Source organism: Anomaloglossus baeobatrachus, chromosome 1 (assembly GCF_048569485.1).
Source record: "Anomaloglossus baeobatrachus isolate aAnoBae1 chromosome 1, aAnoBae1.hap1, whole genome shotgun sequence".
NCBI classification, from domain to species: Eukaryota; Metazoa; Chordata; class Amphibia; order Anura; family Aromobatidae; genus Anomaloglossus; species Anomaloglossus baeobatrachus.
Genome location: NC_134353.1, coordinates 256,280,517 through 256,568,874, shown reverse-complemented (window position 1 = coordinate 256,568,874; position 288,358 = coordinate 256,280,517). Strand labels below are relative to the sequence as shown.

Here is a 288,358-nt window from a genome sequence, read left to right as displayed (position 1 = left end):
ACTCCATGATGGCAGAGTGGATGTCGGAGATGAAGGGCCTGGTTGCAACCGTGCGGGCATATGAAGTGGAGGTGGTCTCCGAGGAGCGGGTAAGCGACCCACGCCCCTATGTCCCCGAGGGAACGGCCGCTGCGGCTGAGGGGCCCGGCCTGCTGCTATAATTCACGCCACCTCACTCACTGCCCATGCCCGCGGCCACCGCCCCGTTACCCCTGTCACCGGTAGCGGAGCCCGCAGCGTCTGCGGGAGAAGGCAGAGACCTGGGGCCCCCGGGCCTTACCTTTGTCACCGCCCTGGCACCCGTCCCGGCTTCCATCCCGGCTGCGACGGAGATGACGATGGCCCTGGCAGTCCGCCCGGCCGCAACGGAGGCAATCTTCGACCCAAATCCAACACCGCAAGTCCCGATGCCCGCTCCCAGACAACCGGCGGGGATGTAGCTGCCAAGCGGCAGAACAGGCCACGTCACAGCGGGGTCCCTCATTACCGAAGGTGCCAGTCGTAGCCGGCACAGAGGGATTCCAGCTGTGCCCGTCCCCCACACAAGCTGACCCGGAGCTGGTTGAAGATTCTCCATACCAGGAGCGGCAGCTATGGCAGCTGCGCCACGAGATCGCTGTTTAAAGAGAAGAGTGTTGAAAGGTAGCGGTTCCCGGCTACCATGTTAAAGTCCCCGTTGGGACCTAAAGTGTTGGTGGTAGTCCGTTGGCTGCTGAAGTGCCTGTCCCCGTTGGGACTGATGTTGTCCCCTTTTCCCCCCAAAGACAAGGCTGAGAACTTGCAAGCCACCCAAAAACTATTGGGCTTGTAAATAGTGCCCAACTGCCCCTCCCCGCAATTGCCAGTCCCCGGAGAGGCTGGTTGGAGGAAGGACCCGCAGCAGAGCAGGCTGGGGTCCGGTCACCACCAGGACCGGTGACTATCTTCCGGGTCAGGGGTCCCCTTGGACGTGGGGCCTCTGAAGGACTGTCGGATGCGTAGCACCGTACCCGTTCCCGCTTGGGTGGCCTGGGCAAGTTCCCGTTTTCCGGACTGGGGAAAAGGGGTGCTGCCTGTTTCTTAGGGGCAGCATCAACGTTCAGGTTGCTTGGGTGGGAAAGCGGATGGACCCATACCCCGTTAATGTTATTAGAATGTTTTCCCGTTTGCAACGGTTCAAGTGATGTGCCTCCCGTAAGGGAAGAAATGAAAAAAATGCTTTTAAATATTTTCACTTGTTATTTATCATTTCAGAAAAATAAAACCGGAGTGGACGGGCAGCCCACGGACGGTCTGCATTAAACCAAGGGGGAATGTGACGCCCTGGACCCCAGGGGTCACAGGTTACAACACTCACCACATACACACCCACACTTGAAAGGTACCATCAGTCAACCACAAAGACCTGATTGCCTCACTCAGTGTTAGACAGGCACACCAGGTGGGCGGAGTCAGGTGGAAAGACAAGCCCCCCGAGGAGTCTGCTGGCCTGAGGCAGGAAAACAGAGAGGAGTTGAGTCAGTGCAGTGGAGAGGAGTGGAGTGCACAAAGAAGTTGAGTTCAGACAGTCAGTGTGGACAGACTGTTCAAACAGTCAGGCAGGCAGATGGCAGTGGCCGCCTGCAGGAGACCGGGAATACAACCAGCGGAACAGTGAGGGACCGGGACAGGGTAGTGGCCCGCCGGAACTGAACCGGGGAGCTAACTGGATACCGGAGCACCAGGCAGGATACTCAGACCCCGACTAGGCTATATGCAACCACCATAGTCGAATTAACTGATTGCAGTTGTAACGCCTGCCTGGATCCACAGACTCAGATGGGCTGTAAAGGGGAGGCTAGAGGGAAGCCACTCACCAAACAGGACCCCCAGAACCCTGAAACCCTTTAACCCCTCTACAGGTATTTTGAATTACACAGGGAACTGGAGATCACTACCTGTGGAAGGTTGCAGTTCGATGAGAGTAGTAGTCAGGCAGGGTCAAACCACGAATTGCGAAACAGGGACAGAATCGGCAGGCAATGACGTAGTCAGCAAACGTAGCAGAGGTCAAATACGGATCGGGCAGCGAGGTACAAAAACAGTAGGCAGGAGGGTAGTCAGAAAACACGCAGAAGTCAACACACAGGAATCACCAAACAGAATAGGATGTAACAGGAGCCAGGAAAATCAGAACTATCTCTGGCAGTGGTCATGTTACAGGAGGGGGAATAAGAAGGGTGTGGTGTCTTCCCATTGGCTGTAGCTGAACGCTGGAAACGTCAGCTGGAAGACACATGCCACCCACAGTCAGCCAGCGGTACTGCAGATCCCAAGCTAACCCAGCCCAGTGGATGATCGGAGCCTGCGCCCACCGCTGGCATCGACTCCTCTCCCATCACCAGCACCATCCACGGCAGAAACACGGCGTCGCCTGGCGATCAGAGCAGAAGTCACTGGAGCAGACTCCGGCGGTGACGTAACAGCGGTCTGGACCTCAGGGGTTCATTCCCACCAAAGTCCCGTTTGAAGGCAACAGCCCAACCCGTCTGGATAGTAGCCACCGCCAGAGATCCAAGGGCCAGTGCCTGCGGGCAACAGGGGCTCCTACGACACATACACGCCGGGGAGCGGACTACCTGTGCCCAGGCACAGTGGTCACACTACAAACACAGGTGCAGGAGAAAGGCGGACATTGCCAACCTGACTAGGAAGCTGCAGCCGGCTGCGGGCCCCGTTCATACCTTCGTTTGGTTTACCAGTGACTCTGCGTGGTTTAATCGTGAGTACAACAGTGCCATCAGGTACCGCACCACGCTGCACCGCAATACTGCACCCTGCACCCCTGCCCACAGCCCGACCGGGCCCCGGGACCAACATTCCCTACCCACGGAGGGGTCAACACCTAGCTGCGCCACTACATACACCGCTCCCGGGAGTCCCCGTACCTTCACCGCAGCGGTGGTGCCCACCATCACCACAACCCGTGGGTGGTGTCACGAACAATCATCCCAAAACTCAAATACCCGCATCCCCCGTGTGTAACACCAACCCCCCTTGCAGAGCGACGTGACCCCCGGGTCCATGAGAGGCTTGAGCCACCACCTGTAGAACGCGAGCACGGATCCGAGCGGCTCGGCGGCCGCAGCCAAGGCCGCGGGGCGGTACATATACACTGTGGCGCTATCAAGAATGGTTTGTATGGTTTGTCCAGTAGTGTACAATGGCTGTACCTTCAGTAAATATGATGAGGCTTCCATTATTTTACTTGCTTTCTTGTCAATCTGATAGAAAGGCTGTGAGATGTGCTATTTGCAAAATATGGAAGCCAAGTGAATACAAAGAACTCCTTTATCATGTCACTAAAACTGTTCATAAACAACATGTGTAATGTTGCTGGGTGCATTATTCAGCTAAGAGAGATCATTGCCACTGCCAAACAAAATTGCAATGAAGGGGTGTACTTAGAGTTATAAATGAATGTAAAATTCACATGAATGCCAGGACTCCAGGTTTCCCAGCAGAATATTGTCTGGAGCTTCACATTACCTTCGCCAACTAGCCTTCTCGTGCATCCTGGTGTCATCTTTTACCATGCAAAGCATTTAGCACGCAGTTTTCCAACCATATGATGTACAAATAAAAGTTATTCATCAGACTAGGCCACCTTCTGTTATATAGTCTCAATTCTGACAGTCAGTGGACAGGGGTGAGCATGGGCACTGTGCCTGGTCTACAGCTACGCATCAAATTACAATGCACTGTTTATTCTTACACCTGTGCTAACCCGCTTTAAGGAGATAGCATTTAATTCAGTTTCTTTCTGAACTGGAGACGTGTCACACACACACACACACACACACACACACACACACACACACAGACAGCAGTAATTGTGAAAAGGACAATGGTGACATCTAGTGGATGATTATAAACTTACATTAAGTCTACAATTCTCAAGAGCCAAAAAACAATTAGAAACAATGACAAAACCATAATTATATACATTATTCCTCATACAGATATCCTTTGATCACAGGTAAAACACATACCCATTTTAATTTATGGAGCTAATCACATGTTTGTCTTTTTATGAAGCCTTCTTGTCTGCAAAAGAAAGAAGACGAGTATTTTTTGAGCAGTCAATGATCATAATTACCCACACATATCTGGAAGGGTCTGTAAACAAAATCACTGACAGCCCACATTGCCATCAGTGTGAAATCCATGTCAGAGTGGCTGTATAATTCAGATAATAAATTGAAGTTTAGGAAATCAGCTAAAGAGTGAGAAAAATTATGGGTCCAAATACATACAATACCCAGAAGCAGGGAGGAGGGACACTGAGGAGCCGTCAATCAGGATAGCTAGATAGAGATTGGATTTAAAGTGTCAAAAAGCATTATGTAGTCCTTCAGACAAGAATTATCAAAGTAAATACACCAGCCTAAACTGATCTAATATCTATTTAACATTGGTGAGTTTCTTACATCAGTATCTGTAGTCAGAACCAAGAGTGGAACAGTCAGAGGAAAGGTATAATAGAAACACGAGCACCATGTCTGTATTTTTTACCCACTCCTGGTTTTAGCTAACAAATAGTGAGGTAATAAAAACTTACCAAATACTCAACGTGTGCACATGGGCAAAGGTGGTCAATTATTACTCTGAAGAGATGTGAAGCTGTTTTTTCTTGTGGCATCATTGGCTCCAGCAAAGCTTGGAGGGATAGTTATCCAAGTTATCTAGGAAAACACAGGCCAATAGCTGCAGCTGTACTGAGGAATGAATGTCAGCTTGTAAACAATATTGTGGAGATTTCATATGATCAATTCTAAAGAAAATCTGAGCAGTAAAGTTGTATTAACGCCAGATTCACACTTCTGTGTATGTCGCTCAGTAGATGAGCCGTGATCTCCTAACCTGAACTGAACAGCCTTATGTTCCGATCTTAGAAAAATTGAACATGCTATAGGAATAATATTGCTTGTTTCATTATGAAATATGGCGACATAAAAACTTGGTTCTAATCATTAGATGCATACATGTCTTAAGCCCGCTTTACACGCTACAATATATCTTACGATGTGTCGGCGGGTTCACGTCGTTAGTGACGCACATCCGGCATCGTAAGGTACATTGTAGTGTGTGACAGCTACGTGCGATTGCGATTGAACGAAAATCCGTTCATCGGATGCACGTTGTTCAATTCCTAAAAATTGAATGTCAGATTGTTCATTGTACCCGGGGTAGCACACATTGCTGTGTGTGACACCCCGTGAATGATGAACAGATCTTACCTGCGTCCTGCGGCTCCCAGCCAGCAATGCGGAAGGAAGGAGGTGGGCGGGATGTTTACGTCCCGCTCAGCTCCGCCCCTCCACTTCTATTGGCCGGCTGCCGCGTGACGTCGATGTGACGCCGAACGTTCCCTCCCACTCCAGGAAGTGGACGTTCGCCGCCCACATCGAGGTCGTATGGACGGGTAAGTACGTGTGACGGGGGTTAATCGTTTGTGCGGCACATTCAACAAATTGAACGTGCCACACATACGATGGGGGCGGTTACGATCGTATACGATATCGTATGCAAAATCGTAACATTTAAACCAGGCTTTAACATTGAAAATTGCAACACCAAGTAGGAAACATGGTAGAACGATGAAAATCATAGTACTCAAACATGTTAACTGCTTATGAAAATCATCTCGATTTTGTTCCGTATCAAGTATAAGTGCCACATGCAGTAATACATGCACTTATACTCCTCGGTATACAATCAGTTGCCGGAGGACTGTTCTGCCAAGTGTAATTCACACAAATCATCAAGAACATCAAGATCCACTACTGGCAGCTCCCTTTGCAATTGCCGACCATTCACGTCCCAGAGGTGCTCGATGGGAGACAAATCCAGAGACATTGCAGGCAATGGGAGCAAGTTTAAGCTCGGACATCTACACAGAGTTTTACGAGCAACATGCAGCCTGGTACTGGTGTGTTGAAAAATGGCTCCTGCGCCATTGAAGAAATGGCCGTACAAATAACCCATTCTGTACTGCAAGTGAAATTAGATGTCACATACCACGTTTAAGGTGTCAAACAGTTTCTACACAAAGCATCACAAGAAGTTTGCATGATATTTATCCTCAAGCCGCACATTCTGTTATTTGTGGTTCACTGACCTCACACTACCGCCAGGGTGGAAAATTTGATTATTTTCATTTTTCCTGGATAGCTATCAAAAAAGCACGGACAGACTATTTTATATGGACACATTGGAAAATCATAATAAATCACTCTGAATTATAAGTGATACAAATATACAACCTATAATTCTTAGATGAAGACATCAGCTGCATTCACTGTAACCAAATGGGTAAAGCCTTGAAGGAACAGTAAACCGGTCCTACACTTGGGATTATGGTGTGGAGACACTATGTGCGGTAAGCTGACCCCTCTACTCTTTTTTTCCAGGGACACTAACTATGAGCAGACAAAGATTACAGCGGACCTCTGTGCAAGAAATCTTTCTTGGACCCCCGCCCTCATACTGCAACAAAATTATCTAAACATCTAGATTGTACCATTACTAGTTTAGGACGCAACTATCAGATTTAAACTATAAATAAGTTCCATATTTAACAACTGAATACAACACAAAACAGTCATGCAACTGATATGTCATATTGGGATGTGCTTATCGTGGCCTATGACTTATCAAGCAGTACAGACTGTCATCTCTTTTTATATTGGAGGAAATAATGTGGCGAGAATAGGATTTTTTTTTACGAAAGTTAAAAGGACTGTTTTATTTTTTTTGCTATGGGTCTAAGAACTAATAGGCAGGTAGCTGTTAACTACTTGCCTGTTCTACCCAATGCTGGCACAGAGCGGTCACACAAACCTTTTCTGCAGGAGTCTGCCGCTTCATGTCAATAGACAGCTCTTCACCTTTTGGGTTGATCTGTCAAAGGGCAGTGACTGCCACCATCATGCTGTTTAATAGCCAGCTCTCTGCAGCTATGCAACGAGAAGGTGGGTGTTAATCAGCATGATGTGGGCAGTCACGTCAAGTCAACAAACAGAGCTGAAACTAAGCTGCTGCACTGTTGATATGACGTCAGCGGAAGCCGCAGGAGCAGCCTGTGACCACTCTTAGCTGGCAGAGATCTGCACTGGATGGAACAGATAGGTAGTTAGCAACTACCTGCTTGTTAGTTCTTAAGCCTGCTTTACACGTTGCAATTTCGCATACGATATCGTATGCGATTTGCAACGCCCCCATTGTATGTGTGGCATGTTCAATTTGTTGAACGTGCCGCACAAACGATTAACCCCCGTCACACGTACTTACCTTCCATACGACCTCGATGTGGGCGGCGAACGTCCACTTCCTGGAGTGGGAGGGACGTTCGGCGTCACATCGACGTCACGCGGCAGCCGGCCAATAGAAGCAGAGGGGCGGAGCTGAGCAGGACGTAAACAACCCGCCCACCTCCTTCCTTCCACATTACCGGCCTAGAGCCACAGGACGTAGGTAAGATCTGCTCATCGTTCCCGGGGTGTCACACACTGCAATGTGTGCTACCCCGGGTACGATGAACAATCTGACGTTCAATTCTAGAGAAAGGTACGATGTGTATGCGATGAACGTTTTAACGTTCAATCGCACGTACCTGTCACACACTGCAATGTACCTTACGATGCCGGATGTGCGTCACTTACGACGTGACCCCGCCGACACATTGTAAGATACATTGCAGCGTGTAAAGCGGGCTTAAGGCCCATAGGATCATAGTAAATAAAATAGTGCCGGACAATCCCTTTAATAATAATTAGCAATCAATACTGTGTAACAAAGTACAAAAACATTTTTACTAAAATCAAGACAACTAAGCTGTAGTCAGACATAAACATGTTGTAATTTAGAAATATTCACTGAAAAATGCATTTCAAAACAGCAAAATCCTGTTGAGGTATGAATAACTTACTTAAAACTCATTTTTCTGGCCTTTTTTTCTGCAAATTTGTCAATTTTATTCAAGTCAATCATTGTAGCATGTTCATTTTCTGTGGACAATATAGCCAGTCCACTTAGCCTTTCTTGTCCCATTGTAGACCTCAGGTAGTTCTTGATTAACTTTAGTTTTGAGAAGGACCGTTCAGTGCTAGTCACTGTTACTGTCAGGGATAAGAACAAAATATATGCTACACCCACTTCTGGAAAACTTGGAACTAGCACGTTGTTTTCAACAATTTAATAGCTTTGCAAATTCTTTCTCAGTGGTCATGTGTGCAATTTGTAATTTTAAAGGGAACCTGTCACCACTTTTTTGGCGTATAAGCTGCGGCCACCACCATTGGGCTCTTATATACAGCATTCTAACATGCTGTATATAAGAGCCCAGGTGTAACGCCTGCCTGGATCCACAGACTCAGACGGGCTGTAATGAACAGGCTAGAGGGAAACCACTTCACCAAGCAGGACCCCCAGAACCCTGAAACCCTTTAACCCCTATACAGGGATTTGGAATTACACAGGGCCCTGGAGATCACTACCTGTGGAAGGCAGCAGTTCGAGAGAGTAGTAGTCAGGCAGGGTCAAACCAGGAATTGCAGAACATGGACAGAATCGGTAGGCAAGGACATAATCAGAAAACATAGCAAAGGTCAAATCCGGATCGGGCAGCGAAGTACATAAACAGCAGGCAGAAGGGTAGTCAGGAAACAAACAGAAGTCAGAACACCAGAATCACAAAACAGAACAGGGCAGAACAGGAGCCAGAATATCAGAACTATCTCATGCAGTGGTCAGCAGACAGGAGGTGAATTAAGAAGGGTGTGGTGTCTTCCCATTAGCTGTAGCTGAATGATGGTAACTTCAACTGGAAGACACACGCCACCTACAGTCAGCCAGTGGTACTGCAGATCCCAAGGAAAACCAGCACAGTGGACAAGTGGAGCCCGCGCCCACCGGCGCAGCCGACATCGACCCCTCCCCAACCACCAGCACCACCCACGGCAGGAACACAGCGCCGCCTGGCGATCGGTAGCAGAAGCCGCTGAAGCGGACTTCGGTGGTGACATAACTACCCCCCCCCCCCCCACGAAGGGCCTCCGGACCCTCAAAACCCGGCTTGCCAGGAAATTGGAGGTGAAACCGCTGGACCAGGCCATTAGCATGAATATCGCTCGCAGGGACCCATGACCTCTCCTCAGGGCCGTAACCCCTCCAATGCACCAAATACTGTACCGCCCCTCTGACAATACGGGAATCAAGTATTCTCTGTACCTCATACTCCAAGTTACCTTCAACCAAAACAGGAGGGGGGGGGGGCCCTGACTGGGTGAATGGGGACACGATATATCTTGAGGAGGGACTTGTGGAACACATTTGATATCTTAAAGGATGGGGGGAGTTGCAGGCGGAAAGCTGTGGGATTAATGACCTCGATTATCTCGTAAGGTCCAATAAATCTGGGAGCCAGCTTAGCAGATGGGACCCTTTAACCCCTTCACGACCTTTGACGGATATATCCGTCATGGAGCGTGTGACGTTAAGCCCCGCCCCCTGCCGGGGCAGGATGCGGCGATCCGCGCACGTATCAGCTGTTTTTAACAGCTGACATGTGTGCCTGCATGTTCCGAGTGGAATCGCATTCCACCCAGAACATTTAACCCCTTACATCTCGCTGCCAAAGTCTGGCAGTGAAATGTATATGCGCGCGGCCATGATTTTCACTTACCACCGCCCCCACCGGAAGTCACGTGCATGATCATGTGACTTTCGGTGGTTGCCATGGTAGCACAGGGTCATGTGATGACGCCTGTAGCTTACATGAGTCACTTCCTTTCAATGCCGGAATACAGCCGGCATTGAATGTAAAGCACCATATCTGCAGTTTTCAGCTGTGTAGCTGAGATCTGCAGATAGCGATGAGCAATCCGATTGCTCTGCACTATAGCCCCCTAGGGGGACTAGTAAAATAAAAAAAAAAGTAAGAAAAAAAGTTTTAAAAAATAAAAAAAACCCTAAAAGTTCAAATCACCCCCCTTTCGCCCCATTGAAAATTAAAGGGTTAAAAAAATAAAAATTATACACATATTTGGTATCGCCGCGTTCAGAAATGCCCGATCTATCAAAATATAAAATCAATTAATCTGATCAGTAAACGGCGTAGCGGCAAAAATATTCCAAACGTCAAAATTACGTTTTTTGGTCGCTACAAGTTTTGCGTAAAATGCAATAACAGGCGATCAAAACATAGCATCTGTGCAAAAATTGTTCCATTAAAAACGTCAGCTTGAATCACAAAAAATAAGCCATCACTGAGCCATAGATCCTAAAAAATGAGAACGCTACAGGTTTTAGAAAATGGCGTAAAACGTGCGCCACTTTTATTGGACAAACTTGTGATTTTTTTTAACCCCTTAGATACAAGTAAACTTATACATGATTAGTGTCTACAAACTCACACCAACCGCAGGCATCACAATGACATCAGTTTTACCACATAGTGAACACTGTGAATAAAATATCCCAAAAACTATTGTGCGATCACACTTTTTTTGCAGTTTTTTCACTCTTAGAATTTTTTTGCTATTTTCCAGTACACTATATGGTAAAACTTATGGTTTCATTTAAAAGTACAACTCGTCCCGCAAAAAACAAGCCCTCATATCGCAAGATTGACAGAAAAATAAAAAAGTTACGGCTCTCGGAAGAAGGTGAGCAAAAAACAAAAACGTAAAAACGGAAAGTGCCCGGGGGCTGAAGGGGTTAAGCAAGCTCTGAAAGAAAAGAGTTGTGTAGGAAGAGCTGGTGAAAAGTATTTTTTTAGGCTATGTTCACACACTGCGTTTTTTACCTGCGTTTTTGGTCCGTTTTTGCTGCAGAAATTTCTTGAGAAATTCTTGTAACCTTTCTGCAGACATTCCCCAGCAAAACCTATGGGAAAAAAAAATTAGCTGTACGCACACTGCGTTTTTTTCTTAAGAAAATTCTTTCAGTAGATTTTCTCAAGAAAGAGAATGAGCATGTCACTGCTTTTCTGCAGCTAACTGCGTTATTTCACTCCATTGACTGTAATGTAATCATGAAATAGCGCAGGAATAATGCAGGTAGCAAGTGATGTGCGTTATTCCTGTGTTATTCCTGCGTTATTCCCACGTTATCGGGACATAGTGTACATCCCTGCCCTGCGTTTTGCAGGGAAGTGATGTCACTAAGACAGGAAGAGGAAGAGAAAAAAAAGCGTGTACTCCGCTGTATTTTTACCTTCCAGCCGGGTAAACACACAGCGGCGGCCCAATATTCTCAGGCTGGGGAGAGCGAGGGACAGGGTTAATGCCCCCTCCTCCTCCCGCAGCTGAGAATATCAGCCGCAGCTGAGAATATCAGCCGCAGCTGCCCCGGGACTGTCGCATCCATTATGCGCCAGAACCGGAGTGTCCCCGGCTCTTCCAGATGCCGTGATGCGGGGGCAATCCAGGTAATATGGAGTTAACGGCAGCCAATAGCTGCCGCTAAGTCCAAGATTAGTGATGGCAGCGTCTATGACACGCCGTCACTAATCTGTAAGTGAAAGTAAAGAAACACACACCGAAAAATCCTTTATTTTGAATAAAAGACAAAAAGCCCCTTTCTCCAGTGTATTAAACCCCCTGAAACACACAGCTCCGACGTAATCCACAGCGATGTCCCGCGGCGCTTCCAGCCCTGCTCCAGCCGCGTCTGACAGTTCTCCACAGCCTCGGTCAGGGAGCGAGTGCTGAATGCGGCTCCTGATCGAGGCTGCGGGTAACTACAGGACATTTCTCACGGCTGCTGATGTGAACAAATTACCGGTCGCGAGAAGTGCAGTGTGTGTGGGGGGAAATGTCATAAATAAAGCTGGAATATCTATCCCTCTATTATCTATCTATTTATTATCTATCTATACCCCTAAATATCTATCTATTATCTATCTTTCTATATTATCTATCTATCTATACCCCTAAATATCTATTATCTATCTATTATCTATCTATACCCCTAAATATCTATTATCTATCTATATCCCTCTATTATCTATATCTATCTATCCATCATCTATCCCTCTATTATCTATCTATACCCCAAATATCTAATATCTATCTATATCCCTCTATTATCTATCTATTCCCCTAAATATCTATTATCTATCTATCTATCTCTCTATCATATATTTATCTCTGTATTATCTATTTATTTTTTTTTTTTTTCATTTTCAATGTGCTTTATTGCTGTAAATGCATTAAAAAACACAGGGATCAACATGAAAAATAACGCACCAAAAACGCACCGAAAACGCATAAAAAACGCACCAAAACGCACCTGTGTTATTGGTGCATTTTTTAACGCAGGTGCGCTAATCCTTCACTCAAAAAATTTCTTAAGAAAAATCATTTTTCTAGTGTGGACATAGCCTTAAAATGATTCACAAGGTTCTCTCCATCCTTATGCAGTTCTTCATCAGATGTGGATAGAAGTTCGGGCCAGGTTCCATTCTTAAAAATAAAAAAAATCATAATGTATTTTTACAATGTCTACAGTCAACATTATAGACTATTTAAGCCCTGTGCGCACTTGCCGGTTTTTGCCGTGGATTTCCTGCGGTTTTGCTGCATGTTATGTTCATAACATCTCTGCAGTGATTCACCAGCAAAACCTATGGGAAAAAAAATGCTGTGCGCACTATGCGGATTTTGACAGCTGCAAGTTTTGCTGCAGGATTCCCGCAGCAAAAACAATTGCATGTCACTTCTTTTCCGGACATCGCTGCGGCATTTCACTCCATTGACTACCATGTAATCGTGAAATCCCGAAGGGAATAACGCAAGCAGCAAATTCTGTGTGGTTCATTGCGTTTTCCTGCGTTATTCCCTCCGGTATTTCGCGGTTTACCTGCGGTAATGTTCATCGCTGCCCTGCGGTTTGCAGGGAAGTGATGTCATTATGACAGGAAGAGGAAGCGGAGCAGAGAGTAAACACACACATCACAGACATAGAATACACACACATTGCACTCACACAGACATATAGAATACACATAGAAAGCAAACGGACATATAGAAAGAAAAAAAAAGAAAAAAAAAACACGTGTGCTCCGCCGTATTTTTACCATCCAGCCGAGGTAAACACAGCGGCGGCCCGGTATTCTCAGGCTGGGGAGGGCGAGGGCCAGGGTTAATGCCTCCCCTCCCTCCCGCAGCCGAGAATATCAGCCCGCAGCTGCCCCGGGACTATCGCATCCGTTATGCGGCAGTACCGGAGTGTCCTCGGCTCTTCCTGTTGCTGTGATGCGGTGGCAATCAGGGTAATATAAGGAGTTAATGGCGGCGGATCGCCGCCACTAAGTCCAGGCTTGATCATGGCAGCGTCTATGAGACAGCTGACATGATCAACGCGTAAGTAAAGTGAATAAACACACACACACACACACACCGAAAAATCCTTTATTTTAAATAAAAGACAAAAAAAGCCCCTGGTTCACCCCTTTATTAACCCCTCCCGAAACACACAGCTCCGGCGTAATCCACGTCCTGCGATGCTTGCATCCAGCCGCGACTGACACATACTGAATGCAGCCTCGCAACGAGACAGCAGAGAGGTAACCACAGGGCATTTCCCATGGCCGGTAATGTGAACACCACATTACCGCTCAGGAGAAATGCAGCGTGTGCTCACAGGGACTCTATCTATCCTTCTATCTATTATTCTGTCTTCTATTCTTCTGTCTATTTATCTGTCTTCTATCTCAGAAGGAAATGACTTTTTTCTTTTTTTTCAATGTGCTTTATTGCATTGAATGCATTAAAGCACATGTACCAACCCGCACGCGGCAAAACCGCAAACAATACCGCGGTAAAACGGGATAGCTGGTGGGCGGGCAAAGCAGTGCAGCTGTCCGCGTGTCAGTATCGTCGTATAAAAGTAAACAATTGTCGCAGGGTCCCCCCATCTTATGATACCCAGCACAGATAAAGCGCACAACTCTATATATATATATATATATTTGCCTTATTCTGTCTGTCTGTCATGCTCCAAAATTGTGTCCTTACGGTGACACAAAGCTGATTGGCCGCTGGGCTTGCCATGGCCCCGCCCCCCCCCCCCCCCCCGGCTTGGCCTCTCACCCCCGGCTCTCTGCAGGCCCCGCCCCCCTCACGCAATGCACGCTCGCTCTGGCCCAACTGATACGGAGCTCAGGTGAGTACACACGCACACATCAGATCACACTCACTCTCACACATACCTCACATCCACACACTCACAACATCCTGGGATATCGCTTGCTTCTACACCGGCTCCGTCACGATCCCAGCAGCGCCAGACATAACCTTGCGATGCTGGGATCTTGACGGAGCCCGTGAACGCTGGTAACCATTATACACATCGGGTAACTAAGGTCCCTTGGTTACCCGATGTGTATCATAGTTACCAGTGTACACCGGCTCCGTCACGATCCCAGCAGCGCCAGACATAACCTTGCGATGCTGGGATCTTGACGGAGCCCGTGAACGCTGGTAACCATTATACACATCGGGTAACTAAGGTCCCTTAGTTACCCGATGTGTATCATAGTTACCAGTGTACACCGGCTCCCGGTACACATGTGCAGGGAGCCGGCATTATACTCCTCTCCCCCCAGGACTACTCCTCCTATTACAGTCCTCCTATTATACTCCTCTCTGAGTATAATAGGAGAACTATTATAGCATGGGGGATGGAGCACAATGGGGAGTGCGCAGCATGGCGAATGTAGCACGATGGGGAGTGCGCAGCATGGCGGATGGAGCACGATGGCGGGTGCGCAGCATGGGGGATGTAGCACGATGGGGAGTGCGCAGCATGGGGGATGTAGCACGATGGGGGATGTAGCACGATGGGGGATGTAGCACGATGGGGGGTGCGCAGCATGGGAGATGTAGCACGATGGGGAGTGCGCAGCATGGGGGATGTAGCACGATGGGGAGTGCGCAGCATGGGGGATGTAGCACGATGGGGGGGTGCGCAGCATGGGGCATGTAGCACGATGGGGGGTGCGCAGCATGGGGGATGGAGCATGATAGGGAGTGCGCAGCATGGAGGATGGAGCACGATGGGGAGTGCGCAGCATGGAGGATGGAGCACGATGGGGAGTGCGCAGCATGGGGGATGGAGCACGATGGGGAGTGTGCAGCATGGGGGATGTAGCACGATGGGGAGTGCGCAGCATGGGGGATGGAGCACGATGGGGAGTGTGCAGCATGGGGGATGGAGCACGATGGGGAGTGCGCAGCATGGGGGATGGAGCACGATGGGGGGTGCGCAGCATGGGGGATGGAGCACGATGGGGGGTGCGCAGCATGGGGGATGGAGCACGATGGGGGGTGCGCAGCATGGGGGATGGAGCACGATGGGGGGTGCGCAGCATGGGGGATGGAGCACGATAGGGGGTGCGCAGCATGGGGGATGGAGCACGATGGAGGGTGCGCAGCATGGGGGATGGAGCACGATGGGAGGTGCACACCTCCCCCCAACACACACACACACAGGGAACCACAAACACCGCCATACACAGACACCCACACACACAGACAACGCTGCACACACACAACACCCAACAGACAAACACCGCGGCATACATAAAGATACGCACAACACACCCATTGCATAAAACATACCTCCCCCCAAAACACACCACACCCACACAAACCGCGCAACACACACAACGCGACAGACACACAGCGCTCCACAAACAACGCAACACATACAACACCGCTCTCACCCCCCGCCACACCTAGACAACACCCAGAACATGTACAGCGCCCTACACAAAGACTTGGTAACTACACACAACAACATATAGATAGAGATAGAGATAGATATATATATATATATATATATATATATATCTATCTCTCTCTCATATATATATATATATATATATATATATATATATATATATATATCTATCTCTCTATATCTATAACAAAAATCATACATGAACTACACAATACGTAAATTCTAGAATACCCGATGCGTAGAATCGGGCCACCTTCGTGTGTGTGTGTATATTATATATATATATATATATATATATATATATATATATATATATATATATATATATATATATATATATATATATATATATATATATATATATATATTTTTTTTTATTAATAATTTAAATAAATAAAAATAAAATGGTGTGCGGTATACCCAGCCATGATTAAGACCAACAGGTAGAGGTTGGTATTCTTAGCCTTGGGAGCCCCCCCCCACCCCCCGACTACGAATAGAAGCATATAGCTGCCCTGATATTGTCGCTCCATTAGTTGCGACAAAGTGGCACTTTACCCGACTCTTCCCAATTGTCCTGGGGCGATGGCAATTGAGGTAATAGGGGTTAATGAAAGTGCAGAACTGTCATCAAGACCAGAATTAGTGATGGGTGGAGATCTATAATCCTATAAGTAAAAAAGAAATAGACACTGAGAAAAATCCTTTATTTGAAATAAAATAAAGCACACGCTTTATTAACCCCCAAAAGATCCTTGACGTTCTGCCGTAATCCACACCCCGCCAGTCTGACCGTGCCGGCTGAGGGTTGGGGAATGAGGGGCAGCCGTGCAGCCCATGCCGCCACTGTTAAATAAAGCACCCTCTTTATTAACCCCCAAAAGATCATTGACGTGCTGCCGTGATCCACACAGCATCTTATGACTGTCCTGGCTCGGCTACATCCGAAACTGGAGAGACCGATCTCGCCAGGCTCCAGGAAACACTGACAAGGGGGACCTGGCTGGCAGCGGTGAAGTCACTCAGTTCACCGGATGTCATACCCAGGTTCCTATGATATGACCTCTGGTGACCTGAAGCACTCTGGCTTAAAGTACAGATCATGCCCTGCACCCTATCAGCCTTGAACACTGACAGTAAACACCGAGTGACGTCACCATTAATGGCTTCGTCTCAGTCATTAGCTGTAGCTCACTGCGGGTAGTCATGTTCCATGATTGTGCGCTGTGAGTTTCAGATGTAGCAGAGCTGAATTGTTGTGTGTTACAACAGACCTGCATAGGTGTTTGTGGGGTTAATAAAGTGGTGAAAGAGGGTGTTTTTTTTGTCTTTTCTTCCAAATAAAGTTTTTCTGCGTTTTGTGTTTATTTACTTTCACTTACAGATTAGTAATGGGGGTATCTCAGAGTCCGTCCTCTAGCTATCGAATATCTATTATCTATATTTATTGCTGTTAAAGCATTAATAAACGCAGGGTCCAACCTGCAAAAAAACAAAAAAAAATGCACCAAAAAGTGGTAAAAATGCATCCGTTTTTTAACGCAGGTGCGCTAATCCTTCACTCAAGAAATTTCTTAAGAAATTTAAGAAAAATCCTTTTTCTAGTGTGCACAGAGCCTAAGGCAATTTTCCTTTTCTTAGATCCTGATGGCATCAGAGCTAAAGATTTCTGGGGGGGGGGGGGGGAGGGGTTTAGGAAAGATTGAATTTCCTGGCATACCATTCCATTAAGGAAGGTTTTTCCTTCTTGATCATCTTTTGTATGCAACTCTGGCTGTGCTATTTCTTACAGGACGATGGATTTTTTTTTTTTTTTTTAAGCACAGATGGGACATTTGTGACTTGTAATCTTAGCTTTGCTTTTTGGTGCAGGACTTTTATCCCTCTATGAAATAAAAAGGGGGGGGGGTATAAATCTAAAGATATCCTACTCCAAAAAGGAAGATCTACTCACACCAAGTACATTTATTGGGACAGTGCTAGGCTCTGTAGATGTGGAGCAGGAAGAAGCTACACCCTCTATAATCAAAATAGGTCCTACCTTAGGATCATTTGTCACTTATATGCAGGTTACTAGGACTAAGCACTGCATCCTCCTTGGATGATACTGCTCCCTTTGGTCTTGTGGGTGCCCTGAGGTACTGGTGGGTTTCAATGCTTGAAAGAACTTCGCCATTTGACTTGTGGACCCTTTTGTTGCTGAAAATCCTGGAAAATGACGTCACCAGGCATGTCCAAAGTCACTTTCAGAGGAGAGGCGAGGAGTAAGACGAGGGAGCTACACATTGCACATGATGAATAGGATGACCACGGCAGGGAGGGGGAAAACAGCGATCACTCTCGACTGCCTGACTGCAACAGGAAGAGGTGTCTGTCGCTGGCTACGGAGTACCATAGGATGACTTACTCATGCCCCATAGGGACATGAAACAATGGGGATAAACTGAAGAGGGGCCATTTGACCTCTTGTGTTTCCTTTCCCTATTAAGGAAGGGGAGGCAACATTCTGTGGTTCTGTTGTAGAGGGTGACTAGAGAATAAAAGTGTTACAGTTCTGCAGCCTTCTAAATATATTTATACAGTGTGTCCACCACCATTAACTTGAGAACGGCGGCAGCTATAGGCATAGAAGTGGTGTCTAGGTATAGTAAAGTTGCCATGCGCTACGCAATGAAACCACCTATAGCGCCACCTGGTGGAAAACAACGAAGTTAGCATTTTTATGTCGAAAACGGAATGAGAGAGAAAAAAAAGTGAATTACAAAGTTGTAGGGCATCATCAATTCAATACAAATCGACACCTTGCATACAGAAATGCTATGATTAGAACGTGGAAAACTCACAAGGCTGCGGACATGAAGCGATACCTCATGGAGACCTTCCTACAAGTCACTGGGTATGGTGGCTGTGTGGAGTGGCCTCCACACTCACCTGACCTGACCCCATTGGACTTTGTGTGAGGTCACATCAAACAGCAGGTGTATACGACCCACTCCACCAACATTGCAGGATCTACGACGACGTATTACAGAGGCTTGTGCAAACGTGTCACCTACCATATTGCACAACGTGCAGAAAGATACAGTATGCTGTCCAGAGTCCAGATGTGCATTGCAGCTGACTTTGGCCACTTTGAGCATCAAAGTTAAATGAGCGCCATATGCGTGACCAGCATTCAATGTTTGGGGGGGGGTATGGGTTTCATATAGCATTTCTGTATGCAAGGTGTCAATTCGTATTGAATTGATGATGCCCTACAATTTTTCAATTCACTTTTTTTCTCTATCTTGTTCCGTTTGAGATACAAATGCTAACTCCGTTGTTTTCCACCAGGTGGCGCTATAGGTGGTTTCATTGCGTAGCGCATGGATACTTTACTATACCTAGACACCACTTCTATGCCTATAGCTGCCGCCGTTCTCAAGTTAATGGCGGTGGACAGGATATGGGTGGACACACTGTATAGTATTCCACATTAGCAAGACCGCTTGCAGTCAGTTAACAGAAATATTCTTATTTACATTCAAAGATTGTGTCAAAGGCAGACGCGGGCTCTTTCTCAAATCCCCCCCAAAAACAACAAATACAAAAAAACCCACAAGGTTTATACATACTTTATTATTGCCATAAAAACATTCTGCAGATCTTAAAGCTTTCTGAACCAAGAGAAATTGTGGAGTCCAGTTCAGGCAATGCTTGCAAGCTTAACACATAAATAAAAATATTCACAAGTATCGTAGGGGGATATTTCAGAATCATATACATTCAGGTGATTCCAGAGAAATGACTAAATCACAGTCCATATTACAATCTACAGCCTTATAAAACATAAGTACAAAATTATACAAAAGTTTAAAACCAGCCCATAATGACCCTTGGAAAACCTGCAATGTAAAAGGGCAGAAAGGATATTCATTGCCTGCAGCATGGAGTCTCGCAGCAAATCTCTCTACTTGTAGGCTGGAGCAACAGACCTGTTGTTTAAAGGCAAATATCACAAAAAGTATTAAGGCATCGAAGACAAACATCATTAAGACCTTAAAGCTTCGAGAAATTTGCAACATTAGCACTAGAGGGCAGGGGTTGTGTTAAGTTCACAATTTGAAATGGCTGTCCAACCCTCTCTCAATCTGAATGTCTGCCCCTGTTAAAATAAAAACACTTCTACTCGCCTCCGATGCTGGCACCGCTCCACCGGTGTTGGCACTTGCTCTCCCGGCTTCACGCTCCCCGCTTTTGGACATATCAAACATTACTAAGAAGTGAGTGGACAGCAGCAGCTCTGACTTCCTCTTGATGTTGGTGTCGTCCAATGCCAGCCCTTACTGAGCACAGGGCTCACGTGATGCAACGTCACGTCATCCCCGCGAGAGCAGACACCGCTGGAACGGCTGAGTATAAAAGGGGTTTTATTTTAAAAGGGGGAAAACCCTGGTCATATTCTAAAGGGGTTGTCCATTTTAGAATATGAGCAACGTCTACCATGCTCCATTTTAACCCCATTTCACAACACACTTAAAAAGGAACATATCAAAAGTACCAGATACATTGTGCTAGGTCTTAAGCAGGTCTAAGGGGACAATAGAAATGGATATCTCTCACGCACTGCCCCTGGAGTCCTGTGAGGCATAATATAATGTGTCTGTTTAAGAACTTTTCATGAAAAATTAAAAAAAAAAAAAAAAAAAAAAAATGTAAGGAAGGAAAAAAAATCCGTAGTGTAAAAACCACAACTAATATGTGAAAAATGCCGCCATACTGCACACCTTCCAGACTAGGCGAACGTGCACTCCTCAACAGCAATTTCCTGTATTGGAAAAGAACCTACAAATCGCCAACTGTTAATGAGGCATTATAAGTTGGAGACTAATATTTGAGGACGTTGCAAGATGCACATCGGGGTGACAACAGCCGCAATATTAGAGAGCACTCTAACAGCAAACACAGGGAGCACAAAGCATTAACATCTCGTCAATAATGTTCCACATGCAATAGGCAACAAAACTCTGTACAAAGTTAACTGCTAGTTAAAAAAAAAAAAAAAAAAAAAGCAGATTTAGCAATGTTTTTCAGGTTACTATATATTGAGCAAAATGTATGAGAAAGTTTTTTGCAGATTTTTGGTGCAGATAGGGCACCCAGAATCTCAGAGTAGGATCAGTGCAATCCAGGTAAGTTGGGCTTAGAATATGAGACCAGCGCTCAGTTTGTACCAGTATAAAATAAAAATGGGAGAAAAGTGACGGTCATAGGCCCTACATGAAGAGACAGCTTAGTCCCTAATTTGAGCTTACTGACAATGTTTGGGCTCACACTTAAGTCTAACCATTAAAAACATGAAGCATTTGATACCGTACAACTACTGCATGAAATTATCGTCGGTGTGCGTAAGAAATTGCTGCCTTGAAGAATCGTCAGCACAAGGGCAGTCCGCAGCGTTCCCTCCTCTACCCCCACTGTGCATAATTCATATACCCCGCTCTATCCACAGGAGAACTTATACATGACTGAGAACAGATGGCAGTAGGATGGGATCACAGTAAACCACAAGACTGATGTACTGTTAGGCACATCACATCCCCTTTGTATAGGGAACCCTTGTGCTTGAATACTTATGGAAGTGGGGAACAGCCCATTACTAGGCAAAGTGAACTAGTTTGCTTTAATTTGAGGCGTTCAGTGAAAATCTCCCTCTGATATACATCTCAGCTTTAGCTAATGCAGTATGGCGAGAAGGGGCCAAGTCCTCTACAAAGCTTCGAAAAGGCACGAGTAAAAGGTGGAGCCACAAAACAGACATCACCTTTTTAAAATCTGCATTAGAAAAACAGATTAATACCAGGATACAAAAGGGAAATGTAAAAAAGTAAAACATAATTCCCTAACAGTCTATTTTTTTATATGCTACCATGCTGTTGACTTTATGGATTGTGGTAGTGAAGGAGCGAAGCCGAACTTCTTCAGAGTTTGAAACAAACTGAGGGCCAGACTCTTCCCACTTCTCTGGGACTTCTGAATCTTTATCTGTGTATATCAGCAAGTCGAAAGCACCTGTATGGTAAGAGAAAACGCTCAGTAACTAGCAAGAAAATTAGATTATGTTCTTGTTTAGTTAGTGGTGCGCAAGAGAGCCATACCATCCGACTGACTAGGAATGAAAGAGGCGTGAAGCTTTATATAACAAGATGGACTACTGCAATAGTTTACATGTACTATGGTATTTTATGAGACTGGCATGCCAAAGATAATTTACAGGGATGAGCGAACACGAACGGTAAAGTTCGGGGTTCGTACTGGACACCTACTTTTCACAAAAGTCTGTGCCCGAGTTCAGATGATGAATAAAGCTTATGGAAAGGCTGCAGCATAGCCAATCAACAAGCTTTTGACACCACAAACCTTTTTTTATTTAAATAAATAAATGGCGTGAGTTCTCCCATTTTTGATAACCAGCCAAGGTAAAGCAGACAACTGGGAGCTACAGGCCTCAGCTGTCTGCTTTACCTTGGCTGGTTATCAAAAATAGGGTGGACCCCACACTTTTTTTTTATTCTCTGTCCACATTTGTTTTCAAGGCAATTTTCCTGCTCTTACCCCCATTTTGCTTCCTTTTGCAGCTCTCAGCACTTATTACAAGCATTTTATAACCCCAAAGTTTGGGTCAACTCATCTCTAATGCTTAATCCCATAAATTTCCCTTTCTTATACACTACTTACACGCAGTCTCCAGCAGTGGAAGAAAAGTTACTGTGGCTGTGATCTGCCGGATAACAGAGCGGATTTCTTCTTGAATAACTTTTGGAGATTTGTCTCTGACAATGCTGAAATAAAAATATTTATAGTGAAATTAAAGTTGCAAAATACTTTCAATATGTTTTTATATATTGCAGCCCCGTAAAAGCATAACTGATTTAATTGATTAATGGGGGTCATAGTTTCCAGACATTCACTTGATCGCTCAAACTACAAAGCAGAAGTATTCAGCGCATGCAGAATTGTGCACACAGAAGGTGTATGGGCTCATTAGAAAGTCTATTGGTCCAATTATTGAAAAGTAACAATTGGTAGCATTATTGTGAGCTACTACATTACCTCGCGCTCTTCAGTGTCCACACCATTACAGAGTGCTAGCTTTAAAGGATGGGATCCAAGAGAAATCAGATTCAATCTCAAGAGGAACTGTATGCACAGACTGTTCAACACAAATCCAGGCGTTTTGTGCCCCCTTGACGTGGCTAAACATATAAAACGCCCCTTCCCACCAGTTTTTCTTCTTTTCTCCACCCATTCCCTCTCCTTTAATTGACAGCTCTGGCTTCATAGAGCAGAGACATATGGAAGAGAAGTAGGTGTGAAGGTGTACTTAAAGGCTTTGTGCGCACAGTGCGTTTTTTGCGCGTTTTTCGGGTGCGTTTTTGGCCTCAAAACTGCAGGACTTTGCTTCCCCAGCAAAGTCTATGAGTTTTCATTTTTGCTGTCCGCACACATCTGTTTTTTTTACCTGCGTTTTTGAGTTAAAAAAAAAAAAAAAAAAATAATGGACATGTCAGTTCTTTCCTGCGTTTCTGCGTTTTCCCCCCATGCAATGCATTGGAAAAACGCAGCAAAACGCAGAGATCAAAAACGCAGCAAAACGCAGCAAATCGTGGCAAAAACGCATGTGTTTTGATGCGTTTTTAGCGGCCAAAAACGCACAAAAACGCAGCGTCAAAAAGACGCAGTGTGCGAACCTAGCCAAAATGCTTGGCCACGCCAAAATGCATCAAGTGCTTTAACTCAGTAGGTGCCAAGGTCGCAGTTGATCATGGATTGGAGGGGGAAGGGGGCGGCGAGAGAAAAATCAGTTAAAAGTGGGCATGTTCCCGCTGTCACTCCTTTGACATGATTGGAGGGCGTAGATGGTTAGCCATCTGTAAGTGCACGTTTATTTTCTCTGTATCGGAACAACACAAAAAAGCAGAAAAGGCAAATTAGACAGAATCACACAAAATCCCAAAGTTGGCAAATTGGACAAAAAAAATAAAAACAAAAAACACACCTGAAACCAGATAAAGAGTGGAGATGCTGAGTAAATGTTTGCATTGTGTGTCCATGTGTGCCCCACTAAGCATGTAGAACAGTAAGAAGAGGCATTGGAGGACTTAATCAAATTGTCGAAAATTATCAATCTCAAGGTTACAAGGCCATCTCCAAAGATCTTGATGTTCCTTTGTCCATGGGGCGCTGCATAAGCAATTTACAACCCATGGCACTGTGGCTAATCTCCCTAGATGGCAGAGAAAATTAATGAAAGGTTACAACGCAGGATAGTCTAGATGGTGGATAAGCAGATCCCAATCAAGTTCCAAAGAAGTTCAAGCTGTCCTGCAGGCTCAGGATGCATCAGTGTTAGTGAAAACTGTCGACATTTGAATGAAACGCTATGGCAGTAGACCCAGGAGGACCTCACTGCTGACACAGAGACCTAAAAAACCTACACTGCAGTTTGACGAAACGTACGTAAGCCAAAGTCCTTCTTAGAAAGAGTCTTGTGGACAGATGAGACCAAGACAGAACTTATGAAGAAAAAACAAAAAAATCCAGCACTAAATGTGCACTACAGCACTAATAATTCCAACTGTACTTATTATAAATTTGAGATTTTTGGCAAAAATAAGAATTATTCTTACCGTTAATTCGGTTTCTAGGACCTTCCACGACAGCATAGGAGGTTGTCTCTCCACGCCCTAATTGGGACAGGAAGCACAAGAGAGGTTAAAAGGACCCTCCCACCTCCCATAGCCAGTGTCTTACAAAGAACCCATAGCATATGAGAAGTACAAACACATCCAGGAATATCGAGGATAAGGGAGGGAATTACGTGCTGTCGTGGAAGGTCCTAGAAACCGAATTAACGGTAAGAATAATTCTTATTTCTCTAGTCCCTTCCACGACAGCATAGGAGGAATACCAATGAATTGATACCTAGGGGGGACCACAGCCTGCAGGACCTTCCTGCCAAAAGCCAAATCCCTGTCGAAATCCAGATCCAAACGATAATGCTTCGTGAAAGTATGGAGGGAAGACCACGTAGCCGCCTTGCAGATCTGCTCAGGAGAAGCCCCTGCCCATTCAGCCCAGGAGACATAGGTAGCCCTGGTGGAGTGCGCCGTAAATCCGGTAGGCGGAGACAGATGCTGAGCGAGGTAGGCGTCTCTAATGGCCCGCACAATCCAGTTGGCGACGGTACTCTTAGCCACCTTCCTGCCCTTATTTCGACCAAAGGGCTGGATAAACAGGTTATGATCAAGACGCCAAAGTGCAGTAACATCCAGGTAGTGCAACACTGTCCGACGAACGTCCAAAGAATGGAACACTTCCTCCCCGGAGTCCTAGGATGCTGACAGAAGGAAGGCAGGACGATGGACTGAGAACGGTGAAAATCCGAAACCACTTTGGGAAGGAAGGAAGGGTCCAGCTGAAAGACAATGCTGTCATCTCTGACGGTCAGGTAAGGCTCCCGAATAGACAATGCTTGAAATTCCCCGACTCTCCGAGCAGATGTAATAGCCACTAGAAAGGCAGTCTTGTGAGAAAGAGAATGGATGTTACAGGAGGACAGCGGCTCAAAGGGCGACTGAGATAGTCCGGTAAGGACCACATTGAGATCCCAGCAAGGTGTCAGGACCCTCTGCCGTGGACAGAGCCTACTAGCGGACACAAAGAAACGGCAGATCCAGCGATGATCTGCCAGAGCCGTGTCAAAGACTGCACTGAGTGCCGAGACCTGCACCTTCAGTTTGCTGGGCCGAAGGCCTAGGTCCAATCCACTCTGGAGGAAGTCTAGAATCTGCGCAATGTTAGGCCGGAGTGGGTCAGGAGGCCAAGAACCACACCAGGAGGAAAATCTCATCCAGATTTTATTGTAAATACTATTAGTCACCTGTTTACGGTTGTTCTGTAGAGTAGCCACGACCTTGTCAGAAAGTCCCTGGGCCTTCAGTGCCCGGGCCTCAGAAGCCAGGCAGCCAATTTGAGCTTCTGGGGGTCCGGATGGGGGAAAAAAAAAAAAAAAAAAAAAAAAAAAAAAAAAAAAAAAAAAAAAAAAAAAAAAAAAAAAAATCGGACCCCGAGACAGTAAACTGGGGTCTGAACCCAGGAGGACCGGTCCGTCGATCCCGAGAGTCAGGATCAGGCTGTACCAACTCCGCCGCGGCCACAGAGGAGCTACCAGGATAGTTGCGGCTCCGTCGTCTTTGATGTTCCTCAGGGTTCGTGCGAGAATAGGAATTGGGGGGGGGGGGGGGGGGAGGCGTAGGTGAGGCAAAAGGACCAATTGTGGCAGAAGGCGTCCACCCCCAACGCATTGTCCCGAGGGTTCAGGGAGAAAAATGTTGCGACCTGGCGATTTCTTGCTGAAGCAAACAGGTCCACCTCTGGAGTACCCCACCTTGCCGCCAGAGAGCAGAACACAGCCTGGTCCAGACTCCACTCCCCTGGGTGAACATCCCGACGACTAAGGAAATCTGCCTGAAGGTTTAGGGATCCCTGTAGATGGACTGCAGAAAGAGATAGCAGGGACCGTTCTGCCCAGTGGAAGATCCAGGAGGACACATACTTCAGGGCGCCCGATCGTGTACTGCCCTGATGGCGGAGATGTGCCACTGTGGTGACATTGTCTGAGAAGACCAGGACGCGAGTGTCCCGGACGAGATCCTGAGCCGCAAGGAGGGCTTCCCTGACCGCCCTGAGCTCCCGGTAGTTGCAGGATTGGGAGCTGACATAAGGACTCCAGACCCCCTGAAATGGGGAGTTTGCCACCATAGCACCCCATCCCCGCAGACTGGCATCGGTTGTTAGTGTAACCAGGGGCGTCTGAGTCCAGGCAACCCCCACCTTCAGGTTGTTGGGACGCAGCCACCAGAGAAGGGATGAGGAGACGGTCCCTGAGAGGCGAAACCGTTTGTTCAGGGAGGACGGGAGTCTGTCCCAATGTGCCAGGATATGATCCTGTAGACAACGAGAGTGGGCCTGAGCCCACATGACTGAGGGAATGCAGGACGTCATAGAACCTAGAGCCGACATAGCCGCTCGAAGGGTCGGGCGAGCCTGTCGGCGAAGCTTTGAGATTTTGGTTAGCAGAGAAAGGATGCCTGCCTGTCGGAGTCCAGCAGCACCCCGAGAAACTGCAGAGTGGAGGAGGGTTGCAACTGTGATTTCTTGAGATTGGGGATCCAGCCCAAGGAACGAAGAATGCTTAAGGACTTCTCCACATGGCTCCGGAGGGTCTGAGCCGAGGGAGCCATGAGAAGAAAGTCGTCCAAATATGGAACCAGACAGATACCTTGCAATCGTATGAAGGCGACCACCTCTGCCATGATCTTTGAAAAGATCCTTGGAGCCGAGGAGATCCCGAAGGGAAGTACGTTGAATTGGAAATGAAGCACCTCCTCCCCGTGCAGAACCGCAAACTTGAGGTATTGCCTGTGACACGGATGGATGGGTACATGGAAGTAGGCGTCTTTCAGGTCTATTGAGGCCATCTGGTGGTGCAGACCTATCAGTGGGATAGCCGACTCCATCTTGAAACGCCGGTATCTGACCTGCCGGTTGAGACGCCTCAGATTGATGATAATCCGGACGTCGCCAGATGGCTTTTTGACAAGGAAGAGACGGGAGTAGTGGCCTACCCCTCCTTCCTGACTCGGGACTGGGGAAACTACCCCCGAGTGCATTAGCTCCTGAATCTTCGCGTATAGTAGGGCCTGTGAGCCCTGCGACGCCAGAGCCGTGACTCGGAGGCCCAGAAGAGGGGGGGGGGGGGGAGATGAATTCTATTAAGAGACCCTCTGAGACGATCTTCGGGACCCATTGGCAGGTGGTGATGGACCGCCACTGGGGAAGAAAGGCCGAGAGTGGTCCCCCCACCCGAGTCATGGTTTGTCCTGCTGAGGACGTTGTTGATGGGGAGGGATGAGAATGTTTCTCCCTCTTCCCTTAGGATAGCTCCACCGGCCCGACTTCCCTTTCCCCCTGGGCTGGGAGGCCTAAGGCATCGAGGGACGAAAGGACCGCTTCCTAGGGGGTCTAGGATCTGGCAAGGCCTTACGATCATTCGCCTTGTCCAGAATATCATCCAGGGCAGGCCCAAACACCAAATCCCCTTTAAACGGAAGGGAGCAAAGTCTCATTTTGGAGGTGGAGTCTCCAATCCAGGCCTTAAGCCAGAGGGCACGTCTGACAGAGTTAGAAAAGACCGAGGTCCTGGCAGCCAGGCGGACCGACTCCACCGAGGTATCCGCCAAAAAACTGGTAGCTTTCCTAAGTAAGGGAAGGGAGTCCAGCAACTCATCCCGAGGGGTACCCTGGGAAATATGAGCCTCCAACTGGTCGAGCCACCCAAGTAGGGACCGGGAGACACAAGTGGAGGCAATATTGGCCTGAATAGTAAAAGACGATGCCTCCCAGGATCGCTTCATGAGGCCCTCGACCTTCCTATCCATCTGATCTTTAAGCTGGGAAGTATCTTCAAAGGGGAGCGCAGTTTGTTTAGCGACCCTGGCCACCTGTACATCCACTTTGGGAACCTCCTAATGCAACCCAGAAGCCTCCAGGGGAAATCGGCGCCTGGGGTCACCCCGGAAACGCTTCTCAGGAAATTCCCATTCCTGACAGACAATATCCAGAATATTGGCATGAACCGGAAACCCTAATTGTTTGACAGTTTTCAGGCCAGCGAACATTTCATCCTGGACCGAGGGAAGAACCTGCACCTCCTCTAACCCCATAGTGCTCCTAACCGCCCCAATAAGATCCCCCAAATCTTCTGAGGGGAACAGGAAGGACTGGTTCAGTCATCAGGCCCTGTCCACAGGCTATTTACTTCATGCAGCATTTGCTTGGGCCTGTCCCACCCACAGCCATGATTCAGTCATGGGTACGGGATTGAAATAGACCAGGCGAGTGCTGCTAAGAGCAGTTCTACTATTTCATATGTGAGGCCGTCTGGCACATTTTATAAAAATATTTTAGCGTAGGACTGCCCCAAAGAAATTTGCCATGACGTGGCGGGGTACCTCAAGAAATTGCAATTTTTTGCCAAAAATCTCAAATTTATAATAAGTACAGTTGGAATATTTAGTGCTGTAGTGCACATTTAGTGCTGGCTTTTTTTGTTTCTTTAAGACAGAACTTATTGGTAAAGCACATCATTCCACTGTTTACCAAAAATGAAATGAGGCCTAAAAGAACAGAACACAGTACCTACAGTTAAATATGGTGGAGGTTCAAATATGTTTTGAAGTTGTTTGGCTGCCCCTGGAACTGGGCACAAGGCATCAAGAAATCTCAAAATTCCAATTGAAAAGGTGTAAGAAGCTTGATGATGGTTATAGGAAGAGACTACTTGCAGTAATTTATTCCAAAGGATGCGCAACCAAACATTAATTTGAGGGTGCCAACAAATTTTGTCCAGCCAAGGGTTGTGTGAAATTATGTCAATTTGCCAATAAGCAATAAAAGTAAGGTGCGTGTACTCCTTTGGATTCAGGAGCATAACTACATATAACCAATGTGTTAGCATTACTTAGTCGGGAGGGGAGAGCTGGAATGGCCCATAAAAGGGAAGGTTTACTAACATAGCATTTCTGCAAATCTGTCACATGGAATGGATACTGATCTAGTGGAATCATCTATGCTTAAGACTTGATAGAGGTAAAAATATTTTAATCAAATGGTGCCTGGACCATATCTTACTGTCAAAAATGCAGAATGGGCTCCCAGGCAGGTCATGCCAATAGCACATGGCAAGTCGGCGCATGATGCAAAAATGGATAGATCCACCAGTTATAGGTGGGTGCTCAGAAGTAGTATAATCAGAAGATAAATTGCATTGTCACACCAAGAGAAAAAAAAAATGGTTATATTCTTAGATATTTATTAATGACATGTGGAACAGAAATAACCAGTGTTTCACCTCTGTCTAGACTTTACATATTAAGGTAGGTCTAAACATAAGACAGGAAGGCTAAGTAATATTTTTTAAAAAATAAGGTCGGAGGAGTATTGCAGAACTTTCCGTACTGGTGACGCCACCATCTATTATGCCCATTTAGTATATAGGACACAGCATTTGACCTGGAACTCATTCCCAGTGACAAGTTCCCTCTCCTGCAACTACTTGGTATACAGGTACACCGTCTCCATGTGTCACTTACGTGATTTTCATACTCGTTTATGGCCTATGTCATGTTTAGAGATATGGCCTTTGTTATGTTTAGAGATACCTAGATGAAGGCTACACAGACAAAATGCCAGTGATTTATCTGCTGTATATGGGTCGATAATAAAAAACTATTTAAGAATATAACAATGTGTTTTCTTTTGGTGTGCCAAAGCAATCTTCTAAGTGCATGCATGAATCTGCCAACTCAAATGCCCTTTCTGCTCAAGGAGGATCATATGTACCACTCTGAACTATTACTCTGATAGTTTACAACATACTTTTTAGGTTTCTGATCCCAGGAATTTCCCAACATGTAACAATTACCCGTCATCTTTCACCGCTTTATCACATTCAATATCAAACTGCCATCGCTCTAGAATCTCATTGCTGTCAATGCTTGAAATCACCACCACTAACTTCTGGACTTGACATTTGTACAGCCAATCTGAAATGACAAAGTTACCACATTAGAACAGAACAGTATAGGCTTGGCACATAGGTTAGGATTACATGATTGAGAAGGTCACCTGAAGCCCTGAAGGCACAGGACAACCAGCCTACGGACAAAAAATAACCCTATGAGGCACTGAGGCATGGCTAAGGCCCAGTTTGCAGATGACTGCGGTGACTTACTTTGCAGTGACTGTATGTGAATGTTTTGTGATAGGAATACATTTACATTTCTGGAGCACTATGGCTTCGATTTATCAAGACCTGCAATTTTTTCTGTAGGGGTGTGGTGGAGTCAGACACTCCTGGTTTATTAGGAGCCTCCAGTGAACCAGGATTGTCTGACAAATCTGTACACCTCACCACAAATCTTAAGGCCACTTTACACACAGAGATAAATCTTTGGCAGATCTGTGGTTGCAGTGAAATCATGGACACATTGTTCCATTTGTACACAGCCACAAACCTGGCACTGATTGTCCACAATTTCACTGCAACCACAGAACTGCCGCAGATTTATCTGTGTGTGTAAAGTGGCCTTTTCTCCAATCCTTGACTGGATCACATTTCTGGAGTAAGGAATGCCGTGAATTAGACTAGCTGTGGCATCCTACAGCCATCATACCCCAGCTTCACTCATTCTTGTGGAGGAAGTAGAAACTGACGTTAGAATGCCAAAGGTTACCAAATAGTTGCGCTACTTTGAATAGCCCCAAAAATGTGCGACTTTTCAAAGAGTTTTATACCAGTTTTCTGGGGTAAACTTTGATGAATCAGGGCCTATGTACCTCCTGTGACAGAAACAATTACATGTGACAGTCATGGAGTTTTCACTGTTAAAAGTCCCAGTTCCATGACACCTAAGGACAGCTAAACTGAAGGTGTGGCTTATAGTACATCAACTGAACCTGTGGAGATCCAAAAAGGCACATCAAAACCAGTTCTACGAGGGGCTGCTGATAAGTCTTTGGCTTTACCCAGAAAGAAATGAGATAGGATGATGAAACTTTATATTTATTCCACATACTCTCCACTGATGTCAACACACTTCTTACATCGGTATTCCAAGTTCTGTAAGCCTAGCAAAAAGAAGGATTTTGGTTGTGCCTCGAACCAGGCATCTGTAGCAGCCATGGCATCAGAAATGGTATGAAATTTGGTACCCTTGAGGTGTTTCTTCAGGTTTGGAAACAGGTGATAGTCGGAGGGAGCTACATCTGATGAATAAGGTGGGTGGTCAACCAGCTGGAAGCCCAACTCTCAGTTTTGCCGTGGTCGCTTGTGCAGTGCGAGCGGACAGCTTGCTGCGCCTTTTGGCCTTCAGAGATGCCTTCAGTTGGTCCAAAAGTTCAATGTAATGCCTTGTATTGACTGAACTCAGAGCTGGACTGTGACTAACAATGTCAGCATAGTCCGACAAAGAGTTCACTTCTGGTGATTCTTATGGTACCCTTTCCGAGAACCACCGGCTGTGAGCTCAAGTGAACTCAGTGCCAGACTGTAAGACTGCATGACATCGCGGCAGCACTGTCCAGTAGCTGTTAGGCCCAGAAACATTAAAAGTGCTTTTAAGATTCCTGGAATTTCCAGCTGTTGGAACATCTGTAGGCTGTGAACATTGACAGAGAGCCAAGGGTCGCCACGGCCACCGGAGAGCCAAGGGTCGCCACGGCCACCGGAGAGCCAAGGGTCGCCACGGCCACCGGAGAGCCAAGGGTCGCCACGGCCACCGGAGAGCCAAGGGTCGCCACGGCCACCGGAGAGCCAAGGGTCGCCACGGCCACCGGAGAGCCAAGGGCATGGTGATCGCATTACATGGACCCTATTGTCAGGGAGAGGTAAGCGATTCATCTTCCTGCCTCCTAAATGCTGCGATTGCATTCAGGGGATTAAAAACTGCCAGGAGCGGCACAAACACCGCTCCGGGCAGTGAGAGCCGGGTCTCGGCTGTAACATCAGTAAGAGAGCAGGCGGCAATCATCATGGGGGTACAGCACCTGAAGCACCGCGATCGCCATGGCTAGAGAAAAAAAAAAAAAAAACAGCAATGTGGGCACATAGCCTTAACACAAAGAGGTAAAAGCTCAGAGAGAAGGAGTTAGCAGAAGATGGGCTCATGGGTAGTCTAAGCTGACTGACAATGGTGGCTATTCAAGTACAGCAACTTGTGCCTCTTTATTTAGCAATCAAAACGTGTCAAAAAAGTGTTGATATTCTACTGGAAAAATGAAACCCAAAACCACGCACAATCGTATACATGGTCTTGATATAACAGTACCTTTCAACTGCTCCACTACTGTATTCAGGTAGTTCTTAAGATCTGGGTCTGTGGAGATGAGTAATGTAAGGCCATACTTCTGTGCACGGGAAAAAGACTCTGCTGGATAAATCCCTCGCTGATATAAAATACTATTGATGCCAAAATCTGAGGAGAGAAAGACCATGTTACAATAAGTATAAGGAAAGAACCTTCGTGAGGACAGGCAAGCAGTGGAGGCCTAACCTAAATGGTGGCAACCTAAATACTATCCAACATTAATCTATTACGCTATGTTCACACAGTGCATCCTTTGTAACTACAAAGGTGCAGCGTTTTTGGCCTCAAAAAAACGCACCCGTGGCAAAAACGCATAAAACAAAGCATGCTTTTTTTACTGCATTTCGCCCAATGCGATTTTTAAGTCAAATTTATTGACTGGAAGGGCTTAAAAGGTAACCTGTCACCAGATTTGGGGCCTATAAGCTGCGGCCACTACCAGTAAGCTCTTATATACAGTATTTTAACATTCTGCATATAAGAGCCCACACCACTGTGTAGAACGTAAAAATGATTATATATAATACTTACCTAAAACTGTCACTGCGGTGGAGTTGGGCCATATGGGTATCTCCGTTGTCCGGTGCCAGCGCCTCCTGTTTCAGCCATCTTCGTCCTCCTTCTGAAGCCTGTGTGCATGACGAGTCGTCTATCATACACACTTGCCAGTCCTGCGCAGGCAATACCTTTATCTGCCCTGCTCAGGGCAGATCAAAGTGCACCTATACAGGACCTCAATGCCAGAGAGTGTGGATGACATAGGACACATCATTCATACAGGCTTCAGAAGAAGGACGAAGATGGCTGAAAGAGGAGGCGCTGGCACCAGAGACACCCATATGACCCATCTGCACCGCATCGACCGGTTTAGGTGAGTAAAGTGATTTTTACATTCTACACAGCGGCCTGGGCTCTTATATACAGCATGTTAGAATGCTGTATATAAGAGCCCGGTGGGGGTGGCCGCAGCTTATAGGCCCCAAATCTGGTGATAGGTTACCTTTAAAAATGCTGAAAAAACGCAAAATAATTGACATGCTGTATCTTCAAAAACACAGCCAAGATGCAGACAAAAAAAGATGCACATTGTGGACAGCAAAATAGCAATCTCATATTTGCTGGGGGAAGGAAATGCATGTAGTTTGGTGCATCTTTGTGACCTCAATAACACACCAAAAGATGCACTGTGTGAACATAGCTTTAAAGGGAACCAATCACCAGGATTTTTGTATATAACCTAAAGCCAGTGCTGTACTGGCAGTATCAGGCTGATTCTATACATACCTGTAGTGGTCAGCTCGGATGTTTAGGTTTTGAAATCCAAGAAAGTGAAGTTTGTAAAATGAGCAGCTTCTTGAGTGACAGTTGCACTGGAGCAGATAATATATTCATAGTTACCCCCTCCCTCTGTTAGAATTAGCATAAATAATATACAAACGACTCACTTTGTCTAGCAGGACCTGTGTGAGGTCATACCCATGTGACTAGAAGGAGCGGGGCCTCAGCCACCAAAGCTGGATACCAGGTCACATGGGTAGGACCTCACACAGGTCCTGCTAGACAAAGTGAGTCGTTTGTATAATATTTATGCTAATTGTAACAGAGGGAGGGGATAACTATGAATATATTATCTGCTCCAGTGCAACTGTCACTCAAGAAGCTGCTCATTTTACAAACTTCACTTTCTTGGATTTCAGAACCTAAACATCCGAGCTGCCCACTACAGGTGTGTATAGAATCAGCCTGATAGTGCCAGTATAGCACTGGCTTTAGCTTATATATGAAAAGCCTAGTGATTGGTTCCCTTTAAAGACAAGATCACATTAGAGAAGTGACCTAATGTGTAACCCTTTAATAACCAGGGAAGTTTTCATCTTGTGTGTAGAGGCAAAGTTGCTGTCCGAGCTCGGGAAAGAATCAGGCTTAAACACAGTAGCTGGCTCCCTCTTTTTTAAAGTACTTAAGTCCCACCATCCATTATAGTCTGGTATTGGAAGATGGAAAAATATTTCAAGAGTGGCAAAATTTCTAACCCCGGCCACATCCACTAACTTCAGGTCCCCGAAACTGCAAGTATGCCAAAAAAACTTCCACAATTGGATGTTAAAAAAAATGCTCCTGTCCTGAGATAATCTTATATACCGTATTTTTCGGACTATAAGACGCACCGGACCATAAGACGCACCCAGGTTTTAGAAGTGTAAAATAGGAAAAAAAATTTGAAGCAAAAAGCAGATCCCCCTTTCCAGGATCGTCGTACTTACCAGCCCCGGGCGTCTGTGTGGCTCCCAGAGATCTCTGGCGTGCGCTCCACGCCATCCTCCCCTGCGTCTGGCCGACACAGACATCAGAACACACACACATCAGATAGCATACACTCATACATCAGATCACACACTCATACACATACATAGCCACACACTCAGACACACAGATTCCACATTATTTCTCCCAGTGATCTCTGTGCTGCATGCCGTCCTCCCCTGTGTCTGGTCGACTCACACATCAGAACACACACATCCGATCGCATACACTCACACACATTCGTTTGCATACACTCACATCAGAATACACACACACACACACACACACACACACTCACGAAATCGCACATACCGGTACAATCGCGTGGGCACAGTCACCACATCGTGTGATACCACGTGCTTCCAGTCATGTGTTGTAGGACAGGTCCTGGAAGGTCAACGCACTGTGCACAGCGTCGCAGGTCCTTACGCCATCGAGAAGCAAGCAATATCGCTGGATGTGTTGAGTGTATGAATGCAATCTGTAGTGATTGTATGTGTGTTTTCTCATGTGTGTGCGCGCGCGTGCGTGCGTGTGTGTGTTCACAACCCGAACAGGTGAGCAGCTCCGGTCACATGCAGTCATGTGACCGGAGCTTGCCGCAATGCCAGTTAACTGTACTGCATTTGTGCCGGATCTGGAAGTTGCGGCAGAATATCGCTGATGTGAAACCACCACAGGTGCCCTATATTCAGACTATAAGAACCCCCCCCCCATAATTTGGAGGGAAAAAAGTGCGTTTTATAGTCCGAAAAATACGGTATGTGTCCCTGCTATGCACTGTGTGATGGCTGTATTATGCCAAGATCTATTGAACGTTGTTAGATGGAAAGCCCCTTTAAGGCCAAGTGCACTAATTGGTATTTTTCCACTGTATTTATAAGACAAAACCAGTAGAAACACGTCACTACTTCTGCATTTTTTTAACCCATTCCTGGTTTTGGCTTAGAAATACTGAGGTAAACAAAAAAAAACTCATTAAATACTCAATGTGCGCATGTGGCCTTAAGAAAAGGGTCACAGGTTACAAGTGTTAGGAAGGCGGCTGGCCGCTGTGCTGACAGTGGGGCGATGGGAGAGTTTTATTTCACTGGACAGCTTGTGACATGTGGCGGCTGGAAGGACACGGACGGCGATGGCATCGCAATGCTCGCACTCCTGACCGCAGCGCGGTGGCGTGTATTTCTACGCAGCGCTCACGCTCTGGTCAGGAGAGCCACCGGCCAGTCATGTGATCGGCATCTGTATTATATGGCCGTGTGCCTATGCCCTCACAGAAATATCTGCCCAGATACACTGCAGAGCAAGCTGAGTGCAGAGCACACTTCCAGCCACTATGCAGACTATAGCGGCCCCATCACACCTTAGGACAAAGCCAGCGGCTCTCTGGGGGAATAAAGGGAGTTTTCTCCCAGTAGCCGCACTTTCAGTATGGCAGTGGAACACCTTCTATTGACCTGCGGATTAACCCTATGCCTGCAGGATAGCGTTATCTGACGTGGAAGGATCTGCAAGAACGGAGGGGATTACTACAGCTGCTTGTACTGGAAAATGGCCATCAGCTGCTACAGCACAAGCTTGTGAGAGAACAGGACACTGGGGTCCTCGCCGCAGGACACAGAGGCGCCCGCACACGTGAGGCTTCATCATGGCGAGCGCATATTCTATCAGCAGCTCTAACACAAGCGACAACTCACAGAAGAACTCGGACACGATGTCGGCGCTGCCCTTCAGAGTGATGCCTTCCTTCGTCAGCTGCGCCGCCATTGCAATCCTCCAGGAAAGCGGCCCAGCGCTGACTTCAAGAAATCGCGCCTTCCACTTCAACCAGCGACGTATCCACGGCACGTGCAGCAATGCTGCCTTTCCATTGGCCAGTCATGGTTAGCGGGTGACGTCATATGGACGGCTTTACACTTCGTCCGACATTTTTAGTAAGGGCAAATTTAGTTTTTAGGCTGCTTTTATTTCCTGAAATACCAGATTTTCCATAATGGCGGTGAAATCTACTTTGTGGCCTCGTCTGTCTGTTAAGAGTACGACGAATTTCATGAATATGTGCACTTTCCCTGTCTTATATCGGGCTGCCAGTCATTATAGGGATGATGACGGTAACACAGCGCCACCTAGCGTCCGCCTTCCATATTACACAGACATTATCAGAAGCTCAGGCTATGTCCTCACACTGCGTTCTTGATTTGACAAAAAATGCACCCTCTGTAAACTTGACAACTATAAACACTGCGTTTTGAAGAAAAAAAAACAACTTCGGTAAAAATGCATGTGTTTATTGATGCGTTTTTGTCAGTGCGTTTTTTATAGGAGAAATCAAATATGATAGGATAATTGATAGACAGCTAGCCTAGAATACATAGAAGAAATAGAAAGAATAGCTAGAACATATAGAATAGATAATAAGAAAGAACATATAGAATAGATAGAAAGAAATAACAGAGTAGCTTGATAGAGAGGTAGCTAATTTGGCTAGCTGTTTTTTTTTTTATAAAAAAAATTATGTGGGGTTCCCTGCATTTTTCATATCCAGCACAGGAACAGCAGCAGCTGCAGGCTGCAACCCTCAGCTGTCTGCTGTACCTTGGATGGTTATGAAAAATAGAGAGGATCCCAAATTTTTTTTTTATAATTTATTAAATAAATAAATAAAAAAAAATTACGTGGGGTCTCCCCATTTTTCTAAAACCAGCCAAGGTGCAGCAGACAAGTGGGGGCTGATATTATTTGGGTGGGAAGGCCCATTGTTATTTGACCCTTTCCAGCCAAACAGTAGCAGCCCACAGTCGTCCCAGAAGTGGTGCATCCATAAGATGCGGCAATTCTGGTGCTGGACCCGTTGCCCTGGCGCAGTGGCAATCGGGGTAATAAGGAATTAATGGCAGCCCACAGGAGCCATTAAGTCCTAGATTAGTGATTGCAGTCGTCTATGAGACCCCGCCCCATCACTAATCTGTAAGTGAAAGTAAGTAAACACATACACCCCCAAAATCCTTTATTTGGAATAAAATACAAAAAACACCCTCTTTCACCACTTTATTAACCCCTAAACACCCCTGCAGGTCCGAAGTAATCCACACGAGGTCCCACGTCGATTCAGCTCTGCTACATCCCTATCCTGTCACAGCAGCACCATAGAGCATGACTGCTGCTGACAGCAGAGACAGAGCTGCGCGATGAGAATGAACTCGGGTGAACCTCTAAGGTCAGTGCTGCAACACAGGCAGTAAGCACAGGGCCCGCAGCTGTGACGTCAGAGGTTCACCCGAGTTCATTCTCATCGTGCGGGTCTGTCTGTGTCATGGCCTGATTTACGGGCACAGGTGAAGGACTCCAACGTGTGGCTCACTTCAGACACTCAGGTGATTTGTTGTCACTGGTGGAGGACTTCACTGTGGCAGCGGCTAACCTGAGTGACGTCACCATTGATAACGCGACTCACTTCAGTTGCTGTGTGGAGCTCACAGCGAGCAGTCATGTTCTATTGCGCTTGCTGTGTGTCAGATGTTTCAGTGCTGGAAGCGCCGTGGGACCTCGTGTGGATTATGTTGGACTTGGAGGGGTGCTTGGGGGGGTTAATAAAGTGGTGAAAGAGGGTGTATTTTTTGTCTTTTTTTCAAATAAAGGATTTTTCGGTGTTCATGTTTATTTACTTTCACTTACAGATTAGTTATGAGCGGGTGTCTCATAGATGCCTGCCATGACTAATCTAGGATTTAGTGGCTGCTATGGGCTGTCATTACCTCCTTATTACCCCAACTGCCACAGCACCAGGGTAATCAGGATGAGCCGGGTAAAGTCCCGGGCCTGTCGCATCTAATGGATGTGGCAATTCCAGGTTGCTGCTGGCTGATATTTTTAGGCTGAGGGGCTCCCAATAGCTGGGATGCCCCCAGCTGTGAGTCTTTATCTTGGCTTTGTATCAAAATTGGGGAGGACCGTTTTTTAAATTAGTTATTTATTTATTGTAATGTATGATATAGACCCGCCCACCAGGGACTGTGATTGGTTGCAGTCTGACAGCTGTCACTTAGCGTGGGGTCGTGTCTGACTGCAAACAATCATAGCCACTGGTGGGCGGGGGAAGCAGGGAATATGAGATGAGCCTAATGAGTGGGTGAAGTGAATATGAGAGGAGCCTAATGAGTGGGTGAAGTGAATATGAGAGGAGCCTAATGAGTGAGTGAAGTGAATATGAGATGAGCCTAATGAGTGGGTGAAGTGAATATGAGATGAGCCTAATGAGTGGGTGAAGTGAATATGAGAGGAGCCTAATGAGTGGGTGAAGTGAATATGAGAGGAGCCTAATGAGTGGGTGAAGTGAATATGAGAGGAGCCTAATGAGTGGGTGAAGTGAATATGAGATGAGCCTAATGAGCGGCCGGCACTTTCAGAAACAGGAGAGGCCGAGGGAGCAGTGTGACAGCCACGCTGCGCTGATGATCGGTGAGTATGACAGAGAGAGAGAGAGTGGAGAAAAGTTGGTGACCTGCGTTTTTGAACGGATCCAAAATGCAGTGCAAATGCACAGCTAAACATTTTAGTTGTGTTTTGACACACCTCATTCATTTCAATGGGTGGAAAATGTTCACAAAATGCAATGAAGAAGTGACATGCTGCATTTTTTTAGGCAACGATTTTGTCAAATATTTGTCAGACAAAATGCTGCCCAAACAAAAGCAATGTGCGCATGGAATTTCTGATTTATCATAGACTTTGCTGGGGAAGCAGAACGCATGCATTTTGTCAATGACACGGTGTAGTTTAAAACGCAACCAAAACGCAAAAAATACCCGCAACATGCGCACATGGCCTAAGGCGTCTTTTTTAAACCATTCTTTTTGTGAAAAATAACTGCACTTTTTACAAGTTTTGCAAAGTTGTATTTTGTCATGTCTAATCATTAAATTGATGGATACTCACAATTTTAATATGTGCTGACCAGAAAATACTAACTGCCTGATCCTTCTCTCCCCAAAATTGTCAGTGTGTGTGTTTGATCTTTGTGTGTGTGTGTGTGTGTGTGTGTGTGTGTGTGTAGCATGTGGCGCAGGGCTTAACCATCTTTCATCTACAGAAAACCTACAATTTTGACCACTACTCAAAAGAAAGAGGACTTAACATCTAAAGAACAACCAGGTAGTTGCTCAGTGGAAAATCGATACCTATAAAACTACCCGGAAATAAATCCAATCGAATTTGAATCAAAAATAATCTTTATTACAAGAAAAATACATAAAATATACAGCACTATAAAATGTATAAATGAGTATGAAATCACTAAACAGTGGGAATAATAAACATATCAGGTACTAGCTGTGCCACAAGTATAAATGGTGAAACCTACATTCATAGTGAGATGACATAGGCATAATATTGTAGCAATGTGGGACAATGTAAGAATAAGTAAGATGGTAAATGAAAAATAATAAATATGTCAGGGACAAGAATATTAAAACCCTGATGATAAAGTAACTAAACTAACAAATGCCAATAGACAATTATACCACATTGCTACATATTAATAAAGCCTTACCAATGAGACCCCCTGACGCGTTTCGCCGTGGCTTTCTCCAAGGGCATATGTTATTGTGTGACTATCAGTTATTTCCACGTGCCACATACTCACTTCTACATTTTATTCTGGTGTGAATTTTATGTATTTTTCTTGTAATAATGATTATTTTTGATTCAAATTCGATTGGATTTATGTCCAGGTAGTTTTATAGGTATTCATCTTTCATCTACTATTGATTGGAGCTTTAAGAGTATATTCATGTTTTTTTTTTATTAAATCCTACATTTATTTTATAGAAAAGGACAATTAGCAGTATAAATGACTATTGCAAGACAAACCAATATGCAGTCTGTAGTAGACCAGACAAAAATGTAACAAATTTTACTTGTAATTTATTAAAAACTCTAAATAACCAACTTTAATCTAACCCCGGAAAAAGTCAGTCACCCTAAGTCTTTGGATTCCTCCTGAGGTTGATATTTGCGGTTCGGTCTTTGGGGTCTTCCTGAAGTTGGTATTCAGTGTTTGGTCTTCAGGTTCCTCCTGAAGTTGATACTCAGTGTTTGGTCTTCAGGTTCCTCCTGAAGTTGATACTCAGTGTTTGGTCTTCGGGTTCCTCCTGAAGACAGTATTCGGTGTTCCTTGGGATCAGGTTAATTTCAGGTACATCTCCAGCGGTGATGGTCACGGGTCCGCTCTGCTGCTTACACGTCTGCTTCCCTTCAATTCTTAGCGTGTACTCCTCCCCTTCTTGTGTGCCTTGGTCATTCATATTAGATAACTACAGAACTGTCACCTGACCTGGTGTATTGTCCAAATTCTCCCCCCAAGGAACATGAAATCTGTTCCTTGGTTCCTGTTGGTTCTGTCAAACCAAAAGTTGGCATTAGGGATGAGCGGACCTGTGGATATTCGGTTCAGTGGGTTCATCCGGACTTTAAATAAAAGTTCAGTTCAGGACATGGACTTGACCCAAACATGATCCCCATATACACATATAAGTCAATGGAGACCGGAAATTGTGTGCTGTAAAATGGGCATAGTAAGGGCAAGCCTTCTGCAAACGGAAGCAAAACGTGGGTAATTGCTCTGCAAACAAATGTGGATAGGGAATAAAAAACAAAAATATGCGATTCCACCTATGTTGGATAATAAGTGCGGGTAAAGCAGCAGGTATTGGCTGTATCCCACAGCTGTCACCTTGACTGGTTATCGAAAATAGAGGGGATCCCACACCATTTTTTTTTTTTTTTTTTTTAAATAGTGAAATAAATAATTAAAAAAAGATGTGGGCGACGCTCTATTTTTCATAACCAAGGTAAAGTAGACAGGTGGGGGCTGGTATTATCATGGTGGGAAGTGCGATGGTAATTTGGCCCTTCCCAGCTTGAAAATAGCAGCTCGAAGCCACCCCAGAAGTAGTGCATTGGTTAGATGCACTAATTCTGGAGCTTTCTCAGCGCTTCCCAATTGCCTTGAGCAGTGGCAATTGGGGTAATACTTTTGGGGTTGATTTCAGCTGTAAATTGACAGCTGACATGAAGCCCAGGTGTTAGAAATGAGTAGGCATCTATCAGATACTCCTATCTATCAGACACTAACCCAGTAAGTCAAAAGTTAAAAAAAAACCCAGAGGGGAAAAAAAGTTAATTTGAACAAACACTTCCTTCGTTCATCAATTTATTAATTAAAAATAAATCCTGAAAGTTCAGACGTAATCCAAAGAGTAAAGTCCCAAAATGTCCATCAAATCCTATGGCTCTGCGTTCTGAGAACTTTCTCAGAATGCAGCTCAATAGGTCACTTCTGGTCCATGGCAGCCCAGAATTTTTTACGAGCATACCTACCGCTGACTGGTAGTGACCTATGGCACCTCATTCTGAGAATGTTCTCAGAACAAGGTAGCTTAGGGGTTATTCCTGCAGTTGGTACGCTCGTGAGAAGTTCTGATCTGCCACTGACTAGCAGTGACCTATGGAGCTGCGTTCTGAGAAAGTTCTCAGAACACAGATCCATAGGAGTCGCTGGACGTCATGTGACTTTACTCTTTGGATTACGTTTGAATTTACAGGATTTACTTTTAATTGATAAATTGGAGAACAAGCACGTTTGGGGGGGAGTGTTTATTCCCCAATTGAATTATGTTGGAACTTCCAATATTTTTTTATTAATAAATTGGTAAGCCAGGGCATGTGGGGGAGTGTTTATTCAAATATCCTTTTTTTTCCTTCATCTTCTTTTTTTTAACTCTATACTTGCCGGGTTAATATTGGGGGTGTCTGATAGACCTGATAGAACCCTACCCATTACTAACCCCTGGTCTTGATTCCAGCTCTCAATTCACAGCTGACATCAGCCAGAAAAGTATTGCTCCAATTGCCACCGTACTAGGACAATTGGGAAGAGCCAAGTAATGCTCTAATGTATCTATTGGATGCACCATTTCTGGGGCAGCTGCGGACAGCTATTTTTAGGCTGGGAAAGGTCAGATAACCATGGAACTTTCTAGCGTGATAATACCAGCCCCCAGCTGTTTGCTTTACCTTTTCTGGTATCATAAATAAGGGGGACCACACGCCGTTTTTACAATTATTTATTTAAATACTTATTAAACTGTGTGGGATCACCTCTAATTTTGATAACCAGCCAAGGTAAAGCTGACAGCTGAGGGTTTCATCCTGCAGTTGTCTGTTTTACCTGCACTGGTTATCAAAAATAGGCGGTAGCCTAAGTAATTTTTTTATTTTAATCTTTATTGTTAGCAGCAGACAGGCAACTTTTGCATGCAATAAAGCTTGTTGATTGGCTGATCTGCAGCTTTTCAATAAATTTGTATTAATAGAGATGAGCGAACCTGTGGAAGTTCAGTTTGGCTGGTTTAGCCGGACTTAAGATAAAGTTTAGTTTGGGACCCAGGCTTGAGGATAGGTAGGGTTTTTTTTTTTGTGCACACTACTTTTGATCATGCAGTTATTATCCCCAGTGTGAGCCATTCAAACACTGCAAGCTTGCACTGAGCTGAGCACCAAGTGTACCCGAGCACAGTGATGCTCGCATGAGTAGTCTGCATACGTGAAGCACCCGATCTCCAAACCCAAACTCTGTTTTTTTTTTTGTAAAGTCTGTATTTTTTTGTAAAGTCTGTTTGGCATCATTGCCGTGTTGTAATGTTCACCCTTGTTTCATCTCCATCATCCAGGTAGATGGCAGCAGATTTTTATCAAGAATGTCTCTGTACATTTGTCCTTTCATCCTTCCCTCAGTTATATAAAGTTTGCCAGTGCCGTATGCTGAAAAGGAGCCCCGTATCATGATGTTCCCACCTCCAAATTTCACTGTTTGAATGGTGTTTTTGTCGTTAACCTTTTTAAAAACATTTAAGGGCAATTATTAATTAGGACTTTTTTTAATTTTTTTTTTATAGTATTGGACTGTCGTTCACATATCCTTTGAAAATACTTACACCATGTACTACAAATATGTTACATTGTAATGTTTCATTATAGCCACTAGATGCCACTGTTACTTCAGGATCATGGAAGATGATGCCAGAGGCTGCTATACAGGAGGCCCACAGCTATGTCTCTACTCCTCCATGTTCAGGAACCCTTTGCTCAACATTTCCGTGTTCTTCATAAGAGATCAATGGCAGGCCTATTTCCCCACCAAACAAAAGGATAGACTGAGTAAATACCAGCTTCTCAGTCTGTTATCCATAACTAGATGGTCAGCAGGTAACACTGAGATCTGATTGAAAAAAATGCAAGTGTAAAGTACTATGGAATTAGGCCTAAAGCTGGGTTCACACTAAACGACAGCGACAACGACGTCGCTGTTACGTCACCATTTTCGGTGACGTAACAGCGACCTTGTAAGTCGCTGTTATGATCGCTGCTTAGCTGTCAAACACAGCAGAAGCAGCGATCATAACGTCGCTGTGCTACATGTTCAGAGAGCAGGGAGCCGCGCTTAGCGCTGGCTCCTTGCTCTCCTGCAGCACACATCGGGTTAATTAACCCGATGTGTGCTGCAGCTACATGTCACAGTTCAGAGAGCAGGGAGCCGCGCTTAGCGCTGGCTCCTTGCTCTCCTGCAGCACACATCGGGTTAATTAACCCGATGTGTGCTGCAGCTACATGTCACAGTTCAGAGAGCAGGGAGCCGCGCGCACTGCTTAGCGCTGGCTCCTTGCTCTCCTTGCTACAGTATACATTGGGTTAATTACCCGATGCATACTGCAGCCACATGTCACAGTGCAGGAGCCGGCGCTGGCAGCAAGAGCGGAGGCTGGTAACCAGCGTAAACATCGGGTAACCAGGGAAAGGTCTTCCCTTGGTTACCCGATGTTTACGCTGGTTACAGCTTACCGCAGGTGCCAGTGCCGGCTCCTGCTCGCTTCATTTCGTCGCTCTCTCGCTGTCACACACAGCGATGTGTGTGTCACAGCGGGAGAGTGACGACCAAAAAATGAAGCTGGACATTCAGCAACGACCGGCGACCTCACAGCAGGGGCCAGGTCGTTGCTGAATGTCACACACAGCGACAGCGACGGGACGTCGCTGCAACGTCACAGAAAATGGTGACGTAGCAGCGACGTCGTTGTCGTTGTCGCTGTGTGTGACACCAGCTTAAGCCACACGGCGAGAAAATCAGTTAGAGTGGAGTGCGATAAAACATCGCATTCCACTTGGACCAATATTAGCCTGTGTGTCAGCACACATGAACAATTATTTTCTCAGCCCTAATCGGACCGAGAAAACAATCGCAGCATGCTGTGATTGTAATGCGAGACTCTCTTCTTTCACACCCATTCAAGTCTATGGGGCGAGAGAAAAATCACACTGCACTCACGGCACACCAGTGTACCGCGCGTGCAGAGCGAGAATCGCAATAGCCGGCTACGGAGGAGAGAGGGAGAGAAATCCTTCCCTCCCCTCCTCCATGCTGGCCCGCCCCTCCTCAGCACCGGCCCGCCCCTCCTTAGTGCCGGCCCGCCCCCCGCAGCTGAGGTCCGCAAGCACAGTCGGACCTCAGTCGCATGGATACTAGCATGACACTCGGCTCCTGCTGTGCTGCCAGCGTCAGCTGAGTGTCATGCCCCGTGTGGCCCCGGCCTTAATAGCGCTATATAAATGAATAAATAAGTAACCTAATTTACATAATAATGTACAAAAATTCAGCAGAATTTCTGCAACATCAAAAACTCACCAAATACTCATTGTGGGAAAGTAGCCTAAGTAGTCATACAGCTCATATAATCTTGGATGCATGCAGTGTCCAGCTATGTTCAGACTATTGGCAACCCTGGAGGTAAGGCCCCTGAGGCGAAGTTCTGTATATGAGTTGTAGATGTTTCTAAATGTGTTGGATTTTCTTTTACAATTTTCACTAAATTTACTTCAAGTTTCAATTTACTCAAGTTACTTGTATGCGACTTATCTGTGAATTTACATTATTTTTATAGCAAATATCATGTGACAGCTAGTCATAAACAAGATGCAAAGATGTTTTTGGTTGCACAACACAGGTAGCCCTAAAAGTGAGGACAGACAGAAAGAGAGAAAGGTGGACTCCTAATTGGTGTAAAAAGGTGAGCAAGCTTGAGTGTGGCAGGTGATGTTAATGTGAGGTCTGTGGAGATATATAAAAGCAGGGGTGGGATTCAGCCAGTTCCTACTGGTTCTCCCAAACTGATTGTAAAAATTATGACCGCTTAGCAGAACCAGCAAGAAGTGCCCCGATTTGGTACTGTCTCTCAGGGGGTGGCACAATCCTCTGAGAAATAGTAGTCACCGCTGCACTGCAGGCTGCGCAGGAACCATCCTGACATAGGGGAGAAATACTCCCTGGCCTGCAGTCAGCAGAGACAGGAGCCGAGCAGCGGAGCTCTCTCCTCCACAGCATAACAGCAGGGGCGGGGATAAATGGAGAGGGCGGAGCCAAAGGCAACCATGGAGACTTCAATAGAAGAACGAAAGAGTGGGAGACAGAAAACATGGAAGAAGTGACAGAGAGATAGAAAACAAGAGAAACAGGAGAGACACCAGACAAGAGAGACAAGATACAACAAAGAGGCAGCAGACTAGAGAGAGACAGGATACAAGAAAAAGGCAGCAGATGAGTGAGACAGAATACAAGAGAGACAGCAGACAAATGAGAGACAGGATACAAGAGAAAGACAGGTTACAAGAAAGAGACAGTAGACAAGAGAGAGACAGGTTACAGGAAAGAGACATCAATCAATGAGAGTCAGGTTACTCAGCTTACGAGAAAGACAGCAGACAAGAGAGAGGCAGAATACAAGAAAGAAACAGTAGACAAGAGAGGCACAATGCAAGAGATAGCAAGACATCAGACAAAAGAGAGACATCAGACAAGAGAGAGGTAGAATATAGGAAAGATACAGCAGACAAGAGAGACAGGATACAAGAGAGAGACGGCAGACAAGAGAGGCACAATGCAAGAGAGAGCAAGACATCAGACAAAAGAGAGACAGCAGACAAGAGAAATACAGATTAAAAGAAAGAGATATCAGACAAGACAGACGAGATACAAGAAAGAGACAGCAGATAAGAGAGAGAATACAAGAAAGAGACAGCAGACATGAGAGAAACAGAATACAGGAAAGATACAGCAGACAAGAGAGGCAGGATACAAAAGAGAGACAGCAGACAAAATAGAGACGGGATACAAGATAGACAGCAGACAAGAGAGAGGCAGGATACAAGAGAGAGATTGCAGATGAGAGACAGACAGCAGACTAGAGAGAGACAGCAGATGAGAAAGACAACAGATGAGCATGACAGCAAACAAGATAGAGGCAGGATACAAGACAGAGACAGGAGAAGAGAGAGGTGGGAGACACAAGAAAATACAAGAGGGCTGTATATAAGATACAGCTGTGAGGACTGTATATAAGACACTGACTGTCTCCTTATTGCCTTAAAGGGGTTGTCCGCTCAAACGACAAGTCTGCAGTCACTCTATGTGTCATTCTATGTGGCTGCGGACTTTTGAATCGTCACATCGCTAGCACTGTGTGCTGTGGGGATTCGGCACTATCAGAGCGAGAACTGAGGTCATGAGGCTGTAAGTATGTGATATGCATACTCCCTGCCAGCATCTGATGACTGTGTTCAGTGCAATACACTTCTGTAATACCCCAGGGGGTCAGGGAACATACTGGTCCCCGGGCCGGTGAGGGTCAGAAGATGTCACGGGTGACCCTGCCCGGTTTCGTGACACCGAGGTGTACATGGAGGGAAATGGGGAATAAGGATGATGGTGGGGGTTGATTTTATGACGCCACCTGCGGTATGCGGCCAGGGAATTAGCTGCCGCTGCTGTCTCTGTCCTTTGGGGCGGATGGTAGTAGCAGCTGAGGTGCTTCTGCTCTCCACAAGTGGAGCGAGCCAGCGGCGGACTGGAGTACCTGGGGCCCACCAGGAAAAATCAATCTTGGGGCCCACCAGCACCATGCAGTTACCGTACTATATATAGCAGGGGTGGGATTCAAATTTTTAACAGGTTATCTGTAAACCCCGCCCATTTGAAAACCACACCCATTCTGTAACCACACCCATTCTGTTAGCCACACCCATTTTCACGCAATTTCCTCAACCAAAAAATACAAGTAATTTAAAGTAAAATCTCCTTCCCCTTCCTCTCCTGTCCAGCATCAGTTGTTCCAGTCACTGTCAGTCTTATTGTATTAAATGATTTTTCTACAGTTTTTAAAAATTATTACTAAAGGAGCCCTGCTAAAATTGGAATGGACGACCTTCCCCATACAGATCCCATCCCATTATGGCCTCTTTCCCCTGCAGATCCCATCCCATTATGGCCTCTTTCCCCCTACAGATCCCATCCCATTATGGCCTCTTTTCCCCTGCAGATCTCATCCCATTATGGCCTCTTTCCCCCTGCAGATCTCATCCCATTATGACCTCTTTTCCCCTACAGATCCCATCCCATTATGGCCTCTTTTCCCCTGCAGATCTCATCCCATTATGGCCTCTTTCCCTTGCAGATCCCTTCCCATTATGGCCTCTCTACCCTGCAGATCCCATCCCATTATGGCCTCTTTCCCCTGCAGATCCCATCCCATTATGGCCTCTTTCCCCAGCAGGTCCCATCCCATTATGGCCTCTTTCCCCAGCAGATCACATCCCATGTGCTCCTTTTCCCATATAGCTCCCATCTTATGTGGCCCCTCTCCCCATATAGCTGCCATCTTAATGCGGCTCCTCTCCCCATATAGCCACATATAGCTGCCATCTTAATGCGGCTCCTCTCCCCATATAGCCACATATAGCTGCCATCTTATGTGGCCCCTCTCCCCATATAGCAACATATAGCTGCCATCTAAATGTGGCCCCTCTCCCCATATAGCCACATATAGCTGCCATCTTAATGTGGCCCCTCTCCCCATATAGCCACATATAGCTCCCATCTTATGTGGCCTCTCCCCGTATAGCCACATATAGCTGCAATCTTAATGTGGCCCCTCTCCCCATATAGCCACATATAGCTGCCATCTTATTGTGGCCCCTCTCCCCATATAGCCACATATAGCTCCCATCTTATATGGCCTCTCCCCATAGTCACATATAGCTGCCATCTTAATGTGGCCCCTCTCCCCATATAGCCACATATAGCTGCCATCTTAATGTGGCCCCTCTCCCCATATAGCCACATATAGCTGCCATCTTAATGTGGCCCCTCTCCCCATATAGCCACATATAGCTCCCATCTCATGTGGCCTCTCCCCATATAGCCACATATAGCTGCAATCTTAATGTGGCCCCTCTCCCCATATAGCCACATATAGCTGCCATCTTATTGTGGCCCCTCTCCCCATATAGCCACATATAGCTCCCATCTTATATGGCCTCTCCCCATAGTCACATATAGCTGCCATATTAATGTGGCCCCTCTCCCCATATAGCCACATATAGCTGCCATCTTAATGTGGCCCCTCTCCCCATATAGCCACATATAGCTGCCATCTTATGTGGCCCCTCTCCCTGCATCTTCGGGTCACTGAGCGCTTATCTGCTCCAAGCACTGGTGGCCTCTCCTCTGTCTTCTGTCCTCCTCTGCAGCTCTCTGCACACTAAGGGTATGTGCGCACTAGGTGTTTTTTGTGCGTTTTTGGCCGCAGAAAAACGCACAAAAATGCACCCGCGGTAAAAACGCGATGCATTTTTACGTTTTTGGCTGCGTTTTTGCTCACTGCTTTTTTATGCGGTTTTTATCAGTGAACAATGCCATTAAAGATTGTTGAAAAAAAAGATCTGATGTCATTTCCTTCTTCAATATGTTCTTCATTCTCCACTAGTGTATGCAGGAGAGCAGACAGCTGCAGAACTACAAGGCTCAGCATGCTCCATCCAGGACTGTATGCAGGAGTTTTTTGCCCTCCAAAAAAATGATGTGGGCTTCGCCATATTTTTGTATGCTAGCCAGGTACAGCAAGCAGCTATGTGCTGCCCCCAACCCCCAGCTGCCTATTTGTACCCGACTGTGAACCAAAAATATAGGGAAGCCCTTTTTATTTTATTTCATGAATTTCATTAAATAATTAAAAAAAAAATGACGTGGGCTTCGCCATATTTTTGAGTCCAGCCAGGTACAACTAGGCAGCTGGGGATTGGAATCCGCAGTGCAGGGTGCCCAAGCTTTCTGGACACCCCCTCTGCGAATTGCAGTCCGCAGCCACCCCAGAAAATGGCGCTTTCATAGAAGCACCATCTTCTGGCGCTGTATCCAACTCTTCCAGCTGCCCTGATGTCGGGTGGCTCGCTGGGTAATAATGGGGTTAGAGCTAGCTGTATATTATCAGCTGGCCCTAAGCCCGAAATTCATGGTGTCACGCCAATATTAGACATGGCTACCATGAATTTCTAGTAAAAATAAAAAAAAAAACACAACACACAGAAAAATATTTTTATTAGAAATAAAACACAACACAATTAGTGACTCCATCTTTATTGAAATAAAGAACCCCCCTCCGCAGTAATCCTGGGTCAAGGGTCCCGCGCCGTCCAATCTGGATCCAATATCATCTGATCGTTTGCTGGAAGGCAGAGCGATCAGATGATGTGTCAGGATCAAGGATGTGAATTCCATGACACAGCAGCTGATTGTATAAAAGCCGTTTATACAATCAGCTGATGCATCAGTGCAAAAAAAAAAGAAAAAAACCCCACACACTTCTGTGCAGACTCCTGCCAGATCGATCAATGCAGGACCCGGCGGTAATCAGCTGATAAAGTCTCCTGACAGCATCAGCTGATAGTTTAGCCGGCCGGGTAGTAAAAAGCCGGCGTCACCGCTGTCACTATCACTGTCAGCTGATTCCATCAGGTGACCGCATCAGGTGATCAGCGCCAGGTCCTGCAGCTATCGGAGGTGTCTTGGCCGTCTGCACACAGCCGGAGCCGCGGTACCGGGAGCGGACATGGTACCGGGAGCGGACATGGCACCGGGAGGCTGCAGACAGGTGAGTATGAGGGGCCCCTGCTCACTCCCCGGGACCCCGCACCCCCCCTCCGGGGCCCCCGTACACCCTTCCTGGGCCCCTGCACTCCCACCCCGGGGCCCCTGATCGCTCTCCGGGCCCCCGCACCCCCCCCGGAGCCCCTGCTCACTCTCCGGGCCCCCACAGAACCCCCCCGGGGCCCCTGCTCGCTCTCCGGGCCCCTGCACCCCCCGCCGGGGCCCCTGCTCGCTCCCCGGGCCCCCGCACCCTCCCCCGTGGCCCCCGCCTTCTATACTCACGTGCTGCAGTGACAGCAGGGAGAGCGGGGAGATCGCTCTCCCTGCTTGCCGCTCCAGAGGGAATGGGATTGTCACTAATCATATCGGCAATGTGCACTCACCGCAGACCCTGGAATCGCTTGTATCTGTAGAGAACTGGGGCTGAGCTGGATGCTCCAAGCCACGGGCCCTATGGTGCTCCCAGAAGTGTAAGGTAGAAGAGAGTGGACTGAGGTCCCCAAGTGCATCTCACCCCAAGCTGTGCCCGGGGCTAACTAACTATGTGTGAAGATGCTCCTTTCCTTTTCCCCAAGTGGTGCCCGCCCTGGTGAGTCCCATGAAAGTCCCATGCTTCGTGATGGCCACCCCCCTGTCTACCCCAGGCCATCCCCTCAGTGGGAAAGCACCTAACTGTGTGTGGTTGTGAATGTGAGAATCACCAGCGATTAACCTCTTCTTACCCGGGATGAGTACTACATCTTAAAAGAGATGCAGTACCCTGTGGCGACTGAAGCCTCAGGGGCGCCACATTTCCATTGAGCGAGGCCGCTGCCCTGTAGTCGAATTCTGTCCAGGTGTCTGCATGTTGCACACTCTTGACTGCCATTCCTAGCTCTAACACTGGGGAATCCTCACAGCGCACAGTGCCTGCAATGTGAGGAGTCACAAGTCTGCAATCACATAGAGTGACACAGAGCGACTGTAGACTTGTAGTTTTAGACCAGACAACCCCTTTAACCCCTTCGCAACTTATGACATACATATATGTCATGTTCCTGACCAAAGTTTAAATCGCCCTATTAAAAATAGACATTTTAAAAATATAAAAATACACATATTTGTTATCGCTTTGTTCATAATACTTCAACGTATCAAAATATAAAATAAATTAGTCTGATCGGTAAACAGTGTAACAAGAAAAACAAAAAGTCAAAACACCAAAATTACGTTTTTTTGGCCGCCACATCATTAGGGGCAATCAAAAAGAATTGTATCTACCCAAAAATGGTATCAATAAAAATGTGAGCTCAGGGCGCAAAAAATAAGCCTTCACACATTCCCATATCCCAAAAATTGAAAACATTACGGGTTTTGGAAAATGGAAACACAAGCAAAAATTTTAAATATATATACACTACAATTCAAAAGCTTGGGTCACCCAGACAATTTTATCTTTTCCATGAGAAATCATACTTTTATTTATCAAATGAGTTGCATAATAAGTAGAAAATATAGTCCAGACATTGACTAGGTTAGAAACAATGATTTTTACTTGAAACAATAATTTTCTCCTTCAAACTTTGCGTTCGTCACAGAATGGTCCCTTTGCAGCAATTACAGCTTTGCAGACCTTTGGCATTCTAGCTGTTAATTTAATGAGGTAATCTAGAGATATTTCACCCCATGCTTCCATAAGCTCCTCCCACAAGTTGGATTGGCTTGATGGGCACTTTTTGCATACCATACGGTCAAGTTGCTCCCACAACAGCTCAATAGGGTTGAGATCTGGTGACTGGGCTGGCCACTCCATTACCGCTAGAATACCAGCTGCCTGCTTCTTCCCTAAATGGTTCTTGCATATTTTGGAGGTGTGCTTTGGATCATTGTCCTGTTGTAGGATGAAATTGGCTCCAATCAATTGCCGTCCACAGGGCATGGCGTTGCAAAATGGAGTGATAGCCTTCCTTATTCAAAATCCCTTTTACCTTGTACAAATCTCCCACTTTACCAGCACCAAAGCAACCCCAGACCATCACATTACCTCCACCATGCTTGACAGATGGCGTCAGGCACTCTTCCAGCATCTTTTCAGTTGTTCTGCATCTCACAAATGTTCTTCTGTGTGATCCAAACACCTCAAACTTCAATTCGTCTGTCAATAACACTTTTTTCCAATCTTCCTCTGTCCAATGTCTGTGTTCTTTTGGCCCTATTAATCTTTTGCTTTCATTGACCAGTCTCAGATATGGATTTTTCTTTGCCACTCTGCCCTGAAGGCCAGCATCCCGGAGTCACCTCTTCACTGTAGATGTTGACACTGACGTTTTGCGGGTACTATTTAATGAAGTTGCCAGTTGAGGATCTGTGAGGCGTCGATTTCTCAAACTAAAGACGCTAATGTACTTGTCTTGTTAGTCAGTTGTGCAGCGGGGCCTCCGATTTCTCTTTCTACTCTGATTAGTGCCTCTTTGTGCTCTCCTCTGAAGGGAGTAGTACACACCATTGTAAGAAATCTTCAGTTTCTTGGCAATTTCTCACTTGGAATATCCTTCATTTCTAAGAACAAGAATAGACTGTCGAGTTTCACATGAAAGATCTCTTTTTCTGGCGATTTTGAGATTTTAATGGAACCAACAAATGTAATGCTCCAGATTCTCAACTAACTCAAAGGATGGTCAGTTTTATAGCTTCTCTAATCAGCAAAACTGTTTTCAGCTGTGCTAACATACTTGCATAAGGGTTTTCAATTGATTTCTAAACATCCATTAGCCTTCTAACACTTTTTTAGCAAACACAAAGTACCATTGAACACTGCAGTGATGGTTGTTGGAAATGGGCCTTTATACACCTATGTGGATATTGTATTAAAAAACAGACGTTTGAAGCTAGAACAGTCATTTACCACATTAACAATGCATAAAGTGTATTTCTGTTTAATTTAATGTTAGCTTTATTGAAAAAAAATGTGCTCTCCATTCAAAAATAAGGAAATATCTAGGAAGTGACCTTAAACTTTTAAACTGTAGTGTATATATATATATCTATATCTATCTATCTATATATATATATATATATATATAATATAGATAGATAGATATATATATGTATATATACTAGCCGTAGTACCCGGGCGTTGCCCGAGGTAGTAACTGTCTCTCTATCTTCGTCTGTTTGTGTCTGTCTGTCTGTCTATGTCCGTCTGTCTCTGTCTGTTTTTCTGTCTGTCTGTTTGTCTGTCTCTGTTCGTCTGTCTCTGTCTGTTTGTCTGTCTCTGTCTGTCTGTCTATCTGTCTGTCTGTCTATCTGTCTGTCTTGGTGTCTGTCTGTGTGTGTCTGTCTCTTTCTGTCTGTCTCTTTCTGTCTGTGTCTGTCTGTCTCTGTCCATCTGTCTCTATCTTTTTGTCTGTCTCTGTCCGTCTGTCTCTGTTTCTGTCTGTCTCTGTCATTGTGTGTCTGTTTCTGTCTCTTTCTGTGTGTCTGTCTCTGTCTATCTCTCTGACTGTTTCTGTCTGTCTCTTTCCCTGTCTGTCTCTGAGTGTCTGTCTTTATCCATGTGTGTCTCTCTCTATCCATGTCTGTCTGTCTGTGTCTATTTCTATATCTGTCTGTGTCTATCTCTCTGTCTGTCTCTGTATTAATCTCTCTGTCTCTATCTCTGTGTCTGTCTGTCAGTCTCTTTCCCAGTCTGTCTCTTTCCCCGACTGTCTCTTTCCCCACCTGTCTCTTTCCCTGTCTGTCTCTTTCCTCGTCTGTTTCGTTGCCCGTCTGTCTCGATCCTCGTCTGTCTCGTTCCCCGTGTGTCTCTTTCCCCATCTGTTTCTTTTCCCGTTTGTCTCTGTCTCTTTCCCTTTCTCTTTCCTTGTCTGTCTCTTTCGTTATCTTTTTCCTTGTCTCTGTCTCTTTCCCTGTCTGTTTCCGTGTCTCTTTCCTTATCTCTGTCTCTTTCCCCGTCTCTTTCCCTCTCTGTCTGTGTCTTTCCCCATCTGTCTTTTTCCCCATCTGTCTGTCTCTTTCCCCATCTGTCTCTGTCTCGTTCCCTGTCTCTTTCCTTGTCTGTCTCTTTCCCTGTCTTTTTCCTTGTCTCTGTCTCTTTCCCTATTTTTGTCTTTGCCTGTCTCTTTCCTTGTCTCTTTCCTTGTCTCATTCCTTGTCTCTGTCTCTTTCCCTGTCTGTCTTTGTCTGTCTCTCTGTTTCTTTTCCTGTCTGCCTATCTCTTTCCCTGTCTGTCTGTCCTCTCTTTCCCTGTCACCCTCTCTCTGTCTCTCTCTCTATCCGTCTCCCCACTGACATCTTATTACCTCACACATAAGCTTCTAATACTAATAGTTTATTTTGTTCCTATAGCAACCACTGACAGTTGCTATTAATAGCTTGTAGCTCCCACATTCAGTTTAGTGGAGGCAGGTTTTTTGGAGAGCAACTGTAAAGCGCGGGGCTACATTTTCCCATCAAAACATAGTCTATTACATTCCTTGAGTCACATGGGGTGTCTGTGGAAAATTTTGTGATTGTAAATGTGACGGTGCAGATTCCTTTAGCGGACATGTATACATGCACACATACATACATACACACATACACTCGGCTTTATATTATATATATATATATATATATATATATATATATTCAGAAAAGTCAGATCTATGTAAATATGAAATTAATTACCCAATCTCTAAAAACTGTAAAGAGAAACAAAATCTAAATGCCAGAATTATGAGTTTTTGGTTGCCGCAACTTCACAAAAAATGCAAGTGATCACTGTGTCATATCTACCCTAAAATGGTATCAATAAAAGCATCAGGTTACCACTCATGAATGAGCCCTCACCGAGCCCCATCAACTAAAAAATAAAAATGTTACAAGTTTTGGAAAGTGGCAACTCAAGCTAATTTTAGTTTTTTTTTCATTAATTTCTGAAATTTTTATTCACCACTTAACCGCTTCACGACCTATGACGTACCTAATACGTCATGGTCGGATAGGAGTTCCCTACCCATGACATACTGGGTGCGTCATGGCAATCGCGGGGGATCATTCTCAGAACAAAGCTCCATAGGTCACTCCTGGTCAGCGTCAAAACCAGAATTTCTCACAAGTGTAGGAACTTGAGGATCTCTTTTGACTTAATAAATTGGTGAACGAGGGACTATGGCGGAGTCTTTTTTATTCAAATAAACGTTTTGTGTGTGTTTAACTCTTCACTTGCCGGGTTAGTAATGGGGGTGTCTGATAGACGCCTATCCATTATTAACCCTTGGGCTTGATGACAGCTATGACTTCACAGCTGACATCAACCCCAAAAGCATTACCCCAATTGCCACCGCACTATGACAATTGGGAAGAACCGAGCAAAGTGCCTGGATTAACGCATCTAATGGATGTGCCACTTCTGTGGTGGCTGTGGGTTGCTATTTTTAGGCTGGGAAGGGCCAAATAACCATAGTCTGATAATACTAGCTGTCTGCTTTACCTTGGCTGGTTATCAAAAATAGGGGCATCCCACGCCTTTTTTTTTAAATGATTTATTTAAATAATTAAAAATAACAGTGTGGGGTCTCCTTTTGATAAGCAGCCAAGGTAAGGCAGACAGCTGAGGGTTGAAGCCTGCAGCTGTCTGCTTTACCTGCGCTGGTTATTAAAAATTTGGGGGACCCCACATCATTTTTTAAAAATATGTATTTAATTATTTCCTATCCACATTGAGCAATTATCCTGCTCGTACCCCCATTTTGCTTCCTTTTTAAGAAAAAAAAAATAACATAAAATAATAATCTTGAACAAGGAGGCAGAGTTCCAAGTGGAGGAGGAGGTACACATGGACATGACGGTACAGGTAGAAGGAGCAGAGGAGAAGGTAGTTTTTGTTTTCATTGGTGTGCGTGTTTTTTAATATCAAGCGTATCAGATAATGGTGCTGCATGTTGTAATTTGCTGTGGAAGGTTTTCCACATTTCGACCATGCTAACCCTCCCTTCCAAGGTGGTACCAGTACCTCAGGTGTGTTGGCGACTTCATCCTCTTCCTTGTTCTTCCACTGAGCCCCTACTGCCAGACTGCCAGATGGGAATGTCGTCAGTAGTGCATCTACCAGCGTGCGCCTTTATTCCCGCTTTTTCTGATACCGCTCCAATGACGAAAGTAAGGATATGTTATCCTTGTAGTGTGGATCCAGCAGGGTGGCTACACAGTAATCAGCACTGGTGAGAATCTGCGCAACTTGGCATTGCACAGGCACTGCAGCATGTATTGGCTCATGTGTGTTATGCTTCTCAAAAGCACTGACAAGCTGTCCTCTGTGGGAGCTGGTGTATAGACTCTGTATCCTCCATATGCTCCTAGCCACACTCCAGTGATGCCAGTGAGATTCTTTGTTTGCCACCCTGCTGTGAACATGGCTCCTCCCACTTATTCTCCAAAACTGTCCCCTGGCAGGACAGTTGTGATTTGGCCACTGTTGGTAGAAGAACCCACTCTCCGAGCTATGTATGAATGACTAGCCTGAAAATGTTGTGAATGTTCCCTGTTACTTCTCCTCTTACTCCTGTACCACCACCTCATCTATCATCACTTAAAGCATTATTCAAGCAGGCATAGAGGTGGGTATAGTAACGCTGATAATGGCGTCATCAGCTTTGGCCATATTGGTAGAGTATTCAAAGCAGCGCAACACAGCACATACTTTCCGCATGGAGGCCCATTTGCTGATGGTAAAGTGGTGTCCCGCAAAGCGACTCACCAGTATGTGCTGCAGCTGAAATTCCACTATTCCCTGGTGCGTCTCGCATAGTCTTTCCATCATATACAAGGCCTTGTTGGTACGTCGCATATGAGGCGCTGATCAAGAAGCCAGAAGTGATGCTGCAGTGTAAACAGGTGAGCAGCAGCAGGATGAGAGTGCTAAAAGTCTGCACAGACGGTTTGCACTTTCAGCAGCAGCTGTGTCATATGAGAGTAATTCTTAAGGAAGCTCTGCACCATCAAATTCAGCACATGCTCCAGGCAAGGGATGTTCATTAAACTGGCTAGGTCCATTGCTGCCACAAGATTTCACCTGTCATCACACACCACCAAGCTGGATTTGAGGTTCAGAAGCACCAAACATTCATCTGTCTGTTGTTTGATCCCTGTCAACAGGTCCTGCACGGTGTGGGATTTTTCACTCAGATGAGTTTCAGAACAGCCTGCTGTTGTTTCCCCTTGGCTGTGCTGAAGTTGGTCCTGCAGGTATTACACTGACCCGTTGGCGTCTGTCATGTAATGTTGATTTTGCTGCTTTTTGTGGTCCTGAAGGAGAGGTCCTCACCTCGAAATGCGTAGACCTATGGAATAAAATAATCTTTCATTAAATCAACAATTTTTTATCATCCTTTTGGCGTTAACCCCTTCTACTCTCCAATATTAAAGACACTGATCGGCTGAGGAAGCGGTAGTGCAGTGGGATGAGGCGGCAACATGGACAGAGAAATCCTCAGCAATCCTTGATGCTAGTAGAACATGTGCCAGAGTGCCTTCCGCCTCATGCCCAACCATCATAAACATTTACCCAGTGGGCAGTTAGGAAGATATAGCATAACTGCCCATACTTAATGGTTGGTGTGGACATGTGTGCAGGGCAGGGATGGCTTTCTAGAAAAGCAGTGGCTACTGGCAACAGCATGCTGTGGGACAGCCACCAACATCAGTTTTTTAAAACTTTCCATCTCCACTAGCAGGAATGGCAGAATTTTGTAGGACTTTTAAATGCTGTCATTCAGGACCAGGGCTCATGGGTGGGTAGGGGGGTACTTTCTCTCCAGTGTTTGAAGGATGGACAACTGAACACTTCCATAGTATAGTGTCGAGATTCTCGGTGACTCTGCTGGTGGTGATGCTGTCACATCCTCTCCTCGCGGGAAGGCAGGCGGCCCTGTTGATCATGAGCAGAAAGAAGAGGCTGAGATGGCAGCAGAAGAGGGAGCAGGAGGAGCCTTAGATCTTTTTTGTTTTGTCAGGTGTCTACTCCACTGCAGCTCATGCTTTGAATTCAGATGCCTCGTCATGCAGGTGGTGCACAAGTTCAGAACACCTGAAGAAATGCCAAGCTAGGGAGCTCGTTTGAGTTCTCAGTTCATCGGCAGCTGATGTACTGGGTAGAGGCTGGCCACTGTGCTTTTGCACCCTGCTCACTCATTTGTTGTGCTTCTTGGGCAGCGTGACCACCTCCTCTTCCTCCAAACTGCGCATGTAACTCAAATGGCCTTTTCTCCATGTAGGGTCTAGGACTTCATCATCTCCTGCATCATCTTCCAAACAGTCTTCAACACCGCCCTCCTTGCCGGTCTGCACAGTGCAGAAAGCCACAGCAGTTGGTGCATCAGTGTTACATCATAATCAGAGATGTGCTGTGGTGGTCTGCTGACCGTGTGAACTTTCCCTTCCACGTACTCAAGCACAAAAAGTGGTTGGGCATAAGTGCACTCAATCTCTTCCACTTTGGGGGCAGGGCCATGTGGATAAGCCATGAAAGCACAGCCAGCGGAGTCATCAAAAATCAGTAGCAACTGCTGCATGACTTGGGCATCTGACTTCTTGGCTGATTTGCAAGGCGATGAAGTGGAAGACAGATGTCAATGGTTCACAGATGCCAACGGTGTGCTTTCAGTAATAATTGGTATGGCTATGATAGTTTTGGAAGTGTTAGCTTGTTCATTGGCTGCCCTGCAGCCGTTTATCGATCTCTATTCATGTAGTGAACCCGAATAGTAACTCGGATTTCTGTTTAGAAGTCTGTGTTTGGAGTTTGGCATTGGACACTAGGTTTCTGGTATGAACCCTAAACGTTTTTCGCTCAAGTTCGCTCATCCTTAGTTCCAGGCAATAAACTAGGATGTGTAGCCACTAACACTAGAGACATTAGGCCGACGTTCCAAGAAGGAATAAAAACAAAACTAATAAGTGCCACAAGTATTTAACAGCAATATGTATATTTTTGTAATGTTTCTAATTTAAAAAGTCGATGTTTTATGTGATCTAACAGAGAAGTGGAATATTTAATCATGGGATAAACCCTTTAAATTATACATTGGCCATGACCTTATTACTGTGTATATTGTGTAAGCCTTGTGTGATTAGATTTCTTTCAGAAGCTTAGTTTCTTTAAATCCAGACACCTCTCAATTATTAGGTAATAATGTTAACTTGCTAAAAAAAGAAGAATCTTGAGTCAAGTAATGAAGTGACTTTTATATAAACAATGTACGTAATATATTGTTATTCTGCTAAGCTGCAGGGGAAATTGCATTTAGTGTGAAATGGGGAAATTTCTGACACGTCTGACCTAACAGACTTACCACGATTTCATTTCATTCGTTTCAGCAGAGTTTACTTTGTCGAATTCCCCGATGGCTTGTATGTTCTTTCATGAAGGATCTAAAGAGGCATATGTTTTGAAAACCAACCATAGTGTTAAATTCATTGTATTCTGTCTTGGCTGCATGTCTTCAAGCATACCTCTAATTTCTTAGCCAAAAAAACAGATTTCCCAGACATGGGCTTCAAAACATAATCAAACACAGTACAGATAATTTTGATAGATATTACAAAAACACTTTCTTTAGGTGTTCTCCAAATGTACAAAGGCATTCAAAAAAACCAAGGAGGGCTTCATAGATATAAGATCCATAGCTAGTTTTAATCTCCAGTGAATAAAATTGCCATCAGTGTCTGCCAAGTTATCATTCTACCCAGGGCACTACGAGGAATTTTGGTGTACAGGCCAATGAGGCCAATGGTGCTCTTAGCTCTCCTCCCAATCATAGGAATGGGTCAGTTTAAAATAACAGGACCCCTAAACACCGTAAGGGTATGCGCACACAGTGCATTTTTACATATTTTTTTATGCTTTTTTAGTGCAATTTTGTCATAAAACTGCATGCAAATCCTTATGCCAGCAAAGTCAATGAGAATCCTGAAATCTTGGGGACATGTTGGTTTTTGGTTTTTTTTTTTGCAGATTTGGTGCAGAAATAAATCTACAGCATGTCAATTCTTTCAGAGTTTTTGAAACATTTTTCCACTCCAGAATGTATAGAAAACACATGCAAAAAATGCTTCAAAAGCGGGCCTAAAACGAGGCAAAAATGCATGTTTTTCTGCCAAGAAATACAGATTAGGTGCAGAAATTTCTGCAATGAAATACTCAGAGTGCTCACATAGCCTATGGGTACGTGCACACGTTTAGTATGTGGTGCAGAGACTTCTGCTCGGTTTCTGTATCTCTTAGTTGAAAAAAAGAGCCACAAAAATAAGTGTCTTTTCCATGTTTTCGCAGTGTCATTGATGCAGTTTTGGTGCAGATTTTCCCATTCGTTAGAATGGGTGAAATCGCAGGCAAAAGCGCTTCAAGAATTGACATACTGCAAATTTATTTCTGTACCAAATCTGGAGAAAATGGAGAAAATGCTCAATGTGTGCATTCCACTTCAGGATTCTCATTGACTTTGCTGGGATCAGGATTCTTTTCAGGTTTTGTGAAAAATCTGCTTTTAAAGCGCATAAAAAAACTTGATAAAAATGCAATGTATGCACACAGCCTAATTGTTACCTTTTCACAAAAACACACCAGGAAAAGTAAAAAAGTGGTGTACTTTAGGGGTAGACTTAACAGGTAGTGATGGGCAAATCTGGATTGTAAAATTTGGGATGCGTACCGGATACCTAGTATACTTGCACCGACCCCAAACACGGAACTCCATGTAACTATCCGGATTTAGCCACTCGGTAATTAAACAAATAATAAAGCAAAAAGAAAGAAAATAAGGACTAAAGCAGGAGCGTAATACTTACCGAATCTTCTGCACTACTGTAACACTATTTCTGGGGCGCTTATTACCCTCATACACATTCACTGCTATTTTGTTGTGATACCTAGCACAGATAAAGCATACGGCAAGAGGCTGCAGCCACCAGCCATTCGCTTATCTTGGCTATGTAATAAGAGGGACCCCATGCTACTTTTTTTTTTAATTATTTAAAAAAAAATAGCGTGGAGTCCCCCCAGTTTTAATACCTTGCCTAGATAAAGCAGACAGCTGGGGACTGGTATTCGCATAGTTATTTGTCCCCCTCAGCCTAAAAATAGCAGCCCGCTGCCACACAGAATTATTGTATCCATTAGATGAGACAATCCCAGTACTTTACCTGGCTCATCCCGGTTGACCTGAAGTGGTGGCAATCAGGGTAATGATAAAGGGGTAATGACAGCTCCCATCTCCCACTAAACCCTAGATTAGTAATCAGAGGCATCTATGAGACCCCCCATTACTAATCTGTAAGTGAAAAGAAATAAAAACATTCAGTTCTGACATAATCCACAAGAGGTCCCATAACTATTCCGTCTCTGCTATATATTGAGGTCACAGCATGCGGGTACAGAAGATGTCCGCACCCTGTGGCTTCAGGCAGAGACTGACTGAGCCACAGCTTTGAACGGTGACGTCACTCAGTTTATCTGCGGTCACAGCTCGAGGCTCCCACTGTACCCCACTTGTGACCACAGGTAAACTGATCTCAGGTGTCCTCATTAAACTCAGTGACCTCATCTCAGGAGAACTGAGTTAACAGTATATTAGACACAAAAGAATACCTTGGTCCATATTATATATGCATTAAGTATTGACCAAAGTCACCAGACCATGAGCTAATTTCTACAACCTGACTCTGTTCATAACTCCAGTAAAATAAAGGCTAAATACTCAAAGATTACAAATATATAAATATTTTATTGACAATGCGGACAAGATCACACAGACAGTGAAATAGTGAAAGTTAAAATCAACACACAAAAGCACAATCAGGGCAGTTGTGCATGCCAGGATTATGTTGGAAACCAGGGTACAATTAATTAATTTGAGGGACAATTTTTGAGAAGCAAAATAATGATCATAATATTGCCAGAAAAGTTTATATACATATATATATATATATATATATATATATATATATATATATGTACTAGAAGGTGGCCCGATTCTAATGCATCGGGTATTCTAGAATTTATTGTGTAGTTAATGTATGTTTTTTGTTATATATATCGATGTTGTTGTGTGTAGTTGCCAGTGTTTGTGTAGGGCGCTGTAAATGTTCTGGGTGTTGTTTGGGTGTGGGGGTGTGTGAGAGCGGTGTTGTATGTGTGTTGCGTTTTTGTGTGTTGCGTTGTTTGTGGAGCGCTGTGTGTCTGCAGTGTTGTCTGTGTGTGGTGCTGTGTGTGTTGCGCGGTTTGTGTGGGTGGGGAGTGCGTGTGTTTTGGGGGAGGTATGTTTTGTGCAGTGTGTGTGTTGCGCGGTATGTGCGTATATTTGTGTATGCCGCGGTGTTTGTGTGTTGGGTGTTGTGTGTGTGCAGCGTTGTCTGTGTGTGGGTGTCTGTGTAGGGCGATGTTTGTGGTTCACAGTGTGTGTGTGGTGTGTTGTGCGGTGCGCGTGTGGCGCTGTGTGTTTTGGGGGGAGGTGTGCACCCCCATCGTGCTCCAACCCCCATGCTGCGCACCCCCCATCGTGCTCCATCTCCCATGATGCGCACCCCCCATCGTGCTCTATCCCCCATGCTGCGCACCCCCCATCGTGCTCCATCCCCCATGCTGCACACTCCCCATCGTGCTCCATCCCCCATGCTACGCACCCCCGATCGTGCTCCATCCCCCATGCTGCGCACCCCCATTGTGCTCCATCCCCCATGCTGCGCACCCCCCATTGTGCTCCATCCCCCATGCTGCGCACTCCCATCGTGCTCCATCCCCCATGCTGCGCACTCCCCATCGTGCTCCATCCCCCATGCTGCGCACCCCCCATCGTGCTCCATCCCCCATGCTGCGCACCCCCCATCATGCTCCATCCCCCATGCTGCGCACCCCCCATCGTACTCCATCCCCCATGCTGCGCACTCCCCATCGTGCTCCATCCCTCATGCTGCGCACCCCCCCTCGTGCTCCATCCCCAATGCTGCACACCCCCCATCGTGCTCCATCCCCCATACTGCGCACCCCCATCGTGCCTGCGCACTCCCCATTGTGCTCCATCCCCCATGCTGCACACTCCCCATCCTGCTCCATCCCCCATGCTGCGCACTCCCCATCGTGCTCCATCCCCCATGCTGCGCACTCACCATCATGCTCCATCCCCCATGCTGCGCACCCCCCATCGTGCTCCATCCCCCATGCTGCGCATTCCCCATCGTCCTCCATCCCCCATGCTGCGCACTCCCAAACGTGCTCCATCCCCCATGCTGCGCACTCACCATCGTGCTCCATCCCCCATGCTGCGCACCCCCCATCGTGCTCCATCCCCCATGCTGCGCATTCCCCATCGTGCTCCATCCCCCATGCTGCGCACTCCCAAACGTGCTCCATCCCCCATGCTGCACACTCCCCATCGTGCTCCATCCCTCATGCTGCGCACTCCCCATCGTGCTCTATCCCCCATGCTGCGCACTCCCAAACGTGCTCCATCCCCCATGCTGCTAACCCCCCATCATGCTCCATCCCCCATGCTGTGCACCCCCCATCGTGCTCCATCCCCCATGCTGTGCACCCCCCATCGTGCTCCATCCCCCATGCTGCGCACTCCCCATTGTGCTCCATCCCCCATGCTGCGCACTCCCCATTGTGCTCCATCCCCCATGCTGCGCACTCCCAATCGTGCTCCATCCCCCCTGCTGCGCATTCCCCATCGTGCTCCATCCCCCATGCTGCGCACTCCCAAACGTGCTCCATCCCCCATGCTGCGCACTCCCCATCGTGCTCCATCCCCCATGCTGCGCACTCCCCATCGTGCTCTATCCCCCATGCTGCGCACTCCCAAACGTGCTCCATCCCCCATGCTGCGCACCCCCCATCGTGCTCCATCCCCCATGCTGCGCACCCCCATCGTGCTCCATCTCCCATGCTGCGCACTCCCCATCGTGCTCCATCCCCCATGCTGCGCATTCCCGATCGTGCTCCATCCCCCATGCTGCGCATTCCCAAACGTGCTCCATCCCCCATGCTGCGCACTCCCCATCGTGCTCTATCCCCCATGCTGCGCACTCCCAAACGTGCTCCATCCCCCATGCTTCGCACTCCCCATCGTGCTCCATCACCCATGCTGCGCACCCCCCATCGTGCTCCATCCCCCATGCTGCGCACTCCCCATCGTGCTCTATCCCCCATGCTGCGCACCCCCCATCGTGCTCCATCCCCCATGCTGCGCACTCCCCATCGTGCTCCATCCCCCATGCTGCGCACTCCCTATCATGCTCCATCCCCCATGCTGCACACTCCCCATCATGCTCCATCCCCCATGCTGTTCCCCCCCTCATCGTGCTCCACAGTCACACATCAGACAGTATACACGCACACATCTGATCGCATACACTCACACACACACCCCACTTCTCCCTGTGCCCACCGGTGGGTGGTCCTAGCAGCTGTGCTGCACGCCGTGCTCCTCTGCCGACACTCACAGATCCAATCGCATACACTCACACACTCACACATCAGAACACACTCACACACATCCGATCGCATACACGCTGTGAGGTAGCACGGTCGGCTGCGCAGCAGAAGACACGGGATCCAGGCATTAAGGTTCACAGCACACGGTTTTAATGTCCAAACAAAAGTCCACAACAATATACATGTGCCTCTCCAGCAGAGAACTCAGGGAGTTGTGTTCACTCCCTCACACCCGGCACACCTGCCCTTGTTCCTGATTCTATTTAACCCTTCCTTCAGCCTGTAGGGAAACAGCATTAACCCTAGAGTGGATTTACTTTCTATCATGGAGTGAGCACAACCGGGGCGAGACATACCGGCCGTCATAGATAACCCCGGTCACAGTCTCACAACGCACACACACTGACGATATCGCACATACGCGCTCACACAATCACAACATCCGGAGATACCACATGCTTCCGGCCATGTCATCCTCCGGCAGGTCCTGGAAGGTCACTGCACAGTATCGCCGCCAAGAAGCAAGCAATATCACGGGATGTTGTGAGTATGTTGATGCGATCTGATGTGTGTGTGAGGTGTGTGTGAGAGTGAGTGTGATCTGATGTGTGTGTGTGTCTGTTCTTATGTGTGTGCGTGTGTGTGTGTTCCGCCGCTGCAGGACCTTCATGCGCTCACCTCGGGGCGAGAGGCCATTCCATGTGGGGGGCGGAGCCTATGCGAGTGGCCAATCCGTGCGGGCGGGCGGAGGCGAGCGGCCAATCCGTGCGGGGGGGAAGAGCCGAGGCGAGCAGCCAATCCGTGAGGCCGAGCGGCCTATCCGTGCGGGGGGGCGGGGCCTTGGCGAACCCAGCGGCCAATCCGCTGTTTGTCACCGTAAGGACATGGCCAATTCGTGCGGGGGGGCGGAGCCGAGACGAGGCGAGCGGCCAATCCAAGCGAGGGGGAGGAGCCTAGGCAAGGCGAGCGGCCAATCCGTGTGGGGGGGCGGGGCCATGGCGAGCCCAGCGGCCAATCCGCTGTTTGTCACCGTAAGGACACAATTTTTGAGCAAGACAGACAGACAGACAGACAGAATAAGGCAATTATATATATAGTGTAGATATGTATGTATACAATAAAGGCACCGTATTGATCAGCAGAGGCTTCTCATTAGTGGTATCAAAACGATATATTAATATCAATACAACCAGTACACAGACTGGAACGGTAAAGGTGTGGTAGGTATAATTACAACATAGTACACAAGGCTCAGGTTATACATGATAGTCCATAATAACCATACAGTGTTCCATATATGCAAATGTTAATTATGACACAATTATGAGCATAAAAATGTATGACATCTTGTCTCTATACACATGATGCAAATATTGGCTGTAACATACAATTGTGAGCATGGAAAATATAATACCTTGTTCCTGTACATGTGATACAATGCACACCGCTGGTGCAGCGGAGGAATCCACACCTATATCAGTTGGATACCAATTACCATATAACAGCCATGTGGAGGAAAATTTTCCCATGAAAGAATGGAAATGGTTGACCCACCAAAAAAGAGCCTGGCCAAGCACACTGCCCTCCACCTCAACGTCGAAGCTGTTGCGAAACGCGCGTTGAGGTGCAGGGCAGTGTGCTTGGCCAGGCTCTTTTTTGGTGGGTCAACCATCTCCATTCTTTCATGGGAAAATTTTCCTTCACATGGCTGTTATATGGTAATTGGTATCCAACTGATATAGGTGTGGATTCCTCCGCTGCACCAGCGGTGTGCATTGTATCACATGTACAGGAACAAGGTGTTATATTTTCCATGCTCACAATTGTATGTTGCTGCCAGCATTTGCATCATGTGTATAGAGGCAAGATGTCATACGTCTTTATGCTCATAATTGTGTGTCATAATTAACATTTGCATATATGGAACACTGTGTAGTTATTATATACTATCATGTATAACCTGAGCCTTGTGTAATATGTTGTAATTATACCTACCACACCTTTACCGTTCCAGTCTGTGTACTGGTTGTATTGATATTAATATATCGTTTTGATACCACTAATGAGAAGCCTCTACTGATCAATACGGTGCCATTATTGTATACATACATACATATAGTCATATATATATATATAATATATGTATATATATAATATATATATATATATATATATATATATATATATATATATATCAGGAAGGAGAGAACAAGAGTTTTTATAGTGCAAAAAAATACCAAATTTTTATTCAATACATAGCAAGGGTAAACATCCACAAGTCATAAAAACACATAAAAGGAGTGAATGACGGACATCCCCCATTATATAAAAGGTAACATAGGCTGTGGCATGTTGACTCCAGACATTTTAGTAAAAACTTTGTTGGTAACAAAGAAACATCCTGGTACTGTGTATCAAATAAGCTGTTTCTAGAACATTACATTCCAAAAATAATGTGGCATGACATTGAGCATAGATGTGTGGATAAGTCGTATCTATACACATTTATCCACAGTACCACAGAGATCCATGTGCAAGCAATTATATGAGGTATACAAATGCATACAGCAAAACACATGTGAAGGGCATATGCATAGAGCAACACACAAGCAGACAGCCAATAGGTATAACCAGAGGGGGGCTCCGTAAAGTGGGGCCTCAGAGAACCTACGTACGTTTCAATATGTTTGGTAACAGATCTTCATCAGGGAGGAGGCGTCTTATACCACTCTCCCATGGCGCCAGGCTTTAAATGCTGGAAGGGTAAACACAGACCCGGAAGTCTCGCTATTGGCGCTCGCGCCGGCAAGCCAGGGGAAATCACGCGAGACGCTGACCGTCACGTCACTATCGTGCATGCGCGGGAGCGGGGACGCGTCACCAAGGCTGCCGCGCATGCGCGTGACGCTGAGACAGCCGCGGCTACGCGCAAAACACCCCCAGCTCCAGCGCGTTCGCACGGAGACAACCGCATACCACCAAATAGGTAAATATAAACGGTATATCCCTATATATATCACATCACCATACAGGTCATACAAAATAATGTATTTAGGGCATAAAGACATCATGCAAGGGAGTCCATTCTTGGATTTCTGTGTGGGTCAGGAAGATGTTGATTCCCGAATATCAGGTCATGGTGTTAATTTCTATGTCCTATAAGCAGAGAGTAGGGCATATGAATATTATATAGGCCTAGAAGCCATGGAGGAAAGTATAAGGTCATGAAGGGTTAAAATATATAAAAACGAAAAAAGGGGACAAAGGATGCAGGTGAAGGGGAGATGGTAAGTCCAAAATATACTAATAAAGATCAATATCTTGGAGGTCCTTTCACGCGGTTTGACTTTCTCTCCTTCCAACTCTTTTCACCTTTTTTCAGCTTTGAAGGACCTAAATTTGTTTTCACGTAAATTAACTCTTAAAAAACTTTTTCATAAGCGGAATGCTGGGTCCAACAATCAGGTGGAACGTGAGGCCATACAAAATCTTGAGGATCTACTTCAGGAGCAGGAGACCCCGGCTGCAGGTATGTTCCCAGGAGTTCTTTTACCTAAATCCACAAAATTCCCCCCGCTGTCAATTAGCCCTGCAATCGATATATTTACCAAAATGGTCAGTGAGGACTTTAAACGGATCCCGACCAAACGGAGGTTTGACAACTTAACCCGCCCCCAGAGGTCGGCTTTGATCGAGTTGCAGGGCTTTCATGATATTGTCATAAAACCAGCTGACAAGGGGGGGAATATTGTGGTTCTTTCCTGTGATAAATACGAACATGAAGTCCTTAGACAACTTCGAGACAGGAATACTTATAGGAGACTTCCCTCCAACCCCCTGGTTGTGTTTTCAGCTGAACTCACCGCAATATTACAAAGGGCTCTGGATATTGGCCTTATCAATAAAAAAATGTTTGATGGGCTATGTAGAAAACATCCCAAAGTGCCCACCTTCTACATATTGCCCAAAATCCACAAAGATGCTGCCAATCCGCCCGGACGTCCGATTGTGTCCGGCATAGAGGGTTTGTGTGATCCCATTTGTAAATTTATAGATTACCACTTAAAATCCTTGGTTGAGACACTGCCCTCGTATGTCCGGGACACCAAGGACGTCCTACTGCGCATTGATGGCATCTTTCTGGGGGATGATATGATCCTTGTTACAGCCGACATTGAGAGGCTCTATACTTGCATCTCCCATACAGATGGTATACGATCGGTCCGTTACTTTCTTGAAGCGTCCGGTCGGAGTGGCGAGTTGGGCGAGCTGATCATAGAGCTGCTTCAGTTTTCCCTGTCACACAACTTCTTTGTCTTCAAGGACATCTACTATTTGCAGCAGTGCGGCACTGCCATGGGCCTGTGCGCCCTCGTATGCTGGCATCTTTCTAGGATACTGGGAGAGGCTAGTATTTTCTGACAAGGGACCTGGGCTTAGCACTCATGTGCAGTGCTGGCTAAGATACATTGACGACATTTTGTTTGTGTGGCAGGGCTCGGCTGAGCAGCTCGATCAGTTTATGGGGCAGTTAAATACCAACGATTTTAACATCAGGCTTACCCATAAAAGCAGCAGATGCAGGATCGACTTCCTCGATATTAGGATCAATGTGGATCATAGGGGGTCGATCCAAACGGACGTTTTCCAGAAGGGCACGTCCGTTAATGCACTGCTGCATGCCTCATCCGCCCATAACCCTTCAACAATTCGTGCCATCCCGACCGGGCAGTACTTAAGGATGAAACGGATTTGCTCATCCAACAGCAACTTTGAGGCACAGTCGGCTGATCTCAGGGATCGCTTTTATGAAAGGGGATATAGTGGCAGAAGCATCCGGTCTGGTTATAACCGGGCCAAAAAGACCCCCCGGCTGCAGCTGCTCACAGATACCCCAAAAAAGAAGGAACAACATGATATTGCGGTGAGATTTATCGGAACATACAACCAGGAGTGGGAAACAATGCGCCACATCTTAAAGAAACATTGGCCGGTATTAATGACAGATCCGGCATTAGCGGAAATACTTGCCCCAAATCCTTTGATGACCTCCAGGAGAGCAAGGAATTTGAGGGATCTATTGGTCCAGAGTCACTATGTTCCCCCCAGAGTGAATCCATTTGGGTCTCGTGGACCTCCACAGGACTGTTTTCCCTGTGGCCACTGTGTGGCCTGCAGCAATGTCCTTTGGAGTAATACTTTTTATTCCTCTGATAAAAAATGTCAACATCAAACATTACATCACGTGTGGCCCCACATATGTGGTGTACTTTGCCACATGCACGTGCCCCCTGACCTATGTGGGACTCACCTCCAGGGAACTCCGCATTAGGGTCAGGGAGCACGTGAGGGACATTGCTGCGGCCAAGACAGAGGAAGACCCGACAATACTCAAGACACTGCCCAGGCACTTCAGATCTCACCACTCCTGTGATCCCTCTAAGTTGAAAATAAGAGGGATCGATGTGATAACAGGAGGAATCAGGGGTGGTGATCTTAAGAGATGCCTGGCGCAGTGTGAGACTAAATGGATAGTGACACTGGACACAATGATCCCTAAAGAATTAAACGAGTCAGTGAGCTATGCTCCATTTTTGTAAATATGATCAATGACTGACCATATCTCCCCTCTCCTGGAGTGCCATCGATCCCTTACAACACTCAGTTTGTGTGATAATATTCACCTTGTTTTATGCAATTTCTCTTGATATTGATCTTTATTAGTATATTTTGGACTTACCATCTCCCCTTCACCTGCATCCTTTGTCCCCTTTTTTCGTTTTTATATATTTTAACCCTTCATGACCTTATACTTTCCTCCATGGCTTCTAGGCCTATATAATATTCATATGCCCTACTCTCTGCTTATAGGACATAGAAATTAACACCATGACCTGATATTCGGGAATCAACATCTTCCTGACCCACACAGAAATCCAAGAATGGACTCCCTTGCATGATGTCTTTATGCCCTAAATACATGATTTTGTATGACCTGTATGGTGATGTGATATATATAGGGATATACCGTTTATATTTACCTATTTGGTGGTATGCGGTTGTCTCCGTGCGAACGCGCTGGAGCCGGGGGTGTTTTGCGCGTAGCCGCGGCTGTCTCAGCGTCACGCGCATGCGCGGGAGCCTTGGTGACGCGTCCCCGCTCCCGCGCATGCGCGATAGTGACGTGACGGTCAGCGTCTCGCGTGATTTCCCCTGGCTTGACGGCGCGAGCGCCAGTAGCGAGACTTCCGGGTCTGTGTTTACCCTTCCAGCATTTAAAGCCTGGCGCCATGGGAGAGTGGTATAAGACGCCTCCTCCCTGATGAAGATCTGTTACCAAACATATTGAAACGTACGTAGGTTCTCTGAGGCCCCACTTTACGGAGCCCCCCTCTGGTTATACCTATTGGCTGTCTGCTTGTGTGTTGCTCTATGAATATGCCCTTCACATGTGTTTTGCTGTATGCATTTGTATACCTCATATAATTGCTTGCACATGGATCTCTGTGGTACTGTGGATAAATGTGTATAGATACGACTTATCCACACATCTATGCTCAATGTCATGCCACATTATTTTTGGAATGTAATGTTCTAGAAACAGCTTATTTGATACACAGTACCAGGATGTTTCTTTGTTACCAACAAAGTTTTTACTAAAATGTCTGGAGTCAACATGCCACAGCCTATGTTACCTTTTATATAATGGGGGATGTCCGTCGTTCACTTCTTTTATGTGTTTTTATGACTTGTGGATGTTTACCCTTGCTATGTATTGAATAAAAATTTGGTATTTTTTTGCACTATAAAAACTCTTGTTCTCTCCTTCCTGATATGCTTATGAGTTTGTGCCTGGTGTGGGGACCCAGCAAAATCTGGACCCACCCTTTATTTCGTATGGTTTTGTGGAGTCTTTTTCCCCTATATATATATATATATGTATATATCTATATCTATAAAAAAACTTTTCTGGCACTATTATGATCATTATTTTGCTTCTCAAGAATTGTCCCTCAAATTAATTAATTGTACCCTGGTTTCCAACATAATCCTGGCATGCACAACTGCCCTGATTGTGCTTTTGTGTGTTGATTTTAACTTTCACTGTTTCACTGTCTGTGTGATCTTGTCTGCATTGTCAATAAAATCTATATATATAATTGCCTTATTCTGTCTGTCTCTCTTGCTCCAAAATGACGTCATTACAGTGACAACTGTCGCATTGGCCTCTCTGCTTGGCCCCGCCCCCCGCACGGATTGGCCGCTCGGCCCGGCCCCTTGCACGCATCGGCCGCTCGGCCAGACCCCGCCCTCTGCACGGATTGGCCGCTCGACCCGGCCCCTGCACGCATTCCCCGAACCCACATGGAGCCCCGATTCCCAGGTGACTGCTGCACCCCCGGGAGCCCACACCGGAAACCCAGCCGAGACATACCCTTGCGTTGCTGGAATTGTGCTGGAGCCGGCGTACGCTGGTAACCATGGTACACATCGGGTAACTATGGAAACCGCTTTGCATAGTTACCCGGGCCCCGCCCCCGCACACTGTGCCCGCTCGACCACGCCCCCCACACACTGTGCCCGCTCGGCCACGCTGCCCACACACTGTGCCCGCTCGGCCACGCCCCCCGCACACATTGGGCACCTATACACCTCTTCCCAGGACTACTCCACCTATTAGACACCTCCGCCAAGGACTACTCCTCCTATTAGACTCCTCCTCCCCCAGGACTACTCCTCCTATTAGACTCCTCTCCCCCCAGTACTACTCCTATTAGACTCCTCCCCAAGGACTACTCATCCTACTCTTCCAACACACACACACTGCACAAAACATACCTCCCCCCAAAACACACACACACACCCACACAAACCGCGCAACACACACACAGCACCACACACACAACTCTGCAGACACACAGCACTCCACAAACAACGCAACACACATAACGCAACACACAAACAACACCGCTCTCACACCCCACCACACCCAGACAACACCCAGAACATTTACAGTGCCCTACACAAACACTTAGCAACTACACACAACAACATCTATATATATAACAAAAATCATACATTAACTACACAATAAATTTTAGAATACCCGATGCGTTAGAATCGGGCCACTTTCTAGTATTTATATATTTGTAATCTTTGGGTATTTAGCCTTTATTTTACTGGAATTATGAACAGAGTCAGGTTGTAGAAATGAACTAAGTTTACAGACCTGCTTCTGCTGGCAGAAAATTGCATTTATCTTGCCAAAGATGCAGATTTGGTGCTGAATTTTATACATCATATTCTCCTGCACCAAATCTGCATCTTCTGGCAAAAAAAATGCATCAAGAGACTATGCAGTTTTGATGCCGTATTGTTGTGATTTTTTTGCCAGATGATGCAGATTTAGTGCAGGAATGTAGAGTATATATTTCAGCACAAATCTGCATTTCTTTGCAAAAAACCCCATAAAATTGGTTTAGGCTCCATTTTATTTCGTTTTTTTGCCAGGAGATGCAAATTTTGTGCAGAAATATGGTACAGACATCTCATCAGCAAATGTTCATCTCCTGGCAGAAAACCGCACCAAAACGGCGTCAAAACCGTTTTTGTGTGTTTTTTTGCCCAAGAGATGCAGATTTGGTGCTGAAATTTATACGCCATATTCTTGCACCAAATCTGCATCTTCTGGCAAAAAAAGTATGAAAACATGATGCGGTATTGATGCAATTTGTTTTGCTAGGATTTTTGGTGCAGGAATATAGTGTATAAATTTCAGCACCAAATCTGCATCTCTTGGCAAAAAATATGGTATATTTGTGCCCATCCTGGGCCCTGCCTGGTGCCTTGTAAATATATCCCCTTAATGGCATAAATGTCTCTGCTGTGGATCTAGTTCAAGAAAAAAAAAATTCTACTCATCTTCTCTGGCTCCCTCGTCACGCAACATCCTCCTCTGTAGTTAGTGTACAGTAGCCGGCAGCTGACATTGACATGTGCTATAGCAATGCATGACATCACTGTCATGTCCGGCCTTCAGTCACGGGGATGTTGATGTCAGCTGTCAGGCACTGTTCAGGTGGCAGCTTGTATTGCAGTGCAGGGACTTGGTGGGTCCCTGTTCCGCAATGCATTTCAGCTAGATGGGTGCCCTTGGACACACATCCAGCTGACGCAGGCACTGGAGGTCAAGGTCGTGACCCCTGTGAACATGATCGTTCCGCCCCTGCATCTCATAGTATTTACATCCATCATGGGACGAATACAGCTTGGGACAAAATTGTTGGTGCTTCTTGTGCGGTATTCATGTACCGATGATGGGTCTTGTGTTGTATTCATGTAGTGATGGTGGTTCTGTTGCCACATTCATGTATTATTGGTAGTTCTAGTGACACATTTATGTAGTGATGGTGGTTCTCTACTATTTATTGCTACTTATTTTTAGGAAAAAATTGATTCCATGGTACTATGTATGTAAAAGAGGGGTTACATACAAAATACAAGTATAAATTACAATGAGCAAACTGACAATGACAGATGGGCACAATATTCAAGCACTACTGATGGTATGTGATGTATTCATGCAATGAAGATGGATCTGAAGATGTATTCATCACCAAAACTCATCTGCAAATGAATATGATACCAAAAGCATCATAAGTACATAAAAACGACATCATAGCCCTCACTAGTACATGAATGTGGAACCAGAACCTTCATCAGAGCATGAATGTGGCACAAGAATAGTCACCAGTACTTGAATGTGGCACCATCACCATTATCTGTACATAAATATAACATCATTGCCCTCTTTAGTACCTGAACGTGGCACAATAATATTCATCAGTATATGAGTGCGGCTTCAGAAGCTTCATCAGCGCATAAATGCGGCAGCATTACCATCATCTATACATAAATATAACATCATAGCCCTCACTAGTACATGAATGTGGCACTAGAACCTTCATCAGTACATGAATTTTGCACCATCATCATCATCTGTACATACATGTGACACCAGAACTGTCATTAGTACATGAATGCAGCACCAGAATGACCATTATTACTCGACTACAAGAAAAAAGCTTATTACATCGACAAATTACTATGTCATGTCAGCTCCAAATAAATTTGAATGCATGAACCTACAACGTCCAGTATGTCTTTAACAATAGTAAGAAGATACTAGGAGTTGTTTTTTAACAGAAATCATCAGACTGCAGAGCAAACAGAAAGCACAGTACTGATAAGACATAGTCGGTATCAGAAATAAACATTTACACCCAGGTATCTTATACCTGGCATCTTGTTTGAATGGAGTCGTTTTCATCCCTTTTCATTTCCATGTAGTCAAGGTGCCAGTATGACTTTTCACAGCCACAGACTTCCATCTTCTCCAGTCTTCTGCAAGACATCCCGACACAGTGCCCTTAAAAAAAGTGTTAATATAATTTCATCTGCATAAAAACAATTGCACATACTGTGCCTTATATAAGCTTCATATGCTACAAGGCCTCCACTCCGTCTGTCCTTATGAGCTACATCCACTACCCTGTCCGCCTTAATCTATATATATATATAATTGCCTTTTTCTGTCTGTCTGTCTGTCTTGCTCCAAAATGACGTCATTACAGTGACAACCATCGCATTGGCTGCTCGGCTTGGCCCCGCCCCCGCACGGATTGGCCGCTCGGCCCCTTGCACGCATTGGACGCTCAGCCTGGCCCCGCCCCCGCATTCCCCGAACCCACACGGAGCCCCGACTCCCAGGTGACTGCTGCACCCCCGGGAGCCCACACCAGCAACCCAGCCGAGACATACCCTTACGTTGCTGGGATCGTGCCAAAGCCGGTGTACGCTAGTAACCATGGTACACATCAGGTAACCATGGAAACCACTTTGCTTAATTACCCGATTGTGTACCATGGTTACCAACGTATGCTGGCTCCCTGCCCATTCAGATCGTTGGTCTCCCGCTGTCAAACATGACGATGCGTGCTGCACAGCAGGAGACCAACAAACAAAAAATGAACCAGCACTCTCCCTTTGAATAGTTACCTAATGTGTACCATGGTTTCTAGCTTACCCCGGCTCCCGCCACACATGTGCCAGAGCCAGCGTACGCTGGTAAACATGTTACACATCGGGTAACTATGGAAACCGCTTTGCATAGTTATCCGGGCCCCGCCCCTGCACACTGTGCTCGCTCGGCCATGCCTTCCGCACACTGTGTCCGCTCGGCCACGCCCCCCGCACACTATGCCCGCTCGGCCACGCCCCCCAAACTATGCCCCCCTCGGACACGCCTCCCGCACACTATGCCCAGTCGGCCATGCCCCCCGCACACTTTGGGCACCTATACACCTCCCCCAGGACTACTCTGCCTATTGGACACCACCCCCAAGCACTACTCCTCCTATTAGACTCCTCCTCCCCAGGACTACTCCTACTATTAGACACCTCCCCCTCCAGGACTACTCCTATTAGACACCTCCCCCCAGGACTACTCCTCCTATTAGACTCCACACCCCAGGACTACTCCTCCTATTATACTCCTCCCCCCAAGACTCCTCCACCTATTAGATTCCTCCCCCCAGGACTACTCCCCCTATTATACTCCTCTCCCCCAGGACTACTCCTCCTATTATACTCCTCTCTCCCCAGGACTACTCCTCCAACACACACACACACTGCACAAAACATGCCTCCCCCAAAACACACACCCACACAAACCGAGCAACACACACACAGCACCACACACACACAACGCTGCAGACACACAGTGTTCCACAAACAATGCAACACACACAACGCAACACACAAACAACACCACTCTTGTGACGCTCTGGCCTAGCCAGGTGGTCACAGACACAACATCATACACCCCCTTCCCTGGACAGGTCACACCAGTCACACATTAAATCCTTGTTGCCACCCTCCAGGGTTGATGTCCACACCAGGTGGGGCGGAGCCAGGTGGTTGACCCCGCCCACCGAGGAGTTCACAGGCCTGGATGCGGGAAAACAGAGTAGTCAGTCCAGTGGTGGTCAGTAGAGAGTGAGGAGTGAAACTGTTGGTGTCTAGGTTGGAGCCCAGGCACGTCCAGCAAGGTAGGCAGACGGTGGTGGCCGTCTGCAGGAGTTGGTGACAGTCAGCGGAACCGTAGGACCGGGGTCGGGCGGTGGCCCGCCGTTACCGAACCAGGGAGCCGATTGGAGCCAAGCACTAGGCAGGGTACTCCGACTAGGCTTGAAGCCGAACTTTAGTCAAATTTCCTGATGGCGGTCTGGACCTCAGGGGTTCATGCCCACCCAAGTCCCGATTGAAGGCAACAGCCCAACCGTTCCGGATAAGCGCCACCACCAAGGGCCAGAGATCCAAAGGGCCAGCGTCTGCGGGCAAAAGGGCTCCTCCGACACGTATATGCCGGGGAGCGGACTACCCGGAGCCCGCGCCTGGAACATCGGAGTGGGTGGAAGCCCGGACGACCCTCATGTGCTGCCGGCTGCAGGTCCAGGTGAGGTACCTAATGGAGCAATAGATGGCCGAGATGGGTAGATCGCCGCGGCCGTGCGGGCGCGCGAGATGGGGATGGTGTTGGAGGAGAGGGCGAGGGACCCACGCCCCTGTGTCCTTGAGGGACCGGCCGCTGCGGCTGAGGGACCCAGTCTGCCCCGATTCTCCTGTCACACCCTCCGCTCCCCGTGTTGGCCCCGGCTACTCCCCCACTTGGTCCGCCGCCCCCAACACCGGCGGTGAAGTCCGCCCCAGATGCCCTGAAGGACCCGCCTGTGGAAGCAGGCTGTGGGCGACCGTATGCACGGCCCGCTTCTATCCCGCTTCCGTGGAAGGAGAGTTCCCGGAGGAAGCCCGCTCCCGAGGAGGCCCCACTGCTCCCGGAAGCAACCATGCCCGAAGAAGTCCAGACCCCGGCAGTCCGCCCAGCCAAGACGGAGGTGCCCGGTACCCAGAGGCCCGCCCGGCGGGTAAAGCTGGCCGCTACCCAGACCCAGGCCTCGGCTAAGGCGGCGTAGGGTTGTTGCTGCAGGGCAGCGTCTCAGGCCACGACACAGCGGGGTTCCCAAAAGAAGGTGCTGATCGTGGTTGGCACGGGGGAACTCCAGCTGGGCCCAACCCACGCGCCCGAGGGGCAGGTAGACCTCCGTTATTGGGAGCGGCAGCGGAGCCTGCTGGGTCGAGAAATTGAGGCCCGGGAAAAGAGGAGGGCCGAGGTCCAGGCCCGCACGATTAAGGAGAAAGACAATCTGAGGTGTGCCACGTTCCTTGTGCGAGGCCCAAGGTACGAGGGCCAGGTCCGGCGCTTTGACCCCGACAGGGGGTGGGGATTCCTGTATGAGCCCGGCTTGGAGAAGGAAGTATTTGTGGCCCACCGGGACGTATACCCCCACCTACACTTGGGCCACCCGGACCGTGACCTGATCCCCGGTGAGTTGGTCACCTACACCCGCCACTGTGGAGAGAGGGGCTGGTTTGCCCTGAATGTACAGCGAAGGGCACGGCAAGTGGGCCCGCAGCACTCCCAGACCCCTCCCCCACCGTACAGCCCCGATGTGGAGCTGGAGGTTGCTTGGGTGGGAAAGCGGAAGGACATGGACCCGTTTCCTGTTATTAATAAAAATGTTTCCGTTTGTAACAGTTTAAGAATGTGCCTCCCGTAAGGGAAGAAATAAAAAAATGCTTAATGTTTTCATGTTTTGTTTCCCATTGTTTTTATATCTTTACAGAAAAAAATAAAACCGGTGGTGGACGGGCAGCCCGCAGGTGGTCTGCATTAAACCAAGGGGGAATGTGACGCCCTGGCCTAGCCAGGTGGTCACAGACACAACATCATACACCCCCTTCCCTGGACAGGTCACACCAGTCACACATTAAATCCTTGTTGCCATCATCCAGGGTTGATGTCCACACCAGGTGGGGCGGAGCCAGGCGGTTGACCCCGCCCACCGAGGAGTTCACAGGCCTGGAGGCGGGAAAACAGAGTAGTCAGTCCAGTGGTGGTCAGTAGAGAGTGAGGAGTGAAACTGTTGGTGTCTGGGTTGGAGCCCAGGCACGTCCAGTAAGGTAAGCAGACGGTGGTGGCCGTCTGCAGGAGTTGGTGATGGTCAGCGGAACCGTAGGACTGGGGTCGGGTGGTGGCCCGCCGGTACCGAACCGGGGAACCGATATGAACCAAGCACCAGGCAAGGTACTCAGACCCCGACTAGGCTTGAAGCCGAACTTTAGTCAAATTTCCTGATGGCGGTCTGGACCTTAGGGGTTCATTCCCACCCAAGTCCCGATTGAAGGCAACAGCCCAACCGTTCCAGATAAGCGCCACCGCCAAGGGCCAGAGGTCCAAAGGGCCAGCATCTGCGGGCAAAAGGGCTCCTCCGACACGTATATGCCGGGGAGCGGACTACCGGTGCCCAGGCATTGGAGTCAAGATACAAAACACAGGTGCAGGGAAACGACAGCCACCATCAACCCATCCAGGGAGAACACTGCAGCCGGCTGCGGGCCCCGTCCATCCAGCTGTTTGGTTTACCAGAGACTCTGTCCATCTGTGTCTGAGTGAGTACACCTGTGCCATCCGGCACCGCGCTGCGCTGCACTGTAATGTTGCACCCTGCAAACCCATCCTATGGCACCCTCCCTCCTACCGGGCCCTGGGACCAACAGCCCATACCCACGGAGGTGTCAACACCTAGCTGGTCCCCACCATTGCTCCCGGGAACCCCGTCACCAGCAGCGGTGGTGCCCACCATCACCACAACCCGTGGGTGGCGTCACGAACTCTATATATCCCAAAAATCCAATTCCTTCCCCCTTTTCACTCGTGGGCGAGGAGCGCTGCTTGAGCCCCGGGTCCGGCCCACTCGAGCCACCGAGGAGAAGGCACCAGATCCGAGCGCGATCTCCCCGAGCAGCCCCCCTGACGGGGAAACTGGCCCCCGCCCCCGACACTCTCACACCCCCCCACACCCTGACAACACCCAGAACATTTACAGCGCCCTACACAAACACTTGGCAACTACACACAACAACCTCTCTCTATATATATATATGTCGCGGGCGGAGGAGGGGACGCTGCGCTCACCCACTGCTCGGGTCCGGCTGCTGCTGCTCGGTGGTGGCTCGAGTGGTGGGCCGGATCCCGGGGACTCGAGCGGCGTTCCTCGCCCGTGAGTGAAAGGGGGTTGCCTGGGTTTAGGGATATTGTCCATGATGCCACCCACGGTTGTGGTGAGACTGGTGACACCACCGCTGCTCTGGACGGGGATCCCGGGAGCGATGACGGGGAGCAGCTTGGATGTTGGTTCTCCCCTCCGTATGTAGGGGGTTGATCGTCCCGGGGCCCGATAAGGGAGGCAGGGATGAGTGGCAGGCGGGTTACGGGGCCTGGTGAGGTGCAGGGTCGCGGGGGCAGCGCTGTGCCGCACGGCACGGTGGTACTCACTCAGCCAATGACGAATGCAAAGTCTCCGGTAAAACAAACGGCTGGATGGACGGGTCCCACAGACGGCTGCGGTGTTTCTCCTCCCGGCAGGTTGATGGTGACTGGCTTTCCCTGCACCTGTGTTGTGTTACGGTTCCAATGGCTTCCCACCGCTAACCCGCTCCCAAGCTTGGATGGAGGCTGAGGGAGCCCCTTTTGCCCGCAGGCTCTGGCCCTGGGAACTGTAGCCTTGGCGGTGACTGTGTTTCCCTCTACGGTTTGAGCGGTTGCCTTCAATCGGGTCTTGACTGCTGGGAAACCCCGGAGTTCCCTTCGCTAACGGATTTGACAAATTTGACGGCGATTCCTAGCCTTGTCGGGGTCCGTAAGCCCTGCCGGATGGTGCTGGCTTCTCTTTGTTCACCGGTCCGGTACCGCCGGGCCACCGCCCAGGGCGCCACATTCCCCCTTAGTAAAATGCAGACCGTGTCCGCGGGCTGCCCGTCCATCACCGGTTTTATTTTAACTGTAAAAAGATAAAAAAAGGTAAACATGTAAACAAGCATTTTTCAATCTTCCCACATCGGGAGGCACATTTCTTAAACGTTACTAAACATTTTTAATAAATAACGGTTACGGCTTCCGCTCTTCTCCCACCCAAGCAACCTGGCCCTGATGCTGCCCCTAAGCAAATGGGCAGCACCCCTTGACCCCAGTCCATTACCAGGCTGCCCAATCGGGTTCTGTCTCTTTCAGGGGACCCACGTCCATGGGGAACCCCCGGAGGATCCCCACCGGTTACGGTAGTGGCGGGCCTGGGCCATCACTTTCCTCCAGGCCCATCCTCCAAATCAACCTCTCCGGAGGCGGTAACGGTGTCAAGCCAAACATTTTATTTACATTCCACAAGTTCGTGGTTGCTCTGCAAGTTCTCGGGCTTGTCCGTAAGCAGTTCCTTACGCAAGGATTGCAGACAGTCCCCACGGGGACAACAGTTGCCGGCAACGACCGGTTCAATCACGGTTGTTAATCAGGTAAACTTTCGGTTAATCATTTTCACTTATCATTCTCAAACTTCCAAACGGGACTGGTGGTCCCAACAGGTCAACTTGCAGCGGAGGACCGCTGACTTTCACTGCTCGCTTTAATCATCCTCAGCCGGCCCCGGGTGGAGGAACACGGGAATCAGCCCCTCCAGCGCATAGCAGGCGCGACGGGGAAGGGCCGCACGGTACCCATTATTTCCGCTCCGAGGAATGTTAGTGGCCTCCATGTCACACAGGGCAACGACCCCTTCGTCTTCCTCTGAAACAGGCTCTGCGTCCGGTCCGGAGTCGCTATCATCCGTCCCTGCGCCAGGCGGGTTGCCGCCAGCTGCCGCAGCCTCTGGGCTCGCCACTCTCTTGGCCACTGCCACGAAGGGGTGTACGCCAGATGGACCAGGCGCAGCGCGGTGCACGGGCAAGGAAGACGGAGGCGACATGGGGGCCAGGGGTAGACCGGGTCCCTCAGCCGCAACGGCCGGTCCCTCAGGGACACAGGGGGGTGGGTCACTCACCAGCTCCTCCATCATGGCCTCCATTCCATACACCCGGGCGACCGCAGCTACCTCCTCCACCTCGGCGGTCCACTGCTCCATCAGCATACATATCTGACTCCGGTAGCGTCGGCAAATCCCTGCCGTTTGGGCCCTGAGCCACGCCGCCGTCCCGGGCACCAGGACGTAGCCTCGGCGTACCTGGGTGGAGCAGACATACTTTCCAGGAATTAGCAGATCGCAAAGTCCCGGCGTCTCTGCTTCTATAGCCGCGGGCTACATGCGGCCAGATGCCATCCGTTCCCCTTAGTCTTTTTCCGGCTCCTCCTCTACAGGGGCGGGTTTTGGCTTTCGCGCCTCCACTACTCGGGAAAACGCTCGAGCGGGGACTTTTCGCGCCCAAAATGGCGGCTTCTCCCAATTTTCGGCCGGACACCTCCGGCGGTCACAAGGCGCACCTCTACCAGACGGCAGAGCGGTAAGATCCTGTTCGTGACGCCAAGTTGTCGGGTCCGGCTGCTGCTGCTGCTCGGTGGTGGCTCGAGCGGTGGGCCGGATCTCGGGGACTCGAGCGGCGTTCCTCACCCGTGAGTGAAAGGGGGTGGCCTCGGTTTAGGGATATTGTCCGTGACGCCACCCACGGTTGTGGTGAGACTGGTGACACCACCGCTGCTCTAGACGGGGATCCCGGGAGCGATGACAGGGAGCAGCTTGGATGTTGGTTCTCCCCTCCGTGGGTAGGGGGTTGATCGTCCCGGGGCCCGAAAAGGGAGGCAGGGATGAGTGGCAGGCGGGTTACGGGGCCTGGTGAGGTGCAGGGTCGCGGGGGCAGCGCTGTGCCGCACGGCACGGTGGTACTCACTCAGCCAATGACGAATGCAAAGTCTCCGGTAAAACAAACGGCTGGATGGACGGGTCCCACAGACGGCTGCGGTGTTTCTCCTCCCAGCAGGTTGATGGTGACTGCCTTTCCCTGCACCTGTGTTGTGTTACGGTTCCAATGGCTTCCCACCGGTAACCCGCTCCCCAGCTTGGATGGAGGCTGAGGGAGCCCCTTTTGCCCGCAGGCTCTGGCCCTGGGAACTGTAGCCTTGGCGGTGACTGTGTTTCCCTCTACGGTTTGAGCGGTTGCCTTCAATCCGGTCTTGACTGCTGGGAAACCCCGGAGGTTCCCTTCGCTAACGGATTTGACAAATTTGACGGCGACTCCTAGCCTTGTCGGGGTCCGTAAGCCCTGCCGGATGGTGCTGGCTTCTCTTTGCTCGCCGATACGGTACCGCCGGGCCACCGCCCGTCCATGGTCCATACAGTTCGCTCCAATTAGCCTCTCCTGCAGACGGTCACCACCGTCTGCCAACCTTGCTGTACCGTCCGGGCCACACACCCGGACCACCTTCAGACTGCTCCTCTACCACTTTACTTCCTCACTCCTCAAACTTCAAAACTGATCTGCCTCCTTTTCCCGCCTCCAGGACTGTGAACTCCTCGGTGGGCGGGACCAACCGCCTGGCCCACCCCCTGGTGTGGACATCAGCCCCTGGAGGAAGGCAACAAGGATTTTGTGTTTGGCTTCGGTGTGCCTAACCGGGGTGTGGGGTGTGTTGGTGTAGTTCTGTGACGACCTGGCTTGTCCAGGGCGCCACATATATATATATATATATATATATATATATAGCAAAAATCATACATTAACTACACAATAAAATCTAGAATACCCGATGCATTAGAATCGGGCCACCTTCTAGTGTATTATAACTACCACACCATCTGCTATTATCAGCTATTATCCCTACAACAACCGCCCTTGTCAGCTGTAACTGGCTGCCACACTGTCCGCACTTATGAACCATGACCTATACCAAGTCTGTTCCATCTTCACAGTTTTCCCTTATGCTTTCTCTATCTCCACATTGTCCCCCTTCCATGTTTACTCCTTTCCATATTGTGCCCTTCTTTCATGCTTTCCCCTCTTCATATTCATAATGTGGTCTCTCTTCACACTATGTCCTCATACTGGCCACCACGCTATCCTCTGCAACTTGCCACCTTCACACAGTTTGCCAACACAATATGATGGTCACCACAACCCCCATGTACAGTATGTGGATCGATCACATCCTCTCACATAGTAAGATATCCACAACAGCCCTCCAATATGCAGTATAGGCAGCAAAGTCTGAAGAACCCGGGGACATTATACACAGTATGATGGCCCATGCAACTGTGGCGCCCTGGACAAGCCAGGACGTCACAGAACAACACCCCACACTCCTGGTCAGGCACACCAAAGTCAGACAAAAACCCTTGTTGCCTTCCTCCAGGGGCTGATGTTCACACCAGGGGGAGTGGGCCAGGCGGTTGGCCCCGCCCACCGAGGAGTTCACAGTCCTGGAGGTGGGAAAAGCAGGCAGATCAGTTTGAGAGTTGAAAGTGGAAGGAAGGAAAGTGGCAGTTAAGCAGCCTGAAGTTGGTCCGGGTGTGTGGCCCGGACGGATCAGCAAGGTTGGCAGACGGTGGTGACCGTCTGCAGGAGTGGCCTATTTGAGCTAACCGTAAGGACCATGGACGGGCGGTGGCCCGGCGGTACCGGACCGGTACGCAAAGAGAAGCCAGCACCATCCGGCAGGGGCTTATGGACCCCGACAAGGCTAGGAGTCGCCGTGAATTTGTCAAATCCGTTAGCGAAGGGAACCTCCTGGGTTTCCCAGCAGCCAAGTCCCGACAGAAGGCAACAGTCCAACCGAGAGAGGGAAACACAGTCACCGCCAAGGCTAAAGCCTGCGGGCAAAAGGGGCTCCTTCAGCAACCTTCAAGCTGGGGAGCGGGTTACCGGTGGGAACCCATTGGAACCGTTACACTACATAGGTGCAGGGAAAGGCAGTCACCATCAACCTGCCGGGAGAAACAACACCGCAGCCGCCTGTGGGACCCGTCCATCCAGCCGTGTGTTTTACCGAGAACTGTGTCCTCATCATTGGCTGAGTGAGTACCACCGTGCCGTGCGGCACAGCGCTGCCACCGCGACCCTGCACCTCACCAGGCCCCGTAACCCGCCTGCCATCCATCCCGACTCCATCACCGGGCCCTGGGACAACCAAACCCCTACCCATGGAGGGGAGAACTAACATCAAAGCTGCTCCCTGTCACCGCTCCCGGGATCCCCGTCCAGAGCAGCGGTGGTGTCATCAATATCACCACAACCATGGGTGGCGTCACGGACAATATCCAATCCCCACAATCAATCTCCACCCTTTTCACTCACGGGCGAGGAGCGCCGCTCGAGTCCCCGGGATCCGGCCCACGGCTCGAGCCACCACAGAGCAGCGGCAGCAGCGGCCGGACCCGAGCAGTGGGAGAGCGCAGCGTCCCCTCCTCCGCCGGCGACAACTTGGCGTCACGAACAGGATCTTACCGCTCTGCCATCTGTTAGAGGTGCGCCTTGTAACCGCCAGAGGTGTCCGGCCGGAAAATTTGAGAAGCCGCCATCTTGGGCGCGAAGAATTCCCGCTCGAGCGTCTCTTCGAGTAGTGGAGGCGCGAAGGCCAAAACCCCGCCCCGCCGGAAAGAGACTAAGGGGGACTGATGGCGTCTGGCTGCATGTAGCCTGTGGCTATAAAAGCAGGGATGCCAGGACCCTGCGGCCATCTTGTTGCTGGTTCCTGGAAGAGGCCGCCAGAGCCATGTTTATGCCGTCCCGCAGCACTGTAGCCCCTGCGCCTGGAACCGCGGCGTGGGTGGAGATCCGGACCGCGCAGCTCCAACAACGGCTGCAGGTCAAGATGCAGCTCCTCTTGGAGGAGTGGGAGGCCGACATGGCGGAGGTCGTAGTGACCGTGTGGAGACGCGAGGAAGAGGGAGCTTCGGAAGGGAGGGTGAGTGACCCACACCCCTGTACCCCTAGTGGGTCGGTCATCGCGGCCGAGGGACCCGGTCCACGCCCGCTCACCTTGCTACCTCCCCCGCTACACGTACTGGCCGCCGCGGCCCTGCCACTAGGCCCGCTACCCCCGCAACCGGTAGCGGTACCCTGCATGTCCGCCCAGGCGGATCGACCTGTAGCTGGAGCCCGTGACCGACCGGAAGTGCTACCCTGGAAGGTGCAGAAGCCTGAGCCGGAGGCATCCCCCGAAAAACTTCCCGATCCGGAGCCGACAGGCCGCTCCGTACAGGAGGCCCGGTGGAAGAGGACCCCTGTGCCCATCCCCCACACCTCGGCTGAGGTTGCGCCGGGTTGCCGCTGCAGGGCAGCACCCCAGGCCAAGTCACCGCGGGACCTTCCACCCAGATTGCCAGTGGTGGGCAGTGTCCAGAAGGTCTCGCGGGGCCCGACCCGTGCGCCGGAGCTCACAGCAGCTTCGTATTGGGACAGGAAGCCGACACCACTGGGCCCGGAGATCGCGGAAAGAGAGAGGAAGAAGGCGGAGTTGGTGGCCCGTACGATCCGGGAAAAGGAGAGCCTCCGCCAAGCGACCTTCCGTATCCGGGGCCCGCTGTACGAAGGGCAGGTGAGGCGGTTTGATGTCCGCCGTGGCTATGGCTTTATCAATGAACCGGGTCTGGAGGCCGAAGTTTTTGTAGCCCGGCGGGATGTCAACGCCCACCTGCCAGAGGAGCATCCAGGCCGCAATCTGATGCCTGGAGACCTGGTGCAGTATACCCGGCACTGTGGGGAGAGGGGGTGGTTCGCATTGGATGCGAAGCTGAGGGGCAGCCAAGAAGCCCGAGTGTCCACCTCACCTCCTCCCCCAGCCGACGCAGAAGAATCGGAGTAAGGGCAGCGGAGTCCCGTTGCAGTGTCCCTGTTGGGACCACCAGTGTTAAAAGTACCGTTTAAAAGTTTTGAAAGAATGATAAGAAAGAATGATAACTGAAGTTCACCTGATTAACAAACCGTGATTCAAACCGGTCGTTGCCGGCACCGTTGTCCCCGTGGGGACTGTTTTCAAGTTTTGCGTAAGGGACTCCTTATGGACAAGCCTGAGAACTTGCAGGGCAACCACGAACTTGTGGCTTTTAAATAATTATGTTTGTGGCTTTCACCGTTGCCGCCTCCGGAGAGGCAGATTGGAGGAAGGGCCCGCAGTGGAGCAGGCTGGGGCCCAGCCACCACCGGAACCGGTGGCGATCCTCTGGGGGTTTCAGGGGTTCCCCATGGACGTGGGTCCCCTGAAAAGGACAGAACCCGCTCGGGCAACTTGTGCTGGACTGGGGTCAAGGGGTGCTGCCCATTTGCTTAGGGGCAGCATCAGGGCCAGGTTGTTTGGGTGGGAGAGAGCGGAAGCCAACACCGTTAGTAACGGTTTAAGTAAGAGTACCTCCCGATGTGGGAAGATGTTGTTATAATTGTAACTTGTTTTACCGTTTATTTTTCAGTTTGTGAAAATAAAACCGGTGATGGACGGGCAGCCCGCGGACGGTCTGCATTTTACTAAGGGGGAATGTGGCGCCCTGGACAAGCCAGGACGTCACAGAACAACACCTACACACTCCTGGTCAGGCACACCAAAGTCAGACAAAAACCCTTGTTGCCTTCCTCCAGGGGCTGATGTTCACACCAGGGGGGTGGGCCAGGCGGTTGGCCCCGCCCACCGAGGAGTTCACAGTCCTGGAGGTGGGAAAAGCAGGCAGATCAGTTTGAGAGTTGAAAGTGGAAGGAAGGAAAGTGGCAGTTAAGCAGCCTGAAGTTGGTCCGGGTGTGTGGCCCGGACGGATCAGCAAGGTTGGCAGACGGTGGTGACCGTCTGCAGGAGTGGCCTATTTGAGCTAACCGTAAGGACCGTGGACGGGCGGTGGCCCGGCGGTACCGGAGCGGTACGCAAAGAGAAGCCAGCACCATCCGGCAGGGGCTTACGGACCCCGACAAGGCTAGGAGTCGCCGTGAATTTGTCAAATCCGTTAGCGAAGGGAACCTCCTGGGTTTCCCAGCAGCCAAGTCCCGACAGAAGGCAACAGTCCAACCGAGAGAGGGAAACACAGTCACCGCCAAGGCTAAAGTTCCCAGGGCCAGAGCCTGCAGGCAAAAGGGGCTCCTTCAGCAACCTTCAAGCTGGGGAGCGGGTTACCGGTGGGAACCCATTGGAACCGCTACACTACATAGGTGCAGGGAAAGGCAGTCACCATCAACCCGCCGGGAGAAACAACACCGCAGCCGCCTGTGGGACCCGTCCATCCAGCCGTGTGTTTTACCGAGAACTGTGTCCTCATCATTGGCTGAGTGAGTACCTCCGTGCCGTGCAGCACAGCGCTGCCCCCGCGACCCTGCACCTCACCAGGCCCCGTAACCCACCTGCCATCCATCCCGACTCCATCACCGGGCCCTGGGACAACCAACCCCCTACCCACGGAGGGGAGAACTAACATCAAAGCTGCTCCCTGTCACCGCTCCCGGGATCCCCGTCCAGAGCAGCGGTGGTGCCACCAATATCACCACAACCGTGGGTGGCGTCACGGACAATATCCAATCCCCACAATCAATCCCCACCCTTTTCACTCATGGGCGAGGAGCGCCGCTCGAGTCCCCGGGATCCGGCCCACCGCTCGAGCCACCACAGAGCAGCGGCAGCAGCGGCCGGACCCGAGCAGTGGGAGAGCGCAGTGTCCCCTCCTCCGCCCGCGACACAACCCCTTATACACAGTATGATGGCTCCTAGAGCCCCAATACAGTATCCTGGACCCCACAGCCCCCCATACACTATGTTGGCCCCATCAGCCCCACATTTAGTATAATGTCCACCACAGCCCACATAAAAATTAAATATATAAATCTTTAGTTTTATTTATCTCTATTAATTCCGCATCGCTTTACATACATCAGCAACAGTGTCCCCATTGGGGCTCACAATCAAAATTCCTTATCTGTATGTCTTTGGAGTATGGGAGGAAACCGGAGTACCCGGAGGAAACCCACGCAAACACGGGGAGAACATAAAAACTCCTTGCAGCGATTGGCCTTGATGGGATTCTAACCCAGGACCCCAGTGCTGAAAGGCTGCAGTGCTAACCAGTGAGCTACCGTACCGCCCACATGCAGTATGATCACCACTACAGCACCCCATAAAGTATGGTCACTATGACAGCTCCCCATACACAGTATGAGGTCCCCATACAAATCCCCATACAGTATGATGTCCACCGCAGTTCTCCATAAATAGTATGATCTCCACCATAGCCCCCATACAATATGATGTTCACCTCAACCCCCCCATACGGTAAAAGGTCTCCCAAAGCCTCATATATATTATGATCTCCACAACCCTAAATATAATGTCCCCCTCAGGAATACAGTATGGTAATCACAACCCCAGTGTAATGATCTCCATAGCGCTCTACGCTCTATACAGTATGATGTTCCCACAGCACTTATTTAATGGACAAATAATATAACACCCCCCCAGCTTTTGCTCACTTAATAGAAGCTTCCCATCCATCACAGCCTCCGTCTCCTCTTCTGTCTTGTATAGCACTGTGCGCTATGTGGCACTGCTCTCTATCAGGGCGCAGGCTGAAAGTAGCCTTCAACTTTTTGGAGTTACAAGTGAAGGAGAGAGCTGACTGTAGCCTGCAGATCGTGAAGTTATTTGAATGCTGAGCTCTATATAACACTGCCCACACCACTGATTGGCAACTTCAACATTGATGATCTATCCTAAGGGGTACTTTGCACACTACGACATCGCAAGTGCGATGTCGGTGGGGTCAAATTGAAAATGACGCACTTCCGGCATCGCATGCGACATCGTAGTGTGTAAAGGCTCGATGATACGATTAACGAGCGCAAAAGCGTCGTAATCGTATCATCGGTGCAGCATCGGCGTAATCCATGATTACGCTGACGCGACAGTCCGATGTTGTTCCTCGTTCCTGCGGCAGCACACATCGCTGTGTGTGAAGCTGCAGGAGCGAGGAACATCTCCTACCGGCGTCACCGCGGCTTCCGTAGGATATGCGGAAGGAAGGAGGTGGGCAGGATGTTTACATCCCGCTCATCTCCGCCCCTCCGCTCCTATTGGCCGCCTGCCGTGTGACGTCGCAGTGACGCCGCACGACCCGCCCCCTTAATAAGGAGGCGGGTCGCCGGCCAGAGCGACGGTCGCAGGACAGGTGAGTCCATGTGAAGCTGCCGTAGCGATAATGTTCGCTACGGCAGCTATCACAAGGATATCGCTGCTGCAAGGGGGGCGGGTACTATCGCGCTCGGCATCGCAGCATCGGCCTGCGATGTCACAGCGTGCAAAGTGCCCCTAAGGATAGGCCACCAATGTTAAAGTAGTGGACTACCCCTTTAAATAAATATCTGTTTGACTGCAGCTACTGCTAAATTGAGCTAATTAAGAGCATTGAGGTGCATGCTCAAAGTATTTGATCCAAGTGAGCAATTGTGAGGCAATGAAAATGCAATTGGGCAAAACAATGGATGCTATATAGCAGGGATTGAGGACCTCCAGTCCCAGGCTGTATGCAGACGGCGGTGATGTTTTCTGCGGCCCCCTGTCATGGAGTATGTAATGACAGGACAGGGGCCCCTAGACTGCCCCTCAGACTTCAGACCTTGCAGTGTCCCTTATCTCAGAGGTAGGCTTAATGGTAGCCAGGTCCGAACCTCCAGCGTGACCCTGACTCCTGTCTGAGCCCTGATCTTACTCCCCCTCATCCCTGATCTTACTCCCCCTCTCCCCACCCTTGTCTGTGCCCTCCAATGATGTCTGTGCCCCCCAGTGATGCCTGTGTCTCATCCCCAGTGATGTCTGTACCTCCTCCCCAGGAATGTTTGTTCCCCTCCCCCAGTGATGTCTGTGCCCCCCAGTGATGTCTATGCCCCCCAGTGTCCATGACCCCAGCACGTTCCATGACCCCCAGCACTTCTCCGTGCCCCTGTGATGTATTTGCCCCAGCATCTCCTGTGATGTACATGCCCCAGGGATCCCTGTGATGTACATGCCCCATGTTTCTCCTGTGATGTACATTCCTCAGCCCTTCCTGTGATATATATGCCCCCAGCCCCTCCTGTGATATATATGCCTTCAGTGTCTCCTGTGATGTAAATGCCCCAGCCCCTGCTATGATGTATATGACCCAACCCCTCCTGTGATCTATATGCACGTTCATCTCTGTTACACAGAGCCCGTCTACTTCCTGAGCGGTATGATGGATGGACATTCCCATCTTGTTTGTACTTGCATATTATTGTTTGCACAAATGAACGAGGCACCTTCAGGTATCTGGCAGTTGCACCCAAAGATGAACCAGACTTGTGCAAGTCCACCATGTATATACTGTAGCCCCCATGTCTCCTATGATGTGTATGCCCCAACATCTCCTATGATGTCTATACCCTCAGCCTCTCCAGTGATGCTTATGCCCACAGCCCTTGCTGTGATTTATATGCCCCAACCCCTCCAGTGATGTATATGCCCCAGCTTCTCCTGTAATGCCTGGGCTCCCACCCCATTCTGTGATGTATAAGCCCCAGCCCCTCCTGTGAAGTCTATGCCCCAGCCTCTCTGGTAATGTCTATGCCCCCAGCCCATACCTGTGATGTGTAAGCCATAAGCCCCAGCCCCTCCTGTGAAGTATATGCCCCAGCCTCTTCAGTGATGTATAGATGCTTCAGTCCCTCCTGTGATGTATAAGCCCCAGGCCCTCCTGTGATGTATATGCTCCACAGACCCTCTAGTGCTATATAGATGCCCCATCCTCTCCTGTGATGTATATGCCCTCAGTGCCTCCTGTGATGTATATACAGCAGTCCCAGCATCTCGTAAGTGATTTATATACTGTAGCCCCATGTCTCCTGTGATGTATATACAGCAGTCCTAATTTCTCCTGTGTGATGTACTGTATATACTGCAGCCCCATGTCTCCTGTGATGTATATACAGCGGTCACAGTGTTTCCTATGTGATATATATGATTTACCAATCTTATTATCACAAAGAGTTGACTTTGCTCCAGATCGAGACAAATCTGGAAAAGCAGTTGCGAGAAGCAACATGATCAATGTCACCTAACAGTACAGCCACACCAAAAAGAAGCAGCTCCAGCCACCACTGTAGGCGTGAGTCAATTGACCAAGTTTGACCAAATATAGCAGGCTAATTTTCAAATTGATAATTTTGTGCATTTTGTCCATAATTTTCAAATGGCAGAAAAAAGGTTCCCCACCCCTGCTATAGAGAAAAGATGACAAATTGAGGAATTGAGTAGTAGAGGCTCAGCATAGGGAAATTGATGAAGCAGAATTAAAGCAGTTGCACAACAGAGTACTCTTAAGGGTGCTTTACACGCTGCGACATCGCTAACGATATATCGTCGGGGTCACATCGTTAGTGATGCACATCCGGCGCTGTTAGTGACATCACAGCGTGTGACACCAATGAGCAACGATCAATGAGCGCAAAAACGTGAAAAATCGTTGCTCGTTGACACGTCGTTTATTTCCTTAATATCGTTGCTGCTGCAGGTACGATGTTGTTCGTCGTTCCTGCGGCAGCACACATCGCTATGTGTGACACCGCAGGAACGACGAACATCTCCTTACCTGCATCCACCGGCAATAAGGAAGGAAGGAGGTGGGCGGCATGTTCCGGCCGCTCATCTCCGACCCTCCTCTGCTATTGGACGGCTGCCGTGTGACGTCGCTGTGACGCCGCACGAACTGCCCGCTTAGAAAGGAGGCGGATCGCCGGCCAGAGCAACGTCGCATGGAAGGTAAGTCCATGTGACAGGTGTTATCGATGTTGTGCGCCATGGGCAGCGGATTGCCCGTGTCGCACAACCGACTGGGGTGGGTACGCTCGCTAGCGATATCAGTACCGATATCGCAGCGTGTAAAGTACCTTTTAGTGTAGAAGCATAGCAGAGTGTGTCACAGAGTCCTATGCGGAACTGTGGTAAGTGGTAAAGTAGAGCTCAGCATTATAGCATAGCTTTGTGAGCTGATTGGGTCAATAGATAGATGAACAGCAGAATTGTGCGATTTAGCAGTACAGGGCATGTCAGGTAGCTTACTGTGGTAATCTAGCAGAGTTGGGTAGGTCTGAAGACCCACTGTGGCAGAGCAGCAGAGCTCAATGAGGTGGCATAGTTGAGTAGGTCAGGAGACTTATTGGGGCAATGTAGCAAAGCACAGTAGTGTATCAGCAGAGTTGAATATGTCACAAAGTCCAGAGTAAAAAACGTTGGTGGAAAAGTAGTGCACCCATTAATTTAACATATCTGGGTGTCAGAGGCCTCAATGTGGTAGTGTAGCAAGATCCCAACGATATAGCAGAATTGAGTAGGTCAAATGTCTCTAGAGCCAAACAGCAGTAATGCAGAGTTCCAAGTCACATAACAAAGCTGAGTATTGTCAAATTCAATAAAAATATGTGATCAATGTGTAGCGCCCCTGAAGCCATCAGGGAGCTACAAGGTACTGCATCCTGTCAATGATACAGGACCCTACACCCAGGTACCCAGAAGACCAGTGCCAGTAAAAACAAAACACAATATAATCCCTGTTTTTCCCCCATTTCACAAAAACTGGTGACAGACTGGGGTTGGACCCAGTTGATGGCCACCCAGGGGTGGAGCCGATCCAGTTCACTAGACGACAACCAGGTGAGAGGGGACAAACAATCAGTCAGTGACAATGAGAGTGAGTGGAAGTAAGAAAGTAAGAGGAGCTGGACATCAGCACTGACAGGAGAGTATGACGGAGACCTGAGGGCCCAGGCGTGTGATTGCCGGTGGAGTACGCTGGAATACTCCTGGAACCATTGCACCAATGGGGTATAGAATCCAAGGTCAGGCAAACGCTCCAGGCAGACCTGATAAAATCTGGACCATTGAGGACCAGTAAGGGGACCATCCAGGACCTCACTGACCTTGAAGTTCGGGACACAGTTCCCCGGGAGAACCGGGGAACAGGACCAGGGAATCCAACCCCACGGGGTTCACGCTACCTGTCATACGGACTGTGACTGAGAGACTACCAGGTGGGGGACACCCAGACGCTCCAAGCCACGGGGACCCACCAATTAGAGACAGGTGCAGGGGAAAGAAGCCACCAGGTCACCACACTGACACTGGAACTAAGGGGATCAGCAGTCAAGGCCAGCCGTCTTCGGGTTACCAGTTACCACCATATTGTGAGTAAAGGAACCAGTTACACTACAATTCCTTGTGTGGCCTACCTTCTTTCTGCGCCCAACAACATCATCTATCCCTTGGGGCCTGGCCCTACTTGCGGAGGGCCCAACATCCAGTCTGCCATCAACACCAGCCCCAGTAGTGAGAACTGTGCAGCGGTGGCTCCACAAAATAGCCGTAACCCGCAAATGGTGTCACAATAAAACTTTTATTTCAAATACCCTGTAAATATAACACCTTTTAAAAGCGGCCCCAGGGTCACGGAACCGGGCAACGGCCATCAAGTGACATCTCCCCAAAAATATACCGCCAAGTACCCCATAGCCCTGGGGTGAGACAAGTGGTGGCTGCCAGTTTAGTTCGGGCTGCTGTTTTAACTGCTGCCCAAGGGTTAGCTTTTGATATTTTATAGAGCAACAATACTAAATATAACCTTGTGATTTTAGGTCTGTGCTATAAAATATACACCATGAGCAAATACATCAAAAGTTATTAAAATAAAGTTTCCTTATGGCCATTATTTATCACATTCTGTTTTCTTTCCCTTAGAATGCTTTTTTGACAGGTCAGCCTTATTGAGTTCCCCAGGATTTACCAAATAATATTAATACCTCCTGGTAGCAGAGAATGTTTTTGTTCCACAAGTGAGACAATTTGGTCCCTGTCAAAGTACATGAATAAAAATAATCCACCCCCTATGAAGTCTAATATTTGAATTGATTCCATGGGGCTTTTGATCCTGCTGTTATGTATTGAATCTGATGGCTTTGTTTTTTTTAATACACTTATTATTTATTCTGAGATTTAAAGGTAAAAAGTTATGTATGCCAGAACTTATTCATATCTCTATATTTATTTAATCTCCAAACTTAACTTTTTTTACTGTCTTTTATAGTAATAAAGAAAGAAAACAACAAATAAGAAAAAAAAATATTGTCAGAGCTATAAATACAGTGATTTACTTATCTTCATCTGTACTTCAACATTATAGCGCCAGCAAATCTTAGAATTTTCTAAAGAACTGCAAATAGAAATGAGTGGATCTTTTAAGATGTGAATTTGCCAGATTTTCCAAATATCCCCCAAATCTCAATACTAAAAAGTTTGTAATTGCTCAGAAAATACACATGGGGAGAGATTTGAGAGAGAAAAGACCCTCACTGATCATAAGAGCTTAGACTTTTCAAGCACCTGAGACAGGACACCACTGACCATAACAGCTTACACTCTACAGGAGAAAGAGACTTATCCAGTAACTCTGGAGATGGAAAACGACTCTACTGTACAATCTATACTCCGCTAGGAACCTCTCATCTGTGATGGCCCACGTACTGCCAAGGTATGATAATCCATACGATGGTATAGCTGCAGGGCATTATTAGGAAGCGTGTATTGCTATACAAGGAGACTTTATCCTACTCCCTAATGGTTTTTCAGTGTAGGAAAAGATACAAGGCAGGTTTCTTTTTTCCTGGGGGAACCGCAAATCAAAGGTTAAAGTGGTAAATTTCTTACATGAAACTGCGAATTTAAAGAAATTTGACTAAAATTCGATCCTCTGAGAATTGATCTGCTATTCTCTAAATGGAATACGGTATTAAATACACAACGCTCACATATGGGAAAAACTTTTAGATGAAAAGTTGTTATGGCATAAAAAAGACACCTATAGCGTTCATATCAAAAATTTACACAAAACAAGGACAAAGACAGATAAACGGATAGACCAAAAGGGAAGACGGGAAGCCTATCGGTTTTATTGACCCTAGAAATACTCAAAGATGGCTGTAAAGAAATTTATTCCATTAGAGAGGAATGCTTCCATTAGAGAGCTCTGCTTCAAAGATATAAGACAATGAGCCAACACCAAGATATGTAGTAGAAGCACATCAACCGGGCGAAAACATTGGACAGGTAAACTAAGTTGGTCCAATCAGACATCCACATATAGAACTGTATTCCAGAAGGGCACAATTTATGGACAACAGCAGAATATGTGGGTAGAAACTCTAGCAGATAGCACAAACAAAGCTGTGGTCTTGAAAGACTTAATTTATGCAGAGGTTCAGGCATATTGTACCAGAACATACAGTCAGGGCCAGAAATATTTGGACAGTGACACAAGTTTTGTTATTTTAGCTGTTTACAAAAACATGTTCAGAAATACAATTATATATATAATATGGGCTGAAAGTGCACACTCCCAGCTGCAATATGAGAGTTTTCACATCCAAATCGGAGAAAGGGTTTAGGAATCATAGCTCTGTAATGCATAGCCTCCTCTTTTTCAAGGGACCAAAAGTAATTGGACAAGGGACTCTAAGGGCTGCAATTAACTCTGAAGGCGTCTCCCTCGTTAACCTGTAATCAATGAAGTAGTTAAAAGGTCTGGGGTTGATTACAGGTGTGTGGTTTTGCATTTGGAAGCTGTTGCTGTGACCAGATAACATGCGGTCTAAGGAACTCTCAATTGAGGTGAAGCAGAACATCCTGAGGCTGAAAAAAAAAGAAAAAATCCATCAGAGAGATAGCAGACATGCTTGGAGTAGCAAAATCAACAGTCGGGTACATTCTGAGAAAAATGGAATTGACTGGTGAGCTTGGGAACTCAAAAAGGCCTGGGCGTCCACGGATGACAACAGTGGTGGATGATCGCCGCATACTTTCTCTGGTGAAGAAGAACCCGTTCACAACATCAACTGAAGTCCAGAACACTCTCAGTGAAGTAGGTGTATCTGTCTCTAAGTCAACAGTAAAGAGAAGACTCCATGAAAGTAAATACAAAGGGTTCACATCTAGATGCAAACCATTCATCAATTCCAAAAATAGACAGGCCAGAGTTAAATTTGCTGAAAAACACCTCATGAAGCCAGCTCAGTTCTGGAAAAGTATTCTATGGACAGATGAGACAAAGATCAACCTGTACCAGAATGATGGGAAGAAAAAAGTTTGGAGAAGAAAGGGAACGGCACATAATCCAAGGCACACCACATCCTCTGTAAAACATGGTGGAGGCAACGTGATGGCATGGGCATGCATGGCTTTCAATGGCACTGGGTCACTTGTGTTTATTGATGACATAACAGCAGACAAGAGTAGCCGGATGAATTCTGAAGTGTACCGGGATATACTTTCAGCCCAGATTCAGCCAAATGCCGCAAAGTTGATCGGATGGCGCTTCATGGTACAGATGGACAATGACCCCAAGCATACAGCCAAAGCTACCCAGGAGTTCATGAGTGCAAAAAAGTGGAACATTCTGCAATGGCCAAGTCAATCACCAGATCTTAACCCAATTGAGCATGCATTTCACTTGCTCAAATCCAGACTTAAGACGGAAAGACCCACAAACAAGCAAGACCTGAAGGCTGCGGCTGTAAAGGCCTGGCAAAGCATTAAGAAGGAGGAAACCCAGCGTTTGGTGATGTCCATGGGTTCCAGACTTAAGACAGTGATTGCCTCCAAAGGATTCGCAACAAAATATTGAAAATAAAAATATTTTGTTTGGGTTTGGTTTATTTGTCCAATTACTTTTGACCTCCTAAAATGTGGAGTGTTTGTAAAGAAATGTGTACAATTCCTACAATTTCTATCAGATATTTTTGTTCAAACCTTCAAATTAAACGTTACAATCTGCACTTGAATTCTGTTGTAGAGGTTTCATTTCAAATCCAATGTGGTGGCATGCAGAGCCCAACTCGCAAAAATTGTGTCACTGTCCTAATATTTCTGGACCTAACTGTACATATCTTAAACTGTTTTCTTTATATAAAGTACAGATTTAAGTTTCAGCCACTTTTGATCATATAACCATATGCCATTATTTGCCCAAATATCACTGCCACCTGATCATATAGTACATGGATTTCTAAGAGGCTGGTTGCTGAATGAAGAACGAAGGCTCCTTCTGTATATGCCTCAAATGAGACTTTTAGTGGAGGATAATATTCTACATAACTTTTCAAACGTTCGCCATCCTCCTTTCCTGATTGCCAAGTATGGCGACTCCGTCGTCATCCACGCTACTCGTCCAAATCTTGCGCAGGCGCAGTTAGCTCTGCCACATCGCAGGCTGAGCAGGAAACATAGTTGTCCTCGCGTGCGCTGGTGAGGTATTTGCGCAGGCACTGTGCATGAGCTCACCAGCCTCATCCTTGTACCCGACCATAATCTTGCGCCTGCGCAAATCCTTGTCAATCAGGAAAGGAGGATGGCGAACATGGCCAGAGGGAGGAACAGTAGCAAAAAATTATCACGCCCATCTGACTAGACAAGGTAATTAGCATATCTGGCGGTCAGATTTTATAAAGTTATTTCAGGTGTCTACAAGTTTAGTCAGGAACACGGTGCACCTTCATAGAATGGAGCCCAGGAGCTACAGAAGGTGATACTTATGTTTAATAGTGAAAAAACTGGTGACAGGTTCCCTTTAACTCAGCCACATTGATTTCTAAATTGTGACCATCCATTATAGCAAGAAATAGGAAGAGACTCTCATACGGCCAAATGCAAGAGTCCTTTGAAATAAGTTGATCAAACGGAAAGATCTCCTTCCATCCTGAATGACAGAGACTTGTGTAATCCCGGCATCTCTGCTTCTCCCTCCTCGCAGGGATGCTGAAGCATTCTCCACCGTGGCAGCATGTGTGTCCTTTCACTTCTGGCTCCCAGGGCCTACTCACGTCATGGAGGTGTCCTGGCAATTCACTTAGGGTGCGCGCTCCACACTTCTTAAAAAAGCAGAGTGCACTCTGGAATTGTCCCTAGCATACGGCTGGGAGGTACTGGCGATTTAAGGCACATTCCTCTGTAGGGAGGTGCCAGAGACACTTTCGTATCTACAGTGCTGGCCAAAAGTATTGGCAGCCCTGCAATACTGTCAGATAATACTCAGTTTATTATTGAAAATGATTGCAATCACAAATTCTTTAGTATTATTATCTTCATTTAATTTGTCTTCAATGAAAAAAACTAAAAAAAAGTGTCATAAAGCCAAATTGGATATAATTCCACACCAAACATAAAAAGGGGGTGGACAAAAGTATTGGCACTGTTTGAAAAATCATGTGATGCTTCTTTAATTTGTGTAGTTAACAGCACCTGTAACTTACCTGTGGCACCTAACAGGTGTTGGAAATAACTAAATCATACTTGCAGCCAGTTGACATGGATTAAAGTTGACTCAATCTCTGTCCTGTGTCCTTGTGTGTACCACATTGAGCATGGAGAAAAGAAAGAAGACCAAAGAACTGTCTGAGGACTTGAGAATCCAAATTGTGAGGAAGCATGAGCAATCTCAAGGCTACAAGTCCATCTCCAAAGACCTGAAAGTTCCTGGGTCTACGGTGCGCAGTGTCATCAAGAAGTTTAAAGCCCATGGCACTGTGGCTAACCTCCCTAGATGTGGAAGGAAAAGAAAAATTGACGAGAGATTTCAACGCAAGATTGTGCGGATGGTGGATAAAGAACCTCGACTAACATCCAAACAAGTTCAAGCTGCCCTGCAGTCCGAGGGTACAGCAGTGTCAACCCATACTATCCATCGGTGTCTGAATGAAAAGGGACTGTATGGTAGGATACCCAGGAAGACCCCACTTCTTACTCCGAGACATAAAAAAGCCAGGCTGGAGTTTTCCAAAACTTACCTGAGAAAGCCTAAGACGTTTTGGAAGAATATTCTCTGGTCAGATGAGACAAAAGTAGCGTTTTTTGGAAAAAGTCATCAACATAGAGTTTACAGGAAAAAAAAAAGAGGCATTCAAAGAAAAGAACACGGTCCCTACAGTCAAACATGGCGGAGGTTCTCTGATGTTTTAGGGTTGCTTCGCTGCCTCTGGCACTGGACTGCTTGACCGTGTGCATGGCATTATGAAGTCTGAAGGCTACTAACAAATCTTGCAGCATAATGTACGGCCCAGTGTGAGAAAGCTGGGTCTCCCTCAGAGGTCATGGGTCTTCCAGCAGGACAATGACCCAAAACACACTTCAAAAAGCACTAGAAAATGGTTTGAGAGAAAGCACTGGAGACTACTAAAGTAGCCAGCAATGAGTCCAGACCTGAATCCCATAGAACACCTGTGGAGAGATCTCAAAATGGCAGTTTGGAGAAGGCACCCTTCAAATCTCAGGGACCTGGAGCAGTTTGCCAAAGAAGAATGGTCTAAAATTCCAGGAGAGCATTGTAAGAAACTCATTGATGGTTACCGGAAGCGGTTGTTCGCAGTTATGTTGGCTAAAGGTTGTGCAACCAAGTATTAGGCTAAGGGTGCCAAAACTTTTGTCTGGACCATTTTTGGAGTTTTGTGTGAAATGATCAATGATTTGATTTTTGTTTTATTTTCTTTTGTATTTTTTCATTGCAAGCAAAATAAATTAAGTTAATAATACCAAAGAATTTGTGATTGCAATCATTTTCAAGAAGAAACTGAGTATTATCTGACAGAATTGCAGGGGTGCCAATACTTTTGGCCAGCACTGTAATGAGTCCTAAACTACTAGTTTGTTGTCAGGTCCATGCCCCTGAACCTGTCTGTTATCCTGAGTCACACCATAAAGGCACTCACTCCACAAGGTATATAAAGGGTTAAAAAACAATTTTATTTGTGTACAAAATATTAAAACCAACAATAACAAACATGATAAAGCGCACAAAGTGTGATAAAGCACCAAAGACAACAAGCAATACCCAGTTGGTCTTCCTATAAAATTATTTATAATGAATTTTCCATTCCTTGCCCCTGATGAAGCTGCTCTAAGCGACACGCGTTGGGCCAGGTCTTCCTTATTATAAGCTAAGTATTTATCATTACAGGGATTGTGTATATTTAGATCAGTGGATCTGGATCTTTTGACTACTGGGTCAGGATTTTTTTTTTTTTTTTTCTGCTGCCTCAAACTGGGGTCCAGTCAAGGACTTATAGGTACTAGTATCGGTGTATTATATTATCCTCTGATGATTAGGTTATTAAGTCTGTACTGTATTGTTTGAATTCCAGTGCTTTTTGATTTGAAGTAAACGGCTTGATATTCAAATTTTTATATAGATCCAATCCCTTTGAACCTTATGGAAAATTCATTATAAATAATTTTATAGGAAGACCAACTGGGTATTGCTTGTTGTCTTTGGTGCTTTATCACACTTTGTGCGCTTTATCATGTTTGTTATTGTTGGTTTTAATATTTTGTACACAAATAAAATTGTTTTTTAACCCTTTATATACCTTGTGGAGTGAGTGCCTTTATGGTCAAGCTTCTTGTTTCTCCTGTCCAAAATGTGTTTTGCTTGATGTGTGCACCCCCATTTCATGGTCATTATCTGAATTCCTTGGCTGTGCATTCTAAAGCTGTTGTTTTATCCTGAGTCACACCCACATGAGTGACAGTTTGCCATAGACCTTGCTGACTCCAATACTCCCCCGCTGTCTGAGCCAATCCAGGAAATGACCTGTCAGCAAGAGCAGCAGGATAAAATCCTGACCTTCCTGTAGTTGGTGAATGGCCATCTAAACTCCAGCCACTAGCTGCTTCACCTGCACCTGCCCATGCTACTACTACTTCAGCAGTCTGTACTCTGTAACTCGTGTACTTGGAGTTGGTCCTCGACTGTCTGCTCTGCATAGATTCAACTGTGATCCCAAACAATGCCAGTGATTTAATAAGGCTGGAATCACATTTATGCATGTAAAATCGGTCCGAGTAGCGGGAAAAAAAGTCGGCCGATTTTAGTTCACTAGTCATTAGTGTGCTGTCAGTATGCAATCAGTTTTTACCCTCAGCAGCTGCTACTCATGTAATGTTATGTACAGAAGCATTTACATTGTTCTCTGCTACATGCGTGAAATCTATTGTGAAAAACGCATGTCACTAGGATGGTCCGTATGCACCCATAGACTTGCATTGGAGAGACTCGTGCGAGAAACTCAACAAAACGCATCATGCTGCGATTTTTTTCTCAGTCCGATTTGGACTGAGAAAAAAATAGCAGATGGGAGCTGCCTCATTGATTAACATGTGTCCGAGTGCAATGCGAGAATTTCTCGCATTGCACTACTGCGACAAAATCGCAAGTGAGAAGCCGGCCTAATAAGTGCTTGCTGCACTATAAACTGCTGTCCCACCAGTTCCCCTCAAATCTGGCCAAAGTAGCATTTTTGATAGTGGGAGGAAAGGCTCTTGCATGGCTCAACCCCTTAGGCCGGAGTCACACTTGCGAGTGCCTCACGTGTAACTCGCTCGAGTCTCTCATTGAATCACCAGGCACAGCCGCACACTCTCTGGACAGGAGCGGGTCGGTTGCATGTATCTCTATGCAGCTGAAATGCTCCTGTCTGGAGAGTGTGTGGCCATGCCGGGTGATTCAATGAGAGACTTGCGTGAGATACAAGCGAGGCACTCGCAAGTGTGACTCCGGCCTTATGGGAGAGACGGGACCCTGTAAATCTGTATCGGCAAGCATTTTTGGGGGAGTTAAATAAGGCTTTTGATGAGCCAGGTCATGTCACCTCTGCAGCATCCTCTTTTCCCAGGCTGAGACAGGAGAATGTGGCTATGTAGTCCAGTTCCGCAGCCTGTCTTCCGCACTTGGATGGAACAAGGCACTACTAGCTGCCTTCTCGGAGGGTCTATTTGGAAGGATAAAGATTAACTGGTTGGATGTGACATCCCTGCTACCATAGATTACTTAATTTCCCTGGCTATCTGGATCGATCTTAGGTTCCTGGAACACTCCAGAGAGTTGACGCATGAGAGAAAACCTATTTGTCTGTCTCTGTCCTTTCAGAGACCACTCTTTCCCCAGCCTTCTGAGTCTCTTGTCACTCCTGAACCTATGCAGGTCGACCGCATCAAGCTGGCTGAGCAAAGGCTGGAGCACTATCATGCCAAAGGGACTATGCTTTTACTACAGAGGTACAGAACATTTAATCCGTTCATGTTCTATGAAGTTGGGATTTTCTAGCCTTGTGGTGGTAGGATAGATTGCCCTGTGAGAAGTTAATCCCTCTTAGGCCATGTGTGCACATGCGTTTTTTCTTGTGTTTTGGTTGCGTTTTAAATTGCACTGTGTCATTGACAAAATGCATGCATTTTGTTCCCCAGCAAAGTTTATGATAAATCAGAAATTTCCATGCGCACATTGCTTTTTTTTAGTCAGCGTTTTGTTTGACAAATATTTGTCCAAATTGTTGCATAAAAAAAGCAGCATGTCACTTCTTCATTGCGTTTTGGTTGCATTTTCCACCCATTGAAATGAATGAGGTGTGTCAAAACACAACCAAAATGTTTAGCTGTGCTTTTGCACTGCATTTTGGTTGCATTTTGGATCCGTTCTTGTCTACAGAAACGCAGGTCTCTCTCTCTCTCTCTCTGTTGATCTCGGTTTCTTGGTCTCTCTCTGTCTCTGTCGGTCTCCATCCATTAGATGCAACAGTCCCAGGACTTTACCTTGCTCATCCCGAATGCCCTGGTGCGGTGGCAATCAGGGTAATAAGCAGTTAATGGCAGCCCATAGCTGCCACTAAGTCCTAGCTTAGTGATGGCAGGCATCAATGAGACACCCCCATCACTAAACTGTAAGTGAAAGTAAATAACTACGAACACCGAAAAAACATTTATTTGAAATAAAAGACAAAAAAAACCCCTCTTTCACCATTTTATTAACCCCAACACAACCCTCAAGATCCAACGTAATCCACATGAGGTCCCATGATGCTTCCAGCACTGCTACATCTGACACTGACAGCAAGTGGCCATAGAGCACGATCGCTTGCTATGGGCTCCACACAGCAACTGAAGTGAGCCGCGCGATCAGCGGTGCCGTCACTTTGGTGATTTGCGGTCACAGGTGAGTCCTTCACCTGTGACCACAAATCAGGCCGTGACACAGAAACAGAGCCGCATGATGACTATGAAGTCGGGTGAACCTCAGACCTCACAACTGCAGGCCCCGCACGACTGCCTGTGTCGCGGCATTTAAGTCAGAAGTTCACCAGAGTTTCTTTTCATTGTGTGGCTCTGTCTCTGTTTGCTGTCAGCGAGCATTCAGATTCTATGATCCTGCTGCGACAGAACAGGGATGTAGCAAGCTGAATCGCCTTGGGACTGCACTGTCAACAATGCATCCAAAACGCATGCAAAACGCCTTAAAAATGCATGCGTTTTGGATGCATTTTTTTGTCAAACGCAGTGTTTACAGTTGTCAAAGTCTGCCAGAGGGTGCATTTTTTTTGTCAAATCAAGAACACAGCGTGCTGACATACCCTTACTCGCTGCTACTGCCTGTGTCCACATTGTGTGGTTATACTCGGTTCTATGAAAAAACTCTTGTTGATCCCGATTAGCAGGTGCCTTCCTGTTGCAAACTGTCGTGGATCATTATCAGATTCTGGTTAACCTCTCTGAATTCCTTGGGTGGTAGCGTCTGTCAATGGAAAACCCTTATCTGAACCCATACACTTTGTTTCTGAGGAGGCAGAGCTATGAGTAAGGACTTCCCACACGGAGAAGCTCTTCTTTCAGGTGCTTCCAGACCTCTGTGACCCACACCTTATAGGACTGCCTTGGTTCCATACCCACAAACTTGTCCTTGATTGGAAATACCAGAGAGGTACTCTGTTGAGGTCAGTATTGTGAAAAGGGGTTTCTGGTAAGTGTTTATCTATACCAGTCTTCTAATGCACCACCTTGTCTTCTGACCTTACTGCCTACCTGTCGGTCAGACGCTGATGTCTTTAACAGGAAGCAGGAGAAACTTTATGTGATTAAGTCTACCAAGATGGTTGCTCTGGCTCTAGTGGATTTGCCCGAACTTGCCGAGGAAGCAGTTTCGTGTTGGAGTCTGATTGGAAGCAAACCTTATTGTGGGATCACTCTTCCAAATTAGTCAGCCATGCCCGGCAGAGATAGACAATTCAACTCATCACATGGCAGTGGCCCTCCTGTATCCATCCTGTCAGTACCTGAACCTGAACCCATCCTGCCTGTACCTGAACCTGTCCTGTCTGTACCAGAACCAGAACCCATCCAGCCAGAACTTGAACCTGGACCTGTTCTGCTTGGCTCAAGCTCCGAACCCATTCTGTCAGTCACCGACTTCTGCATACTGATCCATCACTGTCCTGCCTGCCCTCCTGTACTTGTGTCCCTTACCCTCGGGGTCAGCTGCTGCAGTACCAGGGACTGCCATGGAGTGGTAGCTGGTGTCTACTGGCAACCAAGTCCAATTTCACTGGCAGAGGCTCCGATAGGCACTTAGTCACAGCCCTCCAGGGTAAGCCTGGTCTGTGGTACAGCGGCGACTTGTACTGGAGATATTGTGGCTTATGGTGGGGAACCATAAAGAAAAAAATCTGTACAGAGACTTTATAGTTGAAAATAGAGTCAAATTTTATTACGTACAAAAGACAACAATTAATATGATAAAAACTTTTTTGTAGAGACAGGTGATGATGATTACCAGATGATACCCATATACCAACCTGGCACACATTGCATGTAAAAAACAGTCAGAGAGCAAAAAATACCCCAAACTGATGATCAAACAAAGGGGAGATCACTTGGCATGAGGTTATAAAAACCCTATGTTTAGAGGTAGGTACTATAATATGTTCAAGAGGTACAACTATAACCACTAGCACCATGCTTTAAATCTCCACTATACTTGACCATCTACAATGTAACCACCACTGAGTACAAATAACTATCCATGTGGCATGTAGTCATTCTAAGGGAACCCCAGGCTGAAACACTAGGGCTATAAGTTACAGTGGTAAAAGTACCATGCAAGAACAGAGTTATACATACCAAACACATAGACAGCCATATGCTCAATGGATGTAAATGCAAAACACCTGCTGACTGCTAAAGGTACCCTGTGCCAACATTGCTAAACAATCCAGCCACCAAATGCAAAATGTATATCACTAGTGGCACAGGGCAACAAAACACAAGGCAATATCGTACCTGAGGTATGGTATATAGGAGTAAGGAACCCCGACCTATAGGTTTCGTAATTCTTCCCCGGAAGAAGAATTACGAAACCTATAGGTCGGGGTTCCTTACTCCTATATACCATACCTCAGGTACGATATTGCCTTGTGTTTTGTTGCCCTGTGCCACTAGTGATATACATTTTGCATTTGGTGGCTGGATTGTTTAGCAATGTTGGCACAGGGTACCTTTAGCAGTCAGCAGGTGTTTTGCATTTACATCCATTGAGCATATGGCTGTCTATGTGTTTGGTATGTATAACTCTGTTCTTGCATGGTACTTTTACCACTGTAACTTATAGCCCTAGTGTTTCAGCCTGGGGTTCCCTTAGAATGACTACATGCCACATGGATAGTTATTTGTACTCAGTGGTGGTTACATTGTAGATGGTCAAGTATAGTGGAGATTTAAAGCATGGTGCTAGTGGTTATAGTTGTACCTCTTGAACATATTATAGTACCTACCTCTAAACATAGGGTTTTTATAACCTCATGCCAAGTGATCTCCCCTTTGTTTGATCATCTGTTTGGGGTATTTTTTGCTCTCTGACTGTTTTTTACATGCAATGTGTGCCAGGTTGGTATATGGGTATCATCTGGTAATCATCATCACCTGTCTCTACAAAAAAGTTTTTATCATATTAATTGTTGTCTTTTGTACGTAATAAAATTTGACTCTATTTTCAACTATAAAGTCTCTGTACAGATTTTTTTCTTTATGGTTCTACTTACAATTAGGTCCAGAAATATTTGGACAGTGACACAATTTTCGCGAGTTGGGCTCTGCATGCCACCACATTGGATTTGAAATGAAATCTCTACAACAGAATTCAAGTGCAGATTGTAACGTTTAATTTGAAGGTTTGAACAAAAATATCTGATAGAAATTGTAGGAATTGTACACATTTCTTTACAAACACTCCACATTTTAGGAGGTCAAAAGTAATTGGACAAATATCCAAACCCAAACAAAATATTTTTATTTTCAATATTTTGCTGCGAATCCTTTGGAGGCAATCACTGCCTTAAGTCTGGAACCCATGGACATCACCAAACGCTGGGCTTCCTCCTTCTTAATGCTTTGCCAGGCCTTTACAGCCGCAGCCTTCAGGTCTTGCTTGTTTGTGGGTCTTTCCGTCTTAAGTCTGGATTTGAGCAAGTGAAATGCATGCTCAATTGGGTTAAGATCTGGTGATTGACTTGGCCATTGCAGAATGTTCCACTTTTTTGCACTCATGAACTCTTGGGTAGCTTTGGCTGTATGCTTGGGGTCATTGTCCATCTGTACTATGAAGCGCCGTCCGATCAACTTTGCGGCATTTGGCTGAATCTGGGCTGAAAGTATATCCCGGTACACTTCAGAATTCATCCGGCTACTCTTGTCTGCTGTTATGTCATCAATAAACACAAGTGACCCAGTGCCATTGAAAGCCATGCATGCCCATGCCATCACGTTGCCTCCACCATGTTTTACAGAGGATGTGGTGTGCCTTGGATCATGTGCCGTTCCCTTTCTTCTCCAAACTTTTTTCTTCCCATCATTCTGGTACAGGTTGATCTTTGTCTCATCTGTCCATAGAATACTTTTCCAGAACTGAGCTGGCTTCATGAGGTGTTTTTCAGCAAATTTAACTCTGGCCTGTCTATTTTTGGAATTGATGAATGGTTTGCATCTAGATGTGAACCCTTTGTATTTACTTTCATGGAGTCTTCTCTTTACTGTTGACTTAGAGACAGATACATCTACTTCACTGAGAGTGTTCTGGACTTCAGTTGATGTTGTGAACGGGTTCTTCTTCACCAAAGAAAGTATGCGGCGATCATCCACCACTGTTGTTATCCGTGGACGCCCAGGCCTTTTTGAGTTCCCAAGCTCACCAGTCAATTCCTTTTTTCTCAGAATGTACCCGACTGTTGATTTTGCTACTCCAAGCATGTCTGCTATCTCTCTGATGGATTTTTTCTTTTTTTTCAGCCTCAGGATGTTCTGCTTCACCTCAATTGAGAGTTCCTTAGACCGCATGTTGTCTGGTCACAGCAACAGCTTCCAAATGCAAAACCACACACCTGTAATCAACCCCAGACCTTTTAACTACTTCATTGATTACAGGTTAACGAGGGAGACGCCTTCAGAGTTAATTGCAGCCCTTAGAGTCCAATGTCCAATTACTTTTGGTCCCTTGAAAAAGAGGAGGCTATGCATTACAGAGCTATGATTCCTAAACCCTTTCTCCGATTTGGATGTGAAAACTCTCATATTGCAGCTGGGAGTGTGCACTTTCAGCCCATATTATATATATAATTGTATTTCTGAACATGTTTTTGTAAACAGCTAAAATAACAAAACTTGTGTCACTGTCCAAATATTTCTGGACCTAACTGTATATTCTGTATATGGCTTTTTCCATATGCTAACTATGGCACGAGACTCTTCGTGTATATTGGTATTGTTTGTTCTTATGGTGGGGGCAGTATGACTAGGATTGGCAATAATTTTATATGCCATTTTTTTGTCATGGATATTAATTTTCTACTGTGCTAACCAGCCAATATCCATGGAATAAGTCAACACTGAGACACAGGATAGGTGATGACTTCCAGAACAGTGAGGGACTGACTGGTGTATCCACCTACTATTGCCAGAATGGAGCAAATTACATGCTCAACTGCCACTCCATTTACATTCCCATGGGACTGATGTAATGCTGTATTAACTTCTCTCCATCAGCTCATAGAAAATGAATGGATTGGTGGTCGAGCAGCAGCATTTATTCTAATGGGGGTAAAAGTGACCCATTCACTAAGGTCTCAGCAGTCGTACACCCACTGATCAAAATGTTTTCAGTTATCATGTTGATGGGGGACAACTTGTTCCATTTTTTATTATATAAGACATAAAATGTGTACTATAGAGAATACTGTAAAAATTGCTCAAAACGCCATACCTAAAGCATATTTTATTTTGGGGGAACATAAAAAAACCCCTCAAATACAACGAATCAAACAACAACAGTATGTAGTGAATTTAATATATAATACAGACTTTAAAATTATATCTGGCCACATAATAAAAGTAACAAAAATGCTGTTAAAAACTCTAAAACCCCTTAAAACTGGTCAAAAAACTATGTTTAAAAGCGCGCTAAAGGGAGATCCAGGCAGAAAAAGGTTTTGTATATGTCACAGATACACATGAGAGGATCACATTGGTAACATTTTTCTTCTCAGAACGAGGTACATTTATTTTAGGTATGATGTTTCTGCACATTCCAGAGGTGAATGTGAACTAACCGGAGAGAGGTGAGCAAATGAGGTGTGGTACTGTTGTATTTAGCGTTGTGTCATGCAGGGACATACCGCAAATAGTATTCACTGAAGGAAATCGAGACTGTCACCCAAAACAAAGACACAGTTACAAAAGCCAGCAGTGATATCCGGACACAAGCATTTGTGACAGACATTTTTTCTACTTGTATCTTGTTTATCTCACATATCACAAAGAAGACCCCCACGGCACACCACAAGCTCTATACAGCACAAATTCCTTTATACAAGGGGAGCACATGTCAGAGTTTAGGCTATATCACAATTTGTTTTCGAATACAAAATTTTCACAATTTATTATTCTTTCCAAATAATGGTCTTCAGTTTAAACCCAATATTGACAATTTCACTAGAAATTTTTTCAAATACTGATGATGGCATCTAATTGGCTAAATGGCCGTAATTGGAGATATTGGCTGTTCCTGGCTCCAGTAGGTGATGGTCTGGGGACAACCCCTGTGCAACTGCCATCACAATGCTATCAAGGGGTTATTACTTACTAGTAATGAGTGAGCACTACCATGCTTGGGTGCTTGGCACTCATAACGAGCTTTCGGACGCACGGACAGGCTCGACTTGAGTGCCAAGCATAATGGAAGTCAATGGGGGAACTCAAGCATTTTCAGGAAGTTCAACATTGAGCGCGCCTTTGACCTCCAGTATATACCTTACAATAGTCGAGCCTGTCTGAGCGTCCGACTGATCGTTATGAGTACCAAGCACCCGAGCATGGTAGTGCTTGCTCATCACTAGTTATTACGACATGGTAGAAAATGGTTAAACAGGATGGCTCTTGCACAAGTTTTCTTATTAAAACACAACGAAAAAAATGCTGAAACATTGATGGTAAAAACACATTGATCAGGCACTAATGAAACGCTGACTACGACAACCATAAAAATGGCATTTGAATAAGGTCTTATGTCAACACCAAAGTGTATGAATATTATACTTTACCTCATCCAACAAAGGTAAAAGTAAGATTGAACTTACACATGCAGTGTCTTTATTTAGTTTCAGTGCAGTTTCTAAAGAAGTTTATTTTCTTAACATACCATAAAAGTATAAAAAAATAAAAAAAATAAAGTAAAAAAATCTTTAAAAATAAAAAATGCATCAAAATCTGCATGTGTAAATCTAACATTTTCTTTAAATATTTTTTTTCATTTCCTAAATTGATAACTAGCTCCTCAGAAATGGACATATTTTAGTAGCAATCTACTTAATAATAAATAGTATTTTTCTTAATAATTGGGAATTATACCATACCAAAGAGACAATATAGACAGCCAAAGTGATTAAAGGTGGCAGCAGAGGGCCCTCCATAAACCGTGATAGCAGAGGGCCCCCCATAAACAGTGATAGTAGTTCATTGTCGATTTCAAACTTGAACCATATTTTTACATTATTTTAGTGATTGAAAAAATATAAAATTTGTAAAAAGCAAAGTTTATGTCGCCATATTCTTAACACTTAACTTTTATTTTGCCATGATTGGAGCATTGTGAGTAGTTGTATTTTTGTTCCCTAAGCACGTTTTATTGAATTGATAACATTAACGTTGATTTAAATAATTTAAAATTTTAATAGACTAATCTTTTTGGCTGTATATACTGTATAATAATTGTAAAAATACTCACTTAGATTAACAGACTTTTAACAAAAGGAAAAAGCTCTGATCTTTCCATGTAAATTGCTTCGTTTATTTATTTATTTATTCCCCCCCCCCCTGTTTTCTCCATGTAATCACCATCCCTAATTTTACCTTCTGTGTCCCCATACTTTTCCAGTTCATACTGGAAACCATTTTAATGAACCATTTAAGTGAAACGTTCTGGATCAGGATGATGTGTGGCGCCCCTGAGACTCCAGTCGCCACAGAGTATTTCACCTTATTAAAGGTGCGATATTCACCTCGGGTAAGGAGAGGGTTAATCACCGGTGTTCCACATTCACACTTTACATACAGCTTAGGAACCTTCTCACAGGGGAGGGGTATGGCTCAGAGTAGATAGGGGGGTGGCCCTCACGATGCATGGGACTTCCCCGGTTACTGAAGCCAGCCACCTGGGGGGCAGGTTCCACTTGGGGTAGAAGTAGGAGCAAACTCGCACAATCTTCAGTCAGTTGACCCGGGACACCAGTTCTGGGACACAACACCATCACCACTTTCTTCTCTTCTCTTCAAGGGATCTGGGGCTTGGAGCGCAGCGCTCAGCCCAGGTGCCTCACAGCTGGAAGGGCAACTCTGACAAAGGACTTTCTTCTTTCAAACACTGGTGACTGCTTCTAACTTATCCGAGGTCGACGGGGCACATCACAGCGGGTGACCAGTACTACCATGGCGAGCAGCACGAACTGTGAGTAAAAACACCTGAAACCGCAGCATCTGACTCGGACTCTTTTTACCGGTGCCACCGCCCTGCGCCTCGGTGCCAAAGCCCTTCGCCATCACTACTCCCCTCATCATCCTTCCCGGGGCCTGCTCAACCTGTGGGGACCAATACCATCTTCGGCTGCTATTACCATCCGCCGAGGTGGACAGTGACATCAGCTAATCTCTGGCCACGTACCACAGGTGGCGTCATGACAATCATCCTATTACAACCCCATCATCCTCCCTCCTTATTGGTGTACACCTCGGGGCATGAAGCCGGGCAGGCCACCGCGACATCCCAGATCACCACACCGGCCCAATGATGAGCAAAGCAGGTACGAGACCCGTGCCTGACTACCCCTGCCCCCTGGATGCTACAGATGCCACTTTGTTTATTTATTTTTTCTTTTTGTTTGAAGGGCAAAAGGAGTGAGACTTAACCCCTTAGTGACGGAGCTAATTTTGACCTTAATGACCAGACCAAATTTTGCAATTCTGACCAGTGTCACTTCATGAGGTTATAACTCTGGAACGCTTCAACGGATCCCGGTAATTCTGAGGTTGTTTTTTCGACACATATTGGACTTCATGTTAGTACCAAATTTAGGACAATATTTTTTGCGTTTATTTATGAAAAAAATTGAATTTTGCCAAAAATTTAGAAAATTTTGCAATTTTCTACTTTTGAATTTTTACCATTAAACCAGAGATTTCTGTGACACAAAATAGTTAATAAATAACATTTCCCACATGTCTACTTTACATAAGCACAATTTTGGAAACAACATTTTTTTTTGTTAGGAAGTTAGAAGAGTTCAAAATTTATCAGCGATTTCTCATTTCTACATCAAAATTTACAAAACCATATTTTTAGGGACCACATCACATTTGAAGTGACTTTGAGGGGCCTAGATGACAGAAAATACCCAAAAGTGACACCATTCTAAAAACTGCACCCCCCAAAGTACGCAAAACCACATCCAAGAAGTTTATTAACCCTTCAGGTGCTTCACATGAACAAAAGCAATGTGGAATGACAAAAAGCAAAAATTAAATTTTACCTAAAAATGTTGCTCTAACCCAAATTTATTCACTTTTAGAAGAAATAACACAACAAAATGGACCCCAAAACTTGTTCCCCACTTTCTTTTGAACGCACCAATACCTCACATGTGGTCAGAAACCTCTGTTTGGACAAATGGGAGGGCTCGGAACAGAAGGAGCAATATTTGAATTTTGGAAAGCAAATTTGGCTGAAATAGATTGCGGGCACCATGTTGCATTTACAGGTCCGCTAAGGTACCTAAACAGAAGAAACCCCTCACAAGTGATGCCATTTTGGAAACTAGACCCCTCAAGGCTTCTATCTAGGGGTATAGTGAGCATTTTGGATCCACAGGTACTTCACAGATTTTGTTAACGTTACGTTGTCATATTAAAAATTTTAATAATTTTCTCAAAAATGTTGCTTTAGCATCAATTTTCTAACTTTTTCAACAAGTATATCCAAATATTTGACCTCAAGGTTTGTTACCCACTTTTTTATGAGCGCGGTGATACCTCACATGTGGTCTGAAACCTTTGTTTGGACAAATGGGAGGGCTTGGAACGGAAGGAACAATATTTGAATTTTGGAAAGGAAATTTGGCTGAAAAAGATTGCGGGCACCATGTCGCATTTGGAGGTCCCCTAAGGTACCTAAACAGAAGAAACCCCGCACAAGTGACCCCATTTGGGAAACTAGGCCCCTCAAGGAATGTATCTAGAACTTTGGTGAGTACCCTGAACCCCCAGGTGCTTCACAGAATTTTATAACGTTGAGCCATGAAAATAAAAAAATTAAATTTTACCACAAAATTGTTAATTCAACCAGGTAGCTTTTTTTTTTTACAAAAGTAAAAGGAAAAAATTCAGCATAACATTTATTGTGCAATTTCTCCTGAGTTTGGCGATACCTTATATGTGGTGGAAATCAACTGTTTGGGCACATGACAGGGCTCGGAAGGGAAGGAGTGCCATTTGACTGCAAAATTGGCTGGAATCAATAGCGGACGCCATGTTGCATTTGGAGAGCCCCTGAGGTGCCTATACAGTGAAGCAGCTCCCCAACATGTGGCCCCATTTTGGAAAATAGACCCCTGAAGGAATTTATCTAGATGTTTGGTGAGTACCCTGAACCCTCAGGTGCTTCACAGAAGTTTAGAATGTTGAGCTGTAAAAATAAAAAAATACATTTTTACCACAAAATTGTTACTTCAACCAGGTAGCTTTTTTTTTTACAAGTGTAAAAGGAAAAAATTCAGCATAAGATTTATTGTGCAATTTCTTCTGAGTATGCTGATACCTTATGTGTGATGAAAATCAACTGTTTGGGTGCACAGCAGGGCTCGGAAGGGAAGGAGCGCCATTTGACTGCACAATTAGCTGGAATCATTAGCGGACGCTAAGTTGCATTTGGAAAGCCCCTAAGGTGCTTAAACAGTGGAGGTCCCCCACAAGTGACCCCATTCTGGAAACAAGACACCTCAAGGCTTTTATCTAGGTGTATAGTGAGCAGTTTGAATCCAAGAGTACTTCACAGAATTTAATAAGCTTAGGTTGCCATATTGAAAATTTTCATTTTTTTCACAAAAATGTTGCTTCAGCATCAAATTTGTTACTTTTTCAAGAGGCACCAACAAACCGTGGACCCAACAGGTTATCCAATGTCTTATGAGCACAGGGATACCCCACATGTGGCCAAAAACCTCTGTTTGGATAAATGGGAGGGCTTGGAATGGAAGGAGCACCATCTGAATTCTGGAAAAGTTTAAATAAATTGCGGGCACCATGTCACATTTGCAGGGCCCCTTGGGTACCTATACAGCAGAAACCCCCCACAAGTGACCCCATTTTGGAAACTGGATTTTATTCAGGAGTATAGTAAGCATTTTGAATCCACAGGTACTTCACAAAAATGTTGCTGTAGCAACAAATTTCTCACTTTTAGGCTATGTGGCCATGATCCAGCGACACGGCATCTAGTATACAGTGTCAGCCTTCCTGCAGAGATGTGAGTGTTGTCCAGCTGCCCATGCCCATGATTTGGGTTCAGGCTGCTGTGGAGCTCTATGCTACCTGCAGAGAACACTCTTGTCTCCGCAGCATAAATTGACATGCTGAGGCTCAGGAAGCTGCACCACAGGTCAGTGTATGCTGCGGAGAAAAGAAGCACAGTGGGCACGGGATTTCTAAAAATCCTTTCACTGTGCTTCTACTGCACAACACAGCGTTATGGACGCAGGGAAAACACTCTGCGCCCAAAACACTGCAAACCCCGATTGTTGGCGCACAGCCTAAACTGTTACAATGGATGAATGGATAGATGTCATACAATTATAACGTCCCACCCCCTGCATATTCTAAGCTGGCCCCCTTTAGTGCCTTTCATGTGGCACTAATGGGTGCCTAGCCTTGTATTTAGCCCCCCCAAAAAATTAATAATTAAAATAAACGACGTGGGGTCCCCCCTATTTTTGATAGCCAGCTAGGGTAAAGCAGACAGCTGTAGCCTGCAAACCACAGCTGACAGCTTCACCTTGGCTGGTGATCAATTTGGAGGGCTCCCCAGGCGTTTTTTTAAAAAAAACAAAAAAAAACAAACGTGGGGTCCCCCCCAAATTGGATCACCAGCCAAGGTGAAGCGGACAGCTGGGGTCTGGTATTCTCAGGGTGGGAAGAGCCATAGTTATTGGACTCTTCCCAGCCTAAAAATAGCAGGCCGCAGCTGCCCCAGAAGTGGCGCATCCATTAGATGCGCCAATCCTGGCGCTTCGCCCCAGCTCATCCCGCGCCCTTGTGCGGTGGCAAACGGGGTAATATACGAGGTTGATACCAGCTGTAATGTCACCTGGCATCAAGCCCTGGGGTTAGTGATGTCACGGCATCTAAACAGATACACGACATCACTAACCCAGTCAGTAATAGAAAAAAATAAAGACAAAAAAAAATTTATTTGAAAAAACACTCCCCGAAACATTCCTCTTTCACCAATTTATTGAAAATAAACAAATTCCGGTCACTGTAATCCATTTTGGAGGTCCCACGCCGACTCTGGACCTTCTAGAATATAGCGGGCACGTTCAGGGAACGTATCCCCCATTTTCTGGAAGAGCAAGCTCTCCATGAGCAGTGTGGGTGCAGTAATCTGAGAATACTGCACTCACACTGCCCCGGTCCAACCTAGGGCAGAGTGACCTGCAGTAACCTCATTCCAGAATATGAGGCGCACGCTCACAGAATGTACCCCCCATTTTCTAGAACAGCAGGCTCTCCATGTGAGGAGTGTGACTGCAGATTACTGCACTCACTTTCCCCTGGTCCACAGTACAGCAGCATGTTCAGCAGCGAGGTCAGCGTCCCTGCTTGCAAGGATCCAGCTGACAGCCGCTGTGTGCACATGCGCCGCCAGCTTTCCAGAAGGACGCGGCGTGATTGCGGGGACGGAGCAGAAGCCAGGTAACGAGGAAGACCGGGGGCTGACGGGGGGTGACGGCGGGAGACCTGGCGGGACCTGGGGACAACTTTTCTGTCGCATCTGACGTGTCACATGCGGCAGAAAGAGCAGGATGAATGTGGCCGCGCGCTACTGTGCGCTGCACGCCGCTATCTTGCATGCACCGGAGGGGGGAAGGGGGGCGGCTCTGGAGAACCAGAGGGCTCCGGTGTACCGGAGGAGGGGTCAGGGGGAGGACATTTCCCTGCAATCTGAAATGTTTGATCATTTTAGATCAGAGGGAAATGAATGCAGAGCCGGCGGCGGCGGCAGTTTTCGGCGCCATCCTGAATGCTCCAGAGGGGGGCTCCGGGGGACCAAGAGAGCTCCGGTGTCCCAGTGGAGGGCTCAGGGGTAAGACATTTCCCTCCGATCTGAAATGTTTGATCATTTCAGATCGGAGGGAAATTAATGCAGAGCCGGCGTCGGCAGTTTTTGGCGCGCGTCGGCGCCATTTTGGATGTTCCGGAGGGGGTAGGGGTGGTGGGGGTTGATTTCTCCGGTACCGGGGGATTTGGGGGCACTAGGGGCTTATATTTCTTTCTCATATGACATGTTTGATCATGTCAGATGAGAAAGAAATCAGTATTATTTGCCTTTTTTTTTTTTATGTGTACGTCGGTATACGGTGTATACCGGCGATCACATTATCGGGGTCCAAAAAAAACACCACGATTCATAATCTTGGGGGTCTCAGCTACCTCCGGTAGCTGAACAGAATAAGTACCCTGTTTTTCCGACGTCTTGACTCTTGAGACGTTAGGCCGTTGCTATGGGGTTAAACTTTTTATTTTATTAAAGTATTTTTGTATATTTTGCAAGGTCCCATAGGGACTTGAACCTGCGATCACATATCTTATATAGTGCTCTACCATGATATTGCAGTATATGGAGAAATCAGAGTTCTGGAGGCCTTTAACCCATCAGATCCCTGTTATCATGTTGCAGGAGCTGACGTGAAACGGTGCATGCGTGCACCAACAAAAGTGTAATTTAAATGCCTCTGTTGGAAACTGACAGAAGCGTTTAAATGGTTAAACTGTAGTGATTTGAGAAAGCTCTGCTCACTGCAGTTACAGGCAGAGGAGGCTATATAACACATCTGCGGCGAAGTAGACACTCCAGGTTTTATACGTTTCTTAGCGACGTTAGCAAAAATGTAGTATAATGAAGTTTGTGAATCTTGTGGTCTCAGAGTTATTCAAACCCTTCAGGATAAGCATATTTAGTACTTAGTGGAGCACCTTTGGCTGTTATGACTGAAAATGTGATCCATAACCAGGCCAAGTTTCTTTCAGCACTCCTGAGAAAACTTAGTCCATTCATCTTTGGCAATAGCCTCCAGTTTACTAAGATTCTTAGTGAACGTAAGTTGTACAACGCCCACTGAAGCTTCTCACATTGCCCTAGTGGCGATTTGTTGCAGCCATAAGGCTATATCCGCACTTTGTGTCGTCCTAGTTGCAGTTCTAAGCGCATCTTCTGGCAAAAATTGCTTTTGCCAAAGTTGCTTTTGACCACAGAATCGCGGTAAATACGCATGAGTTTTTACCGCATTTTTAGCGCTTTTTACATGCCTTTCCATTGCGTTTAGACAGATGTGTTTTGAACATAAAGACACTACTAAATAAAGTTTAAACAGTCAAACACAATGAAAAAAGGGAAAAAAAAAGGAACACATATAATTATTGAAATCATAACGAAAATATTTATATTTCATATAATTATAGCGGTTTTATACCATTTATCGCTAAAATAGCAATAAATTAATATTTTTCATTAATTTAATTGTCGGACTATGGATATGTGTAAAGGGACATATTTCAGTATTTTGATGTCAGTAAAGCATGTGTTTATGTAGACCAAAATGCATGCTTGCTGCAGCTAAAAAGCAGGTAAAACGCTGGAATTTTGATGTTGCTTGCTTTTTACAACTTCTCATAGACTTCAATATTAGCAAAACGCAGCTCAAATGGCAAAAACAATTGACATGCTGCTTCTTTGAACACAGAGTTTTTGCCCAAATTTATGCAAATTAAATGCTGCGTTTTGAACTGCAAAGTGCGCACAAGAAATCCCCTTTTCCCATAGACTTTGCAGGAAAATCAAAACGCATGCATTTTGGCATGAAAACGCTGCAGTTCAAAACGCAGCAGAAAAGCAGGTGAAAAAGCATAGTGCGGACACAGCCTTAGGGGTACTTTGCACGTTGTGACATCGCTAGCATCGGCTAGCGATGCCGAGTGCGATAGTACCCACCCCTGTCGGACATGCGATATCTTGTGATAGCTGCCGTAGCGAACATTATCGCTAAGGCAGCTTCAGACGCACTTACCTGCCCTGCGACTTCGCTCTGGCCGATAACCCGCCTCCTTCCTAAGAGGGCGGGTTGTGCGGCGTCACAGCGACGTCACACGGCAGGCGGCCAATAGAAGCGGAGAGGCGGAGATGAGCAGGATGTAAACATCCTGCCCACCTCCTTCCTTCCACATAGCCAGTGGAGGCAGGTAAGGAGATGTTCCTCGCTCCTGCAGATTCACACACAGCGATGTGTGCTGCCGCAGGCACGAGGAACAACATCGTATCTCCTATTGGTGCGACATTATGAAAATGACCGACGATACACAGATCACCGATTTTCGACGCTTTTGCGATAGTTTATCGGCGCATCTAGGCTTTACACGTTGCGACGTCGTTACCGGCGCCGGATGTGCGTCACTTTCGATTTGACCCCGACGATATCACAGTAGCAATGTCGCAGCGTGCAAAGTACCCCTTAGAGGAGACTAGCTTTCTCTGGCTGCTTTTTCAGACTCCATTACAATCTGGAAGTATGAACAATTAATATCATATGTGACTTTAATTATTAACTCCTTAATGACCACCAATACACTTTTTTAAGGGGCTGTTAAGGGTCCTTAGTCTTCAGCACCGCTTTTCCATGTGTACCTTCCTCCAGCAGGGTAAAATGACAGCTGTAAATAACAGTAGACACCCATGCAGCATTGGCCTCCACTGGGTTTTTAATAGATAGGGGCCGATTAACCCCTGAAATGGCACTGTCAAGCGCAACAATAGCATTAAGTTGGTTAAAAGGGTGAGAGGACTGGTGACACCTCGAGATTGTAATAGCAGGTGTCAATATTTGCCATAGCACCCTGAGGCCATTTGCTGACATCAGAGTATGGTGACTTGTTAGATCCCAGATATAAGCTGTGCAGAACTGACAGGTCTCATGCACTGCAGTACACGAGTACTGCAATGTATGAGACCAGCGACCAAAGTGAAAAATATTCATTGCTACAGTATGACTAAGTAAAAAAGTAAAGTTAAATAAAATGTTTAAAAATAAAGAAAGAAAAAGCACAAAAAATGTTTTTTTGTTTTTTTTAAAGCTGTTTCGCCACTAAAAAGGCAGCTTTTATGTTAAAGCAAAAAGAAACAAAAAAAGAGTACACCTAATTGACACAGCTAAATCTGGAGCAACCCTGAATATTAAACTATTATAATATTATCCGATATGATATTATATTATGATATTATCCGATGTTGAACACCGAAAACAAATATATATAGATAACACTCCAAAAATGTAGCTCTCTTCATACTGACACACAAAATTGAATAAAAAGCAATCCAAAAGTTTTATGTAAAAAAAACAAAATAGTATAAATGGAAAAGCCAAATCATCCCACAAAAACTAAGCCCTAATATGGCTCATTTGGCAAAAACTAAAAATATATAAAAAAAAAAACAGTTATTGCTCTCAAAATATGACAATGCAAAAATGTTTTGTAAAATATTGTTTTTAGTGTGAAATAGTAGCAAAGCATAAAAAAACTATAAATCTGGTATTGCTATAATTGTACTGACCCAAACAATAAATTGGTCTTGTAACTTTTACCACACGGTGCAAAAAAAAATAAATCTATATATATAATTGCCTTATTCTGTCTGTCTGTCTGTCTTGCTCCAAAATTGTGTCCTTACCGCGACAAGCGTCTCACTGGCCGCTCGCCTCGCCTCGGTTCCGGCCCCCTGCACGGATTGGCCGCTCGCCCAGGCTCCACCCCCCACACGGATTGGCCTCTCGCCCCGGCCCCCTGCACGCATTGACAACTCGGCCACGCCCCGCCCCCCTCATGCATTGCACGCTCGCTCTGGCCCCGCCCCCCGCACGCATTCCCCGAAACGACATGGAGCCCTGACTCCCTGGTGAGTGCTTTACCCCCGGGAGCCCACATCAGCGTACGCCGCCAACCCAGCCGACACATACCCTCGCATTGCTGGGGTTGCCGCCGTACACTGGTGTGGGCTCCCGTGCGATCGGGGGGTGGGCTACGCTGGTAACCATGGTACACATCGAGTAATATTGGGTAGCATAGTTACCAGCGTACACCGGGTCGGTCCCAGGTGAGCGCATTAAGGTCCTGCAGCGGCGGAACACACACACACGCACACACATAAGAACAGACACACACACACACACACACACATCAGATCACACTCACTCTCACACACACCTCACACACACATCAGATCGCATCCACACACTCACAATATCCAGTGATATCGCTTGCTTCTCGGCGGCGATACTGTGCGTGCAGTGACCTTCCAGGACCTGCCGGAGGATCACATGGCCAGAAGCATGTGGTATCTCCGGATGTTGTGAGTGTGAGTGCGTATGTGCAATATCGTCAATGTGTGTGTGCGTGTATGCGATCGGGTGTGTGCATGTATGCGATCGGGTGTGTGCGTGTATGCAATCGGGTGTATGCGTGTATGCGATCGGGTGTGTGCGTGTATGCGATCAGGTGTGTGCGTGTCGGCAGAAGGCAGAGGAGCACCGTGTGCAGCACAGCTGCTGGGACCGCACACCGTAGGGCACAGGCAGAAGTGGGGTGTGAGTGTATGCGATCAGATGTGTGCGTGTATACTGTCTGATGTGTGACTGTGGAGCACGATGGCGGGTGCGCAGCATGGGGGATGGAGCACGATGGGGAGTGCGCAGCATGGGGGATGGAGCACGATGGGGAGTGCGCAGCAGCACGTTTGGGAGTGCGCAGCATGGGGGATGGAGCACGATGGGGAATGCGCAGCATGGGGGATGGAGCATGATGGGGAGTGCACAGCATGGGGGATGGAGCACAATGGGGAGTGCACAGCATGGGGGATGGAGCACGATGGGGGGTGCGCAGCATGGGGGATGGAGCACGATTGGGGGTGCGCAGCATGGGGGATGGAGCACGATGGGGGGTGCGCAGCATGGGGGATGGAGCATGATGGGGGGTGCGCAGCATGGGGGATGGAGCACGATGGGGGATGCACACCTCCTCCCAAAACACACACACACACACCCCACAACCACACAAACCGCACAACACACACACACAACGCTACAGACACACATCGCTCCACAAACAACGCAACACACACAACGCAACACACAAACAACACCGCTCTCACCCCCGCCACACCCAGACAACACCCAGAACATGTACAGCGCCCTACACAAACAATTGGTAACTACACACAACAACATCTATATATATATATATATATATATATATATATAACAAAAATCATACATTAACTACACAATACGTAAATTCTAGAATACCCGATGCGTAGAATCGGGCCACCTTCTAGTAAATAATAAAGACCATAACTAAATTGCTGGTTTTTGTTCGTTAGCCATCTGAAAAATCTGAATTAAAAGCAATCAAAAAATGTTAATTATGCCAAAATGGTACCAAAAAGTAAAAGAGGTTCAACATTCTTAGTTTGTGTTAAGAGCAAAACATAAAAAATATAGATATCTCATCACTGTAAAAATAAAAACTATTCTCGTACTGCTATTTATTTTTTCATTCTACCTACCATAAATCGGAATAAGGCTCGATTCACATTTATCCTGTGCTCTCTGCTGACCACTTACATCGAGGTTTCCTTGTAAAACACAATTCAGAAAACCCTTGATAAAACCACTGTCTATATAATGAGGCAGATGGAGACACTTTGGACTTTGTCTGGTCTCTGTTCCCGGTCGGTGTCCCATTATTTTAGGCTTCTTTTTAGCAAACAACTGTGGTTGACCACAGTTCTGTGCAAGCCTAAAAAGATGGATACTACTGGAACAGATACCAAAGTCCAAAGTCACTCGATCTGTCTAATTATAGTGAGTGGTTCTGTGACGCTCTGGACTATCCAGGTCGTCCCAGGTAGTCACACACAACACTACACCCCCTCCCGATTCGGTAACATTAGCCAACCTAAAAACCTTGTCACCACCCTCCAGGTTTGATGTCCTCACCAGGGGGCTGGAGCCAGGCAGTTGGCTCCACCCACCGAGGAGTTCAAGTGCAAGTTGAGAGCAGTCAAGGTCACGGGCAGTCCTGTGTCCGTGCCCTGATAAGAGACTACCCGGTGGCTGTGTCGGAGCCCAGTCACCATTGGCAAGGAGGCAGATGGTGGTGGCCGCCTGCAGGAGACCGGAAATACGATCGGTGGAACCGTAAGGGACCAGGACAGGGTAGTGGCCCGCCGGAACCGAACCGGGGAGCCAACTGGATACCGGAGCACCAGGCAGGGTACTCAGACCCCGTATAAAGCCCTGAACCGACAGGGCCGAGTCGAATCAACTGATTGTGGGCTGGACTTAAGGACGTACCCCACACAAGTCCCTTTAGAAGATAACAGCCCAACTATACAGGGTAAAGCCACCGCCAAGGCATAGAGACCCAAAGGGCTAGCGTCTGCAGGCAAACGGGCTCCTCCGGCGTACACAAGTCGGGGAGTGGACTACCGGTGTCGAGGCATAGGAGTCAAAACATTTTACACACAGAGGTGCAGGAGAAATGCGGAAATCACCAACCTAGTCTGGAAGAAGCTGCAGCCGGCTGCGGGCCCCGTTCATCACTCCGTTTGGTTTACCAGAGACTCCAGTGTCTTGTGTCAGAGTGAGTACACCAGTGCTATCAGGCACCACACCGCAACACTTCACCCTGCACCCCGGCCCTCGCCTACCGGGCCCCGGGACCAACACCCCCCTGCCCACGGAGGGGTCAACACCTAGCTGCGCCATTACATCGCTCCCGGGAGCCCCATACCTTCACCACAGCGGTGGTGTCCATAATCACCACAACCCGTGGGTGGCGTCACGAACTATCATCCCAAACCAAACACTCAAATCCCCGCGTGTAGCGCCAACTCCCTTGCAGAGCCTTCGTGACCCCCGGGTCCGTGAGAAGCTCGAGCCACCACCCGCAGTACGAGCACGGATCCGAGCGGCTCGGCGGTCGCAGCCGAGCCCGCGGGGCGGTACACATCCATCTTAGGTTCAGTTGGAATCTCATTATTGTGGGATTTACATGAAAACTCCAAAAAGTTTATGGACATTAAAAGGTGAAATTTCTAAAATTAAGTAACTTTTTTGTGGGGTCTTTCTTACTAAGCCATGCAGTGTGACCAAACAGTACTTTCTGAGGACCTATGGGGCATCATCACTTTTGGAAGAAGTTGCACAACAAATTGTGGGGTCTTGTTTCACCTATTAACCCTTGTTTCACTGATATATTTGAAGCTTATAAAAAAACCACATTTTTTACTACTAAAATGTTACATTTCCATGTCCCACTGTTATAAATGTCTTTGAGGCACCTGTGGGTTCAAAATACTCACTATATCTCTAGATAAATTTCTTAAAGAGGTTGTCCACTACTTTTACATTGAAGGCCTATCCTTAGGATAGGTCATCAATGTCTGATTGGCTGGGGTCTGACACTCCACACCCCCGTTGATCAGCTGTTCTTGGTCCCGTCGGCGGCAGCAGGCAGCTCAGCTACGGCGCTGCTCCGTCTTCTGATAATGGCTGCCACCGTGTACTGCACATCCGCCTCCCATTCATATCAATGAGAGGCAGATGGGCAATTGCCGGCCGCGGCCACTATCAGAAGATGGAGCAGCACTGGAGCTGAGCATTTCTGGCTGCCTCCTGCTGCCACTGAGACCGAGAACAGCTGAACGGCGCGGGTGATGATTGTCAATGTAAAAGTAGTTGACAACCCCTTCAAGATGTGAAGTTTCCAATATTGGGTCCCTTGTTGGTATTTTAGCATTTTGGCCACCTGAGGGGCTCCTCATATACAACAAAGTGTCCAATTTAAATAGCTCCTTGCTTTAAAAGGTTTGCCATGTGCCCAACCATTAGTTTTGACTACACATGGTGAATCACTGAGTTCAGTAGAAATTGCCTAACAGATTACCGGGTACTATTCCACCTTGTGGAAATTATAAATTTGGTACTAAAACAGTATTTTAGTGAAACAATGTAATTTTTAATTTTCACACCTTAATATTATAAAATTCTGTGAAGCCTCTATGTTCAAAATGTCCAACACACCCCTATATGAATTTATCGAGGTGTTAGTTTCCAAAATAGGGTCATATGTGGAGGTTTCTGCTGTTTGGTACCGCAATGGCTCTGCAAATGAGCCATGATGTCTGCTATCTATTAGAGCCAAATTTATGGTCTAAATACCAAATAGCTCTTCTCTTGTGGACCCTGCTGTGCTCCCAAACAGCAGGGTTTTTTTGAACCACAAGTTGAAGGATTCAAAAGGTGTGTAGATGCATTTTTTAAAGATACAATTAAATACTGTATATACATGTATACAATTCTTGTTCTGAATGTTGATCCAGGCAAACAATACTAACAGTCAGAAGGAAAAATGTAAGTTTTTAGGGCAGCCTGGGTCAGGCATTATAAATGTACCCAAACCTCCTCCCCTTTATCCAGAGGTTGGCTGGGCCAGGGAGCAAATGTCCACCAGGCCGCTCATCCAGCAGTTATGCAGGGTTGCCAGTTTTTTCTTCGGTGCACTGCTTGATGCCTGTCACTTTGCCAGACATAGCTGTGCACATTGCACTGTGCGGCCTTGCCTGTTAGTAGCGAAGCAGCCGCACTGGCACACACGCAGAATTAAAGGCACAGTGCTGGCCCGATTGCATCACTACTTGGAGACATAGCCGCACACCGCACTGTGCGCAATCATGTCTGCTAAAATGATGGCCATAAAGCAGCGCACCCTGCGCAGCCACATGCTGGGGTGAGTTGGACGAGAGACAAGTGGGGGAGATGAGCGAGGCTTGTTGACAGCTTCCCCATATTAAAAATATCTCTAATTTGTCATTGTATGTGAATGTATGATGTGTGTGTCTATGTATGTCAGTTTATATAAATGTGTATATATTTACAACTGTTTATGTACCGCCCCCGGGTAAGCAGCCGGGCTGCTGCCGCTCGGATCCGGATACGCGGTGGCTCGAGGGGTCTCCGGTCCCGGGGGTCGTGCGGCCACTTGATTAAAAGAAGGGGGGAGATATGTACAGGTTTTTTTGGAAAGTTCGTGATGCCACCCACGGTGCGTGGTAATGTGAGGGACCACCACTGCCATTGGGGAGCTCGGTGACGATCGTGCGGCAGCCTGATGTTTAACCCCTCCGTGGGTAGGAGGTTTGTGTCCCGGGGGCCGTTGATGGTTGGGATGGTGTTTGGGTGCCGTGGGGGGAATAGGAACAGGGATTTCCAATGTACTCACTCAGTCCCAGAATAACCACACCGACAGCTTGTAAACCAGAATTCTGAACACCACTGCAGCCTGGATCCGTGCCCTTGGTGTTGTTGTTGGTCTGTGGCCCTGTCCCTGGCACCTTAAGGCCCAGTCACACTAAACAACTTACCAGCGATCCCAACAACGATCTAACCTGATAGGGATCGCTGGTAAGTTGCTAGGAGGTCGCTGGTGAGATGTCACACTAGCGACACTCCAGCGATCCCACCAGCAACCTGACCTGACAGGGATCGCTGGAGCGTTGCTACACAAGTTGCTGGTGAACTCACCAGCAACCAGTGACCAGCCCCCAGCCAGCAGCGCCGCGTGGAAGCGATGCTGCGCTTGGTAACTAAGGTAAATATTGGGTAACAAACCCGATATTTACCTTGGTTACCAGCGCACACCGCTTAGCGCTGGCTCCTTGCACACCTAGCCACAGTACACATCGGGTTAATTACCCGATGTGTACTCAGCTACGTGTGCAGGCAGCAGGAGCCAGCTTCTGCGGAGGCTGGTAACCACGGTAAACATCGGGTAACCAAGAAGCCCTTACCTTGGTTACCCGATATTTACCTTCGTTACCAGCGTCCCCGCTCTCATGCTGTCAGTGCTGGCTCCCTGCTCCCTGCACACAGCCAGACTACACATCGGGTAATTAACCCGATGTGTACTGTTGCTACATGTGCACAGAGCAGGAGCCGGCACTGGCAGCATGAGAGAGGGGACGCTGGTAACGAAGGTAAATATTGGGTAACCAAGGTAAGGGCTTCTTGGTTACCCGATGTTTACCGTGGTTAACAGCCTCTGCAGAAGCCGGCTCCTGCTGCCTGCACATTTAGTTGTTGCTCTCTCGCTGTCACACACAGCGATGTGTGCTTCACAGCGGGAGAGCAACAACTAAAAAATGGCCCAGGACATTCAGCAACAACCAACGACCTCACAGCAGGGGCCAGGTTGTTGCTGGATGTCACACACAGCAACATCGCTAGCAACATCGCTGTTACGTCACAAAAGTTGTTCGTTAGCAGCGATGTTGCTAGTGATGTTGCTTAGTGTGACTGGGCCTTTAGTCTCGATTGGACCCGTTGGTATGAAACTCTCCGGGTCCCGCTCACCCGTATGGCTAACGGAGTGAGCTTGCTCTCAGGGTACACGCGTAGGATTTCTTTGGACTGTAGTGGAAAAGTCCTATCTCATCGGTGCGCTAGTACCCCGATTTTGGAGTTGGTTGGGGATGACACTCGAAGTCTTCACCCCCGTCGGGTAAATTACCGGAACGCATGAAGCTACTTTCTGGCCTGGGGTCCACGTACCCCGTTGTGCCCTGCCCCTGCTTGGTGATAGCTCAAGGCCGCCGGCTCCCCTCCTCGGCAGTCCGTGCCCCTTGACACTGCCGCCTGCGACCGGGTTACTGCTCCTACCAGGCCCAGACCAACGTCTGCCACCTAGTACCTCAGGAGCCCTGCTCCGTGACCTTTCCAACCTAGAGAGTCACTTCACCTCCTTCACTCTTCACTGTCTGAATGTCTGAACTCAACTGTCACTGTCCTCACTTTCTCCTCACCAACCCCCCATGTGGGCGGCCCTATTCCCTTCAGGCCCTCCAATGGTGTGTCTGGTAGGTTCAAGTGGGAGGTGTTCCGAGGATTTTGATTGGACAAGCTGTTATCAACACCAAAGGACCAGGATCCGTAACCAAGGACGGTGGATACTGTGCAAAAGGGCAGATTGCACTATACCCTGTGACGACCTGATAGGCCAGGGCGTCACATTCCCCCTTGGTTAAACGTAGCTCATCCGCGAGCTAAAGGATGACAGAGATTTATTTTGTTTTGCTGAAACTGGGAAAAGAAAAGTATAGATTAACACACTTTTATTTTTATTTAGCGGGTCCATCCCACACAGGGGAGGTAATGCACTTAACGTTACTAAAATACTACTTTATTAAGAGTTCGTCGCCCAACGGTGGGACGCTACCGGTTTTTATGGTAACGGAGGCTCAACCTACTCCGTTGCAGCCCCTTCCTGTGACAGTCCAGTCCCAACGTCCCGGATCCCAATAACCCGACACCCAAACAACCTGTTCCCCATGGAAACCTAAAGTGTGTCCGTGACCAGGTTAAGGTTCCAAGTGTTGTGATTTTGACGACTCTGGCTGGCACAGGAGGTGCAACTATTATACAAGACACAAGTTTGTGTTGGTCACGCCAGTCCTGTGACCGTGGTCCATTTTTACTTAAGATATATATAAACTGAACGGAGTCCATGTACCGATGTACACATGTTGACAATTTTCCTAGAAAATCTGGTAACTTTCACTCTTTTCATTAAAAGCTGGTTGATTTGATAACATTTTCTACATGAAAAACAACAAACTATGGAAAAAAATAAACAAAACACTGATACCTAACTTTCTATGGCATCGCAACTGTTAGTACTGTAACATTTAACACTCTAGTAATAGATTGTCGGGTCTCGTAGCCATGCTTCTTTGAGACTACGTGCTACTGACGCCAACACATACCCTTCTTCAAACATCACATGCTTGGTTACCTCGAGGGCATACTAGCAACGCTTTCCGCAATGCCGGGTATAGGTAACCATCTCACCTCAGGCCGAAGATTACGCTCCGGGTGGCCCCACGGAAGGTGCTGCGCCACATCTCGTCGAGACACATGCCCCCCTACTGCGAGGCCTGCTTTGCGGATAAACCCCCATCCTTGCTCGGGGTCAAACCGCTCCACAAGGCCACGGCACCATGGCCCTTTTACTCCGGAAGCAGGGCTCCTTATCTGCTCCTTTTCCTCTCGATCATGGGCGGCAAGCTCCCGTCGTTGCCAGTCTTGAGTTGCAATTTCGGATTGTAACTGATATTGCTGTCGTTCCCAGTAGGGGGCATCAGCGTCCGGCCTCAGCTCCCTATCTGGCTCTGGCTTGATTTGAACTCTGGCGGCCCCAACAGCCGTCGGGATGCCGCGCGGTAGTGGAACCGGCAGGCATCTTAGTTCCGCTCCTGCTGGTGTAGACAGATGCCCGGGTGCTCCGCCTCTGAAGACGGGCCCGGTGATGCGGCCGAGTCTGGTCTGGCCGGTGTCTGCGGGACCGCTGCCGTGGCTGGAATGAGGGCCTTGCTCTGGATCTGTGCAGCTGGAGACTCTGGTAAACATACTGAAGGTTCCGCTGTCGGGGTTGGTGGGGGCAGCTCGGCGTCTGCCGAGGACGGGGTAGTTGGCTGTGGAGCGCTCACCGCGAACGGGGATGGTTCGGATCCCTCAGCCACTTTGGCTGGATCTGTGCAATCAACAGGGACTGGGTAACCGCTTACCCTCTCTTCACATGGGATTTCAATCTCACGGGCTCACACCACCACCGCCAGGCTCCTCATCTCTTCCCTCCAGTGGTTCAGAATGAAGAGGAATTGCGTCCGCATCCTCCGCCACAGCTGCTCTGTTTCCTCCTCTATCCATGCTGCGGTCCTTGGGACAGCACGCTCCGGGGACCAGTCTCGCTCCGCCATCTTGCCACTGCGTCTTCCAGGAACGTTGTGACAGAGTCCTGGCGTCCCTGCTCCACTTACGCTAGTAACACATTCTGGCCCGCCCCCTCAGTCTTTTCGCAGCACTCTCTCACTGACCGTGGCCCTCTGGGAACTTCTGGTTCCGGCCTCTTCAGGAAGACGAGGGGCGGGGCTTAATCTTTGTGCGCTTTCTCGGAGAAGACGGGATTTTGGCGCGAAAAAATGGCGGAAAATGGCGGAATTGGCGGGAAACAGAATCTTGACTCGCGGTCTTCGACTTTCAAGGCGCACGTCACCCAGGTAAGTGGGTCCTGCTCTTATCCTATTTGTGACGCCAGGTTTTTCGAGGTGTACCGCCCCCGGGCAAGCAGCCGGGCTGCTCCGCTCGGATCCGCGGTGGCTCGAGGGGTCTCCGAAAGTTAGAAAGATTAAAGATTGATTAAATTTTAATTTTAAAGATTAATTCATTTTAATAAAGATTAAAGACTAAAAGAAGGGGAGGAGATATGTACAGGTTTTTTTTGGAAAGTTCGTGATGCCACCCACGGTGCGTGGTAATGTGAGGGATCACCGCTGACGTTTAGGGGCCCGGTGATGATGGTGCGGCAGCCTGATGTTTAACCCCTCCGTGGATAGGGGATTTGTGTCCCGGGGCCCTTTGATGGTTGGGATGGTGTTTGGGTGCCGTGGGGGGAATAGGAACAGGGATTTCCAATGTACTCACTCAGTCCCAGAATAACCACACCGACAGCTTGTAAACCAGAATTCTGAACACCACTGCACCCTGCGGAGAGCACACCTGGATCCGTGCCCTTGGTGTTGTTGTTGGTCTGGGGCCCTGTCACTGGCACCTTAGTCTCGATTGGACCCGTTGGTATGAAACTCTCCGGGTCCCGCTCACCCGTATGGCTAACGAAGTGAGCTTGCTCTCAGGGTACACGCGTAGGATTTCTTTGGACTGTAGTGGGAAAGTCCTATCCTATCGGTGCGCTAGTACCCCGATTTTGGAGTGGGTAGGGAATGACACTTTAAGTCTTCACCCCCGTCGAGTAAATTACCGTAACGCGTGAAGCTACTTTCTGGCCTGGGGTCCACGTACCCCGTCGTGCCCTGGCCCCTGCCCGGTGATAGCTCAAGGCCGCCGGCTGCCCTCCTCGGCAGTCCGTGCCCCTTGACACTGTCTTCTGTGACCGGGTACCAGCTTCTACCAGGCCCAGACCAACGTCTCCCTTCTAGTACTCAGGAGCCCTGCTCCGTGACCTCTCCCTCCCATAGAGTCACTTCACCTCCTTCACTCTTCACTGTCTGAACTCAACTCTCAACTGTCACTGTCCTCACTTTCTCCTCACCAACCCCCCATGTGGGCAGCCCTATTCCCTTCAGGCCCCCCAATGGTGTTTCTGGTAGGTTCAAGTGGGAAGTGTTCTGAGGATTTTGATTGGACAAGCTGTTATCAACACCAAAGGACCAGGATCCGTAATCAAGGAGGGTGGATACTGTGCAGATTGCACAATACCCTGTGACGACCTGATAGGCCAGGGGTCACATTTATATCTATTTTTGTGAATTTGTCTTCATGTATATGCCTGTATGTGTACATGTGACGCCCTGGGCAAGCCAGGGGTCACAGGTCATCACACCACCACACCCTACACCCCAGTTAGGAACACCAAGACTACCAAAATCCTTGTTGCCTTCCTCCAGGGGCTGATGTTCGCACCAGGGGGTGGGCCAGGCGGTTGGCTCCGCCCACCGAGGAGTTCACAGCCCTGGAGGCGGGAGAACCAGGCAGATAGAGTTTGGAGGAGGAAGTGGAAGGAGTTGGAGTTGAAGCCAGACTAGAGTTTAGGAGGAGGAAGTAGAAGGAAGTGGTAGAGGAGCTTGAGAAAAAGAAGTAAAAGTGACAGTAAGAGAGCCTGAAGTTGGTCCGGGTGTGTGCCCCGGACAGTGACAGCAAGGTCAGCAGACGGCGGTGATAGTCTGCAGGGGAGATTGCTCGGAGGTTGCTGGAAGGACCGTGGACAGGTGGTGGCCTGGCGGTCTGGAGCAGTATACGAAGAACAGTCAGCACCAGGGCAGGGGCCTTTCGGATCCCGGCAAGGCTAGGAGTCGCCATAATTTGCCAAATCCGTCAGTGAAGGGGACGTCTGTCTCCTAACAACCAAGTCCCGATTGAAGGCAACCGTCCAACCGTAACAGAGAGACACCGCCACCGCTAGGGCACCAGTTTCTCAGGGCCAGCGCCTGCGGGCAAAGTAGGGCTCCTCCGGCCCATATCCAAGGTGGGGAGCGGGTTACCGGTGGGAACCCATCGCAACCATTATCAACTTAGGTGCAGGACAGAGGGACCGTCATCTACTGGGGAAAGCAAGTGCAGCCATCTGTGGGAACCGTCTTTCCAGCCGTGTGTTTTACCGAGAACTGTGTCATCGTCTCAGGCTGAGTGAGTACCACAGTGCCGCAAGGCACAGCGCTGCCTGTTACGAGGGGGACCCGGGGAAGCGTGCCAAGATGGGGAATGGACAGCTTCCGCCGGTCAAGGTCCACTGTGCGGTGTAAGGGACCACTGCTATGGTGGGTGAAGAGTGAGCGGGTTGCTGCTAGCGATCGTCTGGAATGTCACAGACGATCTATGTACACCGGTCTGCCCTAACCCGTGTGGGTTGTATGGCAGGGATCACACGGCTCGGTGTACCTGTTGCACGGGGAAGCACAGAGGTGCCCACGCACGTGTGCCAGTGGAAGTCACGAGAATATGGCACGAGGGTAGCACAGAGGTGCCCACGCACGTGTGCTTTCAATAACCAGGTGAGTCCAGTGGAGACTCGAGGAGCTCACCTGGGACAGGAACACGGCCTGGAGAAGGAGCTACTGCCGGAGCAGCAAGGCAGGGACACGGCCTGCAAACCAGGTGCTGCCTAAGCAGCAAGGGCCAAGCCCACAGAAGAAGATAATGCCTGAGCAGTGGCGTGGCAGCACGCTGCCAGACATCCAAACATAGAAGGACGGTCGCGCGCCGCCATGATGGCAGGAGGAGCTTTTAAGGAGGTGTAGCTCCAGCCAAGGGCGGGCGCGAGGCGGAGATGACGGACTTGACCCAATCAGGATCCACGACATCCCAGCCTGGCCAGTCAGGATTCACCACGTCACCAGCCTTGTCATCAAGCCGTGTGACGTCAGTGGGCGAATCAGGATCCACCAAGCATAGCACATGCTCACCCTCCTGCCTCTGGGAAATAGAGGCGGGATCCTCGGTCTCACAATGTGTAGAGATAACGGGAGTCTTACTGCTTCCCTGAGCAACAAATCTCTGTACATTGCGCAACCTCACAGACCTTCGAGGCTGCTGAGCAGGAGGAGCTGTGGCAGGCAAGGAATGGGCGACCGCCTCATTTCTTGCAACAGGAGTACCACTAGGTGTCACCCTTGTGCTGCCTCTCTGAGGAGGTTTCTCCTGCACTCTGCGCAGTCTGGCAGACCTTCGGCGCTGCGGAGCAGGAGCGCTCGTGGCAGGCAAGGAGACTGTCTCATTCCTTGCCACAGGAGAGCCACGAGGTGTAACAGCTGCCCCCGCGTCCCTGCGCCCACCAAGCCCTGCATCTCCCACCTCATCACTGGGCCCCGGGATCACCAACCCCTACCCACGGAGGGGCAACACAACAACTGGCTGCTCCATACCATCCCTCCCGGGATCCCCATACAGAGCAGCGGTGGTGTCAACAAATCACCACAACCGTGGGTGGCATCACGGACAATAAACAATTCCCACACCCAAAAACCCCCTTTCACTCACGGGCGAGGAGCGCCGCTCGAGTCCCCGGGATCCGGCCCATCGCTCGAGCCACCGAGCAGCGGCAGGCTGCAGCAGCCGCGGCAGCCGGACCTGAGTAGCAGTGGGAGAGCGCGGCGTCCCCTCCTCCGCCCGCGACATACATATCTGTGTATTCGTGTATTTGAATATGTTTCTGTATGTGCATGTCTGTATACTGCATGTGTGTGTACTGTATGTGTACGTTTGTGTACTTTGTGCCTGTCTACATACTCTGTGTTAATGCCTGTGTAACATGTGTGCATGTCTGCCTACTGTATGTGAGCATGTCTACGTACCATATGTGCATTTCTGCATACTGTGTGTGCACAGCTAAGTACTGTGTGTGTGCATGTGTGCATATTTTATGTGTGCTTGGCTACATATTGCATATGTGCATACTGTTTCCATGCATGTCTGTTTACGTATGTCCATGTCTTCATATTGTGTGTGTATGCATGCGTGTGTGCAATGCATGCAGGTACTATGGAAGGTAGTGAGCTCAACATCAATGGAAATCTTCAAGCGGAAACTGGATAAACATACGAGCTGGGATGATTTAGGAAAACCTGGACTTGCAGGAGGTTGTACCCGATGGCTCTTGAGGTCCCTTCCAACTCCACCATTCTATGAGTCTATCTATGTGTGCATGTCTACGTATTGCAAGTGGGCATACTGTATGTGTCCATGTCTGCGTACTGTATGTGCACACAGGGCTGCCACTAGGAATTTCAGGGCCCCATACTGCCAAATATCGGGGCCCCCTTGAGGCTCCGCCCCAGCTCTGCCTCCACCCCAGCTCCGCCTCCACCCCAGCTCCACCTCCACCCCAGCTCCGCCTCCACCCCAGCTCCGCCTCCACCCCAGCTCCACCTCCACCCCAGCTCCGCCTCCACCTCGCGAATCTTCCATAGTCTCATTGCCACTCTTGGAAAAACTTCACTTCTGCACTACAGCCTCACCAATCACACATTAACCCTTCACCATGAACACCGTATCACACACACAGACATCAGATTTTGTGTTGGCCATCAGATTTTTGTAAGCCTGCCACCATGACAAGGCAGACTCTTTTCGCAGGGCCCTAATCTATTCTAACTTTTTTTTTTCTTTTTAAAACTAACTTTTAGTATATATTTATTTTTGGTATATCTATTTTTTTTTCTTTAAGGGAATGTGTCACATACAGGTTTTTAAACTAATTGAAACCAAATTGTGATAATGCAGACTTGTGGATTTAGACCTGACAACCCCTTTGAAAGGAATCTGTCACCAGGTTTTAACACCTAATCCGGGCACAGCATGGCGTGGGGGAGAAGGTCCTGGTTCCGGCAATTGTTACTTATTGGGCTGCTTGGTATAGTTTTGATAACATCACTGGTTAATCAGCAGGAGATTATCATTACAGGACTACTTGGCATGCTACAGGTAGTCCAGAATATTCATGAGCTCTGTATAACTGCTAGATCTGCAGCAGAGAAAACATTGATTTTATCACAATGACAGCAAGCAGCTCAGTGGGTGACACATCGCTGGAATCGTGGTCTCTGTCTCTACATTGTGCTGATCTCGGATAGGGGAGAAAGGACCTGGTGACAGATTCACTTTAAGGCTCATTCAGCATTCGGTGAAAACCGGTCTACACTTGGACAGTGCATGGACTGGCCATGGGTCTCCTGACCTGACCTCAGCAGCCTCAGAGCATATATGAGGATGCAGGTCAGATCGGTGCCCAGGCCATGCATGACGTTTTAAGCTGAGATTTAAACAGATGGTTGTTATTTATGAGAGCTGAGGAGGGTTGTGAACAAGAAATGCCACATAAGGCAGAATTAGGCTGAGTCCAGATGTCCTGTAATCATCCGTTGGGAAAAATGATTTCTGGGGGAGAAAAGCACTAATTCACAACCAGTAGGTTTAGTAGAACAGATTCCAACATGTATATTAACTCTGAAAAAGCAACATGTGATTTATTTAAAACGTAACCTTTAATTGGGGTCCTTCTAAAATAGAAATACACACAGTGATCCAACACCCATTTAAAAACCTGAAATTGGTTCAGCCATCCACATAATTCAATTACGACGGCACTACCAACTTCAAAGAAAGAGGGGATTGTCTATCCGTTCAAAAACAACAAAGAGCAAGAGAACGATGAGATCTAAATAAGATGTACAAATATAGGCACTATGCTCGTTCAATTGAATCAGTCATTCCTAGGTTTATATTAATGTATATAGTGTGTTGTTACTATTCGTTTTTAAATACCCATAGGCACTTTAAACATCAATGGATGAATCAGTGTCTGTCTCTAGAGTAACCACACACCATATTACAGTGTATAGGCACACCAGGTGCCACCCACAACCACCCTGGAACGTGATTAGTGCCCTGAAAATATACTTTCTAGATGGTAGCAATACCCATTAATACAATACATATCAGTGAAAGATATTAAAGAAAACCACTCAAAAGTGGAAAGATCTCACCCCGATCTTCTCATCTCAGATGGTGGATCGAACTTCTCCTGTATTCTTTGATCCAAATACCGGCAAAGCGGGGGTGGAGGTCCAGTCACTGACCCTGTTAGGGACTAAGCTGACCCTTCTACTCCCCACAAGCTACCGCCCTTACAAGGGCAGTCCACAACTGGCCCTGTTGGAACTGACCCTTGTCTTCAAACCAGGTGCCTCCCGACGCGTTTTGCTTCACCTGCTCATCAGGGGAGAAAGATACAGCACCTATACTAACACCGGTGGCTCAAACACAGAGCTCATCCCTATTCAGCCTGGTATCAATAGGAGTATATGATATACTGGGTTTATAAATAGGGCCCAAGTCTCCCTCCCCACCTGCTCTCCCTCCTCTGATCAACATGCAAATTCTAAAGTGGCACCGGAAAAAACCCGGAACGGTCAAATATGTTCTATACAGATAACCTACTCAGTACGTTTCACCACTCACATGATACACACGGCCAAATCGGCCTTAACATGTTTTCCAACAGTCCGGCCTGCATAAGGCTAGTTTCACACTTGCGTTAAACGGCATCCGTTGCATTGCGTTGTGTGATGGATGCAACGGATGCGTTTCATATAATGGCACAACGGATGCAACGGATCGTACAAAACAACAGAAAGCTTTTTTTTTTTTTTTTATTTATTTTTTTCTTCTTTACAGTTTTAGCAGACTATTGTGAATGATCAGCTGATCACCCAGTGGCCGGGCGCTCAGCACATCGCTCTCACATGCCGGCGGCCGGGCGCTCAGCTGATCGCTTTCAATAGTCGGCGGCCGGTCGCTCAGCTGATCGCTCTCAATAGCTGGCGGCCAGGTGCTCAGCTGAGAGCTCTCACATGCCGGTGGCCGGGCGCTCAGCCGAGAGCTCTCACATGCCGGCGGCCGAGCGCTCAGCTGAGAGCTCTCACATGCCGGCGGCCAGGCGCCCAGCTTAGAGCTCTCATATGCCGGCGGCCGGGCGCTCAGCTGAGCGCTCTCACATGCCGGTGGCTTGGCGCTCAGCTGAGAGCTCTCACATGCCGGCAGCCGGGCGCTCAGCTGAGAGCTCTCACATGCCGGCGGGCTGGGCGCTCAGCTGAACGTTCGGCCACCGAGAAACAAAATAAAGTTTCTGTGATTTAAAAAAGAAATAAAAAATGAGCATGCGCAGTGAAAATAAAGGTTTCCGCCGCTCAAAAAAAGTTACATGCTGCGTTCCTTCCACCCGACGCAGCATCAAAATAACGACGCTGCGTCGTCCAGCAGATGCAACGCTGACACTTGCGTTAGTGTGTCGTCCATACAAGTCTATGGAGAATAGCGCAGTGCGTTAACGGACTGCACTATTCTCCATAGTGACGGACTGCGCTGAACGCAAGTGTGAAAGTACCCTAAATTATAATGTCCTTACTGGATACATGGAGTCTGAGTGGAGCACACGCCACCCTGGTTGAACAGCTACTGGAACGCAGGACTTACTGGTTTGCCGATCACATGACCACTCACATGATCCACGGTGGGTGGTTACAGCCTAGAACCATCCAGCCATGTGACCTGTGTCATAGCGTAATCATCACCGTGGGCGGGGATTCACATCTAATAAACTTTATTGACGCGCACGCTAACAGACAAAGGGGAGGAATAAAAGGGGAGAGGCCTGGGCAGTCAGCGACTCCGGGCCCCCCTCCTGCTGACTGCTCAGCTCACTGCACGACCAGCCATGCAAAATGTAGTGTCAGCGTGTCCAGGCCAGACATGTCACACTACATTTCGCAGGGCTGGCCCGGCCGTGCAGTGAGTAGTGAGCTGAGCAGCAGGCAGGAGGGGGGGCCCGGACACGCTGACTGCCCGGGCCCCTCCCCTTTCATTCCTCTGCTCACCAGGTGGGCCCTAGGGGCAGGGGGTGTGGACACGTCATCACACTACGTTTCACAGGGCTGGCCCGGGCCGTGCAGTGAGCTGAGCAGCAGGCAGGAGTGGGGGCCTGGACAGACACGCTGACTGCCGGGGCCCCTCCCCTTTCATTCCTCTGCTCACCGGGCGGGCCACAGGGGCAGGGGGTGTGGACGTTGACAAATGTAGTGTGACGTGTCAACGTGCACGCCCCCTGCCCCTGGGGCCCACCCGGTGAGCAGAGGAATGAAAGGGGAGGGGCCTGTAAGCGTGTCCGGGCCCCCCTCCTGCCTCCTGCTCACCAAGCCCGCTACAGGAGTTCCAGGAGTAATGCCCTGATGGCGGCCCTGTGTGTACATGTCTGTTTATGTATGTGCATGTCTTCATAATGTGTGTGTGCATATCTGCCTAAGTATGTGTACATGTCTGCTCAGTTCTGTTCCAAAATCTTTGCAGTAGGCTCCATTCTGTTCCTGTATTAATGTAGTAGGCTCAGTTCTGTTCCTGTATCTATGCAGTAAGCTCAGTTCTGTTGCCGTATTAATGTAGCATGCTCAGTTGTGCTCTCATACACTGTGTGTAGAATTATTAGGCAAATGAGTATTTTGATCACATGATAATTTTTATACATGTTGTCCTACTCCAAGCTGTATAGGCTTGGGAGCCAACTACCAATTAAGTAAATCAGGTGATGTGCATCTCTGTAATGAGGAGGGGTGTGATGAAATGACATCAATACCTTACATAAGGTGTGCTTAATTATTAGGCAATTTCCTTTCCGTTGGCAAAATGGGTCAGAGGAGAGATGTGATGGGCTCTGAAAAGTCCAAACTTGTTAGATGTCTTGCAGAGGGATGCAGCAGTTTTGAATTTGCCAGACTTTTGAAGCGTGATCCCCGAACAATCAAGCGTTTCATGGCAAATAGCCAACAGGGTCACAAGAAGCGTGTTGGGCAAAAAAGGCGCAAAATAACTGCCCATGAATTGAGGCAAATCAAGCGTGAAGATGCCAAGATGCCATTTGCCACCAGTTTGGCCATATTTCAGAGCTGCAACATTGCTGGAGTATCAAAAAACACAAGGTGTGCCATACTCAGGGAAATGGCCAAGGTAAGGAAGGCTGAAAAACTACCACCTTTGAACAAGAAACATAAGAAAAAACGTCAAGACTGGGCCAAGAAATATCTTAAGACTGATTTTTCAAAGGTTTTATGGACAGATGAAATGAGAGTGACTCTTGATGGGCCAGATGGATGGGCCAGAGGCTGCATCAGTAAAGGGCAGTGAGCTCCACTCCGACTCAGACGCCAGCAAGGTGAAGGTGGGGTACTGGTATGGGCTGGTATCATCAAAGATGAACTTGTGGGTCCTTTTCGGGTTGAGGATGGAGTGAAGCTCAACTCCCAGACCTACTGCCAGCTTCTTGAAGACAACTTCTTCAAGCAGTGGTACAGGAAAAAGTCAGTATCGTTCAAGAAAAACATGATTTTCATGCAGGACAATGCTCCATCACATGTATCCAACTACTCTACAGCGTGGCTGGCCATTAAAGGTCTAAAAGATGAAAAAATAATGACATGGTCCCCTTGTTCACCTGATCTGAACCCCATAGGGAACCTGTGGTCCCTCATAAAAGGTAAGATCTACAGGGAGGGAAAGCAGTACATCTCTTGGAACAGTGTCTGGGAAGCTGTGGTAGCTGCTGCATGCAATGTTGATCATAATCAGATCAAGCAATTGACAGAATCTATGAATGGTAGGCTGTTGAGTGTCATCATAAAGAAAGGTGGCTATATTGGTCACTAATTTTTTGGGGCTTTGTTTTTGCATGTGAGAAATGTTTATTTTGAGCAGTTATATTGGTTTACCTGGTGAAAATAAACAAGTGAGATGAGAATATATTTGGTTTTTATTAAGTTGCCAAATAATTCTGCACAGTAATAGTTACCTGCACAAACAGATATCCTCCTAAGATAGCCAAAGCTAAAAAAAAACACTCCAACTTCCAAAAATATTAAGCTTTGATATTTATGAGTCTTTTGGGTTGATTAACCCCATAGCGACGGCCTAACGTCTCAAGACGTCGGAAAAACAGGGTACTTATTCTGTTCCGATGCTTTGAGACGTCAGGCCGGAAAAAGCTTGTAGCGCCCCCCAATGACGGAAAATCTCGGGGGTTTCAGCTACCGGAGGTAGCTGAGAACCCCAAGATTATGAATCGGGGTGTTTTTTTTGGACCCCTATAATGTGATCGCCGGTATACACCGTATACCGCCAATCACATAAAAAAAAATGGCAAATAATACTGATTTCTTTCTCATCTGACGTGATCAAACATGTCAGATGATAAAGAAATATAAGCCCCTAGTGCCCCCAAAGCCCCCAGTACCGGAGAAATCAACACCCCCCCACCCCACCCGGAACATCCAAAATGGCGCCAACGCGCGCAGAAAACTGCAGCCGCCACCGGCTCTGCATTCATTTCCCTCCGATCTGAAATGATGAAACATTTCAGATCGCAGGGAAATGTCCTTCCCCTGACCCCTCCTCCGGGACACCAGAGCCCTCTGGTCCCCCGGAGCCCCCTCCGGTTCTCCAGAGCCGCCCCCCTTCTCCAGCCGGAGCATGCAAGATGGCGGCGCGCAGCGCACAGTAGTGCGTGCCCGCATTCATCCTGCTCTTTCTGCCGCATGTGACACGTCACATGCGACAGAAAAGTTGTCCACAGGTCCCGCCAGGTCTCCCGCCATCACCCCCCGTTAGCACCTGGTCTTCCCCGTTACCTGGCTGCTGCTCCGTCCCCGCGATCACTCCTCCTCCTTCTGGAAAGCTGGCGGCGCATGTGCAGAAAGCGGCTGTCAGTTGGATCCTTGCAAGCAGGGACGCTGACCTCGCTGCTGCACATGCTGCTGCACTGTGGACCGGGGGAGAGTGAGTGCAGTAATCTGCAGCCACACTCCTCACATGGAGAGCCTGCTGTTCTAGAAAATGGGGGGTACGTTCTGTGAGCATGCCCCTCATATTCTAACATGAGGTTACTGCAGGTCACTCTGCCCTAGGTTTGACCGGGGCAGTGTGAGTGCAGTATTCTCAGATTACTGCACCCACACTGCTCATGTAGAGCTTGCTCTTCCAGAAAATGGGGGATACGTTCCCTGAACGTGCCCCCCATATTCTAGAAGGTCCAGAGTCAACGAGGGACCTCTAAAATGGATTACAGCGACCGGAATTTGTTTATTTTTAATAAATTGGTGAAAAAGGGAATGTTTCGGGGAGGTTTTTTTCAAATAATTTTTTTTTTTGTCTTTATTTTTTTCTATTACTGACTGGGTTAGTGATGTCGGGTATCTGTTTAGATGCCGTGACATCACTAACCCCAGGGCTTGATGCCAGGTGACATTACAGCTGGTATCAACCCCGTATATTACCCCGTTTGCCACCACACCAGGGCGCGGGATGAGCCGGGGCGAAGCGCCAGGATTGGCGCATCTAATGGATGCGCCACTTCTGGGGCGGCTGCGGCCTGCTATTTTTAGGCTGGGAAGAGTCCAATAACCATGGCTCTTCCCACCTTGAGAATACCAGACCCCAGCTGTCCGCTTCACCTTGGCTGGTGATCTAATTTGGGGGGGACCCCATGTTTGTTTGTTTTTTTTTTGTAAAAAAAAAAACGCCTGGGGAGCCCTCCAAATTGATCACCAGCCAAGGTGAATCTGTCAGCTGTGGTTTGCAGGCTACAGCTGTCTGCTTTACCCTAGCTGGCTATCAAAAATAGGGGGGACCCCACGTCGTTTATTTTAATTATTAATTTTTTGGGGGGCTAAATACAAGGCTAGGCATCCTTTAGTGCCACATGAAAGGCACTAAAGGCCGCCAGCTTAGAATATGTTTTCCCTGCGTCCATAACGCTGGGTTGTGCAGTAGAAGCACAGTGGAAGGATTTTTAGAAATCCCGTGCCCACTGTGCTTATCTTCTCCGCAGCATACACTGACCTGTGGCGCAGCTTCCCGAGCCTCAGCATGTAAATATATGCTGCGGAGACAAGAGTGTTCTCTGCAGGTAGCATAGAGCTCCACAGCAGCCTGAACCCAAATCGTGGGCATGGGCAGCTGCGTTCTCCCGTGGACAACACTCGCATCTCTGCAGGAAGGCTGACACTGTGTACTAGACGCTGTGTTGCTGGATCATGGCCACATAGCCTAAAAGTAAGAAATTTGTTGCTACAGCAACATTTTTGTGAAGTACCTGTGGATTCAAAATGCTTACTATACTCCTGAATAAAATCCAGTTTCCAAAATGGGGTCACTTGGGGGGGGGGGTTTCTGCTGTATAGGTACCCACGGGGCCCTGCAAATGTGACATGGTGCCCGCAATTTATTTCAACTAATCCAAAATTCAAATGGTGCTCCTTCCATTCCAAGCCCTCCCATTTATCCAAACAGAGGTTTTTGGCCACATGTGGGGTATCCCTGTGCTCACAAGACATTGGATAACAACCTGTTGGGTCCACAGTTTGTTGTTGCCTCTTGAAAAAGTAAGAAATATGATGCTAAAGCAACATTTTTGTGAAAAAAATGAAAATTTTCAATATGGCAACCTAAGCTTATCAAATTCTGTAAAGTACTCTTGGATTCAAACTGCTCACTATACACCTAGATAAAAGCCTTGAGGTGTCTTGTTTCCAGAATGGGGTCACTTGTGGGGGACCTCCACTGTGTAGGTACCTTAGGGGCTTTCCAAATGCAACATAGCGTCTGCTAATGATTCCAGTCAATTGTGCAGTCAAATGGCGCTCCTTCCCTTCCGAGCCCTGCTGTGCACCCAAACAGTTGATTTTCATCACACATAAGGTATCAGCATACTCAGGAGAAATTGCACAATAAATCTTATGCTGAATTTTTTCCTTTTACACTTGTAAAAAAAAGCTACCTGGTTGAAGTAACAAATTTGTGGTAAAAATGTATTCTATTATTTTCACATCTCAACATTCTAAACTTCTGTGAAGCACCTGAGGGTTCAGGGTACTCACCAGACATCTAGATAATTTCCTTCAGGGGTCTATTTTCCAAAATGGGGCCACATGTTGGGGAGCTTCACTGTATAAGCACCTCAGGGGCTCTCCAAATGCAACATAGCGTCCGCTATTGATTCCAGCCACTTTTGCTGTCAAATGGCACTCCTTCCCTTCCGAGCCCTGTCATGCGCCCAAACAGTTGATTTCCACCACATATAAGGTATCGCCAAACTCAGGAGAAATTGCACAATAAATGTTCTGCTGATTTTTTTCCTTTTACTCTTGTAAAAAAAAAGTTACCTGGTTGAAATAACAATTTTGTGGTAAAATTTTATTTTTTTATTTTCATGGCTCAACGTTATAAAATTCTGTGAAGCACCTGGGGGTTCAGGGTACTCACCAAAGTTCTAGATAAATTCCTTGAGGGGCCTAGTTTCCAAAATGGGGTCACTTGTGCGGGGTTTCTTCTGTTTAGGTACCTTAGGGGACCTCCAAATGCGACATGGTGCCCGCAATCTTTTTCATCCAAATTTCCTTTCCAAAATTCAAATATTGTTCCTTCCGTTCCAAGCCCTCCCATTTGTCCAAACAAAGGTTTCAGACCACATTTGAGGTATCACCGCGCTCATAAAAAAGTGGGTAACAAACCTTGAGGTAAAATTTTTGGAATTACCTGTTGAAAAGGTTAGAAAATTGATGCTAAAGCAACATTTTTGAGAAAATTATTAAAATTTTCAATATGACAACGTAACGTTAACAAAATCTGTGAAGTACCTGTGGATCCAAAATGCTCATTATACCCCTAGATAGAAGCCTTGAGGGGTCTAGTTTCCAAAATGGCGTCACTTGTGAGGGGTTTCTTCTGTTTAGGTACCTTAGCGGACCTGTAAATGCAACATGGTGCCCGCAATCTATTTCAGCCAAATTTGCTTTCCAAAATTCAAATATTGCTCCTTCTGTTCCGAGCCCTCCCATTTGTCCAAACAGAGGTTTCTGACCACATGTGGGGTATCCGTGCGTTCAAAAGAAAGTGGGGAATATGTTTTGGGGTTCATTTTGTTGTGTTATTTATTTTAAAAGTGAATAAATTTGGGTTAGAGCAACATTTTTAGGTAAAATTAAATTTTTGCTTTTTTTCATTCCACATTGCTTTTGTTCATGTGAAGCACCTGAAGGGTTAATAAACTTCTTGAATGTGGTTTTGAGTACTTTGGGGGGTGCAGTTTTTAGAATGGTGTCACTTTTGGGTATTTTCCATCATCTAGGCTTATCGAAGTCACTTCAAATGTGATGTGGTCCCTAAAAAAATGGTTTTGTAAATTTTTATGTAAAATGAGAAATTGCTGATAAACTTTGAACTCTTCTAACTTCCTAACAAAAAAAAATTTGTTTCCAAAATTGTGCTGATGTAAAGTAGACATGTGGGAAATGTTATTTATTAACTATTTTGTGTCACAGAAATCTCTGGTTTAACAGTATAAAAATTCAAAAGTTGAAAATTGCTAAATTTTTAAAATTTTTGCCAAAATTCAATTTTTTTCATAAATAAACGCAAAAAATATTGTCCTAAACTTGGTACAAACATGAAGTTCAATATGTGGCAAAAAAACATACTCAGAATCACCGGGATCCGTTGAAGCGTTCCAGAGTTATAACCTCATGAAGTGACACTGGTAAGAATTGCAAAATTTGGTCTGGTCATTAAGGTGAAAATTAGCTCCATCACTAAGGGGTTAAGAACATAGTTGTTGATCAATAATAAAAAAAATCCTCTAAAATACAACTTGCCTAATAATTCTGCACACAGTGTATCTATGTACTAAGCTTGGTTCTGTTACCACTAGAGATGAGCGAACCGGTCGCGGTTCGGCTCGAGGTCGGTTCGCCGAACGGGGGTCCCGTTCGAGTTCGGTTCGTCGAACGTTCGACGAACCGAACTCGAGCCAATAGGCTATAATGGGAGGCAATCACAAACACATAAAAATGCATTATAAATGTACACAAACAGTTAATAAACATTGCCATAACACTTACCGGTCCTCGCGATCCCTTCTGCACTCTGTCTCCTGCCGCTATTCCATCCGATGATCGCTGAATCCTCCCGGTGACGGCACTGCCAGCAGAGAAGCAGGACCTATCGTGACGTCAAAATAGCCATGTGACCAGTCACGTGGCTATTATCTCATTGGCTACAGACTGGTCACATGACTATGACGCGTCATGTAGGACCTGCGAGTGCATCTCTCCGGTACACGGTGCACATATGTGTATCGCCGTGTACCGGCGACATGCTCTAGCACACGGTCGACTCCCCGTTCCATTAGGGACCGGCTGACACAGCCGGTCATTAACGGAGATCACCGTTGCCATAGCAACGCAGTTAGCGGTGACGTCACCGCTAACCGCAGCTCCGAGAGCACCGTTGCTATGGTAACGCGTCTGTCAGCGTTACCGCTGTTACCGCTGACAGCCAGCACTGATCACTCACGGAGTGAAGGCTGCACGCTGCTTCCCGATTGTAGTGAGGATTGTACTGAGGATGAGGTTCCCCAGCCCCAAGTGATGGGCTGGTGAACCTTATCCTCACTACAATCGTCACTACTACTACACTAGTGAGGATTGTACTGAGGATGAGGTTCCCCAGCCCCAAGTGATGGGCTGGTGAACCTCATCCTCACTACAATCGTCACTACTACTACACTAGAAAGAAAGAAGACAGAAGAGCAGGATCGTGGAGGGCTGACAGGGGGTAATAAAGATGGAGTCTCTAATGTGTCTGTGTATTTATTTCTATTAAAGTATTTTTTCTCTGTGTGGTGTCTTTTTTTTAACCCTTTATTGGAGATTCTTAATGGCCGGGTCAAACGTGCCTGACATTAAGAATCTCTGGCTTAATACTGGCTAGTAAAACAAAGCCAGTATTAACTCATGATTACCCAACAAGCCACCCGGCTCCAGGGCTGTTGGAAGAGTTGGATACAGCGCAAGATGATGGCGCTTCTATGAGAGCGCCATTTTCTGGGACGGCTGCGGACTGAAATCCGTAGCAGAGGCGCCCAGAAACCTCGGGCTAACCTGTGCTGCGGATTCCAATCCCCAGCTGCCTAGTTGTACCCGGCTGGACACAAAAATGGGGCGAAGCCCACGTCATTTGTTTTTTAATTATTTCATGAAATAAGTGAAATAATTAAAAAAAAATGGGCTTCCCTATATTTTTGGTTCCCAGCCGGGTACAAATAGGCAACTGGGGGTTGGAGGCAGCCCGTGGCTGCCTGCTGTACCTGGCTAGCATACAAAAATATGGCGAAGCCCACGTCATTTTTTTGGTGGGCAAAAAACTTCTGCATACAGTCCTGGATGGAGTATGCTGAGCCTTGTAGTGCTGCAGCTGCTGTCTGCTCTTCTCCATACAGACAGACAGCAGCTGCAGAACTACAAGGCTCAGCATACTCCATCCAGGACTGTATGCAGCAGTTTTTTGCCCCCTGAAAAAATTATGTGGGCTTCGCCATATTTTTGTATGCTAGCCAGGTACAGCAGGCAGGTACGGCTGCCCCCAACCCCCAGTTGCCTATTTGTACCCGGCTGGGAACCAAAAATAAAGGGAAGCCCTTTTTTTATTATTTCATGAATTTCATGAAATAATTAGAAAACAAATGACGTAGGCTTCGCCCCATTTTTGTGTCCAGCCAGGTACAACTAGGCAGCTGGGGATTGGAATCCGCAGCACAGGTTGGCCTGAGCTTTCTGGGCCCCACTGCTGCGAATTTCATTCAGCAGCTGCCTCAGAAAATGGCACTTTCATAGAAGCGCCATCTTCTGGCGCTGTATCCAACTCTTCCAGCACCTGCCTGCTATACCTGGCTAGCATACAAAAATATGGCGAAGCTCACGTCCTTTTTTTTGCAGTTTTTTGGCAAAAAAAATAAAAAATGCTTCCCTGGATTTTCCATTGCCAGTGAAGGTAACACCAAGCAGTGGGGGTTAGCAGCCAGTAGCTGCTTGGATTACCCTTAGCTAGCAATACAAAAAATGCAGCGGGAGCCCATATATATTTTTTTTAATTATTTATTTAAATAACTAAAAATAAAATGGGCTTCCCTGTATTTTGATTGCTGGACATCACAGTGCTGTAAAAATAAATCTTTAAAAAAATGACGTAGCGCTCCGCGGTATTTTTGATTCTCAGCAGATAAAGCAGACAGCTATGGGTTGCCACCCCCATCTGCCTGCCGTTACCTTGGTTGGCAATCAAAATACAGGGAAGCCCATTAATTTTTTCTATTTAAAAAATAGTTAAAAAAAAAATGACGTTGGGTCCCCCCATTTTTGATAGCCAGCTAGGGTAAAGCAGACGGCTGTAGCCTGAAAACCACAGCTGGCAGCTTTACCGTGGTTGGGGATCCAATGTGGAGGTCCCCTCAGGCTCTTTTTTATAATTATTTTATAAATATTAATAATTACACAATAAAAGTAGGGTCCCCCCCAAATTGGATCACCAGCCAAGGTAAAGCGGACAGCTGTGGTCTGGTATTCTCAGGGTGGGAAGGTCCATAGTTATTGGGCCTTCACAGCCTAAAAATAGCAGGCCGCAGGCACCCCAGACGTGGCGCATCCACTAGATGCGCCAATCCTGGCGCTTCACCCCAGCTCATCCCGTGCCCTGGTGCAGTGGCAAACGGGGTAATAAATCGGGTTGATACTAGCTGTAAAGTCACCTGAGATCAAGCCCAGCAATTTGTGATGTCATTGCGTCTATTAGATACCCAACATCATAAACTGTCAGTACTAACAAAAAAAAAAAATCGACAAAAGAAATTTATTTGAAAAAACAGTCCCCAAAACATTTCCTCTTTCACCAATTTATTGTAAGAAAAAAAATAAAGGGGTCCCACGACGACTCTGGACCGTCTAGAATATGGGGGGGAGACACTCAGGGAACGTATCCCCCATTTTCTAGGAGTGCGGACCCTTCATGTGAGGAGTGTGGGTGCAATGAATCTGCACTCACTCTCCCCGGGTCCACAGCAGCAGAGTCCATGTCGTAATGGTTGCTACCAAAGCTGCAATGCCCTGCTCATGAGGTAAGGGCATGCCTAATCAGGAGAACTACTGTAGAGGAAGCTCTGCTCACTGGTATATAGGTGCTCAGAGGTAATAATAGATAAAATTAGTGAGTAACCTCGGCACTCTAAATCTCCCAGACTAAGTCAGTAAGTCACAACGGATAGTAATGCAAAATCACTCTTTATTGGTCCGTATTAAGAAAAAAAAATTTTCATAAGCATATATGTTTTTGTCCAAAACAAGTTACAAATGACGTTTCGTCCTCAGCCTTCGTCAGATTGGACTTATCTGCTTGTAATCATGAAAAATGACAATAATCAGTATCACATAAGAGTGAGAGAACAATAACATAAACTCGAACAATGTAGAGGTACAATTGGGATGCAGCAAAAAAATTGCAACACAGCAAGAAATGAAACACATGATACAAATGTCATAATACAGTACAAGGACAATATAGTAATGACAAATATGGGGTCAGAGTAGGCTTAGACAGCTCTGGTACGAAAGAGATGTCAATCATAAAGTAACATGTGCAGTAGGTGTAGAGCTACAGTATGCATGGCAGAGCTAATGGGTAGACTGACCATAGAAAAAGAACGGAGAAAAAGTGGAGAAAAAGTGGAGAAAAAGTGAAGAAAAAATGGAGAAAAAGTGGAGAAAAAGTGGAGAAAAAGTGGAGAAAAAAATGGAGAAAAAGTGGAGAAAAAGTGGAGAAAAAGTGGAGAAAAAAATGGAGAAAAAGTGGAGAAAAAGTGGAGAATAAGTGGAGAAAAAGTGGAGAAAAAGTGGAGAAAAAGTGGAGAAAAAGTGGAGAATAAGTGGAGAAAAAATGGAGAATAAGTGGAGAAAAAATGGAGAAAAAGTGGAGAAAAAGTGGAGAAAAAGTGGAGAAAAAATGGAGAAAAAAATGGAGAAAAAGTGGAGAAAAAGTGGAGAAAAAGTGGAGAAAAAATGGAGAAAAAGTGGAGAAAAAGTGGAGAAAAAGTGGAGAAAAAAATGGAGAAAAAGTAGAGAAAAAGTGGAGAAAAAGTGGAGAATAAGTGGAGAAAAAGTTGGGAAAAAGTGGAGAAAAAGTGGAGAATAAGTGGAGAATAAGTGGAGAAAAAGTGGAGAAAAAGTGGAGACAAAGTTGGGAAAAAGTTGGGAAAAAAATGGAGAAAAAGTGGAGAAAAAGTGGAGAAAAAGTGGAGAAAAAAATGGAGAAAAAGTGGAGAAAAAATGGAGAATAAGTGGAGAAAAAATGGAGAATAAGTGGAGAAAAAATGGAGAAAAAGTGGAGAAAAAGTGGAGAAAAAGTGGAGAAAAAAAGGAGAATAAAATGGAGAAAAAGTGGAGAAAAAGTGGAGAAAAAAATGGAGAAAAAGTGGACAAAAAGTGGACAAAAAGTGGAGAAAAAGTGGAGAAAAAATGGAGAATAAGTGGAGAAAAAGTGAAGAAAAAGTGGAAAAAAAGTGGAGAAAAAGTGGAGAAAAAATGGAGAAAAAGTGGAGAAAAAGTGGAGAATAAGTGGAGAAAAAGTGGAGAATAAGTGGAGAAAAAAATGGAGAAAAAGTGGAGAAAAAAATGGAGAAAAAGTGGAGAAAAAGTGGAGAAAAAGTGGAGAATAAGTGGAGAAAAAGTGGAGAAAAAGTGGAGAAAAAATGGAGAAAAAAATGGAGAAAAAGTGGAGAAAAAGTGGAGAAAAAGTGGAGAAAAAAATGGAGAAAAAGTGGAGAAAAAGTGGAGAAAAAGTGGAGAAAAAATGGAGAAAAAAATGTAGAAAAAGTGGAGAAAAAGTGGAGAAAAAGTGGAGAAAAAATGGAGAAAAAGTGGAGAAAAAGTGGAGAAAAAGTGGAGAAAAAAATGGAGAAAAAGTAGAGAAAAAGTGGAGAAAAAGTGGAGAATAAGTGGAGAAAAAGTTGGGAAAAAGTGGAGAAAAAGTGGAGAATAAGTGGAGAATAAGTGGAGAAAAAGTGGAGAAAAAGTGGAGACAAAGTTGGGAAAAAGTTGGGAAAAAAATGGAGAAAAAGTGGAGAAAAAGTGGAGAAAAAGTGTAGAAAAAGTGGAGAAAAAGTTGGGAAAAAGTTGGGAAAAAAATGGAGAAAAAGTGGAGAAAAAGTGGAGAAAAAGTGGAGAAAAAAATGGAGAAAAAGTGGAGAAAAAATGTAGAAAAAGTGGAGAAAAAGTGGAGAAAAAAATGTAGAAAAAGTGGAGAAAAAATGGAGAATAAGTGGAGAAAAAATGGAGAAAAAGTGGAGAAAAAGTGGAGAAAAAGTGGAGAAAAAGTGGAGAAAAAAAGGAGAATAAAATGGAGAAAAAGTGGAGAAAAAGTGGAGAAAAAAATGGAGAAAAAGTGGAGAAAAAGTAGAGAAAAAGTGGAGAAAAAAATGGAGAAAAAGTGGAGAAAAAGTGGAGAAAAAGTGGAGAAAAAGTAGAGAAAAAGTGAAGAAAAAGTGGAGAAAAAGTGGAGAAAAAGTGGAGAAAAAATGGAGAAAAAAATGGAGAAAAAGTTCAGAAAAAGTGGAGAAAAAGTGGAGAAAAAAATGGAGAAAAAGTGGAGAAAAAGTGGAGAAAAAGTGGAGAAAAAATGGAGAAAAAAATGTAGAAAAAGTGGAGAAAAAATGTAGAAAAAGTGGAGAAAAAATGGAGAAAAAGTGGAGCACCCTTTGGTGCCTTTCATGTGGCACTAAGGGGTGCTTAGCTTTGTATTTAGCCAAAAAAATGAAAAAAAAAATGACGTAGGGTTCCCCCTAGTTTTGTAGCCAGCTAGGGTAAAGCAGATGGCTGCAGCCTGCAGACCACAGCTGGCAACCTCACCTTGGCTGGTAATCCAAAACTGAGGGCACCCCACGCTGTTATTTTAAATTAAATAAATAATTAAAAAAAAAACACGTAAGGTTCCCCCAAAATTGGATCACCAGCCAAGGTAAAGCAGACAGCTGGGGCCTGATATTCTCAGACTAGGGATGTCCATGGTTATTGGACTCTCCCCAGCCTAAAAATACCAGGACACAGCCGCCCCAGAAGTGGCGCATCCATTAGATGCGCCAATCCTGGTGCTTCGCCCCAGCTCATCCCGCGCCCTGGTGCGGTGGCAAACGGGGTAAAATATGGGGTTAATACCAGATGTGTAATGTCACCTGGCATCAAGCCCTGGGGTTGGTGAGGTCAGGCGTCTATCAGATACCCGACATCACCAACCCAGTCAGTAATAAAAAAAAAATAGACGACAAAAACATTTTTATTTGAAAAAACACTCCCCAAAACATTCCCTCTTTAACCAATTTATTAGAATGAAAAACAAATTCAGGTCTGCTGTAATCCAAGGGGTTGCCATGACGATCCACACTGTCCCAGTCAATGAAGAGCAGGATGTTCCCCATTGGCTGGGAGAGCAGTGCAGTGACCTGAGCTAACATCAATGGGTCAGCCCAGGTCACTGCAGGGGATGACAAGTGCTGCTGTCAGCGAGGTACATTACCTGCGCTGATCTCCAGCACACTGACAGCCCCTGTCACTGAGTTCAATGACCGGCGCCTTCACACCAAGTATCGCGAGAGGCCCGTGACGTCACCGCTAGTCAGTCTCGGGTCGGAAGCGAGAGGTGATGTGACAAGCGGCGGCCATGGAGGACAGTGACAGCGCTGAGGTCAGGATGGCGGGACTTCATCACCGCAGGTAAGCCGAGCGGGACCATGTGTGTGTGTGTGTGTGTGTGTGTGTGTGTATGTATGTGTACATGCCGCGGGCAGCAGGGGGCGGAGTGAGCTGAGCGGGGAAGTGTGGGCTTCCTGCACGTAACTAGGATAAACATCGGGTTACTAACCAAAGCGCTTTGCTTGGATACCCGATGTTTATCTTGGTTACCAGCTTCTGGCAGGCTGCCAGCGATGGCTCCTGCACACTGTAGCTGTAAAAAGCCCTGCTTTTTGCTGCTAGAACCGTTCTCGAACGTATCTAGAACTATCGAGCTTTTGCAAAAAGCTCGAGTTCTAGTTCGATCTCGAACAGCCCCCAAAATCACTCGAGCCTAGAACTGAAGAACCACGAACCGCGAACCGCGCTCAACTCTAGTTACCACATCTATGCAGGAGGCTTGGTTCTGTTCCTATATCTACAGTGCCTTGCGAAAGTATTCGGCCCCCTTGAACTTTTCAACCTTTTCCCACATTGCAGGCTTCAAACATAAAGATAAAAAATGTAACATTTTTGGTGAAGAATCAACAAGAGGGACACAATTGTGAAGTAGAAATTTATAGCTTATATTAAACTTTTGTAAAAAATAAAATACTGAAAAGTGGGGCTTGCAATATTATTCGGCCCCCTTAACTTAATACTTTGTAGCGCCACCTTTTGCTGCAATTACAGCTGTAAGTAACTTGGGGTATGTGTCTATCAGTTTTGCACATCAAGAGACTGAAATTCTTGCCCATTCTTTCTTTGCAAACAACCGGAACTGAGTGAGGTTGGATGAAAAGCGTTTGTGAACAGCAGTTTTCAGCTCTTTCCACAGATTCTCGATTGGATTCAGGTCTGGACTTTGATTTGGCCATTCTAACACATGGATATGTTTATTTGTGAACCATTCCGTTGTAGATTTTGCTTTATGTTTTGGATCATTGTCTTGTTGGAAGAATAATCTCCTTCCTAGTCTCAGGTCTTTTGCAGACTCCAACAGGTTTTCTTCAAGAATGGTCCTGTATTTGGCTCCATCCATCTTCCCATCAATTTTAACCTCGTCCCTGTGCCGGCTGAAGAAAAGCAGGCCCAAACCATGATGCTGCCACCACCATGTTTGACAGTGGGGATGGTGTGATCAGGGTGATGAGCTGTCTTGCTTTTACGCCAAACATATTGTTTGGCATTGTGCCCAAAAAAGTTCAATTTTTGCTTAATCTTACCTTCTTCCACATGTTTGGTGTGTCTCCCACGTGGCTTGTGGCAAACTTTAAACAACACTTTTTATGGATATCTTTGATAAATGGCTTTCTCCTTGCCACGCTTCCATAAAGGCCAGATTTGTACAGTGTATGACTGATTGTTGTCCTATGGACATACTCTCAAACCTCAGCTGTAGATCTCTGCAGTTCACCCAGAGCGATCATGGGCTTCTTGGCTGCATCTCTGATCAGTCTTATCCTTGTTTGAGATGAAAGTTTAGAGGAACAGCCGGGTCTTTGTAGATTTGCAGTGGTATGATACTCCTTCCTTTTCAATTTGATCGCTTGCTCAGTGCTCTTTGGGATGTTTAAAGTTTTGGAAATCTTTTTGTATCCAAATCCGGATTTAAACTTCTCCACAATAGTATCACGGACTTGCCTGTTGTGTTCCTTGGTCTTCATGATGCTCTCTGTGCTTTAAACAGAACACTGACACTATCACAGAGCAAGTGCATTTATACGGGGACTTGATTACACACAGGTGGCTTATATTTATCATCATCAGTCATTTAGGACAACATTGGATCATTCAGAGATCCTCAATGAACTTCTGGAGTCAGTTTGCTGCACTGAAAGTAAAGGGGCCGAATAATATTGCACGCCCCATTTTTCAGTTTTTTATTTTGCACAAAAGTTTACCATAAGCAATACATTACGTTCAACTTCACAATTGTGTCCCACTTGTTGATTCTTCAACAAAAAATTTAAATGTTTTATCTTTATGTTTGAAGCCTGAAATGTGGGAAAAGGTTGAAAAGTTCAAGGGGGCTGAATACTTTCACAAGGCACTGTATGTAGTAAGCTCAGTTCTGTTCCTGTATTGATATTGTAGGCTCAGTTCTGTTCCTGTATCCTTGCAGTAAGCTTGGTTCTGTTCTCATATCTATGCAGTATGATTGGTTCTATTCTCATATCTATGAAATAAGGTTGGTTCTGTTCTCGCATCTATCCAGCAAGCTTGGTTCTGTTCTCGCATCTATGCAGTAAGCTTGGTTCTGTTGCCATAATAATGTAGTATGCTCAGTTGTGTTTCCGTATCTATGTACTACGCTTGATTCTGTTGCCATATCTATGCAGTAGGCTTGGTTCTGTTCCCATATCTATGTTGTAATCTCAATTCTGTTCCCATATCTATGTAGTAAGCTCAGTTTTGTTCCTGTATTGATAGAGTAGGCTCAGTTCTGTTCCTGTTTCCTTGCAGTAAACTTGGTTCTGTTCTCATCTATGTACTACGCTTGATTCTGTTGCCATATCTATGCAGTAGGCTTGGTTCTGTTCCCATATCTATGTTGTAATCTCAATTCTGTTCCCATATCTATGTAGTAAGCTCAGTTCTATTCCTGTATTGATAGAGTAGACTCAGTTCTGTTCCTGTTTCCTTGCAGTAAACTTGGTTCTGTTCTCATCTATGTAGCAAACTCAGTTTTGTTCATCATCTGCAGCTAAAACATCAAAACAGCAGCAGCGGAGGGGAGGGTGGCAACCTCCTGAGCTTGCTATTTTAGTTATTTTACAGAATTTTGGGTCTACATTACTGAACGTGGACATCCCCTTTAAATTGATACTTTTAAAATGGAGTGTCAGTATGTCAGTATACCACTTTTTCCTACTCTTCATGTGGTTGTTTTTCTTTTTTTTTTTTTTATCTTATCTGTTTTGCCAGCTGTTGAACTTTTTACTTGCCCATTAAGATATGATTTTTACATAGTGTTTAAACATAAAGAATGTCATGATTTATAAAGCAAGCCACACTAAAATCCACGTAATTTTACATTGATGATGTGACTTGTGTATGTTCTCCAGCGTGTGTTGTGTGCAGTTTATAAATGTTTTGTTACTATACTTCTATGTATTATTGTTCTGAATGGTGACCACTAGGTGGCACAGATGGCTTGTAATACATTCAGATTTTATGAGCATGGCCCCTGAGTCATGCAATGATTTTCTTTCAAGCTTTTATTATTGCTAAGCTTTGCTTTTATTACAGTGATCATCAGGAATACTGCAACTTAATTCCCACATAAAAGGTGGTTACAAAATAATTTCCTACAAAATACGCCATAATAAAAGTAAATCAAATGTTTATGAGAAAATAATGTAAAGTACATAATAGCTTTACCACAAACAACCCTCTGACATAGTGGGACAGGCATGGGGTCCACAGAATGTAGTAATTTGCTGATATAGTGGAATTGTGTACTGAGAATACAAGAAACAGAAAATGTGCTTGGGAAAAAAATATGAAAGAACAAATCGGGGATTTTTTCTAATATCTATTAAGACATATACAGTCATATGAAAAAGTTTGGGCACCCCTATTAATGTTAACCTTTTTTCTTTATAACAATTTGGGTTTTTGCAACAGCTATTTCAGTTTCATATAACTAATAACTGATGGACTGAGTAAGATTTCTGGATTGAAATGAGGTTTAGTGTTCTAACAGAAAATGTGCAATCCGCATTTAAACAAAATTTGACCGGTGCAAAAGTATGGGCACCCTTATCAATTTCTTGATTTGAACACTCCTAACTACTTTTTACTGACTTACTAAAGCACTAAATTGGTTTTGTAACCTCATTGAGCTTTGAACTTCATAGGCAGGTGTATTCAATCATGAGAAAAGGTATTTAAGGTGGCTACTTGCAAGTTGTTCTCCTATTTGAATCTCCTATGAAGAGTGGCATCATGGGCTCCTCTAAACAACTCTCAAATGATCTGAAAACAAAGATTATTCAACATAGTTGTTCAGGGGAAGGATACAAAAAGTTGTCTCAGAGATTTAAACTGTCAGTTTCCACTGTGAGGAACATAGTAAGGAAATGGAAGAACTCAGGTACAGTTCTTGTTAAGCCCAGAAGTGGCAGGCCAAGAAAAATATCAGAAAGGCAGAAAAGATGAATGGTGAAAACAGTCAAGGACAATCCACAGACCACCTCCAAAGACCTGCAGCATCATCTTGCTGCAGATGGTGTCAATGTCTATCGGTCAACAATACAGCGCACGTTGCACAAAGAGAAGCTGTATGGGAGAGTGATGCGAAAGAAGCCATTTCTGCAAGCACGCCACAAACAGAGTCGCCTGAGGTATGCAAAAGCACATTTGGACAAGCCAGTTACATTTTGGAAGAAGTTCCTGTGGACTGATGAAACAAACATTGAGTTGTTTGGTCATACAAAAAGGCGTTATGCATGGAGGCAAAAAAACACGGCATTCCAAGAAAAGCACTTGCTACCCACAGTAAAATTTGGTGGAGGTTCCATCATGCTTTGGGGCTGTGTGGCCAATGCCGGCACCGGGAATCTTGTTAAAGTTGAGGATTGCATGGATTCAACTCAGTATCAGCAGATTTTTGACAATAATGTGCAAGAATCAGTGACGAAGTTGAAGTTACGCAGGGGACGGATATTTTAGCAAGACAATGATCCAAAACACCGCTCCAAATCTACTCAGGCATTCATGCAGAGGAACAATTACAATGTTCTGTCCCAGTCCCCAGACCTGAATATCATTGAAAATCTGTGGGATGATTTGAAGCGTGCTGTCCATGCTCGGCGACCATCAAACTTAACTGAACTGGAATTGTTTTGTAAATAGGAATGGTCAAATATACCTTCATCCAGGATCCAGGAACTCATTAAAAGCTACAGGAAGCGACTAGAGGCTGTTATTTTTGCAAAAGAAGGATCTACAAAATATTAATGTCTCTTTTATGTTGAGGTGCCCATACTTTTGCACCGGTCAAATTTTGTTTAAATGCGGATTGCACATTTTCTGTTAGTACAATAAACCTCATTTCAATCTAGAAATATTACTCAGTCCATCAGTTATTAGATATATGAAACTGAAATAGCTGCTGCAAAAACCCAAATTGTTATAAAGAAAAAAGGTTAACATTAATAGGGGTGCCCAAACTTTTTCATATGACTGTATAACTTTCAGGGGGTCTATTACACACTTAATTGAATTTACCATATTTTACAGAATATTCCACTTTGTAACAGTGATCTAATGGGAACTGACAACTTTTGCAACAAAGGGGGATAGTAACGCTTCGGGTCATCTTGGCAGCTATGCAGTATTTTGGCAACTATCAGGAACCGTGAATAATACTGATGTTTAAATATTTCCTGTTCTCAAAATGCAAATGCGTGTTGATGACTCTCTTGTCAAATTACTACATGAAAAAAACAAATAAAGTTTAGCTTGCGGAGAATTTTCTGGACTAATACATTGTAACAAACTTAGCTGTGAGTAGGAGCTTTCAGCTTTTGAATGGGCAGAAATGTTTTTCGACTGAGTGAAAAAAAGCAAAAGACTTGAAAACAATAAAGAATTGAAGCACACATGAAAGCGGTTTACAAATGGTGTCCGAAAACCCTTTCCTCAAAATAAATTTGGACATTCACCTAGCAGGGCCATTTTGCTCCTTGCTTACAAAAATTGAGGTTATACTTTAATTCAAAGACAAAAAAGAAAAAAAAAACAAACTCGTCACGGGGACTCGTCAAAGCGCTAGCCACAGCGCGAAACGGCTGTCGTCTGTTTACCGTCCCCGCCCCGCACCCCTCCTCCACTCCCCATTTATGTTGTCTGCTGTAAACACAGATTAAAAGTTTGCCTACTACCAGGTTGAGCTGCCGCTTCATTCTCCTTCTTAGATTATACTTTAATCCACAATGGTATTTTCTGTGTCTGAGCATGCTTCATCTTTGAGATTGTAATATATGTTGATGCCGCACTGTTGCCATGTGTATGCGAGTCATTCTTGGAAGCAAATCGAGGGACCAATGAGTATTAAGGAAGGCGTCATGGATGCTGTCCGGCCATTGTGTTTAGAATTTCAGTATTCAAAACATGTCTGGTTATGTTTTGAACGCCTTTATGTATATTTTGACCCTCTAACATGTGCTCATTGGGGTGGCACTGTGCATCTACTGTACATTTTAACATTTTTCAATAAATTGTGAAGTTTTTACTCAGTGGAAACTGGAGCTCTCTTTCCTTGTACAGTATTTTGGGATGACTGCTGGGAGGACGAGTGTGATTATCTGAAGAGTCACTGAATATGGGCATTGCCTGTATGATGGTGTCCACCATTACTGGATGGGTGAAGTAGTGTGTAGATGGGTTAGTGTTAAGACGTACCTTGTGGATCAGATGGTATATGGGCCTCTGTGTGCCTTCATTTGGGGTCAGAGACAGGGAGCAAGTAAACAGGTTGGAGCATATACTACCTGAAGATTGATATTGTAAAGGGGGGTGAACACACTGACTATTGGTAGACTTGACTAGACTGTTCCGGGTGCTGGAGGCTGACCATCATTTGTAATGGTTAACTGCTTGTAGCTTCGAGAGTGTACGTGGTGCAAAGTCATCTTCAAAAAAAGAGAAATGCTTGTAGAAGTGATAATCTGCTACAGGGAGAGGGAAAGTCTTGTAAGTGAGAGATCCAGAGATTGCCTGAGCAAGATAGAAGCCAAGAGTGCCATGCCTGTGAGGAGCCAGATGGCAGTTTGTTCTCCATAACTTATTAAAACCAAGGCCAATGAGATGGCACCTTTGTGTCTTTGTGACTGAAGGGTGAGATCCAGCTGGACAAGCGATGAGAGGCAGAAAGGCCACTATTAAGGCGTATGTGATGCAAAGTCAAAGGAAGCACTATATGAGACGTGCGCCTAAAGAGAAAAGTAAAGTACAACTTTCCATTCTTGTTTGAACATTAACTAACAATAATGACTGGGCCTCCTGCCAAAGTTAGAGATGAGCAATACTGCCAAGGTTTGGATCGGTTGAAGATCGTCGATCCCGCCTGAGATTGCGGTTGGTTAGTTGATCCTAGCCGATCCGATTGTCAATCCTCAACCAAACCAATTAAATTCAATGGGAGGCAATAGTGACATGCAAAATGGTGTAGGTGGGCTGTAAAATAAAATAAAAAAGGTTAAACCAGTACAGACTTACCGATTCCCCGTGGCTGCAGCGTTACTTCCGAGTTCGACAATTATCACTAATGCATATTCATTGCTCTCCCCTTCTACTGCCGTCTCTGATTGGCTGCCGTTGGACAATGCCCCCACCCACTGAGACAGCATCTGTGATTAGTTGGAATCACAGACGTTGTCTGTCCTTATACGGGTGATAAATAAATAAATAAAACATATGGCATAGGTTCCCCTCTTCTATTTATAACCTTCACAGAAGATAAAGCCATGTCTGGAGCTTTATCTTTATCTTGGCTGTGTATCAAAACAAGAGGAACCGCATATGGATTTTTTTTTTTAAAGTATTTTAAAAAATAAATAATTAAAAAAACAGCGTGCGTGTCCCCTCAATTTTGATACTCAGCCATGATAAAGCCCAATAGCTGGGGGCTGGTATTCTCAGCCTGAAGGGACCTGTTCTTATTGGGAGCCCCCCAGTCTAAAAATATCAGCCTGCAGCCACCCAGAATTGCCATATCCATTAGATAAGACAGTCCAGGCACTTTACTTGGCTCTTCCCGATTGAGCTGGTGCGGTGGCAATTGGGGTAATAAGGGGTTAATATCAGCTCCCAGCTGCCACTAAGCCCTAGATTAGTAATGGGAGGCATCTATGAGACTCCCATTACTAATCTGTAATTGAAAAGAAATAAACACAAACACCAAAAAAAATCCTTTATTTGACATAAAGGACAAATAAGCACCCTCTTTCACAAATTTATTAACCCTCAAAACACCCAGGTCCGATTTAATCCACATAAGGTCCCATAACAATCCCAGCTCTACTACATTAGTGAATGCACAGCGTGCGTTCATGGTACATGATGGTACACTGTGAGGTTCAGGCAGAGACTGAGCCGCAACTATGATCGTTGATGTCACTCAGGGTAGTTGTGATCACCGTTGAAGATTCCCACGGCCCTCTACCTGTGATTGCAGGAACCCTGACCTCAGGTGACCTCAATGAAAATACTACGGGTACAGGAATATGGTGTAGAAGTTTCAGTACCAAATCTGCATCTCTTGGCAAAAAACTGCACAAAAATGGTTTTGATGTTTTTTCGGTGCAGTTTTCTTCCAGGAGGTGCAGATTTGGTGCTGAAATGTCTGCATCACATTTCAGCACCAAATATGCACCTACTTGGAAGAGAACTGCACCAAAACAGCATCAAAGCCGTTTTTTGTGCATTTTTTTTGCCAAGAGATGCAGATTTGGTGCTGAAATTTTGACACCATATTCTGCACCCAATCTATACCTCCTGGCAAAAAAAAAAAATCACATCACAACTCTATCATACTGCATGCGGTATTGATGCGTTTTTTTGCCAGGAGGTGTAGATTGGGTGCAGGAATATAGTGCAAAAAGTTTAGCACCAAATGTGCATCTCTTGGCAAAAAACCCACAGTTTTCTGCCAGGAGATGCAGGTCTGTGAACACTGTAAGAGTTCATTGAGGTTCCCTGAGGTCAGGTTACCTGTGAGGGCCATGAGAACCTCCAGCTGTGATCACAAATAACTTAAGTGAACTCACCGCTGATTACGCGGCTCATTCATTGCCTGTCTGAACATCACAGTGGAAGGTCATTGTTCTATGGCGTTCACTGTGAATTTAGATGTAGCAGCGCTGGAAATGTCGTAGGACCTCGTAGTGTGCATTACGCTGGACCTGGGTGTTTTGGGGTTAATAAATTGGTGATGAGGGTGTTTTTTTTTTTTAAAATAAGGGATTAGTGACAGCTGTGGGCTGCCATTAACCCCTTATTACCCCAATTGCCACAGCCAAAGGGCAACCGGGTTGAACTGAGTAAATTGCTGGGACTGTCACATGTAATGGATGCGACAATCTTGGGCAGCTGCAGGCTGCTATTTTTAGCCTGGGGGTGGCACAATTAGCATGGGTCTCCCCAGCCTGAGAATTCCAGTCCCCAGCTGTAAGGCTTTATCTTGGCTGGGTATCAAGATTGGCGGGAACCACATGTCAGTTTTTAATTATTTATTTAAATAACTTTTTAAAAAGCCGCATGTGGTTCCTCTTATTTGGATACACAGCCACGATAAGTGCATAGCTGGGGGCTACAGCCTGCAACCATTGGCTTTAACTGTGCTGGGTATCACTAATCATTTTTTTTAATTAGTCTACTTATTTATCACCAGTATAAGGACACAGACAGCGTGTGTGATTCCAAACAATCACAGATGCTGTTTCAGAGTTTGGAGGCGTGGTCCAATGGTAGCCAATAAGAGATGCCGGTGGAAGAAGAAAGTAGTGAATATGAATTAATGATAATTATTGGACTCAGAAGCAGCGCTGCAGCCGCAGAAGACTCACAATGGACTGTTTTAACCCTTTTGCTTTTTTTTTTTTTTTTTTTTTAAAAGTGGCTAATCACAGCCTTGCCAATACATGACAGGGCTGTGATGGATAGGGAGACAATGGTTTTTGCCATCCGATCATTTACTAACCCTTCGCAAGAGTGCCAATGCTTGGATGTCTGATCCTGATCTGATCTGGCCAAAGTACGATTTTAACTTTTTCCGATCTTTGCTGATCAGGATCACTTATCTCTAAAGTTAACATCTTGTTGAATTATTCTTTGTGATGCTCTTGTTTTTGCATCCCTATTGAGAAATCTGTGTGTATAGTCCTGTGTGTGTTATTATTATGGTGCACCACTTAGCAGTGAATTCTTTACAGCAGAGGAATCCTAGATTCAAATCCAACCAAGGACAATATTTCAATCAAAAATTTTAAGTAACTTGAAAATTTAAGAAAGTAAAAATAAGGTTTTGTCTTTCTTAGAAAATATCTATACAGTGGAACCTCAGTTTACGAGTAACTTAGTGTGCAAGTATTTCGCTATATGAGTAAAGCATGCTGTAAGGCCCCCCTCACATGTCAGTGATTCAGGTACGTTTGTGCTTTTTTTTCTACGTACCAGAATCACTGACATACGCAGACCCATTATAATCAATCGGTCTGCTCACACATCAGTGATTTTTCACTGAATGTGTCTCCATGCAGCGTGCACCCGTGGCCGTGATTCTGCACGGAGACATGTCAGTTTTTGTCTGGCATCACTGATGACCCACGGACCACACTATGGTGTGATCCGTGTGTGATCAGTGAAACACGTACAAGAAAATCACGGACATATTAAATATTAAATATTTTCAGCTTACATTGCGCCTGTGTGGCGCCCCAGGACCTGGTCGCCACAACAGCATTGCCCCTCCAAAGGGTTAATGCTGAGCCTGGAGGTAATTGGGAGGTCTATTGGCCAGTAAGTTTACCATCCAACGCAGTTTCTCCCTCAGGCCAGCAGGGGGAGCTCTGAACCTGGAGTTCCAGGGAGCATTCCTTAAGTCTGACCTGAGGGAGGAGTTAGTGTTCAGTCTGTGGAAAGAAAGCAGAGAGAGCAAACGCAGAGTAGTGCTGTCCTGCGGACTGGGGCCTGGAGCTGGAGTAGCTTGGCCCAGTGAAGCAGGAGGAGAAGAGAGGCACAGAAGAGACTCGGACATCGGAGTCTGTGGTTGCCAGGGTGTAAAATCCTTCCCTGGTAGCCGAATCCGGAGGGCAGGAGAGCTGCAAGCCCCCTGGCCCAGAAGCAATCTGAAGGTAAAGCTGCATCCCAAGGGCCCGGTGTGGACTCCAGCAGAGAAGCACCAGAGAGGGCCTGCGCAGCCTACCACACAGAAAAAGGGGCGAACCACAGGTCCTAGCAGCAAGAGGGCCATTGCCAATCCAGAGAGCAGGGTCCTATAACAGTAAGGAAAGAACAGGAGTAGGCCTCATACTCATCTGGCCAAAAAGATACCTCAGTTACTTCCAGGCCAGCCGGAGCCCTCTACCACCTGTAACGGTCTCCGAGGACTAACCGTTTGCCAAGTAAAAGAGGAGAAGGTAAAGAGACTACTGTTTGTGCCTGTCTCTTTCACTGCCTGTCGGCCCTGCACCGTATTATTCACACATCACACCATAGACTCTCACGAGCACTAACAGTGTCCCCGGGGCACCGCTCCACCTGTGGGGAGCAGTACCACCATTGCTGCCATTCCATCACCCCGGAGGCCTCATACACCAGCGGCGGCTTAATAGCCGCAAACCACAGGTGGCGTCACGACAACCATAAACTTTATTCACCAGCCAAATTTAATTGACACTTACCAGGGCCATGGAGTCGGGCCCCGCCACCACTTACGACCCCCGGACTAGTCCGGCCCGGCACCGGGTGTCCCATAGCCCTGGGGTGGGCGAGTCAAATTTGGCGTCACGAACAGGATTTCGTGCCCGGTCCCACCGGGTACTGTGCGCCTCCAGAAACTGTGCTTAAAAGACTGTGCTACTGTTTGATAACTGCCGCCATGATTAGCCTCGCTGAGCACAGGAAGAAGGGGGGCGTGCCTGAAAAAGAGCGCGAAGGGAGCGCGCCATCAGAGCAGAGAGCCGTTAACCCCGTGCGACCCAGAAGGGAATTTGAAAAGAAAGCGGAGCCTGGTAAGGTCCACTAAGGGGGAGGAAGATGTCCGATTCAGAGGGAGAACAGGTGGCTGTGATAGCTCAAGACGCAGCAGCACAGGCCGAGGCCGATGTAATCCCAGTCGCCGTCGCCCCAGCCCCCGCTGTAGCGCCGGTAATGCCGATCACAATGCCGTACATCCCGGGAGCAGAATGGCTGCCGCAGTACTCCGGGGAATCACATACCCTGAGCGACTTCAGAGAAAGGCTGCACAGCTTGTTTAGAGTGTATCCGCTGACTGAGAGCCAGAAGGTGGGCATATTAATGGGGCAGCTAGCCGGCGCAGCCCAGCGTGAAGTGAAGTCCAGGCCTGATACAGATAAAGGGACAGCAACCCAGATACTGGCCAAGTTAAAGAGTACTTTTGACACCCGCACTGCAGCAGAAATAAAGATGAGATTCTTCGGGTGCAAACAACGGGCCACAGACAGCATACGGGGCTATGCTTTAAACCTGCAAGAGGCCCTGAGAGCAATTAAACAGGTGGACCCAGAGAGTGTACGTGAAGAAGACAAACTCCTAACTGAGCAGTTCATAGAGGGGCTCCTGTCAGATGCCCACAGGACCCAGCTGCGTATCATGGTCCTGCAGAACCATGCTCTGAACTTTGCAAAGTTTAAGGACCAGGCCATCCGGGTACTGAGAGAATCTACACCGAATGACCCAGTACCCCTCCGGCCTCTTGCTATCACGTACCCAGGGGTGGTGCCTACAACACGAGCCGCTGCGGGGGCTTAGGCGCAGTCCCTGGATAAGGATCCCGCTGCAGAGCTCAGACAGCAGGTCCAGGAGCTGACCAAGACTGTAGCTGCCCTTGCCAAGACCGTGCAGTCTCTACAAGTGACCCCATCGCCTGCAAGAATCGAGTTGGCCTCCAGCCCAGATGACGTCCCATGGATGCGACAGAGGAGGATTCCGCCGACCCGAGGAAAAGACACAGACCGGTATGATTCAATGGGACAACCGATCTGCCGCCGCTGCAACCAGGCGGGCCATATTGCAAGACACTGTCCTTTAAATGGGCCGAACCTGGGGCCAGGAGCCAACCCCCAGGTGGAAGGAAGCCCGGCTCAAACCCCAGTCGCAGCAAGTATGTGGGAGGACGCCCGGTCCATCCTATTGTGCTGGATGGGATCCCTTTGAATGCCCTCCTGGATACGGGGTCCCAGGTAACAACCATCCCTTATAAACTGTACAAAAGATATTGGGCTGATTCAGACATTGACCATGGCCCAGATGATGATTTAACAATTGTGGCCAGTAATGGTCAGCCCTTGCCTCAAATTGGGTACAAGGAAGTAACCATTAAAGTGGGGTGGGTAGAATTGCCGTGTCAGGGGATGATAATTGTAGATATTGATCGCAAAGAGTCTAACCCACTGCTAACCATTGGTACAAATGTGATGGAAAATTGTATTGCCGAAGTGATAATTTTGTTGCAGCAGGCGTCTGAAACTGCCAGCTCCGGGCAGCAGCGTGCCCTACAGAGGGGAATCCGAGCCCTGATGAGGAGGCAGCAGGTAGAGCTGGCCGGAGGAGAAATTGGCAGTGTGAGGGTAAGTGACCCCCTCCCCATTGCAATACCCCCAAGAAGTGAAATGTTGATATGGTGTCGGGCAGCAATAGGCCTCAAGGGTCAAGATTACCAGGCCTTGGTAGAACCGGTGTATTCAGACAGCAGGCCTGGAGTCCTGATAGCCAGAGGGGTAGCAGACGTCCGCAAGGGAAGAGTGCCCGTCCGTGTCCTGAATTGTGGGGAGGAGGAAGCCAAATTGCCCCGGTACGCCACTGTAGCAAAACTGTACACTGTCAGTAACAATACCATCAAAGCAGTGGAACCCTTGATCCCGTCCGACCAGGCGGAAGACAATGGCTCCAAGGGACAGCTGGAAGACTGGTGCCAAAAATTACATGTGGGCACTGACTCCACCCCCTCACACCAAAAGCATGGGGTTTACTGGGTGGTACAGGAGTACGAGCGGGTCTTCAGCAAACACCCCCTAGATTTTGGCCAGGTAAAAGGGGTTAAACATCAAATCCCCACGGGTGATCATCATCCCATTAAAGAGAGATACCGCCCTGTACCCCCAGCACAGTATCAGCGTGCCAAAGAAATGTTACGGGAAATGAAGGAAGCTGGGGTTATCAGAGATAGTTGTAGCCCCTGGGCTGCTCCACTAGTGCTCATAAAGAAAAAAGATGGTACAATGAGAATGTGCGTAAATTACAGACAAATTAACCGCATTACACATAAAGATGCTTATCCACTACCCAGAATCGAAGAGTCACTAACAGCCTTAAAATCAGCTAATTATTTCTCCACCCTGGATCTCAGCAGTGGGTATTGGCAGGTTCCCGTGGCAGAGGCGGACAAGGAGAAGACTGCATTCACGACACCAATGGGTCTCTGCGAGTTCAATTGTATGCCGTTCGGGCTCTGCAACGCCCCAGGGACATTTCAGAGATTGATGGAGTGCTGCTTGGGCCATCACAACTTTGAAACTGTGCTATTGTATCTGGATGTCATCATAGTCTACTCCAAGACCTACGAAGACCACCTGAGGCACTTAGAAGAAGTGTTTGAGTCCTTGTCGGAGTATGGCCTGAAGTTAAAGCCGTCCAAATGTCACCTCTTGAAGCCAAAGGTACAGTACCTGGGTCATGTGGTCAGCGCAGAAGGTGTGGCACCTGATCCGGAGAAAGTCACCGTAATCAAGGACTGGCCAAGACCCACTATGGTAAAGGAGGTGCGGCAGTTCCTTGGGCTGGTGGGCTACTACCGAAGGTTCATTGATGGTTTCACCAAGATAGCAGCGCCTCTTCAAGATCTCCTGGTGGGCCAGCCAAAGAAGGCTAAGAAGCAAAGCCCTCCATTTGAATGGAACAGCCAAATAGAAACATCTTTTGTCCGGCTGAAAGGGGCTCTCACGTGAGAAGAAATTCTGGCCTACCCTGACTACAGCCAGCCGTTTGTACTGTACACAGACGCCAGCAACGTGGGACTGGGAGCAGTTCTGTCCCAGGTGCAGGGAGGCAGAGAGAAGGTGATAGCTTATGCCAGTAGGAAGCTTCGTCCCACAGAAAGGAATCCATAAAACTACAGTTCCTTCAAGCTGGAGTTCCTCGCTATTGTTTGGGCTGTGACTGAACGCTTCAAGCACTATCTGGCATCGGCCAAGTTCACCATCTTCACGGACAACAACCCGTTGACACATCTGGCAACAGCCAAGCTAGGTGCGTTGGAGCAGAGATGGATGGCCCGGCTGTCTAACTTTGATTTTACCATCAAGTACCGGGCTGGCAAGAAGAATAACAATGCTGATGCGCTGTCCAGAATGCCTCACTTACCCGAGTCTGGAGAAGACCTGGATGAACTTGAAGAGATAGAGTTATCGGCTTTCCATCACCAAGGTGTTTCCCAGTGTGAGCATGCTGTAGGAGAGAAGCGCTCGAGCCAGCACGAGGTCTCGGTCAACCCATTACTCCACCATAATTGGGAAGAGACACAGAACGGTGACCCAGCCGTGCGATTGGTCAAAGAAAAGCTAGCACAAGCTGAGACCCATCTCGGTCCAGACGCTCCACAAGAAGCCCAGCAGCTGTGGAAGGAGAGGAGACGACTGGTCACCTACCAAGGCAAGCTCTGCAAGAGATATGTCAACTGGCGAACGAATGAACTCATCTGGCAGATAGTGGTTCCACAGAGGGATGCTCCAATGGTCCTAGCAGCTTACCATGATAAAGCAGGACACTTCGGGTGGAAGAAGTTGGAGACCCTACTCCGAGATTGGTTCTACTGGGTGCACATGAGAAAGACAGTCGAGAAGTGGTGCCGAGACTGTGGTCCGTGTAACCTGAGGCGGAAGGATGATGCCAGCCAGAGGTCTCCCCGACAGCCAATTGTCATGAAGCAGTCCCTTGAGTTGGTGGCCCTGGACCACGTGAAGTTAACACCAAGCCGGTCAGGCTATGTGTACACCCTCACCATTGTGGACCATTACTCTCGTTTCCTGGTAGTAGTGCCTGTGAAAGACCAGACAGCCAGAACAGCAGCTAGAGCATTTCAGGCATACGTTTGTCGACCTCACGGTTATCCGGAAAGGATACTGACTGATCAAGGTCCTGCATTCGAGGCAGAAGTGTTCCAAGAGTTCTGTAACAAGTACGGCTGTAAGAAAATCAGAACAACACCGTACCACCCCCAAACCAATGGATTGTGCGAGAAGATGAACCATGTGGTTATTGATAAGCTCAAGACTCTACCTCTGGAAGAAAGAAACCAATGGCCAGAGAAGTTACCAGATCTGGTAGACCTGTATAACCATATCCCAGTAAACTCGACCAACTGCAGCCCTGCTTACTTGATGCAAGCAAGACCTGGCAAGTTACCTGTAGACTTTGAGATGGGAACTGTGTCACCTGAAGCGGTTCAAGAGATAGAAGATTGGGATACAGAGCGAAAACAGCAGTACCGCAAAGTCCAGGAATGCGTAGAAAAGAGCCTGTCCCAAGCAAGAACGAGACAAGAGCAGAACTACAATCAAACAGCCCCAGCAACTCCCTTAGCACCTGGAGAACAGGTCCTCAAGAAAAAGCGGAGGGCGCATAAATTAGATGATCAGTGGGAGAATGAACCCTACACCATTATTTCCTCCAACTTTGACAATAGTAAAGTATGCCTCGTAAGCAAAGATGAAGGCAAGACCTATCAAACAGTTTCTAGAGACCACCTGAAAGCGTGCCCTGAGCGGTGCAAAATCCAAAAAGAAGTGGAAGAAGTACAAGAATGTCCCCAAATTCAAGAAAAAGAGGAAGAGATGATACAAACAATCCTTGGAAAATTCCCCAAAACTTGGACCCGAATAAATAATGCCATAGTGGTACCAGTCTTGACGTTCCCGCACTTGGTCGAGCCAGAGACAGAAGAGGTTCCAGATCCACCTAAGGAACTGTCCGCCCCAACACAAGATGACACGCCAGCAGTGGAACAGGAGAATCAACCCCCTGTCAATGGTGAACCTGTCGTACCCTTGGCGACTCTCAGACCACGTAGGCAATCATCACGCATACCTATCAGGGTTAGGCCTACCCATAGTGCTGAGGTAACAGACGCTCCAAATAGTCAGGGACAAACCCCAGAGCTACGCAGTTCCCAATGTAGCACTCGGGGACGGCCCCCTCCAAGATATAGAGAGTAAAAAGAAAGAGTACCTATTAGAATGTATATAGTTATTTAAAATGTGTATAAAATGCTTTTTATTTAAATGATTGAGTATATGGACAACTGGGTCACTGGACTATGAGTGGCCAACACTTTAATTGTTCATAGTTAGCACCAGTGTTCTCAGCACCCCTGAAGAAAAACCCGTCCGGCGTGCATAGGGTGGGGTCATCAATGCTCTGACGCACGCCCAGAGCCTACGTTGGGGGTTTTATCGCGGCGGGTTCCCCATGGAGCAGTGTAATGGACACCCGGCAGGGAGCCACACTGGACTCATAGTATTGTTTAAGTTGTAACGTTTAAGTAATATGCCTCCCATAATGGGATGAAATGTTCTGACATGTTATGTTTTTTGTTTTCTTCAGTCTGGGAGAACTGAGTTTAACTAAGGGGGAGTGTGGCGCCCCAGGACCTGGTCACCACAACAGCATTGCCCCTCCAAAGGGTTAATGCTGAGCCTGGAGGTAATTGGGAGGTCTATTGGCCAGTAAGTTTACCATCCAACGCAGTTTCTCCCTCAAGCCAGCAGGGGGAGCTCTGAACCTGGAGTTCCAGGGAGCATTCCTTAAGTCTGACCTGAGGGAGGAGTTAGTGTTCAGTCTGTGGAAAGAAAGCAGAGAGAGCAGACACAGAGTAGTGCTGTCCTGCGGACTGGGGCCTGGAGCTGGAGTAGCTTGGCCCAGTGAAGCAGGAGGAGAAGAGAGGCACAGAAGAGACTCGGACATCGGAGTCTGTGGTTGCCAGGGTGTAAAATCCTTCCCTGGTAGCCGAATCCGGAGGGCAGGAGAGCTGCAAGCCCCCTGGCCCAGAAGCAATCTGAAGGTACAGCTGCATCCCAAGGGCCCGGTGTGGACTCCAGCAGAGAAGCACCAGAGAGGGCCTGCGCAGCCTACCACACAGAAAAAGGGACGAACCACAGGTCCAAGCAGCAAGAGGGCCATTGCCAATCCAGAGAGCAGGGTCCTATAACAGTAAGGAAAGAACAGGAGTAGGCCTCATACTCATCTAGCCAAAAAAATACCTCAGTTACTTCCAGGCCTGCCGGAGCCCTCTACCACCTGTAACGGTCTCCCAGGACTAACCGTTTGCCAAGTAAAAGAGGAGAAGGTAAAGAGACTACTGTTTGTGCCTGTTTCTTTCACTGCCTGTCGGCCCTGCACCGTATTATTCACACAACATCACACCATAGACTTTCACGAGCACCAACAGTGTCCCCGGGACACCGCTCCACCTGTGGGGAGCAGTACCACCATTGCTGCCATTCCATCACCCCGGAGGCCTCATACAGCAGCGGCGGCTTAATAGCCGCAAACCACAGGTGTCGTCACGACAATCATAAACTTTATTCACCAGCCATATTTAATTGACACTTACCAGGGCCACGGAGTCGGGCCCCGCCACCACTGATGACCCCCGGACTAGTCCGGCCCGGCACTGGGTGTCCCATAGCCCTGGGGTGGGCGAGTCACCTGCGATTCGCTCAGCAGCCTCTGCTCTCTGCAGCTCCTGCCTGGCTCATGAATATTCATGAGAGCAGGAACAGCCGACCAGGAAGTAGCTGCAGAGAGCGGTGGGCGGACGCTGCACAGCCGAGAACTTCAGCACCATGGACAGCAGTATTGAAGGCAGGTGAGTAATGTCCATGTGCAATCAAGGATCACGGATTGCACATGGACAACCCACGTGTGCCATGAAACACGGAGGGACATGTGCGTGTTTTACACGTCAGTGAAGATTGTCAGTGTTTTTCACTGACGTGTGAAACAGGCCTAAGTTTGTAACTCTGTTTACGAGCAATGCTTTGCTGTACGATCAAATACTCACCGCACACACTTCCGGTTCCGTACTTTCACCGCGCTCTGACCCGCTCTTGCAGTCCGCACAAACACGCACAAACACACACACACACACACATTATGCTCACATTACCCTCCGTTCCCTTGGCGGTCACCTGGTTCTTGTAGTTCGCAGGTATGTGTCCAGTAGTTATTACGCACACCTGGTGTTCTGTGATCAGAGGCATGCTGCTGTTCAGTGTCTACAACAAAGAAAGGAAGAACACTTCCTGTGATGTCATTTATATTGCTCTGTTAAAGCAGGGGTGAGGAACCTTTTTTTCTGCTGGGGGCCATTTGCAAATTTCTACCAACCTTTGGGGGTCACAAAAAATTATCAGCTTGAAAATTACCCTAATATATTTGGTCAAACAATTAAATAACTCACCCCTACACCCTTACTGTGGTGGATGAAGTTACTTCTCTTTGGTGCGGCTGTGATGTTCGGTGATATTGATCATGTTGCTTCTCAAAATTGCTTTTCCTGGTTTGTCTTGGTCTGGAGCACAGTCAACAGATTTCTTAATCATATACATCACATAGAAGACGCTGGAGGCATATGCATCACAGGATGGGCTGGCGTAACTATACATCACTGGAGAGGCTGGGGGTATATATATCACAGGAGACTCTGCGGCGCAAAAATTACATGAGATGGTTATACATCACACAAGGGGCTGGGACTCAGACATAACTAGGGTGGTGCACAGAACTGGGGAGTGACACACAGCACTGGGGGGCTGGTACACAGCACTGAGGAGGGGCACACAGCACTAAGGAGGGGCATACAGCACTGGTGGGCATACACAGTACTAGGGGGATACACAGCACTGGGTGGAAAGCTCACAGCACTGGGAAAGCAGCAGTCACAGGACCGGGAGGCAGGAGTCACACAGCACCGGGAGGCATGTACAGCATGGAGGCCAGTAATCCTGCTGCTCCTCTTCTTCTGTGGGACAGGAGAGCAACATTGGGATTTAAATGACCGGCAGTTGAGAAGACTGCAGCTGCCGCCCAAGTACTGCGGTCCCTGGGAATGTGCTGAGGGGCTGCATAAAAAGTAATCGCGGGCCGCACCCATGGGCCGGAGGCTCCCCGCCCCTGGATTAGAGTCAATTAAGTCTCTTTTTTCCCCATTTTGCTTGAAGAAAGAAAGCTGCCTTATAATTCTGCACAACTTGGTAAAAGCTACTGATATCCTTAGGTTGCACCCTCCATCATTATACAAATACACATCATCTAATATGCTTAAATCCAATAAGCATTCAATTTTATACAGCTTGGAGTTGGAAAATGTAGATAAAAATGAGAAAATGTTCAAAATATTCACTTGCCTAATAATAGTACATACAACTGATTTTACTGAGAGTTCTTTAATGAAGACATGATAAGCTGTAAAAAAGCTTCTTTGGCTAATATACGTACATATAGTAAGCTGCATATAAAATGTAATAATAGCATTTGACAAATTGTGAACATTTCTAGGTCTCATTGTGATATTTCTGCCCTTCCTTGATAACATCTAACATGGCTTTGACTCATTACCACTGACACTTTGCATACATTTGCCATATCTTTTATTCTCATATAATGTTTCAGTCAGATGACAGTCTGGTTAAATTGATATCCGTATGAACTTTTTGTATATATGTATACCATATGTATATAAAGTATGTCTTCAGCAAATTATAGCATCTACACATTATGCTGTATAACGTATTGCTCCCTAGTGGGTGTCAACTTGAGATGTATAATTTAAACAGTGTGCCACATTTAGTATTAAGAACATGTTACTATTATATATGATGTCACTAAAGTATCTGAATCATGGGTACATAAAGTAAAATGTATCAAGTCCCTTGTGTATACACTTATGAAAGTATTTATGCTGAATTTATCAAAGCGGTATAGCATATAGTTTGGTATTCACATACTTTGATCCATTTGATTTCCTTAAGTTTGGACACTTTTAAGCAAACAGCTATAATATACAGTGCCTACAAGTAGTATTCAACCCCCTGCAGATTTAGCAGGTTTGATAAGATGCAAATAAGTTAGAGCCTGCAAACTTCAAACAAGAGCAGGATTTATTAACAGATGCATAAATCTTACAAACCAACAAGTTATGTTGCTCAGTTAAATTTTAATAAATTTTCAACATAAAAGTGTGGGTCAATTATTATTCAACCCCTAGGTTTAATATTTTGTGGAATAACCCTTGTTTGCAATTACAGCTAATAATCGTCTTTTATAAGACCTGATCAGGCCGGCACAGGTCTCTGGAGTTATCTTGGCCCACTCCTCCATGCAGATCTTCTCCAAGTTATCTAGGTTCTTTGGGTGTCTCATGTGGACTTTAATCTTGAGCTCCTTCCACAAGTTTTCAATTGGGTTAAGGTCAGGAGACTGACTAGGCCACTGCAACACCTTGATTTTTCCCCTCTTGAACCAGGCCTTGGTTTTCTTGGCTGTGTGCTTTGGGTCATTGTCTTGTTGGAAGATGAAATGACGACCCATCTTAAGATCCTTGATGGAGGAGCGGAGGTTCTTGGCCAAAATCTCCAGGTAGGCTGTGCTATCTATCTTCCCATGGATGCGGACCAGATGGCCAGGCCCCTTGGCTGAGAAACAGCCCCACAGCATGATGCTGCCACCACCATGCTTGACTGTGGGGATGGTATTCTTGGGGTCGTATGCAGTGCCATCCAGTCTCCAAACGTCACGTGTGTGGTTGGCACCAAAGATCTCGATCTTGGTCTCATCAGACCAGAGAACCTTGAACCAGTCCTCCAAGTGATCATGAGAAAACTGTAGACGATCCTTGACATGACGCTTTGAAAGTAAAGGTACCTTACGGGCTCGTCTGGAACGGAGACCATTGCGGTGGAGTACGTTACTTATGGTATTGACTGAAACCAATGTCCCCACTGCCATGAGATCTTCCCGGAGCTCCTTCCTTGTTGTCCTTGGGTTAGCCTTGACTCTTCGTACAAGCCTGGCCTCGGCACGGGTGGAAACTTTCAAAGGCTGTCCAGGCCGTGGAAGGCTAACAGTAGTTCCATAAGCCTTCCACTTCCGGATGATGCTCCCAACAGTGGAGACAGGTAGGCCCAACTCCTTGGAAAGGGTTTTGTACCCCTTGCCAGACTTGTGACCCTCTATGATCTTGTCTCTCATGGCCTTGGAATGCTCCTTTGTCTTTCCCATGTTGACCAAGTATGAGTGCTGTTCACAAGTTTGGGGAGGGTCTTAATTAGTCAGAAAAGGCTGAAAAAAGAGATAATTAATCCAAACATGTGAAGCTCATTGTTCTTTGTGCCTGAAATACTTCTTAATACTTTAGGGGAACCAAACAGTATTCTTGTGGTTTGAGGGGTTGAATAATAAATGACCCTCTAAATAAACTTTTCACAATTTAAAAAAAAAAATAAAAAAAGAAATAACATTCTATTTTGTTGCAGTGCATTTCACACTTCCAGGCTGATCTACAGTCCAAATGTCACAATGCCAAGTTAATTCCGAATGTGTAAACCTGCTAAATCTGCAGGGGGTTGAATACTACTTGTAGGCACTGTATGTATATGACTAGTAAATTATAATAGTCTTTTGTTGTATGAAACCAGGGAAATGCATACTCCTTGTATGACCTTAATGTTCTCCTGTAGATTTTTATCTTGGCATTCTACTACATACTATACAGTGTGTCCACCCATATCCTGTCCACTGCCATTAACTTGAGAACGGCGGCAGCTATAGGCATGAAAATGGTGTCTAGGTATAGTAAAGTAGCCATGCGCTACGCAATGAAACCACCTATAGCGACACCTGGTGGAAAACAACGGAGTTAGCATTTTTATCTTGAAAATGGAACGAGATAGAGAAAAAAATTAATTAAAAAATTGTAGGGCATCATCAATTCAATACAAATCGACACGTTGCATACAGAAATGCTATGATATGAAACCCATGACCCCCCCAAAACATCAATCCACACTGATGAGGGGCAATACCCCAAAACAGCTGTCTGTGGATGGATTCCTGGCCTTGGTATTTCCCTTGTCATATCTTTAAACTTGTCAACAAGTTGGATATTGATTAAAAGGGCCACTTAATATGGTGGTTATGGTGGTCTCCTAAAAAGAGTCACCCCTTGGCTGGGCCCTTCCCGGAGCGATATCTGGCTGGTTTCTGTGTTGAGACTCCTAACAGAGGCTCCACGGACCTTTTTGATTTGCATATTTTCCAGGGGGCAATGTACCTAGGATTTCACTGTCTTGAGCGCCCTCGCTGGCTGCCGGCAGTGCTTTCTCTGGCTGGTCTCCCCAAGATCAGTGATTGTTTTGTCTTGTTGGTCTACTAGGCATTGCTCCCACCCAGCCAGAATCCTACTCTACACTGATGAGGGGCAATACCCCGAAACAGCTGTCTGTGGATGGATACCTGGCCTTGGTATTTCCCTTGTCATATCCTTAAACTTGTCAAAAAGTTGGATATTGACTAAAAGGGTCACTTAATATGGTGGTTATGGTGGTCTCCTAAAAAGAGTCACCCCTTGGCTGGGCCCTTCCCGGACGGATATCTGGCTGGTTTCTGTGTTGAGACTCCTAACAGAGGCTCCACGGACCTTTTTGATATGTATATTTTCCAGGGGGCAATGTACCTAGGATTTCACTGTCTTGAGCTCCCTCGCTGGCTGCCGGCAGTGTTTTCTCTGGCTGGTCTCCCCGAGATCAGTGATTGTTTTGTCTTGTTGGTTTACTAGGCATTGCTCCCACCCAGCCAGAATCCTACTCCACACTGATGAGGGGCAATACCCCGAAACAGCTGTCTGTGGATGGATACCTGGCCTTGGTATTTCCCTTGTCATACCTTTAAACTTGTCAAAAAGTTGGATATTGACTAAAAGGGCCACTTAATATGGTGGTTATGGTGGTCTCCTAAAAAGAGTCACCCCTTGGCTGGGCCCTTCCCGGAGGGATATCTGGCTGGTTTCTGTGTTGAGACTCCTAACAGAGGCTCCACGGACCTTTTTGATTTGCATATTTTCAAGGGGGCAATGTATCTAGGATTTCACTGTCTTGAGCACCCTCGCTGGCTGCCGGCAGTGTTTTCTCTGGCTGGTCTCCCCGAGATCAGTGATTGTTTTGTCTTGTTGGTCTACTAGGCATTGCTCCCACCCAGCCAGAATCCTACTCCACACTGATGAGGGGCAATACCCCATAACAGCTGTCTGTGGATGGATACCTGGCCTTGGTATTTGCCTTGTCATATCCTTAAACTTGTCAAAAAGTTGGATATTGACTAAAAGGGTAACTTAATATGGTGGTTATGGTGGTCTCCTAAAAAGAGTCACCCCTTGGCTGGGCCCTTCCCGGACGGATATCTGGCTGGTTTCTGTGTTGAGACTCCTAACAGAGGCTCCACGGACCTTTTTGATTTGCATATTTTCCAGGGGGCAATGTACCTAGGATTTCACTGTCTTGAGCGCCCTCGCTGGCTGCCGGCAGTGTTTTCTCTGGCTGGTCTCCCTGAGATAAGTGATTGTTTTGTCTTGTTGGTCTACTAGGCATTGCTCCCACCCAGCCAGAATCCTACTCCACACTGATGAGGGGCAATACCCAATACCCCAAAACAGCTGTATGTGGATGGATACCTGGCCTTGATATTTTCCTTGTCATATCTTTAAACTTGTCAAAACGTTGGATATTGACGAAAAGGGCCACTTAATATGGTGGTTATGGTGGTCTTCTAAAAAGAGTCACCCCTTGGCTGGGCCCTTCCTGGATGGATATCTGTCTGGTTTCTGTGTTGAGACTCCTAACAGAGGCTCCACGGACCTTTTTGATTTGCATATTTTCCAGGGGGCAATGTACCTAGGATTTCACTGTCTTGAGTGCCCTCGCTGGCTGCCGGCAGTGTTTTCTCTGGCTGGTCTCCCCGAGATCAGTGATTGTTTTGTCTTGTTGGTTTACTAGGCATTGCTCCCACCCAGCCAGAATCCTACTCCACACTGATGAGGGGCAATACCCCGAAACAGCTGTCTGTGGATGAATACCTGGTCTTGGTATTTCCCTTGTCATATCTTTAAACTTGTCAAAAAGTTGGATATTGACAAAAGGGCCACTTAATATGGTGGTTATGGTGGTCTCCTAAAAAGAGTCACCCCTTGGCTGGGCCCTTCCCGGAGGGATATGTGGCTGATTTCTGTGTTGAGACTCCTAACAGAGGCTCCACGGACCTTTTTGTTTTGCATATTTTCCAGGGGGCAATGTACCTAGGATTTCATTGTCTTGAGCGCCCTCGCTGGCTGCCGGCAGTGTTTTCTCTGGCTGGTCTCCCCGAGATCAGTGATTGTTTTGTCTTGTTGGTCTACTAGGCATTGCTTCCACCCAGCCAGAATCCTACTCCACACTGATGAGGGGCAATACCCCGAAACAGCTGTCTGTGGATGGATACCTGGCCTTGGTATTTCCCTTGTCATATCTTTAAACTTGTCAAAAAGTTGGATATTGACAAAAAGGGCCACTTAATATGGTGGTCTCCTAAAAAGAGTCACCCCTTGGCTGGGCCCTTCCTGGAGAGATATCTGGCTGGTTTCTGTGTTGAGACTCCTAACAGAGGCTCCACGGACCTTTTTGATTTGCATATTTTCCAGGGGTCAATGTACCTAGGATTTCACTGTCTTGAGCGCCCTCGCTGGCTGCCGACAGTGTTTTCTCTGGCTGGTCTCCCTGAGATAAGAGATTGTTTTGTCTTGTTGGTCTACTAGGCATTGCTCCCACCCAGCCAGAATCCTACTCCACACTGATGAGGGGCAATACCCCAAAACAGCTGTATGTGGATGGATACCTGGCCTTGGTATTTTCCTTGTCATATCTTTAAACTTGTCAAAAAGTTGGATATTGACGAAAAGGGCCACTTAATATGGTGGTTATGGTGGTCTCCTAAAAAGAGTCACCCCTTGGCTGGGCCCTTCCTGGATGGATATCTGGCTGGTTTCTGTGTTGAGACTCCTAACAGAGGCTCCACGGACCTTTTTGATTTGCATATTTTCCAGGGGGCAATGTACCTAGGATTTCACTGTCTTGAGCGCCCTCGCTGGCTGCCGGCAGTGCTTTCTCTGGCTGGTCTCCCCGAGATCAGTGATTGTTTTTTCTTGTTGGTCTACTAGGCATTGCTTCCACCCAGCCAGAATCCTACTCCACACTGATGAGGGGCAATACCCCGAAACAGCTATCTGTGGATGGATACCTGGCCTTGGTATTTCCCTTGTCATATCTTTAAACTTGTCAAAAAGTTGGATATTGACAAAAAGGGCCACTTAATATGGTGGTCTCCTAAAAAGAGTCACCCCTTGGCTGGGCCCTTCCCGGAGGGATATCTGGCTGGTTTCTGTGTTGAGACTCCTAACAGAGGCTCCACGGACCTTTTTGATTTGCATATTTTCCAGGGGGAAATGTACCTAGGATTTCACTGTCTTGAGCGCCCTCGCTGGCTGCCAGCAGTGTTTTCTCTGGCTGGTCTCCCCGGGATCAGTGATTGTTTTGTCTTATTCATACTAAGTACTGTAACTCTTTGGGATGAGGATGTATTTTCCTATGCCAGCATTCCCCACTATAAGGTATATTGATATGAACTTTGTTGAGAATATAAAGGCTTAGGTGTACACCAGTCTTACATCACAGTTACATTTCCTCTGGTTTACTATCATGTATCGGACATACAAGAAGTATGGCTTCCATCAGTCTGGTATATAACAGTAGACCTTGTTTTTTAACTGTACAGTATAATTAATTATAGTAGACTATACTTTTCTATGCAGAGGCTTTTTGCAAAAATAATTAAAAATCAGTCATTGAGAGGAAATGAACTATGTATTCCAGTGTAAGCCTGTAGAGTGTCATATGTCACAGTCTCCTGTTGGACGTATACATCGAGAAATACTCCGGCATAGACATCTGACTGAGGAGAGCCAAATATACTGTATTTATGATGTCACAATGTTGCCATTGCTGTTCCTGCCCTTTCTAGATACTTCTGGCAGTCTTCAGAAATATCTTTTGATATTGGGCTCTGGAACACTGGCTTCACTCAGGTTTTACAGAATTCATCATAGAAATTACATTACGATTAGGGATGATGGAATACCTCTAATATTCGTCTACGTCCATATTTGACGAATAGGTCGCCGCTATTCGACTATTCGCGAATATTCAATGCGCAATGTAAATCTATGGGAAACCCTTCTAAGAAATGGAACTGCTCATATACAACTTGTAGTTTTTAGTGGCATAATTTGCAATAATTTACTAAAATAATACAGGGAAATCTACCAGAAAAATTCGTAACAATCGTACAGTGCCTTAGAGTATTCGGCTCTCTTGAATTTTTCAACCTTTTTCCACATTTCAGGCTTCAAACATAAAGATAAAAATTTTAATGTTATGGTGAAGAATCAACAACAAATGGGACACAATTGTGAAGTTGAACGAAATTTATGGCTTATTTTAACCTTTTTTAAAAAATAAATAACTGAAAATTGGGGCGTGCAATATTATTCGTCCCCTTTACTTTCAGTGCAGCAAACTCATTCCAGAAGTTTATTGAGGATCTCTGAATGATCCAATGTTGTCTTAAATGACTGCTGATGATAAATATAAGACACCTGTGTGTAATCAAGTCTCCATATAAATGCACCTGCTCTGTGATAGTCTCAATGCTCTGTTTAAAGCACAGATAGCATCATGAAGACTAAAGAACACAACAGCCAGGTCCGTGACATTGTTGTGGAGAAGTTTAAAGCCAGATTTGGTTAGATTTCCAAAACTTTAAACATCCCAAGGAGCACTGTGCAAGCAATCATATTGAAAAAGAAGGAGTATCATAGCACTGCAAATCTAACAAGACCCAGCCTTTCATCCAAACTTTCATCTCAAACAAGGAGAAGACTGATCAGAGATGCAGCCAAGAGGCCCATGATCGCTCTGGATTAACTGCAGAGATCTACAGCTGAGGTGAGAGAGTCTATCCATAGGACAACGATCAGTCGTACACTGCACAAATCTGGCCTTTATGGAAGAGTGGAAGGAGAAAGCCATTTCTTTAAGATATCCATAAAGAGTGTTGTTTATAGTTTGCCACAAGCCACCTGGGAGAGACACCAAACATTGAAGAAGGTAGTCTGGTCAGACGAAAGCAAAATCGAACTATTTGGGCACAATGCCAAACGATATGTTTGGTGTAAAAGCAACACGGCTCATCACCCTTAACACACCATCCCCACTGTCAAACATGGTGGTGGCAGCATCATGGTTAGGGCCAGCTTTTCTTTAACAGGGACAGGGAAGATGGTTAAAATTGATGGGAAGATGGATGGAGACAAATACAGGACCATTCTTGAAGAAAACCTGTTGGAGTCTGCAAAAGACCTGAGACTGGGACGGAGATTTGTCTTCCAACAACAAGACAATGATCCCAAACTAAAGCAAAATCTACAGTGGAATGGTTCACAACTAAATGTATCCAGGTGTTAGAATGGCCACGTCAAAGTCCAAACTTGAATCCAATCGAGAATCTGTGGAAAGAGCTGAAAACTGCTGTTCACAAACCCTCTCCATCCAACCTCACTCAGCTCGAGCTATTTGCAAAGAAAGAATTGGCAAGAATTTCAGTCTCTCGATGTGCAAAACTGATAGAGACGTACCCCAAGCGACTTGCAGCTGTAATCATAGCAAAAGGTGGCGCTACAAAGTATTAACTTAAAGGGGATGAATAAGATTGCACGCCCCAATTTTCAGTTATTTATTTTTTTAAAAAGTTTAAAACAAACAATAAATTTCGTTCAACTTCACAATTGTGTCCCACTTGTTTATTCTTCACCAGAACATTAACATTTTTATCTTTATGTTTGAAGCCTGAAATGTGGGGAAATGTTGAAAAATTCAATGGAGCCGAATACTTTCACAAGGCACTGTATACTAGAATAATATAGCCTGTTCAGCCATACACCAGAGAGACCATCAATTTTTAAATGCCAGATAATACCGTTAATGACCAAAGCAAATTTTTGTTTTGCTATACCTTTATCTAACAGGTTACAGCTTGGTTAAAACTATATGTGTCCTCATGAAGTGGATATTTTTTTCAGGAGAATGTAAAGTGTGTCAGAGGCAATTAGCTCAAAAAGCCAAATGTGGACAAACTTGGTGGTAGGCAAGCCTCTCAGTGTGGCAGATCCCAAAGAATGACCCACCTTTAAACGTTAACCCTTTAACAGGGATTTGGACTTTAATGGGGTCCCTTTGGTTGCTTCTGAAGTGGGAAGTCAGGTGATGGCCGATGGTTCGTTCCCCTGCTTCAGATATTGCGAATGTGTGTGTGCGGCTCCCATTTGGACCATAGGCATCAGCCGTTACCTTCAGAATCTCCCTCATTTCTCCTTGCTGTTTCGTTGTCTTAGACGGGAGAAAGGTGGTAATAATCGCATGACAGTCTCTGGTAAAAAAAACAACTGGAACTCCATTAGTATGGCACTCTCTGTATCCATACTTCAGGTCTGTAGGACCACTCGTGCTGCTTCCAACTAACCTCGGGGGGGAAATTCAGCTTCAGGCCAACTTGCCCTGGGTACTGTCCTCCAGCGGCTACCATGTCTCACTCATGCCCCCGTCCGGGAGCGAAGCTACTCCTAGCCAGTACGAGGTCCCGTAGGGGTCTCTGAGTCCCAACGTCCCACTGGTCCGAAGTCAACCTGCCGCCCGCTGGGTGAGGTCCTGGCACTGGACCATGCTATAGCCTTCAGCTCCTGCCGCTTGACTAGCTAATTACTTCCTGCATACATTCTAACACCCTCTGCTTCTCCTCCCTCCTATCTCCGTTTCCCTGGTAATCATATGTCTGCTCTTTCCTGTGTTTCCTGCTGCACCTTATTATAGCTAACTAACTACTCTTACCATCCTACTCCTGCTGCTTGATCCCTAGTTACCACTTATTCCTATCTTATGACTAGTACTACACCTAATCTTACCGTATTTCCTATTCCTCAATCTGTCTCAATAATAAGCCTGGCCTGTACCACATCCCCTGCGTAACACAGCAGGGTACACTCTATACACTTTACATGGTATTCACAACACATAAACAAATACATTTTCCTGCTCTGCTACATTCTCCATGTACAGTACAATAAACAATATACTTTCAGACACATGCAATTGGCACTAACACCGTCTTTGTAGGAGAGGGCGCTATTCGCCCATCCCCCTACCTACACTTCGGAAAAGTAACTGATGGCCAGAGGAATGAGTCTGAGGCAAGAAATGTCTGGCTAGTTGGGTCAGCAAGTGCAGTGATAGGACAAGATCAGAATCAGAAATCTGAAGTTGACGTCTAAAGGATAGCTGGTGTTTGACACCAGATAATTAGTCGGAATATAATAAAAGAGGATAACATCAAGATAGAGAGGAGTAACAGTATTAGCCAAAATCAAAATACAAGCTGGTTCTATATCAGGATTCAGAATACATACAAGACACCAGTATCTAGGTAGTGTGGAGGTCATCTGAGCTGTAGTATGTTTGTTTAAACGTAATAAGAATATCTGTGTATATAAATAATCAAAATGTAGTTGCATAATTATCTGTCTGTCTATGTAGCCATTGCACAGACCTATAGTATAAGTCAAAGTTGTATAATCATGAAGGAGTTAACCAAAGATGAAGCCAGAATGTGAAGCTGTAAGAAGTGTTATCAGTAATGTTCCCACAAAAGGAATGTGTCGCGGGCGGAGGAGGGGACGCCGCGCTCTCCCACTGCTCGGGTCCGGCTGCCGCGGCTGCTGCGGCCTGCTGCTGCTCGGTGGCTCGAGCGATGGGCCGGATCCCGGGGACTCGAGCGGCGCTCCTCGCCCGTGAGTGAAAGGGGATTGGGTTTTGGGATAGTCTATTGTCCGTGACGCCACCCACGGTTGTGGTGATTAAGTGGACACCACCGCTGCTCTGTATGGGGATCCCGGGAGTGATGGTATGGAGCAGCCAGTTGTTGATTTGCCCCTCCGTGGGTAGGGGTTTTGGTGCTCCCGGGGCCCAGTGAGGGGGTTGGAATGGTGGACAGGTGGGTATGGGGCCTGTGGAGGTGCAGGGGCGCAGGGGCAGCGCTGTGCTGCACGGCACGGAGGTACTCACTCAGCCAGTAAACATGACACAGTTCTCGGTAAACAAACGGCTGGTTGGACGGGTCCCTCGGATGGTGACGGTGCTGCGGTTCCCTGCAGTTAGCGGTGATGGTCTCTTCCCTGCACCTATGTAAAGTCTCTTGGTAGCGATGGGTCCCCACCGGTTACCCGCTCCCCGGCTTGGATATGAGCCGGAGGAGCCTCTCTCTTGCCCGCAGGCGCTGGCCCTGGGAAACTGGTGCCTTGGCGGTGGCGGTGTCTCCCCTTAACGGTCGGTCTGTTGCCTTCAATCGGGACTTGGTTGTTAGGAGACAGAGGTCCCCTTCACTGACGGATTTGGCAAATTATGGCGACTCCTAGCCTTGCCGGGATCTGAAAGGCCCCTGCCCTGGTGCTGACTGTTCTTCGTATACTGCTCCGGTACCGCCGGGTCACCACCCGTCCGCGGTCCTTCCTGCAACCTCCAAACAGTCCTCCTGCAGACTATCACCGCCGTCTGCTGACCTTGCTGTCTCAGTCCGGGGCACACACCCGGACCAACTTCAGGCTTTACTACTCTCACTTTTCTGTCACTTCAGCTTCTCTCCTTTGCTCCTCTACCACTTCACTGTTTACTCCTTCACTTCCCTAGCTGTTCTTCTTCTCGTCCAAACTCTATCTGCCTGGCTCTCCCGCCTCCAGGGCTGTGTACTCCTCGGTGGGCGGAGCCAACCGCCTGGCCCACCCCCTGGTGTGGACATCAGCCCCTGGAGGAAGGCAACAAGGATTTTGGGTTAGCCTAGATGTTCCTGCAGGGAATGTGGGGTGCATGTGATGTTGTGACTTGTGACCCCTGGCTTGCCCAGGGCGTCACATTCCCCCTTAGCAAAACGCAGACCGTCCTCGGGCTGCCCATCCAACACCGGTTTTATTTTCCTTTTTTTTTTTTTTTTGTAAAATTAAAACGGTAACATATATACAATTTATGGCATCATCCCACATCGGGAGGTTCAGTTTTTAAACGTTGCAAACATTAAAACGGTTAACGGTTACGGTCTCCGCTTTCTCCCACCCAAGCAACCTGGCCCTGATGCTGCCCCTAAAACCCAGGCAGCACCCCTTGACCCCAGTCCTGAACCAGTCACCCGAGCGGGATCTGTCCTTCCCCTCCAGAGGGTAGCCACCGGTTCCTGTGGTGGCTGGGCCCCAGCCTGCTCGACTGCGGGCCCTCCCTCCAACCTGCCTCTCCGGAGGCGGTAAATGCGGAAACGGTAACGGTAACACAACTTATTTACAAGCCACTAGCGTCTGTGGTTGCCCTGCAAGTTCACGGGCTTGTCCATAGGAGTTCCTATGCAAAACTTTTCAAACGGTCCCCACGGGGACAACGGTGCCGGCAACGGCCGGTTTCCAATCACGGTAGAATCAGGTGACTGTTCGGTAATCAATTTCTCTCATCATTATCAGCAGAACTTTCAAACAAACACACTGGTGGTCCCAACGGGGACGGTGCAACGGTGCTCCGCTGCCATTACTCATACTCTTCGGCATCACCTGAGGGAGGGGGCGCGGCGCTCACACGGGCCTCTTGGCTGCCCCTTAGCTTTGCATCCAGCGCAAACCACCCCCTCTCCCCACAGTGCCGGGTGTACTGCACGATGTCGCCCGGCATCAGATTACGACCGGGATGCTCCTCAGGCAGGTGGGCATTCACATCCCGCCGGGCTATAAACACCTTGGCCTCCAGGCCGGGTTCATAGATGAACCCATAGCCCCGGCGGACATCAAACCACCTCACCTGCCCTTCGTACAGCGGGCCCCGGACACGGAACGTTGCCTGACGGAGGTTTTCTTTTTCCCGGATTGCACGGGCCACCAGATCCGCTTTCTTCCTCTCCCTCTCACCGATCTCCAGGCCCAACGGTACTGGCTCCTTGTCCCAGTACGGCGCTGCTGCGAGCTCCGGCGCACGGGTCGGGCCCCGCAAGACCTGTTTGACATTGCCCACTGCTGGTACTCTGGGCGACAGGTCCCGCGGTGACGTGGCCTTAAGGCCCTGTCACACACAGAGATAAATCTTTGGCAGATCTGTGGTTGCAGTGACATCATGGCCATATTGTTCCATTTGTACACAGCCACAAACCTGACACTGATTATCCACAATTTCACTGCAACCACAGATCTGCCGCAGATTTACCTCCGTGTGTGACAGGGCCTTTAGACGCTGCCTTGCATCGGCAACCCGGCGCAACCTCAGCCGAGGTGTGGGGGATGGGCACAGGGGCTTTCCGCAGTTGGGCCTTCGGCACAGAGCAGGTCATCGGCTCCGGCTCGGGGACTTTCTCTGGGGACGCCTCCGGTTCGGTTTTCGGGGCTTTCCAGAGCAGCACCTCCGGTCGACTTCGGGCTCCGGCTACAGGTCGGCCCGCCTGGGCGGGCATGCTGGGTATCGCTACCGGTGGCGGTGGTAGCGGGCCTAGTGGCGGGGTCACGGCTTCCGAGACGGGTGGCGAGGGAGGCAGCAGGGGGAGAGGGCTTGGACCGGGTCCCGCAGCCGCGATGACCGGCCCTTCAAGGGCATCGGGGCGTGGGTCACTCACCCTCCCTTCCTCCGCTTCCTCCTCGCGTCTCCGCACAGTCGCTATGACGTCCGCCATGTCGGTCTCCCACTCCTCCATGAGGAGCTGCATCTTGACCTGCAGCCTTTGGTAGAGCTGCGCGGTCCGGATCTCCACCCACGCCGCGGTTCCAGGCGCGGGGGCTACGGTGCTGCGGGACGGCATCCACATGTTGCTGGCGGCTTCTCCCAGGAACAAGATGTCTGCAGAGTCCTGGCGTCCCTGCTTTTATAGCCGCGGCTACATGCGACCAGTCGCCATTTCGTCCCCCTTAGCCTCTTTCCAGCCCCTCCTCTATCGGGGCGGGGTTTTCGCCTTCGCGCCTCTACTACTCGAGAAGACGCTCGAGCGGGAACTTTTCGCGCCAAAGATGGCGACTTCTGAACTTTTCCGGCCGGATACCTCTGGCGGTCACAAGGCGCACCTCTACCCAACGGCAGAGCGGTAAGATCCTGTTCGTGACGCCAAGTTGTCGCGGGCGGAGGAGGGGACGCCGCGCTCTCCCACTGCTCGGGTCCGACTGCCGCGGCTGCTGCGGCCTGCTGCTGCTCGGTGGCTCGAGCGATGGGCCGGATCCCGGGGACTCGAGCGGCGCTCCTTGTCCGTGAGTGAAAGGGGATTGGGTTTTGGGATAGTCTATTGTCCGTGACGCCACCCACGGTTGTGGTGATTAAGTGGACACCACCGCTGCTCTGTATGGGGATCCCGGGAGTGATGGTATGGAGCAGCCAGTTGTTGATTTGCCCCTCCGTGGGTAGGGGTTTTGGTGCTCCCGGGGCCCAGTGAGGGGGTTGGAATGGTGGACAGGTGGGTATGGGGCCTGTGGAGGTGCAGGGGCGCAGGGGCAGCGCTGTGCCGCACGGCACGGAGGTACTCACTCAGCCAGTAAACACGACACAGTTCTCGGTAAACAAACGGCTGGTTGGACGGGTCCCTCGGACGGTTACGGTGCTGCGCTTCCCTGCAGTTAGCGGTGACGGTCTCTTCCCTGCACCTATGTAAAGTCTCTTGGTAGCAATGGGTCCCCACCGGTTACCCGCTCCCCGGCTTGGATATGAGCCGGAGGAGCCTCTCTCTTGCCCGCAGGCGCTGGCCCTGGGAAACTGGTGCCTTGGCGGTGGCGGTGTCTCCCCTTAACGGTCGGACTGTTGCCTTCAATCGGGACTTGGTTGTTAGGAGACAGAGGTCCCCTTCACTGACGGATTTGGCAAATTATGGCGACTCCTAGCCTTGCCGGGATCCAAAAGGCCCCTGCCCTGGTGCTGACTGTTCTTTGTATACTGCTCCGGTACCGCCGGGTCACCACCCGTCCGCGGTCCTTCCAGCAACCTCCAAACAGTCCCCCTGCAGACTATCACCGCCATCTGCTGACCTTGCTGTCTCAGTCCGGGGCACACACCCGGACCAACTTCAGGCTTTACTACTCTCACTTTTCTGTCACTTCAGCTTCTCTCCTTTGCTCCTCTACCACTTCACTGTTTACTCCTTCACTTCCCTAGCTGTTCTTCTTCTCGTCCAAACTCTATCTGCCTGGTTCTCCCGCCTCCAGGGCTGTGTTCTCCTCGGTGGGCGGAGCAAACCGCCTGGCCCACCCCCTGGTGTGGACATCAGCCCCTGGAGGAAGGCAACAAGGATTTTGGGTTAGCCTAGATGTTCCTGCAGGGAATGTGGGGTGCATGTGATGTTGTGACCTGTGACCCCTGGCTTGCCCAGGGCGTCACAAATGTACGGGAGGGCAGGAGTGTGATGTGAGAAATCGGGGAGTGAAAGCACTCCTTCGTTAGTTTCAAGGTTATTCATGCTTACGGTATAATTGGATCTATCTTATTAAACTGGTTCAGTTGGTGACGCTGGCTGAAAAGAGAGCATGTCTGTGTTCTTTGTCTTATATACATTGATATATATATTGGCACCGATACACAGCTAATATTGCATCGTCTCTGGATATCCCAAATGAGGACTCCATTAGCAGTCTTCAACGCAAATTCCTCCCTTGACAGTAGTTTCTAGACACAATATCTAGGAATTTCAGCAGAATGCTGCAACATGTGGTACTGCTCTATTGGCCAGTGTAGAGGTCTGCTGGACAACACTCTCTCCCATTAGCCTGGCTGAACACAACCATAGATCTCACCCAGGCTAATCCACTGTCTCTACATTATTTGCAATAATTATACAAGGTGGTGATTGATGTACATGTCATTGGAGCTGATCCAGAGGTGTAACAGTGAAACATGGCTTTATTTTGGTGTATATGTTATACCAATTCTATTACTTTTCTTAAAGTCTTAAAAAAAAGGCAAAAAATGTGAGAAAACTGTTTTCTTTAATGACGTGTAACAATTTTTAAACAATTTTTACATGTGAAGGGGGAGCCCTATCCCGGCCAATGGTTACTCGCTCCCCTGCTTCATTCAATATGTCTGTCCATGTTGTGCTCCCGTTGGGGCTTGTGGCACTTACAATAACGAACGATGTTATCTCCATCTTCAGTCTTGGTCCTTGTCGTAGATGGGGAGGGCGGCATAATTGACACACACATCTCTTGTATAACAATTCAAGAACTATTTTATTAGAGGTCACCACTTCTCTCTTACTTCAGACTCACAGGGCCACTCGTACTGTTGCTGGTCTCTGGGGGGGAGGTTTCTACCTTGCCGGCAACTGCCCTTGAAACTATCCTCCAGCAGCTGAGTCCAATGCATGCTTCCTCCCCTGTGACCTTTCCTGGCTGCTACCATGTCTCTTCCGGGCCCTTGGACAACTTAGCAGCTTCCGACCAGTTCAATGTCCCACTGGCAGTCTCTATACCCCGACATCCCACCGATCTCAGGATGCTCTAAAGCCCGTCTGCAGGGTGAGGTCTTGACACATGGGAGAATTCTTCCCTTCCCGGATAGGCCCTCACTTCTTGCCCTGTCCACACACTTAGACCTCTGCAGCTTCACTCACTCTCTTTCCTGCTTTACTGATTATTCTTTTCTCACTCCTCCCTCCTTGTCCCCATCTCCCTGGTAACAACTGAGCTATTTGCTGCCGTTCCTGCTCTATCCTACCAAACTCACTAACTACTACTGACACCCCACTCCTGCCCACTTGGTCCCTATTTGCAATACAATAAAACATCCTATCTTATTAATACTATATTTATCCTATCCTTAACCCTTTATCTACCGTACTCCTGGCTGTCTACACTGTCTCCCGCCTGACACAGCCAGCATCTTACATTACACATTACACATTATTTACTGTATACCAATACATGTATATAATCAAACACATTACTTGCCATAAAACATATGATACTTGCGGTCGCTAGAGGGCACTGAATGTCACGCCCGTCCAGCTCTGCTACATCCTACATTAAATACATTACACTCCTATATACATTATATTTATAATACAATAGCACTTCTATGTAGGAGTGGACATAATTTTCCCACCTCCTATGCATGGATGGGAAATATGCAAAGGTATAGAATTTATTTTACTTGTACAGTATAATCTAAGAAATTAAGAAGGTAATTGTATTTTATAAAATTAGATATGTTTGGCCTGACATTACTTTGAATTACTACATAGTTTAATGTATACACATTTGGATAAAGAAATTTTGTATGCCTTTTGCTGAAATCCAACAGGAAATAATTAAAAAAAAATCAAATGTGTGATTTCAAGTAGTCATCTTTTGCAGAAACCATTGGTGCTTGCTCAAAATGCTCTCATAGATCATTGAACTATCCCTCTCATGCATCTCATGCATGTGTAGCACCCAGGAATATGGGGTACTGGGCAGTGTCTCTATCGGGAATGTCACAGTGGTGGCCGTTGCCGGTTCCGTGCCCTGGGCCCTTTTTATAATGGGGGATATTTACAGGGGATTTGTAAATAAAGTTATTTGTGAGTGTAGGGAGCCGCCGCTGCAGAATGTTTTTACTGGGGCTGATGGTATGAGAAGCTAGTATGGTAGTCCCTCCGCAAGTAGGGTATTGCCCCAGAGGGTGTATGGTGCGGTGGACATCGGAAGAAGAAGTCCAGACAGGTATTCAAAGCAACTGGTTTACTCACTTTTCGGGTGTTAACTGGTTTCCCGAGGCCAGCTGGTTTTGCCTCCAGGTCCCCTTCGTCCCAGTGCCAGTCTGGTTCTCTGGTACCTTCTTCCCCTGCACCAGTCTCTGGTAAGTGGGTCCCTGTGGTATGGAACACTGGGGGTCCCCGGTTTGTTCACCTCTGTTCGCCTGACGGTAGCGTGAACCCTGTGGGGTTGGAGTCTCTGGTCCTGTCCCCGGTTCTCCTTTTGCTATTGAGTTTTTGGATTCTTTAGGGTCAGCAAGGTGCTGTACAGGTGTTAACAGGTAAGCTTGAAGCTCTTTCCTGTCCTAGGGTCCTGTACCCCGTCGGTGCGTAGTTCCGGGAATACTCCATGTACTCCGCCGGCAACCACCTCTCCTGGGTACCAGGTCACTGTCAACCCGAGTCAGGACGTTGCTCAGTCACCTCCTTCACCTTCACTGTCTCACACTTTCACTGACTACCCTCCACAGTCTGCCCTCCCACCTGGTCAACTAGTGGACTGGATTGGCTCCACCTCTAGGTGGCCATCCATTGTTCCCACCCTAGCTGGGTACAATTGTATGGGGGATTGTCGGGGAAAACTGGGATTACCTGGGTTCTTGGTGGTACCGGCACTGGGGTCCTAGGTCCTTAAGGGGGGTAGGCCCTGTATCCTGGTGGGGATGCAGAACTTTGTAGCACCCTGAGGGTTTCAGAGGCGCTACACATGATATTCATCATCTGTTTGTTTTTACTTACTGGGAACATGTCATGATCTGAAAAAAATAATTTGACTTCATAGGGCATAGCTTACTTTTTGGTGCTTAAGATTTTATTCTGCTTTCTGATGTAATCTGACATAAATTAAAATATGTTGAACTTATATGTTGCATCATTGTTTTTTGGTCAAAATGACTTCCTAAAACACTGTCATATCCCTGCCATGCATGATGATAGCAAACATATGTAAGAGTGGTGGACTTTGGGTGTTGCCTTGATGCTCCTGAAAGCACCAATCGCTTTGCTGGTATCCAGGTCTTTATATGCAGGCTTCTATGTAAATATTTCCTCACATAGAGGATTGTCTGGCCCACAATTAATTGCAACATCATCTGTAAGAAAAAAAAAGTTGTATGGGGCAAAATTTGCAACATCTAAAGTTATGGCAGAAGTGACTCTAAGGGATACTTTGCACGCTGCGACATCGCTAGCCAATTGTAGCGATGCCGAGCGCGATAGTTCCCGCCCCCGCCGCACATGCGATATCTTGTGATAGCTGCCGTAGCGAACATTATCGCTACGGAGCTTCACACGCACTTACCTGCCCTGCGACGTCGCTCTGGCCGGCAACATGCCTCCTTCCTAAGGGGGCGGGTCGTGCGGCGTCACAGCGACGTCACACGGCAGGTGGCCAATAGAAGCGGAGGGGCGGAGATGAGCGGGACGTAAACATCCCGCCCACCTCCTTTCTTCCGCATAGCCGGTGGAGGCAGGTAAGGAGATGTTCCTCGCTCCTGCGGCTTCACACACAGCGATGTGTGCTGCCGCAGGAACGAGGAACAACATCGTATCTCCTATTAAGGCGACATTATGAAAATGTCCGACGCTACACAGATCACCGATTTTCGACGCTTTTGCAATCGTTTATCGGTGCATCTAGGCTTTACGCGTTGTGACTTCGTTACCGGCGCCGGATGTGCGTCACTTTCGATTTGACCCCGACGATATCGCAGTAGCGATGTCGCAGCGTGCAAAGTACCCCTAAGGGTGCACTCACATCTGAATTTTTGAAAACAAAGTTAGCTGGAATCATTTGTGGATGTCATGTTTGTAGAGCCCCTGAGGTGCCTAAACAGTGGAGCTCCCTCCCCCACAAATTCCCGAATTTGGAAAGTAGACCCCTCAAGCATTTTATCTACATATTTGGTGAGTACCTTGAACCCCCAAGTGCTTCACAAAATCTTACAATGTTGCTTTTCATTACAGCACCTCCCTTGGTATATATATATATATATATATATATATATATATATATATATATATATATATGTATGTATATATATATATATATATATATATATTTATATATATATATATATATATATATATATACAGTTAGGTCCAGAAATATTTGGACAGTGACACAAGTTTTGTTATTTTAGCTGTTTACAAAAACATGTTCAGAAATACAATTATATATATAATATGGGCTGAAAGTGCACACTCCCAGCTGCAATATGAGAGTTTTCACATCCAAATCGGAGAAAGGGTTTAGGAATCAAAACTCTGTAATGCATAGCCTCCTCTTTTTCAAGGGACCAAAAGTAATTGGACAAGGGACTCTAAGGGCTGCAATTAACTCTGAAGGCGTCTCCCTCGTTAACCTGTAATCACTGAAGTAGTTAAAAGGTCTGGGGTTGATTACAGTTGTGTGGTTTTGCATTTGGAAGTTGTTGCTGTGACCAGACAACATGCGGTCTAAGGAACTCTCAATTGAGGTGAAGCAGAACATCCTGAGGCTGAAAAAAAAGAAAAAATCCATCAGAGAGATAGCAGACATGCTTGGAGTAGCAAAATCAACAGTCGGGTACATTCTGAGAAAAAAGGAATTGACTGGTGAGCTTGGGAACTCAAAAAGGCCTGGGCGTCCACGGATGACAACAGTGGTGGATGATCGCCGCATACTTTCTTTGGTGAAGAAGAACCCATTCACAACATCAGCTGAAGTCCAGAACACTCTCAGTGAAGTAGGTGTATCTGTCTCTAAGTCAACAGTAAAGAGAAGACTCCATGAAAGTAAATACAAAGGGTTCACATCTAGATGCAAACCATTCATCAATTCCAAAATAGACAGGCCAGAGTTAAATTTGCTGAAAAACACCTCATGAAGCCAGCTCAGTTCTGGAAAAGTATTCTATGGACAGATGAGACAAAGATCAACCTGTACCAGAATGATGGGAAGAAAAAAGTTTAGAGAAGAAAGGGAACTGCACATGATCCAAGGGACACCACATCCTCTGTAAAACATGGTGGAGGCAACGTGATGGCATGGGCATGCATGGCTTTCAATGGCACTGGGTCACTTGTGTTTATTGATGACATAACAGCAGACAAGAGTAGCCGGATGAATTCTGAAGTGTACCGGGATATACTTTCAGCCCAGATTCAGCCAAATGCCGCAAAGTTGATCGGACGACGCTTCATAGTACAGATGGACAATGACCCCAAGCATACAGCCAAAGCTACCCAGGAGTTCATGAGTGCAAAAAAGTGGAACATTCTGCAATGGCCAAGTCAATCACCAGATCTTAACCCAATTGAGCATGCATTTCACTTGCTCAAATCCAGACTTAAGACGGAAAGACACACAAACAAGCAAGACATGAAGGCTGTGGCTGTAAAGGCCTGGCAAAGCATTAAGAAGGAGGAAACCCAGCGTTTGGTGATGTCCATGGGTTCCAGAATTAAGGCAGTGATTGCCTCCAAAGGATTCGCAACAAAATATTGAAAATAAAAATATTTTGTTTGGGTTTGGTTTATTTGTCCAATTACTTTTGACCTCCTAAAATGTGGAGTGTTTGTAAAGAAATGTGTACAATTCCTACAATTTCTATCAGATATTTTTGTTCAAACCTTCAAATTAAACGTTACAATCTGCACTTGAATTCTGTTGTAGAGGTTTCATTTCAAATCCAATGTGGTGGCATGCAGAGCCCAACTCGCGAAAATTGTGTCACTGTCCAAATATTTCTGGACCTAACTGTATATTTATATATCTATATCTATATATATCTATATATATATATATATATATATATATATATATATGTTCACTTCCTCTTACCTTGTGCTAGTGATCGCTCTTATACTCTTAACAAGTCTTCAGTGCAAGCAGTTGGCTGGTATACTTCTGGAGAAACTTTGTTGTTATTGCAGTTCCTCTCCCTGAGTCTTCAGGAGATGTTTATTATACACTTTATCCCAGTTTGTTATCCCTCTGTCTTCTATAGAGCTTAGTGGGGTTGATGAAGGGCTCATCCAATCCACTCCCTACGTAGGGCCCAGATCAGGGTAAGCCTAGGGCTAGGTATTCAGTTTGGTGCATAGGTGCGGAACCTATCTAGGGCAGTGAGGGAACCCAGAGCTTAGCAGCAGGCTTGGTCAGGGGTTACTAACTCCTCCTTCTCTATACACAGGGTCTCCCTTCCCTTCCTTTTCTGCCATTTACTGGATATTTCCCCATATCTAGTGTGACATTATCACCAGCTGCACAGAAAGAAAAAAGAAAAACTGACACTCGGATGTTTTTTCCTATGGCTGTTGTTGGGAGTTTTTATTTTTTTTTCCATGGATCCCATCCCTGTTTTGACTCACTGGCTCCCTGGAGGCAGCAGATCTTATGTTAGCAGCTCAGCAGTGGTCACAGACTCCCAATTTTGGGGATTCTGTGGGTAGGCCACCCAGAGCCCAAGAGTGCTCTGCCAGACAGGTTTGCAGGGGTTAGAGACAAATTCTTGGTGTTCAGGGAGGCCTGTAGATTAGACTTTAGGCTTCGGCCTTATTCCTCTGGGGATGAGGAACGGGGAGTGGGGATTGTGATCTTGCTGTTACAAGGGGATCCACAATCCTGGGCTTTCTGTTTGCCACATGGTTTTGGTTGCCTCCCATCAGTGGATAGATTTTATGAGGCCTTGGATCTCATTTATGAAGATTCTGACCGATTCCCTTTGGTGGAGTCCAGGCTGCATAGCATCCAGCAGGGGAGTCGGTCAGCAGAGACTTAATGCTCTGAATTTCGTAGATGGGCAACCAACAACCAGTGGATTGACCTGACTCTTAGAAACCTGTTTTGCCAGGGATTTTCAGAGCATTTGAAGGATGCCTTAGTGATTTATGAAACCCCCTGAGACTTGGAGACCACTATCTTCTTAACTTTACTTGTGGATAGACACTTCCAATATAGAATGGTTAGACCACTTTCCCCGAAGACCCTACCTTGGGGCAGCACTCCATTGTCAGGAGAGGAAGAGCCAATCTGTAGGGGAACCAGCACTCATGGGTTTGGAGGAGCCCATACAGTTAATGGGAACCACTACTTCACATGTTTTCACTGAAATCTGCCATAAAAAAGTTTTGTATTTTTAAGGTCAAAACGTCAGTTTATTGGAGCCTGCCCCTCGATGCCTAAGTAAAATGAAACATCTGGGCTCAGCTGACCCTTTGTGGCATGGCATGGGTGGACGATCAGAGTGTTTGTCTTCTACATGTAATCCTCGGTTTGTCCTGACATCAGATGTGGTGCTAGAGAGCAGGACTGAGAAAATGTCCATTTTGTGGACAATGGAGCCGGAATTAGCATGATGGATGCTCTCTTTGTAAAAACGCATGGACTTACCTGCGGTATGTTTGCTAACCCCATCTCCTTGTAGGTCATCGACTAAACACCTATTGATCAGGGATCCCTGACACAGATTGTAAATGATATAAGACTGAGGGTAGGAACATCACATTGTGAAGTAATTTCCTTTTATGTCCTGGAGGGCCTTCCCACTCCTACGGTGTTTTTCAAAAAATAAGTCCTCTCCCAAAAATAAGCCCTAGCAGGGATTTTCAGCATTTTCGGAGCAAGGCTTAAATATAAGCCCTCCCTCGAAAATAAGCCCTAGTCATGGTTCAGTAATGAAGTGTCCGTGCAGCTAAAAAAGATACAGATACTGCTTGACACTTCATTATAGACAGCGGCACCCTGCAATCACTCACCCGACGCTGAGCGACAGGACCTGCAGTGATCGCACTCCCACACACATCAGCTCTCACACACACACACAATCATATCTCACCTGCACACATCCGATCTCACACACACACACACGCACACACACAAACATCCCATCTCACACACAAACATCGGATCGCACACATAATCAGATCGCACATACAAACATTTGATCACACACACATCGGATCGCATACACACTCACCTCATCCAGTGACACCAATCTCTTCTCGCCGGCAGAATCCTGAGAGGCAGTGCGGTGGAGTGCAACGACCTGCAGAACAGGATCTGCGGCCGGACACGTGACTTGCTCTCATCATTCCCTGCGGCCGGAAGCGATGGATGTGATGTGATGTGTGCGTGTGTGTGCGATCGGCTGTGTGTGTGTGCGATCGGCTGTGTGTGTGCGATCGGCTGTGTGTGTGTGTGCAATCGGCTATGTGTGTCTGCGATCTGCTATATGTGTCTGCGATCGGCTGTGTGTGTCTGCGATCTGCTGTATGTGTCTGCGATCAGCTATGTGTGTCTGCGACCTGCTGTATGTGTCTGCGATCGGCTATGTGTGTCTGCGATCGGCTGTGTGTGTCTACGATCTGCTGTGTGTGTCTGCGATCTGCTGTGTGTGTCTGCGATCTGCTGTGTGTGTCTGCGATCTGCTGTATGTGTCTGCGATCTGCTGTATGTGTCTGCGATCTGCTGTGTGTGTCTGCGATCGGCTGTGTGTGTCTGTGATCGGCTGTGTGTGTCTGCAATCGGCTGTGTGTGATTTGCTGTGTGTGTCTGCGATCGGCTGTGTGTGTCTGCGATAGGCTGTGTTTGTGTCTGCGATCGGGTGTGTGTGTCTGCGATCTGCTGTATGTGTCTGCGATCGGCTGTGTATGTCTGCGATCGGCTGTGTGTTTCTGCGATCGGCTGTGTGTGTCTGCGATCGGCTGTGTGTATGATTTGCTGTGTGTGTCTGGGATCTGCTTTGTGTGTGATTTGCTGTGTGTGTCTGCCATCGGCTGTGTGTGTGATTTGCTGTGTGTGTGATTTGCTGTGTGTGTGATTTGCTGTGTGTGTCTGCGATAGGCTGTGTGTGTGTGTGATCGGCTGTGTGTGTCTGCGATCTGCTGTATGTGTCTGCGATCGGCTGTGTGTGTCTGCGATCGGCTGTGTGTGTCTGCGATCGGCTGTGTGTCTGCGATCAGCTGTGTGTGTCTGCGATCGGCTGTGTGTGTCTGCAATCGACTGTGTGTGATTTGCTGTGTGTGTCTGCGATCGGCTGTGTGTGTCTGCGATCAGCTGTGTGTATGATTTGCTGTGTGTGTCTGGGATCTGCTGTGTGTGTGATTTGCTGTGTGTGTCTGCGATCTGCTGTGTGTGTGATTTGCTGTGTGTGTGATTTGCTGTGTGTGTCTGCGATTGGCTGTGTGTGTGATTTACTGTGTGTGTCTGCGATCTGCTGTGTGTGTAATTTGCTGTGTGTGTGATTTGCTATGTGTGTCTGGGATCTGCTGTTTGTGATTTGCTGTGTGTGTCTGGGATCTGCTGTGTGTGTGATTTGCTGTGTGTGTCAGCGTGTCAGCCAGCAGCAGGGGAGAACGGCGTGCAGCAACCACCGGAGATCACAGGGAGGACCTGGGAACCGTGCAGACGTCCGGGTGTGGTGAGTATGAGTCTCCTGGGAAGTGCGGGGTCTGCTTTTTTGGGGGTAAACTTACCCCAAACCGTGTTTCTCCAAGAATAAGACCTCCTTCAAAAATAAGCCCTAGTGCTTTTTTAGGAGGCAAAAAAATATAAGACAGTGTCTTATTTTTGGAAAAACACGGTATTGTACTGGGTCTACCCTGGTTGGTGAAACATAATCCTGTTGCGGATTGGCAATCCAGGAAAATTGTGGAGTGAGGAAATTACTGTCTTGATAATTGCCTGAACACTTCTCTCTCTGCGGTCTCTATGGAGACCTTGCCGGCATTTTGTCAGAGTTTGAAGATGTATTTTCAGAGAAGTGGTGTCAGGATTTGCCTCCCCATCGTGTATATAACTGTTCCATTAATCTACTTCCTGGAGCAAAACTATCCAAATCCAGGCTGTATAATCTTTTCCGTCCAGAGATACAAGCCATGAAAGATTATATTGCTGATAGTCTGTAAAAGGGACATATCAGACCTTTCTCTTCGCCTGTACTTTTTCTTCACTGAACTATCTTCATGAATCATTGCTATAGTATGTTTCTTTTTTATCAATGTCTTTATATTTTGGTCCTCTATGGCAGTTTTGTTATTGTTGGTCAGTTTGCAGAGTATAGTTTTTTCTTCTATCATTGTTTAGAGTTTGTAGTCAGTGGTGATGAGAACTTGCAGGATGTTGTGGTGGCATGCTCAATACATGATGTACACTAAAGGCCCCGTCACACGCAACGACGTATCTAATGATATATCGCTGGGGTCACGGATTCTGTGACGCACATCCGGCATCGATAGCGACGTTGTTGCCTGTGACACCAACAAGCAACCGTTAACGATGGAAAATACTCACCAAATCGTCTATTGTTGACATGTCGTTCATTTTCATAAAATCATTGATTGCTGTGGTCGCAGGTTGTTCGTTGTTCCCGAGGCAGCACACATCGCTACGTGTGACACTGCGGGAACGACGAACTACAGCTTACCTGCGGCCGCCGGCAATGAGGAAGGAAGGAGGTGGGCGGGATGTTACAGCCGCTCATCTCCACCCCTCCGTTTCTATTGGGCGGCCGCTTAGTGACGCCGCTGTGACGCCGCACGAACCGCCCCTTAGAAAGGAGGCGGTTTGTCGACGTCACTAGGCAGGTAAGTCCGTGTGATGGCTCCGAACGATATTGTGCGCCACGGGCAGCGATTTGCCTGTGACGCACAAACGACGGGGGCGGTACGCTCGCTAGCGATATCGCTGCAGCGATATCGCTGCGTGTGACGGGGCCTTAAGATCCCTATGTTTAGAATTGAAACATGTTCACTAATAAAAAACATATTGGGAAATTGCAATTAAAGGGAATCTCTCTGCAGATTTCTGCTAACTCATCTGAGAGCAATATGATGTACAAAAAGAGATCCTGAATCCAACAATGTATCAATTAGATTACTTTAAGCAGCAATTCTCACACAATCATAATTTTTAGATTTAGCCATATAGCAGAGCTGGAAGAGGTGTCCCTCCTACACCAGGCTCTCTATCGTGATTGTACATTAACAGTGAGGTGTCATTCATAGGAGGGGGTATGTTGGACTGCCAGGCAGGAGACCATACATGCAAGCAATGAGAAGTCCTGCTGCTTAAACAAACATTGCAAATAAACAACAGATTGGACTCTGACAAGACAGACTTCACTTAATTCTCTGTATTAACCCTTGCAGCCTGCTGTCTTTAGCTTACCTAGCAAAAATCTACTGACAGATTGCATTTTTAAAAAAAATTGCGCAACTCCAGAGTGAACCAACACATAGCAAAGATATAATTGTACTATCTCATTTATATAATTAACAAACTATCTTGCTAATTCTCAACAACCGTGTTGCACCCCTGTGTTACCAGTAACTGTAGCCATGTGTTGGTCTTGTCACAGACACTCCATAAACCTGATGCAAAGCACAGAATTGTAAGCTTTTGGTTTCTATCACAGTAAAAGTGAGTTTAAAGGTGACAATTATGAGTTTGCACCGGCGGCTTCACATTACATGGTCTGGAAAAGTAAAACCTTAACCAAACTGGCACTGCCTGTTTCAGACTTAAAATTATAACAGTAAAGCATGACTTCATGTATTTTCCGTGAGTAACGCAACATTCACTTAATCAATGCTCTCTGTACACCAATGGGTGGTAATATAGAAGATGGATATTAATGTTTCATGTTTGGTGCCACGTGTTCTTTGCAACAAATTTTCAGCCTTGCCAGTTCATTTAATTTGCTGCATGGTTATTATATAGTCTTGGAATGTGTTCTTGTATCTTTAATTGAGCAACCATATCTGTTACCGACAACCACCTCTTCTAGCAGGAACGTAAAACTTCTTTAGTATTGCAGTCTACATCATAATTAGTCTAGGCTGAACCGCTGGCTACATGCTCAGTAACTTTACATCTGATATCGTAAGACCAACAGGTCTAATTAGAAAGTAATATGAGGATACTTACTTCAGTTTGTAAAATCAATTTCTTGCCTATTTCTTGAAGAATTGGCATTCATGTTGGAAAACTTTAATTTTGCGGGCTGGATTGTGAGACCATATTTATGAAAGTGCCAGGCAGTGCCAAGGAAAATTATATATTTGTACCATGTTAGCCAATACATAGAAAAATATTACAATTTGATAGTCCTCAGTGGTTAGACATTATAAGGTATCAACCACTGAGGACTCTCAAACTTTAATTTTAAGCTGTGCCAATGATTTCTTTACTTCACATGCTCTCTCAATATTAAAAAATAACTTAAATTTCCTGCCATAAATTTGCGAGTTAACAGTTATATATGTTGATGCCACTGCCTTTTTATACAGTAAGTAGAGTATTCAACTATTATGCTGACAGCCAGGTATTTTGTTTTTTTGTTGAGTTCTTCATTGGGAAGGTCTTACACAATGACATAACATGAAAATTTGTGTAAAACTTTGTAAATTGGTCCTCCACATATCATGTGTCTTTTAAAGTAGAGGTCAGTATTGTAGCTACCAGTAAAGCAGAGGGAGGGTTTGTCCCGGTCCCCTCATATGGTGATGCCCACCTGGAGCGACCATGACTTTTAATTTTATCATTGTGCGTAGCATGCCGATACAGTAAAACCCTGAAGTAGAACAGCGAACCAATGACTCAATGCCCTACCAGTTCCTGTTGTGTATACCGCAAGTTGCTTCAAGCCTGTCATCTAAAAAATGGCAGGGACATGTGTAGGATCTCCCCAGGTAGGTGATGACATCACCAACTCACTCCATTGCACCAAAATGCTGACTGTGCTGGTTGACTCTGCAGGATCCAGTGTTAGTTGAGTGTTTATTTTATTCTATCAACAGTACTTGCTTGTGGTTGAGGGACTGTCATACTGTGTGTGGAGGGAACAGTGTGACCATCATATTGAGCATGATGGGAACTGTGGGGACCTCATACTGAATGGAGGGAACTGTGGGGGCATCATACTGTGTTGGTGACTTTGTGGGAGCATCATGCTGCATCGGGAGCTGTGGGGCCATAATACTCTGTGGGGTGCTTTGAGGACATAATTACTTTCTAGGAGAAATCATGGGACAATATTTAATCTTAAAAGGACAATTTTGAAACAGTATTACATTATAGGTGCATTCAGTATTATAAATATGAATGTGGTACACTGGAGGCATTTCATTCCATTGGCGGCGGTTGCAAAATGAAAGAACTATTACTTCTTAGGGCATTCATGGAGGAGATTAATATTTTCCAGTTTAAATTTTATCATCTAGAGGGCAAAAAGGGGGAATTTTACTATGTAAGGGGCACATTGGTGTGAACTATTATGTTGAGCACTAGGATGGTTTTGAAGATAGACATTCTTAGTTAAAGGAGGGCAACTTCTCAAACCAGTTTCAATATTTTTTTAGCATCCATAGGATCCGACCAATGTGATCCCTGCTGATCACTTGAATGGTCAAAGCTGTGCAGAAAAGAGCACTGCCATTTTGTACCCTATCACCTCTATCCAAGGTTTGAGGTTATGTGGCGCCCTGGACTAGCCAGGTCGTCACAGGGACTACAACACAACACCCCCACCCCGAGATAGGCACATCAGTCAGACACAAATCCTTGTTGCCTCCCTCCAGGGGCTGATGTCCACACCAGGTGAGGTGGAGCCAGGCGGTTGGCCCCACCCACTGAGGAGTTCACAGTCCTGGAGGCGGGAAAGTGAAGTCAGTTGAGGAGTAGAGAAGTTAGGGAAGGGAATGAGTGAGGAGTAAAGTGGTAGTAGAGGAGCAAACTGACTGTGTCCGGGTACGTGGCCTGGGCACCAAGAGCAAGGTTGGCAGACGGTGGTGGCCGTCTGCAGGAGAGGCAGATCAATGCGGAACCGTAGGACCGGGGACGGGCGGTGGCCGGAACCCCAGGGGTTTCCAAACAGCCAAGACCCGATTGAAGGCAACCGTCCAAACAGCAAAAGGGAAATACAGCTACCGCCACAGCTAGAGTTCCCAGGGCCAGAGCCTGCGAGCAAAAGGGCTCCTCCGGCACATATCCACGCTGGAGAGCGGGTTACCGGTGGGAAGCCATCGGGACCGAAAATACACAAAAGCTGCAGGGAAAGGCAGCCACCACCAACCATCCGGGAGAAACCACAGCAGCTGGCTGCAGGACCCGTCCATGCAGCCGTTTGTTTTACCAGAGACTTGCATCCATTTGTGGCTGAGTGAGTACTACCGTGCCGTCCGGCACCGCGCTGCGCAGTTCAAGCGCCCCCTGCACCTTGCCAACCCTGCCTCCCCGTCACCTCACCGGGCCCCGGGACCACCAACCCCTACCCACGGAGGGGGAAACAACATCCCAGCTGCTCCCTACCATCGCTCCCGGGATCCCCGTCACCAGCAGCGGTGTGTCCAACCTCACCACAACCCGTGGGTGGCGTCACGGACCAAATCCCCAAACCAAACTACTTCCCTTTCACTCAAGGGCGAGGAGCGCCTCGAGTCCCCGGATCCGGCCCACCGCTCGAGCCACCGAGCAGCAGCAGCAGCGCCGGACCCGAGCGTGGTGAGCGCAGCACCCTCCCCGCCGGCGACAACTTGGCGTCACGAACAGGATCTTACCGTTCTGCCGGCTGGTAGAAGTGCGCCTTGTGTCCCACCGGCGGTGTCCGGCCGAAAAATTTCAGAAGCCGCCATCTTGGGCGCGAAAATTTTCCCGCTCGAGCGTCTTCTCGAGCAGTGGAGGCGCGAAAGCCGAAGCTCCGCCCCTGAAGAGGAGGTGCTGAGAAAAGACCAAGGGGGGCGGAAACAAGATGTCTGCACCCGACGAAGCCGCTTGAGGAGCGGCAGTCGCAGCCGCGGGGGCATGTAACTAGCGCTGCGATGTGCAGGGACGCCAGGACTCTGCTGAACCACGTTCCTGGATCCAGCCGCAAGATGTACCAGGAGCTCCAGGCCCAAGTCCACTTCATGCTGGCGAAGTGGACGTCGGAGATGAAGGGCCTGGCCACAACCGTTTAGGCATCCGAAGTGGAGGTGGTCTCAGAGGAGCGGGTAAGCGACCCACGCCCCTATGTCCCCGAGGGATCAATCGATACGGCTGAGGGGCCCGGCCTGCTGCCATCCACCACGCTACCTCCCTCACTGCCCATGCCCGCGGCCAACGCCCCGACCGACCCGTTACCCCTGTCACCGGTAGCGGAGACTGCAGCGACCGAGGGAGAGGGCCCAGACCTGCGACCACTGGGCCTTACCTTTGTCACCGCCCTGGCACCTGTCCCAGCTTCCATCCCGACTGTGACGGAGATGACGACGGCCCCGGCAGTCCGCCCGGCCGCAGCGGAGGCAATCCTCAACCAGAGGCCAGCACCGCAAGTCCCGTCGACCGCTCCCAAACACCGGGCCTCGGCTGAGGCACGGCGGGGATGCAGCTGCCAGGAGGCAGAGCAGGCCACGTCACAGCGGGGTTCCTCATTACCGAAGGTATCGGTGGTAGCCGGCACGGAGGGACTCTGGCTGGGCCCATCCCCCACACCGCCTGAAACGGAGCAAGCAGAAGGTGCTCCACACCGGGAGCGGCAGCAAAGGCAGCTGTGCCGCGGGATTGCTGATTAAGAAAGAGAAGTCAAAGTTGTCCCCGTTGGGACCACCAGTACCGTTACCTGTTAAATGACTGTGAATCAACCGAAGTTTTACCTGATTGTCGACTGTGATTGATCCGGCCGTTGCCGGCAAGTAGTCCCGTAGGGACCCTTTGCACCGTTGCATAAGAAACTGCTTATGGACATGCCTGAGAACTTGCAGGGCACCCACAAACTAGTGGAAATGTAAATATGTTGGCATGTTTCCGTTGCCGCCTCCGGAGAGGCTGATTTGGAGGATGAGCCTGGAGGAAAGTGATGGCCCAGGCCCGCCACTACCGCAACCGGTGGTGATCCTCCGGGGGTCAGGGGTCCCCCATGGACGTGGGGTCCCCTGAAGTGACCGTAGGGTACGAGACACCGTACCGGTTCCCGCTCGGGCAGCCTGGATCTGGACTGGGGTCAAGGGGTGCTGCCCACTTCTTAGGGGCAGCATCAGGGCCAGGTTGTTTGGGTGGGAGAGCGAAAGCCGACCGTTATTAATAAAATTGTGTTTGTAACGTTAAAGTACCGTGCCTCCCGTTAAGGGAAGATCCATAAAAATGCGTTGTTGAATGTTTTAATATGTTTTTACCTTTTACAGTTGAAAAATAAAACCGGTGATGGACGGGCAGCCCGCAGACGGTCTGCATTTAACCAAGGGGGAATGTGGCACCCTGGACTAGCCAGGTCGTCACAGGGACTACAACACAACACCCCCACCCCGAGATAGGCACATCAGTCAGACACAAATCCTTGTTGCCTCGCTCCAGGGGCTGATGTCCACACCAGGTGGGGTGGAGCCAGGTGGTTGGCCCCACCCACTGAGGAGTTCACAGTCCTGGAGGTGGGAAAAGGAAGTCAGTTGAGGAGTAGAGAAGTTAGGGAAGGGAAAGAGTGAGGAGTAAAGTGGTAGTAGAGAAGCAAACTGACTGTGTCCGGGTACGTGGCCCAGGCACCAAGAGCAAGGTTGGCAGACGGTGATGGCCGTCTGTAGGAGAGGCAGATCAACGCGGAACTGTAGGACCGGGGATGGGCGGTGGCCCGCCGGTACCGAACCGGGGAGCGAAGTGAAGCCAGCACAAACTGGCAGGGCCTGCGGACCCCGACCAGGCTTGGAGTCGCAGTTAAACAGGTCAAATCCGTTAGTGACCGGAACCCCAGGGGTTTCCAAACAGCCAAGACCCGATTGAAGGCAACCGTCCAAACAGCAAAAGGGAAATACAGCTACCGCCACAGCTAGAGTTCCCAGGGCCAGAGCCTGCGGGCAAAAGGGCTCCTCCGGCACAGACTTGCATCCATTTGTGGCTGAGTGAGTACTACCATGCCATCCAGCACCGCGCTGCGCAGTCCAAGCGCCCCCTGCACCTTGCCAACCCTGCCTCCCCGTCACCTCACCGGGCCCCGGGACCACCAACCCCTACCCACAGAGGGGGAAACAACATCCCAGCTGCTCCCTACCATCGCTCCCGGGATCTCCGTCACCAGCAGCGGTGGTGTCCAACCTCACCACAACCCGTGGGTGGCGTCACGGACCAAATCCCCAAACCAAACTCCCCTTTCACTAACGGGCGAGGAGCGCCGCTCGAGTCCCCGGAGCCGGCCCACCGCTCGAGCCACCGAGCAGCAGCAGCAGCAGCGCCGGACCCGAGCGTGGTGAGCGCAGCGCCCTCCCCGCCCGCGACAGTTATATAGTTAGCTGGTTATTACTATGAGCCGACCATTTAGTCTCCAGATAAAGCTATATGGAGCTGAACAGACTAGCAATAATGCAATCATAGTACTAGTGCTGCCCCATTATTGATTAGTAGCTGTCACAGTGGTTGGATCTTCATTGATTCAGTAGGCGATGGCATGTCCAATAAGAAACAAGACTTTGATATCTACAATGACACAATCCCATTTAAGTTTATTACAGTAATGGCAGAAGAGGCAAATTTCTTAAAATATCCTGCTTCCAATAAGGTGCACTGTATGAAAAAATGGAGCATGCATCTTCATGAAATATCCATGTACATATTATTATACTAGAGATGTCCATAAACAAAGATATTTCATGCACGATAACAGGGGCATGACATTTTATTATTACCGTATGCATGAGTATTACTAACAGCTTATGCTCCTTGTAACGCAGACGTTATGTAATAATGCTAAAGTGTTACCAGACACATAAGATCTGTAGAGCTCTGTGCGGTAGATCCATCACCCAAGGCACGTGCCATATGCACCTTTGACAGCAATGTGTTTTCTAAAGAGCCCATTGTTACTGTCAAGTGCTCATCATTAAACCTATTGACCAATGAAGCCTTAATATTTCCTCCATGACATGTTGATTTAAGCAACTCTTACATGGTCAACTTATTTACATAATTGGACAACATCTCACATTTAGGAATGAGTCAATCAGAATGGTAAAGTTCGGGGTTTGTACCGAGCACTAGGTATCTGCATCTCGTACTTGAACACGGACGTTTTTTTTAAAAATCTGTGTCCGAGTTTGGAGTTTAGGTACTGTTTGTAAGTTAATAAAGTTTGTCAAAAGGCTGCAGCACAGCCAATCAGAAGCCTTATCACATGCAGAATTTGCCTATATGCTGATGTGAACAATAAAGAAAAACAAAATTATGTAGCTCCTGCCTCTTTTAGATAACTAGTGCAGGTTTTGAGCCCTCAGCTCTGCTTTACCTTGGCTGGGTATCAAAAATAGTAGGGATCCCATGTCGTTTTTTTAAATTATTTAAATAATTAATTAAAACTTGGTGTGGGGTTCCCCCCATTTTTGATAACCATCCAAGATAAAGCAGACAACTGGGGGCCCACACCCCTTCCAGAAGTCGCACACTGATTAGGTTCGCCAATTCCGGCACTTTGCCTGACTCTTCCCAATTGCCCTGGTGCAGTGGCAATCAGGGGAACAATTTTGGGGTTGATGCCAGCTGTGAATTGACAGCTGGCATCAAGGATATGGGTTAGTAATGGATAGGCGTCTATCAGACACCCCCATTACTAACCCGGTAAATATAAAGTTAATAAACACAAGCAGGAAAAAAATGTTTATTTGAATAAAGACTCCCGCATGCCCTTATTCACCAATTTATTAAATAAAAAAAATCCTTGACGTTCCGACATAATCCAATTCGTGAATAAATACTCCCTCACACTCCCTCATTCACCAATTTATTGATCAAAAGGAAACCCTGGATGTTCTGTTGTAAATTGTCACTAGGTTTTTTCTACCTTATTTGAGAGCTTAAGATAGAAGCAATATGAGCATATATCCTGCAGTAAGTAAATGTATATGCTCAATTTGTCGGACCCTTGTCCTGCTCTGCACCCATCTACAGTGAGGTCAGTTGACACAAGGTCAGGTTTTAAAGGATTTGTCCGACATAAACGCAAACATTTTTTTTAAGCTAATCTGTGCTGTATTGTTTTCTAACTTTTGTTCTTGTTGAATTATCCCTTTATTCTCTGCAGACACTTTATTTACCTGCAGCTCAACCAAACATGAAATCTTCCTATGCCAAACCTCACAGTCAGAGTTGGCACCGCCCGGCCTCAGGGTCCAGCCCCGCCCTTTGCCCACCCACTACACACTCATTGGCTGTCAGTATTCTGCCCAGCACTGACCTCTCATCACTACAGAATTGGAAATAACAACCCCACATATGGCTCTGCACCCCACCACATAGGGCTCTGCACCCCACCACATAGGGCTCTGCACCCCCCACATAGCACTCTGCACCCCACCACATAGGGCTCTGCACACCCACACATAGCGCTCCGCAACCCACCCACAAAGGGCTTTGCACCCCCCACATAGGGCTCTGCACCCCCCCACAGGGCTTTGCACCCCCCCACACAGCACTCTGCACCCCACACAAAGAGCTCTGCACCGCCCCACATAGCGCTCTGCAGGCCCTACATGGTGCTCTGCACCCCCCAAATAGCACTCTGCACCCCCACATGGTGCTCTGCACCCCCCACACGACACTTCGCACCCCCCACATGGCACTTTGTTCCCCCCACATAGCGCTCTGCACCCCCCCCCACAGCGATCTGCAGCCCATTATAGCATTATAACCCCCCACCATGTAGAGAATAAATACATACTCACCTCTCCTCGGTCCCCGCCGCTGTTCCTCATTCACCCATTGTCTGCTCTGCACATATCAGCACAGTGGTGATGTCACCACTGTGCTGAGCTGTCAGAGAGCACAGACACAGCGGGACAATGAAGAAAAGCAGCGTTCCCTGTCATCAGTGCTTTGAAATGTATTGGCATCTGTGATGCCCCGCTGCTGGCGTGGACACTGTGGGCAGCCCCCGCCAGGCCCCCCACCCCAGCCCACTTGCCCCACAGAAGTGGCATAGGAGAGTACGGAATGTGGGGAGGGTGCGGGGGAATAATGGGCGGGGGAAGGGGGGCGGGGATTCTGGCGTACTGTACATGCCAGCAGGGTGGCTATGTGAATTAGGCTGTGATTCCCGTCTACAAGGCGAGCATAAGCTCCTGCCTCTGTAGTCGTGACATCACAGGAAGTAGCAAAATCCTGGCAGGAGTGGTCACATGACCACTCTCAGCTGGGGGAGAGAGGCTGACAATGTAGCACCCCATGGGTGACCCATGGGTAACCACGGCGGGGCGGGTGGTTAACCTACTTGTTGCGAGCCGTTGAGGGTCGGGTCAGGCGATGTCACGACTGGCCTTGCCCAGTTCTGTTGCCTCGAGGCGTACAGCAAATGGAGAGAAAGCGGGGTGAATGGGAAAGTATGCTGTGACGCCACCTGTGGTATGCAGCCAGGGATTAGCTGCCGCTGTAGAATTCCTCGTCGGGGCAGGTGTTATGGCAGCCGGGATGGTGTTGCTCCCCACAGGTGGAGTGGGCCCCGGGTGGATGATGGAGGGAGAAGTTGTGGCCGTCGACGCCAAAGCACTGGGCGGCGTTGCCGGTAAGGGCAAGCCTTCATAATACTAAGGATAACTGAAGTGAGCACTAATATATATTATGAGCGCAAGCCAAAAAAATACATAGTACATAAGGATAAGGCTGCACATCAAAGTTAGATAATAGTATAATACTATAAGCATACCGAAAAACATTGAAGCATACAATGAAAAATGCCACTTGCTAACTTGAAAGTGTGAATAATGAAATGCATACCTGCCATGAATATTAGGAAAAAGGAGATATTTAGCAATCGCATTGATCAATGTAACTGAGCCCCAGAGGTTTTGGGGCTCAGTTACATTGATCAATGTGATTGCTAAATATCTCCTTTTTCCTAATATTCAAGTGGCTTGAAGCTACTTAGAGTCACTTCCATACTAGGTAGATTACTGTTCCCTATTTCAGTAGCGTGGATCTCCCTGAGTCTGACCGTGATCTAGGCCCTGGAATCCTAGGTGCCACTTGGCTCTGGAAACTTGTAGTGATCAGAGATGCATGAAACACCTCCATCCGTCAGAGTCTGATGGTGTAACTTGAAATTTCAGCACCCTAGGGTGCTGCACCCTGAACTGCACTGCCCCCGGGGGAACTAACACGGTATCCCCACAGCGACCGTTAAAACTCCTTTGTCCCACTGGAGAAAGACGTCTGCTCGCTAACTCTCCTGCTGGAGAACTCCCTTGCTGTTGTGTGTGTGTGACTCCTAACTAGAGTTGAGCGCGGTTCGCGGTTCGAGGTTCTCCAGTTCTAGGCTCGAGTGATTTTGGGGGCTGTTCGAGATCGAACTAGAACTCGAGCTTTTTGCAAAAGCTCGATAGTTCTAGATACGTTCGAGAATGGTTCTAGCAGCAAAAAGCAGGGCTTTTTACAGCTACAGTGTGCAGGAGCCATCGCTGGCAGCTTGCCAGAGCTGGTAACCAAGATAAACATCGGGTATCCAAGCAAAGCGCTTTGGTTAGTAACCCGATGTTTATCTTAGTTACGTGCAGGAAGCCCACACTTCCCCGCGCAGCTCGCTCCGCCCCTTCCTGTCCGCGGCATGTACACATACACACACACACACATACACATACACACACACACACACACACACACACACACACCCCCGCTCGGCTTACCTGCGGTGATGAAGTCCCGCCATCCCGACCTCAGCGCTGTCACTGTCCTCCATGGCCGCCGCTTGTCACATCACCTCTCGCTTCCGACCCGAGACTGACTAGCGGTGACGTCACGGGCCTCTCGCGATACTTGGTGTGAAGGCGCCGGTCAGTGACAGGGGATGTCAGTGTGCTGGAGATCAGCGCAGGTAATGTACCTCGCTGACAGCAGCACTTGTCATGCCCTGCAGTGACCTGGGCTGACCCATTGATGTTAGCTCAGGTCACTGCACTGCTCTCCCAGCCAATGGGGAACATTCTGCTCTTCATTGACTGGGACAGTGTGGATCGTCATGGCAACCCCTTGGATTACACCAGACCTGGATTTGTTTTTCATTCTAATAAATTGGTTAAAGAGGGAATGTATTGGGGAGTGTTTTTTCAAATAAAAATGTGTTTGTCGTCTATTTTTTTTTTATTACTGACTGGGTTGGTGATGTCGGGTATCTGATAGACGCCTGACCTCACCAACCCCAGGGCTTGATGCCAGGTGACATTACACATCTGGTATTAACCCCATATATTACCCCGTTTGCCACCGCACCAGGGCGCGGGATGAGCTGGGGCGAAGCACCAGGATTGGCGCATCTAATGGATGCGCCACTTCTGGGGCGGCTGCGGCCTGCTATTTTTAGGCTGGGGAGAGTCGTTTAACCATGGACCTCCCTAGTCTGAGAATATCATGCCCCAGCTGTCTGCTTTACCTTGGCTGGTGATCCAATTTTGGGGGACCCCTACGTGTTTTTTTTTAAAAATTATTTATTTAATTTAAAATAACAGCGTGGGGTGCCCTCAGTTTTGGATTACCAGCCAAGGTGAGGTTGCCAGCTGTGGTCTGCAGGCTGCAGCCGTCTGCTTTACCCTAGCTGGCTACAAAACTAGGGGGAACCCTACGTCATTTTTTTTTCATTTTTTTGGCTAAATAGAAAGCTAAGCACCCCTTAGTGCCACATGAAAGGCACCAAAGGGTGCTCCACTTTTTCTCCATTTTTTCTCCACTTTTTCTACATTTTTTTTCTCCACTTTTTCTCCACTTTTTCTCCACTTATTCTCCACTTTTTCTACATTTTTTCTCCACTTTTTCTCCATTTTTTTTCTCCACTTTTTCTCCACTTTTTCTCCACTTTTTCTCCATTTTTTCTCCACTTTTTCTCCACTTATTCTCCACTTATTCTCCACTTATTCTCCACTTATTCTCCACTTTTTCTCCACTTATTCTCCACTTTTTCTCCACTTTTTCTCCACTTTTTCTCCACTTTTCTCCACTTTTTCTCCACTTTTTCTCCACTTATTCTCCACTTATTCTCCACTTTTTCTCCACTTATTCTCCACTTTTTCTCCACTTTTCTCCACTTTTTCTCCATTTTTTTCTCCACTTTTTCTCCATTTTTTTCTCCACTTTTTCTCCACTTTTTCTTCACTTATTCTCCACTTTTTCTCCACTTTTTCTCCATTTTTTTCTCCACTTTTTCTACATTTTTTTCTCCACTTTTTCTCCACTTTTTCTACATTTTTTCTCCACTTTTTCTCCATTTTTTTCTCCACTTTTTCTCCACTTTTTCTCCACTTTTTCTCCACTTTTTCTCCACTTTTTCTCCATTTTTTCTCCATTTTTTCTCCACTTTTTCTCCACTTATTCTCCACTTATTCTCCACTTATTCTCCACTTTTTCTCCACTTATTCTCCACTTTTTCTCCACTTTTTCTCCACTTTTTCTCCACTTTTCTCCACTTTTTCTCCATTTTTTTCTCCACTTTTTCTCCATTTTTTTCTCCACTTTTTCTCCACTTTTTCTTCACTTATTCTCCACTTTTTCTCCACTTTTTCTCCATTTTTTTCTCCACTTTTTCTCCATTTTTTTCTCCACTTTTTCGCCATTTTTTTCTCCACTTTTTCTCCATTTTTTTCTCCACTTTTACTCCACTTTTTCTCCACTTTTTCTCCACTTTTTCTCCACTTTTTCTCCACTTTTTCTCCACTTTTTCTCCATTTTTTTCTCCACTTTTTCTCCACTTTTTCTCCATTTGTTCTCCACTTTTTCTCCATTTTTTTCTCCACTTTTACTCCACTTTTTCTCCACTTTTTCTCCACTTTTTCTCCACTTATTCTCCACTTTTTCTCCACTTTTTCTCCACTTTTTCTCCATTTTTTTCTCCACTTTTTCTCCACTTTTTCTCCACTTTTTCTCCAGTTTTTCTCCAGTTTTCTCCACTTTTTCTCCATTTTTTTCTCCACTTTTTCTCCACTTTTTCTTCACTTATTCTCCACTTTTTCTCCATTTTTTCTCCACTTTTTCTCCACTTTTTCTCCACTTTTTCTCCGCTTTTTCTCCGCTTTTTCTCCGCTTTTCTCTGCTTTTTCTCCGCTTTTTCTCCACTTTTTCTCCACTTTTTTACATTTTTTCTCCATTTTTTTCTCCACTTTTTCTCCACTTTTTCTCCACTTTTTCTCCACTTATTCTTCACTTTTTCTCCACTTTTTCTCCACTTTTTCTCCACTTTTTCTCCATTTTTTTCTCCACTTTTTCTCCACTTTTTCTCCACTTTTTCTCCATTTTTTTCTCCACTTTTTCTCCACTTATTCTCCACTTATTCTCCACTTTTTCTCCACTTTTTCTCCACTTTTTCTCAATTTTTTTCTCCACTTTTTCTCCACTTTTTCTCCATTTTTTTCTCCACTTATTCTCCACTTTTTCTCCACTTTTCCTCCACTTTTTCTCCACTTTTTCTCCACTTTTTCTCCATTCTTTTTCTATGGTCGGTCTACCCATTAGCTCTGCCATGCATACTGTAGCTCTACACCTACTGCACATGTTACTTTATGATTGACATCTCTTTCGTACCAGAGCTGTCTAAGTCTACTCTGACCCCATATTTGTCATTACTATATTGTCCTTGTACTGTATTATGACATTTGTATCATGTGTTTCATTTCTTGCTGTGTTGCAATTTTTTTGCTGCATCCCAATTGTACCTCTACATTGTTCGAGTTTATGTTATTGTTCTCTCACTCTTATGTGATACTGATTATTGTCATTTTTCATAATTACATGCAGATAAGTCCAATCTGACGAAGGCTCAGGCCGAAACGTCATTTGTAACTTGTTTTGGACAAAAACATATATGCTTATGAAAAAAATTTTTTTCTTAATACGGACCAATAAAGAGTGATTTTGCATTACTATCCGTTGTGACTTACTGACTTAGTCTGGGAGATTTAGAGTGCCGAGGTTACTCACTAATTTTATCTATTATTACCTCTGAGCACCTATATACCAGTGAGCAGAGCTTCCTCTACAGTAGTTCTGATTAGGCATGCCCTTACCTCATGAGCAGGGCATTGCAGCTTTGGTAGCAACCATTACGACATGGACTCTGCTGCTCTTTACCCGAGAAGAGTGAGTGCCGATTCATTGCACCCACACTCCTCACATGAAGGGTCCGCACTCCTAGAAAATGGGGGATACGTTCCCTGAGTGTCTCCCCCCCATATTCTAGACGGTCCAGAGTCGTCGTGGGACCTCTTTATTTTTTTTCTTACAATAAATTGGTGAAAGAGGAAATGTTTTGGGGACTGTTTTTTCAAATAAATTTCTTTTGTCGATTTTTTTTTTTTTTTGTTAGTACTGACAGTTTATGAGTATCTAATAGACGCCATGACATCACAAACTGCTGGGCTTGATCTCAGGTTACTTTACAGCTAGTATCAACCCGATTTATTACCCCGTTTGCCACTGCACCAGGGCACGGGATGAGCTGGGGTGAAGCGCCAGGATTGGCGCATCTAGTGGATGCGCCACGTCTGGGGTGCCTGCGGCCTGCTATTTTTAGGCTGTGAAGGCCCAATAACTATGGACCTTCCCACCCTGAGAATACCAGACCACAGCTGTCCGCTTTACCTTGGCTGGTGATCCAATTTGGGGGGGACCCTACTTTTATTGTGTAATTATTAATATTTATAAAATAATTATAAAAAAGAGCCTGAGGGGACCTCCACATTGGATCCCCAACCACGGTAAAGCTGCCAGCTGTGGTTTTCAGGCTACAGCCGTCTGCTTTACCCTAGCTGGCTATCAAAAATGGGGGGACCCAACGTAATTTTTTTTTTTAACTATTTTTTAAATAGAAAAAATTAATGGGCTTCCCTGTATTTTGATTGCCAACCAAGGTAACGGCAGGCAGATGGGGGTGGCAACCCATAGCTGTCTGCTTTATCTGCGCTGAGAATCAAAAATACCGCGTAGCGCTACGTCATTTTTTTAAAGATTTATTTTTACAGCACTGTGATGTCCAGCAATCAAAATACTGGGAAGCCCATTTTATTTTTAGTTATTTAAATAAATAATTAAAAAAAATATATATGGGCTCCCGCTGCATTTTTTGTATTGCTAGCTAAGGGTAATCCAAGCAGCTACTGGCTGCTAACCCCCACTGCTTGGTGTTACCTTCACTGGCAATGGAAAATCCAGGGAAGCATTTTTTATTTTTTTTGCCAAAAAACTACAAAAAAAGGACGTGAGCTTCGCCATATTTTTGTATGCTAGCCAGGTATAGCAGGCAGGTGCTGGAAGAGTTGGATACAGCGCCAGAAGATGGCGCTTCTATGAAAATGCCATTTTCTGAGGCGGCTGCAGACTGCAATTCGCAGCAGTGGGGCCCAGAAAGCTCAGGCCAACATGTGCTGCGGATTCCAATCCCCAGCTGCCTAGTTGTACCTGGCTGGACACAAAAATGGGGCAAAGCCTACGTCATTTGTTTTCTAATTATTTCATGAAATTCGTGAAATAATAAAAAAAGGGCTTCCCTTTATTTTTGGTTCCCAGCCGGGTACAAATAGGCAACTGGGGGTTGGGGGCAGCCGTACCTGCCTAGCATACAAAAATATGGCGAAGCCCACATAATTTTTTAAGGGGGCAAAAAACTTCTGCATACAGTCCTGGATGGAGTATGCTGAGCCTTGTAGTTCTGCAGCTGCTGTCTGTCTGTATGGAGAAGAGCAGACAGCAGCTGCAGAACTACAAGGCTCAGCATACTCCATCCAGGACTGTATGCAGAATTTTTTTGCCCACCAAAAAAATGACGTGGGCTTCGCCATATTTTTGTATGCTAGCCAGGTACAGCAGGCAGCCACGGGCTGCCTCCAACCCCCAGTTGCCTATTTGTACCCGGCTGGGAACCAAAAATATAGGGAAGCCCGTTTCTTTTTAATTATTTCACTTATTTCATGAAATAATTAAAAAACAAATGACGTGGGCTTCGCCCCATTTTTGTGTCCAGCCAGGTACAACTAGGCAGCTGGGGATTGGAATCCGCAGCACAGGTTAGCCCGAGGTTTCTGGGCGCCTCTGCTGCGGATTTCAGTCCGCAGCCGTCCCAGAAAATGGCGCTCTCATAGAAGCGCCATCATCTGGTGCTGTATCCAACTCTTCCAATAGCCCTGGAGCCGGGTGGCTTGTTGGGTAATCATGAGTTAATACTGGCTTTGTTTTACTAGCCAGTATTAAGCCAGAGATTCTTAATGTCAGGCACGTTTGACCCGGCCATTAAGAATCTCCAATAAAGGGTTAAAAAAAACACCACACAGAGAAAAAATACTTTAATAGAAATAAATACACAGACACATTAGAGACTCCATCTTTATTACCCCCTGTCAGCCCTCCACGATCCTGCTCTTCTGTCTTCTTTCTTTCTAGTGTAGTAGTAGTGACGATTGTAGTGAGGATGAGGTTCCCCAGCCCATCATGGGCTGAGGCATCTCATCCTCACTACAATCCTCACTAGTGTAGTAGTAGTGACGATTGTAGTGAGGATGAAGTGCACCAGCCCATCATGGGCTGGGGAACCTCACCCTCACTACAATCCTCACTACAATCGGGAAGCAGCGTGCAGCCTTCACTCCGTGAGTGATCAGTGCTGGCTGTCAGCGGTAACAGCGGTAACGCTGACAGACGCGTTACCATAGCAACGGTGCTCTCGGAGCCGCGGTTAGCGGTGACGTCACCGCTAACTGCGTTGCTATGGCAACGGTGATCTCCGTTAATGACCGGCTGTGTCAGCCGGTCCCTAACGGAGCGGGGAGTCGACCGTGTGCTAGAGCATGTCGCCGGTACACGGCGATACACATATGTGCACCGTGTACCGGAGAGATGCACTCGCAGGTCCTACATGACGCGTCATAGTCATGTGACTAGTCTGTAGCCAATGAGATAATAGCCACGTGACTGGTCACATGGCTATTTTGACGTCACGATAGGTCCTGCATCTCTGCTGGCAGTGCTGGTCACCGGGAGGATTCAGCGATCATCGGATGGAATAGCGGCAGGAGACAGAGTGCAGAAGGGATCGCGAGGACCGGTAAGTGTTATGGCAATTTTTATTAACTGTTTGTGTACATTTATAATGCATTTTTATGTGTTTGTGATTGCCTCCCATTATAGCCTATTGGTTCGAGTTCAGCTCGTCGAACGTTCGACGAACCGAACTCGAACGGGACCTCCGTTCGGCGAGCCGACCTCGAGCCGAACCGGGACCGGTTCGCTCATCTCTACTCCTAACTCCCCCTGGTGGCTGCTCCTCCCCTCACCCAGGTCCTAAGCTAGTTGATTGGGGCCCCTGTTTTGATGGCATCCTGTAAATGCCACACTGTAGGCGACCCCTTTTGTACCCGACCCTAGCCCAGTCCCCAGTGGGGAAGGGGCAACCCTTGTATGTATGTGGTTGTGTATGATGGAACCGGCACCGATCTCCCCTGGATCCATGATCAGTACTACACCCCGGTTGGAGTGCAGTACCCTGTGGCGACCAGAGCCTCAGGGGCACCACAACAGCAGCGCAGGTGGGTAATTTCTATCTTCTTATCTGCCCCTACATAGCCCAATAGTGCAATAAACAAAAATAAGCAAAATAAGCTGGATAACCCCTTTATACTAGAGGTTAGGACCATCCTGACTGGAGTACACACAGTTGGTTGGGGTGGGATGGCTTTTATGCTTTTTTGATCAAAAACCAGTGTTAACCAAGTACCATATGTTATTTATATGTACTATTACTATTCAGTTACTTACTGCAGGCTATATGTTCATTATTTTTCAATCTTAGGTTTTGCCTGTCAAATGGCCACAGTGTGAACATGTTCTTATAAGCTGCATGTGTACCAACTTATGCCTGCCTCATTTCTTTGGTTTTGCTCTAATTCCTTGTACTATACACAAACAGTGGCATGCCCACCCCCGCCAAGTGTGGCGCCCTGGACTAGCCAGGTTGTCACAGATAACACTCAAAACCCCCCACCCCCATTAGACAGTGACACCAGCCAAACAAAAACCCTAGTTGCCTCCCTCCAGTGTCTGATGGCCACACCAGGTGGGGCAGAGCCAAGCGGTTGGCCTCACCCACCGAGGAGTTCACAGGCCTGGAGGCGGGAAAAGTGACAGATAGAGTTTGGAGTTTGAAGTGAGAGGAGTAAACACTTGAGTGACTGGGTTTGTGGCCCAGGCACTGACAGCAAGGTTGGCAGACGGTGGTGGCCGTCTGCAGGAGTGGTGAAGCAACGCGGAACCATTGGACCGGGGTCGGGCATTGGCCCGCCGGTACCGACCGGGGAGCGAAGTGAAGCCAGCACACACAGGCAGGGCCATCGGACCCCGACCAGGCTTGGAGCCACCTACAATAGTCAAATCCGAATGTGACCGGAACCCCAGGGGTTTCCTAGCAACCAAAGACCCGATAGAAGGCAACCGCCCACACCGTGAAGGTATACAGCTATCGCCTAAGGCTAGAGACCCAAGGGCCAGCGCCTGCAGGCAAACGGGCTCCTCCGGCATCCATACACCAGGGAGCGGACTACCGTTGGGAATCCATAGTAGTCAACTGAGTACATCAAGGTGCAGGGAAAGACAGCCGCCATCACCTGTCCGGGGAGAGACACTGCAGCCGGCTGCGGGACCCGTCCATCCAGCCGTTTGGTTTACCAGAGACTCTGTCATTGACTGCCTGAGTGAGTACACCAGTGCCATCCGGCACCGCGCCGCGCTGCCCCTGCAACCCTGCACCCCAGCCATCCAGCCTCCCCGTAGCATCACCGGGCCCCGGGACCACCGACCCCTACCCACAGAGGGGGAAAACAACATCCCAGCTGCTCCCTACCATCGCTCCCGGGATCCCCGTCACCAGCAGCGGTGGTGCCCATCTTCACCACGACCCGTGAGTGGCGTCACGGACTAAATCCCCCAACCCAACCACCCCTTTCACTCACGGGCGAGGAGCGCCGCTCGAGTCCCCGCATCCGGCCCACCACTCGAGCCACCGAGCAGCAGCAGCCGCACCAGCGCCGGACCCGAGTATTAGCGAGCGCGCAGTAGCGGCGTCCTCTCTGCCCGGGACACAAGCACTTCATTTATTTAACTTCGAATAAGCAGTTATCTGAACTAGATGGGCCCCGGTTCTACTCTGCCCCCATCTACAATGAGGTCATCTGACACAAGGTCAGGTTTTAATACTAGAGGTTAGGACTGTCCCAATTGGGGTACACCTTGTATTGGTGGGATGGTTTTTACTTTATTTTGATCAAAACAGTGTTAGTAAGTGCCCTATGTGATTTATATGTACTATTACTATTCACTTACTGCAGGGCATATGCTTATTTTGCTTCTATCTTAGGTTTTGTCTGTTAAATTGTCACAGACAGTGTGACCATGTTCTTATACGCCGCATGTTTACCGACTCATACTGCAGTTCATTGAGAACTGCATGACGTTAGGGCATATACTCTAATTACAGCGATATATCACTTCCTAGGCTGCTTGCTGTAGTTTTAATATTAATCACAGTTTTATCTTCTGCAGATCTATCGGTTCTCAGCATGTTGAGCTTTGTATTGCCTTGCCCAAACCAATGACTGGCAGGTTTCTGTCTATGCACAGTGTCTACAGAAAGCTGCCAGTTAGTGGTGGGGTTGGGGTTATACAGAGATCATTAATATAGAGGACTACATAGCAGCAGCTTTTCTAGTCCTCTAGTGATAGTCTCCTGCTGATAAAACAGTGATTTTTTTTTCAAAACTACAGCAAGTAGCCCAGTAACTTTCTATACATCATGCTGCTCTCAGATTAGGGTTAGTTTTCCTCCTTTTTGAAACTGCGCAAAACAGCATATTTTATGCCAATTATGGTGTCTTTTGACTGAGAGTAAGGCGGGCTTTGCACGCAGCGACATCGGTAACAATGTGTTACTGATGCTGCAGCGATAGTCCCGCCCCCGTCGCACGTGCAATATCTAGTGAAAGCTGCCGTAGCGATTATTATCGCTACGGCAGTTTCACACGCACATACCTGCCGTGCGACGTCCCTCTGGCTGGCGACCCGCCTCCTTCCTAAGGGGGCGGGTCGTGCGGCGTCACAGCGACGTCACACGGCAGGCGGCCAATTGAAGTGGAGGGGCGGAGATGAGCAGGATGTAAACATCCCGCCCACCTCCGTCCTTCTCATTGCAGCCGGCGGCAGGTAAGGTGAAGTTCCTCGCTCCTGCGGCTTTACACACAGCGATGTGTGCTGCCGCAGGAGCGAGGAACAACATCGTACCTGTCGCTGCACCGGCATTATGGAAATGTCGGAGGCTGCAGCGATGATACGATAACGACGCTTTTGCGCTCGTTCATCGTATCATTTAGGATTTATACACTACGACATCGCAAGTGACGCCGGATGTGCGTCACTTTCGATTTGACCCCACCGACATCGCACCTGCGATGTCGTAGTGTGCAAAGCCGCCCTAACTATATTATTAGGCTTATGTGTGTAAGTGGCATGTTTTGTGCAGTAGCACTCTCAAAGTGGAGAAACATGTGAGGTGCTGGTGGGCAGTGGTCGTACCCACATTACTTAAGAAGGATTTTACTGCACACGCTAGAATCAAGAGAACGTGTAGATTTCATTGAAGCATTTGGTTCACATAGCAGAATTTCAACAGTGCGGCATTTAACCATAAATTGTCACATTTCAACTCATCCTGAGTCTTTCTCAAACTGTCACTGGAAGAACAAGAATAAGTTATTGTTACAACTGTTTATCTATATATATAATTGCCTTATTCTGTCTGTCTGTCTGTCTGTCTGTCTGTCTATCTGTCTGTCTATCTGTCTATCTGTCTGTCTGTCATGCTCCGAATTTGTGTCCTTACGGTGACACAAAGCTGATTGGCCGCTGGGCTCGCCATGGCCCCGCCCCCCCACACGGATTGGCCTCTCGCCCCGGCTCTCTGCAGGCCCCGCCCCCCTCACGCAATCCACGCTCGCTCTGGCCCAACTGACACGGAGCCCCGATTCCCAGGTGAGTACACACACACACATCAGATCACACTCACTCTCACACACACCTCACACATCACAACATGCTGGGATATCGCTTGCTTCTACATTGGCTCCGTCAGGATCCCAGCAGCGCCAGACATAACCTTGCGATGCTGGGATCTTCACGGAGGCCGTGAAAGCTGGTAACCATTATACACATCGGGTAACTAAGGTCCCTTAGTTACCCGATGTGTATCATAGTTAACAGTGTACAGCGGCTCACACTCACTCTCACACACACCTCACACACACATCACACACACATCACATCGCATCCACACATCAAGGTCCTGCAGCGCCGGAAAATACAGACACATAACAGCACACACACATAACAGCACACACATACACACACACAAATCAGATCACACTCACACACACACACATCACATCGCATCCACATACTCACAACATCCTGGGATATCGCTTGCTTCTCGGCCTCGATACTGTGCTGTTGTGATCTTCCAGGACCTGCCGGAGGATCACATGGCCAGAAGCATGTGACATCCCCGGATGTTGTGAGTATAAGCGCGTATGTGCGATATCGTCAGTGTCTGTGTGTGTGAGTGGATGCGATCGGGTGTGTGTGAGTGGATGCGATCGGGTGTGTGTGAGTGGATGCGATCGGGTGTGTGTGAGTGGATGCGATCGGGTGTGTGTGAGTGGATGCGATCGGGTGTGTGTGAGTGGATGCGATCGGGTGTGTGAGTGTCGGCAGAGGAGCACGGCGTGCTGGAGGAGGCTGGGAGCAGAGAGGCTGATCATGGGGAAGGCTGGGAGGAGAGAGGCTGATGGTGGGGGAGGCTGGGACGAGGGAGGCTGATGCTGGTGGAGGCTGATGCTTGGGGAGGCTGGGAGCGGAAGGCTGATGCTGAGGGAGGCTGGGAGAGGGAGGCTGGGAGGAAGGAGGCTGGGAGGAGAGAGGCTGATCCTGGGGAAGGCTGGGAAGGGGAGGCTGATGCTGGGGGAGGCTGGAAGGAGAGGAGCTGGAAGGAGAGAGGCTGATGCATGGGGAGGCTGATGCTGGGGGAGGCTGGAAGGAGAGAGGCTAATGCTGGTGGAGGCTGATGCTTGGGGAGGCTGATGCTGGGGGAGACTGGGAGGGGAAGGCTGATGCTGAGGGAGGCTGGGAGGAAGGAGGCTGGGAGGAGAGAGGCTGATCCTGGGGAAGACTGGGAACGGGAGGCTGATGCTGAGGGAGGCTGGAAGGAGAGAGGCTGATGCTGGGGGAGGCTGGAAGGAGAGAGGCTGATGCTGGTGGAGGCTGATGCTTGGGGAGGCTGATGCTGGGGGAGACTGGGAGCGGAAGGCTGATGCTGAGGGAGGCTGGGAGAGGGAGGCTGGGAGGAAGGAGGCTGGGAGGAGAGAGGCTGATCCTGGGGAAGGCTGGGAAGGGGAGGCTGATGCTGGGGGAGGCTGGAAGGAGAGAGGCTGATGCTGGTGGAGGCTGATGCATGGGGAGGCTGATGCTGGGGGAGACTGGGAGCAGAAGGCTGATGCTGAGGGAGGCTGGGAGGAAGGAGGCTGGGAGGAGAGAGGCTGATCCTGGGGAAGGCTGGGAAGGGGAGGCTGATGCTGAGGGAAGCTGGAAGGAGAGAGGCTGATGCTGGGGGAGGCTGGAAGGAGAGAGGCTGAGGCTGGGAGGAGAGAGGCTGATGCTGGGGAAGGCTGATGCTGAGGGAGGCTGGGAGGGGAAAGCTGATGCTGGGGAAGGCTGGGAGGACGGAGGCTGGGAGGAGAGAGGCTGATCCTGGGAAGGCTGGGAGAGGGAGGCTGATGCTGGAGGAGGCTGGAAGGAGAGAGGCTGATGCTGGCGGAGGCTGATGCTGGGGAGGCTGGGAGAGGGAGGCTGATGCTGAGGGAGGCTGGGAGGAGGGAGGCTGGGAGAGGTAGGCTGAGAGAAGAGAGGCTGATGCACACACACACACACACACACACACACGCGCGCGCGCACTGCACAACACACCACACACACACACACACACTGGGAACCACAAACAACTGCCCTACACAGACACCCACACATACAGACAACGCTGCACACACAGACAACGCTGCACACACAAACACCGCGGCACACACAAATATACGCACATACCGCACAACACACACATTGCTCAAAACATACCTCCCCCCAAAACACACCACACACACACAAACCGCGCAACACACACACAACGCTACAGACACACAGCGCTCCACAAACAACGCAACACACGCAACACACATACAACACCGCTCTCACCCCCCGTCACACCCAGACAACACCCAGAACATGTACAGCGCCTACACAAACACTTGGTAACTACAGACAACAACATCTCTCTCTATATATATATATATAACAAAAATCATACATGAACTACACAATACGTAAATTCTAGAATACCCGATGCGTAGAATCGGGCCACCTTCTAGTATCTATATATTTATTTTATTTATTTCACATAAGTTATGGTACATCTTTGTTCTCCCAGCGCTTTTGTATCTAGTGCAATAGCACCTACTGTCAGTTTTCTGGAGTGTTGTGGAGTTGTTTTTTTTTAATTGTCAAACACAAAGTATGGAACTCATGCACTTGAAGAATATAGAATTGGGAGGGGCACATGAGAGGCTATTTCCTAAAGTCTCCTATTACGCCTCATTCCCGGGATATTCATTTTGTGGTTATTTAATTTGCTGATGGGTTCTTCTGTATGTTCTCTGTGGAGGAAACAGCACTGCATTTAGTAGTTATGAAATTATATGTAAATGTGAAAACCACTTGCGTTTTGGATCTTACTAAACTATATTCAAACCTTATATCCAGCCTATTGTGGTTTGCTGTATTTTTGCATATAGATCATATCACGATAAATTAGCATAAATCAGAGGTGGGGACCCTCCTGCCCGCGGTGACTTTTTCTGCAGCCTTCGGGCAATTTCTCAGTGACCGCAGTACTTGGGCTACAGCCGCATCTTGCTAGCTGCCAGCCCTTTAAATCCCGCATGCAGCATTCAATGCTGAACACTGCAATGCATACATTGGAGGATCATGTCTTCAAGCTGGCCAGTTCCAGCAAGATGACGTGCTTTTGGGCAAGGTAGGCATGTCCCACAGAAAAGGTGTGGCTGGCCCAGCACCACCAGTACTGTCTCTGCCCCCCAGCGTCCCCAGATCTGTCTGTGGTCCCCAGTGTTGTCTATGGTCCCCAGGTCTCTCTGTGGTTCCCAGGGCTGTCTGTGGTCCCCAGGGGTGTCTGTGATATCAAGGGCTGTCTGTGATCCCCAGCATCCCTAGAGTTGTCTGAAGTCCCAAGGGCTGTCTGTGCCTCCCAGCATCCCCAGGGCTGTCTGTTCCCCCCAGCATCTCCAGGGCTACCTGTGCACCCCAGCGTCCCCAGGTATGTCTGTGATCCACAGGTCTGTCTGTGTCCCCCAGCATCCCCATATCTGTCTGTGCTCCCCCAGTGTCCCCAGGTCTGTCTGTGCCCCCCTGGAATGTCTGTCCCCCCACTAATGTCTGCATCACCTGGTGATGTCTGTGCCTCCCCAGTGATGTATAGTTGTCGCGGGCGGAGGAGGGGACGCTGCGCTCACCCACTGCTCGGGTCCGGCTGCTCTGCTGCTGCTCGGTGGTGGCTCGAGCGGTGGGCCGGATCCCGGGGACTCGAGTGGCGTTCCTCGCTCGTGAGTGAAAAGGGGAATGGTTTTGGGGATTGATTGTCCGTGACGCCACCCACGGTTGTGGTGAGGTTGTGACACCACCGCTGCTCTGGACGGGGATCCCGGGAGCGGTGACAGGGAGCAGCTTGGATGTTGGTTCTCCCCTCCGTGGGTAGGGGGATTGGTTGTCCTGGGGCCCGGTGAGGGGCAGGAATGGATGGCAGGCGGGTTACGGGGCCTGGTGAGGTGCAGGGTCACGGGGGCAGCGCGGTGCCGCACGGCACGGTGGTACTCACTCAGCCAATAATTCACACGGAGTCTCTGGTCAAACAAACGGCTGGATGGACGGGTCCCACAGACGGCTGTGGTGTTTCTCCTCCCGGCAGGTTGATGGTGACTGCCTTTCCCTGCACCTATGTTGTGTTTACAGTTCCAATGGCTTCCCACCAGTAACCCGCTCCCCAGCTTGTGATGGATGCTGAGGGAGCCCCTTTTGCCCGCAGGCTCTGGCCCTGGGAACTGTAGCCTTGGCGGTGACTGTGTTTCCCTCTACGGTGTGAGCTGTTGCCTTCAATCGGGTCTTGACTGCTGGGAAACCCCGGAGGTTCCCTTCTCTAATGGATTTGACCAGTTTAACGGCGACTCCTAGCCTGGTCGGGGTCCGTAAGCCCTGCCGGATGGTGCTGGCTTCTCTTTGCTCTCCGATCCGGTACCGCCGGGCCACCGCCCGTCCACGGTCCTTACGGTTTGCTCCAATCGGTCTCTCCTGCAGACGGTCACCACCGTCTGCCAACCTTGCTGTATATGCCCGGGCCACGCACCCGGACACAGTCAGTCTCCTCTACTACCACACACTTCACTACTCCTCTCCAAAACTCAACTCTACTCCACTCTTTTCCCGCCTCCGGGACTGTGAACTCCTCGGTGCGCGGGACCAACCGCCTGGCCCACCCCCTGGTGTGGACATCAGCCCTTGGAGGAAGGCAACAAGGATTTTATGTTTGACTTTGGTGTGCCTAGCTGGCGTGTGGGGTGTGTTGGTGTAGTACCTGTGACGACCTGGCTTGTCCAGGGCGCCACATATACTCCTCAGTGATGTCTGTGCCTCTGATTGATGTCTATGCCCCCAGCTTCCCTAGTGATGTATATTCCTCTCAGTCCTCCCCAGTGATATATATGCCCTCTTTGTCTCCTGTGATGTCTATGCCGTCCAGCCTCCCCAGTGGTATTTATTCCTCCCAGCATCTGCTGTGACGTATATGCCCCTAGCCCCTCCTGTGACGTATATGCCCCATCCGTTCTTGTGATGTATACATCCCCAGCCTCTCCTGTGATGTATTTGCCCCATCCCCTCCTGTGATGTATATGCCCCAGTGTCTCCTGTGATGTATAAGCCCCCAGCACCTCCTGTGTTGAATATGCCCCAGCATCTCCTGTGATGTATATGCCACTGGCATCTCCTGTGATGTATATACTCCAGCCCCTTCTGTGATGTATATACCCCAGCGTCTCCTGTGATGTATATGCCTCCAGCGTCTCCTGTGATGTATATGCCTCCAGCCCCTCCTGTGGTGTATAGGCACCCAGCGTCTCCTGTGATGTATATGCCGCCAGCCCCTCTAGTGATGTATTGTCCCTCAGTGCCTCCTATAATGTATATGCACCCAGCGTCTCCTGTGATGTATATGCCTTCAGACCTTCTTGTGATGCATATGCCTCTAGCTCCTCCTGTGTTGTATATACCCCAGCATCTCCTGTGATGTATATGCCACTGGCATCTCCTGTGATGTATATACCCCAGCGTCTCCCATGATGTATATGCCTCCAGCGTCTCCTGTGATGTATATGCCTCCAGCCCTTCCTGTGATGTATTTGCTCCCAGCCCCTCCTGTGATGTATATGCTCCCAGCCCCTCCAGTGATGTATATGCCCCAGCCCCTCCTGTGATGTAGATGCCCCCAGTGTCTCCTATGTGATGTATATTCAGCAGTCCCAGCTCACACAAACCAGAAAAAGCAGTTGTGAGAAGCAGCATGATCAATATCCCCCTAATGTCACAGCTGCACCAAAGAAAAGCAGCTCCAGCCACCACAGTAGGGGTGAGTTAATTAATTTTAGCAGGGTAGTTTTCAAGTTGATAATTTTATGTGGCCCCTGAATGGTGGTAAAAATTTTCAAATGGCCCCTGGCAGAAAAAATATCCCCACCCCTGGTATAAGCTTTCAATTTTTCATTATACTAAAGACACGTTTCTACAAAATCAGTTTTTTTTTAATTAACATAACGCCAAAAAAGAGGTAATGTGTTTGGGGATGATCTGCTTTGCTTAAAAGACAAACCATAAAATTACAACAGTATCTGCTGGAGACCGAGATGAGGTATCCAAGAAAAACAAGCTCAGGAAGGTTTATTTGCATACCATTACTTCATACACTGGGTCATGACTGGACTCTGGAGACCTTTGGGCTGATACCTTGCTGTGAAATAGTCATTTGGCCAAAATGTTAAGCACAAAAATTGCTTAAATCTTGTAAAAACCCTTAAAAGCTCATGCTGGGTACAAACTACTATTCTAGTAACTGTATTAAGACTACTGAGGTGTCACCTAAAAATAAAAATGAAAAACACATGGGACCGTAACATAAGACACAGTTCAACACTAATCATTTACCGCCCTTTCTTTTTTTCTTTTGAAATCGAAATGAAGCAAATCTGTGGCATTTTTGCAGTGATCTGTTTTTCTTGGTAGCATAAAGTAAAGTATCAGGCAAGTGGTAGCAATTTGATGTCAACATTTTACAAATGTAATGAACTATAGTAGACAAAGGTCATATATAATTTGGAATTCAGGAAACTATGGCTATTTGTGGAACAAAGCATTAAATAGTTAATATATGTCTACTACTTACCACCTTTATTTCTATAATGTGAAAGTCCAGGCCTCAACTTTATAGAAAGGGCAGTTAAAATTTACTAGCGCATCATACAAAATACTTGCAAGAAAAATCAAAAGCAAACAGATAGTTTCGCGGTTTTACATTTCTTTATTTTGATTACTTTAGGTTGACAGATGCAGAAGAGACTTGGGCCAGGGAAGAAAATATATGCTGCGATACATCAAAAGGACTTAGGTTGGGGCTATTTGACAACTTTAGCAACGTCATGTGTCATGTTGCCATAATTACCAGTTGTCACTGCAACATTGCAGCCAACCACGTTAGACTTTTTGGGACTTGCTCATTGCAATCACCATAACCTTGGGATCACAATGTGACCGTGTTCAGTTGAATTGTGCTGTGCAGGGCCGCCACTAGGAATTTCAAGGCCCCATACTGGCAACATTTTTGGGCCCCCTTGAAACTCCGTCCAGGCTCCACCCCAGGTCCGCCTCCACTGCTCAAACCTTCCACCCTCTCACCGTAATGCTTGGAAAAACGTGCATATATCTATATATATACACACACATACAAACACAAAGTCATGGCCAAAAGTGTTAGCACCCTTGAGGTTGTTCCAGAAAATTAAGTATTCCCCTCAGAAAATAAATAATACACCCTCTACACCGCCCCTTTCTATAATATCTCGCCCACAGTGCCCCAGGTATAATATCCCTCTAAACATACTGCCTCTCTGTATAACATATCTACACACAATGCCCCTTGTGTAAGATCTCCACACGCACATGTGACGCCCTGGACCCCAGGGGTCACAGGTCACAACACTCACCATATACACCCCACACTAGAAAGGTATCATCAGTCAACCACAAAGACCTGATTGCCTCCCTCAGTGTTAGACAGGTACACCAGGTGGGTGGATTCAGGCAGAAAGACACGCCCCCCGAGGAGTCTGCTGGCCTGAGGCAGGAAGACAGTTAGTGCAGTTCAGTCAGGGAGTTCAAGGAGTCGAGTGCAGTGCAGAGGAGTGCAACAGACAAGCAGGCAGACAGCAGTGGCCGCCTGCAGGAGACCGGGAATACGACCAGCGGAACCGTAAGGGACCGGGACAGGGTAGTGGCCTGCCGGAACCAAAACAGGGAGCTAACTGGATACCGGAGCACCAGGCAGGGTACTCAGACCCCGACTAGGCTATATGCCACCACCATAGTCAGATTAACTGATTGTGGTCTGGACCTCAGGGGTTCATTCCCACCAAAGTCACGATTGAAGGCAACAGCCCAACCCGTCCGGATAGTAGCCACCGCCATAGGCCAGAGATCCAAGGGCCAGTGCCTGCGGGTAACAGGGGCTCCAACGACACATACACGCCGGGGAGCGGACTACCAGTGCCCAGGCACAGTGGTCACACTACAAACATAGGTGCAGGAGAAAGGCGGACATTGCCAACCCGACTAGGAAGCTGCAGCCGGCTGCGGGCCCCGTTCATTCCTCCGTTTGGTTTACCAGTGACTCTGTGTGGTTTAATCGTGAGTACAACAGTGCCATCAGGCACCGCACCATGCTGCACCACAACACTGCGCCCTGCACCCCTGCCCACAGCCTGACCGGGCGCCGGGACCAACATCCCCTACCCACGGAGGGGTCAACACCTAGCTGCGCCACTACACCGCTCCCAGGAGTCCCCGTACCTTCACCGCAGCGGTGGTGCCCACCATCACCACAACCCGTGGGTGGCGTCACGAACAATCATCCCAAAAAACCAAGTACCCGCATCCCCCGTGTGTATCGCCAACCCCCTTGCAGAGCGACGTGACCCCCGGGTCCGTGAGAGGCTCGAGCCACCACCTGTAGAATGCGAACACAGATCCGTGCGGCTCGGCGGCCGCAGCCAAGGCCGCGGGACAGTACATACACTGCTCCTTTGTATAATATTCCCCTCACACACACTTCACCTCTGTTTAATATTCCTCCCACACACACTGCTCCTCTGTATAATATCCCCCTCTCACACACACAGCTCCTCTGTATAATACCCCCCACACACAGCTCCTCTGTATAATATCTCTCCCTCACACTGCTCCTCTGTATAATATCCCCCCACACACTGCTCCTCTGTATAATATCCCCTGTACACACACTGCTCCTCTATATAATATCCCCCCACACACACTGCTCTTCTGTATAATTTCCCCCCCACATTGCTCCTCTGTATAATATCCCCCCACACACTGCTGCTCTGTATAATATCACCCCCACACACACACTGGTCCTCTATATACACACATTGTCAAAATTGTTGGTACACCTTATTTAATGAAAGAAAAATGCACAATCGTCACAGAAATAACTTGAATTTGACAAAAGTAATAATAAATAAAAAAAATCTATGAAAATGAACAAATGAAAGTCAGAGATTGTTTTTCAACCATGCTTCCACAGAATTTTTAAAAACATAAAACTCATGAAACAGGAATGGACAGAAATGATGGTACCCCTAAAAATAATGTGACAAAAGGGGCCTGTTAAATCGAGGTGTGTCCACTGATAAGCATCACAGGTGTCTACAATATTGTAATCTGTCAGTGGGCCTGTATATAGAGATACAGATACTCACTGTGCTGTTTGGTGACATGGTGTGTCCCACACTCAACATGGACCAGAGGAAGTGAAGGAAAGAGTTGTCTCAGGAGATTAGAAAGAAAATTTATAGACAAGCATGTTAAAGGTAAAGGTTATAAGACCATCTCAAAGCAGCTTGATATCCCTGTGACTACAGGTGCGCAGCACATATTATTCAGAAATGTAAGATCCATGGGACCGTAGTCAACCTCCCTGGACATGGCTGCAGGAGGAAAATTGATGACAAGTCAAGAAGACGGATAATACGAATGGTAACAAAAGAGCCCAGAAAAACTTCTAGAGAGATTAACGGTGAACTTCAAGCTCAAGGAACATCAGTGTCAGATTGTACCATCCGTCGTTGTTTGAGCAAAAGTGGACTTCATGGGAGAGGACCAAGTAGGACACCAAATCATAAAAAAGCCAGACTGGAATTTGCCAAACTATATGTTGACAAGCCACAAAGCTTCTGGGATAACGTCCTATGGACAGATGAGACAAAAATTTAACTTTTCGGCAAGGCACATCAGCTCCAAGTTCACAGATGGAAAAATGAAGCATAGCAAGAAAAGAACTCTGTGAAACTTGGAGGAGGCTCTCTTATGTTCTGGGGCTGCTTTTCTGTATCTGGCACAGGGTGTCTTGAATCTGTAAAGGATAGAATGAAATCTCAAGAATATCTAGGGATACTAGAGATAAATGTGCTACCTAGTGTCGGAAAGCTTGGTTTTAGTCGCAGGTCATGGGTCTTGCAACAGGATAATGACCCAAAATACACAACTAGAAACACCTAAAAATGGCTAAGAGGAAAACATTGGACTATTCTGAAATGGCCTTCTATGACCCCCTGGCCTAAATCTTATTGAGCATCTTTAGAAAGAGCTGAAACATGCTGTCTGGAAAAAGCAATCTTCAAACACCAGACAACTGGAGCAGTTTGCTCTTGAGGAGTCAGCCAACATACCTGTCAAGAGATGCAGAAGTCTCATTGACAGTTACAGAAATCGTTTGATTGCAGTGATTGCCTCAAAAGGTTGTGCAACAAAATATTAAGTTAAGGGTATCATTATGTCTGTCCAGGGGTATTCAATGAGTTTTATTTTTTTAAAAATGTTGTGGAAGCATGTTTGGAAAACAATGTCTGACTTTCATTTGGTCATTTTCATAGATTTTTCATTTATTATTACTTTTGTCAAATTCAAGTTATTTCTGTCACCATTGTGGGTTTTATTTCATTAAACGAGGATTAGCAACAATTTTGACCACTTGTGTAATATCCCCCCACACACACTGCCCCTCTATATAATATCCCTCTACACACAAACTACTCCTCTGTATAATATTCACACACACACACACACACACACACACACACACACACACACTGCCCCTCTGTATAATATCCCCTACACACACACTACCCCTCTGTATGTCTCCATCCTGTTTTATTCCCCTTCCTAGCATATATGTCCTCTTCCTGGTATATATGTCCCGATCCTGAGACCCTCCTGGTATATATGTCCCCATCCTCGTATATATATCCCATCCTGGTATGTATATCCCCCTCCTGAGCACATTCTCATATGTATCGCCCCATTCTGGTTTTGTATATATGTCCCCCTCCAAGGCCCCTCCTGGCGTATATATATCCCTCTCCTGTGCACATTCTGGTATATATGCCCCCATCCTGTTTTTGTCCCCTTCATTGTTTATATGTTACCTTCCAGAGCCTCTCCTGGTGTATATATACATATCCCCCTCTTGGACACATTTTGGTATAATGTTGTCCACATCCTGGTTTTTGTCACCTTTTTGGTATATATGTCCTCCTTTTTGTATACATTCCCTTCCAGGGACTCTCCTTTTATATTTGTCTGCTGCCAAAAAAACCCCAAAACATTTTACTCACCCTCCCCGGCTCACATGTTGTGCGACATCCTCTCTGAGCCACCATGCATTTAGGATTGATGTGCACCTTTAGATGCGCATCCAGCTAAAGCAAGACAGGGGCTGCGAATTGCGGGCCCCCCACCACCACCCCTGGTGATCATCAGCTCTTGGAGCACCGACCTGTCTCCACCAGATGTTGTGTCCTCACCACCTCCGCATTCCCCATAGCACTGTGATGACGTGCAGAGTGATGAACTCATCACGCTAGGCTGTGGGATGACTTGCCAACTTCCTGCTCTGCACCACTCGTCTTGCTTCCGGCCACATGGCTAATTTGCATGCGATGCCCTAGAAGGGCATGCCATATCGCAGGCAGAACAGAAAACAGCTGCCCTCGCTCACCCTAGTGAGCTAAATGCGCAGGCGCGAGATTATGGGCGGGTACGAGCATAGCGCTGGTGAGGTCATGCACAGCGCTGCCCATAATCTCGCGCCTGCGCATTTAGCTCACCAGCGCGAGCTAGGGCAGCTATGTTTTCTGCTCTGCCCGCGATATGGCAGAGCGAACTGTGCCTGCGTGAGCCGACCTAACTGCACAGGCGCGAGATTTGAAAATGCGACGAGTAGGATGACGGAGGGCATCATCCTGTCAATCAAGACAGGAGGACGGCGATCAGCGGCAGGAGTGGGGAAAGGAGCAGAAAATGAGCCTGCCCATCTAGCCAACACAGGTAATTAGCATACCTAAGGGCCAAGTTTTATAAAATTATTTTTAATGTCTAGAAGGGGAGTCAGGGCCAAGGTGCACCTTCATAGAATGCAGCCCAGGAGCTGCAGAAGGTGATTCTTTTAGTTTAATAGGGAAAAATCTGGTGACAGGTTCCCTTTAAATCAATAAACAGTACTTTGTACTGTGATCAATCACCTATTAGTTGAACTTAATTTTAGTCAATTAGCCTTATAATTTTTAAAGGTGTTTGGACCCCAAATGCTGTAATATACCTAAAGTAACAAATACAGCAGATACTCGCCCTACCTGCCTCCAGCGCTTTCTCCATGCCTCTCCTCCAGTCTCAGTGTTTTGGCTTCATTGGTAATGTAACGTCAGCTCACATCACTAATCAGCTAATCACCAGCTGATATTGTTTGCCTTAGGGGTGCTTCACACATAGCGAGATCGCTACCGAAATCGCTGCTACGGCACGGTTTTGGTGACGCAACAGTGACCTCATTAGCGATCTCGCTGTGTGTGACACTGAGCAGCGATCTGGCCCCTGCTGCGAGATCGCTGCTCGTTACACACAGCCCTGGTTCGTTTTCTTCAAAGGCGCTCTCCCGCTGTTAATTAATCCGATGTGTACTGTAGCTAGGAGAGCAAGGAGCCAGCGCTAAGCAGTGTGCGCGGCTCCCTGCTCTCGCGGTTATGATCGCTGCTTCGGCTGCTGTGTTTGACAGCTAAGCAGCGATCATAACAGCGACTTACAAGGTCGCTGTTACGTCACAGAAAATGGTGACGTAACAGCGACCTCGTTGTCGCTGTCGCTTAGTGTGAACCAGCCCTTAGTATAGCTGCTGAGCTTACTGATTAGCTACAACAGTGATATACACTATCGACATGACTTCACTAGAGATGGGTGAACCCAAACACTGTTTGTCACGGGATCGAACATGAACAAAGTCTTTTAAAAAAGTCTGTGTCCGAGTTCGGGTGCTGTTCGTATGCTAACCACTCAATCCCGCATAGGTTTGCTCAGGTACGCTCAGTGCTCAGCCCTGTAAGAGCCGCTTGGCTTGCACTCTCTAAATGGCTCTCACTGGGGTTTAAAACAACATTTTTGCATGCTGTGTGTGTGCCACCCCTGTGCCAGCAGCCTGCCGCTGCTCGGGTCCGGACCTTCCGGTGGGTGGTTCGAGGGTCTCCAGACCCGGGGAATCCCCGGACACTCCGAATGAAAAGGGTCACGGGTGGTGGACATATATGTACGGGCTGGGCCGTACTAGGTTCGTGACGCCACCCACAGTATGTGGTGATATTGGACACCACAGTTACAGGGCACCCGGGGGAGATGTTGTTCAGCAAGTTGTTAACCCCTCCATGGGCAGGTATGGTGGCCCCGGGACCCGTTGGGGTTGGTGGTGCAGGGAGATGGGCGACCGAAGGGTGCTGGTGTACTCACTATAAAGGAAACACACGAGTCTCTGGTAAACCAAGGTGATGGTGGTCGGTACCTGCAGCCGGCTGCGTTCTGGTTCCCCCACCCGGATGGGGGTCTCTTTCTTTCTCCTGCACCTTTTTAGAACAGTGGACTGCCTATGCTTGCAACTTCAGGAGTCCGCTCCCGGCTGGATGTGGCCTAAGGAGCCCTTGCCCGCAGACGCTGGCCCGTGGGATCTCTGAGCCGTGGCGGTGGCCTTCTATCCCCCTCAGTGGGCTGTTGCCTTCAATCAGGACTTTGGGTGGGACAGGACCTCTAGTCCTGGCCACAATCAGTTAATGAACCAGTTCCAGTCGCTTCTGGACCTAGCTTCAGGGTCTGAGTACCCCCCTGTGTGCTCTGGTTTCCGAGTCGGTTCCCCGGGTCGGTACCGGCGAGCTACAACCCTGTCCCGGTCCACCTCGGTTCCACCGAGCCGTCTTCCCGGCTCCTGCAGACGGAGACCGCCTCCTAGCCAAAGGCACCAGAGCTCCTACCCTGGTACCTGTCAGTTTTCCTTCAGGCCTGACACACAGGCCTAACCTCAACTCTCCTTGAACTTTACAACTGATCTGTCTGACTGTTTACTTTCCCCGCCCTCGGGCTGTCTAGACTCCTAGGTGGGCGTCTTCCAACCGCCTGGTTCCACCCCCTGGTGTGTCTATCAAGCCCCGAGGGAGGTGACTAGGGTTTTCAGGTTGGCTGATGTCACCTGTGAGGGAAGGGTGTTGTGTGGGGCCCTATTTGTGACTACCTGGCCCGGCCAGGGCATCACATGTGTAAACACAAACAAACAAAAAACAAAAAAGAAAACACAGCCCTCCCTCTGTTTATGGCTGGCTGTATGTGGGCGAAGAGCCGAACTGCCCAATCTGTGACTTCCATTATACTCGTTACTCTAGTCAGGCCTGTTAGTTCGGGTTTACATTGACTTATATTGTGTTTGAAGTTCGGGAACAAGTTCAGGTCAAGTTTGGGTCCCGAAACAAACCTTTAGCAGAACCCGGCAACCCCAAACATCCAAGGGTCCACACATATCTAGACTTTACCATTGCAGAGAAAATACTGATCCTGGATTACCGAGAAGGAGCTAGTGTTGGATGCAAGTGGGATGAGTACCTCCTGTGTTTGTCATTTTAGGGATTCTACAGTGTTTGGAGTCTAATTTCCTGAAAGTGGAAAACCCTTTTAAAGTACTATTTTATAATTCATAGTTTTCTAGAGAAATCACTTACACCACCTCTCTTAAGAATTAAACTTGGAATGATCTTGGACATTTCTGGAATTTGATGTCTTGCAGATTGCCAAGATACAGTCCTAATACATGTGCGTTGGGAAATCAGAAAATGTTTTGGCAACAGAGTTAAACCTCACACTGTGGAATTGTCCATATTAATTGGGGCTTAATTGGAAAATTAACATTCTTCTCTGCAATCAGGAATCTGAAATATCATATTTAAAATGATATTCCCAGAAAGCCAGTGAAAAGGTTCCCATCCCTTGTTACAGAAGATACATCTGCTATTTAGGCTAAGATATAACCCAATCCTAATTACTTTATTACAGGAGAAGCCGTGTGCTCCCCTTATGTATACCTCATGTTCTTGAACTTGACTTGAAGTATGACATCTAACTTGGAACTTTTAATTATGTCAAATCAAGAATGAAAAATGAACTCATAGTACATCATTATTTTGCTAGCAATGTTCTACTGAAATTCCTCAGTGTTTTGATCCAATTAGTCCAAAAAAATAATGATAATGATGACTACTCCTAAAGGTATTAGAAAAAAAATCCAAACTAATGACATGATTTTCAAACAGCTTTTTTATTTTATATGTTCATATATTGTTTAACATGTTTATAAAAGGCTAATACACAGTTTAAAAATGGTATTTTGAGCTATGTAATTGTAATGCAAGACAGGTAGATACACTACAAACTGTTGAACGAATGGTGAAAGTCTTATTAATGTTTTTGTATTTTGCTGCCTCTCTGAGGTACAGTACAGACTTGTTGATAGCAGTATAGTAGATGCGTGTACTACATGTGCTAGGATTCTGTTTCCAATCATTTAGTTAAGTCCAACCCTTCGATATTCTGTAGGATCGTTCTCGCCATGTCTCTGTAGAAGGTGGGCTTGCCCCTGTACTGTTTATGCTATGTAATGTATTATATTATAATGTGTTATACTAATTGTATATGTTAATATATTATGCTGCTAGCTGGGCGCAGGTTTCAGGGACAGTAAAGCGCGACTATCACCAAAGGCACCACTCAGTGGTTGGGCTGTGATAGCAGCAGGTTGTAGAACTGTAGGGGGAAAAAGCGCAATAGGGTCTTACCCGATATGAGGGTAGAAAGACAGAAAGAGATACACTCACCTGGTAGGGTTGTGCAAGTCACAACTCCTTATGATCGCATGTGAGTGCCTTTTTGCAGTTTAGCAGCGGCCCCGGAATGCAGTATATAATATATAGGTCAGGTAAAGAGAAAACCGGTTTAAATGCCGCACTAAAAACCACTGATGCTGTAGCTGAAAAAGATTTCCTTTATTTCATAATTCCACGCGTTTCAGAGACATCTCCGTCTCCTTCCTCAGGAAAAGAAATCATATCATGGTCAAAATATTTAAATTTTAATTTATGGCAGGTTGGTTATTTTTCTCTTTCTTTTAATATTTTTGGGGTTGATGTAAGTTGCGTAATGTCAGCTGGCATCAAGCCCAGGGGTTAGTAATGGAGAGGCGTCTATCAGACACTCCCATCACTAACCCAGTAAGTGAAAAGATAAAAAGACACACACAAAAATAGTTTATTTGAATATTAGTTCCCCCACACTATCCCTCCTTCACCAATTCATTATCAATAATGTTCCCACGAATGCAGCTCTAGCGACTGTGAATAGTGACTACAACGCTTCTCAGCATCGCAGAGTCTCGCTGAGTGCAATGCATGCCCCAATGCTAGGCCGTTGCCTGCAGATATTTTTAGGCTGAGAAGGGCCAAATAACTAATGGACTTCCTAGCCTTATAATAAACCAGCCAATAGGTTTTAGTTCTCTCTTGTTTTCTTTTATCATTCACCATTTCAAGCAGCATCTCCTTTTCTAATTAATTTATGCTTATCAAGTTTCCATAATAGGTCACTTTTTTCTGATGATTTTGCCTACCAGGAACATTAATGGCCTTATATGATTGAGAATATGAACATCTTTGTTGGTGATCCTTACTGGCTATGAGATTTGTAGAAGTCTTCTCATGCTCCACAGTTCAAGAGCATATATTTTTTTGTCTGCTTTCGTGAGTGTCCACGTCTCATGGCCATATGTTGTAGTCGGGAGTACAACTGCAGTGATCAATCTTTGTTTGACGGTGACTAAGACGTCATTGCACTTCCATATTTTATCCATGCTCACTATGGATTCATGGCCCAGTACAAATCAAAGCTTGACCTCTTCTGTCAAACCTCTGTGATTAATGAGGGATCCAAGAAAAAGAATCTGTCAACCATTCTTCTTTCTTTATGTGGACATCTTTAGGGATAGTATTCATGATTTTGGTTGATGCTTTGTAAAGTCCTATATTCTTGTTTTCTTCTTTCAATTTCAGGATTCATTTGTTTAGGTCCTTTTCACTCTCTGCCAACAGAAATGTATCATCTGCATATCTCAGATTGCTGTTGGTTCTTCTATTTTCACTGCAAAACTCAAATCATCTATATCAGCTTCCTTATGATTACTTTTGCTTAGAGGTTTGCAAAAAAAGAAGAGAATGCATCCTTGTCTTGCTCCCTTTTTGATATTAAACCATTCTGTATCACCATGTCTAGTTTCCACTGTAGGTATTTGATTGTCATAGAGGGACCTGATTTAAACTACCGTAATTAGATGCGTTGGCATTCCTACGTCACTCAGTGCTTCCCACAGCTCATCATACTCAACACAGTCAAAAGCTGTGGTATACTCAATGAAGCACAGGTAGGGCTTCTTTCTCGTATGCCTTTGACTTTCTATGATCAACCACAGATTTGCAATGTGATCACACGTCCCTCTGGCCTCACGGAATCCAGCTTGAGCATCAGAAAGTTCTCTATCAAGGAAGCTGCTAAAGTACTTCTTAATGATCTTTAGAAGAACTTTGCTGATCAGGGCGATGGTTCTATAGTTGGCATAGTTGGAATGGATGAAAATGTATCTTTTCCAGTCATTTAACCATGTGTAGTTCCTTGAGTCCAATCTTTTGGCATAGTTTTGTTAATGCAGCTCTTGGGACTGATTAGAGCACTTTTTGCAAGGGTACAATTAATATCAGGTGCTTTGTTTGGCAGCTCCAACAGCTCACAATTCACCTTACTTTCCAATAGGTCTGGATCCTGTACCTCTTGGCCCACACACTCCTTGTGGTGATCAGTGCTGGCCAGGGACGTACATAGAAATCATAGGGCCTGATAGCAAAAATCACAATTGTGCTCCAACACAAATAAAAAGTATCAGCAGAGTCACAGAAGGGCATATTGCCCAACTTGGTAGCCATTACAAAGTAATTATTATAGAAGGACCTTAGTGTTCCCACACAGTAAGATACCCTTTTCATTTCCCCACAAAGTTTTATGCCAGCAAAAATGCCCCCCAAGCACACTATAATCCTCCAACTTTGACCTCAACACAGTATGGTGCCCGCACAGTCATTGCAACACAGTATTATGGCTCAGGCATAGCCCTCCACATATGATGGCCCCCCACTGGCTCTCCACATAGTATAATGACCCTCCATACAGTATAATGGCCCCCCATACAATCTTCCACTCAGTATGATGACCCATCACAACCCTCCACACTGTATAATGTTTTGCATACATGGTGTACTCTGATAAGGAGGGAAAACTTTATGAAGATGGTGAAGGAGTACCTAGCCGACTGTACCAGAATCTTCAGTGATTCCTGATTGTGCTGTACAACTTGGATATCCCGGTATTCCACGGTAACTTGATCTGGGTAAGTGGCTCTGCTTTTTGTTTTTGATCTAGGAATATAATATGACTCTTTATGAGCTTATTACTGCTACTGAAACAGCATCGCTTCTGCCCTGGGCAATATGCCAAAATCCACTTACAGTTACCTTGTATTGGAGATAAAGAAAACCTTTTCTGTCCATTTTATTCCGGGACACGTGGGGTTCTTTCCCCTTCAGCACACCCCCTCCTTTCTTTTTACATGAATTTACTACCATTATGTATAATATATCCTTGAACACTTTACTTCAATAAATATTTCACAACATTTTGGTCGGTGGGTATGTTTTTGTTAGCTTGCAAAATCAAAGACTCTATCTCTTGCCTTATGTAGTAATAGTTGACTTTGTGGAAATTTCGTCCATCTCTGTTCTCCATCTCCAGAGCTCAGCTACAGTGATCTTGGGATTCTTCATTACCTCTCTCACCAAGGCTCTTCTCTCAATTTTGCTCAGTTTGGCTGGATGGCCAGGTCAAGGAAGAGTTCTGGTGGTCCCAAACTTCTTCAATTTAAGGATTATGGAGGCCAGTATGCTCTTTGGAACCTTGAGTACTGCAGAAATTCTTTTGTAACCATGACCAGATCTGTGCCTTGCCACAAATCTGTCTCTGAGCTCCTTGGGCAATTTCTTTGACCTCATGATTCTCATTTGGTCTGATAAGCCCTGTAAGCTGTGAGGTCTTATATAGACAGGGGTGTGCCTTTCCAAATCAAATCCTATCAGTTTAATTAAACACAGCTGGACTCCAATGTAGGAGTAGAACCATCTCAAGGTGGATCACAAGGAAATGGACAGCATGTGACTTAAATATGAGTGTCTCAGCAAAGGGTCTGAATACTTACGACCATGTGATATTGCAGTTTTTTTTGTTTAATAAATGTCCAAAAATTTCTACATTTCTGTTTTTTTTTCTGTCAAGATGGGGTGCAGAGTGTACAGTAATGGAAAAAAATGAACATTTTTTAATTTACCAAATGGCTGCAATGAGACAAAAAGTGAAAAATTTAAAGGGGTCTGAATACTTTCCATACCCACTGTAGATGAAGTGCTCAAATTGTATGTATGGGCCATAGATATAAGGGATTGAAGCAGCTAGCAGATGCAGTTAGGTCCATATATATTTGGATAGAGACAACATTTTTCACATTTTTGTTCTGTACAATGGATTTTGAACAAAACAATTCAACTGCAGTTGAAGTTCAGACTCTTTAATTCATTGGCTAGACAAAATGATTGCATAAAAATGTGAGGCACTAAAGCATGTTTTAAACTCAATCCTTTCATTCCAGGTGCTCAAAAATAATTGGACAAATTAAATATTTGATAATAAAATGTTAATTTCTAATAATTGGTTGCAAACCCTTTGTTGGCAAAGACTGCCTGAAGTCTTGAACTCATCATGGCCATCACCAGAGGTTGTGTTTCCTCCTTCTTAAGCCCGCTTTACACGCTACAATAAATCTTACGATGTGTCGGCGGGGTCACGTCGTAAGTGAGGCACATCCGGCATCGTAAGTATGATTGTAGCGTGTAAAACCTCCGTGCAATTGCGATTGAACGAAAATCCGTTCATCGCATGCACGTCGTTCATTCCTCAAAAATTGAACGTGAGGTTGTGCAATGTTCCCGAGGCAGCACACATTGCAGTGTGTGACACCCCGGGAACATTGAACGACAGCTTACCTCCGTCCGCGGCTCCCGCCGACAATGCGGAAGGAAGAAGGTGGGCGGGATGTTTACGTCCCGCTCATCTCCGCCCCTCCGCTTCTATTGGCCGGCTGCCGCGTGACGTCGATGTGACGCCGAACGTCCTTCCCACTCCAGGAAGTGGACGTTCGCCGCCCACATCGAGGTCGTATGGTAGGTAAGTGCGTGTGACGGGGGTGAATCATCTGTGCGACACGTTCAACAAATTGAACGTGCCGCACATACGATGGGGGCGTTGCAAATCACAAACGATATTGTATGCGAAATTGCAATGTGTAAAGCAGGCTTTAATGCTCTGCCGGCCTTTACTGCAGCAGTTTTTAGTTGTTGTTTGTTTATGGGCCTTTCTGTCTAAAGTTTATTCTTTAACAAGTGATATGCATGCTTTATAGGGTTGAGGTCAGGTGACTGACTCGGCCATTCAAGAATATTCCTCTTCTTTGCTTTAATAAACTCTTGGGTTGCTTTGGCTTTGTGTTTTGAGTCATTGTCTATTTGTATTATCAAACGCTGACAATCAGTTTGGCTGCATTTGGCTGGATCTGAGCACACAGTATGTCTCTGAAAATCCAAGAATTCATCTGGCTGCTTCTGTCCTGTGTCACATCATCAATAAACACTAGGGACTCAGTGTGCCAGGCAGCAATCCATGCCCGACCATCACACTGCCCCCACCATGTTTTACAGATGATGTGGTATGCTTTAGATCAGGAGCTAGACCATGCCTTCATCATACTTTATTCTTTCCATCATTCTGGTTGAGGTTGATCTTGGTTTCTTCTGTCCAAAGAATGTTCTTTCAAAACTGTGCTGTTTTTTTAAGATTTTTTTTTTAGCAAAGTCCAATCTAGCCTTCTTACTCTTGAGGCTTATGAGTGGCTTACACTGTGCTGTGAACCCTCTGTATTTTATTCTCTTTATGGTAGATTTGGATATTAATATGCCTACATACTGGAGAGTGTTGTTCATTTGGTTTCTTTTCACCATGGATTCTGCGATCATCCACTCCACCACTGTTGTCTTTCATGGGCATATCCAGATCTTTTTGCATTGTTGAGGTCACCAGTGCTATCTTTCTTTCTTAGGCTGTACCAAACTTTAGAGTTAACCACACCTAATATTGTAGCAATTGCTCAGATGACTTTTTTCTTTCTTTGCAGATGAAGGATGGCGTGTTTCACCTGCATGGAAAGCTCCTTTGCCGCATGTTTATGTCACGCCCCGGGGCAGCCTAGCTGCTCGGATCCGGGTGGTCCGTGGCTCGAGGGGTCCCGGACCCGGGGGCACAGTCAAACAGTTTTTAAATGAAAATAAAAATAAAAATATAGTCCGACTACGCCACTTGCAGTGCGCGGCCAGGGATAGTAGGGCCGCCGCTGACAGTCTTCCCTGGGGGTGATGGATGGGGCAGCGTGGATGGTGGAGTCCTCCACGAGCAGGGGTTTTCCCCACGGGTTAGGTGAAGGGTTAACGTGGAGGCGCAGGGGAATAAATCAGTCCAGACAGGGGAGTGCAGTTTGGTTGTCTTTACTTACTACTGGGTTAGCACCCTCGAGACGTGCTGGATTCCAGGTGCGCCCGAGTCCTCTATAACTGTGCCAGCCAACCTTGGTGCCACTCTCCACCAATGCATTCTGGGGTATTTGTCGGTCTTCCCTGGCGTGGAGCTCCTGGAGGTCAGTCTGGTGTCTTGGTCCTGCTGCAGGCAGCTTGGACTGCGTAAGGGAATATGTCCCGGTCCTCCCTTTGCTGCTGTTGCCTCGGACATTAGTGGTGGCAGATTAGTCCTGAAAACCCACACGCCTGGCAGAGATAACAAATGGCTTGAAGTCCTGGTCATTTCTGGGATCTGCATCCATGCGTGCAAAGTACTGGGAGCACTGGATGTCCACCCCACAGGATCCCTCTGTCCTTGGAGCTTGTGTGACGCCCTGGACTAGCCAGGTAGTCACAGACATAACAACACACACACCCCCTCCCCTGGATAGTCACACCAGTCAAACAAAAACCTTTGTTGCCTCCCTCCAGGGTCTGATGTCCACACAAGGTGGTGTGGTGCGGAGCCAGGTGGTTGGCCCCACCCACCAAGGAGTTCACAGGCCTGGAGGCGGGAAAAAGCAGTTAGTTCAGTTTGGAGGGGAAAGTGAGAGGTCAGAAACTGTCGGTGTCTGGGTAGGGGCCCAGACACAATCAGCAAGGTTGGCAGACGGTGGTGGCCATCTGCAGGAGTTAGTGGATCTCTGCAGAACCGTTGGACCGGGGTCGGGCGGTGGCCCGCTGCTACCGAAACGGGGAGTGGAGTGAAGCTAAGCACACAGGCAAGGCCATCGGACCCCGAATAGGCTTGAAGCCACCGGTCAAATCCGAGTGTGACCGGAACCCCAGGGGTTTCCCAACAACCAATACCCGACAGAAGGCAACAGTCCACACCGTGAGGATATACAGCCACCGCCATAGGCTAGAGATCCAAGGGCCAGCGCCTGCGGGCAAAACTGGCTCCTTCGGTACCTATACGCTGGGGAGCGGACTGCCTGTGGGCAACCACAGGAGTCAGAACATTCTAGCAAGGTGCAGGGAAAGACAGCCACCGTCACACTGTCCGGGGAGCGCACAAACACTGCAGCCGGCTGCGGGACCCGTCCATCCAGTCGTTTGGTTTACCAGAGACTCTGTCATTGACTGGCTGAGTGAGTACACCAGTGCCATCTGGCACCGCGCCGCCCTGCCCCTGCAACCCTGCACCTCAGCCATCCAGCCTCCCCGTTACACCACCGGGCCCCGGGATCACTAACCCCCTACCCACGGAGGGGACAACATCCTAGCTGCTCCCTACCATCTCTCCCGGGATCCCCGTCACCAGCAGCGGTGGTGCCAATAATCACCACGACCCGTGGGTGGCGTCACGAACTATCTCCCAAAACAAACCACCCCCTTTTCCCTCGTGGATGAGGAGCGCTGCTCGAGTCCCCGGGTCCGGCCCACCGCTCGAGCCACCGAGCAGCAGCAGAAGCCCCGGACCCGAGCGTGGCGAGTGCGTCCCCTCCGCCCGCAACACTTGCTCTCTTGCTCTCTAGCTACTTTCTTCTCTGAGTGGCTGATCTTTCTACTCAGGTCTTTGCGAGGTCTTTGCTACTTTCACTGTGTCTCAAGATTCCGCTGTCTGTCTTGACACCAGTTCTTTTACTACCACTCACTTCTCACTCCACTCCTCTCTACTCCTTTTTCTCTCTCTCTCTTCCACAGACTAGCCACACTTCCCAAGTCACTCTCTCCTCCCCCAGGTCTGGTCCCTCCCTTCCCAGTTGTCTGCTTGTTAGCAACCTGTCACCTGTCTCCTGGTGTACTAGTGTGTGTACTGACTGGCACAGTCATGTAGGACCCGAGATGTTGCTTTCTTGTTACTTTATTTTGTGACACCTGGTACCGCAGGGGCGTCACATTCACTTCTCAGTATAAACTTCAAAATGCAAGCACCACATCTCAAATCAACTCCAGGGCTTTTATGTGCTTCATTGAGAATGAAATAACAAAGGAATTGCCCACATGGCCCATGAAACAGCCTTTGAGTCAATTGTCCAATTACTTCTGGGCCCTTTAAAACCAGAGTGCACATGTAAGGGAGCTAAAACTCCTAAACCATTGATCAAAGTTTAATGTGGATACCCTCAAATGAAAGTTAAAAGTCAGGACTTTATGTCCATTATAAAACTATAATTTGAAAATGTTTCAGTAAACAGGTAAAAAAAAAATATCTAAATTTATGTCAACGTCCAAATATATATGGACCTAACTGTAAATGATAGAAATGCATATGGTGAAAACATTTTGCAGCACAAATGAACTAGGAATACATTTATTTCATTGTCTTGCATTAAATAACTTTCTCCTGCAATGTCTAATGGCCATGAGTAATTGCAAGGCTCTTTTAAAAACCTCACACATGGATAAAATTTGCACAAGTGCCCCTTACACAAGTGCCTTACCCTTTGCTCTGTCTAAATATATAGGGAGGTTTGTGCTGAGACCTAGGTCTAATTTAACTCTTTAGTAATTAATCAACTAACTTAAAACAGCAGAAGGCAATAAGATGCAAAAACACAGAAAGCTTGTAGTCCGACATGCATCATAAAATCTTTGAACAATTGAGATGACTTTACAGCAACAGGGAATAAATGCAGTAAGATGAGTCAGATTAATTCACACTGGAAAGATGGGCTAAAAAGCACAGTAGATGAATGAAATGAATACCATTGATACACGCTGGAAAGATGGGTTAAAGCAGAGCAGATGAATGTCTGTATGAAGAGAAGAGAGATGAGTGTTCTAGTCATGCAATGTGTAATTGTGGGGCACTTAATGACGGGAATGAAAAAATTCTGAGGCCCTCCTCTGTGTCTTCCTGGGTGTATTGCAATTACTCCTTTAAATTTTTGCTAGGTCTTGCATTTAGTACGTACGCAATACCACTGTAGGAGCCTCACTGTCTTTAAAATGGTCAAAAAATGTATCCTGAAGCCCTCCTGTATGTGTTTTCTAGTGTGTGTTGCGGTTCCTCCTTCTAATTTTTGGCAGACCTTGCATTTAGTGCATAGGCTTTGCAAGTTTTGGAGTCCTACTACCTAAAAATTTTAATATAATTTCTATGAGGCCCTCCCAAAGTCTAATACAGGGTGTATCAGAGTGCCTCTTCCTTTTATTTTCTGGCAGTTTTTGCATTGTCTGCATAGCTTTTGTGAGGTTTAGAGTCCCTCCTTCATAAATTAAACAGGATGTGTTTGACCATGTCGCACACACCACATGTCCAGATAAGGTGATAAAATATAAAAATGACATTTACAGGTGAATCTTTTTTCACCATTGAAGGTAATGAGAATAAAAATGCAGTTATTATTAATTCCCAAGTCATGGGACATGACACAAGTGATCCCAAGATTGGCACTCTAGAGCCAAGGAATAGGGCACATCTTGAATAAAGTCAAGGCTATACATTATCAATGTGACTGCTGGGGGAAGCCTTTTGTAATGCTCAGCTTTGTCTGGTAGGCCCATCAACAGTGAATGGTGTAGAGGTTGCGCATACACATTTCCATTACATTTAAGAAAGGACTTCAGAGATCCATTCTTTGGGTTCCAGAGTCCTGACCCCAGGTTTGCTTGGGTCCCAGAAGTTGGATCCCCAGCAGTCAGCAAGTTATGCCATATCCTATAGCAAGGATTGGGAACCTATGGCTCAGACAAATCTTTAATTAAAAAAATACCATATTTTCCGGTTTGTAAGATGCACTTTTTTTCCCCCAAAACTGAGGGAAAAATGGGGGTGCCTCTTACAAACCACATATAGCTTACTGGGGCGGCAGTGGTGGCATAGGATCAGTGATACTGTGAGCTCGGGGGGTGTCACAGTGGTGAGCACCATTGATCTGCCGGCGGACTGTGGGCTGCTTTGAATCTCCCACAATTGATGAGATTAACTTCAAGAAAATTGCCACGGAGGTGACGCATGTGCAAATAGGACTTGGCGGCCATTTTTTTGAAGTCCATTGCGTCAATCTGCGCACGCACTGTAACTGTTTTCTTGAAGTCGATCTTGTCAACTGCGGGAGAGTCAAAGCAGCTTGCTGGCAGAGCAATGGCGCCCGCCTCCGTGACACCGCACGAGCCAAAATTAGTATCATCGACCCTCCGCACACTGACCCTCTTGAGCAGGACACTCCCTCCTCCGTGCCTGCAGCATTGCCTACCGTGCCTCCTGGGACCTTCTGAGCTGCTCCACCACTACCATTACCCCCTGGTGAGTATGCCTCTTATGGAATTACATTTTAAAATATGTGGTGTTCATACGTCTCTCAGCCAAAAAGGTTCCCGACCCCTGTCCTAAGGGATAGGAGTAACATTTACTTTAATTCTATTTAGAGTAGTGGTAAAGATTAGATTATAGGGATATAATTTAATCTTTACCACCTGTATTAATAATATACTCAAAAACCTCATTATACATTAGGTCTTCATCCAAATGCTCTTCTTTGGTTATGATCATGTATGTTCTGCTGAAATAAACTTCATGTTAAAATAGGCTCCACGTAAGTGGTAAAGTCCACACATGAATATATTATGTGTACAATAGTAAAAGAATAGGAATCAATACTTGTGTGGAGCAAAACTCCATCAGCTTAAGTCCACAAGCAAACAATAGCCATTCACATACTAACAGGATGCCTGACGTTCCTTCTAACAATGACCAAATACTTCTGCAGACAGTTTTCAGAAAAGATGATGCGGTGAAACACGTCATTCGTGTATCATAGAAGAATGATAAATACGCTGTCTGATGTCAGACTAAACTTGAGAATTTATTCTTAGCTTTTTGCTCACCTTTGGTAAATAGATTAAAGTATTTTTAAAGAAAATAGATGAATGATAGGTGTCATCTATATTACAAGTTTGTGAATGGTGAGAATAACACACACATACACTATACACTGAATGGTGCCCAAACCTTTTCTGAGGTGGTCAATCCATCGAGGGCCTGATTACAGTTGAAATATAGCTCATACATTCTAACAGTGTACCTGCTGAAGCATGAAGGTACCCACATAGACTTCCAAATAACATTATGAGCCCCACATAACCCTCAAAATAGCATAATGGCCCCCACATTGCCCTCCACATAGTATAAAGACCCCTACACATAGCCCTCCAAACACTATAATGGCACCACATAGCCCTCCAAAAAGTATAATGACTTCCACACAACCCTTCAATTAGCATAAAAGCCCCCATATAGCCCTCCAGATAATATATTGGCCTCCACATAGCCCTCCAGATAGTGTAATGGAACCCAACATTACCCTCCAAATAGCATAATAGCCGACATATAGCTCTCCAATAAGCAAAATGCCCTTACATAGCCCTCCAAATTGAATACTGCGCCCACATAGAGTTCCAAGTAGCATAATGCCCCACACATAGATCCAAATAACAAAAAGGCCCCCACATAGCCCTCCTAACACTAGAATGGTCCCCCACATAGTCTTCCAAACAGCATAATGATTCCCACATAGCCCTCCAAATAGCAGAATAGCCTCACATAGCCGTCCACATAGTATAATGGCCCCCACTTAACGCTTCAGAAAATAAAATGAACCCACATAGCCCTCTTCATAGCAATCCAGAAAGTATTAAGGAACCCAACATAGCCTTCCTTATTGTATAATGGCCCACACATAGCCCTCCAATTAATGTAATGGACTCCACATATCTCTCCAAACAGTATAGTGGACTCCGCATAGCCTTAAAAAAAGTATACTGGCACCCTATATAGCCTGTCAAATAGTATATTGGCCCCACATAGCCCTCCAAATAGCATAATGGCCTCTATATAGCCCTATAAATAGTAATACAGCCCCAACATAGCCTACAAATAGTAATAGTAATAATAGTAATAATTGATTTAAACAAACAAAAAAAATCTCCTCGTTCCTCCATTGATCCTGTCTCTGCAGTGTATGGTCTGAAGCACTGCACAGCTTTGTGACACTACTTCATGTCCATTGCGCTGAGAAATTGGCGCTCAAATACTATTACTATTAATGGTGGACCTTTGACATCCTTGTCAGATACTGGTCAAGGGTAACAAATTGTATCTTCTCTTGATCAAGGAAAACACTAGCTAGCATAAGTATAAGAAAGGCAAGGATAAATAAATATTGCTAAGTACATTTTCAGATCTAACAAAGGTTAAATTGACTTTGTCACTAGAGATGAGCGATGTTCGAGGCTCGAGGTTCGCCAATTTCATGTTCAAGTGATTTTGGGGGGTGTTCGAGATGTTCGACCAACTCGAGCCTTTTGCTAAAAGCTCGACAGTTCGAGTAGCATTCGAGAACGGTTCGATCAACAAAAAGCCTAGCTAGTTAGTAGCTGGCTTTTCACTGTAATAGTGTGACTCACTGTGAATCACGCTATTATCAAAATTCAGCGTATAGTGCGCGGGGGGGGGCGGGGTTTAGATCAGTGCTGCTGCTGAGTGCTGAAAGAATGCCGATCATCTTTTTTTTTTTTTTTTTTTTTCCCCCTAACCGCGCGTACAGTGGGACGGGCCAGGCTGTCAGCAAATCACAGAGACACACACTGCAAAGTGGATTTTTGCCAGACAAGCAAGGGCATGTTACATAAGGATAAGGCTGCACATCAAAGTTAGATAATACGAAATATTGAAGCATACAATGAAGAATGTCACTTGCTAACTTGAAAGTGTGAATAATGAAATGCATACCTGCCATGAATATTAGGAAAAAGGAGATATTTAGCAATCACATTGATCAATGTAACTGAGCCCCAAAACCTCGTCAAGGTATATCTCTATATTGGGGTCCCTAGCTCTATGACCCTAACTGTGTGTCATCTGATTGCAATTAAAAACTGCTGTGTGTGGAGAGGGGTAACCAAGGACTTTCTTATATAGGAGATGGAAAAAACATGGCCGAAAGGGGCGGAGCTATGTTCACATTCAGAAAAAAAATTCATAATACTAAATAGGATAACTGAAGTGAGCACTAATATATAGGATAGAAAGTGAGTTGTATGGTGAGAGCAAGAAAAGACCGCACTCTGTCCGCTGTGCTGGATATATTTATTCACATACGTGCAGGGTAAAAAAGTGGACCCGTGGAAGCCTAATCAGTAGACGAAACGGCCGTCGTCCCTCTTTGAGGAGCCAGCTCACAGTGCGCCTTCAGCCCTTTTACCCTGCACGTATGTGAATAAAGATATCCAGCACAGCGGACGGAGTGTGGTCTTTTCTTGCTCTCACCATACTACCCTTGGACTTCTCCTTCTGACGAGCACCCTGCTCCTGGACACGTGGTTTTCCCAGCTCTCCACCTGGACGCAGGCAATACCGCAGGTAACTGGCGGTGGTGCAGGACCTCCTCTGCTGCATCGCTATAAGGGATAGAAAGTGAGGCTTCCTTTGCTGTCCTGCTACCTACAGCACCAGTACATTCTACCCACCTGCCCATTTTTGCAACGCTATTTTATTTCCCCAAAGAGCTGACACTTCTTCTGGCATCCTAAAAGTGTCTGGAATACTAACTTAATGTTCCTTTGCTGTCCACTGACCCACAGCACCTATGCATTCTACCCACCTGCCCAGTTTTGCCACACTATTTTATTTCCCCAAAGAGCTGACACTTTTTCTGGCAGCCTAAAAGTGTCTGGAATACTAAGTTAGTGTTCCTTTGCTGTCCACTGACCCACAGCACCCATGCATTCTACCCACCTGCCCAGTTTTGCCACGCTATTTTATTTCCCCAAAGAGCTGACACTTTTTTGTGGCATCCTAAAAGTGTCTGGAATACTAAGTTAGTGTTCCTTTGCTGTCCACTGACCCACAGCACCCGTGCATTCTACCCACCTGCCCAGTTTTGCCACGTTATTTTATTTCCCCAAAGAGCTGACACTTTTTTGTGGCATCCTAAAAGTGTCTGGAATGCTAAGTTAGTGTTCCTTTGCTGTCCACTGACCCACAGCAACCGTGCATTCTACCCACCTGCCCAGTTTTGCCACGTTATTTTATTTCCCCAAAGAGCTGACACTTTTTTGTGGCATCCTAAAAGTGTCTGGAATACTAAGTTAGTGTTCCTTTGCTGTCCACTGACCCACAGCAACCGTGCATTCTACCCACCTGCCCAGTTTTGCCATGCTATTTTATTTCCCCAAAGAGCTGACACTCTTTCTAGCATCCTAAAAGTGTCTGGAATACTAACTGTTCCTTTGCTGTCCACTGACCCACAGCACCCGTGCATTCCACGCACCTGTCCATTTTTGCTACGCAATTCTAATTGCAAACTGTGCTGCCACTGTTAGGGGCATATTAAAATTGACTAGGATACTACCTTATTGTTCCTTTGCTGCCAATCACGGTACAGCACCTGTGCATGCTACACACCTGTCCATTTTTGCTAAGCAATTCTAATTGCAAACTGTGCTGCCACTGTTAGAGGCATACTAAAATTGACTGGGATAGTCAGTGTTGGTTCTTCAGCTGTCAATAAAGCTAGACCACCTCTGCATTGTACACACCTGTCCATTTTTAGCTACGTAATTCTAATTGCAAACTGTGCTGCAACTGTAAGGGGCATACTAAAATTGACTGGGATACTACCTTAGTGTTCCTTTGCTGCCAATCACGGTACAGCATCTGTCCATTTTTGCTATGCAATTCTAATTGCAAACTGTGCTGCCACTGTTAGAGGCATACTAAAATTGACTGGGATAGTCAGTGTTGGTTCTTCAGCTGTCAATAAAGCTAGACCACCTCTGCATTGTACACACCTGTCCATTTTTAGCTACGCAATTCTAATTGCAAACTGTGCTGCCACTGTTATAGGCATACTAAAATTGACTGGGATAGTCAGTGTTTGTTATTCAGCTGTCAATAAAGCTAGACCACCTCTGCATTGTACACCACCTCTCCATTTTTTCTACCACATTTTAAGTGTACAATCTTGTTGCTAACAAAATGAGTGGCAAAAGGACAGATGCTGGTAGAAAGGGGAACAGGCATGTTGGAAAAAGAAAAAAAAATTGTGTCCGTGGGGTAGGTGGGAAAGCTACATTAACGTTTGCTGAAGAAAGGCCATCTTCCAGCAAAAGTAAGATGTCTACTACTTTCCGTGGACAATCGGACGTGCTACCTTTTTTACGGAATCGAACAACTGTAACAAAGGTAGATGATGCACAAAAAAAGAACATGCTAGAATGGATCTCAAGTGCTCCAACAAGTGGCCTCTCCTCCACCTCAACTTCAACATCCAAAAAACAACAGTCCTCTGAGTTGTCACCCCAATCGCACTTGCTTTCTAAAATCTCTCAAGTCTCCACCCGCCCTGCAGAGTATGGTGTAACAGTGATGGCTGAGTCTGCAGAGCTGTTCAGTCACACTATAGCCTGGGAATCAGAGGTTTGCTCCCAAGCTACACTGAATACAGACCAGGAAATTGTCTGCAGTGATGCCCAGAAGCTTTGTGACTCAGATTCAGGCCCTGATGACCAAGTTCCTGAGCATAATGTAGACCCTCATTCCCAAACTGTAGCACCTGTTGGTGGAGACAATGAGGAACACGCTGATGACGATGAGACGCAGATACCTGATTGGGATGACAACTTAACTATTCAGTCAGGGCAGGAAGAGGTTAGGTCTGAGGGCGAGGGGAGTGCAAACACAACGCTTGATGATGAAGTTCTAGATCCCACTTACTGTCAACCCATAGTCAGGCACTCGAGGAGGTCACCAGAGGCGATGGAGGAGGATGCGACTGTTGACGAAGTTACCTTGCGCGTTCCTGGACAGAGTCGGAGTACTGGTAGCACGTCAACAACTGCAATCTCAGCCACAACTCTGCCTCTGAGCACAAGTCGGTGTGTCTCTGCAGGTCGCATGGGCTCTAAGCCTTGCCTAGCCTGGTCCTTTTTTGACATCGCAAAGGATCTCCCAAATCATGTGATCTGTAAGATTTGTCACCAGTCTATAAGTAGAGGCCAAAACCTCACTAGTTTGACAACTTCTTCCATGAATTGTCAACTGAATAACAAACATAAGTCCCAGTGGGAAGCTCACCATGCTACAATGCGGCCTAGCGGAGCGGGCCAACCACCGTCTGCCCCTTTGAGTGCATTTGTGCACTCTTCATCTTCTATGACTGTGGGGACAGCTGTCACACATGTATTTCCAAGCAGACCTTCCACCTCTTTAACCGCAACAGGCAGTTAACAACAACAAGTGCTGGTGTAAAGCTCTCTCAGACATCAAGAGCAAGAACTTTGGATGAAGGCAACATCATGTCTCCGTCTGCACTTTCCTCACATACCTGCAGTTTTCCAGGGACACCCTACTCAACACTGTCTCCACACAGCAGCCAGATCACGGTCCATCAGATGTGGACCAATAAAAGGCCCTTTCCTCCCAGCCATGACAAAGCTAAGAGGTTGACTTTCACCCTCTGTAAGCTATTGGCTACCCAAATGCTGCCTTTCCGCCTGGTGGACACAAAGGATTTTCGAGACTTTATGTCAGTCGCAGTGCCCCAGTACCAGATGCCCAGTCGCCACTACTTCTCCAAGAAAGGTGTGCCTGCGCTAAACCAGCATGTCGCACAGAGCATCACTGCTTCTTTGAGAAACTCTGTATGTGACAGGGTGCATTTCACCACCGATACTTGGACCAGTAAGCATGGACAGGGGCGGTACATGTCGCTGACTGGGCACTGGGTAACTATGGTGAGAGATGGAGAAGAGTCTGCTGAACAAGTCTTGCTGTCCCCACGACTTGTGCGTCAATCCTCTGTATGTAGAAGTTCCTCCACTGTTTCTGCCTCCTCAACCTCATCTGGGTCCTCCACCTCCACCCCAAGCCTGCCTGGTCAGGCCACCCGCATTGTAACTGCGCACAAGGAATCCCGCACTATGCTGGCAGCAGAGCTCAATGGCATTAGGCGGTCTTTACCTTGAAATGTCTTGGAAATAAGAGTCACACAGCTGAGAAGTTGTGGTCAGCTCTTGCGAGCGAGTAAATTGCTGTCTCCACTCAACCTGCAGCCAGGGAAGGCCGTATGCGACAATGCTGCAAACCTGGGTGCGGCCCTTCGCCGGGGCAAGGTGACACACGTGCCTTGTATGGCTCACGTGTTGAACCTTGTTGTCCAGCAATTTTTAACCCACCATCCCGGCCTAGATGGGCTTCTGCACAGGGCACAGTCACTCTCTGCTCACTTCTGCCATTCAACCGCCGCAGCTGACCGACTTGCATCGCTCCAGAAGTCTTTCGGCCTGCCGGTTCATCGCCTGAAATGCGATGTGCCAACACGCTGGAATTCGACTCTCCACATTTTGCAGCGACTGTGGCAGCACCGCCGAGCCCTGGTGCAATACGTTATGACGTATAGCCTGGGCCAACCAGATGCAGAGGTGGGGTAGATCACACTGCTGGAGTGGTCTCAGATCAAGGACCTATGCACCCTTCTGCACAGTTTCTACATGGCGACGAATATGTTTAGCGCTGAAAATGCCATTATCAGCATGACAATTCCAGTCATTTACATGCTGGAGCACACGCTAAACACTATTCGGAGTCAGGTGGTGGGACAAGAGGAAGGGGAGGAAGTACAGGAGGATTCATATGCGCACGGGATACCATCATCTACAAGGTCCCAGACGTTCAGCATCACCAAGGCGGCAGGCATGGGACAGTGGGGGAGAGGGATTAACAAGGGTGCATAGTAGCAGCCAAAATGTTGAGGAAGGTGCAGGAGCCCAGGATGAAATGGAGGACAAACTCTCGATGGGCATGGAAGACTCAGCAGATGAATGAGACCTTGGTCAAATTTCGGTTGAACGAGGTTGGGGGGAGATTTCAGAGGACGAAAGCACGGTTATCACCTCGCCGCCACAAACACAGCGAGGACTTGGTCCGCATGGATGCGCAAGACACATGAGCGCCTTCTTGCTGCACTACCTACAACATGACCCTCGGATTGTCTGAATTAGAAGTGATGATGACTACTGGGTTGCCACACTATTAGATCCCCGGTACAAGTCTAAATTTGGAGAAATAATTTTAGCCATAGAAAGGGACGCACGTATGCAGGAGTATCAGCAGAAGCTGTTACACAATCTTAGCTCGGCTTTTCCACCAAACACCAGTGGTTCACGGAGTGAATCTCCCAGTTGAAACTTGCCAAACATGGGACTGTCTCATCATTATCAGTCAAACCATACCAGCAACACCGTATCTGGTGCTGGTAACAGAAATTTTATGGAATCGTTTCATAATTTTTTTAGACCATCCAATGCAAGTCCACAAGAGACAAGAAGTCTGACACATAGTCAATAGCTGGAGAGGATGATACAGGAGTATCTCCAAATGAACATCGATGCCATGACTGTGCAACTGGAGCCTTGCTCATTTTGGGCTTCCAATCTTGAAAAATGGCCTGAGCTCGCCACTTACGCCTTGGAGATCTTGTCGTGTCCCGCAGCCACCGTTGTCTCTGAACGTGTCTTCAGTGCTGCTGGGTGTGTGCTGACAGTTAAGCGCACGCGTCTGTCCAGTGACAATGTGGCACACTAACGTTCATCAAGATGAACAAGTCATGGATCTGCCAGGACTTTACTACCCCTGTGTCATCCTGGGGACAGTTAAGGCTAGCGTATTTTTGAATGTGCTTGATGCAAATCTACCTGTCAGGTTTGCAACTGGGGCACAAGTGATGCCACTGAAGTGGAGTCTGTGGGGCCCAATTTTTGGAAAAAAGGGAGACTCTGCTTGGAGTCCCCTTGCTGTGTTTTTAAAAACGAGCCAAGATGAACAAGTCATGGTTCAGCAAAGACTTTGCTACCTACCCCGGTGTCATCCTGGGGACAGTTAAGGCTGGCGTATTTTGGAATGTGCTTGATGCAAATCTACCTGTCAAGTTTGCAACTAGGACACAAGTGATGCCACTGAAGTGGTGTCTGTGGGGCCCAATTTTTGGAAGAAATGGAGAGTCTGCTTGGAGTCACCTTGCTGTGTTCTACATGATTTTAGAAGGGCATAACATGCCTATATCTGTGTCTCCTCCTCTTTTTCCTCATCCAGCTGTTTTGTTTTCGCATGAGTATATGTCATTGTCACTTTCCCATGTGTTTGTGGTGTCTTGGGAGTTGTTTGTCACCTTATGGACACCTTTGAATGTGTTTTCTATGTGTTTTTATGTGTTTGTGTTTGCCTCCCATTGTTTTCAATGGGGTTCGAGAGGTTCGTCGAATGGTTCGTCAAACCGTTTGTCGAACGGTTCTTGAACGGGGCGTCTGTTCGACGAACCAAACCGAACTCGAGTCTTCAGAGGCTTGCTTATCTCTATTTGTCACATAAAGCTGTAAGTTAATATGTAAAGCACATAAAATTGCCTTACTTGTCACATATCCAGTATTTTCATTTTTGTATCTATTTTCATAACACAAAATCAGATGTAAAATGATCCGGTGACTCTAAGGAGCATTGTAATCGATACCCAAGCCTGTTAATACCTGCATTTTTCTGCTATTCAGATCCGCCGGAGCTACATTCGGAGATTGTGTACTGTGGTGGAACTTCACGGGAACATTTTTGATAATAAATTGTATGAGGGGTAGTGTAGGGTAGTCTTTATGCAAATAAAACATTTTTTTCCTTTTTACTATGCTTCCCTGAAAATAAGCCTTACCCCAAAAATAAGCCCTAATGGGAATTTTCAGCATTTTCGGCGTAAGACTTAAATATAAGCCCTACCCCGAAAATTAGCCCTAGTCGCGGTTCAGTATTGAAGTGACCATGCAGGTAAAATATAAGTTAATAATTTAATTTGAATATGGTGTAGGGACTTGTAAGCGTGAGGACCCTTGACGTTTGGGTTACGAGCTTATGTATTTTGGCCAAAATATGGACCAATACCTCACATTTATTATCATTTTACTTTATATCATTTTTTATTGCAAAATTTCTGTGGGATGCAGCCGGGCCCTCTGGGTGTCTGTCCTGTGTGCTAGTGCACTTATAGTGCTGGGCAGCCCGCCTGATCTAATAGAAGGGCGTCATCAATAGGCTGTGAGCCGGACACTGTGCACTGCACATGTGTGACTGGTGCCCTATGTTAAAACCTATTAGCGTGCAAGTTTAATACCAGCAGCCACCCCCTGCATGGCTTGGTACGTTGAGAGTGGCTGTCTCATCGGTATTCTGCACCTGTGTTACCCATACCTTTTATCATGGGGGGCCGGCTGCATCCTGCTAGTGCATTTGCCATTTTTGACCTGAGTTGGCTGGTGGCTTGTTTGTGGTGAGTTTTTTTGATTTTTCTTCTTTGAAATTATGTCCTTTTCGGTGAATCAATTTAAATATAGTGTAGGGACTCTTAAGCGTGAGGACCCTTGACGTTTGGGTTACGAGCTTATGTATTTTGGCCAAAATATGGACCAATACCTCACATTTATTATCATTTTACTTTATATCATTTTTTATTGCAAAATTTCTGTGGGATGCAGCCAGGCCCTCTGGGTGTCTGTCCTGTGTGCTAGTGCACTTATAGTGCTGGGCAGCCCGCCTGATCTAATAGAAGGGCGTCATCAATAGGCTGTGAGCCGGACACTGTGCATTGCACATATCTGTGTGACTGGTGCCCTATGTTAAAACCTATTAGTGTGCAAGTTTAATACCAGCAGCCACCCCCTCCATGGCTTGGTAGGTTGAGAGTGGCTGTCTCATCGGTATTCTGCACCTGTGTAACCCATACCTTTTATCATGGGGGGCCGGCTGCATCCTGCTAGTGCATTTGCCATTTTTGACCTGAGTTGGCTGGTGGCTTTTTTGATTTTTCTTCTTTGAAATTATGTCCTTTTCGGTGAATCAATTTGAATATGCAGGTAAAATAGTTAAAAAATACTGCAGGACACTTCATTATACAAAACAGATAGCCCCAAAAGAGAGAAGAAAGAAGAGAGAAGACCCTGCTATCATACTCACCAGACGCTGAACGGGAGAACCTGCAGTGGAACGCACACCCACACACATCAGATCACACACCCATACATATCAGATTGTACACCCACACACATCTGTTCGCACACCCACACACATCAGATCTAACACCCACACACATCAGATCGCACACCCACACATATCTCATCGCACACACATCAGATCAAACACTCACACAAATCATAATACACACAAGCAGAAACATCAGATCACATACCCACACACATCAGATCGCACACCCATACACATCAGATTGCGCGTGCACACGCAGACATCAGATCACACCCATCAGATCGCACACACACTCACCACATTCAGCGATACTGATTTCTTGTGGCCAGCAGAAGACCATGGGACGCAGTGCAGTGGAGCATGAGGAGCTGCAGTGGAACGCATGATGGACCTGCAGTGGAACGCATTGATGTGTTCCACCATAGGTTCTCTATGTGTTTTACTGCATTGCGTGCCAGGTTTCCCTGCCGACCGGAAGCAATCGGTATTGCCTGATGTGGTGAGTGTGTGTGTGATCTTATCTTTGTGAGTGTGTTCACCGCATGGAGCATAACTGCTGGGAGCAGCTGCTGAAGATTGCAGGAGGACCTGGGAGCGATGCAGATCGCTGGGTTCTGGTAACTATGAGTCTAATGGGAAGGTGATCTGCTTTAAAGGGGTGGTAAACTTACCCTTAACTGTGTTTCCCTGAGAATAAGCCCTACGCAAATATAAGCCTTAGTGCATTTTTTGAAGCAAAAAATAATATAAGACAGTTTCTCATTTTCAGGGAAATATGGTACTTACTGGGTTAGTAATGGGAATGTCTGATGGATGCCCCTACATTGCTAACCCCTGGGCTTGATGCCAGTTGACATCAATCCCAAGAAATATCACCCAGAGTGCCACCGCTCCATTGCAATCGGGAAGAATCAGGCAAAGCATCAGAATTATGATGCGCCAATTCTAGTGCGGCTATAGGCTGGCATTTTAAGGCTGGGAAGGGACCAATATCCACGATCCTTCCCATCCTGATAATATCAGCTCCCAGCTGTCTGCTTTACAGTGGCTGCTTATTAAAAATGGTAAAACCCCATGTCCTTTTTTTAAATTAATTATTTAATTATTTAGTTAACAGCAGTGACCTGGTAGTCTAGGCATCTTCTCCATGCTGTTTCCATCCATTTGATTGATTTTCCTGCCTCTCCAGGCCTCATGTTAAGGTCTTCTTTCATCTTGAAAAATGTTTGAGCTCCCCATTGAGTTCTATTATACTCGTTACTCGAATTGAGCTCGTCTAAGTGTCTGACCTGCTCGATACGTGTAATGAGCACTCAAGCATTTAAGTGCTCACTTATCACTGTTATAATCCTGTTGACTTCAAGGTTAAAAAGAAGATAACAATGGTGTGTATGGTTTGGAAGAATACTAGATCTCAGAATTCCTTGCCAAATCAGGAGTTTTTCAGTTTTTTGAGAATGTCTTTGATGCATAAAAATCAGTTATTTGGTTTATTATAAAATGTAATATATTAACCCCTTAACGACTGTGGGCAGTAAAATTACGTCCTAGCGGTCATAACGTTACTGCCCGAGGTCTGCCGGCGGCAGCATGCTGCAATCGGCGCACTTCTCAGCTGATTTTCACAGCTGAGATGCGTGCCTGATAGGCACGAGCAGAATTGTTATCTGCTTGTGCCGTTTAACCCCTTAAATGGCGCTATCAATATGTGACAGCGCCATTATAAGCGCGATCGCGGTAAACTTTTACTTACCGCCCGATACCGGAAGTCACGTGACGCGATCACATGACTTCCGGTAGTTGTCATGGTAGCACAGGGTCATGTGATGACTCCTGTACTACAGATGAATTGCTTTCACTTTCACTGTGCCCGCGGCCCAGTGAAAAAGAAAGTGAGCGTATCTGCTGTTTACAGCTCTGTAGCTGTGATCAGCAGATAGTGCAGAGCGATCGGATTGTTGATCGCTATAGCCCCCTAGGAAGACTAGTAAAATAAAAAAAAAAAAGTTAAAAAAAGTTTTAAAAAATTTAAAAAAAAACAAAAAAACCTAAAAGTTCAAATCACCCCCCATTCGCCCCATTGAAAATTAAAGGGTTAAAAAAATAAAAAATATACACACATTTGGCATCACCGCGTTCAGAAACGCTCGATTTATCAAAAAATCAATTAATCTGATCAGTATACGGCATAGCGGCAAAAAAATTCCAAACGCCAAAATGACATTTTTTTGTCGCCACAACTTTTGCGCAAAATGCAATAAGAGGCGATCAAACCGTAGCATCTGCGCAAAAATGGTACCGTTAAAAACGTCAGCTCGAGACACAAAAAATAAGCCATCAATGAGCCATAGATCCCGAAAAATGAGAACGCTACGGGTCACGGAATATGGCGTAAAACGTGCAACACTTTTTTCGGACAAACTTCCGATTTTTTTTAACCCCTTATATAAAAGTAAACCTATACATATTTGGTGGCTACGAACTTGCACTGACCTGAGGCATCACACCCACACATTAGTTTTACCATATAGTGAACACAGTGAATAAAATATGTCAAAAACAATAGTGCTATCGCACTTTTTTTGCAATTTTTCTGCATTTGGAATTTTTTTGCCATTTTCCAGTACACTATATGGTAAAACTTATGGTTTCATTTAAAAATACAGCTCGTTCCGCAAAAAAGGAGCCCTCACATGACCATATTGACTGAAAAATAAAAAAGTTACGTCTCTCAGAAAAAGAATGGCGAAAAAAAAAAACGGAAAGCGAAAAATCGGCCGGTCGTGAAGGGGTTAATTTGGATAATAATTATATTTTTATCTTTTATTATTATTGCAGGACCAATGATACTAAATAGTGGCCAGCTTGGCATCCCAGTGTTAGCACTGTTATGTTGCAGTACTGGGGCTCTAGATGCAATCCCACCAAAGACAACATCTGCAAGGAGTCTGTATGCACTCCCCGGTTTGTGTTTTTTTTCCATGCTCTCAAAAACATACTAATAGGAAATTTAGGATGTGAGCCCCGCTGGGGTCAGTGATGATGATGTCTCTAATGCACAATGGTATATGATGGCGCTATATAATCACAGCGTAATAAATAAATAATACGTAGGCTTTGACTCTACCAACTTGCAGGTTCCACCACAGATTCCATCACTTTTGAAAAACCATAATGCTGCATCCATAGCTATTTGTCATGTCAAAATTGTGTCCAGGACTGTTGGTATCTGCTGGGAGACGAAAATGTAAATATTTCATTAACATTTTACAGATCTTTTTTTCTGTAATGCCTGGCTATTGGGCCTGTTTATGAATTATCATTGGTCAATGTTTCTATGATTGATGACTGTTTCTGCGAGATATCTTAGCAAAATTTAAATTGTCTGGACAGAATGTCTTTTTAGATGAATAATTCCATGATTGTACACTAAATATCCTTGTAAACCAGCATTACTGTAAATTAGTACCTGTGTGATTTGCAGGAAAGACTTTTTAAACATTTTTGTGATGAATACGTGTCCCGATAGACTGCTGTCTTTACACATTATTCAGACACCCATATCATGTTGCCCGGGCTGCACTTTATGCCTGGAAACTCTTGCTGACTTGTCTATGATTCCAACAAATGTGAATTTTCTCAGGTCCTTGGGGCCTCCTGTAGTGACCAAGGAGAATGTTGCCAATAAACGCCTTCTTCAAAGTGACTTTCAAAACTATGTTGGAGGGATTCCAGCCACTCATTTGATGGAACTTTAACTAAAAACGTGTTGGACAAATTAAAAATGGTTTAGTCTACTGCTCTGGACTACATCAAGATCATATGAACGTGCAATACTTCAGTCGCAAAAGACGGTCTATAATTAACAATGGAAACACTCCTCACAAATCACTCTCAGCCTGCAATGTCAAAAGGTTCAAAATGTCAGAAGGTGGACATTTAAGTCATTAAAACAGAAGGAAAAGGTAGGCTCAAATATTTCCTCATTGGTAAAACAAGGATAAATAAATGTAGAGTCAAAGGTATTAGTTGAACTCAGTGGGCATGACAATTCTACCGTTCTGCAGACTAAATTTCACTGATATAACAAGAAGTTAAAAATGTAAAATAAATTGTCACATCCAACTACAAAGAATATGTTGCTAAAGTTAAATGAGTTATCTATAATTCGCTTACAAACTCTTACAATAGCAATTATTCAATTTTATATATACTGAACAAAAATATAAACGCAACATTTTTGTTTTGGTTCCCATTCATGAGCTGAACCTAAAGATGTAAGACTTTTTTTTATGTACAAAAGACTTTTTTTCAGTAAAATACTGTTCATAAATTTGTCTAAATCTGTGTTAGTGAGGTGGAGATAAGTGGACCTGTGGATGTTCGGATGGATGCAGGAACTTGAACAAGCGGTCGTATTCTCCGATCCAGAGCATCACAAACATGCTGAATGGATGAGTTGTGCGATTAGTATGCTGGTCATGCAAGAACTGGGATGTTTTCAGCTTCCATGAATTGTGTGCAGATCCTTGCAACATGGGGCCGTGCATTATCATGCTGCAACATGAGGTGATGGTTGGGGATGAATGGCACAACAATGGCCTCAGGATCTCGTCACAGAATCTCTGTGCATTCAAAATGGCATCAATGGAATGCACCTGTGTTCGTTGTCCGTAACAGACGCCTGACCATACCACAACCCCACCACCACCATGGGCCAGTCGATTCACAATGTTGACATCAGCAAACTGCTCACCATACAACACCATAAACACTATTTCCCATCTGTCCTGTACAGAAAAAACCGTGATTCATCCGTGAAGTGAACACCTCTCCAATGTGCCAAACGTCATTGAATGTGAGCACTTGACCACTCAAATCAGTTACGACAGAATTTCAGGCAGGTGGAGAACTCGATGAGGATGATGAGCATGCAGATGAGTTCCCTGCAATGATTTCTGACAGTTTGTGCAAATATTCTTTGGTTATGCAAACAAATTATTTAAGCAGCTGTCTGGGTGGCAGGTCTCAGATCCTCTTGGAGGTGAAGATGCTGGATTTGGAGGTCTTGGGCTTGTGTGGTTACACATGGTCTGTGGTTCTGAGGTCAGTTGAATGTACTGATAATTTCTCTGCCTTTAGAGATGGTTTATGGTAGAGAAATGAACTTTCAATTCATGGGCAACAGCTCTGGTGGACATTACTGCAGTCAGCATGCCACTTGCCCGCTCCCTCAAAACTCTCAACATCTGTGACATTGTGCTGAGTGATAGAACTGCACATATGAGGGGACTTTTATTGTGGCCAGCCTAAAGGGCACTTTACACACAGCGACATCGCTAGCGATCTCGCTGGTGAAAGCACCCACCCCCGTCACTTGTGCGTCACGGGCAAATCGGTGCCCGTGGCGCACAACATCGCTTACACCCATCACACGGACTTACCTGACTAGCAACGTCGCTGTTGCTGGCAAACCACCTCCTTTCTAAGGGGCGGTTTGTGCAGCGTCACAGCGGCGTCACTAAGCGGCCGCCCAATAGAAGCGGAGGGGCGGAGATGAGCGGGATGAACATCCAGCCCACCTCTTTCCTTCCTCATTGCTGGCGGCCGCAGGTAAGGTGATGTTCCTGCGGTGTCACACGTAGCGATGTGGGCTGCCGCAGGAACGACAAACAACCTGCATCCTGCAACAGCAATGATAATCGGGAAAGGAATGACGCGTCAATGATCAACGATTAGGTAAGTCATTTTGATCGTTAACGGTTGTTCGTGCTTTTCACACGCAACGACGTCGTTAATGAGGCCGGATGTGCGTCACAAATTCCGTGACCCCAATGACATCTTGTTAGCGATGTCGTTGCGTGTAAAGCGGCCTTAAGGCACAGCTGTGCAATAACCAATCTGTCTAGTCAGCATGTTGCCACACCTGTGAGGATGAGAGATTATCTTGGAGAAGTGCTCGCTAACACAGATTTAGACAAATTTGTGAACAATATTTGCAAGACAAAGCCCTCAAAAATCTTTGAGTTCAGCTCATGTAAAATTGGAGCAAAAACAAGTGTTGCGTTTATATTTTTGTTCAATATACTTTCATTCCAAGCCTTAAGCGTTTTCTGCTCAAATCTTTGCCCATGCAAATATCTTTTAATGGAGAGATAGGCTTTCTCATAGCCACTTACTTGGAACCAATATAATTTAAAATGGGGAAACAATCTAGAAAAAAGTGCTTGTCCTGAAAAATAAAATATTGATTTTGAGTTCACATCTCTCAACCAAAACTACTACTGCCAACTACATTTTCTACTGTATAACGTGGATGCACACTTTCTATACAGTGGCATGCATGAAAGGTATACATTGGGAAAAACCCCAGCTCCAATGGAAATTCATGTGAAAGTATCATGACTGTGAACAATTTATACTTTGAATAAAAAGAAAAGGACATATTGTTGTAGAGAATACTCAGTTCATCAGTAAGAAAATATATACATATACTGTACATACATATATACTGTATATATATTTTTTTAGAAGCTTTATGAATTAAGGAGGTTACAATGGTTTTCCAGCCTTAGGAAATCTTTTAAAAACAGCTGGGTTAAAATAACAAAAGAAGTAATATTCTCCTTACCAATACCATGCTGTTTACTTTTGGTCTCCTGTTCTTACCCAGCTCTAACAACAATGTGATGTGTCGACAGGCAATCACTTTAAAGGCCCCATCACACACAACGAGATCGCTAATGAGATCGTTGCTGAGTCACAGTTTCTGTGATGTAGCAAGGATCTCGCCAGCGATCTCGTTATGTGTGACACTTATCAGCAATCAGGCCCCTGCTGTGAGATCGCTAGTTGTTGCCGAATGGTCCGGACCATTTTTTTCAAAGGTGATATCCTGCTGGGCAGGACACATCACTGTGTTTGACGCCTACCAACGACCTCTTAACAGGTTGGTAAGGTCTGACTGTGTGACATCTCACCAGCGACCTCCCAGCGACTTAACAGTGATCCTTATCAGGTCGTATCATTGTCGGGATCGCTAGTAAGTCGTTGTGTGTGACTGGGCCTTAACTACACTGTGTGCAGAATTATTAAGCAAATGAGTATTTTGATCCCATGATACTTTTTATACACGTTGTCCTACTCCAAGCAGTATAGGCTTGAGAGCCAACTATCAATTAAGTAAATCAGGTGATGTGCATCTCTGTAATGAGGAGGGGTGTTGTGTAGTGATGAGCGAGCATGCTTATAACTACTCGGTACTCGCACGAGTATCGCTGTACTCGGGCTGCTCGGCGGGGACCGAGTAATCTCGCGATACTCGTGCTGTACTCGTGGTCTTCATTTCTGCATGTTGGCGCTCTTTTGAGAGCGAGCCCTCATGCAGGGATTGGCTGGCAGACCACTGCAATGCCACAGCCCTGTTAGTTGTGGAATTGCAGTGATTGGCCGGCCTGCACAGCGTGACCGAGCCTTTATACCGGCCGGCGCGCTGTGCTCTGCTCACAGCTATCCAGACAGTCAGTGCAGGGAGAGTGTCGCTGATTCAGGGAAAGCTTTGCGGCCCTTTATAGATTTTTCAGTTGCAGGGCTGCAAACAGTGTGACCAAAAGTCCTTCTCAGGACTATTCTAGTTGTATACAGGCAGGCAGGGTATAGCCAGGTCGGAGTACAGTAGCAGAGTCCTTCTCAGGACTATTGTTGCTATATACAGGCAGGGTATAGCCAGGTCTGAATACAGGCTAGTGACCAGAAGAGTCCTTGTCAGGACTATTGTACCAGTATACAGGCAGGCAGGCAGGCAGGGTAGTGGTGACCGTATACCAGCCTTCATCATATCTGGGGCTGGTGTACACAGTGTAAAACAGTCCAGATAGTGTCTGACTTGTCTGTAATTGTCGCTCCCCAAAAAAACCTGTTAGGTTCTTATTGCGTCCGTGCTTGGTTTTTAAAACCGCACGTGTGTGCCTGTTGGTGGCAGCGTACAGGTGCACTTGTGTGCAATTTCCACAAACTTTGATATAACGCACAAGTAGTGAATATACACGTCAGCAGTGCACAGCATTGTAAAATGCGCAAGGGCATTGGCAAGGAACAAGGAAGTGGACGTGATGGTGGTGCAGGCAGAGGCCGAGGTCGTGGGCAAGCTCTAATTTCGCCACAACAAAGGGCCACATCTAGTCGCTCGCACGTCCTGTCCCAAATTCTTGGGGACCGCAGCAGTACACCGCTCTTGAACCAAGACCAGTGTCAACAGGTTGTTAGTTGGATAGCAGATAATGCTTCCAGTCAGATTGGCACCACCACAAACACTCTGTCTTCCACACGGTCAAGTGTCAGTAGCCGTGATACTGCACCGCACATTTCTGAACCTGATCCTCCTTCCTACCACCAGGCTGAGTACACGTCCTCCTCGGACATTAATGATCCCACACTTGGACACTCGGAAGAGCTGTTCACGTTTCCATTCACACATTCTGGCCTCTCGCCAGCTCATATTGAAGTGGGTCATGAGGAGATCGTCTGTACAGATGGCCAAATATTTGAGCAGCCACGTTCTCACGAAGTTGGCAACGTGTCTCAACAAGTGGTGGACGATGATGAGACACAATTGTCAGGAAGTCAGGAGGAGGAGCAGGGTGCGGAAGAGGAAGACGACGTGGTGGATGATCCAGTAACTGACCCAACCTGGCAGGAGGATATGCAGAGCGAGGACAGCAGTGCACAGGGGGAGGGAGGCGTAGCATCACAACAGGCAGTAAGAAGCAGGGTGGTGGCCCCAGGCAGAAGTCAGGCAACCGTTCCCCGGAACAACACGACGACACAAGGTGCCTGTACAAATGTTAGGTCTTCCCGAGTCTGGCAGTTTTTTAAGTTGGATCCAGATGATTCAAAAAAGGCCATTTGCAACACCTGCCGTGCCAGCATCAGCAGGGGTACCAAAACTAGCAGCCTGACCACCACCAGCATGATCAGGCACATGTCAGCCAAGCACCCGACTTTGTGGGAAGTACAACAGAGTCGAGGAGCAGTGCTTGCTGATGTCACTGCTACGTCTTCGCTGGTTGTGCATGCGAGCCAATCCCCTGTCCATGCTGCCTGCGAACAAGCCTCCTCCACTCCTGCACCTGCAGTTGCCTACGCAGAAAGAACACCATCATCAAGCACATCCTTGTCCCAGCGCAGCGTTCAGTTATCCATTCAGCAAACCTTTGAACGCAGGCGCAAATACACTGCCAACACCCCCCATGCCACAGTTCTAAATGCTAACATTTCGCGACTGCTTGCGCTGGAAATGTTGCCTTTTAGGCTGGTGGAGACAGAAGCATTCCGTGACCTGATGGCGGCAGCTGTCCCACGTTACTCGGTCCCAGCCGCCACTATTTCTCCCGGTGTTCCGTCCCCGCGTTGCATAACCACGTGTCACAAAACATCACACGTGCCCTGAACAACGCTGTTTCACCCAAGGTCCACCTAACCACAGACACGTGGACAAGTGCTTGTGGGCAAGGCCGCTACATCTCGTTGACGGCACACTGGGTTAATATTGTGGAAGCTGGGACCCAGTCTGAGCGAGGGACGGAACACGTCCTTCCCACACCAAGGTTTGCAGGCCCTACCTCAGTCAGTGTTTCACCCACACTCTACAGCTCCGGAATGTCATGCTCTTCAGCCTCCTCCTCCTCCTGCGCATCCTCATCCACTGTACCCTCCACACCAGTCACAAGCTGGAAGCACTGCAGCACTGCCTCGGCGAAGCGGCAACAGGCTGTGCTGAAGCTAATCTGCATAGGTGACAAACCCCACAATGCAGAAGAGCTGTGGACAGCTCTGAAACAGCAGGCAGATCACTGGCTCACACCTCTGAACCTAAAGCCAGGAAAGGTCGTGTGTGACAATGGCCGGAACCTGGTGGCGGCTTTGAGGCGAGGCCAGCTGACACATGTTCCATGCGTGGCCCATGTGCTCAACCTCGTGGTTCAGCGGTTTCTAAAGTCATACCCAGAGCTGTCTGATCTGCTGGTAAAAGTTCGCCGCCTGTCTGCACATTTTCGAAAGTCACCTACTGCTTCAGCCGGCCTTGCCGGCTTTCAGCGCAGTTTGCATCTTCCGGCTCACAGACTGGTGTGTGATGTCCCCACGCGTTGGAATTCAACTCTGCACATGTTGGTCAGGATATGTGAGCAGAAGAGGGCAGTTGTTGAGTACCTGCATCACCTAAGCCGTCGGGAAATGGGTCAAACTCCACACATAACACCTGAGGAGTGGAGATGGATGTCATACCTATGTACCATCCTCCAAAACTTTGAGGACTCCACCAAGATGGTGAGTGGTGATGACGCCATTATTAGCATCACCATACCGCTACTCTGCCTTCTAAAACGGTCTCTGCTGAAAAACAAACATGATGCATTGCAGGCGGAGCGCGATGAGTTGCAGCAAGAAACAGTAGTGGGTGTGGGTGATGATAACACACAGCCCAGCCTCGTCTCATCACAACGTGCAGTGGAGGACTATGACGAGGAGGAGGATGAAGACATGGAGCAACTCTCCGGCCAAATTGAGGATATGACATGCACACCAGTCATATCCTCGGTTCAGCGTGGCTGGCCAGAGGACAGGGTAGATGAGGAGGAGGAGGAGGAGGAGGACAGCATGTTCAGTCATCTTGTTGGTCAGGCTACTGAAGTCCTGGCTGTTAAGAGTCTGGCGCACATGGCTGACTTTATGGTAAGCTGCCTGTCTCGTGACCCTCGCGTTAAGAACATCTTGGCCGACAATCATTACTGGTTGGTAACACTGTTACACCCACGCTACAAGGAGAACTTTTTGTCTCTTATTCCCGTGGAGGAGAGGTCAACCAAAATGCAGCAGTTCCGGAAGGCCATAGTCACGGAAGTAGGCAAAGCATTCCCCTCACAAAACGCTAGCGGCATAGGTCATGAATCAGTGGAAAACCGAGGCGTACAGCCGAGAGAGGCACAAGTCCAATCCGCCAGAGGTAGGGGAACAGTCTTTAAGATGTGGGACAGTTTTCTCAGCCCCTCACGTACCACAGCCCCTGAGGTGCGGGGTAGTGCCACAAGAAATCCTAAGTTTGCCCAGATGCTGAAGGAGTACCTTGCAGATCGAACAACTGTACTCCGACATTCCTCTGTGCGTTACAATTATTGGGTATCCAAGCTGGACACGTGGCATGAATTGGCTCTCTACGCCTTGGAAGTCCTGGCCTGCCCTGCTGCTAGCGTTTTGTCAGAGCGTGTTTTTAGTGCCGCAGGTGGAATCATTACAGATAAACGCACCCGCCTGTCAACTGAAAATGCTGACAGGCTGACTCTGATCAAGATGAACAAGGGTTGGATTGGGCCAGACTTCACCACACCACCAGCAAATGAGAGCGGAATTTAAAGTTTGCCATGTACCTCCACTCACCCATGGGTACACACTTCTGGACTTTGGATAATCGCTGGACTGCTCCTCCTTCTCCTCATGCGCCACCATGATGATGACCGTTACAAATTGCAATACTTAGGCCTTTGTTTCAGGTATACCCCCAGTGGTAAATTTTTTCGCCCATTCTTTGCAGAATGGACATTACAACGACAGGAGACCCGCTCCTTTGCAATGGGAACAATGTTTTGAGGCCCTCATGCACGTCTCTACCCAGGGACAACGTGGAGCCTCCCAATTTTTGGCTGCCCTGCCTAAGGGCTATACTATAATACACCCACTTCCTGACAATGGACACTTAATGTTTTGAGGCCCTCATGCACGTCTCTACCCAGGGACAACGTGGAGCCTCCCAATTTTTGGCTGCCCTGCCTAAGGGCTATACTATAATACACCCACTTCCTGACAATGGACACTTAATGTTTTGAGGCCCTCATGCATGTCTCTACCCAGGGACAACGTGGAGCCTCCCAATTTTTGGCTGCCCTGCCTAAGGGCTATACTATAATACACCCACTTCCTGACAATGGACACTTAATGTTTTGAGGCCCTCATGCACGTCTCTACCCAGGGACAACGTGGAGCCTCCCAATTTTTGGCTGCCCTGCCTAAGGGCTATACTATAATACACCCACTTCCTGACAATGGACACTTAATGTTTTGAGGCCCTCATGCACGTCTCTACCCAGTTACAACGTGGAGCCTCCCAATTTTTGGCTGCCCTGCCTAAGGGCTATACTACAATAGACCCACTTCCTTCCAATGGGCACTTCAGGTTTACAGGCCCTCATGCACGTCTCTATCCAGGGACAACGTGGAGCCTCCCAATTTTTGGCTGCCCTGCCTAAGGGCTATACTACAATAGACCCACTTCCTTACAATGGGCACTTCAGGTTTACAGGCCATCATGCACGTCTCTATCCAGGGACAATGTGGAGCCTCCCAATTTTTGGCTGCCCTGCCTAAGGGCTATACTACAATAGACCCACTTCCTTACAATGGGCACTTCAGGTTTACAGGCCCTCATGCACGTCTGTATGTAGGGGCATTGGTGAACCTCACAATTTTGGACTGCCCTGGCAAAGGAAAATACTACAAAGACTCACTTCCTCAAAATGGGCACATTAGACTCAAGAGGCCTTCATGTACGTCTCTTCTCAGGGACATCGGAGTGCCACACAATGTTTTCACGTAAAATCTTTCATGTATTAATCTCAAAAAGTAACATACACCAGCTCTATCTCACTATTGGGTATGTGCCCTTAACATTTCCGCCATGAAAAATCATTTTGGGGTCATTTTGGAAGGTTTTCTGGTGAGTCCGTAAAAATGGCGTAAAACGCGGACAAAATTGTTCACAGCTGTGACGTTTCAGTGATAAATGCTTCAAGGGGTCTTCCCCTTGCTGTTGCCATGTCATTTGAGCACTCTTCTGAGACTTTTGTGACATTTTTAGGGTTTCTCCATGCTGCCGGGGGGTCATTTCACAAAAATACTCGGGTCTCCCATAGGATAACATTGGGCTCGTTGCTCGGGCCGAGTACACGAGTATCTTGGGAGGCTCGGCCCGAGCTTCGAGCACCCGAGCTTTTTAGTACTCGCTCATCACTAGTGTTGTGTAATGACATCAACACCCTATATAACGTATGCTTAATTATTAGGTAACTTCTTTTCCTTTGGCAAAATGGGTCAGAAGAGATATTTGACGGGCTCTGAAAAGTCCAAAATTGTGAGATGTCTTGCAGAGGGATGCAGCAGTCTTGAAATTGCCAAACTTTTGAAGCGTGATCACCGAACAATCAAGCGTTTCATGGCAAATAGCCAACAGGGTCGCAGAAGCATGTTGGGCAAAAAAGGCACAAAATAACTGCCCATGAATTGAGGAAAATCAAGCGTGAAGCTGCCAAGATGCCATTTGCCACCAGTTTGTCCATATTTCAGAGCTGCAACGTTACTGGAGTATCAAAAAGTACAAGGTGTGCCATACTCAGGGACATGGCCAAGGTAATGAAGGCTGAAAAACAACCACCTTTGAACAAGAAACATAAGATAAAACGTCCAAACTGGGCCAAGAAATATCTTAAGACTGATTTTTCAAAGGTTTTATGGACTGATGGAATGACAGTGACTCTTGATGGGCCAGATGGATGGGCCAGAGATCAGTAAAGGGCAGAGAGCTCCACTCCGACTCAGACGCCAGCAGGGTGGAGGTGGGGTACTGGTATGGGCTGGTATCATCAAAGATGAACTTGTGGGACCTTTTCGGGTTGAGGATGGAGTGAAGTTCAACTCCCAGACCTACTGCCAGTTTCTGGAAGACAACTTCTTCAAGCAGTGGTACAGGAGGAAGTCGGTATCGTTTAAGAATAACATGATTTTCATGCAGGGCAATGCTCCATCACATGCATACAACTACTCCACAGCGTTGCTGGCCAGTAAAGGTCTAAAAGACGAAAAAATAATGACATGGCCCCCTTGTTCAACTGATCTGAGTCCCATAGAGAACCTGTGGTCCCTCATAAAATGGGAGATCTACAGGGAGGGAAAACAATATTTTATGGATCTGGAAAACCCCTTTAATAATGTAAATAGTAATGTTGAATTGTTGAAGACAATTTGGTAAATTAGCATACATGAGCATTAAATAAGAGGATAAAACAAGAAAAAATAATTTCTGCTGACTTATTTCTACTTAAGTAGTTTTACAAGATTTTGTGTATTGTCAGGGTTCTAGTACTATGAGACTTGAGAATATTTCAATTTGTCATGTATTTGATCCATAGACAAAACCATGAACATTGAGATAAGGGGTCCAACCTTGAAACTAATACATACAGTATCTTTAATTACAAAGGCCTGGAATAAGAGTTGTAGTAACATATAGAAAAATGTTCTGTAACTCGAATACTGTACCCAAATAAGAAGAATATAAACACTTTATTCGGCTTAAAAGTTATGAAAATAATGGAATCTTAAATACATATTGCACTAAAAAGAGACTATTCATTCATAATGCTGCGTTCATGCTTCATTTAGAATCCGATCCGAGGTCTTACTGAGACAATAAGAAACAATTCCTGGAATGTTCTGTGAGATTCATTTTTCATAACAGCAAATTTAAAATATTTTAAAACTTTCAACCCAGGGTATATTATTCATTTTTTCTGAAGTAAAGTTGCTGCTCTTGTCACAAGTAAAAGAATAATAGTCTAGATTCCAGAGAAGACAATTAGTTGACAAATAATTCTTGCTATACAGTTAGTGTGCAATGACTTTAAAACATAATGTTTAGATAGAGCAAAATTAAAATGATCATGGGCTCGGGACTCATAATTGACCTGCATGTAATATGACAAATCACCCACTAGAACACAGCACTTTGGTATGTATTTGGGATCATTTACAGTGTGAGTGTAATAGATACAATTACTTACACTTATACCCTCTGCTGGCTCCTTCTGGTGCTCTTGTTCCTAACTTTATGTTTTAATTGACCCTGATCCTAACCTTAAGAGAGTGTTCTACGCAGCGATATCGCTGGTGAAAGCACTCGCCACCATCGTTTGTGCGTCACGGGCATATTTCTGCCCGAGGCGCACAAAATCATTTGGAGCCGTCACATGTACTTACCTGCCTAGCGACGTCACTGTTGCCGGCGAACTGCCTGCTTTCTAAGGGTGCGGTTCGTGTGGCGTCACAGCGGCGTCACTAAGCGGCCGCCCAATAAAAGCGGAGGGGCAGAGATGAGCAGGACGTAACATCCCGCCCACCTCCTTCCTTCCGCATTGCCGGTGGCCGCAGGTAAGCTGCAGTTCGTCGTCTCTGAGGTGTCACACGTAGCGATGTGTGCTGCCTCGGGAATGATGAACAACCTGCGTGCACAACAATCAACGATTTTTTAAAAAAGAACGGCGAGTCAACGATAGACGATAAGGTGAGTATTTTCAATCGTTAACGCTCGTTCCTTGCTGTCACACGCAACGATGTCGCTAACGATGCCGGATGTGCGTCACGGAATCCGTGACCCCGGCGATTTATCACTCGATACGTCGTTGAGTTTAATGGGGCCTTTAGCTTTGAGTTTCAGCTTTCAGTTTTCCATCTTGCGCCTGTTATATTCTTGACTTTAATCTTGCTTCAATTCTGATTATGATCCCTTTAGATCTTCTGGCTTGACACATCCTGAGCACTCTCCTGGTGGAGACCCTTGGCTTAGTTCCTGACCACACTAAAATTGCAACAGAGTCCTTTCATTGAATGTCTTAGGAATAAAGACCACGGAATCATTAGATTAGACTGTGCAAATGCATTGCTTCTTCTTTCCTTGTTCTATGGCTCTTACAAACAATATCAATAGACCATAAAGAAGCACCTCCTTACTGGCTGTGATGATTATACTGGTAGAAACTTATATCTGATTATTGTCAATAAGTTTTTCAAACTAGCAACTGATATCTTCAACCATTTATTTTATCTTATGCACTTCTCAATCTATGTACATACAGGCAGGGCTGGACTGGGACTAATATTCAGCTCTGGCATTTGGGGGTACATTGGTCCATTTTTCGTGTGGTGAATGTGTAATATCTTTGTGCACTTGTAGATTGTGTAACACGACCATATAACATGTAGTCACGGCTGCATCCAGTATTACAGCTCAGGCCTATTTATTGCTCTTAGTAGCTGGACCTGGTGAAGCCGCTATTTTCCCTACAGAGCTGGGTCTCACAGATAATGAAAAGGATGCTGCTCTCCACATAATGCTGCGGTCATATAGCTGATGGGCAGGCATACAAAATCAGATCCCCCTGAACTAATTTTGATGACCTATTCTACAGATAGATGATCAGAGAAGCTGTTGTTGTCACTGGTGATAATTTTGGACACATACCACTTAGGGAATATACAATGACATTTTTTGGGGGCAGTTCCCACCATGGAAACTACTATGAAAAATCCTCGAATGATCATCTGCATCTCCTCACTGTGCACAGAATCAGGTTTTTGAGCATCTTTTACCCACTTCAGGTTTCTAAAACCACCAAGTGATTAAAAGAAGTGACCGCTCCATTCTTCTGGTGTTTTCCACTCGGAAAACATTCTGTATTTTACAATGCAGATCAATGGGAAGGCTTAAAAGATGCCGGAATCTACAACTCCCAGCTTGTCCTTAACAATGGTAAGGAGATGCTGGGAGTTGTTGTTATCAGACTGCGGACCATACAGGAACCACAATACTGATAAGACGCAGGCAATATCACAAATAATCATTTACATCTGGGTACCTTTATAGTTGACATCTGAGTCGTTCCCATCCTTTTTGTCTCCACGCAGTACAGACACCATGATGAGGTTTCGTGCCCACCGCTCGTCTCTGAAGACCTCCATCTTTATTCTTCAGCAGCACTTCCCCATACAGCACCTTTAAAAATAAAAGTATCATTATACTGCCCCATAAATATAAATATCTCCCATGCTGTGCCCCTGAATAAATAATTGCTGTGTTACCCCCACACTGCCCTTATCCAAAATACCTCCCACACTGCTTCTCTCCTTAATATACCCCCACACTGCCTCTTTCCACATGTCCCCATACACAGCTTCTCTACACTGCTCTTTAAAATATACCCCCACACTGCCTCTCTCGATAATATCCCCCCATATTGCCCCTTTATTATTATTTATTTATATATTCCCCCCAAACTGCTCTTTTGTTATCCCCCCCACACACACACACACACACACAATACAATGCACCCTCCATTACCCCTCCCCCCACACAAATACAATGCACCCCCACTACCCTTACACACACACACACACATACGCACAATACAATGCACCCTCCATACCCCTTCCCCGACACACAATACAATGCACCCCCATTACCCATAATACACACACACACACACAATAGAATGCACCCTCTATTACCCCTCCCCCCCACACACACAGTACAATGCGCTCCATTACCCCTACACACACACACACACACACAATACAATGCACCCTCCATTATCCCTCCCCCCACAAACACACACACAATACAATGCACCTTCCATTACACTTCCCCCCCACACACACACACCCACACACAATACAATGCACCCCCCATTACCCATACACACACACACACACACACACACACAATACAATGCACCCTCCATACCCCTTCCCCGACACACAATACAATGCACCCCATTACCCATAATACACACACACACACACACACACAATAGAATGCACCCTCCATTACCCCTCCCCCCACACACACAGTACAATGCACCCCATTACCCCTACACACACACACACACACACAATACAATGCACCCTCCATTATCCCTCCCCCCACAAACACACACACGATACAATGCACCTTCCATTACACTTCCCCCCCCCCACACACACAATACAATGCACCCCCCATTACCCATACACACACACACACACAATAGAATGCGCCTTCCATTACCCCTCCCCCCACACACAATTCAATGCACCCCCTTTACCCCTACACACACACACACACACAATACAATGTACCCTCCATTACCCCTCCCCCCACAAACACATACACAATACAATGCACCTTCCATTACCCTTCCCCACACACACACACACACACACGCCCACACAATAAAATGCACCCCCATTACCCATACACACACACACACACACAATAGAATGCGGCCTCCATTACCCCTCCCCCCACACACAATACAATGCACCCCCATTACCCCTCCACACACACACACACACACACACACACACACAATACAATGCACCCTCCATTACCCCTCCCCCCACAAATACACACACAATACAATGCACCTTCCATTACCCTTCCCCACACACACACACACACACGACCACACAATACAATGCACCCCCCATCACCCCCTACACACACACACACACACAAATACAATGCACCCCACCATTACCCCCTCCCCCCACACACACACACAATACAATGCTTCCCCATTACCCCTCCCCCTACACACAATACAATGCACCCTCCATTACCCCCTCCCCAGACATAATACAATGCACCCCCCATCACCCCCTCCACACACAAATTACATTACCCCATCACTACACACTCCTGCCTCCCCTCTCCCTCGGAATACAGTACTCCCCTCTGCCTGTCACAAAGCTGTGTTCCTTCACAAATGTTCCCCGTTATGTGTCCTCTGCCCCTCCCCACTCATCCCCATTAATTAAACCTGTCTCTTCGGCTCCTCCATGGAGCGCTTACCGCTGCCTGATGCATCAAGTGTGGTGCCTGCAGCACTGTGATGACATCAGCAAGGTAATGATCTCATCATGTTGCTGGATGTTGGGGGCAGGGCCCAGTCCCGGCGAACTGTTCAAATGTATTTATGTCTGAAAGACGCAAATACATTTGAATAGGAAGGAGGAAGCTGCAGTCACTGCTACCGCCACCGCTGCTCTCCTCAGCAGTGTGTGCAGGCTGGGCCCACTGTCACACAGCAGGGCCAGCACAGCACAGTGCGCTGCCTTCTGGTCCTGCTGCAGCTAGTGTGCCCGGTATGCACACACTGCTGAGGAGTGCGGCGGTGACTGCAGATACAGCGGCCCACTACAGACACTGGCCAACTACAGGGACCGGCCCATCTGGCATTTGCCAGAATTGCCCTATGGTCAGTCCGGGCCTGCATACAGGACATGCAAGAAAAGGATGAAAGAATCCCGCACACTGTTCCTCATAAAATTCTTCAAGACTTACGCGTTTCGGACATATGTCCTTAATCAAAGGCACTGTCTATGAGTAAAGACGTAAGTTCAAAATGCAAAAGGCAGGGCTGGAAGCCCAGAATACGCAATTTTAAAGAAAAATTTTAATGTGTCAATAAAGTCTTGAAGAATTTTATGAGGAACAGTGTGCAGGATGCCTTCATCCTTTTCTTGCATTGAATTGTGGACGCCACCCACTTTATCCCAGCACCTGTGGATCCATATCACTGAGTGGTGAGCCTGCTAAATCTTTTCTATTGACAAACAGGACATACATACAGGACATACAGGATTATTGCAAAGTTACCATGCGTAAGTAGAGATGAGCTGATACGGCTAAATTTTAATTCACTTGGTTATGCCAATTTTCCCTAGAAATATGATTTGCAGAAAAGTTAATTCTACACAAATTTATTTCACTGACAAGGCCTGTGCAGTTCTGTGCAAGAATGAGGAAGGTCACAACATCATGTGCAGATCCTTCCAAGGCATCTTCATAGCTGGAAATTCTGGCCTAGCACAAGAGGCCCAGGCATTTCTGTGTAAGTTCAGTCTCCACAAGATGTGATGAAGACTGGACAAGGATGAATGGAGTAGCTGAAGAGGTGAACAGTGAGATGAGTATAAATTTTTCTTTTTTTTAACCTTTTGTCCTCTGGCTGCCATCTTGCTGTATCCATATGGAAGGGAATTACAAAAAAGACTCAATTCAAGTTCGGGAAGAAAATGAGGGGTGCATCTTAAAATCCAAATGTAGCTTACCTGAGGGTGGTGGAGAGGGCTGACAGAAGGCAGGGCAAAGCTGTGCACTGTGCTGTGGGCACTGATCTCTGCAGCACTGCTCTTTGCGGCTCTGTGTGGTGGGCGGTCCTGCTCTGTGCGGCGGGTGGCCTCACTCTGCGTGGCTCTGTGCGGGCAGAGAGGCACAGGCTATTCAGAAGATATCGGCTGTAAGAGCTTCAAATAATGGCACCCAGAGACGACACATGCACAGATGGAGCTCTCGTCTCAAGCTCTCATCTGTGCACGTGCCGACTCTGGACACCATTTCTTTGAAGCCCGCACTGCCGATATCTTCAGAATGGCCAGTGCCTCACAGCCCGCAGCAAGCACCAACACAGACCAGTGCCTGCTGACCCAGCACAAAGCAGCGCCGGCTGCCGCAGCACAGCGCCCCGGCCTGCAGTGAGTATCTGGGCCCCCATCTGCACTGCCCACAGCATTGCTATACTCCAGCACCACCCCTGCTTACTGTGACGCCGCTCCACCACCACTGCCACCCCACCTTCCTGGTAAGACACAACCGGATTATAAAACGGACCGCATATTTTTTTTCCCCTTTTTTATCTCTAAATTTGGGAAGTGTCTTATAATCCGATGTGTCATATAAAACAAAAAATATGGTAATACTTAAAATATACTTTAGGTGAAAAAAATAGAAGACCAATCATGCTGAAACTCTTTAATCACAGGTTAAAGAGCGGTATTATATCATTCATTTTTGCACATGGGGGCAGATCATCCAGCACATACTATAATAACAATAATATTCTCAAATCTCACAGTTCACTTCCAATATATCATCATTTTCATATGATTGGTAGAACACCCCCAATTATTCTAGAAATAAGCTAGAAATGGCTTGGAAAAATGATTGTTATCCTATGTTTTCGTGGGATAGCTATATGACAGAAGTTAACAGACAAGGAAATGAAGAAAGGAAGTGCAGACACTAAAAACAAATTGCAGTGAGATCCAAAGGGAGCAGTATAATATAATAGGATACAAGTTTGGAATGGCTGACATTTTTGTTAAAATTGTAACAAGGGAGACATCGGATACCACATTCTGCCAAAATATTTATGTGCCTCGAAACAGAGCGTGGCAGAACTTTGGATATCAATCTGCTCCTGGTAGGGTTGGCTAATAAAAAATGTCAAATTTATTGCCTTCTGACTGCTAATGCTGCCCCAGATGTTCAACCACAAAACACACAGGTTAACCAACCAAAGAACTTGAGAAGAGGGAGAAACATTAATAAACTATGACCTTCAATATGTATCTTTTTCCAAAGAAAGCACAATGTGAAACCAAAGAATAAACAATTGTTCCTCTGAGATAGCCCTTTCCTCTCAAAATAGGACTGAATTAATTTTAAAAGGGGTCACATTATTCTGTCTCCTTTACTGTAGATAAGAATAAGGTTTACTTTTGTAGACTAAATAAGAACACTTGCGGTAAGATAATCTTCCCTAGCTAGTATCCCCTGATTCTACTTTCTAGAGAGATTCATTTCATACAGTGGATATCAAACACATACAGGCATTAATCTCCGCTGTAGTAATGTAAAGCTTAAACTGCAGATTAATCATATAAAATCTTTTCTGTACTTGCATTCAACAGAATATGCGTGTAAAACATATTTTTCAGAAAACGATATACAGAGAGGACCACAAGTAGGGAAATTTATTTACACCAAATGATCTGAAATAGTGACTTGAGGGCTTTTCAGGTATACAAAATAAGCAAAAAAAAAAAGAACACAAACAATCCAGAACTAATAAGCACACCAATAGGAGGGATAAATTATTAATCAGTTTCATTTTTATTATATAAAAAAATCCCCTCAACTCTCCAAACATTACTGGAAAAATTGATCATATAGAAAAAATAATGTCCTTTGAAACAAATTAAACATAAAAATATTGAAAAACTTTAGCTGCTCATTGGCCAATGAGAAGACAAGAAATGACAAAAATGTAATGTTCTAGAATTATTCAATAGCTGCATATAAGGTAAAAAAAAAACTAAGGTTCAATTACTAAAGTCAGCTATTTTGTAAACTGTATAAGCAACTATTTACTAGTTTTTAAACATTATATTTTTGCTATTTTTTGTCTTCTCTTTGGCCAAAGACAAGCTAATGTTTTTCATTGTTTTTATGTTTATATCTCCATTATTTTTTTTTATATGCACAATTTTTTCGGTAATGCATTTAATGTTTGGTGAGTAGAGGGGATTTTTTATATAAAATTTATCGACATTAATTAATCATTTATCCTCCTCTTGATGTGCTTATTAGAGATGAGCGAACCGGTCCCGGTTCGGCTCGAGGTCGGCTCGACGAACGGGGTCCCGTTCGAGTTTGGTTCGTCGAACGTTCGACGAACCGAACTCGAACGTATAGGCTATAATGGGAGGCAATCACAAACACATAAAAATGCATTATAAATGTACACAAACAGTTAATAAACATTGCCATAACACTTACCGGTCCTCGCGATCCCTTCTGCACTCTGTCTCCTGCCGCTATTCCATCCGATGATCGCTGAATCCTCCCGGTGACCTGCACTGCCAGCAGAGAAGCAGGACCTATCGTGACGTCAAAATAGCCATGTGACCAGTCACGTGGCTATTATCTCATTGGCTACAGACTGGTCACATGACTATGACACGTCATGTAGGACCTGCGAGTGCATCTCTCCGGTACACGGTGCACATATGTGTATCGCCGTGTACCGGCGACATGCTCTAGCACACGGTCGACTCCCCATTCCGTTAGGGACCGGCTGACACAGCCGGTCATTAACGGAGATCACCGTTGCCATAGCAACGCAGTTAGCGGTGACGTCACCGCTAACCGCGGCTCCGAGAGCACCGTTGCTATGGTAACACGTCTGTCAGCGTTACCGCTAGCAGCCAGCACTGATCACTCACAGAGTGAAGGCTGTACGCTGCTTCCCGATTGTAGTGAGCATTGTAGTGAGGATGGAGGTTCCCCAGCCCCAAGTGATGAGCTGGTGAACCTTATCCTCACTACAATCGTCACTACTACTACTACACTAGTGAGGATTGTAGTGAGGATGAGGTTCCCCAGCCCCAAGTGATGAGCTGGTGAATCTCATCCTCACTACAATCGTCACTACTACTACACTAGAAAGAAAGAAGACAGAAGAGCAGGATCGTGGAGGGCTGACAGGGGTAATAAAGATGGAGTCTCTAATGTGTCTGTGTATTTATTTCTATTAAAGTATTTTTTCTCTGTGTGGTGTCTTTTTTTTAACCCTTTATTGGAGATTCTTAATGACCGGGTCAAACGTGCCTGACATTAAGAATCTCTGGCTTAATACTGGCTGGTAAAACAAAGCCAGTATTAACTCATGATTACCCAACAAGCCACCCAGCTCCAGGGCTGTTGGAAGAGTTGGATACAGCGCCAGATGATGGCGCTTCTATGAGAGCGCCATTTTCTGGGACGGCTGCGGACTGAAATCCGCAGCAGAGGCGCCCACAAACCTCGGGCTAACCTGTGCTGCGGATTCCAATCCCCAGCTGCCTAGTTGTACCCGGCTGGACACAAAAATAGGGCGAAGCCCACGTCATTTGTTTTTTAATTATTTCATGAAATAAGTGAAATAATTAAAAAAAACGGGCTTCCTTATATTTTTGGTTCCCAGCCGGGTACAAATAGGCAACTGGGGGTTGGAGGCAGCCCGTGGCTGCCAGCTGTACCTGGCTAGCATACAAAAATATGGCGAAGCCCACGTCATTTTTTTGGTGGGCAAAAAACCTCTGCATACAGTCCTGGATGGAGTATGCTGAGCCTTGTAGTTCTGCAGCTGCTGTCTGCTCTTCTCCATACAGACAGACAGCAGCTGCAGAACTACAAGGCTCAGCATACTCCATCCAGGACTGTATGCAGAAGTTTTTTGCCCCCTGAAAAAATTATGTGGGCTTCGCCATATTTTTGTATGCTAGCCAGGTACAGCAGGCAGGTACGGCTGCCCCCAACCCCCAGTTGCCTATTTGTACCCGGCTGGGAACCAAAAATAAAGGGAAGCCCTTTTTTTATTATTTCATGAATTTCATGAAATAATTAGAAAACAAATGACGTAGGCTTTGCCCCATTTTTGTGTCCAGCCAGGTACAACTAGGCAGCTGGGGATTGGAATCCGCACCACCGGTTGGCCTGAGCTTTCTGGGCCCCACTGCTGCGAATTGCAGTCTGCAGCCACCTCAGAAAATGGCATTTTCATAGAAGCGCCATCTTCTGGCGCTGTATCCAACTCTTCCAGCACCTGCCTGCTATACCTGGCTAGCATACAAAAATATGGCGAAGCTCACGTCCTTTTTTTGTAGTTTTTTGGCAAAAAAAATAAAATATGCTTCCCTGGATTTTCCATTGCCAGTGAAGGTAACACCAAGCAGTGGGGGTTAGCAGCCAGTAGCTGCTTGGATTACCCTTAGCTAGCAATACAAAAAATGCAGCGGGAGCCCATATATATTTTTTTTAATTATTTATTTAAATAACTAAAAATAAAATGGGCTTCCCTGTATTTTGATTGCTGGACATCACAGTGCTGTAAAAATAAATCTTTAAAAAAATGACGTAGCGCTCCGCGGTATTTTTGATTCTCAGCGCAGATAAAGCAGACAGCTATGGGTTGCCACCCCCATCTGCCTGCCGTTACCTTGGTTGGCAATCAAAATACAGGGAAGCCCATTAATTTTTTCTATTTAAAAAATAGTTAAAAAAAAAAAATTACGTTGGGTCCCCCCATTTTTGATAGCCAGCTAGGGTAAAGCAGACGGCTGTAGCCTGAAAACCACAGCTGGCAGCTTTACCGCGGTTGGGGATCCAATGTGGAGGTCCCCTCAGGCTCTTTTTTATAATTATTTTATAAATATTAATAATTACACAATAAAAGTAGGGTCCCCCCCAAATTGGATCACCAGCCAAGGTAAAGCGGACAGCTGTGGTCTGGTATTCTCAGGGTGGGAAGGTCCATAGTTATTGGGCCTTCACAGCCTAAAAATAGCAGGCCGCAGGCACCCCAGACGTGGCGCATCCACTAGATGCGCCAATCCTGGCGCTTCACCCCAGCTCATCCCGTGCCCTGGTGCAGTGGCAAACGGGGTAATAAATCGGGTTGATACTAGCTGTAAAGTCACCTGAGATCAAGCCCAGCAGTTTGTGATGTCATGGCGTCTATTAGATACCCAACATCATAAACTGTCAGTACTAACAAAAACAAAAAATCGACAAAAGAAATTTATTTGAAAAAACAGTCCCCAAAACATTTCCTCTTTCACCAATTTATTGTAAGAAAAAAAATAAATGGGTCCCACGACGACTCTGGACCGTCTAGAATATGGGGGGGAGACACTCAGGGAACGTATCCCCCATTTTCTAGGAGTGCGGACCCTTCATGTGAGGAGTGTGGGTGCAATGAATCTGCACTCACTCTCCCCGGGTCCACAGCAGCAGAGTCCATGTCGTAATGGTTGCTACCAAAGCTGCAATGCCCTGCTCATGAGGTAAGGGCATGCCTAATCAGGAGAACTACTGTAGAGGAAGCTCTGCTCACTGGTATATAGGTGCTCAGAGGTAATAATAGATAAAATTAGTGAGTAACCTCGGCACTCTATATCTCCCAGACTAAGTCAGTAAGTCACAATGGATAGTAATGCAAAATTACTCTTTATTGGTCCGTATTAAGAACATTTTTTTTCATAAGCATATATGTTTTTGTCCAAAACAAGTTACAAATTACGTTTCGGCCTGAGCCTTCGTCAGATTGGACTTATCTGCATGTAATCATGAAAAATGACAATAATCAGTATCACATAAGAGTGAGAGAACAATAACATAAACTCGAACAATGTAGAGGTACAATTGGGATGCAGCAAAAAAATTGCAACACAGCAAGAAATGAAACACATGATACAAATTTCATAATACAGTACAAGGACAATATAGTAATGACAAATATGGGGTCAGAGTAGGCTTAGACAGCTCTGGTACGAAAGAGATGTCAATCATAAAGTAACATGTGCAGTAGGTGTAGAGCTACAGTATGCATGGCAGAGCTAATGGGTAGACTGACCATAGAAAAAGAACGGAGAAAAAGTGGAGAAAAAGTGGAGCATAAGAGGAGAAAAAGTGGAGTAAAAGTGGAGCATAAGAGGAGAAAAAGTGGAGAAAAAAGTGGAGAAAAAGTGGAGAAAAAGTGGAGAAAAAGTGGAGAAAAAGTGGAGCATAAGAGGAGAAAAATTGGAGAAAAAAGTGGAGAAAAAGTGGAGAAAAAGTGGAGAAAAAGTGGAGCATAAGAGGAGAAAAAGTGGAGATTAAGAGGAGAAAAAGTGGAGAAAAAGTGGAGAAAAAAGTGGAGAAAAAAGTGGAGAAAAAGTGGAGAAAAAGTGGAGCATAAGAGGAGAAAAAGTGGAGAAAAAGTGGAGCATAAGAGGAGAAAAAGTGGAGAAAAAGTGGAGAAAAAGTGGAGCATAAGAGGAGAAAAAGTGGAGCATAAGAGGAGAAAAAGTGGAGATTAAGAGGAGAAAAAGTGGAGAAAAAGTGGAGCATAAGAGGAGAAAAAGTGGAGCATAAGAGGAGAAAAAGTGGAGAAAAAGTGGAGAAAAAAGTGGAGAAAAAAGTGGAGAAAAAGTGGAGCATAAGAGGAGAAAAAGTGGAGAAAAAAGTGGAGAAAAAGTGGAGAAAAAGTGGAGCATAAGAGGAGAAAAAGTGGAGAAAAAGTGGAGCATAAGAGGAGAAAAAGTGGAGATTAAGAGGAGAAAAAGTGGAGAAAAAGTGGAGCATAAGAGGAGAAAAAGTGGAGAAAAAGTGGAGCATAAGAGGAGAAAAAGTGGAGAAAAAGTGGAGAAAAAGTGGAGCATAAGAGGAGAAAAAGTGGAGAAAAAGTGGAGAAAAAGTGGAGCATAAGAGGAGAAAAAGTGGAGAAAAAGTGGAGCATAAGAGGAGAAAAAGTGGAGATTAAGAGGAGAAAAAGTGGAGAAAAAGTGGAGCATAAGAGGAGAAAAAGTGGAGAAAAAGTGGAGAAAAAGTGGAGCATAAGAGGAGAAAAAGTGGAGAAAAAGTGGAGCATAAGAGGAGAAAAAGTGGAGAAAAAGTGGAGAAAAAAGTGGAGAAAAAAGTGGAGAAAAAAGTGGAGCATAAGAGGAGAAAAAGTGGAGAAAAAGTGGAGAAAAAAGTGGAGAAAAAAGTGGAGAAAAAAGTGGAGCATAAGAGGAGAAAAAGTGGAGAAAAAAGTGGAGAAAAAGTGGAGAAAAAGTGGAGAAAAAGTGGAGAAAAAGTGGAGCATAAGAGGAGAAAAAGTGGAGAAAAAAGTGGAGAAAAAGTGGAGAAAAAGTGGAGAAAAAGTGGAGAAAAAGTGGAGCATAAGAGGAGAAAAAGTGGAGATTAAGAGGAGAAAAAGTGGAGAAAAAGTGGAGCATAAGAGGAGAAAAAGTGGAGAAAAAAGTGGAGCATAAGAGGAGAAAAACTGGAGAAAAAGTGGAGAAAAAGTGGAGCATAAGAGGAGAAAAAGTGGAGAAAAAAGTGGAGAAAAAGTGAAGCATAAGAGGAGAAAAAGTGGAGAAAAAGTGGAGAAAAAGTGGAGAAAAAGCGGAGAAAAAGTGGAGAATAAGAGGAGAAAAAGTGGAGAATAAGTGGAGAAAAAAATGGAGAAAAAGTGGAGAAAAAGTGGAGAAAAAAATGGAGAAAAAGTGGAACACCCTTTGGTACCTTTCATGTGGCACTAAGGGGTGCTTAGCTTTGTATTTAGCCAAAAAAATGAAAAAAAAAATGATGTAGGGTTCCCCCTAGTTTTGTAGCCAGCTAGGGTAAAGCAGACGGCTGCAGCCTGCAGACCACAGCTGGCAACCTCACCTTGGCTGGTAATCCAAAACTGAGGGCACCCCACGCTGTTATTTTAAATTAAATAAATAATTAAAAAAAAAAACACGTAGGGGTCCCCCAAAATTGGATGACCAGCCAAGGTAAAGCAGACAGCTGGGGCCTGATATTCTCAGACTAGGGAGGTCCATGGTTATTGGAATCTCCCCAGCCTAAAAATAGCAGGCCGCAGCCGCCCCAGAAGTGGCGCATCCATTAGATGCGCCAATCCTGGTGCTTCGCCCCAGCTCATCCCGCGCCCTGGTGCGGTGGCAAACGGGGTAATATATGGGGTTAATACCAGATGTGTAATGTCACCTGGCATCAAGCCCTGGGGTTGGTGAGGTCAGGCGTCTATCAGATACCCGACATCACCAACCCAGTCAGTAATAAAAAAAAATAGACGACAAACACATTTTTATTTGAAAAAACACTCTTCAAAACATTCCCTCTTTAACCAATTTATTAGATTGAAAAACAAATCCAGGTCTGGTGTAATCCAAGGGGTTGCCATGACGATCCACACTGTCCCAGTCAATGAAGAGCAGGATGTTCCCCATTGGCTGGGAGAGCAGTGCAGTGACCTGAGCTAACATCAATGGGTCAGCCCAGGTCACTGCAGGGCATGACAAGTGCTGCTGTCAGCGAGGTACATTACCTGCGCTGATCTCCAGCACACTGACAGCCCCTGTCACTGAGGTCAATGACCGGCGCCTTCACATCAAGTATCGCGAGAGGTCCGTGACGTCACCGCTAGTCAGTCTCGGGTCGGAAGCGAGAGGTGATGTGACAAGCGGCGGCCATGGAGGACAGTGACAGCGCTGAGGTCGGGATGGCGGGACTTCATCACCGCAGGTAAGCCGAGCGGGGGGGGGGGATGTGTGTGTGTGTGTGTGTATGTATGTGTACATGCCGCGGGCAGGAGGGGGCGGAGCGAGCTGAGCGGGAAAGTGTGGGCTTCCTGCACGTAACTAAGATAAACATCGGGTTACTAACCAAAGCGCTTTGCTTGGATACCCGATGTTTATCTTGGTTACCAGCTTGTGGCAGGCTGCCAGCGATGGCTCCTGCACACTGTAGCTGTAAAAAGCCCTGCTTTTTGCTGCTAGAACCGTTCTCGAACGTATCTAGAACTATCGAGCTTTTAGCAAAAAGCTCGAGTTCTAGTTCGATCTCGAACAACCCAAAAATCACTCGAGCCTAGAACTGGAGAACCACGAACCGCGAACCGCGCTCAACTCTAGTGCTTATTCATTCTGGATTGTTTGTGTTCCTTTTTCTACATATTTTTCACAAAGATTAATACCTAAAATATATTTGTCTCATGGCAGTACAGTTAATGTGTGTAGGATCACACAGCTAATCTGTTGTTCTTCTTGTACAACTTGGATTAAAGGAGTTGACTATGATTACAAAAACATAACTATTTTACTCTTCAAAATGTGCTGCATTGCTTTAGCTAGAGTTCATACATAGTCAGTGTACAGTCAAAATATAATCAACATAGGGATGTATTATGTCGCGCCCAGGGATATGGGGTACTCGGTTCCGGGCAGAGTCTCTATTGGGAATGTCACGGTGTTGACCGTTGCCCGCTTCCGTGCCCTGGGCCCTTTCTGTAATGGGGATATTTATAGAGGAGAATAAGATAATGTTCACTTGTGACGCCACTTGCGGTGTTGTGGCTAAGTGTAGGGAGCCGCTTCTGCAGAATGTCTCTACTGGGGCTGATGGTATTGGCAGCTAGAATGATAGACCCTCCGCAAGTAGGGTTTTGCCCTAAAGGGTGTATGGTGCAGTGGGTGTCGGAAGAAGGTAGTCCACACAGGTGTTCAGTGCAACTGGTTTACTCACTGGTAGTAAGTGTTGACTGGTTGCCCGAGGCCGGCTGGCTTTGCCTCCAGGTCCCCTTCGTCCCAGTGCCAGTTTGCTTCTCTGGTACCTTCTTCCCCTGCACCTGTCTCTGGTAAGTGGGTCCCCATGGTATAGATCAACTAGGGGTCCCCGTTCTGTGGTTTGTCCACTTCTATCCGCCTGACGGTAACGTGAACCCTGTGGGGTTGGAGTCTCAGGTCTTGTCTCCGATTCTCCCTTTCCTACTGAGTCTTCGGATTCTTTAGGGTCAGCAAGTTCCTTGATAGTCCCCTTGCTGTGTAGGTGTTAACAGGTCGGCTTAGAGCTCTTTCCTGTCCTAGGGTCCTGTACCCCATTGGTGCGTACTTTTGGGAGTACTCCACCGTACTCCACCGGCAACTACTTCTCCTGGGTACAAGGTCACCGTTAACCTGAGTCAGGAAGTCACTTCGCCTCCACCTTCACTCCTCGCCTGTCTGACATTTGTCTCTCTACTCTCCACAGTTTGCTCCTCCCACCTGGTCAACTAGTGGACTGGATTGGCTCCACCTCTAGGTGGCCACCCATGGTCCCACCCTAGCTGGGTACTATTGTATGTGGGATTGTTGGGGAAAACTGGGATTACCTGGGTTTTTGTTGGTACTGGCACTGGGGTTCTGGGTCCCTAAGGGGGTAGACCTTGCATCCTTGTGGGGATGCAGAACCTTGTAGCACCCTGAAGGTTTCAGGGGCGCTACAATTACCTGGACCAGGGAAGTGTGCATGTGTGACACCCACTCCGGCGCGTGTTTCGGTGTCTTCTTCAGCTCTGATGAAGGAGATGCCGAAACACTCTTTGGGTGGGTGTCACACATGCACACTTTCCTGGTCCAGGTAATACATCCCTATGTTGATTATATATTGACTGTATACTGACTATGTGTGTACTCCAGCCAATAGCTATGCTGCATGTAACTTTTTCTATATAGTGCTAGGTTGAAATCATATCCTATGTTTTGCTCTGTACAACTACAATAGTCACTGTCTGCACTTTTACAAGTGACAAAAACAGGAGGAAACGTTTTTTGTGAAATAAATTGTTTTTAATTTTTCAAATATTTTTTTATAGATTTTTTTTATATATGAGAATTGTGAAAAATATAGACTAAAACAGATGAAGCAACACACATCTAAAAACTGTGAAAGAGTCATATGGATAAAAAACATTGGAAATACCAGGGAGCATGATAGAATGAATAAGGGTCACATGGTAGCTACACATAAAAAGTTGTAAACATTCCTCTCATAGGCAGCGCTGTAATTAATAAAGCGTAGTGTGCAAATCAATAGCAGCAAAAGAGAGATCAATTTAGCTCATAGAGTGAGGACTCTTCCCTCCCTGAAAAAAACATGTGCGGGGACACTCAATCCCCCAGGTGAAACGTGCGTCAATGGACACAGGGGGAATCCTCCGCATTGGTGAATACCTAATCCTCTGAGCTAGATGTAATCAAATCTAATCTGGTATGCTATTTACATGTGGATCCTTTTAGATCTTCTCCTCCTCTGAGGCTGTTTTCTTGCACTCTGGCACCTTTTGCAAAGAGTTCTGTGTTATATCTGCACTTTGTGAGCTAAATTGATCTCTCTATTGCTGCTATTGTCACTGACGGACAAGCAGTGGTTGGTGTAGTTCGAAGAAGAGATGGCGGTTCTCGGCCCAGGTGTATCTCAGGCATATAGGGAGGAGGCTGCTCGTCAAGCACAGAGGAGAGAAGAAGCAATGGAGTCCGACGGATGGAGTAATGTGAGTTGGAGTGTAAACCCAGCAATCTGGGAGCATGTACAGATTACCCGGGCGGACTTCAAGCCATTTGATGAGGCTTCCAGAGATGTGGAAGGGTTCTTCAAGGACTTTGAGCAGCCCTCTCTGGCTGGATGCGTTTGTTAGTGGGACTCCTGAACGGAAGCCTGTCAGAGGCTTATCGCACCATTGGCTCACAGCAGAACCGGGATTATCCCATTGTAAAGCAAACTATCTTGGATTATCATGCTATCATCCCAGACTCACATAGGGCACAGTTCCGAGATCTCCTATGCACCACGGGGGGATTGTTTAGGATGTATGCCCATAAGATGTCCCAGGCTTGTCGGAGATGGCTGGAAGCGGAAAATGACTTCACTGTGGAAAACGTTATGCAGGTATTTCCTATAGAACAATTCCTTTACAAGTGTCCCTCAGAACTACGAGAATGGGTCAGAGAGCACACGCCACACACCTTGGATAGAGCTGCAGCCCTGGCTGATGAGGCTCTTACTATCCAACCACAATGGAAGAGGGTTCTGGACAATAAACCACAACCTGCTCCTGCACCTCAGCCCTCTCCAGTTATATCTGCCCCTCCAGCCAGCCGCAGGCCGATGCCAGTCACTGCTCCCAATCCTGGGCCCCAACAGTTCCGACAACGCCCTGGGGGAATCACAGAAAGGAGATATTATGGGAGCGGGCAACCTGGGCACCTGCAATCCATTTGTTCCACAAGGAC

General features: G+C 46.8%; 1 protein-coding gene across 1 annotated transcript; it reads right to left on the bottom strand.

The window, feature by feature from the left end:
• Positions 1-19,383: 19,383 nt before the first annotated feature.
• MAD2L1 (mitotic arrest deficient 2 like 1) lies at positions 19,384-36,869 on the bottom strand. Its single transcript, XM_075336376.1, has 5 exons — positions 36,737-36,869; positions 32,697-32,843; positions 30,293-30,413; positions 22,483-22,586; positions 19,384-21,816 (listed from the first exon to the last, which is right to left on the bottom strand). The coding sequence occupies exons 1-5, from the start codon at positions 36,804-36,806 to the stop codon at positions 21,647-21,649; spliced, it is 612 nt and encodes a 203-aa protein (XP_075192491.1). The 5' UTR covers positions 36,807-36,869; the 3' UTR covers positions 19,384-21,646.
• Positions 36,870-288,358: the final 251,489 nt, after the last annotated feature.

What these genes read in the sequence shown, in the direction of transcription:
- MAD2L1 (XM_075336376.1), bottom strand. Translation starts at nt 36,806, where the DNA reads ATGGCGGCGCAGCTGACGAAGGAAGGCATCACTCTGAAGGGCAGCGCC. An exon ending in AAAGCGGTGAAAGATGACGG is followed by an intron (nt 22,587 to 30,292) that starts GTAATTGTTACA and finishes TTTTTATTTCAG; the next exon opens with CATTGTCAGAGACAAATCTC. An exon ending in TCCACTGCTGGAGACTGCGT is followed by an intron (nt 21,817 to 22,482) that starts GTAAGTAGTGTA and finishes CTTACCATACAG; the next exon opens with GTGCTTTCGACTTGCTGATA.